Source organism: Condylostylus longicornis, unplaced genomic scaffold, assembly GCF_029603195.1.
Source record: "Condylostylus longicornis isolate FDR11 unplaced genomic scaffold, ASM2960319v2 ptg000044l, whole genome shotgun sequence".
Classification (NCBI taxonomy): domain Eukaryota; kingdom Metazoa; phylum Arthropoda; class Insecta; order Diptera; family Dolichopodidae; genus Condylostylus; species Condylostylus longicornis.
In genome coordinates, this window is record NW_026578013.1 from 2,165,765 (window position 1) to 2,409,317 (window position 243,553).

A 243,553-nucleotide genomic window follows, 5' to 3' on the forward strand; every position below is an offset into this window, starting at 1 on the left:
TCATTCAAAGTGAACCAAAAAAAGAATTTTCTATTAAAGAATTGTTTGAATATTTAAAAATAAGAAGAGATAAAAATTAGATCTTAGTTCTTTAAAGGCATCATGTGCTTAATTCTAGAATCTAAATATTCAATAACAAATTTTATTAACCTTATTTGCTTATTTGACAAAGCGACTTCTTGAAAATTTTCAATAACTTATTCTAATTTTGAAATCAAAAACTAATATTAACCTTATACAGAATTCTTTGTTATTTTATTTTTAATCTAGATATTGTATTGAACCATATATTAAATGTAAGATATATTAATATTTTCATAATATTAAAATTAAATTATATGTAGAACTCGGAATAAACTAAATACACATACGAATGTACATATTGTTGTTTCTGTGTCGTATGTTCATACAGAATGTCCATGACATCCATATTTAACCTCATACACGCACCTTGAGGAATTTTTTTCTCTATTTCTATATATATATATATTTTTTTAATTTAATAAAAAGCTAATGATCATTTATAGCACAATTTATTCGCTAAAAAACAAAATTAAAATACAAAAATGTTTTAGAATAAAACATTTTTCTTTGTTGAAGGACAACATTAAATTAGACCTTGATTAGAAGATCAAAATCAAAGTATGCATTATGCATGAACATATATACATATACGTTAAGGTTATCTGGCTAAAACGCACATTATTTTACAATCAAGGACAAATGAAAAACATAAAATTCTTATAAAAATGTTTAGAAATTAATAAATTATTTCTTTTTTTTTGTTTTTAGGTGATAATTAAAATAGTTTTGAAATTTTTAATCAACTTATTGCAAGAAATATGAAAATGAAATCAGTTGATTTATCATAACTAAATTTGAGAAGTCAAAATGAAATTTCGATTTTGTAATCTAAATCCTACATAGAACGAACAGTAAAACCATAGATTTATAATTGATTAGGCGGATGTATATAAGAACGTGATTTATTTTCCATTTTATCAAATTCATTGTGATTCACAGATGGTAAATTAAAATAATAGAATATTTTACTTTTAATACGCATATTTCTAAACTTATTGCGAAATACATTATAAACAGAAAATTTTTTCTATCTATATAGAGAACTGAAACTCTAATGTAACATTTTTTTTAAACTAAAGTGAACTTAAACCCTTAAAAATTCGGTTTAATTTGAAATTTCGAAGAAAATTTTATATTTGCGGGCTTCAATGCAATAAAAGTTAGCATATTAAAACTTAATATCAATAATAAAATAATAATCTAGCCCAAAATCAATTATTCTGGAACTTCAGACCCAAACTCGAATTCTTTAAAATTTTAAACGGCGATCTGAACCAGAAATTTGTAAGATTCAAACCATGTTTCGTAAGAGTTTCAGATCGTATTTATTTCAAAATCCAATTTCTTTTTTTGGGTTATATTTTGTAAATAATTGCTAAACACCTTTATAAGCGTATATACATATCTTTAAGATTTTAACCAAACTGCATTCAATCTAAATATTGTGAAATGATAAATCAAAAGATGTCAGTTTACAATAATTTACAAAAATTTATTTAATGCAAAAGTAATTTAAAATATTTTTTCCCTTCATTCTCATTTTAAATATTTTATTCACATTTGATTTAATTAAAATAATTAGAAAAGCAAAATATAACAAAAAACAAGCTATCTGCTGTTAACTATCATTTCCTTAAAATCAAGAATTCTCAATCGACCATATCGCAACAAAAATATTATGCACAATCATGACAACAATTTAAATTACATGCTAACATCTATATCTACTTATTTTTCTAAATTCTAAAATATGCAACTGGCATGTTAGCAAAATTAAAAAAAAAAAAAATTGAAAAATAATTCAGCAATTAAATTCAAAATTAAGTTCTGAGATTGCAATTTCCATAAAAAATAACAAAAAACAAAAACTACAAATAGAACAATAATACAAAAAAAAAAAACCACAAGCTTTTTTTTCCATTTTTTGCTGTCATGATTGTTATTATCATTTTGACCTCTAAATTAAATTATTACTCTTTAAGCTGGTTGTGTTATAAAATGTCATCTTTTATAATACATATACTCCTATCTCAGCTCACACTCGCATATAATTATTTAAGTACTTTAAAATTCATCATCCTCTCAATCCTCTCACCATCATCTTTAATAGTTCTCCATTTATGTACAATTTATTTTTCATGTTAAAAATCTAATCACATTTTTAGAACATTAGTGGATTAAAATAAGTATACGGTAAAGTAGAACAAGAGCACGGTAGAGTTGAGTTGAGAAGATACACAAACACAATATATAAAGCGAAATTATTCAAAAAAGCAAAAACAATTTTTATTTTTTTTTTTCTATTTTTAATATTTTTTATTTATTTATTCATTTCTGATTTTGTTTTTTTATTAACCTTGACTTATTCTGTACTTTATAAATATGTATGTATGTATATACGTTTATATTACATAATAAATATTTACACAGTTTAATTTTAATCTTAACCTTGTAACTATCATTTTTCAATAAAAACTTAGACCTTGTAGCAAAAATCATAATAATAGTAATAGTTATAAGACTATAGAGTAAAAAGCTGTTAATGGCAAATAGATTTTAAGTCAATGTTTTCACATTGAATAATTTCTTCAATTTTTAACCTTAAATTTTTTTTTTCTGTATTTGCTTTCTCTATTACTCTACCTGATTGCTTAATGGGTTTCTCCTTTTCTAATTCTATATTTTTATTTTTTTTTATATGGAATTTAATTTAAGTAGTATTTTTTTAGAAAAAAAATTTTTAGTTTAAATGAAAATTGCAAATATCTGAAAAAGAAAAAAGAAAGAAAGAGACAAAACTTAAGCGAAAAGAGTAAAGAAAAATTAAAACGAAAAGAAAACCAAAAAACGCAAAAAAAAATGTAATAATTTTCAAAGTTAATCAAAGTTAAAAATCAAGTGATCTAAAGTTTGAGTTCAAATTCTCTTTGCCATACAGAAATAACAAGAATAATGAGAAATAAAAAAAAATGAGAGAAAAAAAAATAAAAGCAACAAAAAATATTGTATAAGAATTGATTAAAATTGCACTTGACTGCAATTTTATTATACAGTAGAACTCTAATTGTACAAACTTTTTTAAATTATAACAAATATGAAAAATAATTTAATAATTCATTAGAAAATTTATATTGGATAACTTAATTATTCAATTAGCTATTAGGAGTGTAGTAGACAATTACCTGTATTGCGAATATCTTTTTTTTTCATTTTAATTTGAACTTCGGAAAGTGCTTTATTCTTACCAATAAAGGCCAAAGCTTTTCTAAAAAACGATTAATTTATTTAAGTTTTCAAATCAAATGTGTTTTTTGGTTGCGAGCGTATTTCAGATTCTAGACCTAGAATCCAAAATTTTTCGAAAAAAAAAAAAAAAAATCTGATGTGGTCAGCACATAACCGACCGCATTGTGTATTGTCTAGTTAAATGAAAGTGTTACAGAATATTATAAAAATGTCTGTTAAATACTTCGTTCCAATTTTTAAGACATTAGTAAGCTTATAGTTAACATACTTAGAAAAATGTAAATTTGGCTCTTAGTAGAGTTTTGCTTTGTGCTACCCGAATTCCCTGAAATGCTCGCCAGTTAGTTTCGGTAACAACCAGAACTCAAATATCAAATTTCAAGAAATTCCATAAATTTGTTCTGTGGATATGGTAAAAAATGTAAAATCGGCCCGCAAATCAGTTCTCGAGCCCTGATCTTTCCAAAAAATTTACATGTTCATTGTTTTAATACGAGGAATTCATGTATTAAATTTCAATGAAATCGGTTGATTATTTCTCTTTATATACACAAAAATGTATATTTGGCCCGTAGTAAACGCCCAGTTGCTGATGCCTGATTTCTTCCAAAAGTTAGGAATTTTTGCGTATGATCGAGCAAAGCTTATATATGAAATTTCAAGTAAATCGGTTGAATACTTTCTTCAAAATGGTGAGAAATGTAAAATCGGCCCGCTAAAAAGTGCAGTTCCCGAGGCCTGATATATACCAAAAGTTGATCGATCCGTGCCATGGTGGAAACAAACTTACATATAAAATTTCATCAAAATCGGTTCAGCCGAACTTGAGATACACGCGTGCACACACAGACCGACAGACCGACAGACCGACAGACCGACAGACCGACAGGTTGCTAAAAATAGTTTATTTACACTTCCCTACTATGGAGAAGTACGTTCCCACCGAAAACTCGATATGCAAAATTTGTTGCCATCACATAACCTACCTATTGTTTACACAATACGGTCGGTAAAAAACGAATAGTTTGCAATGGGAAGCCCTGCGCTATGTTTACAATCCCTGCGTTTAAATATTTTCAAGACATTAAATTCAAAAAGAATTTTCGCAAAATATCAGTGTAATATACATTTCGTAATGGCAGGATGTTCATAAAATATGTATAATGAAATTAGCAATATTATTTAGAATTTAGAAATTAGAGAGCTGTTATATTATAGAAAACTACATGTAATTCAAATTGAATATATTATAAAAACGAATATAAAAATTACAAATTTAGTAAGAGTTGCACTGTAACTTGCAATGTGAACACCATACTCGTATATTGTACAATAATAAAATATAATTCACAATAGAATTTTGATTATCCCATTCCATATATGTATGTATACTATATATTTTTCTCTTTTTGTTTTTGTGTTTATTAAAATAATATTGCCTGCTACTGTTTCTTAATATTATTGTAATTATTGTGATGATACTATATACTCGATAATTATTGTTGTAAATGTATATGTTTGTACTTATTCAATAATATAATTAAAATTGCAGCTATGAATTTTTGTGCTTATACAATCATTGCATAAAATATGCTTTGATGCACCTATAAATTTTTATTACTGCTGTTATTATATTGTTGTTTCCATTTACATTTTAATTATTAGGTAAAATATTCTATTATAAAAAATATTGTAATTCTCACCTTTATTTTCTTATTAATTATTAGAAGTTTGTTTTATGCAACAGCACATGCATTAATATGTATGTATGTGCATGTATTTGTGTAATAAGCTCACACGTTCTTTGCATATTACGTTTGATTGTCGCCCAACGATTTTTTTTTATTGAAATTTGTTTTTGAAAAATTCAAGGTCAAGATCACCAATAATATTTTTTTTTCTCTTAATTTTTTGCTTTATTTATATACTTGTACATATATGTACAAACATATTTAATATTGTAATATTCTTAGTTGAATAATATTTTGTAAAAAAGAAAGAAAAATGTACATGTATAGTTGATCTAATCAATTATAAGTTATTCTGGAATTTATTAGCACATTTCTTTATATTTGTAATGAAGAAGTAAGTTGTTATGACGCAAATATTAAATATGGTGGCCATAATTTTTATTATTAGTTTTGAGTGTAAACCGCAGAGTAATGAAAACATGTAAAATGAAATGCAAATCTTGAAAAATATAAAATTTAATTATATAATCTGTGGTAGTTGCACAAGTGCCTAATACAAGACTAATAAAAGTTAGATACAAATTAAATGAAAAAGTGTTAAACATTGTTAAAAAAAGTTTTATATGTAACGTATATAGTTTCGTATGAACATTTTGAATTACGCCTGTTTATATGCAATTTGTTGTCACATCATAATTACGGGCGAACAAAAATTTCAATATTTGAGAGAAGATTTATACATTAGTCATGTTGCATGATTTTTTCTTAAATTGAATACGAAGAAAATAGCATGCTAGATCAAATGTTCAAGGGAGGCATATTTTTAGAAAGCTTATTTGACAGTTAATTTCATACTACTAAATGATTTATCTCCTTTTTCCCTGTATGGTATTAATCTCGGTACTCCTATATTTACTTTCTGAGTACAGTATTTTTGTGAAAGAGAGCTACGTAATTTAAAAATATTAATCCTGTACCTAATTTAATGCGACACGTGGCATGTTTTTAGTTCTATTCGAATTAAAAATTTTAATTAAAATGTGTACACGGTTGTCAACATTTATATTGTTACACAATTTTATCAACCGCGGGTCGTGTTAATATAGGTACAGCGCTTAAATGTATAAAAACTAACCCTTTCTGTCCCTAAGCTTAGAAGTATAAAAATTAACCCTTTCTGTCCCTATACTTTTTAAATAAACAGAAATTATTACCCGAAACTTCTTAACAATTATTTTGTATGTATTTTCATAATTTGTAGTTTTTTACTTAAACAACAATGACATTACAAAATTTTAAAAAATCATTTCAATGTATTATTAAGTATTATTTTGTAATGTATGTATATCTGTTCATTATTGCAATTTGATTTGGTATACTTATTACCAAGTTAAAAGTATAGTGATAAAATATTACAACAAAATGTTGTCAATGAACGCGACCAAATAGCAAGCGCAAGGTTTAAGGTGTCATTTTAATTTTTTTTTCAAATTTTTCTCTTATTTTTTTTTTAATATTTTTTTGTAAAGTATACGAACATCTCAAATATTGCATTTTATTGCTTTTTAGTTAAACTTAAAAAAAAAATAATTTTTATTTTTATTTTCGGTTTTTTTTAATTTTTATCGCTGGCATTGGTTACTAAAAAAATTATTCCATATGCATACATATGTATACACATAAGTATGCATAGATCACACCGCGTATATGTTAATATTTATGTATGAACATAAGTGTTTATACGATTTGTATGAAAGTTTAATATAGTACGAAAATAAGTAAATTCATTTTGTTTTTGTTTTCTTTTTTTTTTTTCAAACTGAATAGAACTGAATTTTTATATTTTTCAATGGAAAAAAGAAGAAAAAATGAAAATAAAAGAGATAAAAAAGGCATAAATTCAAGGTGAACTTTATGCGGTGAGGCCATTTTTTTTTCTTCTTTTTTCAAGTTTTTTTTTTTTTTTTAAATTCTAGTAAAATTATCCGTTTTAAGATTTTTAAAATTTGAAATTTATTTGCATATTAATTGTGCATTTATACATGTATAAGTTGTATAAGAAGTATGAGTTGTGTACGAAGTATGAGTATTGACATACATATAACCTATTAAAAGTATACATTTAAATATTTACACGTACATCCATTAAATTTCAAAAGTTAAAGTATAAAAGAAAAATTTTGTGAGTGTAATTGCTTCACATGCCCCATTTAACTATACTTTGATAACAAATCATGATGGATTGAAATTCTTCCGGTATAACAAAATATTCTCATTTAAAACAACATTTAGAATAAATTTATGTGTAGATAATCTAAGCTTAGTTACTGAATTCAACACATGTAACCCCCTTAATCAATACATATTCTGTTACCCCCTTTAAATTTAATATATTATTAAACTTTTAATCTTCAAAATTAATTAAATTATATATGAAGTTATTCAGAAATAACCTATGTATATTGTATTTAGTTTATGGTATTACCCCACTATTCATACGTACTCAATAATATTGTTCGACTATGTAAATTACTTGAATTATAATAAGAAAATACTCTATTAAAGCTGCCGAAAATTAATTCCGATTTGCATATTTCTTTAGAATAACAAAAATTGAGATCAATTTTTAAAACGGTCTTTAAATAATTTCAACTCACAAGAACAGCATGGAATAATTTTTCATATCATGGAATATAAAGAAGAGCAAAAAATACAAATTTTGCTTTAAATTGAATAAATTAAATCTGTATTTTTCTTTTTTTTTTTCAACAAATTTTGAGCATAATAATGATTTAAATAGAATAAGGTTGTCTCAAGGGTAAGGGAAGTTAACTAAATTGTTATTAACGCAAGTCTCATATTTATTTTCTACAATAATACATGCTTTATTTGGTATTGAAATTAATTAATAAAGAAATAAAAAAAAGAAAACATAAAAATAAACATTTTTTTCCTCGTTATGCTGTACGGTATGTTTTTTGAAAAACTGAAATTATATTCGAATATCTCGTATATGCTTTGTAAGACCTATACCTATACCTTTAAGATTTTTTTTTGTATAAACATTATGTATACTAGGTACGTGCTTTTAAATAAAAAAATATTAAAACTAATTAAAATGTGGTGAAAATAAAATTTTTTAAAATTTTTGTTTTTGTGGTTTTACTCAACGAAAATTCAAAACTTTTTAAAAAGAAATTCATGAAACTTTGTTTAAAATTCAAATTAGATATTTATTCTATTGAAACTGATGTACGTTTCACAACACATAGATTTGTAAATCAAGTCGTCCTTACCAAAAAGAAAATAATGGCTTTAAGGGCTCCGGTAAACATGCAATTTTTAATTTTGCAATTACTGCTAGATTGTAAAATCGTTGCTCGCACACCTAAACAGCTTAACTAATGCATCAATTTAAATTGCTTGCGTTATTTATAAACTGTTTGATAGCTTAATAGCATGCGATCATACAGTTGCAAAACTAAAATTGCGTATCTGTCTGAGCATTATTGTAATCGAATTTAATTGCACATATCGAATTTCCATCGGAAATGCATTTCTTTGTGCTAGAGAAACTTAAATAAACTATTTTTGACGAGATCTCTTTATATGCTCTATTCTATTTCAGCTCAAGCTAGATCAATAATTGCACATAAAATTTTATACTAAAATTTTCTTGGCTGGTGTCATGAACGGTTTTGATTTTTTGACTTGGAAGCCGATTTTTCATTTTTGATCATACCTTTTATAATAATGGCTAAATTTATTTAAAATTTTCTATCTCAGCTACATTCTCTGAACCAAATGAATCAAAAATCCAGTATATTTTTTGAAACACAATGAAGTTGTAATATCTTTCCAAAGGGGTCCAGCTATGATTTTACTTATAGACCACATGAAATATTTATTTTTTATTTTATACCAATTTTAACTATTAACTCCATTGAATTCATTTCAATACATAAGGTAATTGAATTATTTTCCTTTCCTAAAACATTTTATTTTAAAATTTTTAGAAATTTTTAATAGTTTTCTGTAATAATGAAATTTAATGTTCAGTAAAATATTTTTATACACATTCGCGCTATTTATAAATAAGTATACAAATATTCATGTAATTTTCAACGAAAATTTTAATTAAAATTAATGAAGAATGAAAATAATATTGAATTTTACAAAAATAGATCACCTGTACACAATAGCGTTCAATTTATTTTGCGCAAAAGGAAAAGCAAAAAATTGAAAAAAAAAAAACAAAAACTATGAAACCAAAGACAGAATGTTAAACTGTGATCAACGTAAAAGCGGTTTTTTATTTTGCATTGAAGAATTTATAACTTTTCATAGTACGTTGTGTATATATTAACTAAATGCAAAAATACTGCAATTAGTCAGGTCTGATTATTAAAAATTTTACCGGCATTATTTAATTACTTTTTAACTCTGAGTAATTTTTACGGTTAACCATACTGGCTATGAGTAATTTTAATGGAAACTGTGAGGAATTTTTATGACTAAAATGAAGAGTTTAATTCTTATGATCAGAACTAATTTATCAAAAATCATAATACATATTAAATAAAAGAATGAATAGATTGAATGCGAGGAAAGAGAGTTGTGTCGCACTTGTTTAGCCCAAAGATTTAATTCAAAGTTTCTAAACTTTTGATAGAAAGTAATGGTATGTCAAGATTATATACATACAGTACATATTTAGCTATTTTGAAAAACTAATTCCGTTCAATTGCAAAATTTTGGTCACTTTAAAAATCAACTTTTTAATACTCGACTCACAAAAAGAAATTCCGTTTATTAAAATATGGTCCCTCTGTATACATAGATCTTTACTAGAAACTTATTTCCGTAGAACAAAATTTTTACCTATCTCCCCCCCCTCTAGATGTTATACCCCCCCAAAACCCTAAAAATGCAATTTTTTAACTATTTAATGCAGTGAAACCATAAGCATTTTTGAAATTTTGCAACCGCAGAAAGTCAGTGACTTGTTTCTGCTATTGCGGTATACTATAGTTAAACTTTAGAAAAACAAAATGGCCGTTCAAATTTACCGTTATCTAAAGTCCGTTTTTTATAAATTTTTGATGTCGTTTTTCTTCTAGACCCCAGCCTGTAGAAGCCTGAAATTTTAGGGGCTTTCAGACACTAATAAATGCTTCATTTCGTTAGAAGAAAATTTTTTTTCCATCTCCACCCCCTCTCAATTTTTGACATTTTATATTTCCGAAACCGCAAGCTTTTACAAATTTCTATAAACGCATAAAGCTAACGGTAAATTCCATGACATTAAAAAATATATTTATTTTTCTTAACTCACACAATTAACCCTTAAAATCGAGCATTATATTACCCCTCTTTAAATTAATTTTTGCTTTATTTCAAAAACTGCATAAATCATTCATCCTAAATATATGCAATCCTAGAAATAGTTTCTTTTATGATTGAAAATAATTTTAATAGTGTAGTGGATATACATAGTCTGTATTAGCAGTATTTTCACTAGTTGAAGGGAAAAGTGCTACAATACAAACTATTGGTTTGACCCAACTTTATTTAATATAAGCCTCTTATACTAAGACGTAAGTAAAGATTTTACAAGAAGCAGAACATAAATTTTTTCTAACAATAATGAAAAACTAGTTTAGCAATGAAATATTGAATTTTAAAAATTGAATTTTTCATTTATGTACATGTTTTTTTCAATTTACAATGTTCTTAAAAATTATAAAGTTTATTAAAATTTCAAAATTAAATTTACAACAGCAGCAAACTAAAAAATTCAAAAAATATTCAAAATTTTAAATATAAGAATTATAAAATCAAATCCATAGAAATAAAGAGAAAAAAAAATAAATAACACTTTTATTATTCAAACAAAATGCAATATTAAAAGCAAAGCGAACCAAATCAAGCGCTTCATATGCACTTTTAACAAAACTATAAATTTTTTTATTTAAAAAAAATTCTTCTGTATTCTTACACAAACATACCGATTGTATAGGTACGTAGGTATAAGTTTGTGTGTATTTAAAAGTTAAAGCAAAAAAAAAAAAAAAGAAAAATTCTTTAATTTTTTTTTCATTATTTTCTAAATTATTTATTTTTTTTTAAACAGAAAAAAAACTTTATATCTAAAAATGGGTCATTTTCGCGGCAACGACACTTACAAAAAGAGTCAACAAACCCTGAATGTATTAAAAAAAAACAAAAATAACAAAATACAATGAAAAAGAAAAATTATAAAAGAATAAAATTTATTTTCAACTTATGCAATTACTTTTACATATACAAGCATTTTAACAAAATAAATATGAAAATTGTGTAAAATGTTACCGTTAAATATCGAAATCAAATTTATTAACTTCATAAAAATATTGTAAAATGGTGGGATAATTGATTACCATTTAAATCCAAATAAACAATCTACAATTAAGTGCTTCTGATGAAAAATAATCGCAAGTTATAGTACCCGAATTTGTTGGTCTAAGGTTTAGATTTAAAATCGGAAAAAAACCAGGGGCTTAACTATGTAATTCCATCTTCATATTCGAAAAAATGATAAGGTAGTACCAATAAATTTGAATATTGCTATACTTTTCCATTTCTGCAAATACAAAAATGGTTTCGGGAAAAACGAATTACATAGTAAGGGGCAGGTTTCATTGCGAACAGTTTCCAACTCTTTAGATTTACTGTTTTTAATCCGAACGCATCCATTTTAGAGAAATATTTTTTGTTTTTGGTCGAAACATAATAAATTTTAAGAAAACTGCAAATTCGAGAAAAGCCAAACAAATAAAGTACGAATTTAATTTGAAATTTTTCAAACTAATTTTAAATTAATCAAAATTTTATATTTTCAGAATTAATAGGAATTAATAAAATTAAAACTTTAAAATTTATCTTATTCAAAATTTTGCTTCACCAACATAAGTAACATTAGTATAATCTATCTTAAAAAATGACACTACAATAAAAATTTTGAGTACACACAGTTGCCGTTCATACATTTTAAAAATTTTGAATAGAGTAAAAATATGGGTCAAAACACTGTACAGTTAAATTTTGTGAATAAGCAAACGTTATTCTATAGCAAATATATTTACATACTTATAAGTAATTATGCATGTATGTATTTATATATGTATATGTAATTTTAACGAAACAAAAAAGATTTTTAATATAGACAATTTTATCAGAAGATGTTGGAGCAATAATTATCACCATTTATGGGGCCAAACCTCCTAAAATTACTGTTGAATTATAAATTATGCTCCGTTACTAATGAAATTTTATTTAAATTAACACTTAATTTTTAGATTTTCTGCAGTAACATTATTTAATAAAAATATATATATATATATTATGTATATAAAAATAAGAAATAGTTCATTGCATTTTTATATTCAGTAACCAGAACTAAAGAATAACACTAACAGTTTTCATTTCTATTGAATTTACACCATATTTTTTTTTTTGGTTTTTCTGAATTTCTGTTTTCGATTCAAGAGAAAATGCAACACGAAAAAAAAACTTTTTTTTTTATGTTTTTTTTTTAATAAAATATTCATAGAAAATTCTTATAATTAATAATACATGCAGAATTACATACAATAACACATAATACATAAAATTATGCAAATACATATACATACTAACTATATGGTTGCATTACATGCATACATTTACGATAATATGTAATAGATGTGTGTATACATATTATCTACTTTTTAAGGTTAAATCAAGGGCAAATAAACATTACTGCAAAAAGTCCATTTCAATCATAATAGTTGCATAATTATAATTTACACGTTCTATCATCAATATTATATTCATACATGTATAATAGTATTTATCTATATACTTATGTAAGTGCATATAATGTCAGTAAGTAGGTGTTATAATATGGTATACTCATGTATGTATATTTATATTATAAAAAATAAAAATGTAGTAAAAAGGATTGTTTAATTCGAGTTATTTTATACATAAATAGTGGTACATTCACATCAATTTTACTATCATAACAGTAATATTTATTTTGTGTATACAAAAAGCGGGAAATTAGATTTTTTATGTAAATGCGTATAAATACGTAAGTAGTTGCATAATATGTATTTATACTTACATAAATTTAGATTGTGCAAAATACATACATATGTATGTACTTATTATGCATATTATATGTATACATGCGTATATCTTTGATAATAAACCAAAATTTTCTAAATCAAAATTAGAGTTTAGATTAATATTTCCGTTTGTGTTGAATTTAGAACATCTGTTAACTCAAATTAAGAAGTTTTCCCTTATTGCCACAGAAAAGATGCATATACATACATTCATACAGTTATGCATACAATATATACATATATGTAAGTATGCGTTTAATTTAATCTTCACTCGTTTTAGTTAATGCTTTCCTGGGTGAACTATTATTAAATTTGTATGTACTTACTTATGTACTTTTATATTTTGTTGTTTTTTCTTATTATTCTTTTGTTGCCATTTCAATTTTCTTATTTTCTTAAAACATATGTACATACATACGTATATACTTAAATACTCTTATACATATATGTACATTTGTGTTCTTTTTCTAACTCTTTTATTTATTTACTCTATGCACATACATACACTTACACATATTCTTCATAATTGTAAAGTTGAAAGGGTTTTTTTCCTCTTCTTACTTAACATATCTGTACACTTACTTAATTTTTGTTTAAAATATTTTCCATATTTAATGTAAAGTTAAAAGTTCCCATTAACAAAACAAAAAGAAAAAGAAAATTTTATAAATATTTTGTAAACTTAGAGATTTTTAAGTAAGTGTAAAAATTTTTCGTAAAAATTCGTTCCCATTGCAATAATGAGAATATAATCTTTTGGAATTTAAAATCTGAAGATAAATTAAATTGTGTATGACATGTTAACGACACTCTCATTCTATAGTAATTTGCTCCTGATAATACTAAGCTTGTGTTTTAAATGCAACAGTATTTGAGTTAAAACTAAACAGAAAATATTTTGTATGGTTGAGGCAAAAATCAAAAATATTCAGAAACTGTTCTAATTGAAGATACCTTTAATATAGGAATTTAAATTAAAATTTAGTTGAAATTTGGAAATTCGGGTAAAATTTTAATATTCCATTGAAAAGGTAGGATGGTTTATAAAAAGAATAAATGTTCATAAAATGAAAATTTGTTAAAGTGTTAGGTATAACCAAATTTTCCAATGTTACACAATGTTTTTTAACCTTTAAGTAAGCGCATCAAGAAAATTACACAATTAATCGCTTAAGATATCTTGTGTTTCCCAAGAAAAAAATAGTTTAAAACGAGAAAAAATAGAGTTGACCTTGTCAACTCTGTGATACCCGTACGAATTTGTTATCCTATGTGCGAATAACTAATGTGCCATAACTAACTATGGGGCAGACTATGACTTTAAGTTGCCGTATTACCATATTAATTAATGCAAAATTTCAATACTATGTGTTATTCAAAATACTGGTTGTGCCAAACTACTATTGATGTTGTATGGCAGCTATCAGAAAGAGCCAAGAAATTTTAGCGAATTTTATCAAGCACATCGGCCCTACTAATATACTCACTTGTGTGAAATCTCAATATCACAGCTTTTATAGTTTCTGAGATATAGTCAAATAACTTTTGAAGTTGTATGGCAGGTACCAGAAGGAGCCAAGTAATTTCAACGACTTTTATGAGACACATTGGCCCTACTAATATATTCGTTTGTGTGAAATTTCAATACCATAGCTTTAATAGTTTCTGAAATATAGTCAAATAACTTTTGAAGTTGTATGGCAGGTACCCGAAGGAGCCAAGTAATTTCAACGACTTTTACCAGACACATCGGCCCTACTAATATATTCACTTGTGTGAAATCTCAATGTCACAGCTTTTATAGTTTCTGAGATATAGTTAAATAACTTTTGAAGTTGTATGGCAGGTACCAGAAGGAGCCAAGTAATTTCAACGACTTTTATGAGGCATAATGGCCCTACTAATATATTCGTTTGTGTGAAATTTCAATACCATAACTTTTATAGTTTCTGAGATATAGCCAAATAAATTTTGAAGTTGTATGGCAGCTACCCGAACCGGTACCCCGATCATGTCCAATTTAAATAGGGTTCTGGCACTTACTACAATAAATCATTTGTGAAAATTTGGTGAACTTAGCTCAATTAGTTTTTGAGTTATCGTTGGGACGGACGGACGGACGGACAGACAAAGCTAAATCAACTCAGAATTTGACGCTGATCAAAAACATACACTTGAGTCTATATCTAACACCGTTATTTCTTAGCGTTACAAACGGTAAGGCAAATTTAGTATACCCTTCGAACATACGTTCGTACGGGTATAATAAAATGTTAGAAATAAAACAACAATAAAGAATTTATAAGAAATATAAAAAATATTTAGCTCATTACTAGTTTCTTGTTTAAGGGTACGAATTTTTGGCTAACCCGAGATCAATGTCAAAAAAACTTTTAGTCGGAATGGTTTTTCGATTCATTTGTTTTGCATCCTACACGCAATACGTTAAAGTGTTGACAAATAAAATTAAAATTTTTTTTTTGCTTTCAGTGAAAACTTACAAAACATTGATATTGCAGTACTCGCATGGGTTCATCATGCCATATACTCTTGCGCATACTCGTTGATGTTCTGCTCAAAAATTATTGGTTATTAGTTCTGTTTATCTAATTTTTACCCTGGAAACAAATTATAGGATGATAGATAGAATGAGAGCATGTTTGGAACTCTTTTTTTTAAAATAATATTGTTTTTTTCAATTTGAAAATCCCAATTATGAGCTGACCTCATGCTCCTAATTAAAGGTTAACATAAATTATATAAAATTAATATTACAGGGATACTGTTTGAAATTTTTCCACGAGTTCTCAATAAATAAATTAAGTATTTTAATTTTAAGTGTTTTTATATACTTATTTGGGTAAATTATTAAATTCCAAATTCAATATTCAATATGAAATTTTATATAAATGCGTAGACAACATTCCATAAATGTACAAATTTTACATTGCCATTTCAAAATTTAAGAAAAAAAAAATTAAATTAAATAAATATAAAACGTATTGATTTCACATGGATTCCGAAAAGCAATAAATGAATTGCTCTTTAAAAAATATATATACAATGTATTTATTTATAAATACATCTATATAGGGTGTTTCGCATAAGCTGGCAAATAATTTTTTGCGTGATTATTTGATAAATTTCCAGCAAAATATTTTTTCATACAAATTTCTTATTATACATACGAAAATTAAAAAAATATTTGTAGTGTATGTTATGTGCTTATAAACTATGGATTTTTCGCATGTTTTTCAACACATTTAACACGTTTTACTGGCAGAACTATGATTGATAGAGGAATATGTTATATGGGTTAATTTTCAGCACTAACTGTAATGCATTGAAAAAAAAGAAAATAATAAAACAAATTTTCGAAAATTTTTAAAAAAATTTAAAAAAAAGCAAAAATTTCGATTATTATGAGCTTTATGTCGAAAACAATGGCTCAAATCAAATTGATTGCAAGGCCAAAAATAAAGAGCAATCAGTCGTCTGTTAAATACCTGCCCAATGGTTACTATATGTTGCATGGTCCGAAGTTGTAAGCGTTTATTTATATGCAGGAAAAAGCTGATATCTTTTTTTTCAACAGGCTGTAGTTCGAGATCGAGTATTTCTAAACTCCCCACCCCCAAATTTCAAAGAAAATTGATCAAGGAATCACTCTAAAATTATTTGCTATATCTTATTCGAAACACCCTGTATAATAAAAATGTATTTTTTACCGAAAAAATCGACTTAACCGCTACAATAAATGGTAATAAAATTTTTAGATAAGCAAGTCAAAAAAAAAAAAAAATAACATTGATTGATTATTAAAAAGTTTATTGAACTTCGATTCTTTCGCTTTTTTGTTGTATGTAATTTTCATTGAAACCGAAAATTTCAATGAAAAATCTAAAAAAAAAGAAAAATATTTTAATTTTCTTTCAATAACACACCTTCTTATATACATGATTATTTGTTAAAGGTGAGTTAATCGGAAATTGATAAAAAAAAAACCAAAAAAGAACAATTTTTTTTTGTTAAAATTTTCACGTTATCGAATTCAATTGATACTTAATCGATTTTCTTCTCTACCTCAAAATTTCAATTTTGTTCATTTTTCTTCAATAAAAATTGAGTAGTTTTGTTTATTGCAAGCATACCTAGGTCTCTTATTTATTGTTTAAAATATCGTAATTTGAAAATCGATGAATGCATGCAAACAATGAACGCATCATTCATACAGGCACATGTACATATTTTGCGATTCATAAGGTATGTATGAGTGAAACAAAAAACTTAATGCACGAAATCAAATTAATTTTAATTGGCATTTATATGCTTTTCAATAATTATATAAGTGTGTAGGTGGTGCGTTTTTTGTTATTTTTGTTTTTTGTGTGTCTTTGATTTTTTGAAGGGCGAACGTTGTTGTGCAAGAAAATGACACAAAAGATTTTTTTTTTTTATTTTCTTATTTTGCTTTTAACGCTTATTATAGATATCTATGTTAAGTTACTAAATTTAGCGTTAGCAGTGGAATAAAAATAAAAAATAAAATAAAAATAATAACACTTTCAATTTTATTTTTTAATTAACTTACTGTAAGTACAATCTAGGGCAAATTATTTACTGGAATTAAAAATTATGAGCTAGTTGTGATTCTTTATAATTATCAAAAAAAAAATATTAACATTCTCATAGGTGACGTTGTTTATTATTGTTTTGTTTAAGTGAACGGCTGGAGGTGGAAAAAGAATTTTCTTCCAACGAAATGAACTATTTATGAATATCTAAGAGGTAACTAAAGAAGAAGTCATACTTTAAAAAATATTTCTGGTTTTGCTACAATAATTATTCAAAAAGTGGCATTTTTAGGATTTTGGGGGGGAGGGTCATGACTTCTTAGGTCGTGAAATTTTTTTCTATAGAAATAAATTTCCGATAAAGATGTACAAATGAAATTTCAGTTTACTACGTTCAAAACATATTACTTAAAAGAAGAACGGGGACACTATGATATGTCATCGAATATTTTTTTTTAATTTTACTGATTAAATTAAAGTATTTGCATAATAGCGTATGATTATATCTAAATATAAAATAATTAATAATATTGTTTTACTTATTTTACGTTATACAATAATTGAAATTATTTTAATCATTTTCGAAATTCCATGTAGTTTGTGTTTTACTTAGTACGTAAAGACTTGGATAAATTCTAAATAAATTTTTGTCATTAATACTGCAGTAATTTTGACATTAACAGAGCCGGCTAGTTGATATTGCTTAATTGATTGTTTTAGATTAGACGGTGTTGCCAATACTAATTAAATACTATTTATAATTGAAAAAAACGAAGTATGCTGGTTTGATCTATTTTTATTAAATGAAAAACTTGAATTTGTTATAATCCCATTGTTTATATATTTACAATTTTATCCAAATAATTCAACTTATTTTAAAAATTATATGCAATGGCAATAATTTGATCATGTCTGTTTGTCTTTTATTCACATTAATTTACACAATTATTGTTAAAGTATTATTTGTAACGCAAACTTTTGAAATAAATAATCAACTTAATTTATATTTAAATTGTAATCATCTTATAAGATAAAAATGGTAAAAAATAGTATAGATATGAATGTACGTATGTGTGTATTTTTAAAGTGTATGCAATTTTTATGATGATTTCCATAGATTTATTCTTCATTTTAACGAATTTTTTTTTTGCTTACACTTTTGACATACTTAAAACTAGATATTAGATTATATTGGGGTAGAGCGTCGCGTCGCATCACTTCTTTCTTTTTTTTTTATTTAACATTCCGAGTCAACAATTTGTAAATACTTAATAAAATAATTAAAAATGTAAGAGAATACAGAGAGAAATAACATAAATAATGAATTACTGACACAAACTCATATTTCGTGATAAAAAAAAACATACAAAAAATTATAATAAAAAATATTAAATATGAGATTTTTATTATTTATTAATTTTTATTTTGATTTATTTAAAAATACCAATTAGTATCGCAATATCGCAACTGAAAATACCATTTTCTTTCTTCATTCATACACACTTAAAAAAAAAGAATTAATTTTTGCAATAAAAAATATGACATTTCGTTGCAGAAACAAAAAATAATCATTTTATTTAAAATTAAATAAAAAAAATTAATTATCATATTTAAAAACTCGCATGATTTCAGACGCCTATGTGCAAAATTTTTGAATATTTAAAAAAAAAAAATTAAGCAAACATTTAAGGAAAATCTTTTATATTATTAGAAAATTGTGAAAAACCTTCAGCATTCTCAAATTAACTAATTATTATGAAACATTGAATTAAAAACTTAAAAAATAAAATAAAACAAAATTGTTCGAAATTGAATCTTTTAATATGCAAATTAATAAAACTTTGTCACTATAGGTGAACGATACATTAATCATGAGTACAGGTAGAAAATTTAATGGCGCTAAAATTTTGAGTGCAATAAATTTTATGATACAATAATTTGCACTTTTGCATATGTAGATTTAAAAAAAGAATTGTTTTTAATCGCCTGTGTAGGCATTTAACAACTTTGTCACGAAGAGATATTAAAACATGATCGAAAATCATCTGCGACAAGTGACTATATTAAAATATTTAAGAAAATTAACGCTTAGAAATTTGTAAATTTTGTTCTATTATATTTGTAAATATTGTATGTATGTATTCTTGCTCACAAATAAATTTCTTCATATAAATAAATTCGTTCATCCGGTACTTTCAAAAAGCAATAAATCAAACACTCTCTAACTTTCAGAAACTTCTTCTTTTCTGCCAGGGACGGCTACTATTGTAATTGTACCAATAGATTCGGGTAGGTCTCATAAAACTGAAACAGATAATTTTCTATATTTTAAAAACTATATTTTAAAAACTCATGCACGACATTTAGTAGTCCTGCGTGTAGACAACTTGAATCGGGTAGCTGCCATCAAATATTAAAAGCTAAATTTAAATTTTTGAAAAAGTAATTGAGGTAACTCCATAAAATTTAGTATAAACACCAAATTATAGTTTATATGCGCCTCAAGAATTTTGTTTAGCTGAAGTGCTAGACTTCGATTCTATCGTATAATAAGACTGTCGTGGTGTTGGGCATAATTCAGTTGCCTAATGTTGACTTAAACAGCAGCATTTCAATAAAAAAATACCATTTTTTCATCGGATAATAATAGTCATCATTTTCATTAAATGGCAAATAAAAATATAAAATATTGAAAATTATTAAAAGTTTGAATAGTTCTGTAAGAACAGAAAATTAACATTGCCAGGTCATTCATTTAATAATAATGATTACCGAGGTTTCACAATTATACATCAAGGCAAATATATTTTTACAATTTAATTTTTTTTGCTAATCTCAAACCTCTAATAATTTTATTAATTTTCACAACCCGAAATCGTTTAAGTACTTTACCTTTTGTGTAAAATAACTATTTTAATTGTAACAACCGCATTTACTCCAATTGTAATTTCTATTAAAATTCTATTCTCTCTTTATTTTAAATTAGTTATGAATAAAAACAAAGATTTTTGTCTATGAAAATATTTGAATGAAATTTACAAAATTCAAGTTACCAATACCAATCACAAATTTTGAAAAACGATTTCTTCGTTTATACTAAAAAATAAGGTTAAACTAATAAAAATCTAAAATACGAGTATTGCAACAGTTTTATTGAACTTTATTCCAAGTCATATCCTTTTTTGTCCCCACCACATTAGATATTTTCTTTCCTTAAAACTCTATTAGAAATATTAAGTTTTACTCGAAAAAGAAGTTAACGTGGTTACAAAGAATGAAAAGGATATTGTACATAATTTCGTATTGTAGCATTCTATATGTAGGTGTACTATACGTTTGGTATGTAAAAGTAAAATTACCAACACTGTTTCTGCATCATCATTTTCATCATTATCAACATTATTAACATTAATCATATAGTCAGTCGCTGTAGAAACAAAAGAACTCTTAATGCATATTATGTATAGAAGCAAAAAAAAAAAATTCATCTACAGCCATCTAGAGTATAAGCTGGTATATTCACAAATTATAATAGAAAAGTGCAATGAAAAAAGAGTTGAGAGAGAAATGGGAAAATTTTCAACATAAGTATGTACGTTTGTGCATATAGTGCACTATACAAGTACTGTTGCATATATTCGTATATATATTTACTCACTTTAGATTCATATAGAATTCAATCCAAATCCAAACTAAAGAATTAAGAATAAAAATAATAAAATAGAAAAAAGAAAAATTTTTTTTTTCTTCTTTTTCTGGTCTCTCGAGTTCAATGACTTTAATGAGTTTTTTTTTTTCAAAAAAGAGAAATGATCTACAATTCAACTGAACTAAATGGGTATATAAATATATATGTATGTGGAATTGTAAACTCCATAGTAAAAAAAAAAGCAAAAAAAAAATATAGAAGAAGAATTTCTATTGGAGAATATTAAAATAAAAAAAAAATAATAAAAAACAAAGAAAAATTTAAAAAATAATAAAATGCATAAGAAAATTCATACAAAGCAGAAGAGACATTATTCTACAATCTACAATATCTAAAAAAAAAAAGAGGTCAATGAACTTTTCTCTCATTCTTTCACATATATAATCAATTACACATGCATTTTTGCATGTATGTTTGTATGTACATATATAATCTATATTAAATATTATAGAACAATATAAGTAAGAATTAAGATGACCAAGTCAAACACAGAGGAGAAGAAAACAAAAGTACAAAAAAAATTTTCACATTGTCACTCGATTTCTGTTTTGTTCTATCTTACCATTTTTTAAAACGAGAAAAATTGATTTTAACTTTTATTGCAAATATGTGAGAAAATTATTTACAATTTTGATTTAAAGCTAATGAATTAATTATAGATCCTCAGAATAAGTGTAAATTTTTTATAATGAATTTTATATCAATATTGTGAAAATTCGTTTTAAAAAAAATGAATAATACAGACATAGAAAAAAATTTCCCGCCTTGTCCATTAAAATAAAGGAAGATCAAGAATACGTCATTTTTAACATTCTACAAAAATTCCTTTGAAATAAAAAAAGAAAATTTCTTCATGGGTCTACAGAAAAAATAGATATAGACCTGCAGAAATAGAAGGCAATCAAAGCCTTGGCAAAGGAACAAATCAATCCAGAAAAATTAAAAAAAATTTTTCTTCAAATTAGACTGGAATCAACGACCACTGAAAAATTTAATATAAACAATACATATAATTGTAATTATAATATAGAAATTAACAAAGCAAAGAACAAATTTCCGGTATTCATCTCGTACCTTATGCGTTTTACATCAAAACAAAATCTCACATTTGACACTCTTCTTGAAATATTTAAAAAAGTCCTTTAAAATTTTTATCTTAACAATTAAAGTAAAACATATCAAACTGCTTATTAACAGTTAATAAATGGTATTGTTAATGCCTATTAGAAAACAGTAAACTGTTTACATTTACAATACTTTTCTCTATATGCAATTTTGCTCTATATGTAAAACCGTAATTTTTTAACCCAAAAAAAAAAATAAGAAAAACGAAGGTTTTCTAGAAACCTTCTCTCCCCCTGCTTAAAATCATATTTCTCAATTGGAAAAAGCGCCATTTAACAGATAGAGCAAGATATAAATCAAGTGACGAAATTTTGACGGTTATGATAATAATATTAACATGATGATATTGATGACAGTTGTGATAAAAAATTATTATTATACGAATTGGATTGGATAGAAAATTTTATTTTACTCTGTGGTCTTATCAAAAGTTTTCTGCACTTTTTTTAATTTTCGTTAATTCCCTCATCATCATCGTGCTCTACTCAATTCATCGTATTTTCTTGTCAACTGTCGTAACATTTCCTCTCTTATACTCCTAGATTTTTGTAGTTTTTCGCTCCTTTTTTTTTTAAATATTTTTACTTCAGAATTTTTGATTTATGCATTTCTTTTCTTCTTTTTTTTTTTTTGCTTTAAATATTACAAATAAGTATGTAGATAGGTAGTTACATATGTAGTATATATAGATGCGTTCATGTTAATTCTGAACAGTGTTATGAAATGCATATTAAATGTATATGCACATATGTATATACATATATGAATGCATTGCAAATAAATTTTAAATATTTAAAGGAACTTAGAATATATTCCAAAGAGAAAAATAGAATTAAATTGAAAAAAACTATAAGTCATTGAATTCATTGTTAATATCATTAATATGCTTAATTATAGAGGTGGGGAGTAAATTTAATGTCTCATTGGAGAATCACAATTTCTTTCGATATAATATCATTTTTAACATTGTATTTCACATAATTTCATTTGACTCTAAATTTGTGCTTTCTATTTGTTTATTTCATGAATTAAGTTTTGCACTAGGTACTTAGATTGTAAATTATTTTATCTGTTAATAATCATTGTTGCCGGGACCTATTTCAAGTTTTCTTTTGAAAAGTTTTCAGGCAATTTCTAGTCTTGTCTAGTCGATCTAATATTTTTTGTATCTTAATTTATTTTAGTAATAAAGCTAAAATAAAATTGTTCTGTTATTTAGTGAACTGGAAACGTAATTTTTTTTTAATAAGGATTGGTCCACGGCACCTAAAACAGTAATTAACGTGAAGATTTCTTCTGACGGCGGACTTCGAAAAAAGCCAAAGATTGCGGAAATCGCAAATTGGCAACTTGCCTCACATCTGCGAAAAAAGTTTGAATAGGCAGTATTGTGGAGTTTCTTTGCAAGAACAAATACTCCAAATTTACCACTTGCAAAAAAAATTTATAGCTTAAAATTCATTATTAGTTAACATTTTTCCAATTTCAGTTAAAAATATTTTTAAAACCGCAAATTTGTTTTGTTTTAACAGCAAATACATCTTAGGCTTAGATGAATGCACAAGAAAATTGAATTTCATTAAAAATTATTTCTCATTGTTTAACTGTATTACAATACTTTCATTTAAAAATGTTTCATTCTGACTTATAGAAGAAACAAAAATTAAGTATTATTTAAAATGAAATAAAATACAAAAATAAAATTAATATTTTATATTTTAACAATTTGTTCTTTTCGCATGCTATCTCTGAGTACATTCGTAATCTTATCCTTATCAAATTAGTAAATATTTACTAATTCTTCTAAAGAGTCTAACCAAATATTCTTTTAATAGTAAAAATCTTTGTATTGTACAATGTTTTAGTACTATACAATTTTTCTATACTGAATATTATATAGAGATGTATATGTACATTATTTATAAAATGAATGTATACATACATTTACGTTACATACATACAATGTCGAGAAATGTTGGTTTTCTTTTGTATAGAAAACAAGTAAGTTTTGTAGCGCGAATAATATAATTTAATGAATTGAATATTCATTAAATTATTTTAGTTTTAAGAAAAAATATTGTACAACACAAGAAAAAGAAAGGAAAAGAACACCATCTGAATAAATATTGGTAATAAATTTTATCATTGATTACTTGCTTATACAATTACTTTAAAATTTAAATTTAAAGTAAGCGTGACATCTTCTTAATTAAAAATCATTTCAATATTATAAAATGGGTGCAAAAATTATTTGAATGTTGGAAGTATATTGTCAAATTGTAGTTACAGGAAAAATTTTCAAGAAATGAACAAGTTATTTTATCAAAAAAAATTCTTATTCGTAACGCAAGGGAAAAAATTGTAACGAAATTTATTTAAATTTATTTTTTGTAATGTTTTTGCTGTAAGCTTCTTATTCTGTTAACGTTTTTAAATTTAATATTTAATTTTTCTGATAATAGAAAACGTTTTTTGGTAACAGTAAATTTTGAAAAATTAATGTTCAAATAATAAAAAATTTATTTCCACAATTTTTGTTATATTAAAGCTTATAAAATTTCGAAAACTCTTTAATCTTATTCATACTTTAATTTTAGACCCTTTATTAAATTTTCCAATTTTACATGATATATTCAAAAAGTGTACAACAATTCACCATTTTTTTTTAAATATTTTTGATTAAGTTTTAGTTTCTTTAACCACAAATAATGTTTCCCCATAAATTTATACCACACTGCCTTGAATTTTCATTATTAACTATGATACATTTTAATTTTTATGTCACCGCGTATACCTATAATACTGGAGAATAAAATAAACGCAATATGAAGTAGAAGTAGAAAACAGGGTAAAAAGTACTGCACAAAAAAAGAATGTTTTGTAAGTGGTAACCATTAAAATAACCACCAATAATCATGATTTCACTACAAAACACATTTTTTTTTTCTCTCATTATAAATTATAATTCAATGTACCGCATATGTAGGACATTGATAACTTATTTATTATTATGGTTTTTCATTAAGTATTTAAAAATAAAAAAAAATAAAAGGTAATTTATAATTAACAATGTACTTATACCTTTTTGCATGTCACTTCAAAAAAAAAAGGCTTCTTAACTCTTTTTTTTTTTTTAAATTACGCAGTAAAAGTACGGGATTGAAAAATTATGAGTAAATCAATTGTTGTAATTGGTTTAAAAATAAAACTTTGTCAATAGTTAACAGAATGCAGTTAAAATATTCATGGTAATTTTATTGAATTAAAAGTTTCATAATTAAAATTAATTTGCGGTGGTTTTAATTTTGCAGTAAAGAAATTGCAAAAATTTTTGATTTTGTAACTAAAAATTCGAAATTTGTACAAAATTTTTTTTGTACGAGTACACATCACATTTAAGTAACAATTTCTTTACTGAATACAATAATGTAAGATATCAGTTTGCAAAGATGCACTTCAAAATTTAACACTGCTAATTTAACACAAATGATATTTTGAAGATTGGATTAGGTTACTCAATGCAAATTTTTAAATGAACATGGAAAATAATTGAAAAATATGCGGTTTATTAATTTCATCTTAGTTAATTTATTGCAAAGATAAACGTTTTAAGATTTATGCTGGTCTACAGAAGTCTTATGTAAAACCACAGTTGAAGTCCATCAAGTATAGAGGATACGAGGTTCGTGTTTATTTATAACCAATATTCGAAGACATCATTTAGTGCTTGAAGCGTGTATTTGCTAATGGTACCTTACATGCTTCAAATTTCAGGAATTTGGCTTTTGTTATCTCAGCTTAAAGCCTAACTTAAAAACATTAAAAGTTTCGTATGAAAATTAAATATGTATGTATGTTCTTCAATGATGTCTATTTTAGTTCCAATTTTATAGAGAAATTCAAAGAGCTAGAAAAATGTCATTTAAAGCTATTTGTGTCGATTTAGATATACATATGTACATACATAACGTAAATTAAAAATAAATTTAAGTACACAAAAAAATAACTCGAAAATTTAGAATTTTCTCAGTAAAGCTGTGATAAATTGACATATGGAAATTAACAGTAAATAATCGTACTTGCATTTCAGATTTAATAAAACAACAAAACAGAAGAAGAAAAAATTATAATTGATAAAATGATTATACGAAAGTCCAACAAATCGGGCGAGTATCACAATTATCACAAAAGAAGGGAAAGAAAAAAAAAATTTTCCAACTTTAAGCGCGAAGACCTCAATTGAAAAAAGTACGCATACGCTGACTTTTCTGTTTTATTTGTTTTTTTTTTTTTATTTTTGCGTTCAATGACTTTCATGTGTTATTTCAGATCGCATTATTCGTAGTATAAAATCAAAAATCAAAAAAAAAAATAAATAAATAAAACAAACGAACTAAAATTACTTTTTCGGTTTAATATTTTTTTTTTATAAATTAATAAGAAAAAAAAACGTAAATAAATCGTCGACCTATAGATATGCATACAATTTTTTTTTTCCAAAGGGGCAATGCTCTTTTGTCTATAAAATATGCTTGGTTGCCATGAATTTTTTCATTATTATTGTTTTTATTCTTGTATATATTTTATTTGTTTTTTTTTTTACACAGCACAGCATTATCTTAACTTGACTGACTGACTGACGACAACAACAACAACCACGATGAGGAGATGTTTTGGTTTTATTTGACTATGTTTGTGTGTGACTTATTTTCCGTTTTCTTTTTATTATTCTATTGCTGTGTTTTTCTTTAAATTTTCTATAAAAATATTGGTTTGGTACACTAGTACTATTTTCTCTTTTTTTTCTTTTTTTTGCTGTCTTTCAATATTGCAATGCAATTGGTATTCTCCCACTGATGAGTTGCATATATTTTTATTTTTTTGTTATTTTTACTTTCCTGCCTTTGATTTCGATTATAACGCTTGTTTCATTTACTTTTGCTTTTTATTTTTTTTTTTGCATCTTTTTTGTGTATGATTTGATGGTGCTTTATTTATTTTGTATATTTTGCAAATAATATAAAAAATACGATACAAAAATAATAAAAAAATCAAAAATAAAAATAGAAAATAAGAGGAGCAAAAAAAATGCAATTGCATTGTTAGTTGAGAACTCGCCATCATCCGTTGCTAAATTTATAAAATGCCTCCTATTTAAGTCAGTCACTCGCACAGTTAAACAGTATAGAGCACAATCAATATACCTACATACTTACATGCATATACTTTTCTATTTCAAGCTCTTTTTTTTTTCTTGTCTTATTTTTCTTGAATTTTGCCAGCCACCACCACCACTACTCTGCAAATCATTATTGCAGTGCAAGTGTTGTATTGTGTGTGTTTTTCTCTTTTATATACTTACTTTTTGTTTTTATTTGATGTTTTTTAACTAGGTGCAATGAGGCAGAAAAATTAAAATAATAAAAAAACACAAAACAAAAAAATTTTTAAAATTATTTTTTGTTTTTTTTTTTTTCCTGTTTCTGAATTATTTTCGAAATGGCACAAAAAACATTTTGATGGTTTTTTTTTTTTGCTTTGTTTTTTTTTTATAAATTTTCTGCTGGTTAAGTTCTAGAAAATTGATAATCCAAAACGAAAATTCAATGAGGCAATTATACGTTTATTATTCTCGCGTTATCGAATTATTGATGATACGAGAAACTATTATTAAGTGATCATATCGTGGCGTAATGCTTTAGTGGTTATGGTTATGCGTAGATGCACACGTGCATATTTTTAATTGGCGTATTGATTTTATATGAATCCTTTTTGGAATTATTTATGCAAATATTTTAAGAGTCATTGAATATTAATGGGTAGTTAAAGGTGTTGAAATTGTTTTTTTTTTCTCTTTTATTTGAATTATGTATTTTATTTCTATGATGATGATTTGACCTTAATGGATTGGCTTTTCATATATTCCAGCAAAAATCACTTATACTCATAATGATGGTAATGACTTCCAATCATAACATGAACATCGGCTTTATTTGGTAGAATTAAGCAGCAATGCTTCCACCAGTATAATGAGTGCTATTGCAACAAAAAACATTTATATTATTAGGGCTGTTATGTGTGATAAAAATTTTTCAAATTTTTTCACTCCTTGTGGGAACTGCCATACAATTTTAATAGCTGCTTGGCCATGTCTTAGAAAATATTGAAAACATAGTAATGAAATTTTGCATAAATTAATATTGTAATACGGCAACTTAAAATCATAGTTTGTCTCATAATCAGCATGGCATATTTACTCGCATGTATTTAGAATAACAAATTCGCAAGAGTATCTCAGAGTTGACACGTTAAACTCTATTTTTTCTCGTTTCTTATTAAATTTCAAAATATAATTTCGATTATTTTCTATACCATCTATTACTAATAATTATGACTCATGAGTCTAATAAATTGTAAATAATATATAAAAAAAAAAAAATCAAATTTGTAATTATTTTTGTCTGATTCAATTGTAATCATTTTGTATGAAATGAAATTAATACCTACTTCAAATTAAAGTAGACGACGACAAGCAAAAATTCTTATTTTTAATTTTTTAATTAAACAAAAAAAAATTTTTCTAATAATAATTTTTTCCTTATTCTTTTTAATATTTCCTCTGTTGACAACTGTTCAAACATATTTAATTTTTATACTCATAAAGTAAGTAGTTAAAAAGAAACGAAAACAGAAGTACATAGGTACCAAAACAATAACCTAAAAACCATTTTATTAGTCCATTTTTTATAGTCTGTTCTGTTCTTTATCTTATCTTTTACTGTTCATATTCCTCTCCACTCCACACCACACACAACACAACCATTCTTCATTGTTCATCATACAAAATTTCACCCTCCCGTTTTCTTCTTATCCACCCTCACCAAATATTCACAGTTTCCTCATTTTATTATTCACTTGCTCTTATTTTCATTTTAAAAAGTTCATTAGACTTTAAATACTTTTTCATCACAATTCAATCAGAATGAAAAGTAACCAAAAATAAGAAGAAAAAACCCAGAAAAAAAACGAAGCAAAAAACAAAAAGCTTTTCATCCACTTTTTTCTTTATTTTATTCGAAAAACAATAATAAAAAAAAAAAAACAACAAATTGTTCATGTTTTCAATTCCGTTCTATCCGTTACATTTCTGCTCTTACATTTTTTGTTGCTCTTTCTTCACTCTCATGCTCTTCTTTAATAATAGTTTTTTAAATGGTTTTAATTAATTTATTTAGAAAAAATAATAATAAAAATAATAAAAGAGTTTTTTTTTAAAAGCTACTTAAATTTTTTAATTAGAATAATTTTTGGAATACAATGTAGTCACATAAGTATGTATGTATGTATATATGTAAGTGTGTGTTGAGAATATTTCATTTTTGAAAAAACACTTGAAAAAACAAGAGAGAGAAAAAAAAAACAAATTCTCATTTTTACTTATGATAAAAATTTTCGCCAAATTGAAATTTTCCTCTTTTGTTTTTTTTTTTTTCACTTTTTGTTGTTTTTTTTATATTTGTTTTTGATTTGAAAGCAATAAAAATGCCACAAAAAACAACGTAAACGAAAAAAATAAAATTAACAAAAATGAAATTGAATTTTGTTGTTGTTACTTTTGGTTTTTGTTTTTTAGATAATTTTCACAAAAAAATTTTTCTTTAAAATAATTTCGAAAAGTTTAATGAACTTTTCCAAAGTAGGACAATAAAAATTGAAAAAAAAAATAAAAAAATTCTTACCCCAAATTGATTTATTGACCAACTAAAAATTATTTTAGTCATAATAATTTTATTATAGTATTTTTGTGTTTGTGTGATTGCGAAAATGCCTATACATACGAGTATATGTATGATTGTATTAGAAGAATGTCAAAAGATCATTGTGCTTTGGTTATCATCAACATTGTCTGAATAAAATTAGACAATAAGTTTTCATTTAAATTATACACTAGTCATCATTTTGCAGGCGTTGATTAAAATTTGTTGGAACTTTCGCTTTTTTTTTTGTTGTTTAGATAAACTGAATGTAGTATAAAATTTAATAATGAATGACAAATTAAAATATTTTTCCTGGAAAAATTATTATGAAAGAAGGGAAATATAGAAAATTATGTACTTGTACTCTAATTTATTTGTGTAGTGACTGTTTTATAAATTTTTAAGCAGGAATGAATTACAAATTGCACATTTCTCTGCTTAAATATTAAATATATTATGTAATTTAATTTTCCAATTTTTATTATAAAATTAAAAAATTAATGTTAAATTATTTTGAATGTTGAAAATTTTACCATTGAACCTTTTTTAAGCTGCAAGTAAAAAAGTAACTGAAGAATACCTTCGCGTAACGTAAAATTTTTTTTGTTGCTTAGTTTATTAAATAATTTTGATAAATTTTGTTTTCTATTTTCGAAAAAAGTTGTCATTTTGCTATGAAGTTTGTAACACTGCTCATCGTAAAATTCCCCGTTGAATTAGTCTGTCCGATTGTACGATAACTCAAGAACGAACATATAGATAGCTATAGATTCATAAAACTTGGCAGTCGTGTATTCAATTTCAGGAATGTCAAAATATTGCTTTTTAACATTTAAAAACTGACAAGAAAAATTAATTATTAATTTAATATTTTAAAATAATAAAGTTTTGTTACTAAAAGCTGTGTGATTATCAGAAAAAAAATCACTTTCGGATCGGACTGTTCATGCAGTTCTCATTATTACTTTCGCCTTTTGAGTTTGTTTTTCTATATAATGTCAACTAAATTATTTTTTTCTTTAGTGTACATGCATTCAGTCACGTATTTCTCTTCACAATACAATTATAATTATGAGACACAAACCAAATATAGGCCTTTTTAAAGTTTTTTATACCAACTTTTTATAATTCATTAAAACAGTTCTTCTTAATTATGTTTATAAGGTTTTAATTTGCATTTTGAAAAAAAATTAAAATAAAAACAATAAATAATCAGAAAAATAAAACCTACGCAAATAAGTTTTAAGCCAACCTAAACTGGCACTCTTCTATAGTCTTTCTTCATTGCAATCGAAGAAACAGAAATAAGAAAAAATGAGAGAAAGAAAAATTAAATTTGCATAAATTTTAAGTTGCAACAATCCTTTCTGCACATACTAACACACACATATTCTCATGCGTTCAATGATGATTAAATGAAATATAATTGTACAGTACCGTCATGCCTATTCTTTAAATTTTATAATCAACCGATTATTCAAATTACGTATAAATCTATGTTTACATGTATATATAGAATAATTCAGTGAAGAAAACAAAATGTTGAAAAGCAAAACAATTAATAAATAAGTTTGAATAACCTTTATTTCTATGTACATAGATATTGAAGACAATGGAAATTCTTTTCAAAGTCTAAAAGAAATCGGACTTAGGCGATTAATTATTCGATTTACGTTTAGAAGCGTAACAGGTATATAAACACACTTAATTTGCATTAATTAAAATTTTTTTTTTTAAAGAAATCAAAAATTTTATTAGAATTTTCTTGATTTTGATTTCAAAAAACGCAGAAAAAATCAATTTTGTTTCAAAAACTTTCAATATTACTACAAAGAATACAGCAATTGAATACATATTTAACCTTAATAACGCATATATGTAGCTTAAAAAGTAATAATTCAAATTCTCGAGCAACATATTAACATTCTTACCTTTGTCTTACACATTCATTAATATACGAAATAGATTAGCGCTTAATAGTAGTCGTATCACAATTACTACCTAATATCACTATTTTCTCCTTCAATCAAAATTCAAATTTTAAATTATAACTACATACATCCACTAAATATTTAAACGTAAATATGTTTAATACGCATATTAAGGTATACAATTCAACAGTGCATAATATTTTCCCAGTGTCAGTCACATTTTTCTTTCTTGTATTGTTATTCATCTCCTTTAATTCTTCGAGGTTATACAATAATAAAAATATACATACATAATATGTAGGTATTCACTTATTTACTCATTCACATTTATTTACTTTTTTCATGTTTGTTGTCCTTCTACTATTTGCCCTTTGTGCCCTCTCATATGTATATACATAGCAATTTCTTTTATATACAAAACTTAATAAATATATATTTTGCTTTTCCTCACTTTATTACATTAGATGATATCAAAGTGCATACATTTTACATTTTAATATTATTGCATTGCATTTCTCATAAATTTCATTGTGAATTCATTCACAAAGCACTGACGTAAACAAATATAAAATGAAGAAAACAAAAATACAAAAACAATATACAAGAGTTAGAAAGAAAGAAAAAGAGATAAAAAATAAAAAATTGAATATAGCAAGTTAGCAACAAAACAAAAGAGAAAAATAATAATGTTAGTTAACTTTGTTGATTTTAAATAACAATTGAAATTGAAGGTCAATCTACGGTTAAATCAATGATCAGCTCAATGCACTTTGTATTTTTAATATCAAAAGTGTACAATAGAAAAACAAAAAAGCTTCAAAATACGAACATAAAAAAATACCAATGAAATTACAATAAGAAAGAAAAAAAAATGCAAGTTGCAACCATAATTCAAATACAAAGTCATCAAAAGAAAAAAAGAAAAGAAAACAAAAAATAAATAAAATTGCGATCATGGACGAATATTTTTTTTTTCTAAGGAGAATCGCTAGAACTCTTGCTAAAATTTCATTTTAAAATAATATTTAAAAAAAAAATTAAAATAAATCTGAAATTAAAAATCTTTGAGAGCATTTTGTATCAGTCACCAACTTGCATTTTGTTTACATATTCGTACATACACACATACATAAAGTTACATAATAAAAAATATGCATATGCAAATTTGAAAAGAAAAAGCTTTCATCGTTATCTTATTAAGTTGTTGCACTTTTTTTTTTAGCCATTTTAGGTTTTAAATAATGAAAAATGCTACTACTTTTTGACTAGATTGGTTTTTTTCTGTTTTTCTGATTAGTTCATTGAATTGATGATTTCAGAGAATTTGTTTTTAATTGTATTTTATTTTTTAATTTATTTTACAATAACTTTTCGATTTAATAATTAAAAATTTTTTATTTTTAATTTCAAATAGATTATTTTTCTATTTTAAAAAAAATTTACATAGAAAGTATGATTTTAATTTATTTGAGGTCAAAAGTGTGAAAATCTGATAATTTTTAGAAGAATTTTTTTTGTTTTTTTGGTAAAAGAAAGAACAATAATCAATTATACAGTCGATATCAAATTTTATTAAAATTTCTACTACTCCTTATACGTCAATAAACGTCACAAAATTCTTTATAATATAAATTGCTGGTTTTTTGCGTTCTTTTTTCCCAAACGGCAACACTTACATATTGTAATTAATAAAATGACTTTTTTTCGTATGGCTAATTATAAACCTGAACAGGCAGTGCAAGTCAAACAAGAGTCTTTTTGAGATTGATTCAAAATGAATAGCATTATGTAAGTTACTTAACAGTTCGCGTATTTAGATTAAAATCTCCCAATTAAGTTTTCATTGTCATTGAATTAGAATTAGAAAATTGGAAAAGAATTTTTTTTTTTAATTTTTACAAATAAAATGAATTTCATTTAATTTTACTTTATAATACAAATAAAAATTGTAACCAAATTTCACTACGGCAACACTATTTTTTTAATGCCTTGTATTTGATATAATGTTTGTATGTATGTAGAAATCATTTTCAAAACAATCGATTTAACATGTAAGTAAACGACTCAATTATTTCAATATTTAAGAAATTAGAACAGCTAGAATTAGAAATAAATTATGCAATATAATTTCACTATTTCATTTTAATTATTGCTATTTAATTGTAAAGTTTTTCTCTCATTGAAAAATTTTTTTCAAAATTTAAAATTATAAGAACTACCTGAATTAAATACTTACTTGAAAATTTAACTTTAATTGGCAACACTAATTTTGGTTCACATACAAAGAAATGTTAATTTTTACTTTATATAAAAAAAATTAATACTCGTAATATAAATAACGCGCATTTAAAATAAATTTTTTTTTCTCTTTTTCAAATTTTTATTTGATTTTATTTCATATTTTATGGTGCAAAAGAGATGCAAATAAAAATTGAATATGGCACGTGTTTGTTCATCATTATTCAGAGCAATGCATTCTTTTTTTTTTATGGGTGTGTATGTGTGTGTATGCTTGTGTGCAGTATTTTATGAAATACAAAACTTTTGAAACGAAATAAAATTGAAAAAGTTCTTTGAACTTTATTAGTTTTGTTTTTGTTTTTTAAATATCGAAAATTCTAAAGTTACAAAATCAATGAGAAATCAAAAATTAAAGTTAACAGAAATACCACGATTTCGAAAAAATTTATTAATGTTTTTTTTTTTGATTTTTTGTGATTTTGTATTTTTTATTCCCTCGTGCTCTACATTTGAAATTCATTTTTGTTATTGAAGCTTAAAGAATTATTAATCGTGGTTCAATATTCTTGTTTTTTTTTGTGCTCTATTAAATTTTCCACACGGCACCGCACATATAAATAAAATTTCAACAATGTAATGTTCAATTCTTTACAATGTAAAAATGAAAATATTTTTCACATCCGTTCTATTTAAAATAATTTTTGTTATTTGTTATTATTTAGAACTTATTTTATTAAATTATTCGCATTATAGTTGATTTTCTGTTTTAAAGGTAAATTTATATTTAATATTTTACTAAACGTGGAACTAACTATGTATATGTAAATTTATAAGAGAACACAAAGTTCTTTTCAAATATTTTTAATTAATTATTACCATTTTTAAAACTTATCTTGCAATAATTTTAAATGTTCCGGCCAAATTATAAAAAAATTTGGTTAAAAAACAAGCATTTTTCAGTTATTAAATTAATTGACAAGTCCAAATTGTAATTTGTAAACTATAACTTAAATTTTAACCAAAAGAGCTAAAAATCAAGATATATAATCTAAAAATTTAAATAAAACGAGAAAAACAGAGTCAAGAAATCAAGAAATTTCAACCATTTGAATTATCAAACAAAACAGCATCAATAATATATTTGCTTGATCGTAATTTCGACATTATAGCTTCAATAATTTCTGAAATATATGTATAACTAAATAACTTTTAAAATTGTATGGTAATAACCTGAACCACTACCTCAGTCACATCCAATTTAAATACAGTTCCGCAATTTACTATTATAAATTATTTGTGAAAATTTGGTGAGCTTACTTCAATTAATTTTTGAGTTATCGTTGAGACTGACAGACGGGTAAATAGGGTTAAATCGATCAAGAACTCGACGCTGATGAAAAACGTACACTTAAATCTATATCTCACAACATTATTTTTTAGCATTTCAAAGGGTAGTTGTACAAAGCTGTACAAATATTTGTACAATTTAATTGCAAATGCAAACTTCAAACACAATTTTTATTATTTTCTTAATTTTCTAAACCAATTATTAAGAAGTTAGAAAAAATTCGAAAAATTTGAAAAAAATTTGAAATAGAGTCTGAATTAAATTTTGAAATAGAAATTGAAAATCCGAGTATAACCAACGCTGTTACACCCGAAATCAAAAATATTTTTGCGTCTTACTATGTAATTCGATTTTCGTGAAACGATTTTCGTATACTTACAAATGAAAAGGTAGTACCATACAAATTCATTGGTGCTACCTTACCATTTTTCCCGAATATAAAAACCGAATTACATAGTAATGCCCCAGAACTTTTGTTCTCTGTAAGTTTCTAGCTTTTGATTTCATACAGATATTTTTTTTTCTATGCAGATTTTAATTTAAGTAATATTTATTGGCTGTCAGATTAGGATGTTATTTGTTCAAACAGCTCAAAATTAAAAAAACGAAATGCAATAGCAAAATATGTTTTGTGCCTTATATTTAAAAGGGAAGCAGATTTTTCGCATTTGATATTCCTAAAGCCTTGAGTTTCATATTGTAAAAAAAAATGTTTACACCAAAAGTTTTTAAAATCCATATCATGTGTAAATATATGGAAAGCTTTCTATAATTTTATGAGTTTTAAAATATTTTGCATCCTTAATGAATTTTTTGTAAATCAAAGTAAGAAAATGGTGGAAAATTCATAAATTAGCACTATCACCAGTTACATAACATTTTACAAATTCAATTTTTTTTGTCTTTTTTGTTCAAAAGGTGAACGTTTCTCAAAAATAACTTAAAAAAATATTCACCTCTCTTTATCCTTTTAAAATTTATTTTTTTCATTTCTAATATCCTTTTTTTTTCAAACCACAACTTTTTTTATTAATTTAAAAGCATTTTTTTAAAATTGCACCAAAAAATTAAATTCTAATGATTAATATGTAGTAGAGAGAAATCTACAGAGTATATCCTTATTGAAGAAACGTTATATCCTTAGTAAATGTAAGATCTTACATTTGTATATACATACATACATAAGATACTCCTCAAAACACAAAACCAAAATATCAACCGTAAAAAAAAAAACAAAAATTTGTAAAAGTGCATTATTTAGTGCTCCCCCTTGTAGCAGTTAGAAGATGAATGAACTTTTAAGATTGCATGTCATAAAATTTCATCTTCCCCTCTTTTATTTTTTTCATTTTTTTATTTTTTGTGCTTTATTATTTAGTTCAATTTTGAATTTCATTAATGATGGCAATATTGACAGAAATAAAGAGTTTAATAGATAGTTTACATGTAAGTACGTTCGTGATATGTGAATTTATTTAAGTATACAATTTAAGTTTTTTTTTATAGTTATATTGAACTTTACACAATGTTTTTTTAATTCGATAATTTACATTATAAATTGTAATATGTATGTACATAGTATAAGAACTTAAATGTTAATGAATGTGAAAATATACAAGAGAAAAGTAAAAATTTTTGTTTTTTCGTTGAACTACTCTGGAAATTTCGTTATTATTAAAGTATTTTAAAATTAATTTAATTTCAAATTATAAAAATACATTTGAGAAAGTTCGAAATTCTCGAAAACTTTTTAATTTTAAATTTTATCAAAGAGAATTATATTAATAATAAAATGTAAAAATGATGACTTTATCATAATTTTTTTCGACTCTATTTTTTTGTGGCTTATTGTGGCTTAACTTGCTCAATTTTCAAACCTCCCAAAATTTAAGAAATAAATTCGAATAAAAGGGGCACACTTAATACTTTGGAATATTATGCGAAATGAAAATAAGCTTGATTTTGTAGGAAAGAAAAATGGAAAAATTAACCCTTTCGACTCGTTTTACATATTTTATTATCTTTTAATAAAAAAAAACCGTCGGTATTAAAAAAATCGCGTTGAAATTTAATGCCAAATCATGTAAAAATGAAATGGTAAAACAGAGAACCAAATACAATTCCATTTTTAACTTTTAGAGATGTTCGGACCTTACATGTACTAGCCGAGTCGAAAGGGTTAAAGAAGTATGAAATGCTAGCCATTAATAATCGCAAAAAATTTGCATGACCTAATGATTTGCAATTCAATACTTTTGGAGAACATTGTAAATATATTTTGTTTTTAACAATTTAATGGGTGTGTTTTAAGTAGAAAGTTCGCAATTTCAATTTAAATTCGACAATATAAAATTCATCGAATTTAATTAATATAATTTAAAAAGTGAGATGAATCCAACTTTTGGTTGAGTTGAAATTTTCCTTTTTTTTTTTTTTTCTTCAAAAATTGCATTAATTGAAAAGGTTCAATCAAAATTTCGACTTCCGGAATGGATCATTTATTATTCCTAGAGAACACAAATAGCTTCCAGAACTAATTTTTAAAATTTTTAAATATTCCTTTATAATAATTTAATTTTCATTTTTTTTTTTTGGTTCATTCACAATTTAATATAATTTAGAAGTGAACTGTAAAGAGAACGAGAGAAATTAAAGGATTATAAAAAAATTTCAAATGGAAAAGGTTTTTGATTTTATTTTTTTTTTTTCATTTTGATCTATGGTTTTCGAAGAACACAAATTATAGCATTGTATATTCAAGAAAATAAAATTCAAAAGTTCATCCAAATTTTTTAATTTTTCTCATTCAATTAACCTTAACATGCATGTGTAAATATTGATCAATATCCTCTAGCTATGTAAAAAGGAATTTATATTAATTACACGTTTTGCTTTAAAAAAAAAAAAGGAAATTTTTTTTTTGTTGCTTATCCTTGCGAGAGCAATAAAATTGTTAAATTTCAGAAGAAAAATTAAAACACAAATAAACCTGAACTAAAAAATTTAATTATTACGTTCTTTGGCTTTTTTTTGTTCTTGTTTGATTCTTAGAACTCATCTTTCTAACCTCATTAATTACGAAAATATCTTTAAAAGAAAACAAAAATTCAAGTAAAATATCAAAACTTGAAAGCAAATTTTTCGTACATCTTTGTACACTACTCTTATATCCTTACATTATAAGGATCTTATATCCTTACATAAGGATCACCAAGAAAATTCTTGGGTGATAAAAAAAAAAACAAAAATTATTACTTATATTTTCTTATTAATTTTTTGTTCTTCTTCTATTTTTACCAATATTTACACACACCTACATGTACCTATACATTGACATAAAATCGAATATTCAACTAATACGAATTTAGAATACAAAAGAGAAAAAAATGAATAAAAAATTTCATTTTGTGTTGTGTTCTTCCTTTTCACCTTTTCTTCTCTATAACATCAAAAGATAAGGAGTGCCTCAACTGAAAGTTGAACTTTTAGATTTGATATTATCATGAATAATTCAAAATAATCTAATAACTTAATAAAAAAAATTTTATTTGAAATTGAAATGGAGATTTTGAAATTATTTAAGTAGAGAGTAATTTTGTATAAGGAATAAATAAATTTTATAATATGCCAAAGTTGCCATCAAATTGTGCTTATGAATGCTTATAACGCATGAATTTAAAAATTTATAGAAAATAACAAAATAAACTTTGAAAATTTTTTTTGGCACATATTTCCAAAAATTTTGAAAAAAAAAGTATGCCTACTAGTTTTAATTTGTCCGCTATGCTACAACTCTCTTTCTGTTTATACAAAACTTTACAGGGTTCAAGATAGAGAAACTGAAATTTTTCTATTTCAATGTAGACAGGAAATATAATTTCTTCAAAACGAAATTTCCAAGTATCCCCTTCTCCGTTTTAAGTTATATCTTTTAATAAAAAGACGTGAAAGTCCAAGTATTAGAAAAATTTGGTATTTAGCTATTATTTACGGTCATTTTTATTCAATATGGTAAGGATTAATCTTAAACTTTAAAGGTTTGTAGCATAAATATTTTTTACGGGAACAAAGTTTCTTGTAACCTCTTTCGTCTTTACCGGAAAAGGGGTTACAATATTATCCCTCAATAGTGCATGTGCTGTCTGAACTAAAACCTTACATAACAGCATATGCCTTAACTAAATTCATTAATCGGTACAGTATACAACATTATAAAAAGCGTGTAAATTACTAATTATTTAATTACATTATACATCATCTGATATCTTCAGGGAAAAATCATAAGCCCGAATGCTATATTTGAGTGTGTAAAACGTCGAAAACTCTTGTCATAACGTGGCAAATCAATAAATTATTATGAAAAAGTTTTTATAACTTTTATGTGTAATTAGTGTTAAAAAAAAAATTTTACATGTTTTTATTTCAACACTTAATGGAACTTATGCCATTTCGAAATAAATTTTTTTTCAATATAATACACGTGTTCAGTTATTGTAAGAAATAAGAAATGAATCGGTTAATTTGGTTTAATATTTTAATTATATCGGTATCAAGTCAAACTCACATAAATTTAGATTCAGTAGTAGATTTAATTGAAAATATAGTTAGACAAGATCCTGAAATCCGTACGATATATTATTTATTCCCAAAAAATGAAGAACGACAGCGGTACGACATTGATAATTTGATAAAATCAATTTCTTATCGAACATTTTTACCTGGATATGTGATCCAGCAAACAGATGATAAAAGAGTTCCACTAAAGCAAATTCGTATCGAAAATCAAAATATTTTTATAATCGCTATATATTTAAGTGAACTCCAAAAGCAACTTCTAAACATTATAGCGAGAAAATTTTATAATCATGCTAAAATTTTGTTAATACCTAATACAATCAATAAAAACTACACGGCACTCGAATACAAAGCTCTCGGTGCTCAAACCTTGGCAAATTGCTTTAAAAATAAGCTACTAAATGTTATTGTAGTATTTGATAATTTTCATGACACCAATATATTTTATCAATTGAAACCATTTCCTCAACAAGCAACATTATTTTTCAAATTTGAAAAGGACAGTAATAAAACATTATATCCTGACAGAGCAAAGAATTTGTTTGGCTATAAAATGGAGGTTTTTGCAGCTCCTTTAATACCACATGTTCTTCGTGCTTCGGATAGGTAAGTGAACGTCAACTGTTATATGGAATGTATGAGTTTTCGAGAAATTTTTTTTGCCTCTGAACTGAAATTCATATAAAGTTTTTTCCTGGTTTCATAATATTAAAAAAATTTTTGTGGTGCTAGTTAATATTTATAATATAGCAAAAATATTCAAGAACTACCTTGATGGTGACTGTCGTAAGCATTAATTTGTCAAGGTTTTAGAATGTTTCATCAACTATTTTTTATTATTAATGCTGCATTTTAGAATTCGTGCCTTTTAAAAAACGTGATTACATATTATAGTTTCATTTTGGAAACTATTTTAAAAAATTAAAAGCATAATTTTAATAGTTTTTCTATCCAAATTATAACTATCTTTGGTAACTATAGTTCAGAAGCAAAAATTATAAGTAATTACACAAAAAGAGCGTTACACCCCCTAACATAAAATAAATTAATTTCCTACGTAAACGCTCCACGGTAACAATGTAAATCTTTTCTTTGAATTTATGTATGCTTGCAGGTTTTCAAAGACAGATAAATTCACAGGACCTTTTTTTGATGTAATCCATTGTTTTATTAAATCAATAAATGGAAGCTTAGAAGTTATACGTTTGTCAAGGTCGGTTTCCAAAACAAGAGCATGTAAACTAGACATTGATATTGTGTTAGCAACTAATATGTGTAGGATTGGAAACTATTTATATAGTTATACTTTAACGTTTGCAGAACAATGTTTGGTGTTTCCTTTTCAGTTTAATATAATTAAAAAAAAAGCATATTTTCTAATGCCATACGACTTTGTAACCTGGATATTACTTTTGATATCTATAATAATTTTTGGAAGTGCAAAAATTATTTTTGAACGGCTAATTTTCAACAATTTTAATGATTGGATAAGTCAATACTTTAAAGTTTTGCAGAGCTTGATATTTCAATCTTTCACTGATAAATATTTGAATATTATGTGGAAGATGAGATTTTTTCATTTAATCATCATTTTATTTGGATTTATGTTCACAAATATGTATTTGGCATTTATAACAACATATCTTATTGCAACACCATACAAATTTCCACCAAAAAACCTTGAAGAAGTTAGAGCAAATAATTTGCAAATAATGGCAAAAAATAATCAAATCTCTACGTTAGCAAGAACATTTAACACAACTCCATTGGATGATGTACTTCTGAATATTGACGAAATAGAAAATTTAAAAGTTTTCGAAAACCGTAACAAAGAAAATATAGGATTTTTCATTTCAAAAGAGTATTATGATTATTTGATCAGTGTCGATAAGTTTCGTGGAAAAAAACCAGTTTTATACAGAACTGAAATTTGTGCTCCGGCTTTTTATACGTATATTTTAATTAAGTCACCTATTGTTAATCGTGAACACTTTATACGATTTACAATACTTGTTAAAGATACAGGATTATATAAATATTGGCAGCAGAAAATTGCTCTTGAATATGCTCATACAAAAGTTAATTTTTTTACGGCTTCTGAATCGGATGAGATTAAAATATTAACCGTTGAAAACTTTTCCTTTGTCTGGATGATTTCAATTTTTGGTTGGATATTGAGCATGTTGGTTTTTATTTTAGAATTCATAGTACATAATTATATGAATTGTTTTTATAAAAATAATTTGAACTCCTAAAATTATTATTACTTTTTTTACTTAAAGAATAATTGTTGTACATATTTTACATAAGGAGCTACTTTTACTGCGAACAACATGGGTAAAAGTTATAATGCAAAAACTGTCCGGCACTGGCTGTTCGGCGCCGCAATTGTCTTGGACATGGGTCCCTAAGTGTTCGGGAACTATTGTCCAACTCCCTTAGGGATATCGCCGGCTTTGTGATTGGGACGGGGATATTATAGACGGGAGAGTGGGGTGGCTACAATAAGTCAAAAATGGCTGCGGTGGCTTGGGGGGATGCTCCTGTCCCACTCGGTTCCCTTAGAATCTACAATCTACAATCTACAATCTATAATGCAAAAAATATTATATGTATATGGTATTGTTATCAGGAACATAAAATTATTCCAACATTTTAGCTTATATGTCAAGTTTATAATTGTTTACTGCGATTCTTAATTCCAAAAATTTCATACAATTTTCTTCAGATACAAAATTTTAAGGTCATGAAATGTCAAAATTATAAAGTGTGTAGAACAAATATACGTCAAATATTAAATTTAAATTTTTAATAATACAAAGTGTTACCAACATTTTACAACATTTTCACATTAATTTTACACCTCGATTACAATAAATGTGGGTCACCTTTTACATTTAATCTTAAAATTTCAGCAAAATCTGTTTGTAAATAACAAAATTTCTTCTTAATCCCTAATATGAAGGGAGGAAGAAAAAAAAAAAGAAAATTCTTACACAAAAATTATTTTCCTTTTGTAATTCTCTAAATGGGAATTTTCATTTTGAATCCATGAAAAAATAAAACGAAAATGAAACCTAAAAACAAAAACAATAATAATATTGAATAGAATTTTAAAGGTTTTCCTGGTTTTCTTGTTACAGTTCAGTTACCTTTACTTTAATTCTTCTTTCTTCCCTCACATTTTTAATGAAAACATGTATACACGCACACACACATACAAATGCAATAAGAAAATCTTATTTTTGTGGTTTTTCTTTTCTTTGGGTTCCTTTTTTTTCTTAAATATTTTACACAAATACAATTTAAACTTACATCAATTCATTTAATTCCTCCGTTTTTACTCCTCCGTCGTTCATTTTCCTTCATTTTCGCTCTACGTTTATTGTATTTTAAAAATTTTCTATTACACTCTTTTAGGGGCAATAAAAAGGAAATTCTTGTAAATGTTTTTATGAGCTATAAAATATTCAAAAATATTTTTAAAGAAAAAATTTAATTTTAATTGTAATTTTATACTTAAATGTGTAGAACAATTTTAATATAATTTAAAAGAAAATTTTGGTTTTTGTTTTATTTGTAATGTTTCTAAAAATAGATGAGAGGGAAAAATTACAGCTTTCAGTCGCAGATCAATCTATACTCACTTTTAACTTAATAACCTTTAAATTTAAAGTTTGTAGAATGAAAAATACTTACTACTTACACTTTAACTTTTTCGATTCAATAACTACGTTGATTGTATTATGGAGGGATATCAATTGGCATTAAAGGAAACAGCTTTAGGAATAGACCCAGAAAGAAGATAATCAAAAACCATTCACAATTTCTTTTAAATTAAATCAGCAAAATTTTACTTAATTGTAGCACCAATTAATTATAGCAGGTTAAAGCATGTACTCTTGAGAAAATATGCTCAACGCATTTTCCAATTCTAAGCCAAGCATATAATAGAACTAACTATGTAAGTATAATATTTTGACAGATTAAAAAACTAATTAGAATGATTCGGGACATTTGTGCATAATGGGTGTCAAATAAAAATTATAATAAAGAATCACTTACCTGAAACTCTGCAAATAATCAAAGAATTTTCCGAGTTTAAGATTCTAATAACACAATGTCGGCGTTACAGTATTTTAGCACCATTTTTGGTGGCTCGAAAAAAAGTAATTCCGTTATTTAGTAAAGGAAGTACAGTCAAATAGTGGGTAATTATGATACGATTTCGCTACGCTACTAAATTAATGTCGTTTAATTCGGAAAAGGGTTAGAATTTAAAACAAAATTAGATTATAAATCTAAAATTCTTATCCGATTTATTTTAAAATATAGAAAACTTGTAAATTTTTTTACAAAACTTTTTGATTTACGTTATCACATTTTTGAAATCTTTTTGTTCAGAAAATTATTTAAAAAAAAAAATGAAAAACTTTTCGGATTTTCATTGAAAATTTTCTATACATACATACATATATACATCTATTATTTTCATCATGCAAGAGATTATTTTTCTCTTTTTTTGAAAATCGATCGATTTGTCCTTTAAAGAACCTTTTAACCTATTTTTAGTTTAGAAAAAAAAATTTTCTTCTTTTCTTTCTTATTATTTTTGTATGTAATATCATCTTACAAGAAAATGTTAAATTTGTATATATACGTATGTATGTGTGTATGCTTATGAAAATATATATTTTGAAATAAATTGTATGTTATTAGTAAATTTTATGAAGGTTATATTTTCTAGTATTTTATATCATACAACCATCTTATTTTCTTTTCATGTGCATATATACGAGTATGTATATACGAGTATATAATAAGTAATACCAAATTGTTTGAGTAGTGTTATTAATAAATTTCTTCTCTTTTTACAAAAAAAAATGTGAAAATTGTATATTTATTTTCAAGGATATTTACAATTATTACAAATTACATTTTGCGTTCTTTCATTTTCTTCCTTGTAAAAATAATATGGAGAATTTTTTTTTTTTTTTGAATTTTATTGGCCTTCAAAATGTTATTTGCAATGTTATAAAAATTTGCAATATATATTTTTTTCTTTTTTTTTATTATAATTTTATATTCATATTTATTTTTAGTCTTAATTTAGCGAAAAAAAAAATTATTTATGGTGATAATAAATTAAAATTGCACTTAAGTTAATTGTTCTCCCGTTCATTCAATTTGTATTTGTTGAATTTTAATGAAATAAAAATGTTAAAATATTTAAATGGAATTGTTAAATTATTTAATTTATAAAATGTCTTACAATTGATATCATATTACTTTCAGCAGTTGATTTTGCAGTCTCAAACTTGAGAAAATGAAAATATTTATAAAAGATAGTTAAAACGACTGGTATATTGCTTATACATCAAGATGAACTTACTCTGTGAGAATAGAGTAGCATGTAAAGTGTACCTTATGTTTGAGCGAAATTGAGAAATATTATAGCAAAACAAAATGAACTGTGAGAATTTAGAAAAAATAATTTTTTATAAACAAAAATATCTGCCAAATTACTATTTTTAAATTCAGTTTTAAAACCGTTTCCAATATATTAAGAAGGAGAAGTTAAATAGTAAGATTATCTAATCATAATTCCTATAAAACTCCAAAAGCACAATAAAACTTCTATAGAACTATCCACAAAATTGGCCAAATATTCTGTGATTTGGAAGCTATGCATTAAGTTACCAATTTTACTAGTTTTCATACATAATTTTCAATTATTGTTCGATTTTGAAACCACGTCAATAAATTTTTCTTTAAAACACAATTTAAAGGTGCTTAAAACATATTTCGAGAAAAATAGTTTTAAATATGATTTTTTCTACCTTACTACCTTTAAGCAGCGCTTAAAAGAAGAAGCCAAAAATAATTTTTCGTACATTTAATACAAAAATTACCGCATTTTTTGTTATCGAACCAACTCGTTCTTATCTTTCTCGTCAAATCATATAGCACTCCCATTTACCATCAAGCTTTTTTACTGACCAAATGAAAATAAACATACATATCCATGTATGCAATGTTCAAATAAAACAAATGTAGAACGTCAGTTATTGAGAAGAAATGCGAAATCTAGTTTATAGTATGAAAAATCGAATTTGAAATTTCTAATACCAATTAATAAAAGGGGTGAACTATACATAATGAAGCTCATAATATCACAACCTTAAAAAAAAATACATGAAAATGTTATCATGCTTAAATCAAAATTTAAGTCATTAAGTCATTAAGAGTTAACGATGCGTATGTAAGTACATTATATCTAAATATTAAAATTTTAAGAAAATAATTGCCAGATTAACATTTATATGTACTAAAGCTACATATACTTCAAAAACTGAACAGAACTTAAATATAGAGGAGAATCAAAACATAAAATGACAACACTAATATGTTGCATACAATTGATTTTAGTGGTACGAGACTGTAATAATCTCTAACTTAAAAATACAAATAACCTTTTTCATAACCATAAGTAAACATTTAGTTAAGAATAAGAAAATCTTGGGGTAAAATAACTTTCTTTTCCCATTTTCCTCAATATGTAGATAACAAACCCCTTTTTATAGAAAAATTTTAAAAATTTCTTGAATCTTTCCTTTCCATACCTAAGTAATGAATAAATAAATTAGGTAATATCCCCGTTACAATGTTAAATCTTCCAAGTTTTTTTTACAACTACAAAAAAAAAAACAAGTAAAAGAGTAGCATAACTTTGTTGTAAAAGTAAAATTTTATTTCCCAAGTGGAAATTAATTGAAAATGAAAAAAAAAGATTTAAACACAAACCAGCAAAAAAAGGAAATTTTCAAAATTGACGTAAAATAAAAAGGATAACAAGGAATAAAAACAATGAAAAAAGGAACAGACTAAATAAAAATTAATTAACTCTACCGGTAAATTAATTATTCAACCAGGGGCCAGTCGATTATTTTATTGAGGTCTGAAAAAAATTTTTTTTTCTTTTTCCAAATTGCAAGGCCGTTTCATTTGAAATTTTCTTTTCTTAAGAGAAACAAAAAAAAGTTTCTTAAAAATTCCTATTTAAAATAAATCTTTTGGAAAATAATTTTTAAAGTTCAATTCATTTGTGTACTGCTTAAAATGTCTTAGAATGCAATATTTGCTTTCATTAATAAAAAAAAAATTATGTGGAGATTTTTAATTCTGTGTTTGAATTTTTGTTTAAGAATTAAGCGTTACTAAGCATTAAGAGTTAGAAGCAGTATATTGTTGTAACTTTTAATTTTCTGGAACTTTTGGAATTTTTCTTTGTCTGTCGTTTATGATGCTTTAATACGATTGTGTTGCATTTTTATTACAATCTGTGTCTTCTTTGTTGTCAGCATACTGATTATTTGTTTAAATTATTAGTCATAGTGTTTTTTACAAGATTTGTAGAAAAAAATCCAATAACAATGTGAAATTTTTTCTGAACCTTGTGCAATAACATCGAAATAAATCGAAATATCACAAAACAAAGCACTGCTTGCTAGTATAGAGTACAAAAGAAAGCTCACGAAATGCCTGATTATTACAAAAATTTGGACTTTTTCCACATTTTGCTTGATGTCTTGGAAACTTATTAAGTACTTGATTTTGTCGAACGGATTGTCTTTTACTAGTAGAACAGGGGCAAACCAATTTGACATATTGAGTTAGCGTATAGAATTATAAATTTATACCTAAAATCCAAAAAAAAAAACATAAAATTCTTTCATATTTGATAAATTCTATACAATTTTGAAATTTTTAATAAAAATAACAATCAAATTAATTAATTTTAATGAAAATTTTTTTTTTTTTCTATTCTAGGTAAGTTGAAAGGATTTTTTTCATTTCTGTGATTATAATTGTTTGAATTTGCATTATTAACCATAACGACCAAAATGGTAAGTAATATATAAAATGCGAAATTTTCAGCCTCTTCCTACAATATGGTATAAGCAAAAACTGTGTATTATACAAAATCGCTTAAAGCCTTTTAGGCTTAAAAATTTCCAAATTTCAATTGAATTTTTTTTTGTAAAAATCACATTACATCAAAGTGAAAAATAATTTTCTGAAAACAAAGAAAAAAAAAACATTATATTTTTTTCAAAAACAATTAAATTTCTATATTTTATAATGAGAATTGTTGTTGTGTGTTAATTAAAAATTTAAAAAACACCATAACCTTTATAATTTACTTAAAAATTTTCCCCATTGAATATTTTTCGGAAATCAAAATTTAATTTAAGAATAAAATGCATTTATTTTTCAATTATTTCTCATTACAACCACACGTATACGGAGTGTTTCAATGAGGTGGCAAGGGATAATTCTTTAATCAATTTCCAGCAAAAAAATTGCATGGAGGGGGGGGGGGGGGGGGGGTGCAGATATATTCGTTTTTTAACTACAGCCTGTAAGAAAAAAACGTACTCGATCTTTCCTGCATATAATTAAGTGCTTATACCTTCGCAACCATGCGATATAGAGTGGCCATCGTTGGCTTGTTTTACAGGTGATTTATTGCTCTTTATTTTTGCTCTTGCAATCAATTTGATTTGAGTCATAGTTTTTGAGATAACTTTGTCAAAGTCATGTTTTCTTTTTGTTTCAAATTTATTTTTTAAACTTTAAATTTCTCGGAAATTTGTGTTATTAGTTTTTTATTTGTGATTTTCGATGCGCTACATTGAAATCTAAAAGTTAACCCTTATAACATTTTCCTCTATCTTTCATAATTTTGCCAGAAAACCTGTTAAATGTGTTTAAGAACATATGAACACAGTTTTTTTCTAGAAATTGATCAAAGAACCATCCATGAAATTATTTGCCACCTTATGCAACACACCCTGCATATATACAATATATATACGTACACGGTATTATTACATTTTCTGACCATGGTATTATTACACTACGTATATAAAATCAAAATAAATCGTATATAATAAATTTATTTAACATTTTCTGTTTTACATCTTCATTTTCGATTATCAACCCTAAATTTTTATATGATTTTCTGGTTTTTCATCTGCATTCATAATATTCTTTATTAAAAGTTCCTAATAACTCACCATTGAATTATCAAAAAAAAAAATGCACGCAGTATGATTTTGTTAAAAAACAAGTGGGTATATGCAAAAACCATGAATACATAAAAATATGAATAAATTTTTTATAAATAAATTTTTTTCTACATAGTTATAAATTTTTTACAAAATATTTACCCTTAAAGCATATTTTTCATCATGTAATTTTCTTTTTTTTAAATAAAATTTTAATAAAAAACAAAAAAAATTAGACATTGCCATTATATAGTATAAAATCCATTTGATGCCCTCAAGTAATTCAAAAAAAAAACAAGAAGAAGAAATGGAAAAGAGAACTAGCAAATTTATATTTGGTCAAAATGATATTGAGATACTTGTAAAAGTTATAGATAGTTTAAGGATATAAGTCAGAAATAATATTGTAGACACATAGTTCTTATAAAGAAGTGAAATTTCGGAAGAGATTCTAATATCGTATATTTCAAATTTACGATATAAAATCCAAAATTTGCTTGGTAACAATTTTTGAATATTTTACATTTAATTTTTAAATCTACTTAATCTAATATTCTTCTCCAGTTTAGCAAATGAATAAAATTCTAAATTCTATTTTTCCAAACAAATTAACTTATAGTTGATATACAGTTAAAATTTCTAATAACACGAAAGATAAATTAAACAGTGGCGTACATGCACGTAATCAACTATTTTCCATATATCTATGTATAAATGCTAAAGTATGAGAACAATATTTAATTCAATAATTATTCTTATAAAGAAGAATGACTCATATTATAAAAGACTTGTGTGAAAATTTTATTCTGAATTCTAAATTCTTGAAAAGAATGAGAAATATGATGGAAAAATATGAAGATTTTAATTCAAATCTATTCTCAGTGAAATCTCACTCTTATAACGAACAAGAGAAACACAATACAAATGTTTTCGTTATGTAATGACAAATGATATTCTGAAATTATATATTCGTAACATCATGAACAGTAAATCTAATGTCACAATACCTTGCTCACCAGTATTAGAATTTAAATTATGTAACCATTTATGTGAATTGCAGATAATATTAAAATCTAAAATATAAATAAAATGCAAATCGTGTTCAAAATAAATATTTTGAGATTTGTTTCCCCCCTTTTTTTTTAAATCCGGAGTATTCTGACTTCTATTACGTTACGGAACAAGAGCAATATTTAGGGGAAAGAGAAGGTTGGGAATTCGCAATGTTATAAAACGCATTATTATTTTTCCTCTTTTTTCTTGTTTTTATACGTAAACTATTTAATTTTACAAAACATCCAATATCTCATTCTCTATTAAATTGTTATTGCAAGCAAATTATTCAATTCATTCACCCATCTGCGTATGTAAAAGTTTCACTGACAGTTAATAACATTTTTATTAGAATAATTTTAATCCTCAACCTCGTCAATAAGTTACAGTACTGTTTATTTCAAAATCAAGGGCAAAAAATTAAATGAAAAAATTGCGTTTTATAATTTTCTTGGAATAGAACTAGAGTTCCAATGATTTTAGTGAAATTCTTACCGTAATTTTTTTGGAATGTAGCATGAAACAAAATTAGTGTACTAATTTTAATTACTGTGATACATTTTGTTATTTAAGTCCTTCGAAATTTAACTGTTCTGGATTTTGTTCATACAAAATGGACTTTGATTTAGTTGAATGAGCTTATTAATATTATCAGTGTCTGCACTGATAGAGATTACACCAAAATACTTCAAAATATTCCGGAAATTTTTCTTTTATATGGTGTTAAAAGGGAAAAAAAACACTTGCCCTAGCTGATAAAAATTCTTGAATCATAAATTATTTGATTAAAGAATAGTTGAGTAAGTTATTGAAATATATCGCGACAAATTTGTGCTAAATCAAAGGTCAAAAGTAAATTAAGGCCAGAATACATGATCATAAACGATACTTGTGATTGGTTGGATAAGAAATAGTGTATAAATAATATTTTTGCTAAAAAAGTTCGAATGAAAAGTGCAAAGTTAATTTTAGCGTATCCTTGCGTTATTCTGTGATAACAATTTATAAAACACACTACAATTTATAATTTTATATTTATTTCAACTCAAGGACACTACAATTTGTTTATGAATATATAGTCATCAACAATAAAACGAAATTATTTCACACCAAAAGAATTTAAACTCAAAAATAACTTTGAGGATATGAAAATTTTCTTTCTACGCTTTATAAAATTGGGGAATGAGATTGAACGAATTTATTTTCTCTATATATTGCAAATATTATTTATATTTTCTTATATATAAAAATATGTACAAATATACAAATGGTATTATTTGCAATCATAACAGTCAATATTACCATTAAATAATAAAAAGAAATTTTAAGAATATAAAGACGAAGATGATAAAAATCCCAAGTGAATTTTATTTTATTTTTTCATATTGAAATTTGAAAAGAATATCCTTTGGGACAAAAAATTAATTCTTTTATATTTTACATTATTTTCTAAAAATTCTAAGAAACAAATAAATTATGCAAATTTTAATTATTGCATAATATGTCTTTCGTAAAAAAATAAAAAAAAAATCTAAGTAAATATTTTTATTAATATTGTTAATTAGACAATGATAACTTGAGGGAATTTAAAACTTTCCTATGGTTACAAGGATTAACTGTCCAAATTTCATTTTCCATGTAATTTAATCTATATTCTATAAAAATTTTGGTTAATTTGCCTTATTTAGTTCTGGAAGCATTGAAAAGATTATAGCGTTTTAAACACAATGTATTATTTCGAAAATTAACTTATTCTAAGAATCGTTTTTTGAATTGTCGTAAATTATTAAAATATAAAGAACTATAAGAATTATATGATTTCTTGATAGAAACTTCTTTTTTTATTCCCGCAACCTTACATTAGGGAATCATGCGACAATTAATATGCGAATTATGCGACAAATAATATGCGAATTGTGAATTCATAATTAAAATATTATACGACAATCAAAAAATTTGCTTTAATTGATTTTTTTTTCACTACTATGAATTTTCTATAATAAACATTAACAGCCTGATCGTGTATCTCGCCTTTTTACTCTCTTTTTTTTCACTGTCAAATCAGAATTCTCAGTATTTTCTGTATAAGGATGTTTCACTTTCATTCAATTCTCTAATTGGATTTTTGCATTTTTCTTAAAATATCAACTGAACGTCTCACTTTCAAAAACAAAATGAATAAATTTTGTATATGCATTTTAGAAAAAACGGAAAATTTTAGTATATGTATACATACATTATACAAGTATGTGCATTTACTCACTTTCCGAGTAAAATAGCAAGATAGACGATCAGGACCCATATTTCTTGCATTTATTTCAATTTATTATTTATATAAAAAATTGACAAAATTATTATTGTACATATAAGACTTCATTTGTAGTATAACAGTTTAAAATAATTATGTATATTAAAATTACATTGTATAACATTTAAACCACCAAGTAAGAATTTAGTGATTATACTCGTATTATAAGGTTGGCTCAAATTTATGGTTTGTAAAGTGGCACTTTTCCCTTCAACAAGCTGAAAAATTTTTGAGATAGTGCTAAATAGATGGCGTGCAGATTAGAAAAATATTTTTTTGTTTACGTAAATACCTTAAAATTACAATTAAAGTTCTAATAAAATTTATAGTTTATGTTACAAAATATTAAAGTCTTATTAAATTTAATTGTAATTTTACGATATGAATCTTTAATTAGTTCCCCATAGAAATTTTAAAAATAATTTAAATTTTAAAAATTTTCACATTATAATTTTAATAATGAAATTGTTTACGTTATTATTGTTTTTTTGTTGGCGACTAAAAACTCATTACTTAAGTTTATTTAAAAATTATAAAATTAATTCTTGTGTTTTTTTTTGTGTTATCGTAATATTATTACGCATATAATCTAATATTCACAAATATTCATATTTATTTTTCATCTCTGAATATATTTTGTATATAAATTGTAATAGCTAATCACAAAATATTAAAAATTTTTGAAATTTTAGCATTACAAATTACAATTAATGTTACCGTATATACTAATCTACATACATGTATATACGAGTATACATTTGTAAAATATATATGATAAAAGTTTCAATTGATTTCGAAGGTTCTATTACAAGGTAAAAATTTATGCTGTTCTGAAATTATAACTTTTCATTATTGTTGCTTAAAAAGAATGTGTGTACAATGAAATCTTTTTTTTTATACATTAGAAAAATAAATAAAATGTAAAAATATACTAATGTTCATAAATGTGTGTGTATACATGATTTTAATACTAAACTAAATACGTATACTTATACTTACATGTATATGAACTTCTATATGAATATTTACCCTGACTGATCATAATTAGTTTTCAATTATTATTTTCTATTTAGTATTTTTTTTAGGTCAAATTTATGTTAACAAATCTTTATTATATAATATATATACACATATACACATACGTGTATATATTGTACATTATTTATTATATTCACTTTTATTTTCCCAATGCCAATTCGTCATAAATGAATTCATATATAGTAGTAGTATATAGAATGAAATTGTGAATAGTTCACAAAATTAAATAATGTATGTTACAGAAAATAATATTTTTAAAGATAATTATTAAGAAAGAGAGATGCATAGAGAAAAAGAGATGAAAAATGAAATTCATATAATACTATATATTAACATTTTTCTAACAATATTATCAGCAAATAGTAACACAAACATATATAGTAACAATAAAGTAATAATTGACCGACAAAGGGTTGAAAAATTCTCGCCAAGATCGAATAGAATTTCAGCACGATTTAAAAAATAAAGAAAAACAGAAAGAAAAAAATTAAAATTTTCGAAGGCCAAATTGATTTAAAATTCAAAAAAATAAAATTTATTTTTTTTTTTTCTTCGAGAAAAATTATTCGCCGCTTAATCGTTCTTCTAAAATCGTTCTTCTAATCGCTCATATTGTGAATTGCATTTTTTTTTTGTTTTGTCTTTTAATTAGAACTTATGAGTTCTATATTGTTTTGTTTTCTATTTATTATTGTTATTCATTATGGTTTTAATCAATTTGTTTTATGCTTACAATAAAATGTTTTAAAAAACAAATTATAAAATTTTCTATGCACACACTCACGCTGTAATACATATTTGAAATACTTCAAAGTAAATTATAAATATTTCACATAAAAGATTCACATTTTCAGAATTAATATTTTTTTGACATATCGTCGACATTTCAGAAGTAAATATTCTTATACTATGTTGCTGCATTGTAGTTTTTGCGTTTCTTTCATCAAATAACAACACAATAGAGTCATGGTGTGCCTTTTCACTAATTCAATAGCATCAATAAAGTAAACTAGCTCGTAAACATATCGTATCGTTAAGTGTTTAAGAAATTGAATTTTGGACGGCAGCTTTTAAATAAAATTACTAATTTGAATAGCCTGAAGTGAAAAATAATCTGTTTTTAAAACTATCAAGCTCTCAAATTTGAGTTATAGTTGGCTTAACTATAACTATATTTTTCAAGTTAGAAATCGTAAAGTTCCATGAATTTTTAAAATTTAATATAAAAATTTCAAATAAAACTTCATTATTTCTAAGATAGTTTCCTACTTCTTCTAATACATCTATTAAACAATTTCATATACGAACATAAAATGGAACGCGTAACAATTTTTTTGACATAAACATTTTTTTTCCCCACAAACATCAAAATTATCATTGAAACAAATCTAGAAAGATGTTTACATAAGGAAAAATAAAATCAAAACCAAAATTTTTTTTGTTTTCTTCAGATAAAAACGTACAAAGCAAAGGTTTCTTTTAGAAAACGTTTAAAATTACAAAATATTCTTAGAAAGAACGTCTTTATTTTTCGTAAAATGTAAAATTGAGCTAAATAAGCTAAAAGTTTTTTAAGAATTTTTTCATTCTTAAATATTGTGTATAAGTTTTGTAAAGATTAAAAGGTCCATTTATTTTTTTATGCCTAATTTTCATTCGATTTGTTAAAGATCAAAGAAGTTTATTTTTATTAATTATCGAAATCTCATTTATCATAAAAAAACAATTGATTAAATTACTTTTCAAGAACTTTTGTTCAATATTTTAATGTGACTTCGATATAAGTTTTGAAAATTTTAATATTCTGTAAAAAACTAGAAAATATTTTATTTATTTTTAATTCTTTTGTTTATTTTAACTATATATTATACTCGTATTAATAAGAATAAAATGACAATGAGAACAAAGAAATATTGAAGGAACTGATCCCAATAAAAGACAAAAAAAAATGTTTAAAAATGTGACATTAAATTGAAATTTAAAGAACACAAAAGCGAATTTCTGATTTAAAAAAAAAAAAAATTATTGCATATCATAATAGTTGATTTCCATATCTTTGAATAGGTACTACATAAACAAAAGCTTGTCATTCTTTTATACGCATGTGTACGTGTGTTAAAATATTCATTTCATATATCAGTAAAATACATATGAATATACTTATGCACATTGTGTACTTAAGATATATATGTGCTAATAGAGAGAGCAGATAATAGTGACAATGACAATGACAGGTGTTAAATGACATTAAAGGTTATTATTTATTTTATTAAAATTTCGGTTAAAAAGGTGAAATTCACTTACAAAATAAATGGTGCAATATTTTAAAAATGAAGAAATTAAATTTTTTTTATAAGTATAGTATGTTTGCATTTATGTGGTGTATTTGTATTTAACTTGAATAAATTTAAAAAATTCATTTTTTTTTAAATAATAATTTATTTAAACACTTTACTTTTAATCACACAGAAAAGAATTAAATACTAGGTTAATGTTACATAAGGATTTTAAAATATTAAATTGCAATACTATTTTGATCCCAACACATAGTTTAATTGACGTTTTTATTTCATCTAATTCTAGTTGATTACGATTAATATTTCAGTTCAAAATTTCAGATGTTATGAAATTCTTCAAATGCAGTGCGCTTTTGTATCTATACTGCTAAACATAGTTTTTGTTTGAAGCATAAAAAACTTCAGTAACATTTAAGACATTGAATTTATGCTGCCATTAATAAGAAAAAAATATAACCTCAAATTTTAAATGTAAGGCAGCTTAAAAATTTCCCAAACATTTTGAATATTTAAGAAATAAAAACTTTTTAAACATAATGCAAGTCAGATTTTCCAACTTCATTGTTTAATTTGCAGATTTTATAAATTTGTGGCATTTTGTCTGAAACTAGTAACATAATTTTCAATATATTTGAAACTTTTATGTCAAAAACAGACTGTTGCAGCGGAACGTTTTGGTTTTCAAAACTGTTTCTGTTGCAGAATTGCGCTGAAAACTTAAGAACTATCTTAACATAAGATCTGCAAACTTGAACTCTATTATTCCTATCACATTAAGTGCATGAATATCTGGCAATAACATATAACAACTTAAGTTGATGTAAGTGAAAAAGCAAAAATTTCCAAGATTTAAAAATATTCGTGAATTTTTCCAGAAATTTTCTTAAAATCTAGATATCTTGCAAAGCTAAAATTTAGCTGATCATGGTTGCGAACCAACTTGAACTTACAAATCGTTATCTAGCAAGTTAATATCAATTGATTTCAAATTAATTGTATCTGCATTTATCTCTACTTTAGATTCTCAGTTGGAAATAATTGTGACATCGATCATTCTATCGAAATTTTTTAGAAAATTAAACTCCAGACTAAATCGGAAATATATTCAATAATTTTTAAAGATTTATTCAAATTTTAATTTTGTTTCATTGTATACATTGATCAATTAGTTTATTCGAATATTTGAACCAACCGAAATGCAATGGTCTATTATTTTGAAACAGATTGTCTTTCATATCTCTAATTTAATTTTAAAGCACAAATATATAAGTGTAGCATATTATTTTCAACACAGACTGTAAATCGCAAACCTATTATGTAATTAATCATAAAATTTAATTTTTTTTCTTAAGTTTAAAGATCATAAAAAAAACTTATGCCATTTTATTAAAACTAGCTAATAAAAAATATAAAATAGTTCATACAGATCCCACATCCATTTTAGATTTAATCACATCTTCTCAGTAAAACGACAAAAAAAAAAAAAAATAACCACAACAAGAATACAAAACTCCAATAAAAACGCCATTATTTTTAATACGAAGAAACTCAAAGCCTACATAATAACGCCGATATGCATTTTTAATCTGTGTAATTAGGTTATGTTGGCTGTTGGTTGGCAGATTATAATTACTTGTAGGTATGTGTTAGTGTTAATCGTAACATAATGCACAACATTCCTTTATGATTTCTTTAGTAATGTTTTAAATGACATTATACGTGATTTGAAATTTTTTTTTTCTTTTCCACTTGCTTCGTTTATTTAAATGATTACAAGTTAGTTTTAATTTTTGTTCATGAAATCTATCAGTACAAATACATTTACAGTTTCATTTACAGATTTAATTTAATATATATACCTTTTTTTTTTTAATATAGGGTTTCTTAGTTTGAATTAAGTGAGTTAAATAATGAAGTTTATTACATACTTCTATAAATCTTAAATTAAGAAAAAAATTAGGATGTGATCAGAACTTTAGCGAATGCATTGTATTATTTCTGAAAAAAAATTTTTAAAGTCCAATAAATTTTCATTTTAAACAGCTCAGTCAAGGTTTCTTTGGTATACTTCACTTCATTCAAATTTTTAGAATATTAGTAACAGATATTGTAGCTAAAAACGTAAATTTAGTTATTGACTTTCTAGATTCCGGTTTGTTAGTTATATTCTCGAAACTAAATGGAACTCAAATATTGAATTTCAAGAAAAATTTGGTCAATCATTTTCTTAAACACCGTCACAAATATGAAGGCGATTATATTTTTAATATTCAACTGCTAGTATCTGACCTTTTTCTCCCATTTCTCGCGCTGAATCGGCAAAGACTCAGATGGACCATATAATTTTAAGAAAATTGTTATTAAAAGCCTCAAATCAGTTAAGATCCAGTACTAAATGTACAGCTGCTAAAACCTGCGATAATTTCATCATATCTCAAAGTTAAAACACATAATATATACAAATTTTACTATTAGTGAGTAGATGGTTCATCTTACTGAGGCATCTTATTGTTTGTAGTTTTTCATTTGGGAGAAACGCCTTTCAGTCGAACCTCAATGTCTAAAATTTTGTGTTATAACAATACCTTCCTTGTTGTATGCAATACGGCTAGTAGAAATACTCAATTAATTTACATCAAAGTTGATACTGCCAAGGAGGAGTTTTTTTTTTGTCATGTAAATTTACATCAGGGTCAAATACTTGCAGTAGGGGCAATTAATGTAAATTGTAAATAGATTAAGAGAATTTTTAAATGTTTATTCAAATATAGGCAAAATTAATTTATAAGTTTTATGTGGCGCATAAGTATATTTATGCATTTCTTTTTTTTTTAATCCGCCTCCACATTTTATGATTTTTCATTTGTTTCAAAAGAAATCATTTTGTTATTTTCTTTGTATTTTATTGCTGCGTAAGTAAATTTATTTAATTTTTTCAAAATCTAAAAACACACATTTTGATTTTAATAGTTTTTTTACTTCTTTGAGGTTATATTTTTTTTTTGTTTACTATTCATTTATAAAGAAGAGATAAGCCATTAACGACAAAAAAAAAACATTGTGGCCATGAAAATTGTTTACTTGTTTTCTAAAATAAAAAATTCAAAATAGTATTTTTGTTTTCTTTAAGTTTTTGGAAAAAAAATTTTTTTTTGTCGAAATAAATTTTGTCATAATGAAATTTAAATGGAATTTTCAAAAAGTTCATTGAACATTTTATTCTTAATATTTAGTTTTTTTTTTAAGGAAATGAAAAAGAAAAATATTTTTAAGGGTGTTGTTTAAAACAAGCGATTTAGTAAAAAAAAAACTTTAAAAATCAATAAAGTCAAAATAATTTTTCCAAGAAATTTCAAAATTGTGAACTAAATTTGTAATTTTTAGTTGACAATTTAAAAATATTTTTGTAATAAGTTGAGTATTTTATTCTGATTTTGATATGAAATTGACCTATAGCACGAATTGATCAGTATAATATGGAAAAAGAATTTTTTTAGAAATCTTTAGACGTGATTGCAAGGAAATTTGGAAAGGTAAGCTTTGGGTTTTATAATAGAGATATTATTTTGAACGATTGTCATACATTTTTCATCGTTATTGAAGAAAAAAATTTTTTTTTTTAAATAAGATTTTCAGTACTCTATTTTTCTCCATAACTCCTAAACCAGATCAAGTAAAACTTTGACTCGCACACCAAAGTGAAGCTCAGTTGTCAAGGTTGCCACCTGTGCTAAATTTGGACAAAGCTCCAATGTTACGTCACCTAGAAAATTAATATTTTTCAAAAATGAAAAGTTAAAATTTCAAGTTTTTTGAATTCTAAAGACATGTGATTCCGAAATCTGAACAGATTGTAGATAATGTAGATTTTCATAAAAAAGCCCTTATTCTGAGGTGTTCAAATTATATTTAATAATGCGCCTGTCTTACACAGGCGCGAAATTGTACTTAAAATTTCAAGAAGTAAAAAAATCATTCGAGATTGATTTTAAGCTTTCGTTACCTGTTGAGTTGCCTGAACATCGTCTCCAAACAAAAGTTTTGTCTACTCGTGACGGCCTATACAATGGTATATAGCAGTGCACTTTAATACAAGACTGCATATCGATCAATTTATCACAAATTAAGATATAGTATTCAGAACGAATATTGCTTTACCGATTTAGCGATTTTCATACAGGAAATTATCAAAAATGATGTTTTCAAAAGAAGCTCATATGCAAATTTCATAGTAGTATTCCTTGTTGTCCTTAAGGTTTTCCAAGATTTAATATTTCTTGCTTTACAAATGCAATATTCATCCAATTTGAGTAATTGAAATAATTTTAATGAAAGAAATTTCAATTACGCTCAATTGGAATCATTTGTATAAAATTGTATAAAATTTAAATATAGGAAAAATTATTTTTTTTTGGTAATTTTTTAAAAAATATAATTCCCTTTGCGCGAAGAAACAATTTGCAATAACATTTCAAAGACAACTTAACACTATTGTAAATAGTGAATTCTTTAACCGATAGTTAATGACATGATAGTAAAATATCCAGCCACTCTCGTTATCTTGCGTCTCACTTACATTATAAAAGTTAATTAATTTTTAATTAAGTTTTATAATATTTTTTATCCAAAACATTTTCAGTATCAAATATAGATCTACCTGAAATTGTTAAAGTATTTGCATATTATTTTTTTATTACATATATGTATAAATACAGCTTTATGATATTAACTGCTTTATGGATGTGTGCTAGGGATTAGGGTTTTAGTAATTTAACATTTTCTATCAAGTGTTTTTTTCTTTTCTTATCCATATTTAGAATAATAAACTCATGGGCATAGGAACACTGGCACATATGTACATACGTATACATTAGAAAAATTTGTGTGGATGTGGATGAATAAATTATGTATAAAGCAAAGTACTTGGTATAAATTCAAGGTCTCATCACAATAATGATAAACTTTTATAATATGCTCTTTATTACTTTTAAATATCTTTAATAATATGATGATTGATACGCATTTTAGTATTTTACATACACATGTCATAAAGAAAAACTTACAATAAAACCATATAAGGTACACATACATTCATGAATACACATTGTGAATGCTTATTTGTTTATTTGGTATAAATTTATCTCTAACCACGAAAACTTTTTTTATTATATGCTTAGTTAAGGTAAACAACTACCTTTTTTTTTCAATTTTAATCTTATAAACACATAAAAAAAAAAAAATAAAAAAAAATAAGCAAGAGTAACATTTTTCAAAAAGGGCGGACACGCGCTTAAAAGACCTCCATAAAGGTTTGTGTCAATGAAAATGATAATAAAAGCAAAGTTATCGTTTTTATTTTTTTAAATAATTTCCAATTCATGTATGTATAGAAAAGTATGAGGATAGGGTGTAAATCTACGCATTTTTGATTGTTGTACATATGAATACTGCATGTATAAATGTATATGTTTTGAATCCCTTCAATTGTTAGTAAAAAATATAAAAAGGTAATCCTCCTTCATTACATCCATGGTGTATTGTATTTGGAAGGAGGATTTTTTCGTGAAAATTTCGAGGTATTCACAAGTGGTAAAATTGTGTGTACATATGCCAAAGATTTATAAGAACAGCTTTGTAACAGGCACATACGCTCCTAGATATTCGGAAGAATATTAGTTATCTCATTCTATTAAATTATTAACACAATACAATAAGTTGTTTGACTAAATGTCAAATTCAAATTATTCCTGTTTTAAAATTATTCCACTTGTGAACACTTGATCTTGGGCAAATCAAGACAGTAGTTCAATTTAAAGCTCTACATAAGAAAAGTTTTATACCATTAGAATTTCATCACAAAAAAATTTTTAAATAAATTAAGGAACGTTATTTCGAGTTTGATCAACTCTTTATTCTGACAAAGTTATATTTTTATTATTACAAAATTCTGACTTACCACTGTAATGGTATAAATAGGAGTATGTGTCTTGACATTTAGTTGCTGTCTTATCATTTAATTCTCAGTCAATATGAAATTTTCATAAATTTCAATTGAATTTCCAGAAAATATAAAAACTTTCTTAAAACGCATACAAAAAAATTAATTAAAATTTTACTATTTTTTTCAACACTAATTAGGTGAATACCAATGAATAATAAATAAATAAAAATGTTTAAAAAAAAAACAAATTTTAAAATAGCCATACCTTTTATGTTATTGTGATTTAATCCGATACACTAAATTAATAGTACGTTAGTTAGTATACATTGTATACAGAAGACCAAAGAATTTTACAACATTAAAAACCTTTAAATTTTGGTATTTCAACATCTAGTCATGACCAAGCGCTCTAATTATGTTTATTACCAAATAATTTTAAAGACTTCATTATTTTTGTAATTCTTCTCTTTTTTTAATATACAATCCATAATACATACATATATACATATAACATTCATATTACAATAATTTTGTAACTATGGAGGCGAAATTAATTAAGTTCATCCATTCTACTCATATTGTTGATTTCATTCATAAAATTGGTGCGTTGTAAATGTATGTGTTATGTACAGAATTTCACCTGTATTTGTGTAAAGAAAAATATACGCACAAAAACATTCACTATATCTAGACATAATATGATGGCTATTAACATTTTTCCTACGTACATACAGTGTTACCAGATTAAACTATTTTCAGCTGTTTGGAATAATTCAAACAGCTGAAAATAGCTGTCCAATTGAGCTTTTTTTTGAATTTTACGCTGTATTAAGGTATTTGAAGTCTATTGATTAATTTTAATGTACATATGTCACTCAACAATTGGAAATTTTAACTTAATTGACATTATAATAAAAAACAAAAATAAATCTAAAATTACCCCAAAACCACATCTTTTTTTTAGGTTCCAAGAGAGACTCACTCATTTATTTCTGCTATAGTTACTCATTCATTTCTTTCTGCAATAGTTACTCACTCATTTTATTTTTGATAAAATTTAATCTAAAGAAATGAACTGTGCGTGAGCTACTATAAAGTACATTCATTCTGGCATCATTTGGCTGTAAAAACTGCAATATTATCCTACAATGCTATGAACTCATCTGACAGCACTTCCTTCATATATGAAACTGAATAATAACATATAGTACGATTTGATGTTTGCGTGTTATTATGATGTTATAATAACCGTTATGATAAACTGAAATAATTTTTTTTGTTAAATGTTACCGCTTTATATTTGTTATCTATGGGCACGGCGCACATTCACACATGCGTTATTACAACATTTATTGTGAATATTTACTCAAACAATTTTATTTATTTCTAACTTTAGAGTTTATACACATTTAGACACATAAGGTATACGGTACATATTTATATGTATATATACCTGGTTACCTATGTTTTAACATTAAATGATTTTTGAATTAATTTTCCTTACCGTTTTTTTTTCTGTATTTCATCGTATTGCTCTAATTTAATCAACTTTTGTTATCAACAAAATAAAGTGAAAAATTAGTACAAAAAAAAAATTTCTGATAGTACTCTTATACATACATGCACATACACATACATAGATACAAATAAATAAATGGTATTGCACGTTATTTTATTCTTGAATTATCAAATATCAAGGATTTACCTTGAATTTGTGTATAAAAAGTAAACATACATACAATGTATATATACAAATTTTCATTATAATTATTATTTTATTATATAACATAATTTGATATTTATATATGTATATACAGATAATTATGTATTTATATACTGGTGTATATACACTCTTATTTACAATGTATAGTAAAGTGTAGAAATTAAAAATTAAAAAAAATTAAGAAAATATTTTTGTTTGTTTACGCATAATTCTTTATTTTTCATTTTATGACTTGAAGCTAATCAAAGGTGTTAGAAAATTATTTATTTTTTATTTTTTATTGTCAAGGTTTTTTATTCTAAATTAATTAAGACATAACATTAATAAGTATTAATAACATTAATAAGAATGAAGAGTGTTATATGAATTTTAGAACAAATTGTATTAAGTGTCAGTTGGTGGACCCACTTGTAAAAACAACCGGTAACACAAAAATTTCACTACTAATATGAAGTTTGAAACGCGTTTTCTTAAGAAGTCGCTTGAGTAAACGCGTTTTAAACTCATAATCTTAAATGAAAAATTACTTAAATCAATAGCAGAACAATATTTTTCTAATACAGTTTTAGAAAATTTTTAAAATATATGTAAATTAAAACAATTTTTCTAAATATGAAGTTATTCACTTAAAAGTGAACAAAAGTTCTTTGTTCTAATTAAAATCGTATTTTCTTAATCACTTATTCTAACAACACAAATTCTACTTTTCAATAAGTTTTTCTTTCTATATTAAAAAATAAAAGATTATTTAATAGAAACTAAAAACACAAAAAAAAAATTCTACATTTAATCATCAAATCCAGACATTTTGTAATTTTTCAATTCGAACCCCTATAACAACAACACTACACCATTTTTAAGTTTCTATAATCTACATACATATACATAGCAAATAATAGTTAAAACAGACACAAACAAACAAATATGTCAAATAGCATTTAAGTCAATTATAACAGAAAACCGCCCTTCCCAATAGTTCTTCTATGATGGTATCTGTAATGATGTTATAATGATGAAACAAAAAAAAATAAGTACAAACAAAATATATGAGAAAAACAAAATAATGTAAAATCATCCGACCACAAATGATTCTGTATTTTTTATTACACGGATTTTACATTTTGTTGTTTTTTGTTTTTTCCTTTAATTTTTCTTACAACAAATACCACCCCTTTTTTGTCTCTTTACTACCCCGTTCTCGTCAATTATTCTTTTTTAAAAATTTCCTACCTTAATGCACATGCACAAACACACACTTTCATTCATGTATGGGCACATTGTTTGTAACTTTACGCAGAAATAAATGGAAAAAAACAAGAAAAACGTAACCCCTTTTTTTCTAAATTATTTGCTGACACTTGCATCTCTCAGACATCGAATCGAACAGCAACAAAACAGTAGCAAAAGAATATTAGCAACAATAGGGAAATTATTTTTGTTTTTTTTTCTTACTTTTTTTTTAATTTTCTGCTTTTTATAAATAATTTTGTATTTGCAAAAAAAGAAAAAACAAAAATCATTTTTTAATGAAAGTGAAACAAGTCTGTGATGTGAAAAGCTTTTTTTTTTAATTTTTGTTAATTTTTTAATTTATCTTTTTATTTTATATGTTGTTTTTATGTCAGTACAAGGTGTTTGTATGGAATTCAAAAATACCATTCAAAAATGTTACATTTCAAAATTTTCATACCATCTATACTATAAATTTGAGTAAAATATTGCCGAACGAATTGCATACTTTAAGGGAGGCATCATTGCTATGTGGTGTCATCAAATTTCGTATGTCGAATTTGTGGCGATAATGTATATCTTCTTTATTAACCTATTTTTTAAAAAAATATCTGTGCACTACTGTGCTACCAGCTAGTCTTTCAGAATACTGGCAATACTGAAAAATAAGCAGCTAAGATTCCTGCAATCTAATAAGTTGTCATATATTTCTGTATTCAAATCGACATAATGCAGCTAGGTATTACATCACCATTATTTTAAGGATTTTTTTTGAATAATTTTTTCATTTCCCTAAAATTATGCAATAATAATATTAATAGCCACTATTAAATTAATTGAAATTTCCAGAAAACTAATTGAATAATGAGTCATAACTGTTGGAATTTCTGAATATTATACAAAATTATTGTTAAATAATTTCAAAGAATATTTTCCTGGAAAATTTAAAATTGACCAGGCAAAAATAATTGAATAATTATTGATTGAAATCTATCTCTTTATTATCTACCGAAAATTTAAGTCACTCTGTACACATTTCAATAAAACTCTGCTATCCAAATTTTAGTTTGGTTTTTATTACATTTTAACTGAAAAAACTAAATAAGCAAACAAAAAATATTCAACATTCGCAGTCTACTGATATTTTTACTTTATTTTATTTTTTTAATTTGTATTTTTCCAGTACAAATTATAAACAAGAAAAAAATTTAAGATTACTGACTGACTGTACAAAACTTATTTATTGCAAAAAAAAAAATTTTGCAAAAAAAAAATTTAAAACAAAAATCATTAGAAGATTTGCAATATATAAATCGTTTGTAATACTAGTAGCAAAGTATAACACCCAGAGCATACACTTATATACCTTAAAAGTTTACATAGTTAACTTTAAAAATGCTTCTACGTGATCACCAACAACTGTGTCAAATTGTTAAAAGTTCTGTTTTCCTATATTTTCATATTATTTTCTACGTTCTTAAAAATACTCTTCTGACTCTCTATATAATTTCATTTTAACTGCCTCTTAATCACCATCACACCAGCCAACAATCTTAAGTCATCAATTCTCCCCACTCTCTTTTCAAATAGAAGAACTATAATATGTTTATTACTTTATGTATATATGCAGTTTCTCAGTAAAAAAAAAATATTCCTTTTCCCTTCTTCGAAATTGTGTACTCAGAAATGAAAAAAAAAAATATTTTCCAAATTTTTTTTGCTAAACATCATAAAAACTTGTGCTGTATATGAAGTAAAAACGTGCACATAAACGTTTATTTACACACGCAAATACATAAATTTATAAATATATTTTCATAGATATAATGATGTCTACATTATATAAATAGTGTATATTGTGTGTGCTATAAAGGCGACTTCCTTTTGAAATTGTTTTCCTATATTTAGTCTTAATTTTTTATTAATTTTTTGTTGTTGTTTTTCTATTCATCTCTTTTTTTTTTTTTGTTTATTTTGCAGAATTTTTCATTTTATCCCTTGTACTTTTCCCTCTACCGCATCTTTTATTTCGTTTTTGAATCATTATTTTTATATATATGTTAATATATGCATAAATATACAAATAACAACTTAAACGACGATTCTATTACGAATTCTAACGAAAATATCTCTTTTTGAAAAGAGAGAACGGAAAGCAAAGTTATAGAACAGCAATTGATGATAAGCTTGAAGAATTCTAATTAGTGTTACCGTATTGATTTTAAATTAAATGAGAATTGTATATAGTTTAAAAGATTATCACATTTCATCGACAGTTTTTTAAAAGTTTAGAAAAATTGTAACTGCAAACTGTAATATTAATCAAATATTAATAAAAAGCTGTTAAGAAAGCTTTATTATTTCATTTTAATTTTTTGTTGTTACTAAAATTATTCAGAATGTCTAATTCGCATAAAGGTTTGTTTAACGATTTCGAATAATAATGATTTTGCTTTAATAATCTAATATTACTGCATTTTAAAACTAAAATCAATACGGCAACACTCAAATCAATAATGAAATGAAATCTTATTACAGTTTACGGAATAGACGATGTTTTGCTTCTACATCTCTTTTCTTTTCTATTTAAAATGAAAAACCAAAAAAAATAGGAAACAAATCTCAGATGATGCAAAGTTGGCATCAATATCAAAACGATGATTTGTTTTTTCTTTTCTCTCTTTTTTTTCATTTTATTTATTTATTTTTTTTGTTTTTGCTTTCCTCATAGACTTTTATAACTCTGAATATATTAGATTATTAGAATTGTGCTCACGTACATACGTGATTACATAAATGCATAATGAATTTAATATGCATACATACTTACATACATACATACATATTATATTACTTTTTATATATTTTTCTATATATTTTATTTTAACAATATACAAAAATTTTAAATTATAGAAAAAAAAAGTAGAAATTGTAATATATAACATTTTCCACCTTCTATTTCACTTGTTTTTCTTATAATCATTTATATGAAATACTCACACATATATGAATATATAGTAAATTTTTATTTTCATATATTATGTATACATATTTGAAAATATGTTTGTGCTATACATGGCTTACATCCCCGTACATTACATCCATACATACTTATTTGGTCGTATTTTACGAATTTAATATAAATTTTATATATGTATGTAGTATATCGCCTTTATGAAGATTTGTGCTATTGATACGATTCATTCATAAATACACAGAAAAAAAATGTGATATACTAATCATAACCTAATCAAAATAAATTCCTTTAATCAGATATTATTGTTATTAGTATTTTATATTCCACAGAAAAATATTAAAATTTTCGTAAGTTAAATGTGCCGTGAATTTGCTACAATTAAGTTATATTTAAATTGGTGATAAAGTTAGTATAAATACTTCGTCAATTATAAGGGATTTGAACAAATTCTGTTTATATTCTGTCTGTAAAATTTCTGCACTTTACATTCATTTTTCGAAATTTTGGTAAATTTACCTGACTCCTCTTTAATATTAAATTACAGTAAAATATTGTTTATTGAACCTATTTTTAAATTTCTCAAATTTAATAAAAAATTTCACTCTAAAATCTAAATACAAACAAAAAATTTTTGTCAGTGTAATAAAAGTACAATAATTTTCCTTATTTTTTTTTTTTACTATTTGACAATTTCTTTTAAATTTTTCCATTTTCAACGTTCACTCACCAACGCTCACTCAACACAGTTCATTTCAACAACAAAAACAACAGCACAGGAAAAATATTCACATTTTTTATTGTTTTTATTTTTTTTTGCTATTTTATTTTAACTTTTTCCTTATTTTCTTTTTATTTATTTATGTTTTTTTTTATTTTTATTCTTTTGATTATATTTGCAGTTCACTGTGCTTTAGGTTTAAGGTATACCATTATAACTTTTGCTCTTTTATACTTATTTTTTTATATTTAACATTTTTGTTTTTGTTATTTTTATTTCTGTTATTTGCTGCTTTTCCTTCTTCCAAAATAAGAGTTTCATGAAAAGAAATCATGTGAAATAACAACAAAAACGATTTTACAACAATAGTATAATTTTTTTTTCGTATTTATATATGAAAAATAATTCTTAAAAATTATTCGTGTTATACTCGTATATGAAAATAAAAATAAAATATTATATAAAATATAATACAAAAAATTTCCTATTATATATGAAATTAAAAGAACAAACAGAGAATCCAAAAACAGAGAATTCAAAAAATACAAGAGACAATTTGAAAAATCTCGCGAAGAATGGTACCTAAAAAAGTTTTAAAAATCTAGATTAAAGTTGGATACTAGAATAAAACATAAAATCGTATTAATATTATAATTAGGAATATAACCAAACCCTATATGGTAGTACGTGAAATTAATTTGCCAGTTAGAATTTCAAAGCTTAAACAGCCAAAGTATAAAAATTTGTCTTACATTCTGAAAACACCTTTAAATTTACTCCAGATCAATAAAAATGCGCTGTTAGAGTGTGTTTTCTCCTTGTTGATTGTAATTTTATTACAAGTAATTCATAATAGAGTATCACGAAGTCTAATAATTCATTTACTTTACTGGATCAATTCACTAAACAATCCAATTTTTTGCTTGAATTATGCTTGAATGTAACTCACATCTCAATTCGGCCGAATAAAATTTTGATTTTATTTCAACACATCAAACTTTATCTCTCTTCATATTTTTAATTCACATGTACTATTTCTTCTGAAATAAAAATACATATGTATAACAGTATGTAAGTTTTTATTATTATATACTTATGACTGAGTATGTCAAACAAACAAACCAACATTAACTATTTATATAAAATATGTATATAATAATTGTATATTATAAAATTGTATGTAATTTTAAAGTATTGGCTTTGACTTCTGTTCACTGTTGTGTCTCTCTAAAAGAAAAAAACGAAAAAAAAAATAATAATAAGCAAAAGAGAAAAGAATGAAAAATGTGTACAGAAAGAAAAAGAAAAGCAGAAAAAATGTTTTTAGTTAACATCGAGACGGCATTGAAATCGCATCGTATGATAAACGTTCCGTCGTTCGTTCGTACAACTAAATAGTAAAGGAAAATTTTTTTTACCTACATATAAACATATAAACATAAATACATGTAATTTTCTTTTTTCTTTTGGAAAGCACACCGAGTATTAAATATTTTTATTAAATTTTTTTTTTGTTTTTGCTTTTCCATGTATTTGTTTTTTTTTATTATTATTATTGTCGTTAATTTTATCTTTTATAACAATAATTAAAAAATTATTAAAAAAAAAAATAATTTAATTTATTTATTGAGTGTGATTTGAAAAGTAAATAAAAAAAAATTATTTTAAATTAAAATTAAAGTAATGAAATAAAAAAAAAATGGAAAATTAATTTGAAAAATTCCAAAATTATAAAGTGAAAATATTTTTGATGTCAAAAAATTCTTTTTTTTTGTCCTGCTTCCCTTGTTATCAATCAGTTGGATTTTTTTTTTTCGTTTACATTTTTCTTCAAAAAATTCGCGTGTTTGCAATTTGTTTCATCTCGTTTATTTTCTTCTTAGAATATTTTCAATAATCTTTAGATTTTTTTTTGTTATTTCTCTTCTTATCCTTCTTTAAATGTATTATACGTCGTGTAATGTGGCAGCATCGGGCATAAAATATAAAGTTAAATATAGCATACTTATAGGCGTATGCACGTAATACGCTCTTATGTATGATAAAAATGTGATTTCGTTGTCAATATTATTGTTGTCGTTTAAATATAGAGTGAAACAAAAAAAAAGAAAGAAACAAAAAAAAAAGGAAAATTGTTGGTGAAATTTTCAATTTCCTTATACTTATTTATTATGATGGAAAAGTAAAGAAAAATAAAAACAATAAAAATAGGATAAATAAAAATAGAATAAGAAAAACAATAACACGTAAATACAAAAATTAAAAAAATATATATACGTGTGTGTATATATATATTTATATATATATAATTAAAATCACGAAATACAATGGGATATAATAAAAAAAATATACATAATCCTTTAAGAAAAATTTCATCTACCATCTCTCTCTCTCACTCTATTTTTAATAGAATTATAAATAACAACAAATAATAATGACAAAAAAATTAATAATCGAATTTTATAAGTAAAATTAGTTAAAAAAATTTACTAAATAATTTTTACAATAACAATTTATTGGTTTGTGTTTTATAATAAAAAATTATTATTATAAAATTTGAAAAAAATTTTAACCTATAAGAAAAGGAATAAAAGTAAAATAAGAAAAAATAAAAGAATTTTTCTTTTCTCTCCTGCTTTTGTGTTTTGTTTAGGGAAGTGTTACAATAAAAATTCGATGAACTTTAACCTAATCTTATTTTTCAATATAATTGAGTATATATACGTATGTATGTAAGTACTGTATTATGGTATACATATACGTACACTTAAATATAATAAATATAAATTTAAATTAAGTGGTATACAGAATTCATTTGTCTATTGATAAATTGTTCTATTGTAGAAAATGTAGTAAAGGAGTTATTTAACAAAATACAATAAAATTAATAAAATAATTTTGAGTAAAAAGAAGAAATAAAACAAGAAATTTTAATATTCAAATAATAATAGAATAAGAAAATACAAATATGTATAAAATTTATATGTATATAAAAAACTATAAAAATTAATATTAAAATTGTTTAAAAATTAATTTTAAAAAATTTCTTTTAAATAAATTTAATTGGAAGCTTCAAATTTTTTGTTAGAAAAAAAAATTTCAATCACCCGGTATATAAAAAAAATGTTTCAAACAGGTTTTCCCTTCTTATCACGTGACCACATTCCGGGAAAATCCTATATATACACATAACATATTTAAATTAATTGTTATGTTCTCTAAATTATTTAAAATAATGATATTGTAAAGATCATTTAAATTCTTATGATCTTCTGTATAAATTTAAAATAAAATTATTTTTCTAAATTGAAATTTGAAAAATTATTTAAACCCTTTTTTTAATTATATAATTATTACAATTATTTAATAATATACATATAATTATGATTTTAATTTAATTAACATAGATTTATTCAATATAAAACTAATTAATTGAATTTAATAACAAAAGGAAAATGATTAATTGTAATAATTAAATAAATATAAGTAAATAATTCAATATGTGACAATTTTATTAATTAAAAAATATTTACATATATTTTTTTTAAAAATATTTAATTGTTAAAAAAAAATTCTTAATTAAAAAAGAAAAAATAATTATAATAAAATTTGACTAAATATTAAAATGAATTGATAATTTAAATTTGAAAGTGTCATATAATTCAGTAATAAACTATGATATATAAAAAGAGTAATGGAAATAATTAAATAATATTTCACTAATAATTTCACAATTATTATTAATAATTATTTTGAGTTTAAATCTAGCTCTATAATAAAAAATACCTCTTTGCCTTTAAGATTTTAAATAATTTTTTCTACCCTATTTTTTGTTCCACATACTTAATTAATAATATTGGATTACACTCACAATGGATGTTTCGTAACTAAAATCGTCAGATTTATATTCAAAACGAATTTTAATTCAAAAGAAAAGCTTAATTTTAGTTGGTTTAAACATATATATATATATAAATGAATGTAATTTAATTTTATAATCACATATTTTTAAGGTTAAGTTCAATATTCAAGAATATTTTTGATATTATAACAAATTGTAGTAATAATAAATACTAGTAATAATATTTGCATAAAATTATTACATGCCTATTTTTAGATTGAAATCAAAATTAAAGAATTATTTCATATATTTTAAAATTTTCGCCATTTTTACTATTTAAAAAAGACAAAGTAACAATGTTATTACAATAACTTTACATGATATCAAAACGATATTGCCATTTGCGCCAAATTCCATTTCCTGAACTAGATTTCAAATACAATTTACAATTTTGCTTCTTCATAATATTTAATTTAATGATATAATTATTAAATTAACATCAAATACTTGCTACAATGCTTAACATATATAGTTATTCAATATTCTAGAACTCTTCTCAATTAAATATTAAAGCATTAATTAAGTAAGTACTTAAAAGTTTGTAAAAGAAAAATATAATATTATTTATAAATTATATCACTTAAAAAATTATTTAATTACTATTATATAACATTTAAAATTGACCACAATATATTAAGTACTTATGTATATAGATATTTAAAATTATAAATGCGGTTCAAAGTTGGGTCGGCTATATAATACTTTAATTTTTTTTACTTATATATACATATATATAAGTAGTTAGGTATACATGGTTACGTAAAATATTACTAATATAATTATTTTCCTTCATCTTGAAACTAATAAATTCATTTACAATTTATATTCTTATATTATACATAATTATGCGAGTGTGTATTTAAAAGTTTATAATTTTTTTTTTTAATACTTCTTTTTTATTATTCTATATGACATTCAATTTCTTCATGTACTCTATAATACACAATAATATGCGGAAATTATATTGATGACAATTTCGTATTAAAAAAAAAAATAAAAAACTTTTAAAAATAAATTTTACTACTTAATTCTTCTCCTTATGCATATGCGCTTAAATAATTTATTATAACTAATTTATATATATATATACATAGTATGAATAACAGTGAAACCTTCATAAATTTGAATTTATTTAATTTTTTTTTTTTGTTTTTTTTCGAAATTGAAGAAGCAATATTAAATATTTCATTGACAATATAAAAAATAATGTCATAAAAAGTCGAATATTTTTTTTTTTTTTGAAAAATATCAAATTACAAATTTTTATAAATTATTTTAAGTTAGTAATTTTTATGTATATGATAATGTATTTTTAATAAAATACGCGTTCACACATCAAATTTTCTTATATTAAATAAATTAGTAATTAATTGAAGTGATATTGCACTTTTAAGTATTTATATTCTATGAATAATATTATATTTATGTATATATATGTATGTATTTGTATAAATATATCAGTATTTATAATGTACTTGCTTAATTATATATTTGTATTTTGAAGTATATCTGTATTAAATGATCTTGAATATAAACAATGAAATTGATGATTTTCTTAAATTCTGCGAACATAAATACAAAATTTATTTTTAATGACAATTTTTAATTTTAAAAATAAAAATTATGAGTAATTAATATTATATTATAATAATATACTCTGACATCAATGTTAAAAATTGAACTATAAATGTTAAAAATAATTTTTATTATACTAAAAAATTACTTAGTTATATGAATGTATACCAATACCACGCATTAATAAATATATAAAGGACACAATAATTTTTATATACAAAGCTATATGTACAAATTATGTGTATAATCTATATTATTTAATTTTCTTTGAATGTGTGAGGCATAACTCAAGTGTATACAATAAAAGTCTTTTTTCTTCTTTTGGTTTTTTTTCAAATTTTTCAATATTTTAACTTCTTTTTTTTTTCTACCAAAATTTCAATATTTACAAAGTATATAAGAAACAGAAATATCAAACTAATAATAATAATTATTATTTATTTTTAAATTAAAATATAATATTAAATATATATATATACGTCACCACATAAATATATATGGGCTGTCAACATTATTATGTACGGTTCAAATTAAAAAAAAAAATAAAAGTTAAATCTAAATTTTTAAAGTAAATAATCATTGAAATAAATAAATATAATAATAATAATTAATAATGTTTCTAAATCATTATTACTTAAGTACACAACTACAATGCCAAACTAATAAAAATAACTATAGAGAAAAAAAATTCAAAGTTAAAATTAAAAGAGTAAAAATAAAACGTATTTAAATAAAAAAAAATGTGCAAAATAAGTTTAAAAAAAAAATTTTTTGTTTTTCGAAATAAGTGTGTTAATTTGTTAATTAGTATGTTAAGAAAATAACCATTTATTAAATTTGCCTACAAAATATTTAAATTTTTAAGAAAAAAAATTTATAATAATTAAAGTGTTTTGATTTTAATCATTTTCAAAAAAAAATTTTTTAAATATTTTTCATAATAAATTTTTTTTTTGTTTTTCTTTTTATATTTTCAGATTTGTGGGTTTAATTAAATATTTTAATAAATAATATTATTTTTTTTTTAAATAAAAATAAAAATATTTTAATTAAAAAAAGATTTTGTGTATTATTCTAAAATAAATTTGGGGTTTTTCAATTATATTTATTATTCTAATCAAAAAATTTGATGTTGACGTTTCGATTGTCAAAAAAAAAAATTTTTTGACAACTCATTTCTTTTTTTCTGTGTTTGATGTTTTTTTTGTTTTTTGTTTTCCTTCCATACAATTACTATATATTCTCTTTTCACTTTCGCTCTCTTTTTTTTCTGTTGATGTTTACGAACGAACATCAAGTTATATTTTGTTATTCATATTGTATAAGTACGTCTATGTCGTACTATTTTATTTGTGGTTATCATTGTAGTGCAAATATTGTACTTTGAAAAAAAAAATAAAAATTTTGTGGTTTTGTTACCGCAATTTTTGTATTTTCAAATTTCGTTTTCCAATTTTGTTACACAAAACTTCCTTATGTTGTCAATATGATATTTGTTTTTGATTATTTGAAAATTTTATTACAAATTGTTGATGTTTTGATGCATACATTTATGTATGTATATTTATCATATCTGTTAAATTATTGAATGGTGATGAATATTTAACTATTATGCCGAAAATATATTAACATTTATAAAAATCCTAATAAATTTTTTTCTGTTATTCTATGTGTATATTTTTTAGCAACAATTGTTATATATATACATAATATTTTTAATATATACGTTTATATCATAAAATGTCAAAAAGTAGAAATTTGTTACTCTTACTTATTTTCGTAAATACATACATATGTATGTATGTATATACATGCTTAATTAATTATTATTATTATTTTAGAATCCTTTTCGTCACGATAAAATAAAAATTTTTCAACTTGTTGCAATTTATGTTGTTCGTAAAAACTATTTTTTTTCGTATTTATATCGGCAATCGGTGTATATTTTTCACACACACACACACATTCGCATATTTCTTGTACACATACACACTCACTGTGTATGAATAATGGTAATGAATTTGTATTTTGGTATGGTATACTTAATTGCAATACTATTATTCCGCCGAATACTCGTTATTTCTAAATTCTATATTATCAATTATGTACATATATACATATATGCTGTTTAGGGTTTATTCTGTGATATACTCATCTATTATATTTCAAAATTTGGAAATATTATTTTGTACATATTTTATATATTCGTATGTGTTGTACACATACTCTTAAAACGTACCCGTTAAATTTTCACTAATTCTTACTGTAATTTTTTCTATGGTGGTTCGTTCTTGTTTTCCCTATATATTTCGTACATACATTTGTACATCTTATATAAATTCAATTTTCTGAATTAATATAATTTAAGTTTATTATTTATATTTAAATTATTTTAAATAAATTTTTATATTTTTATATTAAAGTTTTCGGGAATCTTATGTAAAACAAATCAAAGTGTATTTTGTGTTATTTCAATAACAATATAAAATATTAATGAAAAAAAAGTGGAATACACAATAAAAATAATTATTTAAAAAAAACAAAGTGAATTAAAATAAACAAAAAACTACAGTGAAGTATTAAATAATTTAAAATTTTACCAAAGAATTAAAAAACAATAACAACATCAGAATAAATTAACAGCAAATAATATTATATAATATTGGAAATATTGGAAATTAAGGAAATAAAATCGGATTATAACATATAATTGGATACAATAAATTATACCATATTGGATTATATAATATCAGCATTATAATTGGAACATATTCATTATTATTATTTATTTTTGGATTATTATACTACAATTTAATTAAATTCTGCAACAATTTCAATTTTTGCAACTTCAAATTTCATATTAATTATTTTGGATTTATTATGCTTTCATTGTTGAATTGTAAGTTTAAAATAATTTTCTCAATTAATTTTTATTTTTTATACTTTAATTACCTTTCATACATAATTTACATTTTATTTTTCATTTTACATTTTGAAATTGTGAAAAAAAACTATTTGAATAATTTTAAAATCAATTCATTTGTAATATTTTAATATATTATTCTTATAATGCATTTATTTTTTTTATATTTATTCGAAAATTATATTAATATTCTTCTGGAATAATTATAATTGGCATAAATTCAAACTAAATAATGAATATTCATTGTTAAACCATCTATTTATGTATAACGTGTCACAGTAGAAATGAAGTATGATTACCATTTAATAGCAGAAAAAAAATGAATCTGTATCGAAAGCCCAAGTTTCATTTGTGATATTTTTGCAAATATCCCGAATTGAGCTTAATGAAACACTAAATCTTGCAGTTAGACATTTGTTAATTTGACAACAAGGGAGAATGACAATTTAGAATTAATTTTGTGAGAGAACAGAGAGAGGGAGCATGAGAAAATTTTGTATATATACTCGTTAAACCTTGCAAATATGCTAGTGACAATGCAAAATTTTGCAAGAGTATGTATTTTTAAGTGGGTTCTATAATAGCAAATAATATTTTAATTAAAAATGAAATATTGTTTCGTTTGAGCTTAAAGTATCCAAAAATGGTGTTAACTGGTTATTTAATTTATAAAATTTTTATTTTCCTGTCCGACAAAATAAGTTTCAATTTTAAATATTGAACTATTGCCATTGCTCTGGAATTTTAACTATTATCATTACTCTGGAAAAAACAAAAGAGTTTCGAAATTGCAAATGGGTTTAGGTCATTTTTAAAATAAACCATCCATATATGTAGATATACACCCTATAAATATTGAAATCAATTCGAGAACTATAGACTGTTTACGTTCAAGAAAATTTTAAAATCTCACTTAAAGTTTTTACATTTACTCTTACTCTACGCTTTCACCTTATATAATTCTGAGATGGAAAGTTATTTTGTATAAGAGTTTATTGCAATGAAAAGGAGAATACTTTGTTTAATATTGGCGTTCATGTACATTTTCATAATTTATATATACATTCATATATCAATTTGAAGTTATTCATATTTTTCCACCTCTTATAATATAAAAGATTAAAACAAAAATATTGAAATTTTTATAATCAGACAAAGAATGAATAAAAAAACAATGAAGAAAATAAAGGTTAAAATAAAAAATGTTCCTTTGCTTTCATAAATTTTAAGGAAAGTTAACAAATTCTCTAATATTAAACCCTATAACAAATCACCCTTTAATTCCCTAAATGTCAACTATACTCGCATTTAAAAGTGCGTGTGGGAGTTTGGTAAGTTTATGGTATGTAAGAGCTAAAAAAATGTAAAAAGAAAAATAAAAATAAATAAATTCATTAATTAAATAATTATTATTTGGTTAATACTAAAATGAATCATTGATTAATGATTTATATACGAAAATTTGTTACTTAAATTAATAAAAACTTAAGAGAACAAAGGAAGAATATAATATTTACACAATTATATACACATTGTCTCTCAATATTTGCATAACAATTTAAACCATTAAGAAGTTTTAGCACATTTCAAAAAAACATTGGAAAAAAATATGAAATTCGTCTGTTTGTATACAAAATTTCCTTACACCGTTCAAGATAAAATTTTGTATACAAGTAGCCCTAAGTAAAAGCGTTTCAATACTCAGGCGTTTCAATATATCGTTTCAAATACTCAGGGCGAAAGCTAAGTATATATAAAATAAGTTCTAGGAATAAAATTGTTAAAGAGAAATATGGTGAATTTCGCATTTTAATTGCTCGGCGACATTGCACCTACCCATGTTACGGAAGTGTAAGAAAACAATTTTTCCACAAATATATATTTGAATTTACTAATGTCACGGTTTGATCAACGTGACAATCTGTGACAATCTGACAGTTTTACATTTGTAATCATTTTAAAGAAAATATCCGTCAGATTAACTTAAAAGTTTATATATGCATAACCTTCGTCTGACGATGCAACAAACCATCTAACCTTAAAAAGGAATAAAGTGTCAGAAATTTTACTTTTACTATACAGGCCGAATTTACATTTTTTACCATATCTCAAGAACTATAATCGATGGAATCGGAATCAGTTGGGTTAATCTTGTGCGATACTTTCGCTAAATCATAAAACACTGTTGGTGGTCGGTCCATTATGTACCGACCACATCAGTTTTTTTCCTTTATTAAATACATTATTGTTATCTTACGAATCACTATGTTAATAAGAGTATTATGTGATTTTGCAAATAGTTTTAGAGACACAACGTACTTGTAAGTTAATCCAAGTATGTATGTTTTCATTTACATATAGTTTTTCTTTTTGTTTTATATCCCTTTATTAATTTTGATTTTCAAACTAAAAAAAAAATTCAATATAAAATTGTTTTTCCCGCCATCATAGCCTATTTAAATATTAATATTAATTTATTTTTCCTTTTTTAATAATTCAATATTATGCATTGTTTTAAAATGAATACACTCATGTGAGTTAGTATTCATAAAATTAATTCAATTCATATACATATTTAAGTACTATCACACTGCATATGTATCATCTATAAATATCTACGTAAGTGTGTATTTAAAATTATTATTATAACTATAATAATGACTCATATAAGAAAAATTCTTTATAAATTATTCATTATTGTTCCCTTTTTCAAAAAAAAAAAGAAGAATAAACATTCTTTGATAAAAATAAATAAATTGGTTGAAAAATAAAAAAAAAAAATAAAAATGTAAAAAGTTCTTTATTGCAGTATAGGACAGAAAATTGAATGGGTTTGGCAGAAAAATTTTATTAGAATAGATTTCTGTGGCCTTAAGGAAAATGTCACTAAATCAAAATATTGTATTTTAAGTAAATTGAATTCAATGTTGTAATTTTTATTTTGAGTTCAGATTTATAAAGTTGAGAGTAGCATTAACATTGTGTTAGGTGAAATGAGATTTATGTGAGATAAAAATTCAAGTGAGAACAATGTTAAAAAGATCTATTTTAAAATAATTTTCGAAAAGTAAAACGTAAGTTAGTTTTTACACAATTAACTTTGAAACTGTAATATGATTTTTGAAAATAATAGCTCATTTGCAAAGGTTACTTACAATTTCGAAATAAATTAGTTTGCATTAATAAAATTTTATTAGAAAAAACACGTTAAACTATGAAAATTTCGAATTTATAACCGAATTATGAACAATAGTAAATTTTATTTTTATGTATAATATTTTTACTTGGTATCACAGACAAATTTTGCATCTCATTCTTTTATTTGCATATTTAATATACGAAAATTTCTGATTATAAGTAAAATAATAGATTTTTTACATTTTTTTTTAAATAAAAATGACCTAATGCATGTTATTATTGCTGCTTCTTAAGTTGCAATATACCGAGAATGTTATACTTAAAATTCTAAATTGCTCTACTTTAGATTCCATTAATATTTATTTCTTCTAATTTGGTCAGTTAAAAAATCATTTGTAATATCCAAGTATTTTATATTTCGTATTTGTATGTTATAGAATGAAATATTAATTTTGAAAACAATGAAATACCAAATGCAAATTTGTAATAAAATTACAATTAATTTAGCCTTTGAAGATTGTTTTTTCTTTTAAAGAATTTAAATACAAAAGCGCATATAAATACCATCTGGTTTAAATCTGGTTGCTTATTTGTTATTGGTGAAATAAAAGTGAATATTATCACGTATACGTTTTCTGAGATTATAACTTTACTTATAAGTGCAATTTCTTAAGAAAAGCGTAACATAAATCAACGAATTTGATTTCGAAAAACAAGAAAATTGAAAATTTTTTCAAAGAAATTTCAAAATAAAATTAAAAATTTGCAATTTTTGAATGAAATTAATAATTGAAATTTAATATTGTAATCCTGCGACTCATAATTGCGCTTTTAGAAGGGTATTTACATAATAATAGCAATTTATTTGCAAGATTAAGATCTTTATATTTACATGAAAGCTCCATGATCTAATTTAATTTTATAACTCTTTCTTTTTCCGAAACATCACTAAATAAGGTGCAAAATTTTTTAAGTCTATTACAACATTCAATTCTACGGCACATGTAGGTTATTTGTTTGAAAAATTTCTATAGGAAATATAGTAATTTTGGTACAAGAAAGTTGTAGGCGAAGATTGCAGAAATGCCCCTAATTATAGGCAACAATAAATTCCATATAAAGAAAAGTTGTACAGTAATTTATTAATTAGAATCCAAAATATTGTCAGAAAGTCATAAAACTTTTCTTGTATACTATTATCTTTATTTTTGTTCGAATATTGGAAATTCATCTTGGAATTTAGAATCTCTGTGATACTAGACATTAGTTTTAAGGTAGGAGTATGAAGTTGACGCTTCCTGAAACATTTATGAATAAAAATTTAAAACAACTCGGTAATGCAAATGAATTCAATAATTCAATAAAAACAATGAAAAAAGAAGTTCGTCTATTATTTTCTGTTCTTCAAGTCATTTTCAATCATCTCGTTTCTAAGAAATTATGTAAGGACGTGAAATATGCACCAGTATATTAGGGATCCCCACAAAAAAATAACAAAAAAATTTTTGTATTATGCAATTTAATAACCTTAACATTTTATTTTTTTAATTTTTTAAAACAAAGTTTTTTTTTAAACATTATATAACTAATTTTTAAATATGGCAATTCAACAATGACAAATCACAAAAATTTTTTCATATACACACATACATACATATCAATTATTTTATACTTCACAAGATGCCTTGAATTCACCTTATACTTACCTTGAAATAAGAATTTTTTTTTTCGTATAAATATTTATTCTTTCTTCTCTAACCTTATAAATTGATAGTTTTCAGATGTTTTATTTAATAATTATATTCAGTTTAAATTGAAAATAAAATCAATTATCTCAAATTTCTGTGTCATAAGGAAAAAAATGAGATAAGAACCGAGGCGTATCATTCGTGTTCTTGTATATTATACTTAAAAAACCTGACAATAAATTTATACTTAGATACTATAAATTTAATACTTGGAGTATTTAATATAGCGGCTACAATACGCTATATACCAAAGTAAATTAAGCGAAAATAAAATAGAAAATGCTTATAATAGAAAAAAAAATAGTTCTGTATAAATTTTTTGTGTGTGTACTTTATGAAAATAAAAAAAAAAATCAATGATTTAAATTGAAATCAAAGAATCAGGAATTTAAATATTTTGTTACTTGAAATATAACACTTTTAATAAGGAAAATAAAAAAAAATTCCAAGTCTATGCTTAGTCATCATTTAATGAGCTAAACGAGATAACTATATTATTTTAAATTGATAAAAAGATATTTTTTGTTTTTTTTTTAAATTAGTTTTAAAATTTTTTTTTTTTTAATTAACAGTGCTGCACAATAATTTTGATATTTATAAATGTTTTAATTCCTATATAATTTCGGAATCGGTATATTTTGCTCTTTATAAAGTTTGATAAGAGCTTGATCATTAAATTGATTGTTAAATTAGGAAGAAATACAATTATTTTGCTTTAATATTAAAACTTTATTTTAAAAAGATTGAGGCCGTTTCGAAAATTTATGCCATTTTGAAAAGGTTATACACTCTTGAAGTTAAATAAATTTAAAATGAAGCTTGGTTGCCTGTTATAGTCTCGTATAGTTCTAGTCTCTTCAATTCGTATATATCATTTGAAATTTAACCGATTAATTGTTTTTTCTTATTATTTTTCTCCTTTTATATAAGGTTTTTTGTCATACCGATTTTTTCCACGTTGCACTTCTACTAAAATTAACCATTTGAGTGCACACATGTACCACATGTACCACTTTTGTATTTTGTCCTCAAATTTGCAAAATGGATCTTAAAATTTTTATTTTTTAATATATCTGTGTAATAAAAATACTTAGTTTCTTATATTCTCATATTTTTTGCATTCGCTCTTGAGAGTTGAAAGTAAACTAATTAGATAATTTAAAAACGATCTCATTTTGAAAATATTGCTAGACAAAAGTAGAACATGTGTGCACTGAAAAGGTTAATAATGACTAAAGGTTCTTGATTAACTTAAATTAATTGTAAAAATGAAAAATTTAAGACAAGATTTACATAAATTAATATACGCTTTAAATTTGCAAATTAGATATGAAGAACTAGCTATTTAAATTTGTAATTTTCACATTTCGCAAATTTCCTATATCGTAAATTTTGAAACATTGTTTCCGAATATATTTTATGCCATTTGACAGTAACTCCATCTAGTGGATAAATAATGTGTTATATTAAAATTTTTCTTCTTTTAATGAATAATATATTTGATGTTAATGTCGGAAGATTTTACAACTAAAAGAAATAAGAGATAGTTAAATTGTTCCCCAGAATAATTTTGTAAAGCTTGTCTTACTTGTATAATTAAATGCAACACATAAATATGAAGAGGCCATTACGCATTTTTTTCACCAATAAAGTATTTAATGATTCTCGAAATAACAAGTTGACTGCTTATAATTCAATTTGTATTTTTTGTAAATTATTTATAAATTATTTGTGAAACGATAAAAATTGGACAGTACTGTTTCAATTTATTTTATTAGTTTTCATTTTAAATTGTTTTTTATTCGTTTTTTTCCATTTTTAGAATTTTTATTTGATAATGCGAAATCAAAAAAAACTACTTGTATTTTACTTATACGAAAAACTATAATATTATTATTTAATAAAGCGATTATATTTGAAGTTGATTTCCTTGAAATTTCTATGGTATTGAAATATAAGATCTTATTTGAACAACAACAAAAAAACAAAAAAGATAAAATTATTTCTTTTTGATATTAAATTTCTTTTTACTGTTATTGAAAAATTAATTGATTTAATTTTTTATTTTAACTTAACTATTATATTTAACTTTTGATAATTTTTTTTATGAATTATTATGATTACTCTGATTAAACAATATAAAATATACTTGTGTAAACATATTGTGCCCAGTCTGCATGAAATTCTGTACATTATACATCCATATATGCTTAGAAAAGCGACAGCCATCAAATTTTGAAATCTTACTTAAATTTAATTGAAATCAATAATAAAATAACTTGAGCGTATAATAAAAAAACAGTGGTTATAATTTGTTATATCCGGCTTACTTATAGTTATTAGATATATTTTTAGCCCCTTAAACTATGCAATTAATTTGGCAGAGTAAATATGTAATAATGCCTTAATTTAAATGAATTCGACCGTATTCTGCATTCCACTACTAATTGAATCGTGAATTTAAAGTGCATTCGATTTCAAAATAGGTGTTTTACGCTAAACATAATTTCGAAAAATGTTGAAATCACCTTATTCAGCAAGGTCAACGGTTAATATTTTTTTAAGTTTTTAATTAATTTCTCTTAAAGATTTTGTAATCAAATTTGGAAATTAAATTTTAAAAAATGGATCCAGCCGTTTTACTAATAAAGCATGAGTATCGGGAGAAGAATTAAATCGAAAAAAATTGGAAGGGCATTTGCACGAGAAAGCAAATTTACTTCATTTTACTTTTAATCGTATAAATTAAATGCTTGTTTACTAAAGTTCAAAATTAAAAATGCACAGCAATCCGTTCAAGAAAAAAAGAAAACAGCAATCCACTAAGACAAAAATAATTTTTATTTTCCTCTAAAAATTACTAAAAATAATTTTGCCTTAATTTTTAAATACAAACATATACATAAATACACAATTGGAAAGATTTCAAAAAAAAAAAGTCTTCATTAATTAAATTGATGACTAAATGTACTACTAAAATTAATGCTTAATAATATCTGGCTATTTTAGATAAACAAATAGATTCTTAACTTTATGATAGTTTTAAATTAAAGAAGCGAAGAATACTGTTAAATATTTTGTTATTATAGTAAATTTATTAACATGTTTTATGCAACCTAATATAACAATATTTTAGGGCACACTATACGCTCTATAACTTATAACACTCTCACCATTGTTCACTTATTACTTTGTAACATATTTAAAATTCCTGAAAGGAAGTATTCACATTTACAAATTTCGAATCTTTTTTTATTCCCATATAGCTTGCTACTAACAAAAATTTCAATATACACAAAAAAATTTTACTCATAAAAATTTCTTTAGTGATTTTATAAAAAATTTGTTTACGATAATCTTATCAATCAATATTAATACTTTGTTAATTTTGATCTCTTGATTTGTTTTAATTTATACATTTCAAAACAAAATAGAAAAAGAAAACAAAAAGTTCACATTTCCGGCATTTTCTGTCAGCACACAATTTTTGTTCATCGAATACAAGTGATATTATAGGTATACGAGTACACACACAATCCATATCTTGTTTCTTACAAAAAACGTTTTTAGATTTAATACTCGAAAAATTTTTATAAGAAAAAAAAATTTTAAATTCTTTTCCTCTTTCTTCGTACTAAAACAAATTTGGTATATTTGTTAAGAGGAATTATTTAAGTATTTCTGAAATTCTTTTTAGTTTTTAATCTTTCTTCTGTTCACTTTTTGCCAAGCAGAGCAAAAAAAAGTTTATTATATTTTATTGATGCAATCAAAAGACCTTCAACCACCGGAAAGAACAAAATTTATTTATTTATTTATCTTATCGTTTGATAATAATCTAGCACCACATATTTTCACTACCGAAAATATTTTCTACAGAGAAATATTTTAATTAAATAAAAAAAAAAACAAATACAGCGACATTTCTGAATCCTGTCAATTTTTATAAACAGAAGAAGATTTTCTTTATTTATTATTGAAATTTTTTGTTTGCCTATATGTCAACACTATAATATAATTTTACATTAAGTGTTATACATATACGTATAACAAATTGTTGATAAGATAATATTATGTTTTAGTTTATTTAAATGTGTTTGTTATTTTTATTTATGCTGTTATAATTTTTAACGTTTATAACGAAAACAATATGGGCAAATTGTTATCTTTAGTGTATGATAATTTAAAACTACATTTTTGCAATAATATTAATAAATAAATACAGAAGAATTCATGATAATGTATGTTATAACTAACTCTATTCAAGCTTTGCTATACTTGAAAAAATAATTATTTATGGGGTATATTCACTTTGTCATGCCGTATGTAACACCAAAAAGGAAATATTTGTAAGCCCAAAATCAAATTCTAAGTCGTCTACTATTGTAGCGCTCATTTGAGAATATAAAAGGAATTAAGATTTAAAATTTGGCGCAGATGTATATTTTTACATAACGCAAATCGGTATTAAAAATGAGTAAGATTCGTCCACTGAAACAGGTATCTTCCGCAAGAAAGTTCGGACAGAAAAATTCGCCAAATATTGTGATGCGGCATACCTTTGAAAATGTTTTTGGAATCTTAACAACTTTTGTTTGATAACTTTTTTGACATCGGTTTTCTAAAGCCGCATAGGTCTTTTAAAAAAATAGGCCAAGGTATGATCACCTATAGTTGTTACAAAAGAATTTTTAGTAGAGGACAGAACTTTTCACTTAAGTTTTTTCGCTTGTTATTCTTCGTAATTATTAATTTTTAAAATGCGAAAAATTTAGATTCAAGTATATAATTACTTGCATGCATGCACCTTGTGTATTTAAACCTTTGATATTGAATTTCATTGAATTCCCCAAATTTGCATTATTCCTATAATTGCAATGAACGCCATCTGATTATTAATATTTAATTCATATACTATAGATAGTGATTTTTTTTCTCTGTTTTCTTTCTTGTCGAGAGAATGGAATTGCCATATTCCGTAATATTTCTCTTTCTTTTTTTTTTTGTTTTGTTTAAATTGCCTACTTTTTATGTACATTTCACGTATTTAACACTCTGACACATGTTCATATTATATAAATTATGTATGTGTATGTGTATTTGTAAACATGTGCTTTGTATACGTTTTTGTCTTATGATGTCATGGCAAAAGTTCAATTCATTTGAGGTTGTTTTTAATTTTTTATATTTTTCGTACATTTTTTGCTATTTACTTTTTTTTTCTATTTTTTTTTTGTTTTTATTGTATATATAGAAATTTGTATTGTATGTAGTTTTTATACTACACTAGTAAGAAAAACGGCCTTGACTTAATTCCACTCATTATTATTATTATTATTTTTTTTTTGATTTTATGGGGAAAGATGAACGCGTTGCTGAACATTTCGCTAGTGATTTTTCTACAGTTTTTTTTTTTGTAAAGTTTGTTTTATAAATTTAGATTAAAATGTTGAATTTTTCTTTTTTTTTTTCGATTTAAATAAATAATTATGAACTATATAATTTTTTTATCTGTATTTTTGTTTTCACTTTTTTTTTTTTTTAGAAAATATTTAAAAAGAATTAATGCATGAAATTTTATGGAAAATTTGTTCTATTTATTTTATGTTCATTTGTAATTATTATTTTGCTATTATTACGAGCTCCATTTGAAATTGTTATTAAATGAATGATGAACAGACATGTGAATAAAGTTATGCATAATTAGAGTAAACTACTTGTAGTAAAAATAATTATCTGCACTTGTTAAGTGCTATGAAATTACTATTATTGTTGCCAGATCTTATGTATTCTCTGATATTGAGTTTATGCTTTAGATTTTAATTACCATGGACAATAGTTGTCTTAATGTTTTAATGTTTTATGATATATTTAAAATTGTTCTATGTATAGAAAGCTTTACTCTGAATTTCACACACCATTCTTTATTTATTCGATTAGAGGAAGGTTAAAATGGCGGCTTGACATATTTTGAATTTATGTGCCTGTACCATTTGTCCAAAACATTAATTTGGGGGTTAGTCAATTTATATAGCGTGAGTTTCATGATCATGACATGGTAATACTTTTTGGAGAAGTTTAACCAATTTTTAAAGAAGGTTTTCTGAGAATGTTTTTTTTTATTAATCTCGACAACCTTATTTTACAAGAATAGCGCGTAGAAGGATATAACAATCTTTTTTTTTAAATTGTATAGTTGTTTTGGATATTCTATACATTTTACACTAAACTATATTCCGATCCCCATTCACAAGTTATCCTTCACAATGCGTTTCTGATGAGAATGACAGAAAACAAAAAACATAAATTTAAATTTGTTTAAATACACAACGTGCCCTCAATTATTTTATAAAAGGACTCGTTATTTAGCCTTACATGTCAATTTTATTCTAAAACGTTTTGTTGTACATAATGTCAATTTTTATGTTACAAATTTTTGTTTTCTTTTGTCGAAAAAGAAAAATGAATTTCTTCGAGTAAAGTAAACATTTTTTGAAGATTTGTTTTGCCTTTTTTATATTTTTTTTTCTCTTTTCTTCTTTTTAATACATGGAAGATATTTTTTTTTTTTTTTGTATTTTCCTTTTTCATTTTGTTTTTTTTTTTTTTGTTATTATTCTAGAACCTTGAAGTTCTGATTGGTTGATGTAATTGGTGCCAAGGTAATTCATTTGGCAATGATAACAAATAAAAATTTTTCTTGTTGTTATAATTTTGTTTTTTTATTTGTTCTCTTTCGGTTTTTTTTTTTTGTTTTCCTTCTTTTAATTTTATTTTTTATTATTATTGTTATTAAATACTATCTCGGAATTTGGTATGATTTTATTTTTATTATTATTCTGAAATAATATAATGTTAAACATTATTGTTTATGTATGACGGTTTGTATTTACAATTATTATACAATTTGTGATTTATATATGTCCACATGCATGTACGTTGTATGTACATACATATACATACATAAATATTTTATTTGATTTCATTTTCTTAATGTTACATTAACGCGATACAATTAAGGTATTAAATGATATCATGTGGTATTTATTATAAGTATATAAGTACTTGAATTCAATAAAGGTTATTAAAAAATAAAATAAAATTCAAGGAAAAGAATTTTTGATTTATTTTTTATTTATTTTTTTTTATGGTTATTGTTTATTTAATTATATTTATAACAGATCTCTAGTATAGGATGGATAAGAAAATAATTATAAAATAAAAAAAAATGTAATTTTAACAAATCGGATAAAAATTTTTAAATATCAAAATTTTATGGCTAAATTTTTTAATTAAAAGCAAAGATTAATACCTCCTAAAACCATGCTATGAATATATATACATATTAAAAGAAAGTCGTTATTAAAAAAGTCATTATTTAACAAACATAAAAAATTGATACATAAAAAAATGAAGATATGAAAAAATTTCTGCAAAAGACTAATTTCAAAATTTGGAAGTTGTAGGCAAATGTTTCTAACAATATTGATTCAATCCAATTCAAAGTTACCATATTTTGAATTCCCGCAACAATTTTATTAATGAAGCATAAAAAAAACACAACTAATTAATTGAAAATTGCCTATTTATAGGCGTATTTTTTGGATTTCAAACATTATTTTTGTGCAAAATAAAGCCTTTGCATTTATATTTAAATAGATCTTCAAAAGTTTGTTTTTTATCCAAATATTTGCTTTAAAATTTAAACAATGAGCTCGTTACACATACGTACATATATTAATAAAAAATTGTATTAATTCAAAAAATTCGATTCCGCAGATTTCAATCAAAATTAAAAATTTTCGAATTAGTTGTACGATTTATGTTAATTTCAATTCAAAATTCATTTATTTTATCATGAAAATTCAATTTAATTTTACATTCTTTAATTTATACTTAGTGTTAATTGAAAGGATCTTTCTCACACGCGGCTTTTTCCTTTTAGTTTACCATTTTAACACGATTTTGACACAACCTATCATTTATTGTGTGATTTCTGAATAGAGGAAACCAAAATAATATTAATTATTGATATTAAATTGTCAAGTACTTATATTAATAATAGTTTTATTATTGCAAAATACAATTACTTAATTACTTATTTACTTATATACTAGAAATTTTAATACTAAAAAATTTTAAAATAAATAATGTAGTCACGCGGTAGATACTTGCAAAATTTTAAAAGTTGATATTTTTGTTCGTATTTCTGTTGGTCGGATTAAAAATTTCATAAATAAATTTTCTTTAGCTCCTTATTACCACAATATATGTATACAATTTTATAATTATGCATACAAAACATCGTTTCTAAAAATATATCATGTATACGATATTGTTAACCAACATCTTTAAGTTTAAATTGAACCATGGAATCTACAAAATATACAATGTCAGCCATTTTATATTTAATTGTTTGTGGCATAGAACGTGATTAAATTTTTGTTAAATGAAGTTGTTGTTGAAAATTAAGTAAGAAATGCAAAAAAACATAAAATAAAAATAAATTTCACATTTTCTCCTTTTTTTTTTTTGCATATTTCTTCAACATTGCAATTATAATCTTCACATTTTTTGTTAAGCACATAATAATTGTGATATACTTCCTTGACTTTCATATTAAAAAGAAACGCAATCATTGTAAAATTTAAGAGAAATTCATTTAACAAAAAAATTAAAGAAACACTTAAAAAAGAACTTGAATTAACGTCAATTTCAATGAAAAATGTTCGTGATTAAAAAAAGAATTATTTATAAACATATAAGGATTTAAAACTTTAAATTATTAAAAAAAAAAAAAAATCTATTAAAAATTTTTATGACTGTTTAGACTGGACATAATTTTTCTTTTGTTTTTTTTTTTCTCTTTAAAATGTTAATTGGCTACTTAACAAATTACTCCTTTTTAATAAAAATCATCGCATTGAAATAAACCGGTCATTTTTAGTTATTTTTTAATTAATTTAAATTTATTACTTAAATATAATCACGATAAATAATATTTATTCAAATTTATATATAATTTAATGTTTATAAAATAAAGGTACATACTCGTATGAGAGAGACATGCATAAATCATATCGGATAACCTTCAATGTATGCTTAATCATTACAAAAATTTTATTTTATCAAAAAGTATGTATTTATTCAAAAAATATGAAAAAAACCAGAAAAAATGGTTTACTTTACTTTTGCAAATTATTGAAATTTAAAAAGAAATAAAAAACAAAATGTAGGTTAATGTTATGAACCCAACTTGATAACGACAGATGGAAGGATTTATAATTAAAATAATAAAACATTGACTTTTTTTTTCTTTTATTTTTTAATAATAATAACACGCAGCATTCAATTGGTTTACTTATTCAATTGACCTCATTAAGTATTAAACGTTATTTTAAGGAGTTTGGAACAAGGTGTACCAATAAAATTAAATATCAAATATTTAGGAGTAAAGAACTTAAATATTAATTCATTGCTTCAAACGCTTAATATACCAAAGAAAATCACATAAAATAATAGTTACAAATTCTATAAAAAAATGGCTGAAAGGAACGACTGAATCATTTTCCCGGCAGGTGGCTTAATATTTTAAAAGTAAATGTCAAATTCATGACATTTATTATTCGAAATCCAATTTTATATTTGTATTTTCATATATAACCCAGCATTTACACATACAAGTTACTTGCAAGCAAGTTTGTATAATATTAATTGTCAATTAGTTTTTCGAAATGTCAAATTACTTGCTATTATGACGTAGGCGTTTAGCAAGTTAATTTTTGAAAATGTCTTTGAGAAGAAAACAACTAGCAATATATATAATTGTTTATAAATTTTAGAAACCATAAGTTTGCTAAGTTTAATTTTTTCAAAACAAAATTCAAAAATTTTAAATTAAAAAAAAAAAAAATCAAAACAACAAATTTTTTTTTGTGAATTTCTCAATATGTCAAATTACTTGCTCAAATTACTGGCAGCAAAATTTTCTTGCAAGTTGAACTGCAAGTAAACAAGCAAGTAGAAATATTTCAATGTGTTAGTAAAATTTTTGTATGTATTGCAACTTTCCTGCAAGTAACTTGTACGTGTAAATGCTGGGTAAGATTCAAATCTTATACAATCTACTCCGGGAATTGCTTAAAGTATTTTATGTTCTAAATGCTCTAAAGCTTCCTAATTGAAATTTATTATATTTTATTAGTTTAATTTCCCTTATTATGCTCTTATGGCAAGTGATTGGAAAAAAATTCTAAAAGTTTTCAATAATGCATAATTGTTATACTAGTTTTGTCATACAGTTATCTATAACTAATTAATAAAATTTAGCAAGAATGAATTTTTAATCAAAGAATATTTTTAAAATTTTTCAATTCTCTTTTTGGGTTGTAGTTGCAATTTATTGTAAAAAAAAAATTGTTAAAATTTTATAATATAATATTAAATGTTACAACATAATGTCCAGCTTTTCTATGAATAAAAATAAATTATTTTAAATTGTATTGGTAAACCAACGAAATCACTTTACACAATACACTTATTTTATATTCGAAGATTGTATTGGTACGTATGTATATAATATGTATGTGTCAATGAATGAATTTAAAAAAAAAACCTTCCTTTATTCTTTTACTTTACATACTTTAACTTTTTCCTTCTTCTTTCAATGAAACACTTTGTATTTATATACAAAAAATAGTGTTTTTAACATAAAATGACGTCAGCGACACCTATACTTAAAAAGAATAAAACGAACAAAATGAAAAAAAAAATAAAATATCTTAAAATGTCATATTAAGTATACGAGTATGTTCACTATATGTTTGTCTGTTTGTCTGCACAAACATACATTCTATATACATACATATACATACATGCATATTATTTCCTTGAGATGTTTTTCTTTTTTTTTTTAAATATAACCTACAAGCACGTAATATAATTTTTGTTGATAAAGAGAAAAATAAAAGCAAAAAAAACGAAAATAATAATAAAAAGAAAAATAAATAAAATTGTAATAATCACGATGGTCGATTGTTATAATATATTTGCAAATTGTGCAAATAACCCTATATTTTTTTTTTTTGTAATATGGTATGTACGCATAAAGTGCACAAACACAGTGTTAAAGTATGTACATAAATGTACATACATATATTTCACTTAGTTAATATATATGTAATCATAATTGAACACATTATGCATGCATTCATGTACGTTTTATATACGTAACTCATAATCATATTACACACATTCCTGTATAATATTCCTATTTAATAGGTGTTGTGGGTACATGCGATATTTTAAGTGAAATGGTGGTTAAAATGAAAAATAAAAAAGTATGGTAGTTATAAAACAAAAAATAATCGTATGTACTTCATACATTTGTACATACAAAGCCAACCATAACTATTAATTTATGACCTCGAGTGTTAAAAAAAAAAGAAAAGACCTTAAAATTATAAATACAACAAAACGCCGTATAATAAAACTAAAGCAGAGAAGCAAGAAAAAGAGAAAAATTAGCACAAAGACCTCTGGATTGGTTCAGGGCCGATTTGATGGGTTTTTTTTTTCTTTTCTATTTAACTTGTTTTTTTTTTGGTAATCGGGTATTTTTGTTATGTTTAAATTTTTGTTTTTCTTTTTTAGTTTTTCATTACATATTTTGAAGGTTTTCTTCTCATTATTGCGTATTCTTTTATTTTTTTTCTATTTTATTGTTTGCTGCTGTTCTTGTTATTTGTTTTTTGCTATTTTTACATTGCGTGCATTTTTAAAAATAACAACAAAAAGAAAAAAAAAACCAAACCAATACTTAAAAATAATTTTAATGATTTTTTTTTTGTAAGTGCTTTCGAAAAATAATACACAATGGCAATAGCAAAAACAAGCAAAAAAAAAAAATATACAAAAAAAGAAAAAAGGAAAAAAGCTCTCACGGATGTTGTCGTCTACAGACGCTGCTACAATTTACACGTATGCATAAGGTTTTTTTTTTTCTATAATCATGAAGGAGAAAAAAGAAGAGTAGAATTTAAATTTCAAAAGAGTTTTGATGTTTTTTTTGTATTATTTTTGTTTATTTTTATGCAACATTATACGAGTACATTGCAATTGTTGCATTTCATTTAAAAAAAAAATTCTTTTTTTTTTTTTCTTATTTTTAAATTAAACACTAAATTAATGTCAATTTTTTTCTGATGAAGCTCAAGAAGGAAAAAAAAATTGTGTAGAGAATTTTTAATAAAGTGTGAGGGAAAGAAAAAAGTATATTTTTGCATATACAATAATGTTTTCCATGTTTTCCGTTTAAAAAATTGTTAAAAAGAGAATTTTAAATACAAAATGAAATAATCGTTTTTTTTTTTTCTTTTAAGTCTATGCAAGTGTACGTTTTACTTTATTTGTATAGAAGAATTTAAATTAAATACAAGGTTGAATCTTATAGCTTGAATTTTTGTCGTTGAATAGTGTTAATATCGAATAATCTAGAGGATAATAATAAATGTTCTTCAAACAAATCAGTAGTTGATTTGCATGAAAGCAACAATTTGGAACTTGCAAAATATTAAAGAAAACTAGAGTAAAAACTGGAACAAAAGAGAGAAACGATTTGCTATTATTCAAAATAATTTTGATAAACTGGCGCTAATACTTACCCTTCTTTAATACATATATATTAAACCCGCCATCTTTTTAGCTTTGCGGAAAAAGCATCTTGTTTCTCGGCATAATAAATTGTTAATATCTGAAATTTTAGGATTTTGAACGCAGGTTGAAAAGATGAACTTGTTTGAAAAAGCTGCTTTAGAATTAATATTTTGTTATACTATATTCAGAATATTTATTTCTTTCCCGAAATCTTAGCCTTGTTTAATATTTCACATTAACCGATTAAAAAATGTGGACTCCGTTACCATATTGTATTGTGTAACATTACACAATTTTTGCCCTACATATGTGTATATATATTTGGTAATAAAAATTAAATTTACTCATAACTTTATTGCATTTCATTAAAAATCTTTACGAGTGTCTTAAATAAACCTCAATTATCTAATTGTTATGAATTCCCTAAAAATATGCAATTTTTTGCATCAAAACACAACTATAGTAAATAAATTGGATTTCACTGTAAACAATTTAAAATAATTCGTGTACAAATATTATACAAATTTTTATATAAGATTTTAAAATGATTTTGTCTTATAATGCTGCAATATATACACTTTATATGCTGCCAATATTGCAGCATGCAAGTATTATTCTCTTATAACATATACTCGTACATAAGTCTTACTTTAAATTTTTTCAAATAAATATTTTAAACTCTCTCATTCATTATTCATTTAAAAATTATTCTTAAATTTTTAATTAATTGCAATCGAAACTAAATTCCATTTCTCTTCTTTGTATTTCAGGCTCTGCTCAAAAATGTTGCATCATAGTGCCGATGATTTAATGGTCCAACAACAGATGGCAATCATCGATGATCTAGAATATACATCAGCAAAATCAGCTGAAAATAAATCTGAAATAGTAAATTGCTTTCAAAATACAACAGAAGATCAAAAAGAAAAATCAGCAATTACTAGTAAATTAGCAATAGCAACAACAGCAACAACACAAAATAAAATTGACAATGATGATGTGATAGAATTAGATTCATCACCAGAAAAATCCAATTTAAAAACTTTAACAAGTCCAAATAAAGATTTCAATGCTAAGAAAATTTCTTTAGAATCTATAACAACAACATTAAAAGAAAATTCATTAAAAATGCAACCATTAGAAAAAGTTCGTGAAACAATTACAAAAAGTAATGAAACATCAAATATAAAATCAGAATTAAAAGATCAAGAAGATGATAGAAATGAAAAATGCAATGAAAGTGATCAAAATAAAGAAAATATTGAGAATAATGAAAATCAAGTGAATGGAAAAGAAGATGAAATCACAGAAATCGATAATGAAAATCAATTAGATCAAAATAAGGATGAAAAATCAATGATAAATGAAAAACAATTATTTAAAGATGATGAAAATAAAGAAAAACAGAAGAATGAAACAACGTCACGAAATGATAAAAATTTAGAATTAATGGATGTTTCTGAAAATGAAATTTTAAATGAGAATAAAAATGATAACAAAAACTTAATTAAAACTGAAGTAAAGGAATCATCAAATTATGCCACAAATGATATTAAAATTAATGATAATTCAAAATCTCCAGAACCACCTACCTCTATTAATACAACAACAAATCAATTAAATAATCGTAAACGTTTAAGATCACGTTCAATCAATGAAGATCAAAATGAATCGAATATTTCTAATAATATTAGATTGACATCAACACCATTAGCAAATCATAAAGATCATAATAAAGAATTTATTAATTCAACAGAACCACAAAATATGTCAACAGCAACGGCAACAAAAACAGTACCATTATTAAATTCTACAAGCACATCAACAAATGCTTACAATAATAATAACAATAATTGTGATGAAGATGATAATGTCGAACAAATACATCCAATGAAAAAATTACGTGCAGAACTTGAAACAAATTTTACAAAACATGATAGTATTTTAGCTGAATATATTGAAAGAACAACAAATGAAACACCAGATGATATTGATAAACATATTAGCCAATTGGCAATTGAAATTCATACATTAAATGATATGATTAAAGCCAAAGAATATGAATGGAATAATATGTTACATTTGAAAAAAGTTAAAGAAGAAATCTGTTTTCGTTTAACACGTAAAAAACAAGTTATGGAATTAATGGCAACAAAACTTGGTGAAATAACAAATCATATACCAAATGCAACAACATCAATTGAACAAAATTTATTAGGTGAAAAATTATCAATAGCAGCACAATTAAAAATTCCAAATTTAACAAATCATCATTTATTATCATCACATTCGCCACCAACAACTGGAGCAACATCAGCAACAACACCGAATCCATCATTAGTGGCTGCACAAGCTGCTGTTGCAGCAGCTGCAGCAGCAGCAGCAGCATCTGGTGGATCATCATCATTATCATCGCCATCAACAGTTGTATCATCATCGGCGGCAGCATTAGCTGCAATGGCAGCAGCAACATCAAATTTATTAAATTATTCAAATGCAGCAGCAACAACAATATCATCAGCAGCAAATAAAAATAATACCAATAATTTCTTAAATAGTAATAATGAATTTTCATTAAATTCGACATCAACATCAGCTGCTCAAAATATTTTACAATTACGTGCCAATATGAAAAGTTCCGATTTAGCTAAAGAAAAAAATAGTGCACAAAAAATTCATCGGTAAGTAAAAATTAAAATGTAATTTATTAAGAAATATTTTTTTTTTTTAAGTTTTACTCCCATCCCTTGTCTAAGTCATTCGAGTTTTTTTTTTTATATATATATATACATATATAAATTATGTATTAAAATTATAATAAATTAAGCATAAAATTTAATGAGAAAACAATTTTAATTAATATAACGGTTCTAACAAGTCGTAACAAATGAATTAAAATACGCGATACGTCCCTGTACTTTGATAATCCACTTTTTTTTTGTTGTTATTTTAAAAATTGGCGAATTTTTTTATTTTGTCATCGTTTTTTATTTTTTTTTTGTTTGTTTGTTTTATCACACTCATTTTTTTTAATTTTAATTTTTGTTTTTGTGCTGTTCAAAACTAATTTTCGAGCATTTTTTTGTTTATAAATTAATTTGTTAACTTTTCTAAATATAAACGTTTTCTTTTTTTTCGTTAATTTTCAACTAAAGCAATAATACCATCATCCTTTTCAATAATCCATTATAATTAATTTTATGAATCATTGTATAAATTCTGTCAGTCACAAACGCTCCATTATATAGATTGCTTTGAAATAAAATCATCCTGAATTCTTATTTTCAAATGATACACCATTAACTTCTACATGTTGTACAATAATTATTACTCACCATAAATCCAAAATCTAACACTCATTTTAATAAAATATAATTTATGAATCAATTTGAAATTGTTGCGCAATTTGGTGTGCAAATTGCAGTAAAATTGTCTCATATACCATTATTCTACAGCTTGCAAAACCTAAGGGCTGAATTATGTAGTAGTACTACATTATTATTTCATTTTGTATTATGCAGTCATTTTACGATTTTAGAAAAATTTAAATACTCAATCATAAATTTTTTTATCAATTCATACCATAATATTAAATATAAATTTAAAAAATCAAGTTTATTGGCTAACATTTCATTTCATTTTAAAAATATAAGCAAATTTTAACATTTAATTTGATTTTGATTGATGATTTGAAGTAAATTTTAAAATATAATACTCACAAAAAATGTACGTTCTTCATTTAAAATGAGCGTAATAATTAACATTCAAAATACAACAACATTGTTTTAAGAGATTATTACAAATCTCTTCTTCACTTGTGATGTCATAAAGTACGATGGGGCAAAAAACTGTTGAAAATGTCAAAATCATCAAAATATTTTCAAAAATATTTAAAAAATTAAAATTACTATAAATAAATAATTAAAAAATTGAATAAATTTTTGTAGAGTAAAACTGTGGAGTTTCTGTTCTTTTATAAATTTTGAGAAACTTTGTAGATTTAAAACTAAAATGTACTCGAATAATAAATATTCAACATTTTTCTCTATTTTTGCTTGGTGATGACACCTACTTTGAATTCTGAGTTTCCTTAGTGTAATAACAATAATAAAATTAAAAACAAATTTAATTAATTTACAATAACAAACTAACGATCAACTGATAATGGAAATGTCACGGTTATTGTTACCATTGAACTTATATTAGAAAACTTATTCTTTACTTTATAAAATATTTTGAGTTTTATTTTAATATTTACTTTGTTTATATCACAGAAATTGTTTTTGTATGGAATGGTTGTTCAAAAAATTTAATGATCTGTTTTAAAAATTCTATCTCATTTACTGTTTCTTCTGTTAAATTTAATTTAGTAAAATATCTCAATTCAGTTAATTTTCATTCTTCATCTTAAAATTTTAAGTAATCTTCAGATTTTCCTAACTTAATGTATTTCCTATAAGCTGTTTATTTTCTTTAATTCAAAATTATGCAAAAGTAATTATAAATTTTTTAATGAAAGCAGTGACTTTAAACATGATTTAGAGTTTCTATATTTAAGTAAAATGGGACAATGCTAGTTCTATTAATTAAAGATGAAATTGAAATTGAATGAAACTTAAAATTTGAGTATGTAAAATTTTCTAAATAATTTTCATTATGTATCCGAAATACATAGCGAAACTTTACAAAGATCTAATACATATTTGCTTAAATAATTACTTTAATATTTACTAAATTTCTGTTTTCAAGACGAATTTAATAACACAATGTCAAGCACTTACGATAACAAATAAAAATATAAGCAAAACAAGTTTTTTTTTTTGAAGTTGCGCTTTTTCTTCTTTTTTATTTTTCTAAGCTTTCTCTTCTTTTACTTTTCAAAACACATGCCGACTTTCATCTGTTCACCAAGATTAAATTAACTACTTAGTTTATTTTACTCATTATTTCTGAGGTAACAACGTGTTTGCTTTTTCATAACATTCTTCTGTACATACATACATACATACATTATATTATATTTAATTTATTTGTTTTTTATTTTATTTTTTTATTTTTTTTCTTTGGTTTTTTTTTTTTGTAACCATTTTTTCGCCATTTTTTAATTGTTTTTGTAAATTAACCTTGCAACCTCTTGTTTTTCTTTCTTGTAAAAACAGCCTTCTTGTTTCTAGAAATATCCTGCCGAAGCCATCAACTGCAACATCATCATCACAGCAACAGCAATTGCAACAACATCAACAATTACTTGCAACATCACTTATACAAAATGCTGCAGCAAATAGTGGTGGTGGTGGAGCATCAGCTTCACAATTAGCTGGTTTAAGTGGTCTATTTGGATCAGCAACAGCACCAGTAGTTTTATCATCAGGAGCATCTGGTGGAGGTGGTGCTGCACAAATTCCATTACCATTATCAAATGTTGCTACCGGTTCATTAATGTCAGCTCATACGCCACCCGGTGCAACACAAACTGCAACAACAACAAATCCAAATTCTGTAACATCATTAAATCATCAACCAACAATATTAAATAATTATTTAACGGCAGCAGCATCAGTTCAACAGCAACTTGGTGAATTATTTAATGGTCATCATAATCCTAATAATGCACAAAATAGTCAAAATTTAATGGTCGGAAGACAAGGTGTTTTTAAAGATGTTAAAAGTATAATTGCTGATTATAGACAACGTCATCCAGAACAAGTACCACGCCGTGGTAGACGTATGAAAAGCACAAATTCCAATGACGTAAGTGTTGGTGCAACTGGACAAAATCGTCTTAGTAATTCAGAATTAAATAATCTATTGAATCGTCTGGAAGCGGTAAATATTAAACAATATAAATAATCATTTTAATGAAAAATAAAAAAAAAATCATTATTCATTAAGTACTCATTTTTGAAAAATAATATTTTTGATATCCCGTCGATTTGATTTGAAAATACATAATATGTTCGGAAGAAATTAGAATATAATTTGAACATTTTAAAGAATAATAGTATGTAAATCTTCTAGAATTGTTTTGCCCACTTTTTTTTTCATAGTTTAATTCTTAAATTCTAATGGCCTTCCTGATAATGCTTCTTTTTTTTTCTAATAAACTGCAGTTTAACTTTAATTTTTCTTTTCTGACTTACTCATTATAACTATAAGAATCGCACTCTACCAATCACATAACATCAAACCTAACCCAAATATCATCTTTCATTAAAATATTTTAAGCACAAAAATTTTTCTAACACAATATACACGATAAAAAAAAAAAAGAAAAAAAAATTTTTTTTTTTTTCTTAATTTTTATACTTTAAAAATCCCAAATATACCAAAAAATAAAAAACCTATACCAAAGAAAACCAAAAAAACTTTTCAGAATTCACGAGCATCGGACAATGATTCATCATTACACCACAGTTTATTAAATAATGGGAATGCAGCTGCAGCAGCTGCTGTTGCTGCAAATTTATCTACCAATACTAGTGCTAACACTGGTAATATATCTTTAAAAGATGTTCTAGTCCAATTTGCTAAAATGAGTGGTCGTTTAAATGCAGCTGCAGCTGCGGCAGCATCTGCTGCTGCAATGACAACACCATCACTACAAAACAATATTAATAATAATAATAATAACAATAAAAACAACAATAGTAATAATAACAATAGTAATAACAATAATAGTAATAAAAATAATAATACCAAAACTGCAAATTGTACTGCCACTACGGCTAGTTATAATAGTTCTATTGGCCAAAATAATTCCAATTCTAATAATCCGTCTACATTTCCTGAAGTAACATTACATCCAGTTTCTACAACAAATCAAACCGCTGATCAAAGCGGCTCACTTTTACATGGAATTTTAACTAAGGTAAATTTCTGAAATAAGAAATTTAAAAAAAAAATTATTAATATTAATTATGAAAAAATTTTAATATCTTAGTTTTTTTCTTAATTCGTCCTTTACTTTTTTTATGATAATTTAAAAAAAAAACCGAATCAAAGGAAAGAAAAAGAAAAAACCACTTTCCTTAATCTTTCAATCTTGCTCCTTCTATTGTAAAGAACAGAATGTTTCTTTAATCAAATCATATGGTATAGTACCAACTTCATCATCGCGATAATTTATAAGTAATTCATTTTCATTATTCTTGTTTCCATGGTTAAATTAGAGTAAAAAATTCGTAACACACATTTAATTACAAGACCATGATTGCTTAAAATATTAATGTAGCACAGTTTATTATAAAACAAATTTCACAATTTGTACATATTTATCATTCAACAAAATGTCATAATTCAAGTTTATGGCACCCACTTATTAACCTTGCTTATTGATTTGTTGTCTCTATATAAATATATATATATGTATATATATGCACATAATTGTCTATAAAAATTTTTTTCCAAAGATTATTCAAAATTTACTGATCGATGCCGTGTTGAAGAAAAAACAAAAGAAAAAATTATAGACCTTGAAATAGAAGAACTAACTTTAAAAAAAAATGGAAATATAAATATTCAAATATATTTGTCAAAATTTAGAAAATCAAAATAAAAAAAAAAAAAGTTAATTTAATTTTATTTTCATATTAAATGATTCACTTTCATTTTATGACGTCCAAATCTTAATAATTTTGAAGATTTTTGCCTTATAACTGAGTTTAAGCTTAAGGTGCAATTGATAATATAAAATGCCCGTTGAATTCTTTTGCATTTTAATCGATATTGCAGTTAACAAAAGCATCGTAAATTTTTATGTTGTCAAAATATATTTACACTTGTAGTCTAACCGACAATGCAAAAAAAAAAACAAAGTTCACATAGTTAATAACGTCTGTTGTCTGTCATATTGGTAAAATTTTTTGACATTTTTGAAAATAAACAAATTTCAACTGCTTATTGGATGGAAAATTTACCAACTGCATTGAGATGGAAAATTTTGAAGAGGATAAATAATTATATTTAATGAAATTTTTAGTTCCAGAAATGTTCAAACCAAAAAATAGCAGTTGTCAACCGGTTGTGTGCAAAAGTTGTATACGAGAGTTGATATGCAAAAGTTTATACATATGTACATAAATTGTTAATTGCCGATTGGTGACCGTCACATGCAATTGTTATGAACCGGCATTTGGCATTATCGATTACACCTTTAGTATAACGATTGAGGGAGTACAAATATTTAAATGCAAAACAGAATCTAAACAATTATTTTACACATTTTTTTTATTCCTGCAATAATCATTATTAAAATAACTTGTGTATATCAACTTTGTATCGAACTGTAAATTTATTTTTATCTATAAATATAATTTATTCTTTGGTAAAAGTTCTCATATGTATTTACCTTTTTTTTAACTAAATTCTTTTAGATGGAACTTTTTTTTATGAAAAAAACAAATACTATAAAAAACTGAATTTATTTTTTACTTTATTAATTATTACACTTAAAACACTAGAAATCATTTTTTAAAAAGAAATTTTTATCTAAATTTTCTTTCATGATAACCCATACTTAATCCCCTTCCAACAACAATAATATAAAATCTGGCTTTTCAAATTATTTCAAACTCATAATGCAAAAATATTTTTTATATAACAATAAAAAATAAGAAAAAAAAAATGTACAAAATTCAAAATATTCCGAATTCAATCGAATCGCATATTAAAATTTTATTGTATAAATGTTTATTTATGTTCTGTTTTATTTAATTATATAATTTTAGTATTCTCGTGGTGGTACATCATCAAGTCATTCATCGAATTCGTCTCAAAATTCTCTTCTTAATGCTGTTGTAGCAGCTGGTCAACAACAACAACAACAAACATCATGTGCTCCAACTTCAACAACAACAAACTATAATAGTACATTCTCACCAACATTGGCTAGATTATTAACAGCTCCCGAACGTATTACAAATAATTTATCTGGATCTCAAAATTCAACAATTGGATCTCATCAAACATCAACAATAACAGCAGCTCAGGCAGCAGCTGCTGCTGCTGCTGCTGCAACATCATCATCAAATTCAACAGGTTTAAATTTAACAAAAGTTGTTGCTCATAATAGTGAAATAACAATAACTCCAGTTATGAATTCAAATACTGCACAACAAACAGCATTACAACACAGTCTTCTACAAAAACAAATTAAAGAAGCATTAAATATATCAAAAAATCTTAATAGTGGAAATACTAGTGATCGTATAAAGTCTGAATATTTTATGAATATGGTAAGATTATAATAAATTTTATAAATATTATAAATATGCAGGATGATTCAGTAATCAGTGCCTTAACATATACCATTAAGATTTGATACCTATACCTGAATCAAAAAATTACATGTTGCCCTAAAAAATTTTATATGTCAAGGCACTGATTACTGAATCACCTTTATATACTCAGCTAGTATATGTTATTAATTATATTTTTTGTAATTTTTTTTTTTAAGGATGACGAAGCTGATGATAGTGTTGACCGTTTGGTTATTGATGAAGGTGGCGGTGATTCAGGTACAGGCGAAGAAATACATCGAATTGCACCAAATGCCATTGGTCAAGAATTTCATGAAAACGAAGTACCATGGTGTCAAGGATGTAAAAATCAAGAAGCTCAATTTGTATGTGCTGGTTGTGGAAGTCAATGGTATTGTAGTAGAGAATGTCAGGTATATACATTTGAAATTTATCAATTTTTTATTTTAAAATATAAAAAAATAATAATAAAAAAAATATTAATTATTAAAATTTACATTTTTTGCAATCACAAAATTTAAAAAATTAAAATAATTTACAATATTCTATTATTGTAGGTGCAAGCATGGGATGAACATTCTGAAACATGTACTGGTTAAAGTCTAAAACACAAGCATATTATTATATGAAACACATTATATTAATATTAAATTTCAGATATTTACCATGAAAAATGTATATTTAAACTTATATTCAAATTAAGACTTTAAAAATTTATTAAAAATGAAAAGAAAAAAAATTAAAAATACTATGAAACTACACACATGTTATTTACTATTGTATTAATATTAAATATAAAAAATAATAAATTCACACAAATATGCATAGCATGTTAAAAAGGCATGTTAAAAAAAACAAAAATTAATTCAAAGAATAATATGCAACATATTAAATTAAAAATAAAAATAAAACAGTTTAAAAACATCAACTATGATAGTAATTATTTTTTAAGTAGTAATTTTTTTATAATTATTGTATAATATAAAAAAAAAAAGGACTATCTAAATAAACATAAATCTATATATATATATATATTATATTCTTACTATTATTAATTAAATTAAAAATTTAAAAAAAAATTATATTAAATTAATAAATTTAAAAAATATTCTCTATTTTAAGTTTTTATTAGTTTTACTATTACTATTTAATTTTGTTTTTAAATTTCGTCTTTAAGGTACAGGCTGAGTGTAAATTAAAAGTTTAATTTCTAAAATAACTCAAAATATTTGTTTTAATTATATTACACTGTGAATTCTTTTTTCTATTTATGTTTAAAATATTTTCATTGATCTTATAAAAACGGATTCGATTTTAATTTTGTCTACCTTTGAACACTGTTCTAAATTAAATTTCAAGTTCTTTGTTCTAACAATAACAAACAAAATACTAATAAAAATAAAAATTGAGTTTTTAAATAAAATGCAAAAATTAACTTATTTTACACAAAGCCAAAAAAAAAATAATAATATACTTATTCTTTTGAAATATTAAGTGCGATTTAACGTAAAAATTTATAAAATTAAAACTTTAAATATAATAAATTTGTAAAAAAAATGATGCCAATATAAAATTATTCGAAGGGCGTATAAAATATAATGTTGGGTCCTTTATTTTATTGTTACTTTTTTTTATTTTTTATATTTTATTTTTGTTTTTCCTTTGTAATAAGAATGGATTAGTTATTAATAAAATTTTGAGTTGTAATCAAAATTTTCCTATATAAATAATGAAACCCAAATTACAATAAAATGCATTTAACCAAAATACTTAAATTACACTGATGATAAACAAAAAGATTCTTAATCATAATTTTAATTATTGTTTTACATTACTGTTTAGCTTTTGAAGTCTTTTTAATGTTTTGTGTTTGCAATATTGTTTTACAAAGTTTCGCTAATTCAACATTTTAATAAATCATGGTAAAATTGAAGTGGTATTTATAAAAATAATTTTAATTTCATTTCAACTGCTTAATTTATAATTTTGATGTACAAGCTACGGAAATATTGATATTAAAAAGAAATCCGATTAAGGCATGTTATTGCTCCAACAATTTTAAATCTTTAAAAAGAAAATATTTCCGCTAGGACCTCTTAAATTTATGATATGAATTAATAAAAAAAAATTGCCAGAAAAAAAAAAAGATTAAAATTTTTCTTGCATTCATGATGATAATGAATCGATTATCTGGTTAAGAATATTTCAATTAAAATATATCACTATTTACTAAACATCTTTTGTTTAAAAAAATTTTACAAAAATGCGAAAAATAGAAAAAAATTGTGTGATAAATTTTATAAAACAAAAATTAATTTTTGAAAAAGTAAATTTTTGTGAAGTGTCTTGTGAGTTTCGCATTTTATTTTGATATTTTTCTTTAATATATAGAATATATGTTAGTTTGTTTTATCAATTTTAGTTTAAATTCTTCAAGAAATACTGTGTTTAAGTGGACAACATTTTTAGAAACTCGTTTAATACTGAATTTTTTTGAATAATAAATCCATGTGCACTCGTATATCATAAAAATATTACGCTAGAAAAAATGAGCTACATTATTGTAAAACAATTTTTCTGTATTATTTAACATTTTAAATTTTATTCTAGCTAAAATCAACATTTATCATAACTCTTTAATTTCTCAGCATGATAGAAATGTGCGTTAGTATTTTAAATGAATTAGTGTTTGTACACAAAATTTATATTTGCTATTATTAGATAACATCCTATATTTCCTATAATTATAAAAATTTAATATTTACCATAAAATAAAATAAAAAAATGCTGAATTTTAAATATTGAATCACAGAAAAAAATTTAATTAAATATAAATTTGGCCATTTTTGGAGAAATGTATTTTTAAATTAACAGCAAAACAATTAAAAAAACAATGATTTAAATAAATTTGTAATATGTAATATAAATAAAAAATAATTATTTAATATTTTTTTGTAATTAAATGCATACATAGATGCTTAATTTAAAATATAATTAAATGTTTGTAAGGAAAGTAAGAAGAAAATAAAAATTACAGATTTTCATTATTTTTACAATATACATACATACATACATAATTAATGTATAATTCTAAAAATGATTTATTTAAAATAAGATTAAAAATTAAAATAAAATTTAAAAAATGAATTACCCTTAAAATATAAAATATTAGTGAACAACAAATTAAATAAAATTAACTTTAACAAAGTATTAAAAAATAAATATTTCATAGAAAGTAATTTATATAAAATATATTTGTAATAACTATTATATGATTTTTTTTTTAGAAATATATAAAATGTGTCAGTGAAATGAAAGAAAAAGAAAAAAATTTATGATAGAATACCATAAAATTAAAAAAAAATTTATTAGAAATTTATGTTTAATGTAAAATTATTTAAATAAAAAAATGCGTATAAAACAAATACATATTATGCAAAATATAAATAAAATTTTTTTATTAGTTTTATTTTAACAATTTTTAATTATGTACACTCTCTCTGCAACAGGCATTTTTTTTTAATTGGAGAGAGGGGTGTGAGAAGTAGAAAGTAAATGTGAATTTTCGATAATTCAGTTCTAACTTAGGTCTTGATATCAAGGAAAATCGATAAATTTTACTTGCGAAATTAGCAAGAACAGCATGTTCCAAAATGACAATTAGTGTTCAAAGTTCTAAAGGAATTTTTAAAATTTTATAACTGCAAAAGTAATATAAAAATTTTTGGATACTGTAGAATTACTCAAACATGTTACAAATCTTCAAAAGCAAAATATTCAGTTTCTTATTCAGATTCGTAAATAGTATAGCCATTTCTGAGTATGTCAAACATTTGATGATAATATTAATCACGTGACAATCGTTTGCAATTATGCAATTTTCGAAATTGGAAAATTGGAATTTTAAAATTATTTGTAACTTATGCATCAACATTTAAGGAAATGCAAAAAAGGAAACTAACATAAAGTTACAAAGTCACCTTTTTTATCTTTTACCAAATTTCTTTCGTAATTTTGTTCCTGTAACGCTAAGCGTGCTAATATATTAAATCTGCTTGTCAAAGAAACTTAACAAGTTGGCTTGAATTGGACTTTACTTTGGATTTTTTGAAAATTTCTCGGACATTTGTGAAAAATATTTTACTTGGAGTTAAATATATTTTTATGCAGTCAAACGGTTTTTAACAAATTTGCAATTCAATTTAACTGATTATTAACTATATTGAACAGTTGTCAGTTAGTGTAGGTGATAGTGCAAGCAAGCAAAGTTAAAATAATTTTGATTCAGAATTAAATTAAACGTAATTAAAACGCTGAATCTGAAAGTAGGCTATATTGTAGGCTACATTGTAGTGTTAAAATTTAAAATTTATTGAGCAAATATGTCTGCTTGTGGTCACGATTCATTTTTACATGTACATATATAGACGACTTTGTAGGCAAGTGAAATAAAACGTATGCCAACTATTGATACAAAAGTCGTCGTGTATACAAATCATACGAAAAGAAGGCAATGTACAAAACTATAACATTTATCTGTGACGTCATAAAACTCGAAACTGAAAAATTATATTAAAGTAAAAACAAATTTAATAGTTCCCTAAGCAATTGCCATGTTGAAGTTTCAGTTTCAAAACCCTCTTCTACGTTCCCCTTCTACGTTACTACATGTACTAACTTTTTGACTGCTACCCTGGAATTTGAGAAAAGTACAATTACTTTGAATTAACACAAATAATGATTGGTATAGTTATTTGAATTGTTATTATTACTAAGGACGCATAATTTAGTATTTATAATAATGTTTTAATATCATAAGTTTTATTTAAACCCTAACTTAAAATGCTTAATATTACTCTATACTAAAACTCCAATGGATTGGCATGGTCGTGAAGACCACCACTAGCCTGAATAAAACCAAAAACTTTTTCATCTTGACACAATCTTCTTTAGCATTTTGATTTTTGACTGTGCGTTTTTCAACTTTCTTTTTAATTTCAGTATTTCTCGATCTTTAGCATTTTCTAAGTTCCATCTAAAAACAAAAAAGAAATTGGAGAAAAAAATAACGAATTTTTAATTTAAATATGTTTATAATATATTTAACTTACGTTGTTGGAGAAGCCACATTCGCAGCATTATCATTTATTACTTCCATAGCTTCAAACTCACTGTCAATAAAACTAAGGGTATTTGGATTAATATTTATATTATCATGGTTCTAAATGTTTTATGCATACCCTTCATGATATTTCAAAACTTTTTTTATTAAATTTTGCCGTTCTTTCTTGCTTCTCCTATTAGTTTTATTATCCATATATTCATAAATATCCGGGATATTTTGGCTCGGTACAGCTTCCTTTTTCAAATGTTTTTTTTTGGTTGTTGTGTTTAGTAAAACATCTTTCAAACAATAATCGGATTCTACAAAATGATCTGAACACACTTTTACAGTATTCATAGAACATTGTTTATTCAAACCACAAGCTGTCAACCACTTTGCGCGCAATATTTCATCTTTAGGAAGCTTAAAAAACTTAATTTGTTTTTCAGTCTTTTTGCCCTCATAATTCTTACAGTTTTTTACTTTACACTTTCCCATTTTTAAATTTTTATGAACAAATGCCACTTAATAACTTTTGATAACTTTAACGCTTAATTTTTAACTGTTTTTAGAAAATATTTTTTCTCTGTTTATCTTAACAATTCTACCAAAGAAATGAACTCAAACGTGTTATACGACGTCACAAAATTGTTAATTTGAGAACTCCACAAAGTTGTCAATTTGATAACTCATTTTGTACATCACCTTATTTATGTGTAAGCCATTTTTACCTGTGTTTACACGACAATTTTGCATTAATTGAATATGTCACCTTTTCGCTTAAAGCTTATATTAAAGCTTAAACCTAAAACCGTAAAAACATCTTCCGAACTTATTTCAGTTTCTCTGGACAAAACAGAGTTGAAGTAATAATAAGCCTCTACGTAAGCTTAAAATTTGAAAAAAAGAGCTAGGAATTCGTTTTTTTATTCTTTTTTTAAAGTACAATAAACTTTTATTTGTTTGTTATGGGGATTTGTTAAGGATTTTTTTTTTATAGAAAGCTGCACAACTTTATACACGAGCGAAATAAATAATTAGCTGATTGTCTGGGAGTTAAATATTAACGGAGTTATTTGTAATTTTTGTCTTGTTCAAGAATTTTCGGCAAAACTTAGATTAGTGTAGTAAGTTTAAACTCTATTGTGAATTTCCTCTCCACAAACTATCAACAAAATAAAATAAATTTTTCAGAAATGGCAGCCATGAAATAATATAATCGTACTTTGACAATTGGGTGAATTTGTAAATAAAAAAAATTTGTTCAGTGAATTTTTTCGCAAATACATTTTAAAAATTAAGTTAAAATTCTTTTAAATTTATATTTTGTAGAGTTAGCTTTCCAGCAATCATGCCACTAACTGCGGAATCGGCTGCACAGCAGATTCAAGCAAGTTTTATTCAATTTTTGTTAAATTTACGTTATAGGTTTTATTCAATTCTTTTTAAAATGTTTCCTTATGTACACATCTGTATCTAAATTCCAATTGATTTTTTCAGGATCGCTTAAAAGCATTGCAATCACTAATACATGATATAGAGGATGAAAGAAGAAGGAACGAAGCAAACATAAATAGTATATTGCGTGCACAGGAGAAACTAAATTATGATGATCGAACAACAAGCAAAGTAATGAAAAATCTTCTTAAAACAGGATTGCAAGATGCTGCTGAAGAAGAAGCATTAATACGTGAAGCTCTGTTAAAAATCCAAGATATTAGAAACATACGCCATGAACGGCGAATTCAAGCAAGAAATGCTGGTAACAAGGAAACTATAAGACGCGGAGCTTTAATGAAAATGTTACAAATATCTGCTCAAACACTACCATTATTTGTCAGTAAACCATCAGAAAAAGTTCCTCCATTATGCGGTGCTGTACCCGCTGAAAGCAATTATATCGCAAAACCTGGTGATATGGTAGCAGCTTTGGTTAAGGGAGTAGAAGATGAAGAAAATTGGATTTTAGCTGAAGTTGTGCAATTTATGAGCGGGCAGAATAAATATGAAGTAGATGATATTGATGAGGAGCAAAAGGATCGTCATATACTCAGTAAAAGAAAAATAATACCATTGCCATTAATGAGAGCTAATCCTACGACGGACGGGCATGCATTATTTTCAAAAGGAACAATGGTTATGGCATTATATCCACAAACCACTTGTTTTTATAAAGCTATTGTTAACAAATTACCAGCAAGCGCAACTGAAGAATATGAAGTTTTATTTGAAGATGCTTCATATGCTGATGGTTATTCTCCACCACTTTCAGTTGCACAGCGTTATGTCATAACATACAAATCAACAAAGAAAGTATCAGGAGGGTTATCAGGTACTTGACCAGAATTGTATTCGGATAGCTCAACATTTGACGATTAAAAAATTAATTCAAGCTTACAGGAGCTATTAAGTTCCATAATATTTCAAAGTTAGAATTAAATTTCTTAGCCTTATTTGCTTAATTTTTCTATTTTAACTCAATAATTTTAATTATGCTTCTATTTTAGAATGTGGGCTAACAAATATTTTGGTTTACTCTCAATTTAAATGATTTACAGCACAATTTTGTTGCAATATAATTTTATTGTTATATAAATTGAAGAGCTTAAACCTGGTTTTTAGTAAAGTTAGCCGACAAACATACTTGTTTTTGATTGGTCTTGAAAATAAATATAAGAATGTAGTAATGAATAGGTATTTTATCCATGAGTAGATATAATTTAACTAACAAAAATAAATGTATATAAATTTTATGAAATTTATTATAAAACAACACTTATAACATATAATATAATTTAAATATAAGAAAATAAATTATTTTTCTCGTTTTTATATTCCTTTAGCAGCATTAAAATATCTTTTATCTCTAAAAGTTCTGATTTATTTTCTTTAGTTTGAAATATTTCAATTTTTTGATCATCAGAAACGTATTTTGATCCGATTATTATAATATTTGGGTAACCCATTTTTTTCGCATCTAATAACCTTTTACCTATTGTTAAATTCGTCCGATCATCAACTAAAACAGAATCTTCGCCACATACATGAACTATATCACTCATTATTGATTTCAAATGTATATTTACAAATTCTGCTTCTTTACTTCCCTCTTTTGGTGGAATAACGCAAACATCATATGGAGATAGTAGAATTGGCCATCTTAATTCAGTTTCGTTAGAAAGAACTTCTAAAGAGGCAGCTATTAAACGAGTAATACCAATTCCATAACATCCCATTATTAATGGTTCTGTTTTGCCTGTTACATTTAAAAAATTTGCTTTTAATGGTGTAGAATACTTCTCATTCAAGAAAAAAGTGTGGCCGATTTCAATGCCTTTTGATATACTTAACTGGCTCGAATTACACTTAATACAATTATTTTTGGAATTTTTGTATAATTCTTCATTCGCACAAAATCCACAATTTCTGCAATTTATGATATTATCTTCCCCTATATCGGAAAGGATATGGTATTCATGAGATAGCTGACCGCCCATTATTCCTGAATCTGCTTCAATTTTTACCCATGGGAGTTGAAGAGAATCAAAAATTCTATTATATTGCGATGTTACGATGTCATAAGTATTTTTAGCATCCTCTATAGATTTATCAAAGCTGTATAAATCTTTCATTAAAAATTCTTTAGCACGAATCATTCCAAAACGCGGTTTAAGTTCGTCTCTAAATTTCCAACCAATTTGATATAATAAAATTGGTAGTTGTTTATAACTAATTGGTTGTGATTGTGATAACAAATTTGTCACAGATTCTTCATGTGTAGGACTAAGTAAATGCAACGGTTTATTGCTCAATGGTTCTGTAAATAAAAAAAGTTCACTTGTATTAGAAAGACGTCCAGATTTTTGCCATAAGTCTGCTGGCGTTAAAAGTGAAAGTGACATTTTCTGGCCTTCAATTTTGTCCATATGCTTTGTTACAAGAGACACACATTTATCCAAAGATCTTTGTGCGATTGGAGTTATCTGATAAGTACCATTCCCTATTGGCTTTATAAGCCCTAAATCAAGCATGAGTTTCTGGCTCTTTGACAAAATACCTTGTGCTTTAATGTTAATTGCATCTTTTGGGATAACGGAACGAGGCCAAAATATTTTTGATAATTTATGATACATACTCTTAACTTCTCATTTAAGGTATTTCTATTTAATTATAAAAATTGTCCTAAATATTATGTATGAAGTATTATTTGGCTAGTTTTTGTTTACTTTTTTGATTTGTCGGCTTTCAAAATATCTGTTACTTGACAAATGTCAACACAACACCATATGATCTAAAATATCTGCAAAATAAATCTATTTCAAAACAAATCCAGTGAAATAGGAACAAAAGGAGTATTTTTAGTTGTAATTGAAAAAACCTCGAAAAATGTAATATTTGCTTTCAACATCTTTTTATCTTTAGACATTTAATTCCACACTTGTATGGTTTCACGTAGTAAATACTTTAATACACCGCTTTTTTATAATATAAATATAGGGTCCAGTCCCAAATTTCATAGCTTAAAACATTAAAATAAAGATTTAAAATTGCTCCAAATTCGTACTAAATGCTATTTTTATTAAAATTTTTTCAATAATTTGGAAATAAAAATTTAGAATCAGGCATAGCTTTGGTTACGTTTCCATTTTATCACCCTTAGGTAATTCTTGTATTTTCTTAACTGCCTTTTGCGCCTTGCTCAGATTTAAATTGCTTTCAACAGCAAGTGATCTTAGTTCGTTTTCGGCATTTTTATTTAATTTTTTGGAAATAACTTGCTTTATCTTATCCTGTTCCGTTAACTTGGTTTTCTTTTTTTGTATTGGGGCATCTAAAACAAAAATACTAAAAATTTGTACAAATGATAGAGAAATTTTAAAGTTACTTGGCCTCCTAGTAAATGCATTGCCACCTCCTTTTTTTTGTAGCTTTTTCTTCACTACTTCTGGTATCTTTGACTTTTTATGTCCCTGCGGCATATTTTTCTTTATTTTTTAAATAAAGAAATATTAAATTTAACAAATATTAAATTGAAAAAAAAAAACAACAATAAATATCAAACAGTCAAAAATGTGCAGGCAAAAAATATGACAGAAACGTTAAGATAAAATATACACAGAAGACTTAATTTAATAAAATAAACGTAAGGGATGCCAGATGTTCAACAATTTTCTTTGAATTCAGTGGCCTACCAATGATTACTGTTTATGTATTTTGACCAGCTAATTGAAATTAAAAATAAAAAATATAAAATTATAAAATTGTCAATTTCTGCATAATATTTGAAGAATTTTTATAATTTATCAAATTTCCTCAATATGAGTAACTTTTCATTCAATAAAATTAAATTCAACACTTATCAATTTTGTCTATTTTAAGTGTTATAATTACATAAATCTTTCAATTGTAAATAAGCGGGTAGGCATTCGAGTAATATAAAAAATTACTCAAAATTAAAGACTATTTATATTCAATTTTAAAATTGTTTTTATTTATTAACTATTAAGTTATAATTGATATATGATAAGATATTATAACTATTTTAATACGTTATTAATATTTTTATTTTATAATTATCTTTTTTTTTCTAATATAGGATTAAATTTCTAATATAATATGCATTACTAAAAACTGACAAAAAATTGATATTGATTCTATTTAGTTTGGTATTTTTTTTTTAGCATTAAAAATTAAGGAAATTATGTTTGCAATAAATATTCTGTTGTAATGAAACTTTGCTATATAATACTCTTCTGGGTTTATTGACATATTTTATAACAATATTATGAACCTTTAAATTGCGTACGAATTTTTTTAAATGTAGAATTAATTATTATCATTTTAAATATTCCACAGAAGAAAATTCAGTAAAGCAAAATTCAATAAAAATTACTCGCAATTACTCACTTAAGCAAAATTGCTTTATTTACTAATCTTTCAGGTTAATTACAAATTGCTAAAAGCAATTCTATAATTTTCAATATACAAAAATGCAATTTTAATAATAAAAGCAAAAATTTTTTATCATGAACAGCAAATTCTAATACAGAAAAAGTAAAATTTTTTCGACTCTTTTTTTTTCTCTAAATTGTCAATTTCTTTATAATGTTTTAACACTATTTTCTAAACTTCTTACAAAACTTTTGTTTTTTGGGATTTAATTTTTGAGTTTTCTAGTACTGAATCTTTTTTTCATAAATTATGTACCTATCACAATAAATTATACATTTATTCTTATGATTTATACAATTTTACGTAGTCCACCTTAAATCAATTGTTAATATATTCGTAATACGTACGTTTCCTATTCAATTTTCTCTAAACAAAAATGTGATAATGGAAATTGCTTTTTATGTGAATGAAAACCATATATATGTATGAATGCAAAAAAAAAAAATTAAAATATTAAAAAATAGGTGACAAAGTAATAATTTTATAAGTTAGAAATTTGGTCGAAATGTAATAATTACATTAATAAGGGAAAAAATATTAATTAACTTTTCAATTTAGAAACAACGATTGCAGTTACAATTAAACCTATTATCACAGCAATAATTAACAAAATTAATATTTTACGTCGATAGCTTTGACGATTAGCAGAAGCTTTTTGCAACTCAGATGCGGCTTCTTCAACATTTGCTGCAGTATTATCAATTTCCACTTCAATTGTATCTAAAATAAAAATGTATGTTAATAAAACAAGCTGAAAATAAAATTTTATAAATATGTATTTATGTAAACTTACTTATTTGTTCCCCTTGCATATTCACAATTACACTTATATCCTTCATTATTTTATTTACGTCCAGCAGAACTCCTTCAATTTTTTTAATTTCTTCTTCACGTTCATACTGGATTTCTTGTTCGAATTTTAAAGCTCTTCCTAATTCTTTTTGCTGCTGTATAAGTTGCTGCCTATCCGATTCACTCATATTTTCAGAATTTTGTTCATCTTGTTGTGATAAGGCTAAAAGTTGTTTCCTTTTTGTTGCAATAGTTTGCTGTGCCTTCGAATATTTTTCAACAACAATAACAAAATCAGTTGTTAACTTCTCCAATTGAAGTTTATGATATTTATCGCCACGTCTTACAACATTCGTTAAAGTTTTTAAATCGTTTTGTGTTTGTTCAATTAGAAGATTTGTATCAGTTTGCATTTTTTGTGCTGTTTCAATACTATCTTTATCTTTATCTTTATCTTTATCTGCGCGACCAGAAGATATTCCCCGATTATAACGGACCAATAAATTTGTCTTAAATTTAATTGTTGTAATATTTTTTCCAATCGCTTCATTCAACGCCATAAATTCTGTTGGACTGAATCCGGAAAAGTTTACATCAGGTATTGATGTTATAGCATTCGAGCTGCTGGATGTTGCTCCATAATCTCGCGGCATTTGCTGTTGGCTCGATAATCCACGTGACATTTTAAACAAAGAATCAATTACACTTTCTTTCTATATTACAATTTTGAGAAAATAAAAAATATTAATAAAAATATTGTAGTTTTTCTTACAGTTTTTTCAATAGGAACAAAAAAATATTTGCGTGCTGCTTTAAAAAGTTGATACCAGGAAGTAATGATATTAAATAAAATGCATTTTTTTTACTTTAATAAGAACTTCATAAGAAGAAAAAGTCAATGACAAGAATGAAACATAATATTAATTATTTTTGTATTAGTACCTACAACATATTTGTATTTTCTGAACATTACATGTAGTATCTAGCTACCTACATACCCATCTAATAGGTATGTAGGTAATTATAAGGTTTCCTTTATCTTCCTTAGAAATAAGGTTTAAAGAAGAAAAACAATTGTTCCCCATAATATTTTTGCTGATTAATAAAAACTTCTTGTTTTCAATATGCTAAAAGTTCTGATAACTTTGATATAAAACAAAAAAGCAAAAATAATTGATGAAATAATAGCGAAAATTATGAATTTTTTATTTCATAGGTTCTGTATGATTGCTTGTGATTTTTTAAATAAGAACAAATAAACTTGAAATTTTTGTTCTTCTATTTGCAATTTTTTTCCGAAAAAAAAAAATCTATTTAATTGATAAAATATGCCATGATAACGTCGCAATTACGCTTTTATGTTTCAGAATACAGTAAGCAATAAATATGACGACTTAAAAAATTACTTGGCTATCACTTAACACCATTTAAAGTCGGATACATTAAATAAAATATCGGCATTAGAAGAATATATGAATAAATAATATAATAGGTAGTGTAATACTATGTCCATGTACACCATTAAATTCAATTTTAATGTATTTGTTTCGATAATTTTTAGATTTTCAGATCGCACACAACAAAGGCAAGAGTAAGTACATGCCCAGCTATACCTCTATAATTATGAGTTAAAAATTTTACTTATTAAGCATTAAATTTGCTTACATTTCACATTATTTTCATATAGGAATTTTGAAAAACCATTGGGAGACAACAAAATATTTTTAACTACGTAATTTAAAATTACTAATGAATATAATGACTCATTTTAATTTTTGGCTTTTTGTTTTTCTAAATAGTATCTTGGGTTTTTTTTTGTGGACTTTATATCATTTAATTCACATGGCATATACATACATACATATATATGTTTATCTTAAATTTTAATATGTAATTTTTAAACAAAACACTGTAAATTGTTAAAATGATCAAGCAAATCTTGAATCACTAATTTTTTTACTAGTTAAAATATAAAAATTCTGAAATTTAGAAACTATGTATAACCCAATAGGATAATTTTTAGTAGGCATTCGGCATTCCCTGACCTTCTTTATAATTAAAAGAAAAATATCAACTTTCGCTATTGATTTGAGCAACAATTATTATTATGGATAGATAGGTATGTATATGTACATGTCAAAGAAAGCCCATCCCAACATTAAATTTGAAATTTCCTTTGTTTCCAAATTTTATATTAAAATTATTTATTAATGAACTTATGCAGCATTTCTTTTATAAATTCATGTAGATAAAATCTTTCATTTAATTTGAAATATTTTATTTGGAATTCTATAATTGCACAATAATTAATGTATTTTAAAATTTATATTACATATACACGAATTTCGATTTTTCTTTTTTTTTATATTGAATGCTTTTAATGTTTTATATTTACATGCATTCAAGAAAAATTGAATACATATATATATATGCACGCATAATATATATATAAGAAGTTGTAAAAAATTCAGATGAAAAATTAAATAAATTTTTATACCCCTATGAAAAAAGAACCAAGTACAAATTAAATTAATAAAAATAAAATCACTTTTTTTTCTTTTTAAGCTATTCAACAAATCATTTAAAAGAATGACGACTGACTTTTTATGACTGAATTGAAATGTCTACTTTTGTCTACTTGACAATTACCTTGCCATCAGAAATCAGCTGTCAAATATTTTAATCAGCTGTCTAATTAGAATTACAAGAAGAGGATTTTAAAAAAAAAATTAATACCGTTATTTATGAGTAAGAAAAAGCCGTCAGATGTCGTTTATATTATATTTTTAAATAATAAGTAAGTAGGGTATATTTAGAAATAAGCCCTTATAGGAGATTGTGCAAAATATTAAAAAAACAAAGTTACTAATGTTAAAAACTATTGAAAAAAAAAAACAAAAATGCTTTAAGTTTCCCTAATTTATTATTAGATAAAATATTGTACAGTAAAATACATATATACATATTAAATTTAGATTTATGTGTTCAATTTTTGGCATAATAATTTATAAGCCCATCCACAAAATTCAAGATTATGCAAAAAATTATGCAAAAAATTTATTAATTCAAAAAAATTTACCTAAACTGTATTTGCCATTTCAATGGCATTGATATATTGAACCTTGCTAATATTAAAAAATTCATCTATAACACTAAATTTTCTCTAGCATAGTAAACTCTGTATAAACGCAAAACCGAATATTTCCCCTATGTAAATACCGAGTCAGAAATTTGACATATTGAAATTTAAACATCAAATTTGTTTTGTTCATTCGATCGTTTTTAGATCAAATTTTTTGGGAAATGTGATTGTAGTTGCGATTTTTAGGGTAAAATGTTATAAATTTATTTATTATAGATAATAGCTGCTATATATACTTATATTATTAAATTTAGCAAACTTATTTCTACAAAAAAAAAATTGCAAACATGGCCGCGGGAGTTTACTGTTATTACGATTAATATTTATAATGATTCGTTAAATATTTCTTTAATTTTTGTTGTTTCTATAAAAACAAAAATAAAAGAAAATAATAGTAAGAAGAATAAGAAAGACTTGTTGTAAGCCTAATTGAAATAACAAATCATGATTACCATTCCCTTATTGAGTAGCCCAAATAAGAGCAGCACAATCTCGCTAGGGCAATCATAAAAAACAAAATATTAAAAGACACTACAGTGTTACACATTTTTTCAATAGAATAGGTACAAATTAAATGAATAAGTTGGTGTCCGAAAATCATAAAAAAGAAATTGGCATTTGACAAAATACATTTTCAAATATAACACTTTTTATTACACATTTATACATTGACATTTTTATATTTATATAATTAAGAACTAAAATTGTATTATGTAGATTCTATGAAAGCATATGAATTTTATTCATTAGTAGTAGCATAAGCATTTCATTTCACATATTTTTATAATTTTAATTTCACCAATATTTATGAAATATTTTTACATTTTATGTTTAAGATTAGAATAGATTCAATAATAAGATTCTATTATGATTAACTATCTGTTATGATTAGATAAAATTATCAATTTTCTGTTTTATTAATTAACATTTTGGTTAATTCAACTAAATTTGTTTCTTTATATTTATTTAATATTAACTTTGTTGGATTATTATTTTTTTTAGTTTGTGTATGCCAACATAAAATTTCTGTACATTTATTTGCTAAATATTCAATATCAGTTGAATTAATTGGATGTAAACTCTTTAAAAAACCATCTTCTTCATAACCGGGTGTAAATGGCATTTTAGCTGTTGGCCTTTGAAATAGAAATGAAACACTTACTGCAAAACCAGCCATATCAACAGCATATTTACGTTTACCTATCCATCCATCATACCAACCATCAAATTTACCATTTTTTAAAATTGGACTACTTACACCTAATTTAGTAACTAAACCTACTGGAAAAAATGAAACTTTTTTTGTATATCGTATTTCTTCAAATAATGAAATATCATATGTGTTATCATCATCAGCAAAATAAAAAACACCCATCATTTGAGAATTTTCTGTATTATTTTTTATATTATCTCTTAACCATTTTAAACCTCTATTACGATTTGCAACACCACGCGGTTTAGCACCTTTTTTCTTTTTATAAATATCAGGCATTGGTGATTGTAAATATATATATGGAACTTTTATTCTATCTAAAGTTTTTATAACTAATTTTGATGGTTCATTTGAATCTTCTATAACTAACCATAATAAATTTTTAATATGTTTTAATGTATAACCCAATCTTGTTAATTCTGCTAATTGTTCTGGCCGCCTAAATGTTGGTGTTATTATATATAATGGTGGTAGTATTATTGATGATTGTGATAATATATTATTTGATTTATATTTAAATATAAAACTAATTTGATCATTGTTTAAAATATTATTTATAGCTATTGTATAAAATAATATAATTAAACCGGCTAATATTAAAATATATTTTCGAGAAATCATTGTACATAATGATAATATACGTAATTTTTATTCCAATAGATCTAAAATTAAAAAAAAAGAAGAAATAGTATATTAGTTTTTAAAAATATAACAAAAAAATTTTAAATAATATTTTAAAAAAGTGCATTTAAAATTAAAAATTTTAAATTATTAGCAATTTTGTGTTTAGCAAAATGCTGTACAGAATTTTTTGTATTTTATAAAATTTTATCAATTCTTCATTATCCGGTATATCACTGACCCTGGTAGTAGCTTTTTAACGATTTTGTTATACGTCTGTATTACAATTGACAAATTTATTCCAATTCTAGAACTTCTTATAAATATTATTCTAGAAATGCTTATAAATTTAATTTGATAAATAGGTTTGTACAGTGAAGAAGATTATGAAATCATTTTATTTTTTAAATTTTTTTTTAATATCAAAATATTTTGGAAAATTTGTTCCTTTTTTTTATTGTTGTTTTGTTAACAATCATTTATTTTAATAACTTTTCCAATCATTTAACTATGGGCATTAATTACGGTAAAAGATAGTAATGACTAAATACTATATTTATTGCTTATATAGAAATTTTATTACTATACGAAAAAATGTTATCCATATAAGTACTAATTCTATAATGTATAATAAAATTTCTTTTTTTCCATAAATTATACATCTTATAAGAATTTTTATGGGCGTAATTAATTAAATACATTATGATAAATAAATTTTATGTGGAATTAGATTTTTGTACAAATTTAAAATAATCGTAAAATGTAAATGTATACAGTTCTATACTCACATATTTTTGGATCTTATAAGTACACTTCTATAATAATATTGAAAATATTTAAAGTTTTAGTACAAAATCAAACATTTTAATCTTGTCAATTGTATAACATAAATTATAAGAAATAAAATAATTTTAAAAATTCGAAAAAATTGTTTAAGCAAAATTTTTATATGCGATTGGAGTTGTGTTCTATATTTAATTTGTATATTTCAATTTTAAATTTGACACTAACAATATACTTAAAATAAATATTAGAATGTGAATTTTCCGTAAAATTTTACACTCGTTCTTAATTTGCAATTATATACTATATTAAAATTTATATAAAATTGACCGTACTCTGTTTTCCTTTCATTTTATTTTTTTTTGAAATATGAGATAAAATAATATTTAAATTTTTTTTTATGCTGCGTGCAATATTCATTTAATTTTCTTAGCTAGCAAAAAAAAAATTTTTTTTTTTGTTAAATATAATCACACAATATTGGATTTTAGTATATCAATTGTATACGCAACAAAATTAAGTTTTTTCCACACAAACCGTGTATGTGTCCGGTAGAATACATTTTAAGTTCTTGTTTGTTTGTTGCTCTTACTTAAATTTCAAAAACAGAGGCATATAAGGGTAATATGAAAAATAATTATATATATATATAAATATGCATTTCAAGCTTTAAATAGCAATTATTTTTAAGTCAATTATTTTATATTCAATAAAATAATAATTATTATTATTATTAAATTGTTTAATAATGCAATTTTATTTTAAGTAAATTAATTAAACCGTAATCGTTTTTTTATATTTTGCCCAAAATTTAATTACAATATTATATTTACAAATAAAATTTAATTTACATTATTACACTTTAATATTAAAATAATTTCAATTAATTTTTTAAACAAAATTTTAAATTTAATATTGATTTATTACAAATATTAACTTCCTTTTGTAAACAATTTATTTAAAATTTTATTGATACTTTTACTAGATCTGCCAAACTTTTAATAATATATCTTATCATAAAAGTTTAATAACTTACACCAACATTAATATTACGATAATAAAAATAAATCCAATTTACAATCCCGGCTATATTTTGATTTATGAGCCATGTTGTTAACTCTTTCAATTCTTTTTACTTACTGTTTCTTTTTTTAATTTGTTTATTTGGAGAAAAAGCGAAATTATTCACAGGCCTATTTAATAACAGAAAATTAACCTATGATGGCAATTAGTACAACATTTACATATACGATCAAACCATCAAAAATTCGGTAAGAGAAAAAAAAATTTTTTTTTTTTGAAAATGATAAGATAAGATTTTGCTTTTTTTTTGTATTTTGGTTTTTTTTCAAAATTATCTAGCTATATTCTAATTTTTTTGTTGTACATAAATAATTGGGATTAATTTTTTTTTTTGGACGGAATCATACTTGATATATTGTTGTGTTGATATTATGGAAGTCGATAATATACTAATACTTAAATTATAACCTTTTTCTAAAGCTAACAACATTTTTAAAAAATTATGAATCGATAATATTACCGGCTTTTTCGTTATGTTTTTTTATTTTAATTTTAAGTATAACATTATTAAAATTCTAATTAGTTTTATCAGAAATGTTTTACTTTTTTTTTGTTCTTGTTTTTCATTAACCTATTTACACAAAAATATTATCTAGTTTTAAACTATTAATTTGCTTTTTGGTTTTTCGTTGCTTAAAAACGCCTTTTAATGTTTCAGAGGTAAATTTCAGTCAGATGCATAAAATGGAAAGTTAATTAGAACTGGTGAAAAAATTTTATTCTAAAATCTGAATAGAGTGTTCTCCTAAATATATGCAAAGAAAAGTTTTATAGAAAAATTGCAATACGAATGTTTGTATATATGTTGTAGCTGTTATATATGTTTAAAATAAAATAAAAAGGATGATTTTATTTTGATAACATTCTCACTTACAATTAAGTTATTAATAAATATCTTTTGATTCTTTTACATAACTAACATTGCAAATGAAAATGTACTTTAAATTAATATATCTTAGAGTAAATATCCTTTAATTAATTTAATTTAATTTAATTAATTGTTATATTTTAAGCAAGGAAATGTACCACGCGTTTAAAATATAACACAATATATTTGGCTTATAAATACCTACATAAATATATATGTATGTACAGATGTATATTATTTATATCGTTTTTATTATAGTTTAAAGATATCCTTATTAAAATACGGCAACTTTGAAAAGAAAAAACAAATTTAAGATCGAAATTCGTTACCCCATATTCTTCGTTACCCCATAACAAGTTTGATGGTGTAGGAACATAAATGGTTGGTTTGTTGTTAAAAAATGTAATATAAATATGGTCGGAAAATCATATGCTCTTATGTATTATAAAGAATAAATTCTATATGTTTTTACTGATCGTAATATTAAGGGATATTACGATCAGTAAAAATACACATTACACAAAATCGTCATCACACAAAATATAAACGATATCGTCATCACACAAAATTTGACATTTCAGGATTTTCTTCAAAGAAATACACACATTTTTCCATTAAGTAAAATACTCCATTATAAATAATTTTAACAAGATGCAAAATTAGTCTGTTTGTCTGTCTATATGGTATAATATGGCGAAATAAAGAAATCGATTTCCTAGAAATTTTATTTAATAAACTCAAATTGTTGAAACGATCAACTATAGCAATTTTTTTTTGCGAATATCATTGGTTTGGAAATTCAATTTTTATACTAATTGGATCCTTAGAAAATTATGTGTTTATTCAATTTTATAAGCATTAACACTTTCTATTTCTGAATAGATTATAAAGTATTTAAAATTGTTTCTTCTTGCGACTGTTTTCATAAAGTAAGCGAATTGATTAATAATTTCATTCACAAAATAACTTACCACTGTCAATTTTTTTTTAAATAAATTAATTAAAAATATTAATTAGTATAGGCTAGTATGTTATTTTTCAATTATATTTTGATTTTTCATTATTATTATTAGATAAAATTTAAATTTTTATCAAAAAAAAAATTATTACAGCAGAACATGTAAATTGCATTTTAACTATATATAAAATTTCTTATCACTTTGTAATGTAAGTAGTTTGCAAAGTTTTTATTATTACATTTTTTCTCTTAAATTCAAGAATTTTTAATTTATCTTTATATGGGTTTTTATTTTTTAGTTCTTATACGTCCGGAGTTGATAAGAACAACGCACTCAATATCAGTATTGTAATCCAGTTTAGAAAATTTAATAATGTAAATTTGTTAACATTTCATTGTACATTGTAGATGTCCTCACTTTACATACAACAAACATTTTGTGATATAAACTTATTATGTACAGTTACATAATTATAATATGTATATGTACATATATATGAATTATAATTACCTATATAATTTTTTGTTCCTTTTTCTGTAAATTAAATTAAATAGCTAGAAGAGTTTTAATGTAAAAATTATTCTTATTCTTATAAAGTCCATCTTAACTTCTTGAACGACTTAATAAAACTGAGATTTTTGAGAATTTAAGGTTATTTTTGTTTAAAATTTATATTTTGTTATTTTATTCTTTAAATCTCTTATTTTATTTTTGATTTTGTTATTATTTCTTAAGTTGCCACAATATTTCATATTTAATCGTATATATTGTTTTTTTTTATCGTATTTTTTTTTTATTTCGATAGATTTTGCGAGTGAAATGAAGTGAATATTATTTTTAACAAACTAAAATTCTTGCTTCTCAAATTGAATGGCTCAAGAATATTTATAATTTTTTAAATTAGGGTTTTGAGAAAATCATATTGATAAATATTATGTTCACAGATCTCATTTTTAATTAGTAAGTATAGGTTTATATATGTACATATGTACGTATTTACATTCGTTTGTGTATACAATATATGTATGTTATGTATGAGTCAGTTCGTTATGATTCTTAAAAGGAAAATCGCAAATAAAAGAGAAATAGGGATAAAATATGTTTCGTAAAGGCCTTTTTAAAATTGAGATTCGAACTGAACCGAATCATTTATATTTGCATACATAACTACATAATATGCTTACAAGTATACATAAGTATGTAATAAATCAAAGGAAAGAACATATTTTTAGAAATGACAACAAAAATCAACAGCTTTAAAAAAAACAAGAAAAAAAATCTTAAAATTATGTTGAAGAATTGAAATATAAAAACAATATTACAACGAAATTCAAGCTGATGTCCGATTGTTCATATTGAACACAACAAAATTGTTTATAATTGGTGTCACATAAAATTTTCAAATGTGTGTAGACATATTTATATTAAATTTAATACTAATGTAATCAAACTCAAATATGTACATACATACATATATATGAATGTGTATTATAAGCATGAATTTTGAACAAAATTATTATTTTTTTATTAAAAATAATTTAACCGTGTAAACAAAAACGTATACTCAAGAAATGAATTCAAGTGATTTTTTCTTAAAATAGTGAAAAACGTATTAATTTTACTTTTTGCTTACTTTTTATTCTGTAAAGGTTCTTCCTTTTCAAAAAAAGGGTAAATTACCTCCATTCATTTTAATGAAGTTAAAGGAGTTAGTTGCTAATTGCAATTCTCGAATATAAATCGGAAGCTTGTGAATTTAAATCCTATGAGGAGAGGTTGTCGGTCTTATAATGGTTCACATAGTGGCAAAATAGTACTTGGCAGAATTTATTTGCAAATAACGTTGTATACCGCATGCCAATTTAATATTTTTTGTTAGGAGGGCTTTCTCGATCCTTTTTCGTAGCTTATACGATATCATTTTCAATTGATACCTAATATGATGGTGTTTGCGCATCTTAGCGTTATGTTTATCAAAACGGATTTGTGAGAGTACGTCCGATCATCAAACTTATTTTGTATTCAATATTCAGTTGGTCCTACCGAATTCTTTTTCACAAAAACATAACGTACTTATCTTAGGAATTTCATTTTCTTCTTTTTAAACTTTAAGGGAAAATCTCGTGACATACGCAAATGTTTTAAAATCTAAATTTTTATTTTTGTTCAAGAGACCCGAACCTCAAATTATTGAATTTTTTTATTTTATTTTATGTGTTTTATATATATTTATTATATGTTCAAACATTGTATATAATTCTAATCATTTTTCCTGAAAAAGTTTTATTCAAAGTCTTGCAATAAATTTTCAGTCTTTTTTTTAATGCGACTCTGTTAACCGGCGTTATTGAATGAGCACATGTTTTTCTTATTTTCTTTTATTTCATTTCTTTGATATATATATACATACATATTGTATGTACAAAAAACCACATGCCTTTTTTCCTTCTTAAAACAAATACACATTAAAGTGTATTCAAAAACAAAAAACGTAACTCGACTAAAAGTTACAGTCTTATAGATTTCTTGGCTTTATAATATGAAAATAAGTCACAGCTAATTCGTTCGGCTTATAACATAGTGTATGAATATAACATATGTATGGATGTACACAATATTATTTAAAATGATTTGTTTCATCCTAGCAGTCGCCAATAAAATTAAGTTATTGAAAAATTAGAAATATAATGCGGCTAATTTATTCTGCAGTTGCATAGAAAAAACGCGCGTACGAATTTTAAAATTTAAACCTGCTACAAGTTAAATTGTATTATGTATGTATGTTTGTACATGTAATATATAAAAAAAAATAAAAATCCAAATTATTATACTCTTTTTAACTATTGAATTTGTGCACTTAAACTATGCTTTTAAACAAAATTATGTATGCGGAATATAATAATTAATTAATTATGTTTGTGTGTATGAACATATTCATATGCATGCTTACTTACAATATATGTATATGTTTATGAATATATTATTGTTTTCTTCATTGAAATTTTTATTCATTGTGATGTCGGCTCATTATAAAATCAGCTGGCCTATCAGTTTTTATTATTTGACTGCTTGCTTAACTTGTTTGACTAGGTTAAATATGTATGTTTATATATATGTTTGTTTTGTTTTTGTGTTTATGTAGATTTCATATTTTCTGTTTGTTGAAAAATGTAGAAAAAATTGCATATGTATCATTGGCCAAGGGGTTTAAAATGTAATTTTCGTTTATAATACATTTATTATTACTTTATTGTATTGCAAATTTTAAAATTTCTCAATTTATAAAACATGACAAATATTTCATTGAGAAAATGACGGATCTGATTGAGAAAATGGGAATTATATGTTAATTTGAAAACAAAGTGACAAATAACTCCTCTCTTCCTTGATAACATAACAAAAAACCTTTTCAGTTTCAAGTTCAACTAAAAAATTACAAGTATGTACATATATAGATTTAATATGAATGAATGAGAATTTATAATGAATAATTTAATAGTATGTATTGGTGTTTAAGAGTTTCTGTTATTCATATAAGCTCTAAGATAAAAGGCGTGCTTTGAATTGCTAGTGAATCGAAGATGTAGTAAGCGTTGATGAATAAACAAAACCATTACTTTCGTCACACACTCAAATACGCCTTAATAATTTTTTTGGGTAATATTCTCTACCAGGTCGTGTCAGACGAATTTCTATGTATTGTTCCGATATTTGTACTTATTGACAGTCTTTCGTAACATTTATTTTTGTCACGGGAGTTATTAATTAAATGATATTGCGACAAAGTAAAATTATTAGAAACTTTTAGAGACATCATTTTAATATAACATACACCAAATAATTGATACTTTTATTACGCGAAAATCTTTATTGACAAAATTGAAATTCCAACTACCCCACAGTTACTTAGATCAACCCACGTTCATTTTTTTTTATTGTTATTTATTTTACAATTTTTTTTTTTATTTATTTTCTTTTTCAGCTGTATGAAAATTGAAGAAAGACTACAGTTAAAGCCATTTAAGTTTTTCAGTCACCTTTAAGAAGTTGTTTTGAATGTTTGTTTGTATCGGGTATAGAGTAAATAAATTTCGTGTATTTGGAATTTCAAATAGAATCGGTTGAATTTTCGTATCCTTTAATAATTTCGAGTGTTCTGGAAAAAAAAATCAAATTAAAAAAGTGTCTTTTTTAGTTTGTTAATATTTTTTTGGATAAAATCTTTATAATTTACAAAATTATTAAAAATTTTATAGAAAAAAATTAAAAAAATATTGAAAAAAATTCAAAGTGTATTTTAAAAATATTTTAATTTTGTGTTTAGTTGATTTATTACTGGAGTAATTGGTGATTGCAAAATTTTTTTATAATTTTTTTTTTTTGTGAACAGCAAAAAAATTTTTGTTGAAAGTTCATCCTTTTGAAATCAGACGGTTTCAAAAAAAAAATTTTAATTTGTAATAAAAAGGTGTGTATGTAATTTTGTTTTTATTATTTTACCTGATGTTTTTTTTGAGTTTCTTTTTAACAAAATGTCGATAGCCTTTATTTTTTTCTTACTTTTTTTTAAGTTTTTTAAAATTTAATTTTGAAGAAGAATGCAAAAATTTGGAATTTTTTTTTTTGTGTATTTTAAGTTGCTTTTATTTTAATGATGATGTGAACAAAATTTGAAAATTTTATATGTATGTATGTATGTATGAATGTATTGTTAAAATGCCTATATGTACATACATATATGTATGTATAGCGGAGCAGTGTTCATAAAACATAAGCATGATTGAATATTTTCTTGATCGATGGTTACAAGAAAAATCTTTTGTATTCCTAATTCTTTATGCAATGGTGTAAAATTTTATTTTCAATAATTTACGAAATAATAGTTAGTATGTGTATATGCAACCTCATTTTAGATTCCGAAATTAATGAATAGCGCAGATTTCGCTAAGTACCTATAATCTAAATAGAATAAAATTATTAAAAATGTAAAATAAGTAGATAATATTTTATAAGTGTAAAATTAAAAGTTCAACAACCTCAAATATTTACGTTGTACCTACACTCTAATATAATACACTTTAATTAAGTACCTATTTTAATTAAGTAGGTACCTACAGTACCTATACCTACCTACAATAAATCCCTTCAGTCAAGCTATAAAAAAATTATATTTAAAACAATTTGTTTTTAAATATATTCGAAATTTGGAAAAAATATTCCTATATGTTTTGATACAAAGCTGGTTACCTTTACAACAAACGCAGTTTAACATCACATTGGATTAAATACCTCATTAGATTTGTAAATGCAATCATTGATTAAGAACAACGTTAAATTATGTAATGAAGGTCTCTATACATAGTTGTAAAATAATTAAATTATGTATGTTATTATTAAAATGTAAATCAAATAGGTAATTGTACTTAATTTTATTAATTATTATATTATTTCAAATAAGTATGCGACGCAGTGGAACTAGGAAAGTAAAAAAAAAAGAAGAATAAATTAATAAAAAATAAAAACTAATTTTAATTAATTAAAATTCCTTAATTACTTAATTAAAATTAAAATTCTTTATACTTACTTGTTTGTGTACATAAAGTACATTTACAATAATGGCAAAATAGCTATTAATAAAGTAAAGAATATCCCAGTTGATATTCATTGTTGCATTGCATGTATCGATATCGATTTTTGATGGTTTTTCCTAATAGTCACCGATTTGACTACAAGTACTTTTATTTGTATATGTCAAATATCAATTCAAATAAATAATTAAATACCCTCCTAGCGTACGAGAAATTTGTTTGGAACCAAAGAATATCGTATACAAACATATATATGTATACATATGCATATATACATATATGTATATGTAAATGCTAATGTATGTAGGTATCCACCATATCTACATAATTTTTTTTATCAAAATTGTTATTTCAATTATTGTTATCTTTGCGACTTTTCTTTTTATGATTTCTATTGAAAAAATTTAATATACCTTATGTAAGTACAAGTTTTAATTACTTTCCCATATTTTATATTTTGACAATATTTTATTAATACACATAAGTACTTATTTAAGCCAAACTTATTTATGTATAAAATATTAAATTTCAATTGCATAATGAACATTTTTGTTTATTTTATATTTTTTTTTGTTATTAAGTGCATAATTTTGTAGAATTGAATTTGCAAAAGTTTTGTTTTCATTTATTAATAATAAAAATTAATAATAAAGTTAATTATTACATAAGTTTAAAACTATAAGTATTTGCAATGCATTTACAAGAAATTTTTTTATATTTTGAATTTTATTATATTTTTATTATTATTTAGAATTTAAATAAGTAATTCCAATATCATGCTAACATGGTTAGATATCTGCTTAAATTCTTACTTATAATTAAATTAGAAATCGAATTGGAATATTTAATATCCTATAGCAAAAAGAAACAATTAAATGGAAAACCATTAATGCTATTACCGAAAATTTAATTCATAATTTCTTCATTATACTTTTATTTTTATTAAATAATAATTAAATAATATAAAATTAAAGTAATTAAAAAATTCGATTAGAAAATTATTCTTAATTTTTTTATGGTTATTTCCTGTACTTATTGATTGTTTCTTTTTCGGATGCTAACAGTACGAGTATTTGAAATTGATTTTAAAATTACTTTATGTACCTACTTTAAATTACACTGATATACTCGTAAGTATTTATTTGATTAAATTTTTGTCTTCAATGTATTAAATTAACAATGTATGTTTGTTCTTATCTTTTATATTAATGTAAGCGTGCAATTACATTTTTAAATTAAGTATGACAAAATATTGATTAATTTCAAAGTTTGCAGTACTGGCATTATTTTAACGAAAAGTACTTGCACAATCTTGTTTGCAAGTATAAGTAATTTATAAAAGATAATTTAATTCTGTGATTCTGAGTTACATTTAATTATACTTTGTTACTTGTTTGTACTTAATGTGTGATATCTTAATTTTAAAAATTACAACAAAATAAGTAAATTACGAGATACTTAAATTATATAGAAATATATTAGAATATTTGTACAGTTTTAAAGCTAATTGAAGTTTATTACTTAACTAAATTTTTACAAAAATTAAGAATTATCGAATTCAGTTTAGGAGTTGGTTGCTTGAAATCACATTTACTTAACTGTGTCTTTTAAGTGAACTTTAAACATGATTTTTTAATACATAAAATTCAGAGTATTTTAAAGCTCAATCATTTGTGTATTAAGCCTTTCACGACCAGCTGATATATTTTGTATGAAAATTTGAATTTTTGACATTCTCTTTATTTTTAGTACAGCTTTTTTTCTCCCTCTCAAAAAGTTGAATCAACTTTAACTTAATGGCGAGGATTTTTAGAATGTCAAATTTACGTATACTGAACTATTACAGTTACTTATGATTCTCGTCAAAAAAGTAATAAATGCATCATAATAGTTCGACTACAAATAGCTCAGCTCAAAAACGACGAACCAATGAATCCCAGGTTTAGTAGTATTTTTACTAAATTAGTACAATTATAATATATTCGGATTATTCTGGTTAGTACTTAAGTATTTTGAAATTCACTATTTACCCCTAATTATTTTTATATGTAGGAAAAACATTTCCTTGGCTTTGTTTTTTTTTTATAATTACATGCTTACATACTTGTAATATGTACTTTTGTATGTCTTTCAATTCAAGAAGTACAAAATCTTATTGAAGTTATTTTATATTTCTTATAAGTAGTAGAGCCGGGAAATCATGTTAAGTATAAAAAAATGTTTATTTTAGAAAACGGACGCAAATCTTTTTTGCTTATGACAGTAAATTTATGATAAACATTATGTAGAGAATTTACATACATAAGTATTATATATAATTATTAAGTACAGCAGATTGTTTAGTTTATTTTTATTTACTGGAATACAAAGAGAAAACTTTGTACGTTTTAAATAAACATCAAGCATTGTAGATCAAGATTTTCTTCCTTTGATCCTTAAATTTAAAAAAAAAATAAATTAAGGAATTTATAATTAAATTTTTTCTGAGAATTTTATTTTGGTTTATAATAAATTACTAGCATATAATTATGTGATAATATTAAAGGTTCATGTGAAGGGTAAAAATTTTAAAGAAGAAAACTAAGTTAGAAAATTTTTTGATTTTAAAAATTTCAACTTCACATTTTTGTATAAATTAGAAAATACTTACATATATTTATTTAATTCTTTTACTCGTATAGCGTGATCTTCAGCGTTGTTTTTTTCCAAAAAGAATAAATTTTGTACGAATCTAGAAACTGCTTACGTAATAAATTTCAAATATTGGAAAGCTCAAACCTTTTTCAGTTTATACATTATGTTACGTATAAGTAATAATCTAGATTTTAAATGTTTGCAAGTGATAATATGAAAATGTAATTTTTTATCATTATATTTTTTTAAAGTACTTTTGATTTAGATTTTAAAATCGATTTAAAATAAATTCACACGTAGTAAGTACTTAAATAATTATTAAATGTTCAATAAACATTAGTCACTTAATATAATTTTTACCACGGTTTTTTTTTGTAAAGGTTTTAATTGTAAAATAATTTGAACTCAAAATTATATGAAATTATAGTATGTTAGATTACGACGGCTAGATTAATAAAAAAATATTGTAAGATGACTAATAATAAAAAAAAGTACATTAGAAAAAGCAATTGTAGAAACAAGAATTTTCAATTCTAAAACATTTTTCATGGTAACATTGTAAAGTTAAAACTCTCTTAATATCGCGTCTATAATGTAAAAAATGCTCATTATTAACAATTAAAAAACTTGCATATTAGTTATCAGAATAAATTTGTGGTTGCCTATTAAAATCCAATAAGTATTATGTCATGACTCTCTAACGCTCCGTGTTTTATTACAATTTAGAATTGGTACGAGGACTAATATTTTGATGCCTGATAAATGATATTTTGAGTGATTTGAATTGCAAATTTTGAATAAGTAGAACTGTGTTATCATTTACCCTCCTGATTTAAAATGTCATTAACCCCATTCAGTTATGCTTGCAGCTTAATAGTATAAAAATAGTTGACATAGTCAAAATTTTTGTTTTGAATTTAAAATTGTTTCGGTACGCTATAATGAATCGATGTGTCATAACAAATTGCAAACTTTTTAATTTATTTTATAATTAAAATAAAAATTAAAAATCACAAATGAAATACCTATTTTATGGCAGTGTTTTTAATAAAAGTTGTTGGCCTTAAATAAATCTTATATGTATAACAATAATTTATTTTAACAAACACAAGTTATATAAATCGTATACAATATTTTTATAATACTTACTAGTGGATAAATATTGTAAGTATAGGAATAACTACAATGTATATTACATTTTATGAAAAAATCCCAGTTATGATAAAATTTTTTGTAAAATATCGATTTATTAGTTATTTTTATGATAACAGTTATGTGTAACATAGCAATAGATTTAAATCAATTTTTATTTTTTGCAAATATCTAAGTTTATTCTTGTACTTAGTATCTAATCTAATTTTCATGATAATATCGTTATCAATATCTAATTTTATAATAGGGAATAATTTTTTTTTGGTTTTAGATAAAAATTTAATAAAATAACTTTATAATTTAGTGTTAATTCTTATATCGTTTCAAAGGGTTTGTTGTTTTTCTTAAACTATTAAAATCGGTGGTTGATTGTAATTTGCACACTAAATTTTGATTAAAATTATTTAAAATTAAATTTAAATTGTAGCTTTCCTCAATACAATTACAAATTATATTTTTTTAATTAGAAATTGCAAATTAAATTTCCAAAAATTATAGGTAAGTTTATTTTGTGTTTACATAATATTTGGAAATAATCGATTTTATCCAATTTAATCAATTAAGTCAATTTTTTGCAGAGCTAGAATTTTATTCCATTGAAATAGTTTATGCATACGTATACATATACTTATCTATATTACACTTAACAAGTGTTGCACATTAGTGATTAATAAGTGATCTGTACTTAACTTAATGTAATGATAACAGGTTTGTCAGTTAAATGATATAGTAAACAATCCAGACAGATGAGCAAAATTTTACTAGATATTTTTAAAAAAAAAAATGTTATCTGTCTACTTAAACTTCTTGGTTTAAATTTATTGTAAAATTCTTAATATGTCTTTCATTGAATGCACATACAAAGTGTTATACTTATATAAGCCTGCTTAAAACATTTAATTTATAAATCTTTGATTCATATATACTTTATATATTTTGTTATCGAAGTGCAGGCGCAATCTAATTAAATTAAGCCGGAAAAAAAATTAATAAAATAGCTTATCGTATACTTATAACGCTGACACGCAAAATGTTTTTTGCTGTTATGTAATTTCTCTACTAGTAGTTCTTCATACAATTTTTAACGTTTTACCGCAACTTGCTTAATAGCACAACAATTTTACAAACACAAAACTTTTTTTGATTTGCTTTGGTTGTACAAAAAATTTTCGATTTTCTCAAAATATTTAGTTAGTCACCTAGCTTATGATATAGAAAATATATGTAGATAATAATTCAGTATTGTAACACATTCTTCATTATATAAACATTTTATTTTACAAATATGAAATGAATAATTCCAAACCATGAATATAACGTATGTTATATATGTATATATATGGACAAAAAATTGAGTTCAAACGGGTGTGCATATAAGCGAGCTCTACTGTGTATGATTTAAAAGATGTTTTCATGTTGAATTTTAAAATGTCCCAAATCAAATCAATTTAAATATCTGCTTATTAGGCATTTTTTGTTTTACAATATTTACATAAGTAAGCATTATATTTTTAGACTGAATTATATTATGCTTCAATATAAAAAGCTTTTCCTAAAGGACTTTTCAACTTTTTTAACTATTCTTACCTACCCAACAATTCCTTTTATATTTGTTTATACTTAAAGACCTCATTAATTTATTGATTTTCACTTAATTGTTTTTATTATATTTTGTGTATAATATTAAAACAATTTTTGTTGTTATACGGCTTTAACATTTAAAAAAGATTATATAACAAATTTTGATTTATAATTCGACTTTTGCTTCATAAGCTCATAATTTCTTGTTGATAATAAGTAGGTGTTCCTAAAAATTTATTATAAATAACAACATTCTGCTCTCTTGTTGATATACAATATATGCTTAGTACTTCTAGTTAACCACAATACAAATTTTAAAATCTATGTATGGAAATATTTTTTTTAAGTATTAAGGATCAACATATAATATCCTTAAATATTCAAGTGCAAATATTAGGTTTCATTTTTAGAGAGATTTAAATTTATAATCTTTTTAGTGCTGTGTATTGTCTACTTAGAGGTTATAAATATAATGCACATGAAAAAAGTACTCTATGAAATGAGATTGCAGATATAGATTTTTGCCGACTTAATTAAAAATATTTATAAATTTTTATGCTATTTGCTTTTAAGAATCTACAAGTACATTATACGTATATGGAAGTTCATTAGGAGAATGGATCTTGAGCATTAGTTTTAGGGTATGCCACGCGTTCAAGGAGGCCACAATAGATTCTTATATACGTGGTCGCGGTGCACTGTTATCCGAGTTGTGCAAATATACAAATCTACAAGTATAATTATCTTGTTATGACGACATTTGGAGTAATTAAAAAATATACCATAGAGCTGATGTTAAAATTAAATTTTAACCATATTTTTAGTTACGACACTTTGTCTGTATATTTTTTATGTTGTAGAAATGCATTGTTTTCCTTTTTCATATTTAAGCCCTTGTATACTTATGTATATGTAAAATCTATGTACTTACTTATATACATATTACACATGGCGATTTCACATTTATAAGGAAAAGTTTTGAAAAGCAAAAGTGTAAATCCTATACTATTTGTTCATGCTTTGCCAACTTTGTATATATATGTATGTATATATGTTCCTTTACAATACAAATATGAAGACAATTTGATATTGACATTATAGTATCTGTATATATACCTATAGGTATTCTTTTATTGGAACATTTTCAAAAAAGTTTGTCGCAGTATTATTACATATGCACATACCCATACATATGGTGGAATATAAATTTCAAGGATATACTTTTTTATACTTAAGCAATTGAAATAAATAAAAAAGGAAACTAAGGGGAATTTATTTATGTATGTTTTTTTAAAAAAATGTTTTAAAATAATTGTTCTTTTGATTTTTATTCAATGGTTTAAAGGGTAAAAAAAAAAACATTTTTCAAGGTTATAACAGATTTAAAATAAAAATATTTTCAGAATTTCAGTAAAAATATAATTTTGTAAAAAAATTTTTTTATAAAGTTTTTGGAATATGATGATATTTTTAAATGTAAAGTAATCTAACATGTTTGATGCATCGCACTTTCGACTGTTAAAATGTTTATGGTACGGCGGTAAAAATTGCAATTATTTATAGCTGTAGAGTGCAAGACACTTAAATTGTGTAGATTTTAAATTCACTCATCGTATATCGCGCCTTGATTTCTATTTTAAATTCCTTTATTCAATTACTAATCATGCAAAATTAAAAACAGTTTTCCGTAGTTTGTCGAAGTCTATTTTTTGGAGTTAAAACACTTTAGCAGCAGGGAGGTAATATGTACAGGTTAAGTTGGTAGACAAGTAATGTAAGCAAATGTGAGATAATCATAAGATGTCATTTAAATTTTTTAATAAATTTTTTGAAAGATTATTGTATAAAATTAATAAGGGTGAATTTGTAAATTATGCAATTTTTGTTTACATTGTTAATTGTTTACTAAACTTTGAATTTATACCAGATTTGTACTAATTACGTTACTTACATGTGTACATGTGTACGTTAGTAAATTGTTTTTGATTTATGTGTTTTAAATAAGCGTAACTGGCGGTCTGGTTTTTTGGTTTAACTTAAAATTTTCTTATAAAATTTTTTATTTCAAAAATCATTTCAGTAATTCTAGTAAGTAATGTGGAAAAATATATTTTGGATTCATATGATTTTGTATATGCATTGCTTTTCTAAGATCCTGTTAATTCTACTTAATATTATTAAATAAATTTCATTTTTAATTTAAATAAGCATCTGAATTTTTAAATTATTTAATTTTTTTTTATTTATAAAACTCCAATAAATATTTTTTAATTATCTCATCTTTTCTGATTAACACTTGTCTTCTTTTATTTTTTTCTTGATAAAAAATCTCATTTAGAGGTTTGAGTCATTTTTATAAGACACAAAGTACATACCCACACATGCCGCTTATTAAGGACAGGTTGAGAACATTTTACCAAAAAAAAATTTTTTTTTTTTTTTAATATTTATAAATAAATTCTATATTTATTTTTTTTCATTAACATTTTACAACTCATAAATAATTCAAGTTCTCATTCAATTTCTCACGATTACGTTGAAAACATTTTTATGAATCATTCGCCGTGTATTTTTTTAAATCTTACTTTTTTCTGATTTTTGTGATTTTAAACACATTAATCGCGTTATCATTTCGATTTTTGTTTTTTTTTTTTTTAACTCGTTCATGAATGTTTTCTTTATTGAAAACTTGAATTTAAATTTTTTCATCAAATTAATATTGAGTTTGTTGTATAAATTTTTAGGTCAATATAGTCTTTAATGCGTTAAGAAGTGAAAATTAAATGTGTAAACAAGGTAATTTAAATTCAAACAATGTGCTTTAAAAGAATTTTCGTTTTAAAAAATAAAAAATTGAATAAATAAATAAGTGTAGTGTATTTTAAATTTCTTGAATTTCTTCTCCACTTTCTTTATATTACAAATTCTCTGCAAGTATAGAAACTTATATTCTTTTCTTTAAATAAATATTGAATAGAAAAGAAAAGTTTACAAAATTCAAAAGGTCAAAAAATTTTTAAATAAAATAAAGTAGAAGTGCATTTTTAAAATTAAATTTTTTTAAATATTTTCAAACTGGTGGGAAATGTGGGCTTTTTGAGTAATGCTTTGTTTCGTAGAAAGAAAAAAAAAATCATATTAACAAATTACTTGATGAAAGCTTTAAAATATTTGAAATATTAATAATCATTTTTCGTGTTTTACATGGAATATGGAACACCCATAGTGTTAATTAAATTTTAGAAATGGTTTACATACTTAACTCCTAAACAAACTTATTATTGTAACAATCAATTTTATTTTTTGGAAAATTTTACGAAGAAGAAGTAACATGATTGGAAGAAGGAAGTTTTAGTCTAAAATCTGCAAAACTGGCTAATTTAAATCTGTCTCTATTTCCATAAAAATTTCTAATAGGTTTCAGAGCAAAATCATATTGTATCACAGGATCATATCCCTGTATTTGATCCTAAGAGTTTTGGTATAGAAACTGGTTCTAAGACTTTTGTATGAAAATATTTTGAATGCAATTAAGTACTCAAATTAATTACTCTAATTTTGAGGTTTATAAAATTATTTGTTAAATATTTAAATAATCAATAAATTTCTATTTTTCACTAACTGTTAGAATATATATACTTTTCGCAGATATTTAGAAGAAAAATGAATATCGTATAAAACAATTACAATTAAAATTCAAAAATTATAAATTCCTATTTCAGTTGCTAAATTTTTCTACTGTGGCATTTAAACATTAACAAGGTTGGGTTTCAAGCTCGCGTTACCATAAAGCTCATTACTTATACATAAATAATGTGTACATACTTAATATATTAATTTAATACATCTTGGCAATAAATTTATAGTAAAAAAAATAAATTCTATATGAATAACATTTTTATTTGGTTTTTAAACAAGAATGAGGAAATTAAGCATAGATTTTCTTAAATTATCATTAGTACATTAATCTTAAGTAGAGGTATATGCATATTTACACAAATAATTATATACATATGTACCTACATATTTACACTTTTAAATACAATATTTATTTATACTGAAAGTGTGCATTAAATTGTGTTTCAAATGTACATATAACCGCTATTATCTGCTTAAGGTAAGTGTCCCTATTACTGACATACTTCGCAACAAATTCAACTTTGGCGTGAGATATTTTATATGTGGGATACAATAAATGATCGTGTTTCCGATTTTTTGAATAATTTGGATAATTGAGAATAATGTTTTTTATAAAATTATTTAATCAAAATATTTTTTAATTCATAATTTTTCGATTATAGATGAAGAGAAAAAATGTTCCTAATATTGACATAACCGCAAATGTTTGTGTCTATTACTGACAGTTTGTGTTCCTAATACTGACAATGTAATTTCATATGCTGTAATCTATATTCTATATACGAATAATGGTTAAAACGGTTAAATTGATAATATTCAATAAAAATGGAATAATAATTTAGATTTCTACGGACATTTCATCTTATTTCAAAAAAAATTAAAAATGAATCAAAATATAATTCAAACAAAAATAAAAAACATATTTTTTATTGAATTAAAGGTAAAAATATGTGAAATTCAGCTGATTTGAATTTATTATTACTGTAGAATGTACTTTTGCTAGTAGTCTTAATATGCAACAATGAATAAATAAAAATTTTTAAAAGATATTTATGAAAATCTAATTCGAAATTACATAATGTTTTATAAAGTATTATAAGTAATATTTGCTACAAATGTATTCTTATAAATAATACCTAAAATATGATGTAACATATCACACGAAATTATAAGAAATCAGATCAATATATTCTAAAGCTGCTAATAAGCCTATTCTAAAGCTGCTTTTTGCTTTAACAAAGACTATTTATGTATTAAGTACGTAACGAAAGCAACCCATTCTCAATTTTTAGAACAACATTTTGGGTTATTAAAAAGGGCTACTTTTCTTATTTAAACCATTTCCATTCCATTAGAACCATTTCCGTTGTGATATTTGTTATGACGTTAACGTTTACAGTAATTTTAAAGCATTTTTTTAGAAACCGAATTGTACTGCTTTATTGACAGTATTGTATACAATATTGATACACAATTTATAAGACGAATATCACTATTAAAAAGGTAAAAAGGTCGTAGTCAGATATAGGTTTTAACAAATGTAATCGATTTTCATTTGACTGAAATAGTTTAAACAATTTTAAAGTATAAAGAAATTATTTTAATTAATTAAAATGAATATCAAAATTAAAACTTTATACTGACATAATTTTGTATATAATATTGACCCTCTTTAGATCGTATTACTGACACCAGTTTATAAAGGTAAAATACTCCGAACCTGTAGTAAATTCTTAGTGTCAGAATTCGGACATTAGAAAGAAAATTCAAATTCGATTTTAATTAAATAAATACGAAAATAAAAATTTAAATATTTTAAAAATGACGTAATTTATAAAAATATGGATTTTTGACGTATTACTGACACATATGTCAGTAATAGAAGCATGGTCGAATTTTAGATGTTTCTAATACTGACAGAAATTATTTGTTAAAATTCTTATTTATTTAACGTTTTTACTCCGAATTACTTATAAAATAAGATAAAAAATAATCAAAATATTTAATTTAATATAAATACATATATTTTTAACCCTCAAATAAGTCAAAAAGCAATAAAAACAAAATCGGAAAAATTAAGCAAAAAGTATAAGAAATTCTCCAATTCAACCCACCATTGCTATGTCTATGGAAACAAAACTGATTTATGTTCAATATTTTGGAGTTATTTCAAAACTAAATAAAAGGAAGTATTGCGATAATTTGAATTAATCTAGAAATAAAAATATATATATATGTTGTATAGAGAAAATCTCTTAATAATTATAAAAAACCTCATATATGTCAGTATTACCGCCACTGTCAGTATTAGCTACACTTACCTTACTTAATAATCATTTTAGTTAACCTTGTTTATGAAACGTCACATAAATAACTTCTAAAAAATCTGACAAAAAAAAATTTTTTTTAAAAAGATTCCTAACCTTGATTAGAGAACGCTGTTAAGTGTTAAAAAAAAATTTAAAATAAAAAATTGTTACCACTGAAACCTTGAACACAATCAATTACGACTTTTCATAATAATTACAACTTACACCGTCTATTAAAGAATAACCCATATACTTGTATAAGTATGTATGTATACATGTATGTACATATGTATATCAATTTTATAATACTTTTGAAATCAGCAAGATAATTTTGATAAAAACTGCTTAGGGTTTTTTTTAAGAAATCAATAATTCGGTAGTTTTACTTAATAACAAAATTTTTAACACTATTAATTACAATTTGTGTAAAAAATTGATTTTTTTTTTATAAATAATGAAAGGTAAAGCGAAAAAAAAAACTAAAAAAATCGCGAAATATTTAAACAATAAAAATGTTAATGTGTTTAACATTAAAGCAGAAGACAAAAAAAAAAAAAAAAACAAAGAAAATAAAACTTAATATAGAAAAAATTCCGGAAAAGAATGCATAGTAGTAATTTAGTAAAAATCGTGATAATCGCACAAAAATTTTCATAAAAAATGTTTCAAGCAAACAAAAAAAAAATTTAAAACAAAAAGATTTAAATAGAGTTGATCCTTTCAACTTTGTGATACCAGTACGAATGAAGATACAATGAAGAACCTCATTGAAATACTTGTTCTCGAGAAATTTCTACGTTATAGTTTCAATAATTTCTGAGATAATCGTAAGAGCTCATGATACCTTTCCAATACCTTTTACCAAAAGTAATGTTACTAAATTTGTTTATACAAAATTTGAGTGTCGTATCTTAAGTATTTTCTAAGGTATGGGCAATTAATAACTATTGAAGTTGTATAGTAGTTAAGTACCATAAGAAGTCAAGAAATTTGAACAATTTTTATTTCACATAACACCCATAAAAATATATTTGCTTGTGCGGCATTTTGATATTATAGCCAATAATAATTTCTGAGATATAGCCAAATAGCTTTTAAAGTTGTAAGGTAGCTAACCGAACCATTTGCTTGATCACATTCCGGCATTTATAAATCATTTGTGAAAATTTGGTAAGCATATCTCAATTAGTTTTTGAGTTAGTGTTGGGACGGAGAGACACACATGATTAAATCAACTCAGAATGTGATGCTGATCAAAAACATACACTTATGTCTATATATCAGACCATTCTTCCTTAGTGTTAGAAACGGTAAAGCAAATTTATAATATTTTTCGAACATATGTATGTTCGTACGGGTATAAATATGTTATAAACGATGTTTCAACACTTCACTATTTTAAAAATTTTCTGCTTGTTTCCGAATCGATGAATATTTTAGTATCAAAATCATATGATAAATTCCTTAATTAACATTTTATTAAAATCGATTTTTTTGTTGATTTTTATGTACGTATTGTATTTTTTTTTTAAATAATTAATTATTGATGTCTTACTATAATTATAGTCTTTAGCTAAAAGAGATGAAAGTGAGATTTTTAAAGTTTTTAATTTTCTTTTATTTAACATTTTTATTTAAATTTGACATAAAATGATTATCACATATGTATATGAATTAGAAATCGAAATCGAATATTGTTATCACCACTAAAACAAAACAAAAATTTAGTAAAGGAGCAAAAAAAAATCAAAATATTTTGATTTCGACTTTTGATTAACTTTTCGATTCTATTTTGTTATATTGTTATAACACATAACTAAACTGTTGCTGTTTTACAAGTGCACACACAAATGTATTGTTAAATGAATATTTAAATATTGATTATTAATATTATTAGTTTATTAATATGAATGCAATCAAATTTATATAAGGGCATTGACATTATGCACCAATATGCCCTTTTGAATTTAAATAGTATTTAGAGAAAGAAAGTGATAATTTTTTTTTCTTTTAATGAAAGAAAGTTTTTAATCAAATAATTTAAAAAAAAAATTTTTGAGTTTACAACGTTGTAGGTACTTTTGCTTATTCTCTTCTGTTTCTTAAAAGAAATACTAATATTGAGTGCATTGTTCTTAATTACGAATTGAGTTTATAAATTAATTGAGCTATATTTAATTATAAGAAAGGAAGTAATTTATTTTATTGTATTATTATTGAAAAATAAAAAAATAATAAAACTTTGTAATAAATTCATTGATTTTGTCTAATAAATTTATTTATTAATGAATTCAATAAGTAATTAAATTTTAAAAGATTAGATAATATTTATAATTAGATTATTATATTTGTTTTAATTTAATAGTTTTCAAAGAAAACTGTCATGGTTAGGTTTCAGACATTTCCGGAAACCTTATTCTATCATGAATTTTATAGAATCTGTAAATCATATTCAAGGAAAATCTTTACATACCTACATATTGTTATAAATTTTCTATTTCTTATACCTGAACATGTAGGAGGGGTATGTCGTTCTATTTTATCATGAAAATTAACTAAAAGAGATTGGTTAACCTTTATAAGTTATGTATGTTAGGAATAAATAGTCGTTTTTCCCATAAGTAACATTTATGGTCCATATACTTATTCATTTCGCTTAATATATTTCACTTATCAAAATTGATTCTCCAAATGTTGTACTCGAAAAATGTGTAAAAAGTAGCTTAGTGTGGAAATATACATATCCATTACTTAACAAATAAAAACTATGTGATTTCACTATAAGTTTATACACTCGATTCCAATGAATAAGTCTCATATCGATGTCGCACTTCATTATTCTTCGTCATAATTTTTCAAAAGTTTCTTACTTAATTCAATCATCTATATGTTCATTTTGTTCGGTTCATTTGATTGAGTCTTAAAAATTATGTTATACTTTACGGTTTTGTAATCCATACATACATAATAATGTTTTTCCCGTTTTCACTTGCAAATTTCAGAAACAGAAGAAGCACATACATTCAGTACATCTGTTTTTATTCAGTAAATCTGTAACTAATAATCTGTAAATATTTAAAAAAAATCGTTGTACAAATACGTAAACGTATTTTAAGAGAAATAAATAATTCTATAAGTATACATACATAAGTGCATTAATACATTATGAATATTAATAGAAACCTTTAATTTCAGAAATTACAAAAATTTAATTGCTTTTTTGATTATTTGATGAAAATTTTTTTACCATGAAATTTATTTCTCAAAATTATGAAATTTTTATACATACATATATGCACATAAATATGTACATACATATGTATGTATGTGTGCGTGTATATTTAATATAATTTTTATTTTTCATTACAAGAAATGAAGTCAAATATAACATTTATTTCGGAATTTAATTACATATTATGTTATCGTTTTTGATTGTACAGAGTGAAAGAAATCCGTTACTTGACCTTCAATTTTTATAATAGCGTTCAATTATTGTATTTTATAAATTTTGACAGTGACATTTAAATTTCTATTTATATTTACTATTAATTGTATGCATTAATTATATAGCATTTTAAGTGTATTAAGGTTATTATTTCAAGTTTTTTTTAAATTTTGTTTCGCATCCAATGGAATCTTTTTGTATTCGCTTATTAAATGATTTTTTTTATATTTATATCTTTAATTTCCGACTATAATACATACATACATACAATACATACAATCAATATTTACTTAATTTTTATTTTTTTACGTTAAACATTGCATTTAAAGAAGCATAAAATTTTTTTTTGATTTCCAATTGAATGCTTTAATTAACATGTGCTACCAATCTTATATAACATTAATAATTTAGTTTATTGCATTCATAAAATTTTGAAATATTGAAATTAATATGTGATTTTCTGATTGACACTCGCCTTAAATTTACTTCAATAGTTTTTTTTTGTGATGATTAATAGCATATTTACTGTTATACAATATACAATTAATTTTATTAATACTATATGCTGTTTTGTTATAAATTTTAAGTGTGTGTGTATATATGTAATTGTTAAATATGAAAACTAGTTTAATGCAGGTAGTTTTATATTTTTGAGATTATGACACCTAAAAAATTTTGTAATAATTTATTTAATTATATTTATTATATTATTTTTAATCTTTTAATTTATATAACCAAAATTTTCATAACTTTTGTGGTTCTCTACCATTTTAGTTTATTGATTAACACTTTTTCACATTATTCACTTTTCCATGTTTAATTAATGCAATAATTCAATTTCTCGTATATTCTGCTAACATAAGTAGTGTTAACCGCAGAAATGTTTTTAATTTCAATAATAATAAATTTTTAAGTTCTTTTTAAAAGCAAATACAATAAAGTTTTTTTTGTAAGTTACCTTCGAAATTGGAATGATTTCATCACCTATAATGGCCACAACTTAAGATTATAAAAAATTGAATGTCTTTTTATTGTGAACTTATACAAGTTTAAGAGCAAATCCATTACATTCAAAAAAAATTTCTCTAATCCTAATTAAATACTTAATCAGGCAACTGAATATTGTTGACAACTTGTTGAAAATGAAGAAAACTTCAATTAATTTTTATGTAATTTAAAACCGATTCTCACTAATCGAACACAAATTTTTTATTGTATTAATTGCAAATGGATGAAAGAAATTTGGAAAATTGAGTAAATTGAACTACATTTAATCAATTGGCTTAATTAAGTAGTTATCTCGAGTATTATTGCGGTGCAAATATTATTTCGTATAGCAATAAGAATAATAACATATCATGATCATTTTATTAAAATATTCAAAGATTTATAAGTATTTTCATTCTTTTAATAAAAGAAAACTTATAAATTGAAAATTTATGATACATATTTAATGAATTTATCTGTAATGATACCATAAAATACAATTTATTAACATATTATTTAACAGAAAAGAGAATATTAATGAGAATGACCGTTTAATACTCGCCTACCTTTTTTCATTGAATCACTCAGGCAATTTTAAATAATGATAATTTAAATGATTCAATATTTTTTACCAGAAATAAAAAAATTACAAAGCGAAGAAAGCATATTAAAATTGATATTCTGAAAAATTCTGTCATCTTACATTATTTGAAAAAATTGCTCATCTTTAAAATTTTCATTATAATTTGCAAGAATAAGGACTCTTAATACTTATATAAAAAATAATTGTGAATATATTTTCTTTAAGATGATCTTAATTGGAACTAATGATCCTTCAATATTATATGTGTTTATAATATGCTTGTATAGATGGAAAAATCTCATTTATATACATGGGAAAATCAATAATTTTGTGTTTTACATCTGCATCATCTTTATGACCTCATTAAGTATAAAATTTTACTTTATTTTATATTTAGTACTCAGTACTATTATATTATAAAATCAGTTCTGAACAAGTATTGAAATTAAAATGAACTAAAGTAAAAATGTTCTAAATTTTATTTTAAAGATTTTCATTTTTATTTTCTGCAAATATTCAGTGGAACCAGAGATTTTATCCTTGAACTGGAAAATATTACATTTGTACATACATATATGTATTTTACCTCTTTAATTTTGGTTTTATTTTGAGAAGATGCCTTATACTTAGTGTTCTAATTTCAGTTTTTATTTTCATTTCTTTCATTTAAATTAATGGAAACTAAAATTATTATAAAAATAAAAGTATTCTTCAAAAATACTGCATTACTTTATTTAGATTATAAATTTTTTTATTTAGATATTATCAAAATAAAAAAATTATTTTAAAGGGACTTTTTTCTATAAAAAGATAATGAAATCATATTTTTAATATTGCAAGGTTATTTTTCATGCAAAACTTTCTAATACACAATGATAACCTGTTTTGGCAGGTTTCAATTTTTTCATTATTTGGTTGCCAAAAGCTCAAGGTGAAATTTTTTACATAGGCGAAGTTCCAAAAATTTCTAATACACACGTGGTATGAAAATTTATGCTGAATTTTAGAAAGGTGTATTAAATATTGGTTTTCCAATTACTCAGTATTGGTGTCATCGATTAATAACATAGAAATCTTCTTTAATTTACAAATGGTTTTGAATTAAAAATGTAATTAATGAATGCATTTGTATTTTGTGAATACAAGCATTGTATACATACATAATATGTTAAAATTTGAGGATTTCATGAAGTTTAAAAAAACAAATGCTTTTAATTTTTTAAAATAAACCAATTTTGTTTTATTAAAAATATGTTTGTAAAACAAACATATTTTTAAAACTTTAATTTATTGCATAATATCCTCTATTTCACTTAAATGCAAAATTCCGGAAGGATAAAGACACAAGCTACCTTTATTTTTTATATTCAATCAAAAAATGAGAATTTCATATCTAAGTACTACGTTAAATCTCCTTTCTTATCCTTACATATATGCGTGTGTGCTTGTAATAAAAAAATTAATGTTTATACTTAATTAATGCTGTTTAAAACTGTGATTCCGCAAATACAATATAAACCTTATTGTGTACAAGATTTAAGTATAGGTTAAAGATTAAAAATTCACATTACTCTCAACACTTTTTATAATGAGGAAAAGTTCATTGACACTAACATAATAACCTAATTGGAAATTAGATTACCATATTTTTATTTATTTACTTTATCTGTTTTATGTTTAAACTTACTTAACAATTTGTCTGTTCATAAATTCTCATTTTTAGTAATGTACATATGTATCTACTATAAGTAACTAACTTCATTTAGAATTCCTATCTTTTATGTATTATTGTTCCAGTCTTTAATATTATCTTTTTCTAAAAATTTATAAAAATGTCTAGGTTATAAAATTTGCAAATTATGCATAATTTTTCATTTTATTTACTTCCATAAATATCCAATTTATTGGAATGGAATGCAAACTCTACAATGTGTCTAAAACCGATGGGTTTAGCTTGAAAACTTCTTATAGCAAGAACGAAATATTTGTATTATAATGAAATATTTGTATAAAACTCTGGTTCTTAGTATTGCAAAAAAGAATCGAAAACTTTGAGGATTTATTGAATTCCGTATTGTACTCGTATCTTAAAAATTTTGCAATATCACGCATTCTGAATTTTATAAAATGCTTTCTCTTAGTGCAAAAAAAAAGATCAAATTGTGGAATCAAAAAAATTCTGGATGTTTTATGTGAACATTTGACTTTTAAGGTTGAATTTGGTGTAGAAAATTCACAATAGTCTTGAAATTTTATAAGCAGGGTGATACTTATGATATTATTTGTGTCAATCGAAAAAGAAATGTCAACGTTAAAAAATCAAAATTTGTGTTCCGCAATGAAAAAGAAAGCTTTGTTTTTGCAGTGTCGTTGTATTTAGTTTTGGATTTAAAAGTTTAAGGTTTCAAAAGCGGTTTTTGAGAGTACGGTGTATCGGATTCTGGAAAATTATGAATAACTTATTATGAATAATATTAATTGATTTCTTTTAAAAGTTAAAGTACTTATAAATGGTGTAATTCACTTTTTCATGTCATCTGGTTTTATTAAGAAAACAATAAATAAATATTTGTTTTTCAATCTTGAGTTCAATATAAACTTTTTTATGTAGCATAAAATTCAGTGTTCGTAAACATAAGTATGTATACAATACCGTAGTTTAATAATTAAATAGTTAAAATAAAATGCTAATAAGTTTTGTTTATTAAATAAAAATTTTAATATAAAACTTTTATTGTTTAGCAATAAATCGATTATTGTTCTAACTACTCATTGTGAATTAATCTAAATATTTATTCATTTATGTTCAAACTAGATTCAAGAACTTATGAAGTGACAATATTGTTTTTTGTTGGTTAAGTTTCTTATACATTAATTTATTTATATTTAAAAAAATTTTGGTTCTTAGCAGTTTATTTCAAATTTACAGTTATTGCATTTAATATTAAAACGTGCTACATAATTTATTTCGAAGTTTAAGCTGTTGTTAGTTAAATAGAAATAAGTTTATATTAATTCATTTAATTTTGAATTTGTTTAGTCATAATGGATAATTTAGGCTTGAATATAATTGTTGTATAAGTGGTAAAAATTTTCACATCCGTATTGCCAGCAAATATTAACTCTATATTGAAGCACTAAGAGTCACCATAGATGAAAGGTTTTTAAAAAGTTGAATTTTACAAAATTATTTTATTCTTAAAATTTTCGTATTAAACTTTTCTTATCAATCGAACTAATCGTTTAATTTCATTGTAAACGAACATTGATTTGAGGCTTATAATAATCCCATTTTTGATAGCTTATTGCAAAATTTTTATTGCACTAAATCTTGGTTAGATCAGCTTAAAAACTTCCTAGTGGAAAAACAAAATGAAAAAATAGTGTAGAAGAGCTCAAGATTTTTTGTTCAAAATTTTGAAATCACTATTTATGCATAAATAACTGAAGAGTTGCCTTTGTAAAGTATTTTTTAAATGAAAAAAAAAATAAGAGAAAACCAAACAAATTGCAAATTAATGAAATTAATCTTCTCGCGTCTATAATTTAATTGAAATTATTTTAAATAAGATTTTTAAATCTTTTTTTTTTTTGTAATCGGATTCCAATTCATAAGTAAGTAAGTAAGTGAATCATTTTAATTTTATTATATTTTATCGGTCATATAAGCGATAATTTTTTTTTTATCGTATGTGAATAGCAGTTATTATATAGATGGTTACATACCTGTTTTTTTTCTGCGTTCACCTTTAACTCTTTTGCTGCTTTGTTTTTTCCATTCTTACTCTTTATGCTCATTATAATGTGTGTGCAATGTGTGTACTACATGTTTTAAATTTATTTATCGCTTATTTAATTTTTTTTTAAATGCAAAACGTAAATTTTTATTGACTTAAATACTTAAATATTGATTTTTATTTTTTTTTTAACTTTAATTCTTGGTTCATGTAAAAAGAAAGTTAAATTATCAGACACGGAAATGTATAGTATAAGACTTCAGTTTGAATATAATGTAGAAGTAGTTATAGTATACATACATACCTGTACTTATTTATTTCTTGTACATTGATCCCATTCCGATCAGACAGAGAAGATTATAAATCATGTAGAAAATAATTTCATGAAATTTTATTTTAGAATGTACTGTAATTTTTTTTTTTTTAAGTTATGAAAAAGTTTATCTTTTTTTTTCTGAAATGTTTACATTTATTTTTATAATCAGGTTTTATTTTAGTGAATTTGTGTGTTTAAGAGGGAAATTGTATACAGGTTTTAAAATAAAGGAGAATAATTGGATTCTAGTGTAGGAAGTATATTTTATAGTGATTTGATTAATATAGAAAATGAAAGTGAGAGTCAAATTATTTTGAGTTTGATTTAGGTTTTAAGTCGATTAATTTTACTTTTGGTTTTGAATTTCGATAATAATTTGTAGGTAGAGACTGAATCGAAAATATAAACATTCGACCCCTTTTTTATTTACGATTTCAGTGATAAAACGAAATTTTGTTCAATTGATACAAAATTGCAGATTAATAATATTCCACAAATAATAATCCCCCCCCCCTCTCCCTTAAATAAATTTCAAATTTTTCTTAGTACTTATACTTAATTCGATAGTCCTAAATTTTACTCTTGTGAAAGTTATTGTGAATTTTCCTTCTCATTTTTCAAACAAATCTATTATAGTAAATTTTACTATTAAATTTTAATGCATAAAAAAATTAAAATACAATAAAAATAAACTAGGTTAAATGCAATTTTTATCTTTGAGTACCTTTTTAAAAGTACCTTGTGCTTATTATCATTATTATCCTTCTTTTTTTTTATAACAACTCCTCAAAGGAGCTAACATATTTACAAGAAGGAAAATTAACAATGATAATAAAAAAGAAAAGTGTCACACCTCTTCATGTTCTTTTGTTACATTGTCATTTTTTAATTTAACTTTTGAAATTTTTATAGAATTTTTTATTTATTGTTAAGAAAAGAACATTAAAATTTTTTCATTCATTATTTTCGTTACTTATAAAATTTTATAATTGCCCTGATTTTTAATCTCATATAGTTTACAATTTTATTGTCTAATGAAAGGTAATTAAAAAATATAAAATTTCTTTTTTTATGCTTGTAATAAAGATAAAAAATTTAAGACTGACTGCACAATTAATAAAAAAAAAATATATAAAAAGGACTGAGTGTAATGAGACTTCACCTTTGAATGCCTTAAATACATATACATACATATAAGTTAGTATTTATGCATATGTGCATGTGTTGCAATAACTGAAATTAAAAGTAAGATTCAATCAACTGAAATTTATTGCATTTACACAAAACATACATATATATATTCAACTTACATATAGTTGAATATGTATGTATGATATAGGGGAAAACGTCAAAATCATGACCCATAAATGTCAAAAGACATTAGCATTTTAGCATTTTGTATGAAGTGACACAAATATTAAGTATAAAGGATTTATTGTAGTTTGTTTTTTTTTTTAATTTTTTTATAATATGCATTGTTAAGAGTATGTGCATTAATGTGCATTAAAGGCTACATAATTACATATATATTTTGCCTTGAGTATGGAAATTTTTTGATTCTACAGTACTTTGCATTATTTATGTACCTGAAGGCAAAAAAATGTTATGAATTTTTAAAAAGAATTTCTTACTTTGTTTTTTTTTTTTGAACAAACTGGTACCAAAAGCTTCCAATTTAGCAAAATAATTGTTATATGTGGCAACTATCCTTCATTTTTGTTTTATATTTTTCGAAAAATATGCAAAAATAAGTTAGGTTAGTTCTTTACTTATCTTAAAATTTTTAATTTTTTTTCCTTGGGCTTTAATATTGTTAAACTTAAACTTTGTTTATTCCGAAAATTGTTTTCAACAAAATTATTTTAAAATAATAATTTACCGTTAAGTAAAATAAACTTAATGATGATAAATGCAATTAAATAATTAAGATTTAAATGTTAAACACAATTAAAACTAATATTGAAAATAATTTGAATTTTTATAAGATTTTCTGTTGTTAACAAATTTTTTATTAACTCGTTTCTTTTTTTTTTTTAATTAATTTCAGGTGCGTACCAAGTTGGATCAAATTTTTTGGTAACATACATAAAATGTATATTTTTTATATTTATATTTTTATATTATTATATAAATATTAATATTTTACAGTAATATCAAAGTACTTATATAATAATTTTATAAAGAGTATATTATTTTAAATTACTACAATGTTGAAAGCTTATTGGTAGTTTATTCGTCAAACCCATACTTCGCGTATGGTTTTTAATTAAATTAACACATGGCACATTTTGGCACATTTTGGCCAAAGTGGCAACACTGACATTATGGAGTTAAATTTGGAATTAGACTAAAAATATGTGTTTTATATCTAAAATTAAGCGTATGATCAATTTTTGCCCTATTTTTTGTAAATTTGGCCCATTAATTTTTTCATACATAAGTGGCAATCCTTGTTAATATATAGGGAAATATTAGGGTATCTTTTAATTACAATTCAAAGGAATACCATAATTGTAATGAATACAATATGTATGAGTACATTTATGTAAGTATATTTGTACGGATTTAGAAATACATAAATACATATATATGTACATATATGTATGTAATAAATTTACGAGTAAACAAATAAAATCTCATTCGATCTTTTATACTATGCCTATGAATTCAACTTTAATATTTCAAAAGATAATGAAACATTTATACATACTTATACATATGTGTGACATGGTTGGTTCACAAATATGTAAGTACTTATGTACATATGTATAAAAACATAATGTCATGACACAATAATTATAATACATGTAAGAAAATACATATGTAACTTTCCACATAATATGTAAAATTTAACCCATATTTTATGTACATACTTACTTATATATACATATAAATTATTAATATGCATATACCCACAAATAACTTAAACCAAGTTTTTTCACTAGTAAATTTTCTTACAAAAATTAGATTGTTTCTCTTTTTAATTGACGGGCTTGAACGCATATTTTTCCATTTGTTAGACTGATTTTTAAATTGATATTATTGCGTATTGTTAAATATCACATATTTACATTATGAAAACATGGTATATTATATAGCATATACATATACAAGATACATACGCTTATACATTGTACATACATTGTACCCTTTACTGCCTAATAGAAGAGGTTGATCACTCAAAAAATGTGATTCACACCAAATCGTAAAGATAACTTAAAAATTGAAGTCTTTTTTGTCTTTACCATAAATTTGTAAACGCAGCGTGATATTTATCAGCCCAGCGTTTTTATACCCTGCACTTCGTGAAGGTTCGGATGCTTGCTATACAACTCCAAAAGCAAATTTTTTATATTCGGAAAAATAATAAAGTCAGATTCATGAAACTTGGTAGGTGTGTGCCCAATTATAGATCAGATATATTTGTGAAGTTTTAGTGGAATTGCTTGACAGGATTGGGTACTTGCAATACAACTCCAAAAGCTAATTTTTTATATTTGGAAAAATTATAAAGTCAGATTCATGAAACTTGGCAGTAGGGTGTCCAATTATAGGTCAGATATATCCGTGAAGTTTCTATAGAATGGTTTCACAGGTTCGAGTAATTGCTATTCAACAACGAAAGGTGCAGGGTATAATTCAATCGATTTATACCGACTGAAACGTTTTTACTTGTTTTTACATAAAACAAGCAACAAAAATGAACAAGTGAAACGAAATGACCGTTGAAATTTTCTTTATTATTATGGATTTTGTTTTTTAATTGAAATCACAGTTCACGGGCCGCAAACAGTGTATATACATATTCATATATGTATATGTGTATATTTAAATGTACATAATAAAAGCGCTTTCTTTCTTAGTTTACATTGACAACAAAAATATTTTAAGATTCCGCGATCATCAACTTTAATTGGCATATTTGTCACGTGCTGTTTTAATATGTTAAAAAAATGAAAACAACAGAAACAAAATTTTAAAAAAAGAAATTTATTTGTTTATAAATTGTATAGTAACAAAATTGATATTTTTTCCTTAAAAGTTTAGGAAATAATTAAAAGCATCATAAATTTAATTTAACGTTTAATTAATTTAACACATGAGAAATTTATGCATGCATATTAAAAAAAAATGCACTCTCTGCAGAGATTTTTGCTATGAGCTTGTGAATGTCGAATAAAAATATTATTTTTTTTGTTCCCTTCTTTACTCCCCTTGGGAACATAAGGCTTTCAAAAAGCTTCTCCCAAATAAAAGAATATTTAAAATTTGTTAATACACCTAACATTTATTCATTTATCCTGCAGATTTCTGTATAATAATTTCTGCACAAAATGTAAATTTATTAAAATGACCACCAATTTTATTTAAAAGTATAAAATTACATACAATTTTAATTTTATAATGCATTTCTTCTTATAAAACATTCACTGTCAATCGATATCGTAAATTGTCAACGGTCATTATTATACCTACTCTAATGAATAATATGTATGTATATGTATAAACATAAAGTATATTCGAAAATATTTTTAGTATAGAGAAGGAAATTAATTTTTATTTACTTTAATTATACTGAATAAAAATTCGCTGACCTACAATCAAAAAAAAATGTTATTTAAGAAAATTGGTTTTAATATTGGCAAAAAAGCCTATACGCAAATTATGTACACTTATAATAACCCAATATATTAAAAAATTATAAAAAACAATTTTAAAATAATAATAAAGAAGAAAAAACTGGAACATATTTTTTACTAATAAATTACCAATGAGAACATATAAGGAAAGTTATTATCGTAAATTTAAAAAAAAAACACAACTTAGTGAAGAAAAATTTAATATTTAATATTTTTTATTTCTTTCAAAAATTTTATGGTAACTTGGAATTTAAATAGACTTAATAAATGTACAAATATGTAAAAAGGAATTATGATTTTAAATTTGTTTTCTTAAATAAAATATTATGGAGTGGTCATCCTTATATAATTTCTTCAAAAGTAAATTCCGAATTGAATTTCTAAAAAATTGAACCTGTTAAAAACAAATTCCTAATACCGGTTTTTCAAAATATTTTTTATGTTTAAAAGTTTAAAATCCAGCCCAAATTTGTAAATTGAAATTAAAAGAAAAATAAAAAGGTGTTTACACTTATGAATTCCAATATAAGCGAATAAATAAAAGTCTTGTAATTCAATTAATTTCAATTAGTTGCAATGTAAAAAAAAAATATTGTTTGTCATTAGTCATTACGAATTACAAAGTTGTGTCTATTAAATTGTAAACGCAAAATGAACTTACCTCAAAAAAATATGCAGGTAAAATAAAAATTGAAAAAGTTATGGATAAACCAGTGGATAAATGCCTTCAAAAAAATGTTATGATATTGAAAAATGCGTGAATTATTACGAGTGCCAAAATTGTTTTCACTTATTCAAAATAATTTTGCTTGTAACCAAACTAATAGGTGCGTATTTTATGGCAACTATTTTTTTTTTGTTAAATTTAGTCGAAAATAGTGAGAAAAATAAAGTGCGTCTCACTTTTTATATAACTGCATTTCAAAATGTTGGATCATTATTAAACCTTATTTCTTTTGTGAGATTATCACAAGTGCTTATATGCAATTGAATTGAGATAAATTTTTACTTAAGAATGGAGACATATTGAATAATAAGAAGTCATAATTTATTGAATATAAGGAGATCTAATAATGCCATAAGTTAGTAACGAGAGTAAAAATTTTTCATGAATTGGTTGAATTTTCATTCTTATACTTGAATTAGTTAACAAGTGAATAGAAAATGTAGAAAATAAAGAAAAAATGTCAAATTTTGAACGGCACTTAATATAAAAATTAATTTGAACGTTTATCTTTATCGATAAACAAAATTTTATTTATTTTAATTTTGCTTTTTATTTCCGAAAATTGTATATAGCGTAAACACAATTATGCATTTTAATGATTGAGTTTATTTTACAAAGCAAATGTGTTTTTAAAACACTTAAATTTTCACACTCTATATAAGTAAACCTATGTCATTGACACGTTCCCTGTCCCAATACAAAAATGCAAAATTGACCAACAAGTCCAACAGGGTTTTTTGAATAATTTGTTTTTTTGTAGTCATAGGATAGCACGTCCAGTGCAGAAACTGTACAATTCCGTTACATCCAGTCGAATATTTTGCTTTAGAAGTTTCATATACCCCCTGACGCATATATGACTCAGAAACGTATCAGTGCTTATCAAGCGCACGTTTCCTGAACCATATGTGTCTCAGCGGACTGGGACCGTGTTAATAACATCAAAAATACTATTATGTACATGTGTAGTACATATGTACGTACATAAAGTAGTGTTTATTTTTATTTTAAAATAACATACGAGTACTATTCATTTTTAATAAATAAATTTCAAATATTTCAATTTCAATTGATTCCTATAAAAAAAATCAATTTTGACATTTAACAGAGCGGTTGTTTTTTTAATAATCTGTAACATATCTACATGTACTTAGGTACATACATATATCTATAGTTATACATACATATATATGTAAAATTAATTGTAAACTAATTTCTAAAATTGAAAATAGAATTTAAAATTAAATTAATCAAAAATTTAAAAATATACCATCAGTTTTTCATCAATTTAAAAATAAATTCCTTTTACTTTTCATTGAATTAATTTTAAAATATTTTTTTTTTGTTATTTTGTTAAAATAATTATCACTACTTATTATATTGTCTGTTATTATTTGGCACAATTTGATTTATATATGTACATATGTATTTATTAGAGATACACATGTAAATATATTGAACACAGCGGCAATAATCAGGTCACAATAATTGTATTGTGAATGATTTTCATTGAAATACTTATAAATTTTGGTAAATATTTTGATTGGAATTTAATTAATTTGTTAAACAAGACAATATTTGAAAAAAAAGAGGGAAAGTAAAAAAATTTATGATAAAAAAATAATAATTTTTAAACCAATATACATACATAAATTATGATTTTGATTTATTATTGAATTCAATAATTTAGTTCAATATTATATTTAATAGGTTAGGTTAGAATATGAAAAGAACCAAATACTTGGAACAAACTTGCCAAATCTTATCGTGTGTCTGAAAGTAAAGTCTTATAAAAATTGGAATTTAATCATAGTGAACTCATTTAACATTATAAATACGAAGAAGATTAAAGCCTCATATTTTTATAAGAAGAATGTTCTTATGCAATATTCTAAATTTTTGCTTCATAGAAGAATCAATGACTTACTGTTGCCGCATATACATACATATACATACGTATGCAAATACATACAGTTTTTCGAATTTTTTTCCTTAAATTAAATCAAACCTCCGGTACTTTTACATAACATGATATTATGATAATTATTTTAACTACAAAGAGCATACAATAATTTTTTTTACCAAAATACAAATTATTCAGCTAAAATATAAAAATATTAATTAAATAATAAATTTGTTTTTTGTCAATAATTTTTTATTTTAAATTGGTATAGTTTTTAAAAATAAAGTTACATAAAAGTTACGAAAACTGAAATCTTTAATTCGCACTCAATCACAATATCCACATATAGGCATTATAAAAATCAAATTTCGTAATAAAAAAAGCGAAAATAACAAATTTGACAGATACGAAAATTTTTTATAGATTTTATAAAAAACTTGAATGAAACTTATCTTCTACGTATTTTCGGATGAATACAATAAATAGTTAACAATAGTAAAAATGTCTTAAAAGCATGTTTTCACTTCTCTAACCTACGATAATAAATCAAAACCGTTATTAAAACTTCACCACACAAATTACACACAATAGCAACGGTAAAGATTTTAAAAAGTTGTTGTTTTTTTTTCAAAATTTGACATTTAAAATTATTTATAATAGCAATAAAATTTTGTGTAATGTACGTGTATGTATGTATGAATCTTAACGTACCTACATCCATAAAAAATATAAATTTAACATAAATTTACTACAAAAAAAATATTAAAAAGGAAAAAAAAGTTATAAAAGAATTTCATTTTTAAATGCAAAAGTAAAGCCTAAATAATAAATGAAAAGAGTGAAAGTAAAATTTAATTTGAATAAAAATTTTTATTTTAGTATTTTTGTTGGTGAATGGTGATTTCGTTGGCGGCGGCGACTTTTCAAGCAGCTTTTATACAAACAAAATCAAAGGCCCCTTATTTATTAACCAGTCTTCTTTTAATTTATTGCATAGAATTCCATTCATTTAATACTTACATTTAGATTGACGCATATTTCCATTGAATTTCATAAAACTAAAATTGAAATTCAATATTATTATGGTGGAAGAAGTAAAAACAAAAAAAAAAAAGAAGAGAAAAATAAAAAGAACATTTCCTATTTGACATTCTGGCCTAATTTTCTTTTTAAGGCTTTAAAAAAAACATTTCATTTTTGTTTCGGTTTAAAATTCATGGAATTGCTTTTTTTTAAAATTTATTGTGCTTTTTATTTTATGAATTTTTACGACAACCTTATTAAAAGCAAATTTTTTTTTTTACACAATGAAAAATGTTGAAAGGATTTTTGATCAAATACGATTTTAAGTCAATTTAAAGTAAAAAAAAATTTAAAACCCCGACTGACTTTACTTCTTATTTTAAATGGCGTCGACCAACACATGACGTGCTTGTTGCACAAAATTTTAATATTTTTGGAACGGTCTAGCTAGAATTTTTAATAAAACATGAATTTTACAAATGAAGGTATTGAAAATCATATTGAACAAATTTCGGAAGAGATGTGTTTTTTACGTTTGTTAAAATTTTGGAAAAGTAAATTATCTTACACCTTATTTCTGTATTTTGAAAATGTAAAATATACGCCTTATTCCTGAGTGAACGCTCGAATAACGCGCAGATTGAAAAATTTCTGTTAAGTTGCGAAGCAATGGGTCCAAAACAACTGTGATCATATAGCATTGTAGTGTGTTCCAGTCTACAATTACACCTAAGTTACATTATCTGAAATCCATACTCGTTTTTTAAAACAAATAATAAAAATCATAATTTTTGTTTATTGTTTGTTGGTTTCAATAAAATTTCATTTTAATAAGTATTATCGTATTAAAATTCTTTTAATCATTTTGATATCAAAACTACATACTCATAAGTATAGTATGTAATAAAGAAAGAGAAAAATGGGTTTTAAAATTTTAATGTGTTTTGGGGTAGCCAAAGACTTTTAAATAATTTTTTCGTGACCATTTATATTTCCCAATATTATTGTGTGGAAACACATTTCGATAAAATACGACATTTGAAATTTTCCATATACATATCTATGTATGCATGTAAGTGTGCATGTACATGCATATGTAAAGCAAAAAAATGGAGCTTATTTAAATTTTATGTATGAATATGCATAGTATTTATCATACATAAATTTATATACATACAATACGTACATATTTATGTACATATACGGATGCATGTATACAGTATACACAATATGCCTGCCCGCTTACTCAACTTTATTTATTTATCCAAAAATGGTATCGCCTTTACGCTCGACTAAAAGCTTTTATTCTTTAGAATTATTGTTTATGTCGTGTTATCAAGTTGTTTTTCAACAAATTTTCATTTGTTAGTTTTCAATTTTTTGTTTTTCTTCATGTTTTTTTTTATGTTACTCCAACTATAATAATTAATTAAAACAACCTTTGAAAGAAACAAATTTACTAAAAAGTTACTTTATGTGTCACCATTAAAATAAAAATATTTAATTGAAATTATAGAGTCTAACATTTTAATGTCAGAGAAATTTTAAGTAAGACATTTCACATTTTTGTAACAAAAATGTTAGAAGGAAAGAAAGAAAGAAAAGGAGAGAATATAAAAACAAATGAAATTAAATGAGGGTCATTGATCATTCACAATATTTTTTTGTTAAAATTTTGTTGGATGTACGCATAATAGACGTCGTCGTACAATGTTCAATGTGAACATTTTTTATTTTGTGACATCCGTGCGTGGGTATATGAAAAAATATTATTACTAATATACATTAGAAAGAAATTGATAAGATTGTGTCAGATTAAAAGATGAGATCAAAAAGACAAAGTAAAATTTTTATTAAGTTAATTTTTAAATGTCATTGCTCACGTGTTTACTTTTCATTTGATATAAGAAAGAGAAAATTGATTGCTTTATGTCATCATTGTGTTAAATTAAAATACATTATGTATTTACATATTATGTATTTACACAAAAATTTGTCTATTTGTGGGCGATATACATATGTGTGTCTATATGTATCTATTATTGTACATATATGCAATTTTTTAGAAATTTACGTTTTATTTTGTTACGTTTTATTTGGAATAATTGTAAACTATAATTATTTATGCAAATGATAATGAAAAAAGTTTTTTTACTATAAGCTGCAGTAAAAATAAAGGTCAACTACAATCGTAAAAAATTGAACAACTGAATAATGTCAAATAAATTTCATGATTTTTAAAAAGTACGATTTTGTTTGAATGAAATAAATTTTAGCAACATTTTGAAAATTTTTCAGTTAAAAATTACTAAGGCTGAAAACATTTAACTATTCTACTCTTAATCAGAAATATAAATTAAAGTTTTTAGTATTTACCCTCATCCATACATGTGGGTGTCTAAATAATAAAATATTCCAAATTCATTTGAAGTCAAAATAGCAACAGCAATATCTGTCGCGTAAATTTGTCGAAATAAATAATATTTAGATTATACCTATTATTTAGCCTTAAGTCAATATTATTGTGTTAGAACTTTTAGCTAATTTCTAGTTCTCTATAATAATACTAATAGACCTCTAATACTAATATGTGTCTATTAGATGCAAAAAGTGTACAAATATAATTGTAGAAGATTGTACAATATAAAATTTTCTCTTCACTTTCATTTGTTCTTTAATTTGAACTCAAGTATTACTCAGATGAATTAATATTTTTGATAGTTTAGTTTACCCCCTATTAAAATATAAAAAAAGAATTTATTAAAATGCATGCCATTAGTTTTATTAAGACAATTTTCGTTGTACAAGCGCGCATAGAACATGTTCTCATTCTTTTTATGTTAACAACATAAAAAAATTTTACTTCTATTTTGTTATCGAATCTGGCAAAAAAATAAAGAATAAATTGAATTAAAAAATAAGTAATAAAAATTCCTTCTGCATTATGCATTAAAAGCAAGACTATAAAAATTATGAAAAGATTTTATTGAATAACATGCAATGCTTTTCAATGTTCTTGAAATGATTGTATTCTCACCTGGTTTTTAATTACGCATTTGTTTTATAAATGAATGTAAGTAATAAAAAAATATTTACCGAAATTACAAGGTAATAAATAATTAATTGAAATGCCGCTTATGAAAAATTTCCATAAGTATGTAACGATGACTTAATGACAAAAATAAATTTTTCAATAAAAAATGCACATTATTAAATTGTTATTATACGTTAGTAGGGCAAGGACTCCTTGCGTGGGTATAATAATTTCAAATGCACACATTTAAAATGTGCTGTAACATTGAAAGCATGAGAAAAAAATTACCTAAAATTACTGGAAAGAGTTATCCTTAAAATTGTGCAGTGTAAAAATATAATGCTGTTCATAGTAATTAAAAATGTCTAATAAATAGAAGTCAAAATTTTCCAAATTCCACAATCTGATAATTATTTTTTTATTTAATGGAATTTCGCTTTATAATCCAATATATTATTGTAGTTTTCGTTATTTAAATTCTTATTAGCCAGATACTTACTCCTAAAAGTTAAATTTTTCTATAGGAATCTACATATAACATAGTTTTTTCATAGTTCCGCTAAATTTTTACTGGATTGGGAATATTTTTATGTCATTAACAACAATTGAAATTCAGGAATTGGTAAATTTTTAGAAAAGCTTAAAATCCAATTTAATTTTGTGTATAAGTATATGTACATTGATGTAGAAAATATAATGTTATACTTACGAATGTCAGAAAATAAATTGTTCATTTAACATTTAAAATAACATATTAATTTGTGCTAGATTAATTAATGCCAAATGTGATTTAAAAATATTATTTTATTACAGGCTAACAATATTGTTTTTAAATGTATGTACATTACCAATATTGTTTGTAATTTATAGTACATTTAAATGTATGTACATTAAATAATAAATTATTTAGAAATTCTTATTAATTGTATAGCACATACATACATTGCATATGCATACATACATATATGTAAAGTGAACCCCTGTCTATTAATTTCAGTTAAATCTAAATCAAATGAGTACGAAAGAATCTTTTTTATTAAAATTAATTATATTTTTAGTATGATACTTAATTAATGTGTCGGGAAATATTAAAAATATTTATCAATCATACATACATACATAGATTTATGTATGTGTATATTTTCTTTGTTACTGTAATTTACTTTTAGATGAATTGATTTGTTCAGTTATTTCATATTTAATCAAAATTTAATTTTTAATAAGTTTATGAATTGATTTGAAGTTAAGATGTATACATGTATGTATGCGTGTGTAAATATTTTAGTAGGAATATTTAATTTGAAAAATTTTGAGCGTGGGTTAAAGTTTTTTCTTTGTGATTCAATTTAGTAGATTTTAATAGTCTCAATATGCCCGCTGTCTATAGGCATTATAATCATTTCATTTTCAAATGACCCAATTATATGACAACCCTAAATATCGTAATCGTAAATTACATGGATGTAAGTATAGGTGTAAGCTAATACTACAATATATGTAAATTCAAATAGTTAATTTTATGGGAATTTACATTTTTGTTAACATTTTCTTCTTATGCTAATGTCAATAGAAAATATGTATACATATGTATTTATCAACGCATCAATGTAGTTTTGATTTGGTTGTGAAAAATGGTTTATTGCCGCAAAATAATGGACCTATTTGTTTCTTCATACATAAATATGTACTTATGCATATATAAAAATAGAATTAATTATTTTAAACTCTCACAAAAAAAAAAACAAATTGTCGCTATTTTAATTATAAATGTCTGACAAGAAAGAATAGAGTAATTTCTATAATTTGCCGCCAGAAAGTTAAACTGTGCTTAATTATATGGCTTTCGTCAGACTCATAGATTTTGTCGTATATGTAAACAATAACTTAATCCAAAATCAAAAATTTTATAAAATACGGAAAATTATAGGTAACTCAAAAGTGAATGTGCATTTTGTGCCACTCTGTATTTAGTATGTAATAGTAATTATTACTTATAGTATATTTATTTGTATTAATTTATATTTCCGAAAGTAAAATTTTTCTCAGCAACATTTCTGTAAATTTATTGTCGTGATTGTATAAATGTACATGACCTCATATTATCATTTTTTTTTCAACAAAAATCTGGTTTTAAATTTCCCAAAAATAAAAAACAAAATAAATTGCTAACTTAATTTTAGTAACAATCTCTAAATTAAAGAATTTAAAATTCCCATAGTTTTTTTTTTCTAACTCGACACGATCAACAAACAAGATTAAAAAAAAAAATTTAAAAACTTACAAAGATGCTTACTTATAGGCTATTTTTAGAAAGAAAAAAATATAAAACTTTTCTTTTAGATGACCCACAAAAACTATATACAATTAATTTTCAGGTTGACAGAGGATTATCATGCAAATTGCAGTTAGAAAAACCAGAAAAAAAATCATTTACTTTTTTTCTTTATACATATATATTTAATCTTTTTCCGGCTACGGTACATAGGCGGCTATAAATATAACAGTTACATACATATGTACATATACACGAACAACATTTCACATAATTTGTAAACATTTATAACATTTTGAAAACTGGTATTTTTTCCTTTGAAAATTTTATGTTGTCTTTCATGAAAAGGAAAATTTTTTACAAAACTGGAATATGATTTAAGTTGAAGATTTTTTATAGTTTATAGTTTAATAAAATTTTACATTGATTTCATCGAAAATTTCTACTGTATAATAATTAATTACATATGTACCTATATATATGTATGCAAGTATATGATGTGGTTGTTTTATAATTTGTACACAATCAAATCGTTGTCTAAGACTTTTAAGATTAGATGTTATGCACTTACACTTGCATTTATCGGACATTAACTTAATTGAAAATATGCTTTAAATGAATTTTCATTGATTTTATTATGTTATAATTAATGAAATAAGATGTTTGTTGTTTTTACTTTTAATTAATGAATAATTTTATATGAAACGTTTGAGTGTATAAGTGAAAAGGAACATTTATGAAAAGTACATTTATTTATTATTTTAAGACGATTGGAAGAAGGAATTCGAAAATAAAACAAATATTTTATTGAAATTGATTAAATGTGGTTTCCAAGTGCTGTTTACATTTTACAAGAATCATCCATCTGAGTTTTCCACACGCAGTATTCTAACACGGGGCAAAGTAGTGCTTTTATTTACATAATAATTTTTAATATAATACATTTCTGCACGTATGCATGCTTACATAATTTTCACTTTATTATTTTTAATTCCAATTTGCATTTTATAATTCCATTTGCGTTTTAGAATATCGATTTCAAACCGCTGCTTAGAGTTTAATTAAAGAAAATTTGTTAATAGAATTCCTGGTATAAGTACCATCATATTCCGGCCTGATCGTTAATTATTTTAATTTATGCAAAATTACATTTAGCAATTTTGATTAATTTTTTTAAAAATTACTCAGTAAAATCGAATATCGTTTCTAGTTATTGACTTTTTACAATGGAGAATCCGTTTTATAGTAATTTTATGGCAATTATTTAAAAAGTTCATTGAATTTCATTGTTGGAATAATAATAAAAAATTTGTAAAATACGTCAAATTTTACAAATTTGACGTATTTTACAAATTTGACGTATTGTCAATGTTGTTTAAATTAACTGTTTTAAATTAACAAATATTTTTAACTAAAAAATTCAAGATTAAGCCCAACCTCATTTTATAATACTAAGATTATTTTATATTCTTAAATTGTGGTGAAGAAAGTAGCTCAATTGAATTTGATTAAAATGCTTTTAAATCAATTTGACCAAGCCCAGAACTTTTTGTGAATTCTTTGGACACGAAGAAAATGTATAAATAAAAAATGAAGAACATAAGGTTTTCTAAATTCTTTTCTATAACATTTTTATATAATTTTTTCTTAACACTATTATAGGTACATATATGAAATTTCATCATGCAAAAGCAACATTTCATTTATCATAAGTTTTCAGAAATTTACAAAATTTTTTAAGTGATCAAACAGTTAGAAATTTTTGATTACAACATTTTTACCGACCGTATTGTGTAAACAATAGGTAGGTTATGTGATGGCAACAAATTTTGCATATCGAGTTTTCGGTGGGAACGTACTTCTCCATAGTAGGGAAGTGTAAATAAACTATTTTTAGCAACCTGTCGGTCTGTCGGTCTGTCGGTCTGTGTGTGCACGCGTGTATCTCAAGTTCGGCTGAACCGATTTTGATGAAATTTTATATGTAAGTTTGTTTCCACCATGGCACGGATCGATCAACTTTTGGTATATATCAGGCCTCGGGAACTGCACTTTTTAGCGGGCCTGTTTTACATTTTTGAAAATTTTGAAGAAAATATTCAACCGATTTACTTGAAATTTTATATATAAGCTCAGCTCGAGCGTCCGCAAAAATTCGTATGTTTTGGAAGAAATCAGGCATCGGCAACTAGTCGTTTACTACGGGCCAAATATACATTTTTGTGTATATAAAGAGAAATAATCAATCGATTTCATTGAAATTTAATATATGAATTCCCCGTATTTAAGCAATGAAAATGTAAATTTTTTGGAAAGATCAGGCATCGGCAACTAGACGTTTACTACGGGCCAAACATACACTTTTGTGTATATAAAGAGAAATAATCAACCGATTTCATTGAAATTTAATATATGAATTCCTCATATTAAAGCAATGAACATATAACTTTTTTGGAAAGATCAGGGCTCGAGAACTGATTTGCGGGCCGATTTTACATTTTTTACCATATCCACAGAACGAATTGATGGAATTTCTTGAAATTTGATATTTGAGTTCTGGTTGTTACCGAAACTAACTGGCGAGCATTTCAGGGAATTCGGGTAGCACAAAGCGAAACTCTACTAAGAGCCAAATTTACATTTTTCTAAGTATGTTAATTATAAGCTTACTAATGTCCTAAAAATTGGAAAGAAGTATTTAACAGACATTTTTATAATATTCTGTAACACTTTCATTTAACTAGACAATACACAATGCGGTCGGTTATGTGCTGACCACATCAGATTTTTTTTTTTCAAATGTAAGAAAATTAGTAACATACTTTGGAAAAGTTCAAAAACAACATTAAGCAATTTAAAACGAATGTCATAAAATGTTGAAAATAGCTACCTACATACATACAAATTACAATGGTTTACCTATACTTACTGGAAATGAATAAGGTGAGAAATATTTCAGATGGTAAAAAGAAAAAGTGAAGAAGATTGAAGTAAATTTATTCAAGAAAGAAGAAAAAAATTAAGTAAATGAAAACATGAAAAAGAAATGTGGGTCTCAAGAATCTTAATTTTTCTTCTGTTAATGTGATTTTATTTGAACTTTATTTGATAAAGTAAATTTTTCCACCTTTCAGTATTAAAAAGTAAAAATTACATACATATGTATTCAAAGAAACGATACAAGTTGGGCAGTAAAGGAAAAACTAGTGAAAAGAAAATAAAATGTTTGACTAATTAAAAATATAAAAAAAAATAAACATAAAATTCAAAACACAACTAAACCATAAATGAAATTTCCTGCTTGCATAATCTGCAATTGCTTTGATATATTTTTCTATTTAGTTAGAAATTATGCTTGGAGCTACTTGTATATTATTTTATACATAAATAATGTTACACGTAATATTCATGTTAATATACATAAGCCATGTTTTAACAAAGTATGCCAACATATTCATACAAATATATATACATTTACCTGTTAATATCTTTTTTAAATTACACATAAAAATATGGGTTACTGAGGCAAAAAACAGTAACTAACTATTGCAATTTATATTATACAGTTGACTGATTTTTTTAACCTTTTCTTTATATAAGTTTTGTGGTTAATGTTTGATTTTTCAAAACAAACACATGAAATATTTTTTTTATGTAAATAAAAAATGAATGTTATGTAAAAATAGATACAAGAGAAAAAATAGTAAAGAATAAAATGATTTACCGGCATAAATTTCTTTGAAGCGTTTTAAGAATATTAAAAAAAAAAGTGTTGAAGAAAAATTTTTTCGAAGGAGTTTTTCTTAATTTTATTTTTACTTTTTGTTTGTTTTGTTCCTTATTGTATTTTTAATGAATATTTTTCAATATAATGAAAAATAATATTCTATTACAATATTAAAGTTAAAATATTGGTAATAGAATTCTAAAAGTAATTTTGTAAATTAAATTATGAATTTTATAAGAAAATTATTTTTAAATATTCTGACGACACACCTATACCCTAATTTAACGGGAAGTAAAAATTTAATTGTCTTAATATTTGAATTCATTATACATACATAAATATCATATGCTAAAATATTGTCACGAGAATATTTTGTTTTTCTTTAGACATAATAAATTAATAATTAATCTAATATTTCGAGAAAAATGTCAATACACAATCATGTCAATTTGCAGATACATGTTAAATTTACAAAGTTGTTTTTCCGAAAATACTATACGTAAGAGTTATGTGAGTTTTTTATAAAAATATTTTAGAAAATTCTGAATTTTGCTGTATTTATAACTCAAAACTCTCAAAAAAGCAGTTTCGTAGCTCTTCCATAATTGCGATGATAATATGTTAAATTAGAAAATTTAAACTGTAACCAAAGAAACAGTCCTTTTTTTTTTGAGAAATTTTAAGAAAAAAGGGCGAACAAGAATTTAGTAATTAATTTTGATAATTTCTTTTAAAAACTACAAATAGGGATGAGCAATTTTAAAATTAAATCGATTTTCTTTTTAAAACTTCGCAGAAATTCAGGGTAATCACAATGGACTTAAAAAATTTTATGTGACACTCTTAATGCAGATTTTCAACAAAACTTTCAACAACAAAAAAATGTTTTAAAATTCGGGTAAAAATTCCGAAAATTGTTTAAAAAATTGATACTTGCGTATTATAATGCTGTAATTAACTTGGTTCTCTTAACAAATTTGTACAATTCCTGCCAATTTTCATACCTATTAAATATCATGTAGTAGAAAGTATATGGAAGTGTCATGTATTATTTAGAGAGTTGTAATACATATTATGATTAATATAAGAATAATAAGATTTTTAAGAATTGATATTGGGTCACAAGTGGTCTATAGATGTTATTGCAAATTGAATATAAAGATTAAAAATATTTACCAATTTTTCAAAAACTTTGTACCATTTTCTTAAATCAAACGGGTTCCTTAACACAAGTTTTTTTTTAGTTTCTTTATTATTTTTTATTTTTATGTGCATAAGTGTCAGTTATTGTACAGAAATCGAACACTGTCAGAGTGAAATGTGCTCTTTCCGAGACTATTGAATTTAATCTATAAGTTTATTTTTTTTTGTTCGTATCATGAATTTTTTTGTGTGAAAATCTCATATTTCAAGAAGATTATTTTCGAATATCCAATCTAATAAATTAAGTTTGACCTCGTAAATTTTAATATTGTTAACATAAATTTATAATATAAATTATTTACATTTTAATATTTATCATTTTTAATCTTAAAAATTTGATATTTTAATCGCAAGATTGAATCTCTAACAACTTATCTTTTTGATTTAAATTGGAGTACATATTTCAATAAAATCAGTGATATTTTTTCCGTTTGATATTAAAATTGCGTATCGATGAATAACAAACACAGTGTCATTATATTTTTTCTTATTCTTATAACATTCGTACAACTAACATAAATTTTAAAATCTGAATACTAGTTGTATATTATTGAATTTTATTAACATATTAATGATATTTTTAATGATGTGTAATTTATTTGAAAAAAAAAAGTGTGAAAAAAAATGTGTGTGAATATAAACACCACAAGTATGTATTATTTAAAGATTATAATGTGAAAATAGTATATAGGATGTTTGAGAGCCAACAAGGTTTCAAACTATATGCTATAATGTTTTGATTGTATAAGTTCTTACAATAACAGTCAAAAAACTGTAAAAATTAATTGGTAATAACAGGACTAAAAAAGCCACTATTTTTTCGAAAAAAAAATTGGTAGTGGTTATATATAAACTGTTAAAATAGTTACAATTCAACACAATTCAAAATGTATATAGATTCTTTCATATAACCTACATGATTCAAATTTAAATACTAAAATTTCACCCCACCAAGTTTAAGAACTGTACCATTATTTAAAGAAACATGTCAATACACCGTATGTTTAATTTAATCAGCTGGCATCCAATTCTTGTGAATTATTTGATGAGTATAAGGGAATTAACACGGTTAGCTCTGTTTATTCTACTTGGTATCTTATTATTCAATCCAATTTATCCAAAACACAATCAATTAATAAGCTCCACAAATTCATACATTTATGTGGGTTCCACAATTTAAAAATTATATTAATTTTTGAAAATTAATTCCATACTAGTCCGAAAATAGTTGTTAAATTCTTAAATTTCTTTTATAAAATAATAATTACAAAAATTTATTTTGAAAGGTGATAAATAAATAGTAATCATCTGAATATTAAGTAATCAGAAAATCATCACAAAATTTGATTTCTTCATTTAAATTAATAATCTAAATTTTAAAATTAATTCCAATAATTTTCAAATTAAAACTAAAAGACTATAAAATTATTTTTACTAAGTATTTCATACTGGAACGGAAATTTATAATACGATCGATAAATTAATTTATTTTCAACTGTTTGCGGTTGATTGAATTTAAAATTATAAATGATTCATTTTTTGAATATTAAAAATATTTTTTATTTAAAAAAAATCTGTTAAACAATATTGTAATTACATTTTGAATGAATCATAATTATTCAAGGTTGTGTTAATGAAATAAATATTAAAATACTGTTTATTCATAATGCCTATATGTCTATACTCTACAGATATAATAATATAGAATAAATAAAGGTAATTGATGTATGAAAGCTTATTTTAATTGAAATTCATTTTATATAAGCTATTAAGACAAAAGTAAATATATACTTATTTACATACACATATATTTACTGTTCAATAATAATAATAATTTTAAATTCAGAAAAGGAATAAGTAAGTACTCGTAATTTCATTTTTTTGCTGCTTACACACTCCTAGTCTCCTGGTAGATTTTAGAATTTAATATTGTATATTAAATGCTTAGTTAAAGAAGTAATAAACAAGATCAGAGCTATAATGTTTTCATGCAAGAATTAATTATTATAATTTCTTAAAATTTATAATATTAAATATTATGCATAATATAAAATAATTTTATGGTATAATAATTAAATTTTTAAATTCAGTAAAAAATATTTTCGTTTTATTATTTAATTTTTAATTTTTCAATAAATAAATTAATAATTATTATTGAAATGAATGAATCATCGAAAAAAAAAAAATATGAGTTTACATGAGGTAATCTTGTACTTTTTCGTTTAGATGAAGAAGATTTCGAGACGATTATTTTTGTGTATAATCAATTAAAAAGTGTAATTCTGAATTTGTAGAATTTCAGTTAATACCTTTTACTTACTAATTAAGATTTGAATTAGCAGCCTACAACAAAATATATGTATGTGTATAAACAAGTAAACTGAGTTCAGTTAAAATTCAACGATATTTTACATTTAATTTCTCTCTTTTCGGAATTACGCTCTCTTAAATTTAAATTTTACGCTTAATTACGCTCTTTTAAATTTAATTATTCTCTTTTTGAGAATTTAATAAATAAATGAATAAATAAATTTGGATTAATTTCGATATTTTCAATTAGACATTTATCGACTACAAGCCTATATGTATATGACATGAATATGAAGCCCACACATTTCTTTACGATATCTTGAAGTTCTAAGAATAAGTAGATTATAGTGGTAAAGATTTTTAATAATTTTAATTTTATGTTCAAATATTTTAATTTATTTTCCCACAATAACTCGTTAGGTTTATGTTTATATAAAAGGGTTATAATACATCAATGTCAAGGGCAACATTAAATTACTTAAATATTTATCACAAAAATAAAAATAATTAATTGTATAAATTTTTATGAAGAGTTGCAAAAAAAGTTGTTAAAGTCAATATTAAAAATTTTGTTTTAAATTTTTAAAGTTTTACAATTATTTTTATAAGAAAATTTGAAACATAAATTCGATTACGATAAAATGGTTTTGTTTTTTCTATAAATCGTATATATACTGACTGTAATATAATTGATGGACTATCGATTATAGTCCATCAATTATATTGTTAACGTTTAATGATCCCTAAATGCTGTGCAAAATACAAAAATATTATTAACAAAAGCCAATATTAATCAATAACAAGTATGAATTTCTCTTTTCTTGAAAATTCTTTTGAGTTCATTTTTAGTTTCATTTAATTTTTTTTTTTGCCAAACATAATAGAATTTTAATTATACAAAACAACATTCTGTGGTATTAAAACTTTAATTTGAACTTATGGTTCAATGGTATTATTTTTTATATAGCTTGTGTCGACACATACTTTTGAACCAACATATTTCGTCATCAGATTTTGGCTAAATATTTTATAGGTATGTGTATACAGTTGACTCATACTCAAATGGCATCATAACATTTTAATAATTAAAAAAAAAAAAAACACAATCTTTCAAAATTATGGTTTGGGCGTATCAAATTAAATCATTTGTTTTGGCCACTTTTGTTTTATTCGAAGAAAAAAAATAATTTGCAAACAATTGCTTATATTTAAATTTTGACTTGATTTTCATCTATTTATTTGTATTATTGTTGTTATAAATGGCATTTGTTTAAATTTGATATAAAGTTTACAGTAACTTTACAACAAACCTTTTAAAATATTTTCAAAGTCCCTGACATAGTTGTTAATTATGCGTGTGAAAAGAAATATCATAATTACTTACTATTATATCTAATACAATACGAAAATTAGGAATAGATTTTAAGAATTAAAATAGATGCTTGAAAGGGGAAAATTTTATGGAGCAATGAAATTTGTGAGGTTTAATTGTGAAAATTTTGAAAAGACTAGTTATACATACATGTTATGTTCTATAACATAATATAGTTTAGTATACATTATTGTTATACTAAAGTATTATTTAACTTTTACTTTTACTGACAAAAACTATTTCCGATGTTCAGCTGCTATTTATTGCAAAAGTGTAGAGAAAGCATATGACTTTTAACTATTATAACAGTGAATTTGAATAACAGTTCAATTCTGAAGTATTTACAGACAAATTTGTAATATAATCAAATAATTTGATATTGGATGCTCAGTGGTCATTATTATTGCTGTTGCTGTTAAAAGTTATTTTCAATCAAGAATAAGCCATTTAAGAAAATTAGACTTGTTACGTTAAATAACAGAGGTAGTCCACCTCACAGTAGTATTTTTGCATACATAATTTTATTTGAATGCATTTCAGAATAAGCGACAAAAATATTTTAATAAAATTTGCATTTCCTTACTATATAGGACGTAATTATTAATGAATGCGTATATGACGGACTTTTAATTTCTAATAATCTTTATTATGGTTCTAATTTTAAAATTAACATTTTCTATTCAAATTCTAATATTTAAATTTTCATTGCTTCTTTTGTTATACTTATATTATGTGTCAAATAATTTATTCATCAAAGGATTTACATAGAATTAAAATCAAAAAATTATTTTTTGAAAATTATAAAATTATTTCTGAATATTGTAATTTCAAATTGAAGCCCTTTAATTATTTAATTTAATTATTTATTGTATTAATGCAATATTGAATAGCAGTGAATATTAGAACAAAAAAGCAAATTTTGATCACAGTTAAGGAAAATTGATTGGTGCAAGATGATATGCAAATAACATTAATAAAATTTTTGAATATCTTTAATTTAATATTATGCAAGAAATTTTGTGGATTGTCCAATTATACTCGTAATTACATAATGTATATTGATAAAATGATGATGAACAAAATCTGTGAATGGTTTAGAAAAATTTTTGGTAAAAAGAAAGTTAAAATAGATGAAAATCACAAAAGGTATTTATTTTTTGAGCATAAGATTTTTTGAATTTCAAAATTGCGGTATCACCGTGCTATTTATTATTTAGCAGATACAGCTTATGTCAGGGTATTTTAGGAAAATACACATTTGTTATATGAAATATTATGGATTTCAATAAGCTATTGATAATAATAAGGCTAGTCACCTACCTAGCTAACTCTCTATGACTATAGAAACTAAGACATGATATCATGCACTAGCCCTATGCTCCTCATAGGAGTGAAGAAGGAAAATAAAATTGATAATAATGAATGAAAGTATTTAATTGTATGAACAAAAATGATTTTAAATTTCGATTGCTTACATACCTTACGACTGCTTACGTATTCAAATTTTAGCTTCTAATTCACAGCGGTTTTTGCGTAACTTTTAAGGATTGTAAGAGATGCAAAATTTACTTTAGATTTCATGGCTAGTATTCAAGTTACTACCGAGTTAATTCAAGTTAAAACCGAGAATTAAAAAACTTTCGACTTTCTATTATTATTCTGAAATAGGTTGTATACTAAAAAAACTACAATAATACGTTTCCTCTTCCATTAAGTGCTCTAATGTATAGAAAAAAAAATTCATGTAGGAAAATTTAATATAAGATTTAAAGATTTTAATATACATAATAGTTTAGTAAAATTTCCAGTTATTTATTAATTTAATTATTCATTTATGATTTAGACTATCAAATAAGCAAGATCTTAATTCAATTCTGTTAATTTGTATAACACATAAATACACTCAATGTGTATTTTAATTAAATTAATGACTACAATTTTATCACATTCTCATGTCCCATTTTAAATACATTTTTCTAAATTGCTATAACTTACTTTCACAAAAGTAGGTATAGACATACAGTCTATTTAATAAATTCATTCTTATTTTCACACGTTTTGACAATTTGACACATTTTTTGTAAATAAAAATATAGAATGTTTTTAATGTCAACACTAGAGGTCTAGATCATCACAACATTATGTCGTGAGACTGTTATGTACGTTGCGTCAATGCTTTAATTGAATTACAAGACAAAACCGAAAAGGAAAAAATCAACTGGTATACCAACTTTTATACAATTTAGAAAGGTAAATTACCAAAAAAAAAAAAAAGAGTAAAAAAAAATTTTTGAATATAATGGATCGCCTCATAATCAACCGTGTTTCTTAAAAAGATTTAAATTTGTAGATTAATAACATTTTTAATGCTTTCTTTTGTACAATTTCAATATTGTATAGAAGAAAACGTGCGAGTATTTTATTTGTTTATTTTTTTGTTAGCTCTTATACCGTTACATAAAAATAGGGCCTTTGTTTTCATCTAAAGTATCTTTGTTTTCATTTGAGTATTATAGTTTTATTTGTCTTTTAGGATTCAATGAAATTTCGTGATGGCCTTTTGATTGTCCACGATTATAATCTGAGTCGGTTTAACTACATAAATACAACGTAAATACTACATAACTACAGTAAACATATACATGCAATATGGGTTTATATCTACGTATTTTTCTGATTTTCTTAATAAAGATGAAGGGAACGTAACGAAACAATAAAAGCCCAAAATGAATAAACTTTCAATAATAAGCAATGTATATAATTTACACACGTACATACTACTCTAAGACATATGTACGTACTATATACGTATATGCATTAGAGTTTAAGCATTAACCATATCTTATTTCGAAATTTGATTGTCGAATGATATTGGTATCATTTTTGAAGTATGTAGGTGGTTTTTCAGTATTTAATCTTTTATATGATAGAAAATTTGAAAAAAATTCAAAAATTATAATTTCAATAGGAAAAAGTTCAAACACAAATAATAGAAATATAATATTTATATATTCTTTCTATCAATGACATTGGGGGAATGAAATCAAACAAAAAATGATATGCGATTAAATGTTGAACTCATACTTTAAATTATCAATTTGTTGAGGTAACAAAAAGTACTTTATAAATTACGAAATTTGCATAATATGTACGTAATATAGACAATTTGCGTACACTATTTTTGGTTAGGGTATTTTTTTGAACTATTCATTTACTTAGTTTTTTTTTGAAACAATTTAACATACCTAATTTTTGTCCCATAAAAGTGCAACCATGTACATTTTCTCTGCGGGCGTATATTTTTTATCAATTAATTATTTGACTATACATATTATGCCATAGCTACTTTTAATATTATATTAAAAAGCACTCATATATTATTTTATTTAATGTCTGTGGTTATAGGCAAACAATTTCTAAGCTCAAATTTTGTAATTCATAATTTTTTACAGTTTATTTTATATTCTGTTGGTAAATGTAATATTCAATTTGGTAAATGTGAATAGTTCCGATGTTATAGAGTAAAAGTTAAAAATTAAAACTTCAAAACCAAATTTGCTTAGACAATTTAAAGAGTCTTTTTTTTGGAGAACACATCAAATTTAAGTTCTTTATAGTATGGTTAAATTATTGTCTTTCAAAATTCGATCAATGCGACTGGTTTAGTTTTGAAGTTATTAAACAAAGCATTTTGATAAACTTATTTGATTTGGCTTTGAATAAGATGTTGTTGGCTATTTTAAGTTTCTAAATACATATCTACGTACGGCAGATATTCGTATGCTTAAATTATAGACAAGGAGTTCTGTGTATATGATGTGCAGACCTAGCATGTTGCAGTATACTAAGTTTGTCTTTTATTGTCTTTTTTTTTTTAAACAAAGCCCGCCGGAATATTAGGAGTTTTCATTTAAACACAATATGTCGCGATACATGTACATATATGTATATGAATGTAGTTAGTTATAAATGTAGTACATATGTATATGGACATGTAGTTAAAATTTTGAGAATCAATTTGTTTATAAATATTTCTTATTTAGTCAGAATATAGTGATATTATTGCGAGTAGCTCATTTCAGTCATACTTGCTGTTATATTACATTATGTTATTATTTTTCTGTACTGCGTTTATGAAAATCTCTATTACATACATGTGAAATAATTTATTTATTAAAATGATAAAATAAAAAGATAAAAATGGATCAAGTGTAAAATATGTAAATGAAAAAATTGAAAAATTGCAAATTAATAAGTATGTTTAAAATTCTGAAGTGTCCATATACGAGTACATGTATTGTATGTATTTAGAAGATGCATAGGCAATGAATGCGTAGATACGTATAATACACATGTATGTAGCTATGTTAACGAAATAAAAATTGTCCTCTCTAAAAATATTATTTCTTTTATTCGAAATGATAACGTTTATAATCACAATTGAAATTTTTTTTTTAAATTAATTTCCGGATATTTAAGAATTAAAAAAATAATAACATGCATATTTGAGGTACACAAACGTATATTGTTTAGATTAGAAAAATTAAATTGTGTTCTAAAAATGTGTGTGATCTCATTCAGAACAGAATGCAGAATGCAGAATTATTATTGAAATCTAAATTATTTTATAGTATTTGTGCAACAATTCATAAAATTATAATTTTAATTTTTATAAGGTAATTTTGCATTGTGGTTATTCCTATAGCTTTATGTGATAAGGGAAAATTTTCTATAAATGATGTAAATAATTGTATTCCGCGAATCATAAAAGCCATTTATTTTAAATTTTGCGAATCATTTGGATTTTGTTATATGCGGGTAACCGACATAATATCTCGGGTTTGCTTGTATTTAAAACTAAACAAATATTTTTGGTTCTAATTAAAATAGAAAAGGCCGTTAATGAATTTATTTTTAATGCTATAATAAAAAACTAATCAACATCCCATTTGTCACATTATATTCTTAATTAACTGCTTATTATCAATATATATATTTAAATATATCTTAATGTCAAATAAAATACGACCAAAAAAAAAAAAAACAAAAAAAAAATAGTCAATGATCCCCATTTTAAAATGTAAAAATGGAATAGAAGTAAAAAAGGTGAAAAATAAAACCGCAAAATTATTTTGTTGCACTTAATATGGAAGTAAACTATTTGTAATTTACCGGTAAATACACAAACTATACAATGAATTTTTATTATTTTGAATATGTAGGTAATTTCCGGTTTTAACATAAAAAATTTTAATAAAACAGTTTGACTAGACAAACAATTAGAAAAGCAAAAACGGAAAAAAATATGAGCAAAATTTTAAAGAATTAAAAGTGCAACAAGTACAATGAATTTTAAGCATTTTAAAGTACAACATTAAAAAACTATTAGCATAAATGTGTTGGTACCCATAGTTCTATTACAATTTCACTGAACATAATTGAAAGTTCTTTATTATAAAAAACAGTATATGGAGAGAATAGAAAGAAAAAAGCATAACAGTTTAACCATGTAGTAGAATTTCTAAATTATAAATGATAAAGAATGGGAAAATTAAGTGTTTTAGGTGAATAAATTATATAAGGGTTTGTGCACACCTGTTGAATTGAAAACATGTACCAAATGCTACAGCACAAACCTACATTTTTTATATTTTGACAAGAATGGAATTTTTTTATAAGAATATTGTGCTTTCTTGAATGTGTACCCTATCATAATTACGCATGTTAAACATCTAATTCAAATTTTAACTTATACCAGTAACATTATACGGGCAAGAAATATTTACATTTTTTTTGCGTCACTTTCTCAACTTATTTAATTTTTAACCTACATATGTATGTCTTTCTCGGATTGTGAAATAAACCAAAAATTTTTCAAAAGTTTTTATTATTAGCTATTTATTTGTATTATTATATTACCATTGGCGGTCTTATACTCGTATGTATATACATAAGGGGCTTTTCGTTTATGAACGCTGCGCTGAAAGTTCTACATTAGAACTAAATTTCTAAATCGTAGCGTTAAACAGTATACAAAAACTTTAGCTAAGTTTTTTTTTTCTTTACGTAGTTTACAAATTCTGAAACTTCTAAATAATCAGTCGTTCGAAAATAACAGAAATGACGTTGTTTATGAAATTTCAACTCAAAACTTTTCGCCTCTCAGTTCACTGCAAAATAAGGAAATTTTAACAAGATTGGAAACTTACTTTAATAACCCTTCAATATCTGAATCTGCCATTTTGAAATTTAAAATTTCTTTTGAATTTTAAATTTAAAAAAAAAAAAAAACGAATTTCATGACGCAGCGACAAAATTTATACTAGAGCTCTGCGCTACATTTTTAACATTTCTTTATTGCAGATTGAATTTCATTTATTGCAGATTCCGAACGCACTTTATTGCAGCCAGTAATTTCCGAACGATCTTGAACGATCGAGTGTATTTAGTGTGAATTTTCGAACGTACTATAAGCTAGAACTATTTTAGAACTGAATAAACGAAAACCCGCATAATAAATAGAAAATTACACCGAATGATATTTTTACCGCAAATATTTTAATACGCTTGCAAAATTTGAAATTTAATTAATAAATTTAATTAATGATTTTTTCCAAATTTTCATACGTACCTATGAAAATTCATAAATTATTTAAGAAATTTCTTCTATTTATGAATTAAGTTTATTTCCTTTTGCTCCTTTCAATTTAAATATATAGATAGATTTCAGTGAAACTGATCGATTTCATTTAAGTAGAAACTATAAAATGATAAAATCAAATGTAATACGCGGTTCTATAGTTGATGTTGTATGAGTGGATGTGTTAATTAAATTATGGAACAAAGTGCATAAAAATGAATTTGTTTAGATTGAAAATTTTTAATATCTTTTTACGTTGATTATTGTTTTAATCAAATGAAAGCGAATGAGTGAGTATATCTATAATTTCTCTTTGTAGTTCGGAAACGATTTTATGAAGTTCTGCATAAAAATAAATGTAAACACATGCATTTGTATATGTATGTTTATGAAATTCCAAGAGTTGATTCATCCACATTGCACAATGAAATTTAAGTAAAACAATTGGAAATTTGTTGCTATTATAAAGAATGAATTAGATCATTTGTATTTAAATTCTTAAATTTTAATAAATTTCAATTTATTGTTAATTGTTTTCCTTAATATATTTTCGGAAATAATTCGTATAATTGCTATATGATCATATTAAAGTTATTTTCAAAATATTTCTTAACAGATTAGTATAATAGTTTTCTTTTTTAAAAAATTTTGTAATGATAAATACAATTTGTATTTCATTAGCAACAAAATATGTAATTAAAAAATTTTAAACTTTCTTTCATTAATTTGATGGTTGGTGCGGTTTAAGACATTCTCTATTAAAGTTGCTTAACTTTTCATAAAACCACTTTATTGCAAGGTGATAAATCATAATGTTAAAAATATTTTTAATTTCAACATTGTAAAAATTTTATTTGTTATATTGCATACATACATATGTATGTGAGTATGTACATTAAGTAATTAATATTGACTTTTTCTTTAATATTGTCTAATTAATTTTCTGAACAAGTAATTTTTTACGAATTTCTCTACAAAATTAAAAGAATGAATTTTTAGCATCAATTTTTGTAAAAAATTTGTAGGAAAAATTAAAAATTATTTTAAAGTATATTTTTTTTTCAATTTTTAATGAAAAAGTTTTTTGGCGAATGAGCGTTTTAAGATACTAAAGTAATTAAAAATTACCAATTTATTAAGATTGATTTAAAGCACATATTTTAAATATATAATAATTTATAAATTTCAATACTAGTTAGCAACATACCTACATATTATGTGTACATATATGTATATATGTATATTTTCAGTTTTAAATTTCTTTTGAATAACTCAAAGATTGTATAAGTATGTTAAATTTTATACCAAATTTTTCTACCATATTCGCAAAGTTTTTACAAAAAAATATTGCATATGTTTAGGCGACATCACTTGCCATTTCAAAGAAGGAAGAAAATTTTTTATTGAAAAAATTGAGGTATAATAATTTTTTAAGATAGAAAATTTTATACCATTTACGAATTTTTCCTGAACATTATGTGTTAACTATGTTTATACTCGTATATGTATGTATTGTACATAATTAATATATGTATGTAAATACAAGATTATAAAATACAAAACAATAAAAATTGCTGTGTAAAAATTGTGTTAAATATTAGAATGAAATTTAAAGAGGAAAATTGAGAATTTTGTATAAGTAGATATTTTATAATTCGTCAATGAGTCAATTAAATTATAATATGATAAAAATTTAGAGTAAAATGTACATATTGATAACATAATTCATATCGTCGGTATTATAGAAGAGTCGCGAAACTGCTTTTTTGAGAATTTTGAGAGAATAAATACCGAAAAATTCAGAAGAATTCAGAATATTCTAACGTATAGTATTTTCGAAAAAAAAAACGTTGTAAATTTTGCACGTATCTGTAAATTGACATTATTGTGTGTATTTTCAAATGAGTTTTTCTCGAAACACAAAAAAAAAAAGCAGTTCCAATTTACCTAAAACCCAACAATTTGCATAAGAACTCCAACCGCAAATAACGCAATATTTGATCTCACTGTTCAATATAAGAACATTGAACCTCCTCACAACAAGTTCTATTCAAAAATTCTGAGTCATATTTTGCATATGAGAAAGGAAATCGTTAATCAATAAAATTATATTTTAATATTTTAAATAATTAAAATTCTAATAAAGATTATTTTAATTTTAGTTTAATCATCATCTCTATTTTTATTTTTCTTATTGTCTCCGAATGTAGGTACTTTTAATTATATTTTATTTATTGAGTATAGAAAATATTTTCTTATCAAAATATTATTATTAATTTTTATTTTAATAAAAGAAAAACAAAATGAGGTTGAAAAAAACAGCAAATAGTCAATTGACCTATATTATCCTTGTAAGTACAGAAAAACAATAAGAAGACAGGAACATACATTGCACATTATGAACATTACAATTTTATAGATTTTTATTGTAATAACGTACATACAATACGGCATTATGCAAATACATACATACATATACAAAATATTGTAGATTATTATTTTATTATTGATAACAAATATTTTATTTTTAAATTATAGAGGCTGCGTCCTTATAACTATTATACTGTAATTTTAAATTTAATATTTTTTATAGAAAACAGTTTTGGAAAGTACCTACTTATTCTTAGAGCAAGTAAAGTATATAATAATAAAATAAAAGTATGAAAATTCACACGTTATTCATAATTACATTAATAGGTATTATAAAAAAAAATCGAAAACTCACTTTCTTATATGATATAATAAATTATTATGTATGTGTGTATGTATGTATGTAGGTAAATTGATTTATTTGTACTGTACATTATTATTTTCCAATCAAAACTATATTGATTCAAAGCAGATGTTTGATAAATCAATTAAAAATGCAGATTTCAATTAAAGTTTTTTGAATTGATGCCAGCCTATATCTTGACAAAAATTGCTAATTTATAAGAATTACATATGTATGTGCTGTGGCGATAATATTATTTAAAAAAAAATATTTTCTACGGATTATGAAGGAATTTTAGAATATATACAGGCAAAATTTATATTTCTGCAAGATTTTCACTCTCATTTTCTCAAATTGAGATATTTATTATTATACTATAATCCGGCTTATGGATGTAATGCAAGTACATATACATATGTATAATTACTTTAATTTATAATTATTTCTATTGCAGACATGCAATTTTTAATTTTGCAATTACTGCTTGATTGCAAAATCGTTGCGTGCCCTTTTAAGCAACTAGACTATTGCGTTATTTCAAATCGAGTGCGTTAACTGAAAATTGCAATCAATTTATAAAAAATAACAAACTGTTTGATTGTAGAATTGCATGTGATCACACAACAGTTTGTGTGCAAGCTTGATTGTAAATTAATGAAATAGGCACAGGCAATAAAGTATTTGCATGTCTGCCTGAGTCCTTGGACTTTAGGAAAATAAAATTTGAGTTTCATATTTTTATTCAAAACAAAACCAAACGCATGATACTGTAAGTTTCTTTGAAAGTAGTCACTGAAACCGATACAATCTTAAACTTCTTTTATTTTTCTTTTTCCTATTATGTCATCCTTATATTTATAATAATAATATTATTTTTACAAAATTACACAGTTATGCATGTACATATGGATGTTCATGTATGCAAAAAAAAAGCAAAATTTATATTATTCACTCTCAAGTCAAGTATTTTTCTTTCTTTTGTTATTTTCATTGAATTGGAGCGATAATTAAATGCGATAATTTACTGTGTTAAGTATTACATATATGAAAAATCTCAGCACCACAAAAAATATAAAACAAGAAAAAAAAAACTGTTAACAAAACACAAACAAAACAACAGTTCAATTTTTCTCTTTTTTTTTCTCTCTTTCTCTCAATCCTTTATGATTCTCTTTATATTAAATGAACAATTGAACAAACAAAATAATAATGTACGTATTTTCTTTCTCATCAATTCGTCAGTCAAAGCACAGTTATAAATGGAGCTCTTCTAATAGGAAACAGCTGATGGTTAATAATATAGGCGCAAAATGATGATGACTTATTATTAACAGTTAGTTTAAATTTATTTTTCTTTTTGATTGATTTCATATGTAATTTTCCTTTTAACAATAACGGTACTGATATCATAATAAAGCGGTAAATGTTGTTTAAAATATTGTGAATAATTTTATGGATACATGAGGAATACTTACACGTAAAGACAAAAAAACAATCATAATAAAACGAGAATTAAATTTTGTATTTATAGCTCTAATTATTTTCGCGGGATATTGATAACAAAATTTGTGATATACTAAAAATAATTGTGATTAATTAAACCAAAAAAAAAATTTAATTTTTGAAAAATGACGGATAATATAAAGGATAATAATGAAGAAGATCAAAATGGTGAAAGGTAAATTTATTTTTATTAATAATTTCGAAGTTTTGAGAATGAGATCATTGAGTTTGATAAGAATCTTATCATTTTATTCTCTTTAATTCGTTTTAAAGTGTTTTGGTTTGAGAAATTCTTTATTAAATTTAGTGATTGTATGATTTTTGAAATTTTAGTTTTAATGAAATTCTAAATTAAGTGTTAATTCATTGCAGCTTTTTTATGTTATAAAATATTCACGGAACTTAGAAATTTTAATAATTTAATCAATCCTTACATATAAGTGCTTTTAATTTAAATGATTTTTAAAATAAGTATATCTAGAATCCTTATAATTTCGAAATTTAATAATTATTGCGTTTAAGTATTTAAACATATTCGCAATCCAAAATTTAAATAATTTAGTAGGTACTTATTAGTAATTTTAATGCCATGGTATGGATGCAGAATGTGGATGCTCTTTCAAGAATATCTTGTCTAAATTTATAATGTGAGCTTGTCTAAATGAATAATGTGTCCAATTTTAGTAAATCCATAGTATTAATGATACTGAAATTATCTAATATTAACTATATACCTACATTTATATATTTATATAATCATTTATATATTTTTCTCATAATCATATTTTTTTGTACAAAATTTAAAATTTTTAAATGTAAAATGCTTCTCGTATATATGGCGCCATAAAAAAAAAATTAAATTATCTATAATGCTATAATTATGCCTAAGCTGTTTAAGTAAAACGATAAAAGCTATTTTTTAAATTTCAAGTACCTACATAAACACATAATACGAACATATTTATGTATATGTAAATGATATTTGATAGAATTTTAAATTTTATGGTGCAGTCAATATAAATTAAATATTGAGTAAAAGATTTTTGGTTTAAAAATTATTAGGAATATAAACTTAAAAATTTTGGAGAAAAAAAATCTTTTCTTATTCTCATAAATTGCTCAAACGTATTCAATAGCTCATTTTAAATTTAAAATCTTTTCAAATTATTGAATATTTTTTTCCTAAGAAAAATTTCATATTCAAATTAATAAATGAAATTTTTGATATTCGTTCATCTGAATGCGATTGCCATGCTGTTAAAAATTTTTGGTACATTTAAAATAAAGTAAATAATCATTTATGATGACTAATTGATGATTGACAAATTTTATTGTTGTTAAAGTAAACAAAAAAAGAAAAAAAATATTTTATTATTTGCAATTAATGCTGTTTTTTTTTTTTTTTGTGACCGATAATGACCCTGACCGCATCCTGAATTTATTTTGTTATCAAGTGTTCAAAATTTTAATTCTAAATTTTGTGTGAATTGAAATTATGATTATTATGAAAAAATACAATAATTAAGTAGAAGAAATTAATGAGCTCTTCCATAATTAAAGGAACGTTAATAATATGAATAAGTTCCATTCTTGCCTGCGGTATATGTACATACGAGTATGTAATTAAATTATTGCCTAAATTCTCTTCAGTGTTGCAGAATGCTTAACATTAAATAATAATTTGTGTATTTAATTTTATTAACAAACAACCAAAAATAATATTTTTTGTAAATCAAGCAAAATTATGACAGAGTACACAATATTTATTAATAATAATTACCTAAAAAAGTAATTTGAGTCTTCATCAAAGCTATTGTAAACAGTTAGCAAGTAAAACTCAGAAAATAACAATTACATAATTACAATTTCCGTGATTTTTCCAAAAAATTAATTTTATTTTCTAATGAAAATTAATTTTTTTTTTTGATATTTTATGATCTATAATCATTAAATTTATTAAATTTATATAATTAAAAGGGAATAATAAATTGGCATGATAATAAATTTTATTTTCTCTACACTAATAGTACTTATAGTAATTTAGCGAAAAAAAATAGTATAAAAGTAATCGTCATTATCAATACAATTTGATAAAAATATTTGCACCACTGATAAAGTCTGAAGTTATTATGTCTTTTTCTTTATAAAATTTATTGTTTGATACAAAGTTATCTTTGAGTGAAACAAATAAAATAAAATAAAAAAAACATAATATTAAATAATTAAAAATAAAATTTATTAAAGTTATTAAAATAAATACAAAATTTCTATGTATACATAAGTACATACATATATATATTTATTAATTACTTATTATGTAATCAAAAATTAATTTTGATTTGACATTCAATTTAACACGTAACTGAACAAGTATAATTGAATTGTAACTATAATTTTGTTAACAAGTTGGTTATTGAAAATTATTTTTTCAAAAAATTATTAATTTCACTTAGAATTTGTTTAATTATTGAATTGTTCGCCCATAACAGAGCTCTTTTTAAAGGAATGTCTTTCTAAAATATTCGGATGTAGCTAAGGAATTTTGCAAATGAATACCGTTTTATATGGAAATCCTGTTGTTCTCAACATTTTTTTTACTAGTGGGGACCACAACCAACACCGCTACGCAAACAAATAAACCTGCTTGTGTAGCGGTCTCCTTCTAGTTTTGAAATTTTTTTTTTTATTATAATAATATTATTTATATTTTGTGTTTTATTTCATATAATTTTGTTTCACTGTCTTGAACAGCATAAAAATTTTTTTAAGAGAAATTTTTTTAGTGAGATTTTTTTGGATATCTGAAAATACTGCGGAATCTTTCTAGTACTCATGGCATAAATTTCACTTTTTTGCTCTTATTTGCTTCAAAGATTGTTTCAGCAACATTAGATTTTGCTCAAAATTAAGAACTCTCGGAGAAAATACTTTAATAAATAGAACGTTTTGTATTTCAATAACTCCTTCCTGGGCTCGTATTGTATGTATGGTAGTCAATAAAACTGATTTTTCTTAAATGCAATCCGGTTGTAATTCTCTCCTTTTATATTAACTCAGTGCTTAAATTCAAATATTTAATTTCACTTTCGAATACATCTTGGGTTTTACGACATCTTCATAGAGTAGATTTTTGCTTTTAAGACATCAAAAGCATTTTGGTTGCCATCCATCATTGACAAATCTATTGCCCACTACTAGCTATAAAAAAAAACTTTTATATTTAATTAATTTATTATTTTGCTTTTATTACTCTTAATAAAAATTTATTTTTTATTTAAAAATTTTATAGTTAGAAATTATAATTGAAAAATTATACTTTAATTATTTATTCATTTTAACAGATAAATTTTGCAATTTTAACAAAACGTTTAATATTTTACAATTGTTGTAATTGTATTTGTTTGATGATAGTGATTATGAAGGTAAAAACTATTAAGTTCTTATTGATTTATCAGTAAAAACTAATAAATGTTTCGATAAGATTTATTTACATATATTTGAAATTGAAGCATATCTCAGTGAAGGAAAGAGAGAAAGGAAAGGTTAGGTTTTCAAAACTCAGGCATGTTGAGAATGAATGTATAACAACAATTTGAAGACAAACTGTACTCGTATAGTTAAATATTTCAAATTTTGTTCTAGTTCCTTCCAGCAGCAATAAACAAATTCCTCTATAACCGAATTTTTCAACAACAGGTTGTGGTGATGCAAATTTTGCGTACACACTTTTATTTTTGAAAAATATTATTTAAAGTTAAAAAAGTTTTATCTTATGGGGACTGGGTACAAAAACAATTATATTTTTTTTGGTAACTATTACACTATAAGATGTTGTTAATCATTTGTGCTAAGATTTATGTGTGCTTAATAAGCTGTAACATAATATTCTGTAGAAGATGACAAAATTATTAGAAAGCTATCACTTACTGTATATCTTCTGATAACATTGTACGTTTTCTATAACAGTTAATTCTAAAAGTACTTAAATGAATTATTAATTAAAATATAAGTAAATTCTATGCACATTTCCGTTTCTTTTGCTATCTCAATTAGATTTCCAAAATATAATTAAGAAAATCCTTGAAAATTTTACCAAAAACACAAAATTTTAATTTAGTTTTCAATGATATCATATCAAGTTCCCAATAAATTTTATGAATGCGTTTTAAGATAACATTCGCTAAATGTTTTAAAAGAAAGTCTAATCGGTGTTCTTAGCAAGAACAATAATTTCTTATCTGAATTTATAGTCTCATGTGTGGTTATGTGAGTTTTATATTTTGCAATTAAAAAAAAAAAATCTAATTCAATTTTGCAAATTGAAATTTTAAAAATTCCCCTTATTATTTGGGGCGATTACGTAAATTTTCCTCTTAACTTTTTTTTTTTAATTTTTACCTTCACTTACGTTAATATCAAAGAATTTAATTGCAACTTCATTGATTAAGTATGCCTTTAGAAACAAAAGTAAAATGGTATTAAGAAATGGTATTAAATATGAGAGGTTATGTGATGCCACCAAATTTCGTATGCCGAGTTTTCGGCGGAAATAAGTTTCTCCATGCTAAGAAATCGTAATTACACCATTTTTTAAAGAGATATCTGTCGATCTGTCTCATTGCTATCTGTCGGTCTGTGTGTGTGTCTGTTAGTCTGTGTGTGTATGTCAGTCTGTGTGTGTGTGTGTCTGTTAGTTTGTTGAGTTGTGTGTTAGTCCGTCTGTCTGTCAGTCTGTTCGCGTTTCTGCCTGCTTTTTAGTCTGTCTGTGCAGTTAAATTTTTCAGGAAATTAAAATGACATAAAGTGGATCTCTACTAAGAAACAAATTCACGTTTTTCTAAGTATGTTAACTAATAGCTTATTAACGTCTTTAAAATTTGCAAGAAAAGTTTAAAGATTGTTTTTATAATGTTGTGCAACATTTTCGATAAACCAGGCAATACACATTGCGTTTGGTTTTACACTGACCACATCAGATTTTTTATGTATGTATGTATTTATGTAGCTACCTAAAACTCATAAAAAACAATAATTTAATCAAAAAAATGGAAAATTTTGTTATGTGGATTTTTTTTCTTTACAAAAATAACAAAAATGTAATAAAAATAACGATATAGAATTAATTTGTTTTTTAATGACACAATAGAAAGCAAGTTATGATTTGTGAACATAAAAAATAATAATAATTTTAACTTTTATTACACGTAGTTACGTTTACAACTTCCGTATGCATGCAAAACTAACAAGGTATGAAGATAAGTATGTAAATTTTTCAAAAGAAAATTAATTGCATTGCATCAAATTCACTTTTATGTGCTCTTGAATTTTTAAATTTCTTAAATCTGTTAAAAAGTTGCTTTATTAAAAGTCCTTCAAGTAAAGAGGTTATTAAATGAGTACAGGCATCTTACGGTAACCATTAAAAATAGTGGTTGCCGTAAGATGCCGTAGACATTATAAAATCTTATTCACTTTTATCAAAAATAATTGCCACATTACCGTATCTGTTTATGTATGCTTTTGTTTTAACAATTTCTAAGAAAGGGTCAAATTATTTTGGAGATTGTATAACACGGACGGGCAGATACGACTAAATCGACTCCGTTATCTATGCTAATCAAAAACATATTTAAACACTTGTGATTGCATGTGTGTCAAATTGAACACGAATGACAAATTTATGATACCCTTACTTTACTTGCGTTACGTACGTTAATGTTTTCGTACGTTTATAAGGGTATAAAAAAATATGGAATTTACACGCAAGTACAGGAAAAAATCTAAAACTAATTTTTTATGAAATATATTAATAGTTTTTGATGAGATTCCAATTATTTTTAAATTGCGATAGAGCCTTGTTGTCTTACAATTAATATAAGAAATTCAATGTAAGACTATGTGTTTGAAAGTTCAAAACAAATCGAATGGATTTTAGTATTTAGGCTCGTACACAAATTGACAAAATCTTGAACTGTAAAAATTTTTTCCACTTGCAAGGTTTTTGCGTTTGAAATATTGCACTTGTAATAAATTTTCAAAAAATTTTTAATCTATTGCAACTGGCCCAAATTTATATCGTAAGCTGACAACTGTATCTTCAAATTTTTGCTATATACTTAAAATCTCTTAAATATTGACCTTTTTTTGTATTAAGATGGACTCGGATGGGAAATGAATAAATTAGTGTGCGAATAAAGACATCAACACAATAATGTTATGCCATTGTTTTACTCAATTATATTTACTAGTATAATATGAGTAAACTAGTAATAATAGTTTTACGTAAATCAGTCACACACATACAAACACTAATCATAATTTGGTTCTCATTTATTACTACTCATATGATGTATTGATAATGAAACGATTTTACTTTTGATAAGTTATCAAAAAGTAAATATTTTAAACACGCGATAAAGTTAGCGATGATAATAAAATATAGATTACATACAAACTTTTATAAAAAAAAATCAATAGAAAAATCAATTTTAACCTTAAATTTAAAGAAGAAATAAAAACAGTAAAAGTGTTTAGGAATGTTTGTTTATATTTGAAGAATGTGACTAGCAATCACAAGAATTTTTCTAAATAAATTATAATTACTAATTTCGATATATTTATATGAAGTTATAAATGTTATGCAATAATCAGCTGGTTATAAATAAATTGGAACATGATTGAAATTAAATCTGAAATGAGGCAAAATTTAGAATCAAACGCCTACATATTTGATAATCACAAAGAAAATTGCGATTTTTCTTAAGCTCATTTTGTCAAAAAATTGGAAAATATAGTTCTTTAGTTAATGGTAATCTATAATACAAATGTTTTAAATTCTTCTAATGAAAACATTATGAAAATTTTTTCATTACCAACCCTTAAATTCAGACATTTAATATGGAAAACATTGTCCCGGCATCTAATCCTTAATGTATACAAGAATGTTCCTTAAATATTGCTTAATTTTTATTCTTTATTCGTTCTGTACAGGGTCAATCTGTAAAGTGGTATAAATTTTCGGGAACAGAAAGATGGGAAAATTTTATTTACCCCCTAAGACCCTCCCTTCCCTCCCTTCCAGGAACGCATTTTTTTATAAAATTTTTCTATCTCTTCGCTCCCGAGAAATTATAGCACGTTACAGGCTCACCCTGTATATCGTATTTCTCTTTATTTGTACTTGAACTCATTTAGAAAAATAAAAAACAAGTTCAATTTTACGATAACTTAATTTTGATAAAAAAACCCAACTTATTTATTACTAAGTAGTTGGAATGCTAAAATGAAAATGAAAAAAAGGCTTTTAATAAAAAGATTAAAAAAAAAATTTTTTTTAATTTTCAAAGTCATTTTAAAGTTTTATCAATTGCCAAAAATTTCAAAGAAAAATTAATACTTAATTGAAGTCAGTTGGAGAGAATAAGTCAAAAACACAAATAATGCAGGGTATACACGAACTTAGTTTAGTATCCAATATCAATTTGAAACGATTAGATTGAAAACTAATATATGTATATATGTATATAGCTTAATATTGTACTTCTGTTCGTAAGCAACTGTTATATTCAAAATGCTTCAGAAACTCTTGCTAACTTCTGTCTATTTGGTCTTAAAATTGTGAAATTCTCTCAATAAAGTTTGATGAATTTTAATTTTTTGAAGTTACAGCAAGGAAAATGTTCTACAATAATTAACCGTAGATTTTTGTTAACCATATATTTTAAACATGAAACTACATACAGCCAAACACAGATCACGTGAATGTTAACATACCATTTGGGTTGTCAAATGAAAAATGCAAATTTATATAAAAAGGATATATTAATTACCCGATTTTTGTGCATGAATAATTAACAAACATAACCTTAAAAAGTAAGTTATATACGGTTTAAACAGGTACATACAGTTTTTAGTTTTCAATTACAGCTTGATAATAAAATCGTTACATGCACATTTAAGAAACTAAACTATTGCGTCAATTCAAATCGATTGTGTTAACTAAAAATTGCAATCGGCTTAAAGAAATTATAAACCGTTTGATTACTTAATTGCATGTGATCATACATGTGTGTGCGTTTAAATATAATATGCCTGTGGAATACGAATTTTTCCAGTTTTAGTTAATTACGTCAGATCTGGAAATCCTGATTCCCTGTTATAACTTCAACTCTTTGCAAATCGATAAATTTATGAACAAATTCATTTCTATCGACAAAATAGAATGGATATTTTTCAAAAAATGAGACTTTCCTTTTAAGATTTTAAAATTTTTAGTTAAAACATACAAAATTTAAAAACTCACAACCTTAACAAATTTTGTTGTTAAAGCAGGATTGAAATTAACTGACGTTATTTTCCTTCAAAAAAAAAAAGCTTGATTTGCGCGAAAATATTTTAAATTTCTATTTTTAGCTATGACTTATTATTCAAGACTTCATGTGATAAGCTAACACTAAAAAAGAAAACCAAAAAGAGAAAATTGGAATTTTTGTATACTTATAGACGGAAGCTTGAATTTCTTCATAATGCGTAATATTACTTGTATGTTAGTCAATAATGAACATGAACATCACATTAGGATTGTTGATAATGTTAAAAATTGAAATTATTACAAAATTATCAAATAAATTTTGAAATTCAAAAATAATCGCTTAATGAAAATCAGTTCAGCTTGTAAATATTAAAGTCTATATGGTTATGACGGATATCCATCTCTTATAAATGGAAGAAATAAAATCAATCATAGAAATAGATTATTGAAAAATTTCCTCTGTTCGATTATCTATGAAAACATTTGGATTTCTGTTATTCCCGTATAATCGCTATCAACGCGTGCACCCATGAAAACAGTGCTGGATTAACAATTAGTCTTAGGCCTGGATAACAAAACTTAAGGCTGTTCAGACAAACTGTTAGCATAATACGCTTTTAATTTTATATACTTATAATATTTATACAAAAATACTCAGGTTGCTTGAGAAACAATAAACCAGTAATTTATATAACTTTACTTAAAAGATTAAAATTTTTTTTCATTTAAGTGCGATTTAGTCAAAATTTGAATGCGTTTTTCGGTTGATTGGCTTCTTTTCGTTCTAAAAAAATTAGCTAATTTTGATTGCTAATACGCCATAAGCTACGTACCATTAGTTAAGAAAGAAATCAGCAAATTGTTAATAGCAGAGATTTCTTAAAATTCTTTCAGAGTTGAAATTCGCTATTGTATAAATTGTTGCGTATAAATTTCACGAATTTCAATAGATTGGGAACACTGATTGTGGCTCTGTAAATTCGATTATCTTATTTTAGCATTTTCATTTTAATATCTGCAAAAATATTGTGAATAATTTTTTTTTTTACTTATACAACTCAATAATTGCATTTTGAATGTGATCCCAATTCGATATTATCGTATAATAGATTATAGACAATCTATTTTAGTTCGTCTATCGTCTACGCGATTACTCAATCAAAATTGGACATAAACTTTAAATAATCTTCGATTTAATATTGCAAATCCTACCATAATTCATTCAAAAGAATTTAAAATTGAGAGTAACGCATGTAAATACTACCATGTTGTATAGAAATTCAACATTCCTCAATATTTTTTTATAATTTACTTACTAGTATCACCTTTTACGTGTGTTTATAGAATTGACCATAGATAAAATGAATTTAATCTACAAGCGTGAATATGAAATTTTTTTTCAATTCAATTTTCATTTTGTAATTTTTTATTAAGGAAATGAAAATTTAAAGAAAAGTACGATGGAAAACAAAATTTTTTCCAATTTTCTTTCGTAATTTTTCATCTTTTTTAACTGAAATAGCAATTTCTAGCTTATACGAAAAATTTTCCAATTATTAAAAATCTTATTTCAATTATGCAATTTTTAAAAATTTTATTAATTTCTTTTTTTGTTATAGCTGGATTCCATCACAATTAAGTATGGAACGGGGACTACACGATCGTGATCGAGTGGGTGTTCAAGATTTTGTTCTACTTGAAAATTATCAAAGTGAAGATGCTTTCATTGATAATCTTAAAAAGAGATTTAATGAGAATTTAATTTATGTAAGTGTCTAAATAATATTTTAGATAACATTGGATCAATAAATTAATTAATTAAATTCGAAATTTTTTAGACTTATATTGGTCAAGTATTGATATCAGTTAATCCATATAAAGAACTTCCAATTTATACAGAACAGCATATTAAAGAATATGCTAGAAAACATTTTTTTGAGGTGCCACCACACATGTAAGTACATTTAAAATATATTAATTTAATTGTATATGTAATTTATGTTTTGAATTTGTTTTAGATTTGCAATCAGCGAAAATGCTTATAGATCATTAATGGAAGAGAATAGAGGCCAATGTATATTAATTTCAGGTGATTACACTTTAATGTTTTGCAGATTTTCGTGTACGAATAATAAGGAACAAAAGTTTCTGTACATAAAGCTCGGTACCGTTGATTAAAAATAAAAGTATAGAAGCTTGGCCCATTCCGGAATTTAAATAAGCAATTAAGAATTAAATTTTAGTTGTATCAGATAGAGCTCCAAGCTAAATTGTCTGTAAATCTATACTAAGTTTAAACTCTAAATATTCTAAATTTTCTAGAAATTATTATAAAATTAATTCATGATTGACTCATGATTTTCAATTAATCCTTCTTTAAAAAGTTATAAAAATATTAAAATATAAAATAATTTTTGAAAATTTTTAATTTCTAAATTTCGGATCATTAAAAATTACTTTACAATCTTCATTGTCATATAAAATTGACATTTTCTTGAATAACATTTATATGAGCTCTTACTATTTATTCGAAATTATACTAATATATTTGTTTTCATTGTAGGTGAAAGTGGTTCTGGTAAAACTGAAGCATCTAAAAAAGTTCTTCAATATATAGCAGCAGCTTCAAATCATCAAGCTACTTTAGAAGTTGTTAAAGATAAACTTGTTCAAAGTAATCCGGTATTAGAAGCATTTGGTAATGCTAAAACAAATCGTAATGATAATAGTTCAAGATTTGGTAAATATATGGATGTAACATTTGATTTTACTGGTGCTCCATTGGGTGGTGATATTTTAAATTATTTATTGGAAAAATCTAGAGTTGTTAATCAAACGTCTGGTGAAAGAAACTTTCATATTTTCTATCAATTGCTTGCTGGTGCAAATGATGATTTGATTAGAGAATTGAAATTGGAAAGAAAATTTGAGAAATATAATTATTTAACTGATGGAGTAAGTTGATTTGAAAATTTGAAATAGTTTTGTTACATACGAAATTAATATGGAAATTTTTTTTCTTAAATTTTTAAATAAATAAGGCAAAAGGAAATGTGCCAAGTATTAATGATAATGGAAATTTTAAAATGATTAAAAAAGCAATGGATATTATTGATTTTGAAGAGGAAGAACAAAAAGATATATTTAGTATTGTTGCTAGTGTTTTACATCTTGGTAATGTACAATTTACTAATGTTGAAGGTAAAGCCAAAGTAACAACACCAGACTGTGTTGCAACTACTGCTGAGGTTAGTATTAAATTAAGTGTAATTTAAAGAATATGAAATCAGAGTTTAATTTCTTCATTTATTTCTCTATTTTTAGTTGTTAAATTGCAGTAAAGAAGAATTATCAGCTGCTCTTACACATAGAACAATTGATGCACGTGGAGATGTTGTAACTTCACCTTTAAATCAAGAAATGGCAATTTATGCTCGTGATGCTTTAGCTAAAGCTGTTTATGATCGTCTATTTTCATGGCTTGTCGAACGCATCAATAAATCACTTAAATCTCATGATCCAAAAGGAAAATTTTCAAATGTTATGGGTATTTTAGATATTTATGGATTTGAAATTTTTCAACGTAATAGCTTTGAACAATTCTGTATCAATTTTTGTAATGAAAAACTTCAACAACTTTTTATTGAATTAACATTAAGATCCGAACAAGAAGAATATGAAAGAGAAGGAATTGAATGGATTCCAGTAGAATATTTTGATAATAAAGTTATTTGTAATTTGATTGAAGAGAAACACAAAGGTATAATATCGATTTTGGATGAAGAGTGTTTAAGGCCAGGTGATCCAACAGATAAAACTTTCCTTTCAAAATTAAATGATTGTTTGGGTGATCATCCTCATTTTATATCACACCAGAAAGCCAGTACAGCTATTCAAAAAACGATGAGTAGAGAAGATTTTCGTTTAGTTCATTATGCTGGCGATGTTACTTATAATAGTGCTGGATTTTTGGATAAAAATAATGATTTGCTATTTAGAGATTTGAAAGAAACAATGATAAATTCCAAGCATAAGATTATAAATGATTGTTTTGGTAGCAAGGAATTGAATAGCAAAAAGAGACCAGAAACTGCTGTTACACAATTTAGAAATTCTTTGAATAATTTAATGGAAATATTGATGTGCAAAGAGCCATCATATATTCGTTGTATTAAGCCTAATGATTTACAAACACCTGGCGTGTTTAAAGATGATTTAGTTTTGCATCAAGTTAAATATTTGGGTTTAATGGAAAATTTAAGGGTACGAAGAGCTGGTTTCGCTTACCGAAGGTAAATACTTTGATCTAGCAATCATACTTTTAATTTTCTATTGTAATTCATTTTTTTGTATTGTAGGACTTACGATATGTTTTTGCAACGTTACAAATGCCTTAGTAAAGAAACATGGCCCCATTATATGGGCTCATCAAAAGATGGAGTCCAAATATTGGCACATGCTTTGAAATATAACAGTGACGATTATCGTATGGGAAAAACAAAAATTTTCATTCGGTTTCCTAAAACTTTATTTGATACTGAAGATGCATTCCAAGCTAAGAAACACGATTTGGCTACTATAATTCAGTCACGCTGGAAGGGACGTCAACAAAGAATTTGGTATCAAAAATTCCGTGCCAATGTAATTGCTGTTCAGACATATTGCCGTCGTTATTTAGCCATTCAAGAACTCAAACGTAGACGTGTTGCAGTAAGAAAAATACGTGATTTCATTAAAGGTTTCACAACAAGAAATGATCCTCCAAATGGGTTAAATGATGCTTTTATAGCTAATTCAAAACGTATGTGGTTAATGCGTCTTTCACGTAGTTTACCGAAAACAGTACTTGATCGTAGCTGGCCAGTAGCACCAACACATTGTCAAGAAGCTTCCAAACACTTACACAGAATGCATCGTTTACATTTGTCACGTGTTTATAGATTGGCATTGAGTAAACCAAAGAAAAAACAGCTTGAATTGAAAGTTTTGTCTGAAGATACTTTCAAAGGTTCGAAATATTTACAATTATTATTTTGATAATGATATAAAAAAAAGTCTTCTCTTATTTTAGGAAAAAAGAAAAGTTATCCCCTTACTATTGGACCTTGGTTTATTGATGATCGTATACCTAAAGAAAGTACTACACAAGTACAAAATTTTGCACAAGCAAATTTTGGACCAGAAAGTTTAAAATATGCTACAACTTGTGTAAAATTTGATCGACATGGTTATAAACCAAGAGAACGTATTGCACTATTAACTGAAAAGGCCTTATATGTTCTAGATGGAAAGACATATAAACAGAAACATCGACTTCCATTGGATAAAATTGATTTTAATGTTACAAATCATACTGATAATTTATTATTAGTTCGGATTCCAGCTGAATTAAAAAAAGATAAGGGTGATTTAATTTTAGAGATTCCTAATGTAATTGAATTTTGCATTTATGTTTTGGACACCATTAAAAATTCCAAAATATTAAATATAGTAGATACAACATCGTAAGTATTAGAAATTTTTAAAATAATTTCAATTAGAAATTTTACTTTTATTTAGCATTTAATTAAATTTCAATAATTAATTCTCGTATTGATTTTAGATTACAACATAACCTAGTCAAAGGAAAAGCTGGTACAATTGACATTCAAACTGGTTCAGCTCCTAGTATTACAAAAGCTAAAAGCGGTCATTTACTAGTTGTAAGTTAAATGTTAAATTAAAGAGCTGCATTTAATTTTTGATTTTATTTTTGACAACCGATAACTTATTTTTGTTCTTTTTATTTTTAGACCGCAGCCCAATGATTCTTTTTCCATCAATTTCATTGCAGAGTATTAGAAACCCGTTTTAATCTTATAATAAAATTCAATTTTTGGCCTTCATGAAGAAATATCATTTAATAAGCATCCGAAAGCTTCAAAAACCTTTGGAAATTGTTAGAAATATATTTAATAGAGATGAAATTTTATATACAACCTGTTGTAAATTAAAAATTTTTAAATTTATTTAAATTCAACGTGAATTAATTGATTATTTTAATTACTTATGTTTTACTTAATATATACAATTATGAATATATATTTAATTTTTATCTAATAATTTACATGTATGTACAGATTTATGCACAATTTTATTGTTTAAAAAAAAGAAAGAAAATAAGTTGCAAAACAATTTAGTTGGTTTTTCATCAATTTTTAAAATCAAAATTTTAAATTTTTTTTTCCAGAAATAAAAATTTTTTAAGAATAAAAATTAAAATTAATATTAATTGTGTTTTTTTTAACTAGATACTATTATTAACCTGTGAGTAGTATAGAAGTTAAGTAGAAATTATTTTAAATTTACTTAAATTTAAAAATACTTGAAATAAGGAACGTTCTCTTATACAATTTTTGTATGTTTCTAAATTTGGTCCTTAATTGCTTTTACTATTTATTTAGCTTTAGCTCTGTGATTTAACACTGATACATTATTTTTTATATAAAATTAGTAATTATAATAAAAAACACTTTATTTAAATTGTAATAGCAGCAGATTAAGTTTAAATAGTAGATTGTTCTTTAAATTAATTTTAAAGAAATTTCTTCAGTTGAAAAACCAAAAACAAAATAAGTTTTATTTCTGTTCAGTTTAAACAAATTTTCTTGGATAATCTTCTTATCCGAGAATCTCGGATAGTACTTTGGTTTTTTTCTTAGTCAAGTATTCCAATCTTCAAAAAATTTTAAAATCTACATATATTTCAAAGAGATTTAGTATAATTCAAAAAATATGAATTCTTAGAGTTGAAATTAAATGCAATTGTATGGCCTATAGAACCTGAAACCTAAAAATATTTTGCTTGGAGATTTTCGATACTTCAGATATGAGCTTGCAGCTCTAACTTAAGGCTAAATTTTTATTGTATCATTACAGATCTAAAGGATCTACAGGATTACTCTGGCTTAATTTTTTAGGTACTTTAATTTTGATTTATCGAACATGTTTTATATTAAAATATAAGTTGCAACCGAATTTTTTTAAAATTACCTCTTTTTGAGGCGTTTTTACAAAAGCATGGTATTTTAATTTATTGCTTTAAGCGTGATGCTGGCAAATAAATATTTTGAATGTTCTCTTGAGTGCCTTCAGTGAATTCTCAAACAATTTTATTGAAATTGAAATTTTTTCATTTTGTATAATTTTGCGGTGGTTAAAATTTAAACTAATATATTCTAATATTATTAATAAGTTTTTGCCTAATAGATGGCTCTTATATTTGTACTAAAATTAGTTTTTTATACAATGTATCCTAAATATATGCAATGTTTTTTACTTAATAAAATTAATATAATTTTAAAATTTGTTGATGCTTTATAATCTTTTAATTTTCGGCATTGTTAGAATAACTTTGTTGACCTTTATATGTAATTATTTTGACAGGCATTGTATAATCAATTTAGACTAGATTTAGATTAAACCGTAGATATTCAACGGTAGTCAATTGAACAAATCACTTTTGCTTTTACTTTTTAACTTTGCAAATTTTTTGATTAATTGATTAAAAAAATGACAAAGTGTTGTTGGTTGGTGCAATAGAACCGAAGAATTTTGCAAAATAAACATTTATGTAAGTGGTTAATGCAGTGCATCGCTACAAGTATTTCCAATACTAATAAAATACTACAAGTATTTTATGTAAAGTGTTGATTTAATGACGCTTTCACCTTTGTAATTACAAAAAATTTTAAAAATATCTTAATACACTTCTCTACAACCTATTAATAAGACGCGTTCTTTTGGTTTTAATATTAAAAAATGACGAGTCGTTCCATAATCGAGTAAATTTGTAACTCGCCGACTACGTACTTATATTACGAATTTCTCAATATTTTCTAAATTAGTCAATCTTGTTGGAAATGTTGCTTTTTCATCCATTCAAAATAAATTGAAATTCAATTAATAATTTTCAAAAACAAAATTTCATAATTTCCTATATAACATCCATTTTAATGTTAGTTATCAATTAACAAAACGCTCTTTACTTTTTTTGAATACAAAATATGACCTTTATTATTTTTCTATTAATAATAACGAGGCGCAATATGTAAAATAAATGTAAAATTTTATTACAATTTCTAATTTAACTAGAGAAGCGTAACATATTTAATAAAATTGAACACGTATAATTTGTAAATTTTAAATAGGTACACCCATAGGTACACATAATGTAGATTTTTAACACGATCTATGCCACCAACTGCAGTGCCCCTTCACGCATGAATTTAATAACAATGAATTTTGCTAAAAAGAATTTTTGAATCATTTTTTAAAAATAATTTTTGGAAAATTTTTGTACTCAATTTCAGTACTTAAAATTTGGTTTAGAATACAAAAATTGATTTCAATTAAAACGAGAAACGGTTGAGTTGACCGTGTTAACTTTTTGATACCAGTACATATGGTACATATGTTACCAGTACTGTTTCATACGACCTAGTTTTTCTTTATATGTAGCGTCCTATTTTATATACCTATACGGCAGTCACTGCACATAAATTCATACCATTACAAAGATTTTTACTGAAAATAATTTCTAGTATTACCATATTCGTTTAAGCAAAATTTCAGCACTGTTATTTCAGTACAATTTCTATAATATACGGCTAAATGACTTTAAAAATTGTATGATAGCTATCATAAGCACTCATGATATCTCAACAGTTTTTACCGAAAATTATGGCCATGTTACTATTATTTTGTCTATACAAAATTGCAATACTGTTCTTTAAGTAATTTCTAAGATATGATCAAATAGCTATTGATAGAAGTTGTGTGGCAGGCACAAGAAATCAAGAAATTTCAACGGTTTTCATCACATATAACAGCCTCAAAAATATATTTGCTCAAACGAAATTTTAATATTATTTAGCTTCAATAACATCTGAGATAATGTTAAATAGCTTTTGAAACTTTAGGGCAAATAACCGAACCACTGCCTCGATTACTGTCTTGAAAAAGGAAATTAAAATTAGGTATAATTCTCGATATGAATTGGAAATATTTTTCAAATTTGAGTTTGTAGCTTCCCTATTACTACATTCGTTCTAATTGAAAGTTCTAACAGTGTTGCCAAAATTATTCCGAAGAAATTAAATTACGAGAAAATTAAATCAACACTCATTAGTTTAAATTAAGTGTGAGCAAATGATTTAGTTTACCTTCTAGTTGTACAGAATTAAATCTGAATTCAGCAAAAATTAAAATTGAATTAATTTTTGCATAAATTATTCTTAAATGAAATCATTGGATACATTTTCCTATTTTTTTTAATTATAATACTAAAAATAGTTTAATTTGATTGTTCCCATAAAATTCCTAAATTATTTTTTTTACATTCTAATTGAAATTTAATTTTTTTTCCTGTTGTTGGTTACAATGATTAGGGTTACCACAGCAAGAGAGAAAAAAATACAATTTTTGCATTAAAAAGCTGCGAAGTTAAGAAAAATATTGCTAAAATAATAAGCTGCTGGTGCTATTATACAGATAAAATTAAAAAAAATCGAATGTGATTACCCTGGAAAGTTTATCAGTTAGTCGAAATCGAGATAAGCGAGTTCAATATTAAGAAGAATGTGATCTGCACACATAAATTTTTTTCTGTTTTGAAATAGTGAATATCAAGAAATTGGGAATTCGAGGAAAGGTCACCAATTACCAAATTCAATTTGAAGTTACAAAGTTACCAAACCCACAAAAAAATTACAATTTTCGCCAGAAAATTACCAAAACGGCAACCCTAGCGGTGATTATATTGTATTGTGGAGAAGTGACCAACAATTTCAATTCAGGTGTTACTCTTTTTATGCTTGTGATTACGTAATTGAAATGTATATAAACATATTATCATTAAGTATATGAATTTTTTTTTTTATGACAGATTATGAATGACAGGCGTAACTATTGAAATCAGTGGGAGTTGATAATTTTTAAACCTTTTGGCTAAATATAATAAAAAATGCAGATGTTATACAAAACACATAGGTCTTCAACAACATAGATTTTGACCTATGATTTTCTATTTTATATGATAATGATGATGATTATGTTGAAATGTTTAAAAAAAAAAAGAGAAGAATTGTTTTTTATTTATGAGCAACAAAATGATTGATGATTTAAAATGATAGAACAACAAAAAAGTGAATCGGATTGCGCATGATGGCGGATATTTAAAATGAAATTAATATAGTGTTATAACAGTAATAAGTGACACAAAAATGGCATAATTGAAGAATTTAAGAAGATCTTAATTTAATTTGCTTGGATCGTTTGTATAAATTGAGAGTAGATGCTTTTTAAAAAATAACTCGGGAAAAAAACGGTAGCAGAACGAAATTACGTTTACCACATTATGAAATTATTGTAATTATGTACGATTTTTTGTTATTTTAAAAAAAAATATTCAATTACGTAATTTAATATTCAGTATTAATTAAGAAATTTTGAGTAGCATATCGATTATACTCGCTGTATCCGAAATGTTCGCTGAAATTGGGATCAAACTCTCTGCGACTAAATTATACCTTAACTATTAAGAATTATTGTGGCAATATTTATTGTAAAACTGTCGGTTAAAGAAGTTTAAATAACTTTGAATTTTTGCAAACATGACTCAGACAATTAGGCCATCCCCGGTATATAGTGCGACAAATAATAACAGAATATTTTCCACTGTACTTTCCTTCTTGTGACAAAACTCACAAGAAGGACACAAACAATCAACAACTATTTTCCGCCCTCGCTCGATTTGCGAATATGGTAATTAGCATGTTTGTTGATTAATGTAAATTCTTACTTCAGATTTTAAACGGACTTTATCAGATAAGATTTATGCCCGATTTCTGTTTGACATTATGATAATATAGATCCTTAAACTAATTTAAATGATCAACTGGGAAATATCCTTCACAGATTTACGATTAAAATCAACTTATAGTTACCAATTTAAATTAAATTAAAAAGAGACAAACACGTTTTGGCCTAAAAGCCGACATCCCTACTAATTTTAGGCCAAAACTATCTTGATGTTGAAAGTTATCTAGAAATTCTGATTTCAGGATGGGAAAAATTGTGATTTTTATTAAAAATTAGTTTTCCCATGGATTCTTTAACGAAAGGTTTATCAGTAACTGTCGATATTCCATATAAAATGTCATTTTATTTCACTGGTATGAAAACTTTTGTAAAAACCAATTTAGAGTTTTGGTTTCCTGACTTGTAGTTTTCAATAAGCTCGGCTATTTCTGAATTCTTACAATGTTGAATGACCAAATTGTTTAATTGCTATTGGTATATTTTTAATGGAATCAATGAAAGATCGTGAAAATGTATCCGCAATTATTAACACCCTTAATGCATTTAATGTCGTTTGTAAATTAGAAGAAGATAATAGAATTGTGATAAGAGGCCTGTGATGCGTATAAATAATTTTGTGCGTTCCCTCTAAGATTTTCAGAAAGCACAATCAGAAGCACAATCATTTAATAAGTACTGAGATTTTGTTATAGGCTTCGAAAAATCATAATTAATTCTGTGTGAGTCTAAATATAAAAAAAGATGAGAAACATTACTTTACAAACTCTTACATTACAAACTTGCGCATAAATATTTAACAAATTTAATATCACTGACGCCTAGATATTACATCTAGATTCAAGAGTTTGAATACTTATCAACATACATTTGGTTCCCAACTAAACTTGCGTAAAGAAAATCTAACCATACTTTTCTTTACTGATTCAATACGCCTTATATGTTTAGTATACGGCGGCATCCATTTATATGGTTACGGCATACTCAAGATGTGTTCGTTCACATGAATTAAACAAGCATTTGAAAGTGCAAGGATTATAGAAAACACTTTAGATTTAATAAACTAAATATGAGAGTTAAAAACGTGAATTTTAAAATTTTTCAGTTCACTACAAAAATTTAAAAAAATCATTTGGAAAATCTTTTAAATCATTCTTTTAAAAATCTAATATTAAATATTGGTGCAGGGTGGTAATTTTTTTAGCAAAAAACAATTTATCTTAAAACTATTTTCAAAGTAGGATTCCAATCCATATCTAGTTTAGTTTATCCATTCTAGTTTATCTAGAACTGCATATCTAGTTCTTATATTCAAAGTAATAAATTTTAATTTGCATTGATCCGTGCCCTTAGTTATAATTTTTTATATGTATTCATAAATTAGTACATATATAACTTACCGGAGTTGAATGTACATTTTTATTCTTTAGAACAGTTCTTTTGATTTAAATCTACTTGATTTAACATATCCAATTGCTGTTATCGCTGTTACAAGTAGCTGTTGCCTTTAATATTAAACAATTAATCTATACCACAGTAGAATTTTGTATTTCTTAATAAAACACTTTTAACCTCAACAACATTAAGCTAAATCACGAGTACGTAATTTCCATTAAAAATAATTTTATTATTTAGTACGATTTTGTTTCATTTCCATTAAGGTTTCCCGCCATATTGCACATTCTTATTCAATAATTCTACACTATATGAAAAATAAATCACAATTTTTCTTAATCTCTTTACATAAATTAATCATTTTCAAGATTTTTTAAATTTTTGTTCTGTTTGCCCTTCTATATAACCATTTCCATTAAAATATATACATACAAGTCCCATATAATTGTATACATACGAATAGGTTCTTTGTTTTAATTTGCATTGCTTATAAATTCAAACGCATTTTCAAATTTAATTTTATGAAAAATGATTTCCTTATGAAATTCAAATTAAGTACATTTTCCTTATAAATAGTTGCATATTTTTATATATATTTTTACATATAAATAATAATTTTTGTTAGTTTAATTCAAGGCGAAAATATTAACATCCTATATTTGAACAAGATTCAAAATAAGACTGCAATAATCATTAATCTTAATTATGAAAAATCATAATGAAAAATTTATTTTTTTCATTTTTTAATATTAAATACATAAAACTAACGCAAATGTTATAATTTGAGTTCAACTACTGTGTCACACCTTATTAAGATAATCAAATAACATAGATTGTCACAGAAATTTAAGATTTTTATTTCTCTACGAGTGCCTTAAATATAGAAAAATTCATCAACACACTGAACACGATGGTTATCAACAAAGGACATCAAAATTTATTGTTTTTCAACTGAAATTGTTTTTTTCTTTTACTGTCTTAAGAGTAGCTGCCTATATAATTTGATAGTGTTATAGAAGAGCGTCAATCATTGGAAAACTGACACGATGAAAAACAATGTTAATATTTTTGATTTGTACTTCCACTTTGTTTTTATGTGGAAGTAGGAAAATAATTTTAAATTTTAAGCGATTAAGTACAACACAGGAACACATTTTCTTCTTAAAATATTATTAACTTCATTTTCCATATTGGATTATGCTACACTAAAGAACATCAAAATTTTGTTAGCACGAAAGCAAGCAAAACTCATTTCATAATGACCCCAATTCGGAGTCTCTAAATTCTTGATAACATGTGTAGTTAATATTTTAATTAGTCTAGTCATACTAACGCTAAAAGATAATTTTAAATATTTGAACAAATAACTGAGGTTACTCCATGAAATTTGATAAGAAAATGTCGGATAAAAGTTTATCTACGTCTCAAAAATTTCTGTTCAGGTGGCTTATTTGCTTTTGACTTTATGATCATATCAATCTTCCGCGCAAAAAATAGGTTTCTCACTGTTTCATTTTTGTTGTTAAGCACATTTCGTCATTTTCACGCTAAAGTTTCGAAATAAGTTTATTGATTTTTTCTAAAAATATTTCGGTCATTTAGCGGGCCGAACACTAAGTTACAATGGTACGGATGTCGATCTCTAAATTATTTTTACTTGACAAATTTTTATTTGCCTTAAATTTATAAAATTTTAAAATTAAATTCAAAAGGAAAAGTTAGGCTGGATTTCGAATACAATACTGAATTTCACATTAGTATGCTAGCATACAAGTTTTTTGTACTAAGTACTTTTGTTCTTGTAAAATTTAAAAAAAGTGGGACGTTTTAAATTAGTTTTTTTAATTCTTTAAACTGTCTGAGTTAAAATTTATATACGCAGTTCTAGATCTATTTTTAAGTGTTATTTGATCAAATTCAATTGATTTTTGAAAGCCTGTACTTGCATCTATGAAAAATAAAAAATCCTAGTAATATTTGCAAATTTTCTTAACAAATTCCATTTTTTTCAGTTCTCACAGTGAATATTTCAGTACATCTTTATAGAGGAATTGCTAGAGGAGTTGGTAAAAAAATCCAATCGGAGTATAAAGAAACTTTATGTTAAATTGTCTGATTATTGGGCCTTTATTATGTCATAGCCAAAACTCTCTGGTTAACAATGAAAATTTTCTAATTCTTAAAACTTAATATAAATTAACAATAGCTTAGAAGTGTTCAGATCAACGCGATTTCTATTATTTAGTGTGCATATTTTAATCTTTGTTTTATAATTTCAAATTTTAATTTCCCCTTTTTGTTATACGTTTAGTATGTTATTTTTAAGGTTCGTTAATCTTTTATCATTTTATATATAAGAATATTTTAGTTTTAACTAAAACTTACTAATGAATTTCCTATTTTAAAAATACAAAAAACAAAAAATTATAAAAAATGAAAAAGAATTAGAGAGACTTAAAAAGAAGGTTACAATTTTAATTCTTAAAATGGAGGTGAACGTAATTACGGCGAAGTTTTGTTAAATTTTCTATTTGAAATTTTTCTTATAAAATAGCAAAAATTTTACTTTATGCCATTCGATTTATACTTTATCTATATACTATACTTGTGTATAACCTTGTTTTTAGGTTATTTTAATAATTTGACTTATTAAATGATTTGAACCTATTGGATTACCCCACATACTCAAATATAAGCTTTGTATATCCGATCAGTGTATAAAGATTTCTTTTAAAATTTTTAAATTTTCAATCTAATTTGAGGTTATTAAACAAAGCATGAAAAATTCATAAATGAATTTTATGGCAATATTTACACTACATATGTATATAGTTTAATATCATCTTCAATAAACTTGTACATATGCGTGTTATAATGGCGTGTATATAGGCTGCAGGGTCATCTTATAATATCTGGTGTTTAAAAGATTTATAAGATTAACAATATCATTAAATACGATATAAGGGGGTATATGTGTGTATATAGTCATAAATAAACACTTTATAAAAGAGAAATATTATGACAATATAATGAAATTTTTATAACTTAATTTTTAATTAAAATAACCCGAGGCAAATCACGTTAATTTCAATAAAGAACAAACGAGAAAATTAATGCATTTTTACGGTTGAATATTCGGAATAAAGATTTTTGTTAAAATTAATTGAATTTTATTGTAGAATATTACGATTTCTATATTAATTAGTCTTGGAAATTGTTTACAAGAGATTTAGAGATTTTCAAAAAAATTTTCTATAAAATTTTAGTGTTTCTTTTGTGAAGCTTCTGCGTTCAGTTAGCGCTTTTACTGGCATTCTAACAACATTTTAGCTTCAATTACAAAAATAAAACAATTGGTTTATTAATTTTAGCTTCGTTATCCTTCACTTGTGTTAAATATTAGACTTGTACATGCTAAAGTGAATAATAATAAAATTTTTAATTTGAATAACCTAATCAATTTTTATGATCCTTCCATATCACTTTACCATTTATTCAATTGATTTCATTGCGATGACAAAGTTTAAAATTAGAAAAATAATTAAAGTAAGCAATTATGAATTACTATTTGGACTAAATCAAAAATCTCATATGTAAAAAAGCCGATTTTAGGAACATTTAAGTTCCTTTAACACTTTTAATATTTTATACAGGGTGATTCAACATCAAGTAAAGAAACATATACCATCGGGTCGAAAATAAGGCAAATTTTTGCTTTGAAATTAGTGTCAAATGCTCCGAACATATAGTGTTTCCGAGCTACAGGTATTTTAAGAAAATTTGGCGAAATTTTAATTTTACAAGATTTTTCTGAAATATAAGAGTTCGAACTTTAGGAAAATTCCAATTTTTCTCATCTTTTTCCTGTTTTTTTGTTCCAACTATTTCTCCTGATATTTTTTGAAACTTTCAAAATGCTTGTATACGCTATGTTCACACATTTTCGGATGTCTACCCTATGGTATATAATTCCTAGTTTGTTACTGAATCACCCTGTATAACACAAGAAGCATAATAAATGTCGTCTATCTTTTTATCAAAATCTATTTTATTTTTTTTTATTTTAATTTTTGAGGACATTACGCATATTAGTCTTCAGCTAATATACATACGTAGAGATACTCGTATGGAAAAAGTCAGTCGAATTCCGTAAAAAGTCAGTTAGCTCTGGCGCAAAACAAAACTCAACTATTAAATTCCAAGAATATTTAGTTTTAGTTCCCAAGATATTATAAAAAATTTTGTATTGAAAAGTTTGCCTTTAATAGAAGTTCACTTGTTCACAGGTGATTTGCATCTAAAGGTGACTTGTCGAATTGCAAGATTCAGGTTATATATAAAATTTCAATTAAAGAAAGATAGCACAAAAATAAATATGTTTTTATAAGCTCATTAAATATATGATTTAATTAATCTGATCGAGTCTATGTACCTTATTATTATCTAGTATTGTGGACGCAACTTAGAAAAATCTCATATTACTTTGCATATGTTTCCGGTATTCTAAATTATTTAAAATATCTAGATTATTTCTGATTTTTTACATGAATTGTAAAAAAAAAAATAAATTAATTTTATTTTATTTAAGGTGCTTATTACAACATGTTCGGTGTTTCATACAGCCACCTTTTTAAAAAAAAATTCATGACCGAGGTTATGATTTTATTAATATTGTCTTGATTATCATTAAATCACTTGAATTATTTTTGTTTTTTCGTTCTTCTTAAGATCTACTATAACATTTCAAGGTAAAATTCATCTTCTAATCTCTAATTTTCATACCTGATTAACTGTACATAATTCTTTTTATGTAATTTGGGCAAAAAATTCTCACGTGTTAAAAAAAGGGAATTAATTTCATCAGTAATTTTTTTTTTTATTATGATTGAGCGTGAATCAAACCATTAAATGGATTAATGTGAAGTTGTAAGCAAATCTTAGAATTATTAATGATTTTTTGAATTTATAAAAACTTATTAGATTTCAATTCGAAAATAATGATAATTATTATTGGTAAAAATGTGAACTTTTGATTAATGAAAATGGAATTTAATAGTCCATGATCATGAAATTTGAAGATTTTTGAATTTAAGTGAAGTTTGTGCATGTACGGTAAGGAAATTCCCTTGATTTTTTTCCAAATTATTTAAAGGTCTTTTTTATTACTTTAAATTTTTTATGATTAAATTTTTTTAATTGTAAATAATTGCGCGTACAGAAGTTTTATAATATTACTTTAAAAAAATTATTTATTTTATTAAAAATTCATTAAATTTGATAAGTTTTTTCCTTATTAGTGGGTCAGGTGACCATATTACACTAAAATATGGAACAATATTGCCATTGTGTGCGAAATTCGTCTACCTAAATTCTAGAACTATCTATATATATGTAAGTTTAAGGAACTGGTAACATAACAATTATGACCTCATTTTGGGCAAATTAAAACCATTTTGGCCATTTACCATTAAAATTAAAGCAACCATTAAAATACTATCTCTCTTACCACACTTATGGTCGTGATCCCCTATTTGAGAATCGCTGTTCTACTGTATATAATGCAATATACTGTATATAATGCAAATTCGAAACTAAGTTTCTCAAAATCAAGTTAATATGGTCACCCGCACATGAAACATGTTATTTTGATAGAATCTTCTGCAATGACTTTTTAAAAAAAAATTATTTTTGTCCTATTTGATTAATAAATTAAAAATTTAAGAAGCCAAAGCTTATAGACATATTGTAATGAAGTGATGAACATTGAAGCGATATCAATTGTGAAATGTAATTGATTACAATTTATAAAATTTATTAAATTAAATATAATGGAATTGTAAGCGAAAACGGGCTAAGTTGAATTTTGTACTTTTCCGTTATTTCTGTAAGCAAATTCGGATTTTTTATAAATCGATATTGCAAAAATTTATTTAATATGTCCCAATTATATTCAAAGTTATGACTAAAATTATAATAACTTACGATTTTGTTTCCCAAATTGAAAACCTAGATTGTGGATTGTACAGATAGAGTAACAGTGACTGCGAACAGCGTATATAAGGATCTACTGTGCCTTGTCTTTCAGTGTGAGTTACACCTCTACTGCATTCGCTCGAGACAAACTACTCGGGAAGCTCCTTCATCTGTCGAAGCTTCGGAAGATACAGCGTTTGGAACGTTTACTTTCCAAATTTTTTCATATTGCAAAAGGGTTCCTGGAAAAGAAGAGGTGTGCTAGTCCCCATTCTCGACAACAGTTCTACTGTTTTTTTTTTCAATGTGACTCGGTTGCACCAACTCATTTCGGCGAGCTTCTCAATACAGCCCAATACCCTGCTTAGGATGATACTGAAAATGAATTGAGCGCTTTGATATAGCAGTAAACATATAATGTATTTTTCAAAAATTAACTTTAAATTTAATTTATTCGAAACACGATTTTCCGACTTATCAAGCTTTCGTTTTAAGACGAACTACAGAAGGTCATTTTGTAAAAAAATTTAAAAATAAGAATCCAAAGCAAAAAAAAAACTTGTTGAGAGTGTTGGAAAAGGTCAATTTTAATTAATAATGGAAGAGGTTAAAAGAGCTCATCAGTTTTACCATACCGTAAGTTATTTGAAATTATTTGAAGCTTATAATAAGAGTTTACTTAAAACTTTACGAAGTATACTGAAATTTTTTAATAATTTACTTTCGAAAAATTATTTGATTCTAAGAACTTTAAAAATATTTTATTAAAATTTGAGGTAGACATCACTCGTCAGTATTGTTCTTGTACATCAGACACATTCGATAAAAATTAAAGACCATATGTGATGACTATTTAAAAATTAGAATACGGAAATTTTCTTAATTTAGAAAACTTCTTTGTCATCTCAGATTAAGAATTTGATATTTTTTTTTCATTTAAATTTTTTGTTTTCAAATAAGGAAAATTCCTTATTTGTGTGGCTGAATAAAATTTATTTATTATACAAATTATGTGCTTTTATACTTTGAATACACTATTTTATTTGTATATTGGTTTGAACGAACTAAATTGACAAAATTATTAGTGTTTGATGAAAAAGCTAGAAAATTTGTATGCAGTTTCAATATCATATTTTGGATAGCCTATATTATTCGATTTTCAGAGTCTCTATGCTGAGATATCAAGTCAAGTTGAGCAACTCAATTATAACTAAAAAAGGGAAAGCTCTTAATTATAAGTATTCCAGATTAATTGAATAATTTCTTAAATATTTCAGTAAATTTTAAATATTTTTAACGATATTTAATAAAAATTTTATGACACATGTATTTTATGCAATCGTTGCTGAATATTGAATGATGTATGAATCAGCAAATTCGTTACCATAGTACCATACACAATAAAATGTTTATTTTGTTAAAGCAATTATTTGTTTTATATGTAAAATTTTTTTAAATATAAGAACAATTTATTTTAAACTAATAAAAAAAAAAAAATGAATTTTTACTTAAACATGCAAATTCAGTTCGAATATGGAAATTGTATATGAAAAAAAAAAATTTAAGGGGACACCCGGGTTTGAACCGGGGACCTCTCGATCTGCAGTCGAATGCTCTACCACTGAGCTATATCCCCATCTTAATATTAATGTAAAATTTGGAAATCACAATCATATTATTACTGAGCTCATCACATTGTAGTTTTATAATTATCAATTATCTATGAATTTAGATAAGATTCACTTTACATTCGTTAGAAAAATATCATTTAGAATTTCAAATATTTTCACTAAAAGATAAAAGAAAAAACTGTACAAAATCAAAGCATTTTAAGTGAAATTGAAAACAAATGAAAATTTTTGTTTATTTTTTTATTGATTCTTGAAATGGTAATAAAAAAAAAGTATAAAATTGTATTCTTGAAGAGGTGGACTTTCTTAATTGAATTAAAGTTGAATATTTTAAATTTATGAAAATTGTTAAAATATTTGTTAAATAATTGTTCATAAATATTATTAGAAACCTTAAAAAATTGAGTGTAAAATGGCATATAATAAAAATGCGGAGAACGATGACAAAAAGTCAATTAGTAATTTTCTAAATAGTATTTAGTTTTGCATTATAGCTCGGCCATGTACGTATTGTAGTGTTGCAATACGGTGAATATAATATAATAGTGTTTCAAACTAGAGTAACGGACTAGATAATAGATTACTTTTTATTTAAAGGCTGGTACTCAAGGTACCACATCATTGTGTATACCTATTGTACAGTAAAACTCCAAGTTTAATATCAATTGCTATAACATAGGCACAAGTTTCGTGCTATACCAGTTTTCAAAAGAAACCTGGAAATATAACATAATGAGTCAAAAAACAAAAATATATTCACAATCAAATCTGATACAATAAGACTTTTATAAAATGATCTGTGATTTTCATATGATACGAAAATTTTTGTTCACTTTGTTTTTGTTTCGTCAGAAAATTGGTTTTTACCAACACACATATAATAAGGCTGAAGAAAGCTTCTTTTATTATATATAGGGGTAGAAAGAATTTAATAATTCGATTGGTTATGTATAACCCTGCATTCGGAATCTATTCCAAGCCGTTTAGTCACCACTTGATGATTCCCACAAAATGCTGAAAACTGCATGAATTCGTTAGGATAGTTCTTGAAAGTATCTGCTCTAAGAGGCAGATCTGGTATTTAGTTAGGACTTAGCACACTAAGTCCTTATTGTTATTGTATTGCCGTAAATTATCAACACTGTACTATAATATATATGATATCTGAACGACTAGTGGCATTATTCCAAATTATTGACGTATCTATAATATTATGTATACTTAGAAAGTGAAGGAAACATTTAAACAATTAAGATGTGGCAACAACAGCATAAACACAGAAGACAGCATATGTGCAATATAATTATGAAGTATAACAATATTAGTCTATTTCATTTCAGAACACTATAAAAAAAACAACTTAATTAGTATACAATTTAAAATTTGTCATTAAAGGCATCTATTATTCAATATTACGTCATGTGGCTAATGATAGCATACTTACAATGAAATTTCTTCAAAAACAAAATAAAAATATTTTTATTTCTTTCAATAAACTTAAAGGGATGACCTTTAGTACTTAAATAAGCAAAAAAAAAATGTCATCAATTTCTTTTCAAATAACCTCCAAAAATGTGCTTTTTTCTAGCCATTATGAAAAAAATATTATTAACAAGTTTTTTGACATAAAACTACCAATTACATTTAAATATCACACCTCAAAATCTTGAATAAACTGTAAGACTTTGCATTTTTTTTGTTATCTTAAACCACAAGTAAAAGTTTTCATTTAATGAAGACGGGAGAGGAGGACTGACTGTAAACAATGATATTGCATAACATTTCATTAAAATGTAATAAAAGTTGTTTGTATTCTTCGCTTTATAAGTGCGTTGGTAATTTAATTTTGAATTTTAAAAGATTAACTTTAAAAAAAAAAAAACAATTCAAAGAAGTTGACACATACATAAAAGTATAAGTGTTGCCAACAAAATTAAATTATAAAAATAAAAACTTGAATAATCAAAATTAAAAAAAAAATTTTTTTCCTACATTAAGTTCAAATTTACTTGTATAAAGTGTCGGCACTTTGACTTTTTTCTGTTGAAAAGGCAAAGAAGAAAGGGATGTTCTTTATTTTTGTAATTAAAATTATATGGTACTTTTCAATGCGTTTCCAAAATATGTATAGTTAGGTACATAAAGTTTGGATAACAATGAAAAAATTACAAATAAATTTTTGCCATATTTAAAAAAAAAAATTGGAAAAAATGTGCTTATTTCTTCACTCCGTCCCCGCCTGTATGTTTACGAAACTTCTGAACTGTTCCAGATTAAAAGATCAAATTTCGTACACGAATAGAATTTAGTGACTCTCAGAATAAAATTTTTTAAAATAAAATTTTCTTGTATTTTGTCTTCCTTTTAAAACTCAAAACCCTCAAAAGCCAAAAAAATGTATGTTGTTAATTAACTGCTCCATCCAAACCAGAAGCAGTTTGAAAATTCTGTTAACGCAGAATAGTCATAAATAACTTCTTCTATCATAAATATATAAAAATAAATGTCAGGCTTTGGAATTAACTCTTTAAATTAGTTCCTATCCTAAACATAATTACCAAATTAATTTTTTAATCCCAAATTTTAATCAAAGTCAATAAATATTTTATTTTACTACTGTTCCAGTAGTTCTTATCTTGTGAGTTCTCAATTTCCTTAATTCCGTTAACTTAATTTACTTTTACAAAAGAAAAATTGTAACTGTAATCGGTCTGCTAACCTAAAAGAATACCTTGAAGTATCGACTTATTTATTATTCATAAAATTTAAGCTTATCTTAATATTTCTCCTAATTTTATGCAAAATTATATGATAATATTTATTTTCTGCGAATCTTTTTCATTTCTTAGACCCTACACGTTAGTAAATTGGAGTATAAATTGCTAAAAGGAAATGAGCTGTTTTAAAAAGCACTTTTTTAAAATTATTTTTATCATTGTGATTATTAAATTTTCTCATTGAAGAAAAAACAAAAAAACCAAGTTTTATAGGCGCTCATCTTCAATGGGTTCATTAGCTTTAATCGTGAAAATGGCTATTTTATGCGATAAAATAAAATAATTGTATAAATGAAAGAATAAAAAACAAAAAAATTAAAAGATGAATGGAATGTCGTTGTGCTGTTATTATTTTTGTCATTATGTTTTCTTTTTGTATTGTTTTTACAGGAAACTTCAGTTGTTTTTTCTTTAACATTTTACTAGAGTTTTTCTTTTAAGTTTTGTCGCGAATCTGTCTGTTAACAAATAAAATCAAGAGGAAAATTATAGTTATAATCGAAATTTATACCTATAAGTAAACACTATAAGCATTAAAATGAAAGAATGGTAAGATTTTTAAATGTAATTGTGTCATGGTCATTAAAAAGAGAAGTACCTTTTAATTAACTAAAAAACATTAACTAAAAGAGGTCCAATGAAACAAAACAATTGTAAAGTTGTCCAATAAAATTATGATAAAGTCGAAATTATTATTGTTTGCAAGTTGAAAAAATTTTAATGAAATTTTATTAACATTAATTTTGTTGTTGATGCCAATGTGAGATTTATTAAAAATTCTTATTTTATATAGAAGGAGACTCGTGCACTATTGCTAGAACTTGCTAGATGCAATTTAGTGTAATTCCATTACGTGATCCTTTTGCATTGTTACATACATATATGGTGTCTGTGTTAAAGAAATAGGTCATTTCTTGAATTTTAAATGAATGATGGTAACCAGGAGCTGTCATGTAAAATAAATCTGTACGTATTCTATAATTATATGCACATAACCATGAACTCAATTATACAAAAGAATAGATTTCATTTACATTATAAATTCAAATATTGATAAGAATTCAATATGATTTTTCAGTAATTAAATTTTAATTTACTTTTATATAATATGAGAATTTCTTATATTTTTCTCCCCGGGCAGGCAAGTCTGCGGGTGGTGGATTGCAGAATGACTGGCTTACAAGTGGATAATGTAGTTACTTAGTTAGTGCGCAGAATTTCACCCTCAGCCAGCTGAAAGTTACCCTATTATCATAAGGTATTTGTGCCATTGTATTGTGACAAAATGAAAAAAGTATTTTCATATAATACTAGAAGAATACTAGAACTTCTGATAAATTTTTTGTAATACTTAAAAGAAAATGAATAAATAAAAGAAACAAAGTTGTAATTATATACTAGGCAATACTTTGATACTATTGAAAAATTCATACGAAATCTATTTGGACACTATATATATATGAAAATTTATTCGATTAGAATAAAATGCTGATATGTAAGATTCATGGCCTTTGAAAAGGAAGTCATATGACAATAGTAATGATACCACCAGAGGGATCTCAAGAAACGATAGTCGACTTAGGGTTTTTTAAACCCAATGTGTATTAATTTAAAAAGATTTCTTAAAAATGATAGCTGCAAGGAATTAGGAATGCCTTAATTTTGAAAAAGAAATTTGTAAAAGTGATGTTGCTGCTTGTACAATGAAAATACTATAGGAACAATCGCCTATTTAAAAGATTAATCAAATTAAATCAGTGTTGCTTTAAATTATTTACTAATTCTGTTATGTAGCTTATACAATTCTGATAATACGAGTTAACGTTGCGTACATAACAATATTATAAAATCACCCTTCCGTAATCCTTAAATATATTTTAAATTATGTCATTGAAATTTTAAATAGCATACTCATAATGTCATTCAATCATTTTTTAAAAGTATATTTACTCTAATTTGTTTTAAACAAACCTTAAAAATTAAAATCTAAAATGTTTTTTTTTTTAAATTACTCACGCACCGTCTACTTACATGCATGTAATGTAAGTATATTATATTTAAATACTTATGATTTTCCAATATAATAAGTAATTAAGTATTTAGTTTAAAATAACCTTGTTATAATACCGCGTTTTGTAAATGAAAATCAAAAAAAAAAAAACAAAACAAAATTCAAAAATATTTTGATTTTAATTAAAAAACGGATTTTTGCCAAATTGTTTCTCTATGCACATACATACATTCTTACATAATAATAAATGAAAATCTATATTTTATGATAGTTCAGGTTGAGATGATCATTTTAGATTGAATTTTTCCACACGGATGAATTTCTTTTATTAATTATACAATAGCATGTTTTAATAATATTATTATTATGTTGGTGTGTTTTAATGTTTTAAATATGCAGTTATACTTACAAGGTATCGTATACCTTTAATAACAGGTTAATAAATTTTATTCATGTAAGTATACGTACACTTATTATAGGGCGAATGTGTAAAAATTTATAATAGATTCACTTTGCAACTTGCTATTCAAACACTTTACTTGAAAAAGAAGAAGACCTACTGATCGAGGTTGTAATTCTTGTTTTTATGATTTTCTATTTTAATAAATTGAATTTTTCTTTTGCTTTTCAAAAATAGGTTTCAAGGTTTAATTATTATTAATTTCCATTTTAATTATAACGCGGTTTAAGTTTTTATTAGAAAAATTTTTTATAAGTCGAAGTCGTGTTAAATGTAAGAATTTTTTTCACTGTAGTAGCAATTTTATTGCAATTTGTGCGTGAATCTATTAATTAGTTAAAATATTTTTCATAAAAATTCATTTTTGTTCAAAATTCTATAACAATAAGAAATTTTTATGTAGTTTAAAATTTAATTACGGAATTTGAAATTTAAGAGAACATTTTATTTGATTTTGATTACAAGTCGCAAACGTTATTATCATTATTGTTGACTTTGGGTATATGAGATTTGGAAGAAGCGATACTGTTAATTGTTATACGTTGGACTTAATATATTTTATAATATCTATATACGAGTACTATTCAAAATTTTAGTTGAATTTTCAAGATCATAGTATAAAGTTATTATGAAAGAAAAGGTGCTACAATTGAAATAAGAATATAAGAATATGACAAGAGCAATTTAAATAATATTCCTTATTTTCACTGAATGCAGAAGTTTTTGTAATAGAAAGAGAATGATTTAGATTGTAAAATATAATTCGATTCCAACAAAAAAATTCATGCATTGTGATCGATTCTAGAAATGAAACAGATCTTTATTATTTCCGTATTCAAAATTTCCCATATTTATTAATAGTTGTTATATTTTATGTACTTAAAATTATTTAACATTTAATTTTATTTTAATTCATTCCCGATAAGAATTATTTCAGTTGTTCAGATCTGCATGATAGTTCCTTAACTAATGAACGATTTTAGTACACTTTTATTATATTTACTCTGTCATCTAGTAAATGAAACTGTAATGCTATAGTTTGTTCAACGAGAGTGGATATCGAAGACATATTCTATACATGCATTGCTATACAGTGTGTTTCGTATAAGCTGGCAAATAATTTACCATCCCCCTTCCCATACAATTTTTTTGTAAATTGGTGAAAGAATTATCGCTGAAATTATTTATGCGTATCTTATTTGCCTCATATTTTTGAAATATACATACAACACCCTTTATATGAAATATACATACTCAAAATTTTTATATGAGCTTACTGGCTGAATTGTGTAAGTTAAGGGGATTTTAAGTTTTTAAGGGTTTATTAGTTAAGCAATAATATTTATGTCAAAGCAATAAGTTGTTAAAAAATGCCTTTTGTAAATCTAAACATTGACAGATAAAAAATCCCTTTCTTCAATGCTGTTGGAAATCTTCTAAAATTGAATTTCCTCTTATTATCTTTCATTATATGGAAGGGCATTTACACTATGAAGGTATAAAAAATAAAAACAAGAAACTGCAAAAAAAAGGGCACTATGTATAAAAAAATTGTTTCGTAATTTAAAAACAAAAAATAAAGTTTGTATTTCTTAAAATAAATCGATTCCCCCTTAAAAATACATTTTGTAATAGAAATATTATCGATTCCGATTAATAATATAAGAGTGAAGATTTACCACTTGGATTTAATCTATTGTATTTTTTTTGTATCGTTTAAGAAGATGAGATTTTTTAGATTGGTAAAGAAAATGAGGAGGAAAAAAAGAGGCAAAATTTATTTTTTTTACTTAAATTTCAAATAAACGTTTGTATATAATGTTAATCTTATAATATATTGAAGTTCTAATGCCGTTTAAAATGTTTTAAATTAAAAATGTAAAACTAAAGAGTTCGAAGTTAGTGAAAGGTGATTTTTACAAGTATGAAGAAAATTTGTGTGTCGTTCAGTGAAGTTTCCAATTAGTTAGACAAAGGCGTTTGCAAATCTCAATCACACAAAATTACTGTTGAAATAAATTTTTCTGTATGTTTAAATGTAATTTTTCATAACAAGTCAATTGCAAAGGTTTGAAATTCTCAGAGTTTGCAGATATTTATAATTCGCCAATACTAAATACGAAACTGTACGATTTTCCCAAACTTAATAGATCAGTTTAATTTCTTTAAAAGCAATTAGCTAAGAATCAAAAAATATAATTCTTCATTTTACTGGATCAGATTTAAAGTCGAATTCAACTTATAATATTGATACTTCTTTCAATTTAAGTTTTTATCCTAAAAGTAGGCAATGGAAAATAATATTGTATTAGTGATATTGCATGAGAAAGATTACACCACAGTGTTAATAAAATAATAATAATTTTTCATTTACTTAAAGAAAATTGTGCTGTTTTACAAAAAATTTCTCTGAACAGAATTTACTAATTATATGAACCCTATTATATGCAGGAATTCAATTTTATATTTATTAAAAAGTATTTGCTTTTATTTTATTTAGCACTGTTCTTGTAATCAATTGAAAATCGACAAATTGTATGCACGACATTTTAGATTAATTCAAAGCATATTTATGTATATGTATGTATATATATATTAATATTATTGTTCATCATCAAAGTAAAGACGATAATTTTCATTACTATATAATGCAAATTGTGGAAAAGATAAAGAAAGAAAGAAAAACATGAAAAAATCTTTTGTTAAATTTATGTTCTCTTGTCTAAAGTAACGTTTTACTTGATGATTGCACGATTGCATACATGTGATGTATTAATTTTTATTATATATGTAATAATTTTAAAAGTACTCAATACAGAGAAATAAAAAACAAAAACGATGTTTCCTAAATTTTAAAATATCACTTAAATTTTTCATTTTAATTTCGGCTCCTCCTCTACGGCTCTAGTACAAGTATTAATTGCAACATTATGGTTTTAATTTCATTTTAATATTTTTAAAATTAAAGATAATTGTTGTGAATTATAGGAAAAAAATTGATTATGACCTTAGGAATGTTTGTTTTCTTCAATCATAATTTTTATAATTAATGTCATCTTTATTGAGAAATCTATATGGTGACCTTATAACTTTAAAATATTTATAAATTGAGAAAAGCAAATGCCTGTTGGGAATTTTAAAGCAAATATTTATATTTTAAAATTACTTTTGATTTTTTGAGAAATTTGACATTATAATATGCTAATATAAGATCACCATATTTTCTAGTACCATTTTTTATTTTCTTGGTAATACTGTAATTTTTAATATGAAAATTAGGGCTAGGTTATCAGACACTTTAAATTTTAAAAAGTTTTATTCATTTTAAAAATTATTAACTTACTATATGTAATAGCTTGTAAATTGAACAAAAAATTATTTTTCTAATCTTTTAATAACACAATATTGGATTCTTTTCATTTATACCATAAATACAATATGAATATTTCTCTCAAATAAATAACTGTGTGCGCTATAGACTCTGAAATTATCTACAATTTACTGATTTTCAAAGCTAAATTAGACATTTCTATAGTTTCATTGTCTAGTACTACCAGTATCCTGTTACCTTAGTGTCACAAACTTTCCCACTGATGTCAACAAAATCGATTGTGAAGCACAGTTAAGTCTGTTTCAAAGAATTACTCAAAATTACTATTTTTCAAAAAAAATCACTAAAAATTTTTGCTCAAAATTTTCCATTGTACTCAAAAAGAGTTGTTTTTATTAATGTCATCTTTAAAATGTCACTCAAAATAAATTCTCAAAAAAGTTACTTAAAAAAGCTAATCTTTTTTTCGTAAAATCTTCCAGACGAACTGTTGAGCTAAAGGTCAAACCCCAAATTTTCTACTTTTAGTCGTTATCACATTGTAGCCATTGAATAAGCGCTAGGTTCGACCTACAAACAAACATACAATATTGAATTTTTATTATAGTACTTATAATAGTCACTAAATGTTTGTCCTATTATTTTAACAATTATCTTGTCTTCATCATCATTAATCTTTTAAACTCATAAAATACATACCTATCAAATTATTCAACTCAATATATTTTACTCAATCGTCTACTAAAACAAAATTTATAAAATTCTCACGCTTTTCATTCGATTTCAATAATTTATGAACTGAGCAAACTTTTGCTATTTATTACAGTTTTTTACAATTTTATTATATTTCAATACTTGCGGTGACATCTGATTGATATAGGTCGAACTACAAATGACTTAATCTTTTAAATTGTAAGCCATAATGTGATTTAAATAGTATAAATTTTTCTATAGTTATTTGTTTTTAAGGCAATGACTATAACTACTACTATTACCGATTTGCTAAAGATGATACAAGACGATATAGCCCTTTTTCATATTACCAATAATTATTGCAGATTACGAAATATCAAAGTGTATATATGTATGTATAACGATATTTACGCAAAATATAATTTAAAATGCAATAAAAATGCATCTTAAATGAGCCCTTAATTTTATTTTATGGAACAATATTGCATGTTTTTTGACCATAAAGTGAATAAATCAGAATGAAAAGTTTTTTTTTGAAAATACTCGTAGTTATCAAGTTTTTTGTTTGCAATGCTATGTTAATGCTGCATCAGTAGTTAGCTGTTTACTACGATATTATGATTGTATATTATGGAAATTCAAAAATGCAAAAAGTTGAATAGTGAGCTCGGAAATTTTGATAGTGTGTGGTACTTGTAAATTATGGAAAATGAAAATATTTCAAATATATTTTGATCATATAAAAATGTTACAGTAAAAGAACGAAATTAATACTTAAATTTAACATAAAATTAATTAATTATTAAATAAAATTCTAATTCACTTTTATAAAATTATTGTGCTTCTTAATTAGTCGAATTTATTAGATATTTAGTAATTTTTACTGATCCGGCAATGTAGTGCTGTCTGGCAGCTGTTATATCTGCATCATCATTCACCTCATATTTTACCAGAAAAATGCGGACAGTTTAAAGTAAAATATTGTTTATACTGTACGAGTAAGTCATCAATCTTTCAAAATCAAAGCTAATTAAATTTGTCTTTCAAAAAAGAACCTTCCGAAAATGAAGTTTAAAATTATTATTATCATAGCTTGCAGTATTTTATATAGTTAATAATTTGAAAAGTATTTAAGATTTTCAATTTACATTTTTTGGCAAATATGTATTTTAGAATTGAATTTCGTGATTAAATTAAAAATTATTACTTCAATTTTGATGAAAAAACGCAAAGTACAAAGATATGCTAGGTAAGAAATTTTTCAATTTTTTATTACATCAATACTAATTTCGAACAATCCTCTTGGTGTGTGGTATAGATTTAAGAGCCATACTTATATTAGTTTGCGAGATCAGTTTGGTTGAAATAGGTCAAAAGTAAGGTCGAAATAGCAACAAACTCCAAGCTTTTTGTTAGAATGTTTACTTTACAAATCTGATAGAGTGATAAAATCCAAACATGCTGGTTATATCAGTTAGTATTAGTAATTTTAATACTACGAGTATTAGCCATTTTATGCTAAGTGTCCGACCTTTTGTACAAAAACCCAAAATTTTATTAAAAAAAAATTATTTGAAATCATAAACTATTAGAAAGAAGTAAAGAATAAAAATTAAAATACATAGTGTCAATCTAACAAATTGACTACTTTTCACAGATTTGCATTTCTTCAAAACGCTTCACAGTCAAATTTTTAAATTTGGTTCTTAGCATATTATATTTGCGCTTCAACTATACGATCTATTTTTGAAAAGTATGAATTTATTTTTAGCGATATACTCTTTTAGACTCTTTGCAAGACGTCATGTGTCATGTCATTTTAAAAATTCGTAACTAAGCTGTAAAATATTCTCTTAATTTGACTTTTTTGTTTATCTTATTATAATCGTCATCAATAATTATCATCATCAATATTATCATCATCAGTATTATCATCATTATACTATCTTTTATTGCGATCATTACTATATCTTGCAAATAATCATAAAAGAAAATGAAAAAAAAAAAAATTTAGCGATTGTTTTTTTCAAAGTTCTTCTTGGTTTAATATTTGAGTTTTTGATGTAATTTTTCTAGAATATATTAAAAATGCGAAATTAAGCAAGAAATCTTCATTGTAAAAAGCATTATTTAATTTCTTACGTATCTCTGCATTTAAATTCAACTTTAAGATGCACATTTACGTACTATGTGTTTATATTTTTGTGTTTAATGCATGCACATGCAACAAATCTATCTGCAAATAAAAATTAAATATTTTTAAAGGTACACAAATAATATTGTTTGTTAACCAATGTGAATTTTTATTTTAACAGCTTAATGTTGGTTAAATTTAATTTTGATGACGTTTTTATTTTATAAAATTTATTGCATATTTACTTGAGAAATTCATTAAACTTTTATAAATTATGTGATGCATTTGCGTTAATAAACATTATGAAAATAAAGTGGAAGTAAACAGTATACATATATGTATGTGCATGAACATATGTATATGCAATCAGAGTTTTCTGTGTCAGTATGTTATTAATTTAATATAGGCACAGATATACATATACAAGGTATAATATTTAATTTAAGTACTTAAAAGATTTTACTGCCTCTGTTTGCAAATTATACAATTAATATCACAAATGTAAATTTTGTATATTCATATATATATGTGTGTATATATAAATGTAGAATAGATTGTTAACAATTAATTTTAATGAACTTATTTTGGATTTCTTTTTGCTTTGTTTAAATACCAATTGCACTATGAGGAACAACCAAAATATTCAAAAAAAAAATTTAGTCTTTAAAAACCATCGATATAAAAGTAAACGTTCACTGATTTTGAGATTGAAAAGTTTTTTGTTTTAGAATACTCGTAAGAGTAAGACGAATAGTGTGACGATAAACATAGTCTTGAATATGGCACTTAATACAGCTAATGTAATTTGATTAATTTTCGTAGGTCTGGGTAATTTCAAGAGCATGGTGTGGCCCAGGCTGTCCCAAAATTCTTAATTTCTGAATTTTGAAAATTTGGGATCGAATTTGAAACTCATATAATGGCGTTTTTTAAAGTTCAGTTAACGTATAATCATCATAAGGTATTGCTTGTTTTAATAATCACTTGTCGGGTTGAATAAAAGAGGTCGTGAAGTTGTTATGTCTCTTCCGCTTCAACAGGACAACATAATTAACTTTTGGAAGTAAGTATAATGGTCAAAATGAGCATTATGCTTTGAAGTAGTGCACCTCTTTTGTTTATTTTATTCAGTATCTACTGTTTTTTATGCTTATATGTACAATATTTGCAAAAACCTATTATATATTCAGGTTTTTTTCTTTTAGAAAATTAAGAATGAAAAAATTAACTGACAACTTCTGAATGAGTTAATGATTTTTCTTCTGGTCTGTTAGTTTCATTCAAAGGTTATTTATACAATATGCTTAAATGCATATATACGTACACTTAATTGAAAATGCTTAAAAACAAAACACTAAAATAATAATATAATAATAAACATAAAATTTTTCATCATTAATAAGCGGGAAAAACTGAAAATTTAGTAAAGAAAAATAAAAAATCGGAATCAAGCTACACATACATTTTTGTACATGTTATATACAATATACACCCAATATGCATAGTGTGTACAAAATACTTATAGTGTGCATAAAAATATTTAAAATTTTATTCGAGACTATAGTGTTTAAACCGACAGAAAATTCATTTATTAAAATTTTGACCGAAATGTTTTATAGGTTAAAAACATTTTTACTTGAATATCCGATTTTAATTTGGCATATTAAATAATGAGTAGCTGTGGACTTGACCCTTTTCTATAGTTTTGTTTTTTTTGTTTTTGAATAATTTTTTATATGTAGTTTAAATTTAAAAATTTTTGCGCAAAATATAATATTATAGTTTGAATTCATTCTAGTTATTGGTATTTCAATATTTTCAATTAGTTTAATATTCTGCATGTGCATGGGTTTAATAAAAATGTAAATTGCATTATCATGAAGGCAAGTATGTTAATTAAATTATTTTAAAGCAAACAATTGAACTATGTAAAATATGAGAAGAGAATTAAAATGAATATATTACTTTGTTCTGATCCTACTGTTACGCTAAAATTGAGTTTGCTTATTAAGTGTCCCAAAATTTTCAAATAATAATATTTCTTAATACGACATAATAAAGTTGTAATGTCGGAGCTAATATAATATTTTATAAAACTCTTTTATTATGAATTTCATTATTTTTAGCTCCCCCATACACGTGTCCAACACGAAATATAAAACTCTTTCTTCTTAGAATGACAAACAAATTCCCGATGTCCATATTGTAAAAATATTGTAAAAACAATGTTTACGCAGAAATTTTAATAATCATTCATTTCCATATTGCTCAAAAACGGTTTGGAATGCGCCGAAAAAAGCAGAGAGCACGCAAACTTTTAGAATTCTTGTGAATCCTGTGTTATTAACAATTTTGTATTTATCAGTCATAAACTCTTTATTTTTGGTTTCCTTTTGTTATTTTCTGCACAAATTGTTAATAAAGTTTGTAAGTTGTAAAATTGGATATGTTTGAATATAAATTTCGCATTATAACTTGAGCTCACACGGCGTATTTTCGATTTCTTGAAGTGAGTTTACATGTGCATGAGAATATCCAGTAGGAGTTTGCTTTGTTGAAGAGTCGAGTCTTCTATATAGCTTGAAGTTATTTTCAAATTTATTCCTATTTTAACTTTTATCCCTTCCTTAAGTCTTAAACTTTGCAATAATATATTGTAATTATTTCTTTAATGTGAAGCAAACTGCTGTCGGAACTAAATATTTTTCAGTTTTAATTACTTTACATAAACGTACTGTATCCCGATGTTTATATTTGCGTTGACATGCGTTATATACACGAGTTCTCGTATGTTCATAAATAATTCGTATGTTCATAAATAATTGTTGCTAATCAAATTTGTTCATAAACATTGTTAAATTATGAGCAATATGTTGTAATTCTTATAAGCAGGGAGCAATAACTAATTTATATAAACTGCTCTGCTAAGCTTAGATTTTTAGAATTGCAGTATGACCGCACAAGCTGTGGTTAGAGGGTGGTCAATTTTTAGACCGGACATAGGTCTTCAAAGTTTTGGAATTTTTTGTTTTTATGCGAAAATAAAATGCTTGAGTTCAAATTCGAATTTTACTATTTTTTAAAAAAAAAAATTTTAATAATATTTTCATATTGAATTGAAAATGAAAAAAGAAAAATTTTATCCTCGTGATTATTTAAAAATTAAAATATTATTGAAAAATATATGTATGTATACTATAATTTGGTGGTTTATTTTAAGAATTAATTCCTATTATATTTGGAATGAAACAGAAAGTTGTGTGTTGTATGAATTAATTCTTACTTTATATAATAGTCAAAATGTATTGTACATTCATTAACGTCATATGTTTTTGCAGTTATTGTTTTGCAGTATTGCATTTAGGTAAATCTCTTTATCTAAGCTTTCTGTATATTATGAACTTATTTTTAATGTTTGCAGTGGTTTTGAAATTACACTGTAAATATTTAATTTAGAAATTTTTTAGAAAATATTTTATTCAGGATAACAAAACAAAAGAATCTACATTATTGCAAAAGTTGTTTGGAAATACATACTGTCATACTTAGCTGCCATATACAATTGCTTTCAGCTGTGATGCTTATTGTCTCATTTGTACTTTTTATAATAATAATTTTGGAATATTTAGAATTAATTTGGGCATTCTATTTATAAAATTTATTTAAGCAAAAAATAAAAATTTATGAAATTTATGAATTAATTATTATGTTTTTTGTGTGCTCCTCTAAACTTCAAATGCATTCGTATACAAAAACCGGATATGATTTGAAAATTATTCAATTCACCTTTAATACCATAAGAAGAACACAAATATTTCATTATGCAAGTGTTTGTTTGCTTGTTTATTAATATAGAAATTCATGATCAGGATATTGCAAATAAAGTTTGTATTGTTTAAAATCATCTTGTCTAAAATTAATTTTTTTTTATTATATTCGAAAAAATTATAATTTATAATTTACATTTTATTCAAATTATTTTTGTTTTTTTTTTTTGCACGTTGATATTATGAATAAGATTGTATAATATTTGTATCGTATATTATGATTAATATATATTTATATATATATATAGGTTTATAATTCTATACATTGTATAAATGTTATAATTTGCTAACATCATGTACATTAACAGTATAGACATCAAATATCATGTTTAACTTAAGTAGTCGCTCACCATGTGGGTTATACAGTTGCATACAATGTTAACATAAAAACATCATGTGGTTTAATTTAATTTATTTAAAAAGCAAAAACTAAAAATAATTTTATTCAAAATCTATACACTTTATTATTTATAATATTCCCACAATATTCGTTTTTTTGTATACATATGTGCACCAATTAAAATATTGGTGGACTAAATTTATTATTATTTTAATATTGAATTGTATGTATGTATGTATGTACTTGAACGTGTCTTGAAATTATGACAGGCTCAGAAGAATGCAATTATTATTTGATTTTTCCTTTCTTTAATTACAAAGATGACTCTAAATCATAATAATTTTTTTATTCTTTGATTTATATTGACCTATTATAGTATATCGCAGTATATCGTATTTCATTGTAATCATAATTTTATTTAAAAGAAAAAATAAAATTGCTATAAGCATTTTGTTGACAAGGTTACTGAGTGAAACCAATCGAAACATTTAACTAATATTAGAGAAAAAATAAGGGCAAAAGGGGGAAAAAAATTACCAACTTGGGCATTTTAAATTAAAAAAAAAAAGAAGCAACAAATTTTTAATGGATTTTTGATAAATCCGGTGATCATTCATTTATTTTAATAGTTTTAAATAGTTGAACATTGTCCGATTTAAAGCTTGAAAATATTTTATCAAAACATGTTATAAGTGCAATTAATTGTAAAACAACAAAAGACTGTTTGAGGTGTTGTAAAAAAATGTTGTAAAAATCTGTTTTCTTAAATATTTTCGTTTCTTCATTTAATTTTGCGTTGTAAAAAACTAATTTAAAGCAAGTATATACATGATTATTACAACATGAACTTTAACTACTCGTATATAAAAGTCAATATTGTTTAATGGTTGATAAATTTAATTTTCCCGATAAATTATGATACAAAATTTTCATTCACATTTAATTGGAATTGGCCGATGTTATCTTTGTATTGATAACGCAGTAAAAATTTCTTAAAACTATTGCCCACATTCCCCACTGCTTGCTCACATAAAATCTGTATCGTTATTCGAATTCCCTATTTGATTTTAGTTTAAGAATCAAACTTCTAATGACAGGCCTCTTCCTCATACTTCTTATACGAAAATCTTACTAAATCGCTATATTAATCTAAATTACACTAAAATCCGGTGTTTTGAAATCTTGCTTCAAATTCCATTAAAAAGTGTTGTATTTTGAAAACAACTAATGCATAGAAACGGGCTAGATTTCTCAAAGAACGCTCCACTTTTTTTTGAATTTTTAAAAATTACATATTATACTTTGAGAATTTTTCTTCTACATTATCATTTTCAATTTTCAAATTTATGTTTTAGATAGAATATACATACATATGTATGTATTAAGTGCATATCTAATATACGTATCAATTATAAGTTTGACTAAATTTTTATTTAGTTGATCAGATAAATTTCTCCACTAAGTCAAGGTCATTGAAAATTTCATTGGAAATTCTCCACATTGCTCACTGAAGATTTTTTGTATAGAACGGGAAAGTTTACGCAAAGTCGTCAGATTTTTCATCATCATTTTATTGTTGTTTCTTTTTCTTATTTTTTATGATTGAATATTCCCTTATTTTACTTATGATACAATCATTATGACGACGATCATCATGATAAATTATTTTCTTTTCATTGGTTTTTCATCTCTATCAAATTTATACATAAACTCAATATGGTGTTAGTATACAGGTTTAAAATAATTGATGATTTTATCATTATTTGATTAATGACCTAATGATGGGATGAAATTATATTTTGCACATTAAAGGAAAAACTAATTTTAGTTAATCATTATCGATGCGTCATAATTGAAGCAATACTTATATCGACATTTTTTTTTCTTTCATTTGATATCGTTTTGACGGATTTTGGATGCAAGTCCCAGTGTGTGTGATACTTTTTCGATAAAAACACTTAAAATTACTGAATTACATAATTTTTGTACAGTTTACAAAAGTACTTTGTTATAAGTTTTTTGGTCAACAAATTCACACATACATACATACACAAATGTAATTTTAATTAGACAATTTTATTTTCACAAATCGAAATAGAAAAGTTCCGAATTGTGCTGCTTAGAAGTTATAATAAAGTAAATAATTTCTAAACCCTTGCAAGTTTAAATTTTAAATTTTAAATTTTTAGGTTTTAAAATTGTAGGATCTAGTTTATCATATTCTTTTTGGTTTAAGAACACCAAATAATTTAATTGTTTTCATACATGATTTATCTGTAGAATTTTAGTGATCAGTAAAATGCTTTTGTGTTAGGCAGAGTTTACACATCAAACATTGTTTATAAACTTTATCTTGATCTGTTAAAGATTTAATGCAAGTTGTGTGTGAAAAAGGAATTAGGTCTATAACTGAAGTAAGGGTTCTTCCAGTTTGATTACAAATTACTTGCGCGCTCACTTACAATCAGTACAATTACAAAATTGCAATCAATTTATAAAAAATTATAAACTGTTTGATTAGTTAATTGCATACGCTCATACAGTTGTCTATGATCTATGAAATACAGTTACCTTAAACCTATGGAATACCAATAAAGAATCAAACAGTTCTGCCAGAGCCCTAAGATCAGAAAGGACTTTGTATATTGTAATGAATTTCAACAACGAGTCACATTTAAAGTTTGAATAGAAAACATTTCATTCATTTTGTATCAATGGCTCTCGAAGCTTGTTCAAACATTCACAATTCTTCAACTGAATTAGTTCTGCAAATAAGTTGTACAAACAAATCTAATTTACTTTAATTTTTCAAAAATGATAACTCATTTTTTTTTTATTATAAATTTTTTTTTTAAATATTTTCTCATCTTATGTCGACATTTAAATGCATCGTGTTACAAATAAAAAATATTGTGTAGTTTTTTTGTTCGTGAGCACAACATAAAACGCTTCATTCTGATTGAGTTCATCCTATATAAGGATTGCTTAATTAGTTCAGTTTCAACTTTTGTCTTTAAATCTTTGCTTTTTGTTAAGAAGCTTAAATTATTTTTTTTTTTCATTATTTTTTCCTTACATAATTGTGGGTTTTCAGGGTAAAAATTTTATATAAATATTACCATTTTGTGGTTTGTTTTTTTTTTTGAAAACAAATAAAAAAAAATAATTTTCACGCTTTTGAAAAGAAAATCATATTGAGTATTTTATTTTTGGAGAAGATTCAACTATGTGTAAAGCTTAAAAATAATTTTAAAATGCTGTAGAATGGCACTAAAGTTAAAAAGTAATTGTTGTTGATTGTTTGTGAGAATCACTTACTTTTAATATTTTGAACTAATTATTGTTCGAGGTCATACATTTATACTTATATTTTATTTTTCTCAATATTTTTATTTAATAATATGGGGAACAATAATATATAGGATAAAAATTAATTTATTTAAAAATAAAGAAGAAACAACAACATTTTCAAAGTGTTAAGATTAAATTCTGAATATGTGTGCACGCATAATTGCAGTAATTTTTATGTTGTTATTCTTTTTCTTAAATATTTTGAATGTCTGCTTGTATAACAAACTTGGAAATTCATAAGTATGTGTTTTTAGAATAATATTTTGAAGGTTATTTAATTATGTGTTAAAAAAATATGAGTGAATAATGATTTTGAGCCACCTATATATAGAAATTGGAATTAATTTTATTTAATTGTGTTTTTGGAAGCGTTAACAGATTAAGATTTCAATAATTTTTGCGTGCTCTAAAGGCATGATTTTTAAGTGGATTTCATAAAAATTTTAAAAGAAATTACATGTTTCGATAATCTTTTCGATAGTTGGTACTATATCCAATGCATTATCATAAATTATACGTAGCTCAAGATTGATTAATCTTAATTTATCGTCTTGTCTAATCAAATTTAGTAAAAAGTTGTGAACAGTTTTTTTGAGAATTGCTATTTTAACAATATAAATTTTTATACTATGGAAAGGTAACCACATAGATACTCTAGTACTCCACAATACTTTCTTTAAATAAAACACTTCAACATATCAATTGATTTTAATTGATTCATAGAACCAGTTGTGAACCAGAAACATTTTCAAATAATTTTATCATGTAAAAGGAAAATGATATACCGGGATTTATTCGAATTCCTTAAATTTATTTTTATATTTCAGGTTTTTCAAATATTACCCACAACTAATAATACATTAAAGATTTGTCATGGATGAATTTCACGTCAAATTTATTGTAGTTAATTGTATACGAACTTTTTGTATTCCAATTGTTAATTTTGTGTATAATTATGTCTTATAAACGACAAGGGGTTGGTAAATTTATACAACTAAAACATAAAGAAAAAGGGCATTCAATGGAAGCAGACGAATAACGTAAAGGGAAATTGAAAATTAATTTTAGTATAAAATGCTCAATCCCGCTTGTATCCAATAGAAGAGTAGTGAGAAGCGAGAAAGTCAATTGTGTACGTACGCACTACTCAAGCTCGATCATCTCAAACAGGAGAGCCATTGAAAGCAAGACTGGAAGCCAATCTATTACGCACTATTAAAGCCCATTCGTTTCATGTACACTGAAAGAAAAACAAGAAACATTGTGTCTTTAATAAATTAAAAATTTTCATATAGAAGTATCTTTTTGTTCCAGACACATATCAACGCTCCCAGGGTCCCGTTATAGTGTTTAATAAATTTTTATTTATTTAAAAATTTTTTGCTGTCATACTGTCCAAAAAATAAAAACACTTCTGTTAATTTACTTGTGTTTCAGAAAACTTTTATGGCTACGAATATTATAAAATTTTTGTGATATTATGCAGCCCCTAAAATTTTTTATTCATACAGGTATCACACGTAAGTAAGAATAATTTCACATGTTCTTAAAACAGAAATTAATTTTAAAGAAAATACATTTAAGGCATAAAACATCGTAAAACAATAATTTTTTGTAATAGTACTGTTGAATTATATAATAAATTAAATATTGTTCTAAATATGAAAATTTCTTTTTAGAATTCAGAATAATTTTAAAACAATTAAATAAATTCGCTATTGTGGTTATATAACGCTTATTATTCTGTTCTTATATTTATTTTGCAGAATATGACATGGGTATAATTTTGTTATATGTTTTGTTTGTGGGTATAATTAAAAACATATTCAATTTAGATTAAAAGGCATTAATTGCGATATGTTTTTAATCTTGAAAGAGCTATGCAAATAGATTTTTAAAATATTTTCTTAGCTCAATTTATAAGTATACCAAGGCAATGCAAATTTGCATGTATGATCTCGCTTCTGTTATAATTCACATTGCATAACAACTTGTCAATTATTGTTAAATTTTAACAAAAACAAAAAAAAAACCATTTCAAGGATATTTTTTAAATAAAATTTAATGTAAATTTTATGAAAATTTTTGATTTTTACATACAATTTTTAATATTGTTAAAATAAAACCATAAAATACTTAATTAAGCTAAATAATTGACATACCAGCTATAGAACCGTTGTTATACGCGAAATTTAAAAAAAATGTAGGTATGCATAAATTCTAAAATAACAGTAAAAAACAATAAAGTTGGGTCAAACCAATGGTTTGTATTGTAGCACTTTTCCCTTCAACAAGTGAAAATTCTGCTTTTAAATACAGTCTATGTATACCTATCAAACTATTAAAATTATTTTCATTCATATACAAAACTATTTCTAGAATTGCATATATTTAGGATGACGCATATATGCAGTGTTTGAAATAAAGCAAAAATTAATATAAAAAGGGGTTAACATAATGCTCGATTTTAAGGGTTAATTGTGTGAGTTAAGAGAAATAATTATATTTTTTAATTTCATGGAATTCACCGTTAACTTTTTGCGTTTATAAAAATTTGGAAAAGCTTGCGGTTTCGGAAATATAAGGTGTCAAAAATTCAAATTTTACAAATTTCAAGAGGTGATAACTTGAGAGGGGGTGGAGATGGAAAAAAATTTTCTTCTAACAAAATGAACTATTTGTCAATGTCTAAAAGCCCCTAAAATTTCAAGCTTCTACAGGCTGGGGTCTAGAAGAAAAATGACATCAAAAATTTGGAAAAAAAGGACTTTAGATAACGGTAAATTTGAACGGCCATTTTGTTTTTCTAAAGTTTAACTATAGTATACCGCGCTAGGGGAAGCAAGCCACTGCCTTTCTGCGTTTGCAAAATTTCAAAAATGCTTATGGTTTCATTGCAACAAATATTTAAAAAAGGCCATTTTTAGGGATTTGGGGGGGTATAACTTCTAGAGGGGGGGAGATAGGTAAAAATTTTGTTCTACGGAAATAAGTTTCTAGTGAAGATCTATGTACGTATGAAATTTCAGCTTTCTATCTTAAAGGGTGTAGAAGTTTTGTAAACAAAAAAAGTGTCCACGGACGGACGGACGGACGGACGGACGGACGGACAGAGTGAAACTAATAAGCACTTTTTTCAAAATGTTTTTTGGAAAAGTGCTAAAAAACGAGTAACACAGATTTCAAATGTATTTTTTGCATTTATTTACTTAACTAAAACAAAAATTATGACATCAAAAATGTCTGAAAACCAAAAAAATATTATACTGTTAATAAAAAGTGTAATTTTTGTCAGTAAACCCAATAATTAAAGTGGTAAATATTTTGTTCACAATGAGCATTGTGATTTGGGATTGTTTTCATGTTTTTTTTTAAGTTTTTTCTGCATTGTTCTTTCAAATTAATTAACGCAGTTCTTCTTACATACATTTAATTTATTCTTTTAAAACAATTATTGCAGGGTAATATAATAGTGAGACAAAATTAAAAATTTTGATATAATTATTCTAATAATGCAGTTAAACTGGGTGTTCAGGCTGATCCTATTATGAATTTCGGTCTTAGTCAATCGTAATCATATTGTCAATTACGAATTACTAAAATTCTGCTCCAAATATTCGTAATGGAGTAATCATAAATTACGTTCGTAGTAAAAATTACCCTCAAAGATCTACGAAAAAAATAATCACACGTAACAAGGAATTAAAAGAGAATGGTCGTTTTAAATTTTCAAGTTTTGATTTCTTTTTGAGTTACTCTAACGCAGCTATCTTGAAAGGAAATGAATTTATTTGACACTCCGAAAAATAATTCAGTGGTTCATAATCTCTACGAAAGGAATTTGTAATCATTTAAAAGTCTACGTTGTAGTTATGTTCGTAATTCGTAGGATTCTACGAGTGGAATTCGTGATTGAGCTGAATATTTGCATGCATATTCAAAAGGGCGGCATGTAGATAAATTATGGTTGTTTACAGTGAATATTCAGCTCTATATCATATATGGAATTCATGACAGAGCATTAATTGAATTTATGTTTCAATAACTGTTATAAAGTACTTGAATTTTTTTAATGGATCACACTGTAAACAACAACAATTCATCTACATGCCACCCTTTTTAATATGCATGTGGTAAATTATTCCAATTTTTATTTTATTATACCAGCTTTTTTATTATCATTATTCTTTTTTTTATTATTTCTTAAAAGTTTTAAAAGTGCAATAATAATTTAATCTTTATATACTATATAACTTGTATGTTAAATTGTGAGAAAATTTCAAATGAAGAAGCAAAAAAATAATAAAGAATTTAAATTCATTATTCTTTGTGCATTATCTATTCCGTGAGGATCAAAAAATTTTAAACGCCATTGCTGCTTATGATCATGTCAAATTGGTATAATTATGTTCGTGAACTGTTATAAGCATTGCTGCAATTATATAATATGTATGTACGAGTATATATGCATATATAATAGATTTAGAGTGCAGATCATAGTGGAGAAATGAAAATAAAAGTGTGGTAAAATAAAAATAAAATGTTTGCTAATTCATGAAAAAATTAAAATTAAAAAACAAACAAAAGTATGAAAATTACAGTTACAATTAATTAATAGATTTTTTTTTTTCAGTCTTAAACAAATGAGCTTGTACCAAATAACTGCATGTTGCTTGTTTATGAATGCAATTTCGTGATGTAGGTTTTTGAAATTTGTTCTACTAAAATCATAAGTAATTAAAATATTGGAACCTTAAGATTCTGCTAGTAAGGGCCAATAATTACCATCAATATTGTAACATTATTTCTCAGGAATTACGTGAAATTTCTATCCCTAAAATTCTTTTTGCCTCAAAATCATTTTATTTAGGAGTTTGTGTATAGTTTCGCATCCAACAACCCAAAAGAAATTTCTAGTAGAGTTTAGAAACATTTTTGTTTCTTTTAAAATTTTAACATCAAATTTCTGTATTGATGCAAAGTAAATGCCCAAATTTCTCCACCTGAATAATTTCTTTTAAAATATTTTCTTTTATTACTTAAAGTCTTAATATTGATTAATCTTTTATTTATTCAATTATTTATTTATTTATTGCCTTATGCAATACGTTGGCATTTTAAGAGTTTTCATTACTTATATGTATTTTCACGTTAACCATTTTTCTTCAACTTAATTAATCTAGTTACTGTAACTCATATAATTAGGCATGTATGTTTGTGCTATGCATGTGAACAGCAATTTGGTAAGATAATTTTAATTCTTCTTTGTTCCATATGGAACATATTAGCAAGGTGAAATAAATTTTATTATTAAATAAAATTTTTTTTGATCATTTGAAATATGAGGCTTTGATGATATGAGGATGAAAATCAAAATATAATTGAGTAACAATTAAATGACATGATAATTCAACATAATTATAAGTAAATTTATTGAGAAAAAAACTTCTTTTATATTTCTAATATCAAATTGATTAATGATATTGAGAACGAACTTAAGGATTTCGAATTTAACTGGGCTCATTTCGTTCGGCTCGTAAGAATCAGTTGAAGACATAAGAAATTAATTTCGTTTTTCGTTTTTGGCCAGCAACACAATTTTGTTTTAAGTATGAAAAAATGCTTATGAGACAATTAAAATGTGCAACTTTCTAGCTTAATTTTACGATAATTTTTATACGGATCTAGCTCGAATTAGTTATGTAATTTTAAAATTTTCTGATTAATAATTAAAACAATTATAATTTTAATATGAGAACATCATTTAAATAAATTAAATTAATGGATAAAATTTAAAAATATAATATGTATACGTGTTAGTTCCAATGAATTAAAAAAAAAAAGATCAACAGGAAAACAGTATGAATTTTTCTATATGGTTTAAAATTGATTCAAATTGAATTGTCCTTGATTTGCCAATTAAACTAAATCACTTTTTTTTCTTTATTTTGAAAGTCTTCTCATCGAAAATCCCTGAATTAACTCATCTTCAAAACATGCTCATAAGAAGTGCTTATTTTAACAAATAACCATAAATAACAATAATAATAGGAAAAAAAATAAAAGATAATTTTTTTGATTTTTCCAAAAAAAATCATGTCAGCTAATTGAACAGAAAATAAATTCGATTGGAAAAAAAAAATTAACTTACAAAATAAAATTTAAGTATATAATCGCTTGAGAAAAATCAGTGAACGAGATGGCGCGACAGTTATAAGTTTATAACTTATTTAACACTTCGAACTTCTATAACACCAAACAACGAAAAACAAAATTAAATTATATTTAACAAGATCAGAGAGCCATTTAAATTTTTAACAAGAATTTTATTTTTCTATTCTTATATTTTTATGGCATTATTATAACAATATTTCTTTTTCTTCCAATATAAGAATCATTCAGCAATATTTGATATTATAACAATAATTTTAGTTATGCCAGCATGATAGTAAATAATTATTATTGTTAGTGTACTAGTAAAATAAATTTTTATAATACATAAATATACACGGATTTATTTACTCTATCTGTTATACAAGTATACAGCTGCTGCTGCTGTTAAATTGAAATGCGCTCTCTGTTGTGATTAACGTAAATTGGTTATACTAAATATTTATATAGTAGTTTGTATGTTATAAAATTTTATATATTGTTATTATGCCACTAACATTAATCAACTAAAATAAAATTTTTATTTGAGAATTTTTTTTTATTTTTCTCATTGCCATAATAAAATTATTACAATAAAAACAAAACAAAAAAAATAATTATAATAGTAGGTAATGAAAATTTGCAACGCGTGAGAACCGTTATATTCACGATGTTTATTAGAGAAAAAAAAAGCAAAAAAAAAATGAAAATTTCAATTCGAAAAATATCCGTAAATCTCGACTTATTTTATACAAACTAATTCATTTTCTTGTTTTTTAAATTTTACTTGTATAAATTTATTATATTGGTTTAAGAATTTCTTGTTACTTTTTTTGGAAATATTGTTGCCATTATACTTTGCTGTTTTAAGATTATTACATTTTGATCAATAATAATAATAATTGTTAATTTCGAATGTCATTAATACTTATGTTCTTCATATAATATGTTGGGCGATTTAAAAAAAAATGTTTTGTTTATAAATTGATAGATAATAGAGAGAATATTAATATATAAGATTAGAAAAATTGTCACTGAGGTCAAATTTATTCCATTGCTATAATTCTGGCTTGAAGAATATAAGGACGATATTTGCGTGTACTATAAATTAAGATATTACGGTTTCAATCATCTCTTCTCACCTAAACCTATTAAAATTCTAATTTCACGAGTTTGATTTTAATTAAGAATTTTATAAATCTCATAAATACTTCGGTAAGAAGTCGATTTACATTATGTTGCTTTGCAGAGCCACTTCCTATCTTGTTATTGTCTCGTAGTCATTATGAATTATACGAGATTATTTAAAGAGAATGTTGTTATTCTATATTAGAGCAAATAATAAAAATTTTCTATAGGCAGCAATTTATGATACCTTGCAATCATTCAACTTTTTCCTCATTCCCCTTAGTCAGCCATTTTCACTCTTTTCCTAAATAACCTTTAAAAATTTTTAAAATTTTCTTAAGTTGAGAATTTCATGAATTATTTTTAATTATACATTGAGAATTTTCATTGAAATTCATCTTACATGGATTGTCCGTTCTGCACATAATAAGCCTATATGTACGTACTGTTGGTATGCATTTGTGTAAATGTATGTACTTCATTTAAGTTACATATAATGATATTTTTGTTATATAAGATTGTTAATATTCTTTTTACATTTTAAAATCATTTCATTACGCAATTTTTCAATTTTAACTTCCGAAATCGAAAAAAATAAGAGAAATAAAATAAAAAAAATAAATGAATAACACGCAGAAATAAAGATCATTAATTTTTTGTAAGTGAAAATGCCAATATTAGATCTGATCAATCTTAAAATTTTTGATTTTCCGCGTAATTAAATTCACTTTAGAGGTTTACAATTAAGATTTATAATAAGATTACAAAAAGTGGTCATTATGTGTATAAGATTAAAGTTCTTATAAGTTTCATAGAATTTGTTTGAATGATAAACGATTATTAAAGATGTACAAGTACGTATTTTGTTTGTTTATGTAGATATATACATTAAAAAATTTTCAAGTATGAGAATAGAAAGATTTGTAAAATTGATATTTTCACTTGGTTTTTTTTTGCAAATACTTCCTTAATGGACATTATGTCCACTCAGGTGCCTTATTATGTAATTCGAATTTCAGGAAACAATTTTAGTACTAAATAAATGGATTGATGATACCTTACCATTTTTCCGAATACGAAAATCGTTTCACGAAAATCGAATTTCATATAGTAAGATCCAAGAAGTTTGAAATTAATTTTTAAAATTTCATTTCTATATGAATTATCTGCTCTATATCATATGAGTTTTAAAAATTGAGTATTAAAACTTTTAATATGGAAGAAGAGTTTCTCTTCAAATTACAAATTTAAAATTTGTACCGCAATTATTTTTTTATATTTGACCTAAATGTTAAAATTAAAGTTAAATTTATTGGCAGTTATAATATGTTCAATTGTAGGTCAGATTGTTGTGGAAAGGTTTGAGAGGTTCGAATTACTGCCATACAACCATGAAAGCTAATTCTAAATATTTCAAAAACCAGTTTTTATATTCAGTTTGTCAAAGTGCGGGATGCAATTTAGTTTAGAGTTTAGACCGGTTTGAAAGGATCAGGTTTAGACCGACTGAAATTTTTTTACTTGTTATTCCTTTTATATCTCTAGAACGATATTAATATTTAGTTGCAAACAATTCGATGCTGTATACAATATTTCCCTCAACTTTTGACGAATTTCTATATGATTATTTTCAGAAATTAATATTCTGTAATTTAGTTCCAAAGTTTATTAATGGTTAAAATTTATTTATTTCTTTAACATACTCCCTTGCTAATTAAAAGAAAATAATTAGCTCAAGACAGTTTGAATTAAGTACGATACAGTTTAATAAATCAGTTTGTTTCAAGAAGAAGCTTTCTTGAAATATTAAACAGTAAATTGAATGAACGCAATTTTCATTATTGATAATTGCCCTTAAAATGAGTTGTTAGCTACTATTAAATTATAACAAAATTTAAACATCAAAATATTAAGCTATATTCAACTTCTTAAGTATATGCTTAACAGCAATTAAAAGTTATTACTTTAAGAATTTATATATTAATTACTTCAATAACAATAAATTCAATTCAAAAAAATAATTAGACCATATATGAATGGCATTATTACAAAAATAATAATAAAAAGAAGAAACACAAAAGTGGGTACTTCACACTTTTATTTTTTTTTTATTGAAAACTCTTAATCACCTCCAAAATATGGTAAAAATGACCACCTAGAAACATCAAATTAATAATAATATAATATAAAAGGCAGAATTAGATCATTATCCATTGCAACCATCACTTTAAAAATTAAAATCATCATCTACCACGCTATTCTGCAATTATTATATTTCATTCGCATTATTCTTTTATATTTTATATAAAAATTAACTAACTATCAAATCAAAATTCAATAACAGTTTCAAGTACTCTTTCATTAAAAAACAATAAAAGATAAACTTAAAAAATTTTCATTCAATTTTTAAATTCATTTTGCTTTAAATCGTGTATAGTGTACGAGTTAAAAAATTATTTTTTAAAAAATATTGAAAGAGAATATGAAAAATGTGAATTCTTGACAGCTGTAGGGGGTCTTCAAAATAAGTAAGAACAAATTTTAAATAATTGAAACAAACGCTTTAAAGCTTCCTTTGAAATTCGAATAAGTTACAAGATTGACGATTCTTATTAAATTGTGTGAACTGTTTTATATGCAATGTTTTTATTCCAGAGCCTGGTATGTAACAACCTCTAAAGTAAAAACACGAAAATTATTTATGATAAAAGTGTAGAGCAGATAGATCTTACGATCATGACAACACGACCACAAAAGTTAATGGGCAATGATTTCGTGGCCCCCAATTGTTTGATTTTCAAATATTTACATTAAATTCAAATTTAGAAAAAGGCTTTTTATATTCATACTATTAAAAGCAAAAAATTATGCAAGTGCTACCCACAATAGTAAATAGACATATTACTATTAACTGAGAAAAATAAAAGAGAACAACACATTGCTCTAATTTGAACAGGTTTGAGGCTGTTATAAATATTTGTCAAAAAAGCAATTTTTCCAATCTGATTTTCTATTACTCTCAAAAACTACCTTAAATGGGTGAGTTCGCTCCCACACAAGAATAATTTCTTTACTAAAAAATTTGAAGGAATAATCAACTGAGAGCATTAACATCAGTACCAGTCCATCCTGTATATGTAATAAAATTTTGAATTTCTAAAACCTTCATTCAGCAAGTTAAAAATTATCTATCATAAAAACCTGAAACCATCAGTATCAAATAAATTTTATATATTATACTGTTATGAATGTAACATTAGTGTTTAGACACACTTTAGAAAATAAATTCTGTAGAATTACAATAATACATTGAAAATTACTTTGCCATTTTTGCATATCCATCGCGCAAAACAATAACCCATACTTTTATGCTAATGATGACGATGATGCACTTAAAATTTACTACATAAAAGTAATAACAAAATAAAAACGGAAAAAAATTAGATTAACAATTTTAAAATGAAAACGAATTTAGGTACCATGTATGAAAAGTTTGTAATCCTATTCCCTAATACGTTAAGATCAATATTCATCGCGTATACTATAAGCTCTTATATTATTGTGTGTTGTCATGGTCACTTTTGTACCATACCATATAGAAAATCTTAATACTGACCATCATCTGTCTAGAAATTTTCGTTTTTTTTTTCAAACCATTCGCTATCTTATGTTCTTTTTTTAGCATTATACACATGAGTTCAAACATACAAACATATGTGATATAGGAAAATTATGTAATAATTTAGATACACGATTTCAAAAGTATAATTTTTATTTTTGTATGCTATCATAGCACTGCTATACCACAGCATATAATTGAATAAAAGCCCTAAGAGAGAGGAAAAAGAATAGAAAATAGAAATAAAATTGTTAAAAGAGGTAGTGTAAAAATGTAAAATAAAACAATAACGAATCTATTTATTTTCATGAAAAGAGATAATGACAAAAAAGAGAAGAGACTTGAGGGAAGTGAATAATTTTAGAAGAGACTAATCGAAGTAATTCAGTCAGTCGAGTTGAGATTTAAAAAATTCATGACAGTTTTGAAATAAATTTAAAATAACAAAATGAGAAATCAGCGTTGTGTCTGCCAGCCAACGAATATTTATTCCTAAAATTTTTAAATGAATCAAGTACAAGTAACATTAATATAAAGAGACTTTGACGCTTCTCACGTTGATTCATATAGAATATTTGGTGATTCACATCCTCGATTATATTAGTACTATTACTGTACCCTAGTACTATTTCCTGGTAGATTTTAGTAATGCAGCCTCTTCAAGACGCTACCGTTCCATAGGTTCACGAAGCCGCCTCTTTGGTCTCCTTCGGGCAAGTCCCTTTCTTTTCTCATTTTCGTCGATGGCGCAATGTCTCAGCATCCACATCAGGGTTTTCTGGTTGTGCTTGGCCAAGAGGTCAAATGCTTTAATGTTTACTCTCACCCATTTGTATCCCACTACATCACACGAAAGCGCACTGAGAACGGCGCTACTGTTCGATATAATAAAGGTCCTGCTCCTCCTAAGACTCCTTTTAAAATACTCACGAGCATACAATTCAATGATGTATGTCTCTGCTTGAATTATTGATAGACAGTCTACAAGACAACCCGTGATGTTTACGTCATCGTCGTGACACTCACACCCACATTTTATTAGTTTTCGATTGCTCTGTGTAGGAAATCTCAATGAACTGTTGGTTCTACCGTCCCAGATCCGCCTTTTAGGTAAATCTATAACGTAAGGAATCATTATAGTTTTTATCTTCATTACTTTCGGACCGAATTTCAAAGGTAGCGCCAAATTCTTGATCTAATTGATCTTCCCCCCCCCCCCCCCCCCCCCCCCCCAAGTTTCAAGATTATCTTAAAAATCACCATGATTTGAAACGCTATAATATTGATTCGTAATGCTCCCTTCATAACTAATAGATTCTTTAAATTGTGATATATAAAGAATTGGTTTCATATACACTTTAGTCTATGATTTGCAATTTATTTTTTTATCCATTACTAGCAAAATTTCGACATTATGACCGAAAAATAATTTTTGGAAGTAATCTACAAATTTTGAATTAATTACTAAAAAGTCTCATAAACTTTTTATTATTTTATACAAAAATTAAATTCGATAGCATTTTTATGCCAGTGTGGCAACAAAAACAAAATAACAAATAATAAAGAATTTATAAAAGTAAAGTCTCATTAAAAAAATTCAAGAGAATTTAATAAATATTTGCAATATTTTATTTTCTTGTTACTATTGTTGTAATAGTAAAAAGAGAATACTATCAGAAGAAAACTACATTTCATAATAGTAATGCTATAACAGCAGTTTCCTTTAATGTGGTGAGTAATAGTGTTACAATTAGGTTATCGTTAAGTAAAGTATGTTATAAAAATTTACTGGTATAAATGTAAATTCTGAAAATAGAAGAAAAATAAAATTTTCCTCTCTCACATTTGTAAAATTGTTCTCTCTGAAAAAATAGTTGGTTTGAGTTTTTTGATGATGACGAAAGAAAAATTGTTTTGTTTTTCTTTTTTTGCCATTCCATCTTCATTTAACAACAAAATAGCAATGCAAGTGATAAATTTAGTGGATGCCTATTGTATGATTTTTTTATTTATTTTTGTTTCTGTTG

The 243,553-nt window shown here is 24.3% G+C and overlaps 8 protein-coding genes and 1 non-coding gene across 17 annotated transcripts; 3 read left to right on the forward strand and 6 right to left on the reverse strand.

Annotated features, from left to right (window-relative positions):
• Nucleotides 1–76,687: 76,687 nt before the first annotated feature.
• LOC129610201 (probable serine/threonine-protein kinase DDB_G0282963) lies at nt 76,688–104,897 on the forward strand. Of its 3 annotated transcripts, none has more exons than XM_055522654.1 (7): nt 76,688–77,162; nt 95,497–97,407; nt 99,886–100,552; nt 101,100–101,594; nt 103,453–103,959; nt 104,181–104,396; nt 104,541–104,897. In XM_055522654.1, exons 2-7 carry the CDS (start codon nt 95,510–95,512, stop codon nt 104,580–104,582), a joined length of 3,825 nt encoding a protein of 1,274 aa, XP_055378629.1. In that variant the 5' UTR covers nt 76,688–77,162; nt 95,497–95,509; the 3' UTR covers nt 104,583–104,897. The 3 variants fall into 3 exon arrangements, with proteins under 3 accessions (XP_055378629.1, XP_055378630.1, XP_055378631.1); XM_055522655.1 differs by having other exon boundaries at nt 99,901–100,552; XM_055522656.1 differs by lacking the exon at nt 101,100–101,594 and having other exon boundaries at nt 104,541–104,896.
• Nucleotides 104,898–108,580: 3,683 nt separating this feature from the next.
• Nucleotides 108,581–109,626, reverse strand: LOC129610463 (52 kDa repressor of the inhibitor of the protein kinase-like). Of its 2 annotated transcripts, XR_008697094.1 has the most exons (4): nt 109,224–109,626; nt 109,095–109,166; nt 108,840–109,018; nt 108,581–108,676 (listed from the first exon to the last, which is right to left on the reverse strand). XR_008697094.1 is itself a non-coding variant. In XM_055523065.1 (3 exons), exons 1-3 carry the CDS (start codon nt 109,583–109,585, stop codon nt 108,913–108,915), a joined length of 540 nt encoding a protein of 179 aa, XP_055379040.1. In that variant the 5' UTR covers nt 109,586–109,626; the 3' UTR covers nt 108,766–108,912. The 2 variants fall into 2 exon arrangements, 1 of the variants encoding a protein (XP_055379040.1); XM_055523065.1 differs by lacking the exon at nt 108,581–108,676 and having other exon boundaries at nt 108,766–109,018.
• Nucleotides 109,627–110,314: 688 nt separating this feature from the next.
• On the forward strand, nt 110,315–111,804 carry LOC129610155 (SAGA-associated factor 29). Its single transcript, XM_055522561.1, has 3 exons — nt 110,315–110,332; nt 110,420–110,477; nt 110,588–111,804. The coding sequence occupies exons 2-3, from the start codon at nt 110,439–110,441 to the stop codon at nt 111,425–111,427; spliced, it is 879 nt and encodes a 292-aa protein (XP_055378536.1). The 5' UTR covers nt 110,315–110,332; nt 110,420–110,438; the 3' UTR covers nt 111,428–111,804.
• Nucleotides 111,805–111,831: 27 nt separating this feature from the next.
• On the reverse strand, nt 111,832–113,483 carry LOC129610154 (probable proline--tRNA ligase, mitochondrial). Its single transcript, XM_055522559.1, has 2 exons — nt 113,314–113,483; nt 111,832–113,247 (listed from the first exon to the last, which is right to left on the reverse strand). The coding sequence occupies exon 2, from the start codon at nt 113,218–113,220 to the stop codon at nt 111,883–111,885; it is 1,338 nt and encodes a 445-aa protein (XP_055378534.1). The 5' UTR covers nt 113,221–113,247; nt 113,314–113,483; the 3' UTR covers nt 111,832–111,882.
• A 138-nt stretch (nt 113,484–113,621) lies between these two features.
• LOC129610156 (uncharacterized) lies at nt 113,622–114,143 on the reverse strand. Its single transcript, XM_055522562.1, has 2 exons — nt 113,973–114,143; nt 113,622–113,918 (listed from the first exon to the last, which is right to left on the reverse strand). Exons 1-2 carry the CDS (start codon nt 114,064–114,066, stop codon nt 113,722–113,724), a joined length of 291 nt encoding a protein of 96 aa, XP_055378537.1. The 5' UTR covers nt 114,067–114,143; the 3' UTR covers nt 113,622–113,721.
• A 511-nt stretch (nt 114,144–114,654) lies between these two features.
• Nucleotides 114,655–118,452, reverse strand: LOC129610265 (uncharacterized). Of its 2 annotated transcripts, none has more exons than XM_055522784.1 (3): nt 118,329–118,452; nt 115,833–116,544; nt 114,655–115,759 (listed from the first exon to the last, which is right to left on the reverse strand). In XM_055522784.1, exons 2-3 carry the CDS (start codon nt 116,512–116,514, stop codon nt 115,581–115,583), a joined length of 861 nt encoding a protein of 286 aa, XP_055378759.1. In that variant the 5' UTR covers nt 116,515–116,544; nt 118,329–118,452; the 3' UTR covers nt 114,655–115,580. The 2 variants fall into 2 exon arrangements, with proteins under 2 accessions (XP_055378759.1, XP_055378760.1); XM_055522785.1 differs by having other exon boundaries at nt 115,833–116,540; nt 118,329–118,422.
• A 1,283-nt stretch (nt 118,453–119,735) lies between these two features.
• On the reverse strand, nt 119,736–125,142 carry LOC129610337 (galactosylgalactosylxylosylprotein 3-beta-glucuronosyltransferase P). 2 transcript variants are annotated; one of them, XM_055522881.1, is made up of 2 exons: nt 125,011–125,142; nt 119,736–120,848 (listed from the first exon to the last, which is right to left on the reverse strand). In XM_055522881.1, the coding sequence occupies exon 2, from the start codon at nt 120,805–120,807 to the stop codon at nt 119,875–119,877; it is 933 nt and encodes a 310-aa protein (XP_055378856.1). In that variant the 5' UTR covers nt 120,808–120,848; nt 125,011–125,142; the 3' UTR covers nt 119,736–119,874. The 2 variants fall into 2 exon arrangements, with proteins under 2 accessions (XP_055378856.1, XP_055378855.1); XM_055522880.1 differs by lacking the exon at nt 125,011–125,142 and adding an exon at nt 122,627–122,790.
• A 3,408-nt stretch (nt 125,143–128,550) lies between these two features.
• On the forward strand, nt 128,551–198,019 carry LOC129610481 (unconventional myosin IC). 4 transcript variants are annotated; one of them, XM_055523089.1, is made up of 12 exons: nt 183,346–183,512; nt 183,567–183,713; nt 193,469–193,616; nt 193,688–193,803; nt 193,868–193,938; nt 194,413–194,804; nt 194,891–195,097; nt 195,174–196,141; nt 196,208–196,857; nt 196,921–197,353; nt 197,452–197,551; nt 197,642–198,019. In XM_055523089.1, exons 2-12 carry the CDS (start codon nt 183,664–183,666, stop codon nt 197,654–197,656), a joined length of 3,150 nt encoding a protein of 1,049 aa, XP_055379064.1. In that variant the 5' UTR covers nt 183,346–183,512; nt 183,567–183,663; the 3' UTR covers nt 197,657–198,019. The 4 variants fall into 4 exon arrangements, with proteins under 4 accessions (XP_055379066.1, XP_055379065.1, XP_055379063.1 ...); XM_055523091.1 differs by lacking the exons at nt 183,346–183,512; nt 183,567–183,713 and adding an exon at nt 128,551–128,968; XM_055523090.1 differs by lacking the exons at nt 183,346–183,512; nt 183,567–183,713 and adding an exon at nt 134,209–134,372.
• A 13,619-nt stretch (nt 198,020–211,638) lies between these two features.
• On the reverse strand, nt 211,639–211,710 carry Trnac-gca (transfer RNA cysteine (anticodon GCA)). Its single transcript has one exon. It is a non-coding gene; the product is annotated as a tRNA-Cys (tRNA).
• Between the last annotated feature and the right edge of the window lie 31,843 nt (nt 211,711–243,553).

What these genes read in the sequence shown, in the direction of transcription:
- LOC129610481 (XM_055523088.1), top strand. Translation starts at nt 183,664, where the DNA reads ATGACGGATAATATAAAGGATAATAATGAAGAAGATCAAAATGGTGAA. An exon ending in GCTGGTTTCGCTTACCGAAG is followed by an intron (nt 196,142 to 196,207) that starts GTAAATACTTTG and finishes TTTGTATTGTAG; the next exon opens with GACTTACGATATGTTTTTGC. An exon ending in AATATAGTAGATACAACATC is followed by an intron (nt 197,354 to 197,451) that starts GTAAGTATTAGA and finishes TATTGATTTTAG; the next exon opens with ATTACAACATAACCTAGTCA.
- LOC129610154 (XM_055522559.1), bottom strand. Translation starts at nt 113,220, where the DNA reads ATGTATCATAAATTATCAAAAATATTTTGGCCTCGTTCCGTTATCCCA.
- LOC129610155 (XM_055522561.1), top strand. Translation starts at nt 110,439, where the DNA reads ATGCCACTAACTGCGGAATCGGCTGCACAGCAGATTCAA. An exon ending in CGGCTGCACAGCAGATTCAA is followed by an intron (nt 110,478 to 110,587) that starts GCAAGTTTTATT and finishes TGATTTTTTCAG; the next exon opens with GATCGCTTAAAAGCATTGCA.
- LOC129610156 (XM_055522562.1), bottom strand. Translation starts at nt 114,066, where the DNA reads ATGCCGCAGGGACATAAAAAGTCAAAGATACCAGAAGTAGTGAAGAAA. An exon ending in TGCATTTACTAGGAGGCCAA is followed by an intron (nt 113,919 to 113,972) that starts GTAACTTTAAAA and finishes TTTTTGTTTTAG; the next exon opens with ATGCCCCAATACAAAAAAAG.
- LOC129610201 (XM_055522654.1), top strand. Translation starts at nt 95,510, where the DNA reads ATGTTGCATCATAGTGCCGATGATTTAATGGTCCAACAACAGATGGCA. An exon ending in TACATGGAATTTTAACTAAG is followed by an intron (nt 101,595 to 103,452) that starts GTAAATTTCTGA and finishes ATATAATTTTAG; the next exon opens with TATTCTCGTGGTGGTACATC. An exon ending in ATTGTAGTAGAGAATGTCAG is followed by an intron (nt 104,397 to 104,540) that starts GTATATACATTT and finishes CTATTATTGTAG; the next exon opens with GTGCAAGCATGGGATGAACA.
- LOC129610265 (XM_055522784.1), bottom strand. Translation starts at nt 116,514, where the DNA reads ATGTCACGTGGATTATCGAGCCAACAGCAAATGCCGCGAGATTATGGA. An exon ending in TATGCAAGGGGAACAAATAA is followed by an intron (nt 115,760 to 115,832) that starts GTAAGTTTACAT and finishes TTTTTATTTTAG; the next exon opens with ATACAATTGAAGTGGAAATT.
- LOC129610463 (XM_055523065.1), bottom strand. Translation starts at nt 109,585, where the DNA reads ATGGGAAAGTGTAAAGTAAAAAACTGTAAGAATTATGAGGGCAAAAAG. An exon ending in GTTTTGAAATATCATGAAGG is followed by an intron (nt 109,167 to 109,223) that starts GTATGCATAAAA and finishes AAATACCCTTAG; the next exon opens with TTTTATTGACAGTGAGTTTG. An exon ending in AATGTGGCTTCTCCAACAAC is followed by an intron (nt 109,019 to 109,094) that starts GTAAGTTAAATA and finishes TTTTGTTTTTAG; the next exon opens with ATGGAACTTAGAAAATGCTA.
- LOC129610337 (XM_055522881.1), bottom strand. Translation starts at nt 120,807, where the DNA reads ATGATTTCTCGAAAATATATTTTAATATTAGCCGGTTTAATTATATTA.